The 277,134-nt window shown below is 45.9% G+C and overlaps 16 protein-coding genes and 1 non-coding gene across 46 annotated transcripts; 10 read left to right on the top strand and 7 right to left on the bottom strand.

Annotated features, from left to right (window-relative positions):
- Positions 1-58,386: 58,386 nt before the first annotated feature.
- DHX38 (DEAH-box helicase 38) lies at positions 58,387-76,919 on the bottom strand. Of its 3 annotated transcripts, none has more exons than XM_041483711.1 (26): positions 76,391-76,919; positions 76,012-76,199; positions 75,754-75,855; positions 75,177-75,342; positions 74,969-75,087; positions 74,782-74,858; positions 74,541-74,696; positions 73,763-73,924; positions 73,570-73,677; positions 72,594-72,706; positions 72,354-72,491; positions 71,949-72,135; positions 71,676-71,861; positions 71,369-71,509; positions 71,065-71,175; positions 70,876-70,992; positions 70,537-70,644; positions 70,320-70,432; positions 69,628-69,836; positions 69,388-69,542; positions 69,153-69,308; positions 68,943-69,077; positions 68,739-68,864; positions 68,268-68,363; positions 67,944-68,124; positions 58,387-58,409 (listed from the first exon to the last, which is right to left on the bottom strand). In XM_041483711.1, exons 1-26 carry the CDS (start codon positions 76,702-76,704, stop codon positions 58,402-58,404), a joined length of 3,672 nt encoding a protein of 1,223 aa, XP_041339645.1. In that variant the 5' UTR covers positions 76,705-76,919; the 3' UTR covers positions 58,387-58,401. The 3 variants fall into 3 exon arrangements, with proteins under 3 accessions (XP_041339645.1, XP_041339652.1, XP_041339637.1); XM_041483718.1 differs by lacking the exon at positions 58,387-58,409 and adding an exon at positions 63,133-63,152; XM_041483703.1 differs by lacking the exon at positions 58,387-58,409 and adding an exon at positions 67,649-67,882 and having other exon boundaries at positions 68,003-68,124.
- Positions 76,920-78,468: 1,549 nt separating this feature from the next.
- On the bottom strand, positions 78,469-82,311 carry DHODH (dihydroorotate dehydrogenase (quinone)). 7 transcript variants are annotated; one of them, XM_041483730.1, is made up of 9 exons: positions 82,011-82,311; positions 81,584-81,781; positions 81,088-81,295; positions 80,787-80,869; positions 80,076-80,263; positions 79,495-79,608; positions 79,053-79,206; positions 78,819-78,978; positions 78,469-78,710 (listed from the first exon to the last, which is right to left on the bottom strand). In XM_041483730.1, exons 1-9 carry the CDS (start codon positions 82,309-82,311, stop codon positions 78,656-78,658), a joined length of 1,461 nt encoding a protein of 486 aa, XP_041339664.1. In that variant the 3' UTR covers positions 78,469-78,655. The 7 variants fall into 7 exon arrangements, 5 of the variants coding, with proteins under 5 accessions (XP_041339664.1, XP_041339683.1, XP_041339675.1 ...); XM_041483749.1 differs by having other exon boundaries at positions 81,088-81,287; positions 82,011-82,090; XR_005956493.1 differs by lacking the exon at positions 79,053-79,206.
- IST1 (IST1 factor associated with ESCRT-III) lies at positions 82,133-89,225 on the bottom strand. 3 transcript variants are annotated; one of them, XM_041483816.1, is made up of 10 exons: positions 89,101-89,225; positions 88,009-88,108; positions 87,268-87,448; positions 86,954-87,041; positions 86,593-86,676; positions 86,111-86,221; positions 85,599-85,805; positions 84,425-84,517; positions 83,239-83,284; positions 82,133-83,076 (listed from the first exon to the last, which is right to left on the bottom strand). In XM_041483816.1, exons 2-10 carry the CDS (start codon positions 88,094-88,096, stop codon positions 82,877-82,879), a joined length of 1,098 nt encoding a protein of 365 aa, XP_041339750.1. In that variant the 5' UTR covers positions 88,097-88,108; positions 89,101-89,225; the 3' UTR covers positions 82,133-82,876. The 3 variants fall into 3 exon arrangements, with proteins under 3 accessions (XP_041339750.1, XP_041339757.1, XP_041339767.1); XM_041483823.1 differs by lacking the exon at positions 84,425-84,517; XM_041483833.1 differs by lacking the exons at positions 86,954-87,041; positions 88,009-88,108; positions 89,101-89,225 and having other exon boundaries at positions 87,268-87,403.
- Positions 89,226-89,436: 211 nt separating this feature from the next.
- ZNF821 (zinc finger protein 821) lies at positions 89,437-101,757 on the top strand. Of its 3 annotated transcripts, XM_041483788.1 has the most exons (9): positions 89,437-89,578; positions 89,760-89,909; positions 90,945-91,036; positions 97,591-97,701; positions 97,798-97,923; positions 98,356-98,498; positions 99,002-99,106; positions 99,972-100,138; positions 100,835-101,757. In XM_041483788.1, exons 3-9 carry the CDS (start codon positions 90,997-90,999, stop codon positions 101,487-101,489), a joined length of 1,347 nt encoding a protein of 448 aa, XP_041339722.1. In that variant the 5' UTR covers positions 89,437-89,578; positions 89,760-89,909; positions 90,945-90,996; the 3' UTR covers positions 101,490-101,757. The 3 variants fall into 3 exon arrangements, with proteins under 3 accessions (XP_041339722.1, XP_041339731.1, XP_041339739.1); XM_041483797.1 differs by lacking the exon at positions 97,591-97,701; XM_041483805.1 differs by lacking the exons at positions 89,437-89,578; positions 89,760-89,909; positions 90,945-91,036; positions 97,591-97,701 and having other exon boundaries at positions 97,819-97,953.
- Positions 101,758-103,749: 1,992 nt separating this feature from the next.
- ATXN1L (ataxin 1 like) lies at positions 103,750-110,549 on the bottom strand. The gene is made up of 2 exons (XM_041484811.1): positions 110,446-110,549; positions 103,750-110,202 (listed from the first exon to the last, which is right to left on the bottom strand). Exon 2 carries the CDS (start codon positions 110,090-110,092, stop codon positions 108,026-108,028), a length of 2,067 nt encoding a protein of 688 aa, XP_041340745.1. The 5' UTR covers positions 110,093-110,202; positions 110,446-110,549; the 3' UTR covers positions 103,750-108,025.
- A 133-nt stretch (positions 110,550-110,682) lies between these two features.
- On the top strand, positions 110,683-147,462 carry AP1G1 (adaptor related protein complex 1 subunit gamma 1). 3 transcript variants are annotated; one of them, XM_041484782.1, is made up of 24 exons: positions 110,683-111,512; positions 120,767-120,970; positions 125,287-125,411; positions 127,542-127,683; positions 128,884-128,980; positions 129,807-129,883; positions 130,991-130,999; positions 132,087-132,182; positions 132,636-132,716; positions 132,954-133,052; positions 133,465-133,520; positions 134,290-134,403; positions 137,435-137,575; positions 137,872-137,926; positions 139,008-139,130; positions 139,442-139,531; positions 140,020-140,147; positions 140,725-140,829; positions 141,320-141,461; positions 142,029-142,155; positions 142,588-142,683; positions 142,917-143,077; positions 144,066-144,164; positions 146,212-147,462. In XM_041484782.1, the coding sequence occupies exons 2-24, from the start codon at positions 120,770-120,772 to the stop codon at positions 146,311-146,313; spliced, it is 2,466 nt and encodes an 821-aa protein (XP_041340716.1). In that variant the 5' UTR covers positions 110,683-111,512; positions 120,767-120,769; the 3' UTR covers positions 146,314-147,462. The 3 variants fall into 3 exon arrangements, with proteins under 3 accessions (XP_041340716.1, XP_041340726.1, XP_041340733.1); XM_041484792.1 differs by lacking the exon at positions 130,991-130,999; XM_041484799.1 differs by lacking the exon at positions 142,588-142,683.
- LOC121362936 lies at positions 135,798-135,884 on the top strand. Its single transcript, XR_005956602.1, has one exon. It is a non-coding gene; the product is annotated as a small nucleolar RNA SNORD71 (small nucleolar RNA).
- Positions 147,463-147,605: 143 nt separating the features above from the next.
- Positions 147,606-184,178, top strand: PHLPP2 (PH domain and leucine rich repeat protein phosphatase 2). Of its 5 annotated transcripts, XM_041484735.1 has the most exons (19): positions 147,606-151,200; positions 151,412-151,656; positions 157,459-157,592; positions 161,697-161,887; positions 162,307-162,432; positions 163,528-163,682; positions 167,646-167,792; positions 169,268-169,498; positions 170,231-170,433; positions 170,937-170,997; positions 171,517-171,612; positions 172,902-173,057; positions 173,683-173,883; positions 174,373-174,535; positions 175,781-175,911; positions 176,296-176,406; positions 176,856-177,044; positions 177,175-177,406; positions 178,729-184,178. In XM_041484735.1, the coding sequence occupies exons 1-19, from the start codon at positions 151,057-151,059 to the stop codon at positions 179,866-179,868; spliced, it is 4,056 nt and encodes a 1,351-aa protein (XP_041340669.1). In that variant the 5' UTR covers positions 147,606-151,056; the 3' UTR covers positions 179,869-184,178. The 5 variants fall into 5 exon arrangements, with proteins under 5 accessions (XP_041340669.1, XP_041340678.1, XP_041340696.1 ...); XM_041484744.1 differs by lacking the exon at positions 167,646-167,792; XM_041484762.1 differs by lacking the exon at positions 178,729-184,178 and having other exon boundaries at positions 176,856-176,991; positions 177,175-177,377.
- Positions 184,179-184,286: 108 nt separating this feature from the next.
- MARVELD3 (MARVEL domain containing 3) lies at positions 184,287-187,001 on the bottom strand. 2 transcript variants are annotated; one of them, XM_041484870.1, is made up of 4 exons: positions 186,632-187,001; positions 186,365-186,462; positions 185,980-186,251; positions 184,287-184,448 (listed from the first exon to the last, which is right to left on the bottom strand). In XM_041484870.1, the coding sequence occupies exons 1-4, from the start codon at positions 186,688-186,690 to the stop codon at positions 184,329-184,331; spliced, it is 549 nt and encodes a 182-aa protein (XP_041340804.1). In that variant the 5' UTR covers positions 186,691-187,001; the 3' UTR covers positions 184,287-184,328. The 2 variants fall into 2 exon arrangements, with proteins under 2 accessions (XP_041340804.1, XP_041340797.1); XM_041484863.1 differs by lacking the exon at positions 184,287-184,448 and having other exon boundaries at positions 184,702-186,251.
- On the top strand, positions 186,144-204,106 carry TAT (tyrosine aminotransferase). Of its 2 annotated transcripts, none has more exons than XM_041484831.1 (12): positions 186,144-186,268; positions 194,837-195,079; positions 195,258-195,362; positions 196,184-196,251; positions 196,633-196,791; positions 196,971-197,109; positions 197,614-197,666; positions 198,037-198,189; positions 199,093-199,221; positions 199,655-199,738; positions 201,264-201,362; positions 202,088-204,106. In XM_041484831.1, exons 2-12 carry the CDS (start codon positions 194,845-194,847, stop codon positions 202,229-202,231), a joined length of 1,368 nt encoding a protein of 455 aa, XP_041340765.1. In that variant the 5' UTR covers positions 186,144-186,268; positions 194,837-194,844; the 3' UTR covers positions 202,232-204,106. The 2 variants fall into 2 exon arrangements, with proteins under 2 accessions (XP_041340765.1, XP_041340755.1); XM_041484821.1 differs by lacking the exon at positions 186,144-186,268 and adding an exon at positions 192,584-193,221.
- On the top strand, positions 199,682-216,371 carry LOC121362911 (carbohydrate sulfotransferase 4-like). Of its 2 annotated transcripts, none has more exons than XM_041484852.1 (2): positions 199,682-199,738; positions 214,418-216,371. In XM_041484852.1, exon 2 carries the CDS (start codon positions 214,431-214,433, stop codon positions 215,607-215,609), a length of 1,179 nt encoding a protein of 392 aa, XP_041340786.1. In that variant the 5' UTR covers positions 199,682-199,738; positions 214,418-214,430; the 3' UTR covers positions 215,610-216,371. The 2 variants fall into 2 exon arrangements, with proteins under 2 accessions (XP_041340786.1, XP_041340776.1); XM_041484842.1 differs by lacking the exon at positions 199,682-199,738 and adding an exon at positions 204,962-204,992.
- Positions 216,372-219,110: 2,739 nt separating this feature from the next.
- Positions 219,111-221,531, bottom strand: LOC121362632 (TERF2 interacting protein). Its single transcript, XM_041484286.1, has 3 exons — positions 221,039-221,531; positions 220,849-220,925; positions 219,111-220,262 (listed from the first exon to the last, which is right to left on the bottom strand). The coding sequence occupies exons 1-3, from the start codon at positions 221,529-221,531 to the stop codon at positions 219,825-219,827; spliced, it is 1,008 nt and encodes a 335-aa protein (XP_041340220.1). The 3' UTR covers positions 219,111-219,824.
- KARS1 (lysyl-tRNA synthetase 1) lies at positions 221,523-229,960 on the top strand. 2 transcript variants are annotated; one of them, XM_041484180.1, is made up of 14 exons: positions 221,523-221,651; positions 222,331-222,475; positions 222,682-222,847; positions 223,221-223,314; positions 223,590-223,776; positions 224,030-224,155; positions 224,893-225,012; positions 225,218-225,380; positions 225,477-225,650; positions 226,421-226,506; positions 227,168-227,253; positions 227,548-227,674; positions 229,337-229,480; positions 229,774-229,960. In XM_041484180.1, exons 1-14 carry the CDS (start codon positions 221,593-221,595, stop codon positions 229,849-229,851), a joined length of 1,755 nt encoding a protein of 584 aa, XP_041340114.1. In that variant the 5' UTR covers positions 221,523-221,592; the 3' UTR covers positions 229,852-229,960. The 2 variants fall into 2 exon arrangements, with proteins under 2 accessions (XP_041340114.1, XP_041340106.1); XM_041484172.1 differs by lacking the exon at positions 221,523-221,651 and adding an exon at positions 221,676-221,848.
- Positions 229,961-230,006: 46 nt separating this feature from the next.
- On the top strand, positions 230,007-254,445 carry ADAT1 (adenosine deaminase tRNA specific 1). 4 transcript variants are annotated; one of them, XM_041484195.1, is made up of 10 exons: positions 230,007-230,126; positions 230,533-230,724; positions 231,474-231,542; positions 233,219-233,273; positions 234,056-234,183; positions 235,730-236,348; positions 238,074-238,219; positions 240,444-240,543; positions 244,154-244,240; positions 249,485-254,445. In XM_041484195.1, the coding sequence occupies exons 1-10, from the start codon at positions 230,078-230,080 to the stop codon at positions 249,615-249,617; spliced, it is 1,578 nt and encodes a 525-aa protein (XP_041340129.1). In that variant the 5' UTR covers positions 230,007-230,077; the 3' UTR covers positions 249,618-254,445. The 4 variants fall into 4 exon arrangements, with proteins under 4 accessions (XP_041340129.1, XP_041340143.1, XP_041340148.1 ...); XM_041484214.1 differs by having other exon boundaries at positions 230,066-230,126; positions 230,603-230,724; XM_041484204.1 differs by lacking the exon at positions 230,007-230,126 and adding an exon at positions 230,155-230,396.
- Positions 254,446-254,575: 130 nt separating this feature from the next.
- On the bottom strand, positions 254,576-259,281 carry GABARAPL2 (GABA type A receptor associated protein like 2). Its single transcript, XM_041484300.1, has 4 exons — positions 259,140-259,281; positions 258,775-258,830; positions 256,712-256,884; positions 254,576-255,154 (listed from the first exon to the last, which is right to left on the bottom strand). Exons 1-4 carry the CDS (start codon positions 259,171-259,173, stop codon positions 255,064-255,066), a joined length of 354 nt encoding a protein of 117 aa, XP_041340234.1. The 5' UTR covers positions 259,174-259,281; the 3' UTR covers positions 254,576-255,063.
- TMEM231 (transmembrane protein 231) lies at positions 259,172-264,950 on the top strand. Of its 2 annotated transcripts, none has more exons than XM_041484263.1 (7): positions 259,172-259,466; positions 259,913-260,082; positions 261,127-261,255; positions 262,617-262,760; positions 263,054-263,135; positions 263,263-263,368; positions 264,249-264,950. In XM_041484263.1, the coding sequence occupies exons 1-7, from the start codon at positions 259,172-259,174 to the stop codon at positions 264,436-264,438; spliced, it is 1,116 nt and encodes a 371-aa protein (XP_041340197.1). In that variant the 3' UTR covers positions 264,439-264,950. The 2 variants fall into 2 exon arrangements, with proteins under 2 accessions (XP_041340197.1, XP_041340206.1); XM_041484272.1 differs by lacking the exon at positions 259,172-259,466 and adding an exon at positions 259,629-259,836.
- Positions 260,110-276,299, top strand: LOC121362596 (carbohydrate sulfotransferase 6-like). 4 transcript variants are annotated; one of them, XM_041484235.1, is made up of 4 exons: positions 267,570-267,777; positions 268,197-268,346; positions 269,387-269,461; positions 274,228-276,299. In XM_041484235.1, exon 4 carries the CDS (start codon positions 274,256-274,258, stop codon positions 275,435-275,437), a length of 1,182 nt encoding a protein of 393 aa, XP_041340169.1. In that variant the 5' UTR covers positions 267,570-267,777; positions 268,197-268,346; positions 269,387-269,461; positions 274,228-274,255; the 3' UTR covers positions 275,438-276,299. The 4 variants fall into 4 exon arrangements, with proteins under 4 accessions (XP_041340186.1, XP_041340169.1, XP_041340160.1 ...); XM_041484226.1 differs by lacking the exon at positions 269,387-269,461; XM_041484252.1 differs by lacking the exons at positions 267,570-267,777; positions 268,197-268,346; positions 269,387-269,461 and adding an exon at positions 260,110-260,222.
- The last annotated feature ends 835 nt before the right edge of the window (positions 276,300-277,134 follow it).

The raw sequence follows: 277,134 nt of genomic DNA, 5'->3' as shown, positions 1-277,134 counted from the left end.
AGGATCTTCCCCCACCTCCCCACCATTGCCTTTTCCTGACAGACAAGTGGAGACTTGCTCAGCCTGAGGAGTGTGCCCCATCCCACTGCCTGCACTGGACAAGGGAGAGGATGCTGAGTCTGAGATGTATATTCCTGTTCTGTTTCCTCTGTGAAAAGTCCATATTCTGCAAGACAACTATTAGAATTATCTTTAATAATTGATATTAGAATTCATCCATTGGTGACTGGTGTGTTTGCTTTTATTCTTTGCTGTCTTCTGCTTTCAAAGACTCCTTTTCCCAAACCAACAGTAAAAAACAAGGAAAAAAAAAAAAAAAGAAGTTTTCTCAGTGCTGCTGTCTATTGACATTCAACAGAATAACTACCCTGGAGTTAATTCTTCCTCCTAAGTAAACTACTTCAGTCAGGGCTGTTAGCATGGAGGATATTGGCATTCCTGTTTACTCAACAGGAGTCTTCCAGGATCCTTGCTTTTTTAGTGAATTTAGTGTATGTACATTTTCAATAAATGTAACAAATAATCCAGGCAAACCTGGGACCCTACTAGTGAGTCATATGCAAATTGAACCAAAAATATTTAATCCTGGAGTAAACATTTATGAAGTGTCTGTGCCACCCTTTGGAAAGGGATAAAGTGGTCAGTCAGTGTGCGACAATGTGCATCCAAGAAAGAGCTGAAATAATATTTTTTTGGTAATTTAAATGTAAAATAGTGTAAATAATAATGTAAATCACGTAATGGGTTAAAGCCGTGCAACCTCTTTCTTTCACTTGAATGCCAGTTGTGTCAGGTGCCCACCCTCCTCCTCCTCCAGAAAAGAAGTTTCTGTCCCTCAGAATCTGCTCCTGCTGCAGCCACTGCACTGACACAGGTGAGAGCTGGAGGACTCTGCTTTGCAGCTTGAGATGCAATTTTTTCAGCTGTAGGAACCCAACCACACAGTGTATCTCACACAAGTACTAGAGAAGGAGGACTTTACCTGAATTAGTTTTGCCTGCCCTCTATAAACAGAAAAATCAATGGTCTTTGTTCTTTTATTGAGGAGAAAAAAAGTACTTTTTTCCCACCTGGGAGGGCTAATGGGATACTCTGGTGTGCAGCACCGTTTCAGCAGTGAGGGAGGTGTCCCTGCTTGATCTCTGCTAATGAAAGTCTTCAACCAGCTGTTTCATCCTGCTTCTGGGACATAAAATTTCAGGTTCTGGCTCTCCTGATCCATCACTTTGCTGAGCCTCTGTGGGGTCCTGTGCAGCACTTTTTGAGTGTAGTCCCAAGGAGGGTGTGACTTGAAAGTCATGGCCTTTTCAGTGGCCAAAGGGTGAGAAGTGGTGCTGTGGAGCACCTCTATAAACCTGGCTGCAAAGGCTGAATGTTCTGATGGACACTGAGGCATCCGAGCCTCCCAGGCTGTGTCTGAGTCCCCGACAGAGTCAAACCAAACAACACCTGTGTGCAAAGCTAGGAGGGATCTTTTTTTCCCTAGATTTCAGACCAGCAAGATCTAATAACCTTTACTTTGGTCTCCTGCACATCTTTCTGAAAAACGAAGCATGTCAGATCCTCAGAAATGAAAGGACATGGGATAACCTTACACCTGAATTGACATGGGCATGTCTTCTGTCATTCCTCAGTATTTTGCTATCCCATGTTTTATGTGGCTCACCTTTCACATTGACAAAAGAGACAACAGATGTATCTTTTTTATTTCTAGAATACATGATTCCTTTAGAGCATCTCTGTCATTTATCTTGCCAAATATTTAGTGGTGCTTAGTATGTGAGATTCTTCAGGAAGATTACAAGATTTCTCATTTTTGCTGCCTAGAATTTAAACAAATACAAAAAAAAAAAGTGATATATTAAAGAGGAAGAGGAAATAATTGACAGACTATGGTGCTGGGGGCTAAATCACTGTTTCTGCAATTGAGGATTACTGGCCACCACTCTGGATTGGTGGAACTGCTCAGATGCCAAACATCAACATCAGTTTCCATGCTGGATGTCATGAGAGCCTGTTGTCACTTTCCAGAGGACAATAAACTAGGTTTGTCATAACAGCAGCCCTCAAAATCAAGATAGTTCAAAGCAGTAGCAGCCTTGCAAACAGTTACACCCGCTGTTTATTTTGTGTGTGCGTGTATTTATCTTCTCATCCTCAGAGTTCCACGTTTTTATCAGAGGTTTTTGCAGAGTGGAACTGGCAGTTGTTCACACACTCCACACAATAACACTGAGCGTGGGGAGAGGTGCCCATGCCCGTTTCAGTGCCACAGAGAGAGCAGGCTGTGGCACATGAGGAATGTGAAACTTGTTTATGCTTATTCTAATGAAAGAACCAATGAAGGACAGTTCCTTTACAAAAAGAAAAGGAAATACTTTTTAACAAGGTCTAGTAGAATTTACGAAGCTTGTTATAAAGGTAAGTATTGTAAATACATTTTTATGCCACACTTCCTGTGGCCCGAGAGTCAGATGGTGAGAAATAACCCTATGAAATGGTGTCCTCAAGAAACAGTGTGCACACGTACTGCTGCACTCGTATTTTGGTGTCATCCACTGCTGCTCTGCTAAATTTGATTCCAACTCAAATTATTCAGAAAGACACAATCCTGAGCTGGTTCCTTAGACCGGAGAGATGGAAGGTAGCTCTGGCCAGAACTTCAAGAGTGAGAAATGCGATTTGATAATCTGGGGACAACACAAAATTAAGAGACCAAGAGGTGGAGGGCATGTTAGTTGTTTCTTAGCACAGGTGGGTCTCTGACCAGGGATTGGCACCTGCCCTGTCTTTCCTGTGAAAGTGTAGATGTTTCCAAACTATGCCTAAAAAGCTGAGGGGAGGAGACAAGCTTTGAACTTTCCTTTTTTGGTAGTTCCTTGATAGCACATCAACCTTGTTTTTCCCATCATCTTTGTCTGCCCCTCACTCCAAGCAAAGATGCCTTGTTGTTAGCAGAGATTTTTTGATGCAGCCAGGATTAGAACTGACCATTTTGCAGCCCGTTCTTTATTCTCAATTCAGGACTTACAGTCTGCTCTCTGCAATGTTGTAATGAGATCTGGGATGATAATAATATCAAGCTGTATCTAAACAATTGGATTAAAGGAAGCTCTGGGAATAGGACAGAGGTTGGGGTAACTTGCTAGATCCCGTGTCCAATTGCTGGCTACTTCCCTAGGGACAAAGTGTTTCCTCCTGGCAGAACTCAGCAACTAGCTTTCAGTTTCTTTCATGATCAGCATTTTGTGCTGAATGTTTTAAAATGTTTGGAAAATGCAGCATAAGGGAGATTGAAGGTGTTATCTTTAATTGGACTAACTTAAAAAATTAATATTGAAGAGTTTTCTCCTTGTTGTGTTGCTATTGACCTGATGTTAAGAATAGCTTGTGCTGGTCTGCAAGAGAAGAGTAGAGGAATATATTTTGCTTTCGGGTTTTTTGTGCTTTGAATTTTGGTGGGACAGGAGAGGTTGCTGTTATGTTTAGAAAAAAAGAGGTCTGAGCATGAATAGGAAATATTTTCAAAAGTCTTTTTAGGTGTTGGGCTGCCTGTGATGATCTGTTCATGGATGAGCTGGGAAAGGCTCCAGCCAGTGTGAAGGTGTTGGTAATATCTGTTTGTTATTTTCAGAACCAGGAAGGTCTGAAAGGTAGATGGACTTTTTTTTTTTTTTTTTTTTAACCTGGTGAGGCTCCTTTAGTAATCACTGCTCAGAAAGTAATGGCATTATGGAATGGAATTGCAATTGCCTGCCTTGACCTCAAAATATTACTTTGTCATCCTTGCCTGTCTCTTTCCCTTTCTCCCTGGAAAATTAACATTAGATAAGAGTGAGGTAGATTCTTTTCTAGCTTATTCATTAGCAGCAGCAGCAGTGTTGTTAATTATGTTTAGATTGTAGAGGCTGTATTATGAGTGGCCAGAGAACACAGAATTAGTTTCAGATTTTTATAGCTAGAAGGTGGGAAAATCCTCCTCTGGGTTGCAGACTAAGCAGATTTCCTCTGGATATCACTGAAGCAATAAACAATAAGCTGCAACTTCTTTATCATAGCTTTGCTCTCCATGCACAGATTTTACTGTGAGAAATAACACAGCCCACTTCTTGGAGTGTCTTGTTCTCTTTATTTACATGTGTCATCTCAGCTTCAGCCAGTAGTTTTCTTGTTCTTTTTTTAAATTCTTACAAGAGCAGTCAGAATGTTCTTGAGGAGCCTGTAACTGTTTTTTGGGTCCTCCTATATGAGTTAGGAGCCTGCCAAAGCCTACATCCATCCTCCCTGAGCAACACTCAGCAGCAATCAGGATGGGAGCTGCTTACTTGACATAATGCTTTCTGTTTATTTTTAGTTTTGTAATTTATTTAAATTTTCAAAATGTTGTGGTTTTAATCAGTTTATAAACAATTTGTCTGTGACTCAAAATATCTGAATAATTTAATAGAAGCCCGCCCTGAGCACAAGTACAAGGGAGTGTGGCACTGCAAATTCATTTGCCTTACAGAACCGTGCTCTCGCCGCTCCTGCCATCCCCGCGTGCTGTGGCACTGTCCTTCTGACAAACTGAACTGAAACCCAAGGCACCTGACAGTGTTTTCTGACTTGCTCTGTCTTCTGGAAGAGACCTCTTCAGAACCTGAACTACATTGCCTTTATGCTCTTTTGTCCCTTTAAAAGTGCTTGGGGGATTTTGCTGGTCACTGGGATGTGTTCAGCATTACAAAAGTGTTTCTAATAACCAAATTTTACTCCTGGTGTCTTTATAAACTCCCTCAGGTCTTCCTCATGATTTCTTCTTCTGAAGTCGGTTTGCACATGTTCCTTTGGGCTTTTTGCATCAACACTTGATAAGTACTGTGTGTTGATAAGACATGATAGGACATTCCTCAGGACTGCCTGGAAGCACAGGGCACACATTTCCCTGCGTGGAGACAGACAAACCACGTTTAAGTTGATCCGAAGCAGGGCAGACCGTTCTCAGCCGAGTTCCTCAGAATTTAGGGGAAACTTCAATGCTGGATGAAGAATTTGGGTCCCTTTCATCCTCAGCTGAAGTGCTGGTACTCATTTTGTCCTTGGTAATTAAAGGGTATTTCTTGTTTTTCTCACTCTTTCAAGTCTGTATCAGTAAGATCTTTGGAGTAATTGCTCAGAACAATAACATGGAAGTAGAACATCACTGATCTCCTTGGCTGGGAAATTTGTGAAAGGGAATGAAAAAAGGGAGAATTTCCGTCAGAGCTGCAGTTTGGAGCTCAGTGGGGTCTGAGAACCAAAAGAGCAGCTCTGTGTCAGCTTTGAAGAGGTAAATCCTTGAATTCACGGTAAGTTGCACATAACAGGAAATATCAGACTGTTAAAAATTCTGATAAAATTCAAGGAACTAAGCAACTAGTGTCAGAGAAATGGGTGCAAGAAATATTTAAAAAGAAAACTAATGCAAGTGGAGAGAAAAACAGACAAGGATTTAAATATATCATAAGCACATCACAACTAATTCATCTGATAAAGGAAGATACAAGACAGAAGAGGTGATTGATGTAGCTCAAAGATTTGATGGTACAAAGCCACCTTTACTTGAAATGATGAAAGGAAATAGGGCAAAAATCAGAATATTGAGGATTATTTACGATGTAAAGAGAGGGAGAGTAATCAAAAAGGTTGAGTAAATTCTAAAATGAAATAAGAAATGGTTTATGGTGTATGTGGGGAGGGGAGAATAAAGAAATCATTACTAAACGGAGAGTCACTCAGGAATCTAAAATGGATGAGCCCTGAACTGATTTCATAAATGGGCCTTGACAAAGGGGAAAACACAGCAGCACAAGGCTATCTGTGAGTAATGGAAACATTTCACAGTGTGGGATGTTAACAGAACACTTGGAAAGGAGGACTATAAATAGAAGACCACTTCCCTGTATGTGTCTTTTATGTAAAAGAAATTCATTAGTATTTTTTTTGCAAAATATTGAGAATTAATTCAGAAGCTAATAAACTGCTGAGCGAGGGATTGCAGAATCCATGTGAGGAACACCCTTTCCTTTTTCTCCTTTCAAAAAAGGGATTCAAGTCAGTGTTGCTCAGTACATGGTAAAATATTGTCCGAATTTTTCTGGCTCATGATCTGTGAAGCATAATCACTAAAAAGCTCCTACGCTTGAAAGCAAGTCTGTCACGAGGCACCTCCTGCTCCAGGACAGCTGCCTGGATGGTTGATCTGGTCTTTTTAGTAAGCATGGGTGACTCTGGGTACCTAAAGAAGTAAGATAACTTTTTGTTTAAGGCGTGTTATTCCTGTAAATTTGAATCAACCAGACTGCATTTATTCTGCTGCTGAATTTTTGACAGAGCTAATGTCTACTTAGCCACAGGAATGTGAATGCCCTGGGAAACATCAGGGTAGCAGCACTGCATAGAGAATGCGAGGTTTGCACTTACAGGCAGAGGTATTTTTAAACATCTAATACATAGTAGGTGCCTAAAATAAATAGATGATTTCTATCAGTAACTTCTGATCAAGGACTATAGTGTATTTGAGAAGAGTGACAGTGACAGTGTTGCAGAATTCCATCAAATTGGATGTAAATCTCTCAATAATTTTTGTATTAATTTCTGCATGCAAGATGGCAAAAGTGAATTCAGAAGGAACTGACTGATGTAAGAATATGTAAGGCTGACACTACAAGCCTAAGATTTTCCCCATACTGCTCAGTAGAGGACCCAGACCAAAAAAAAAAAAAAAAAAAAAGGGGGAAAAGAAAAAAAAAAAAAAAAGGTTGAATTAGTGCCAAGCACAGGCAGTTAGAAAAATGATGGAACAGTTGCTGGGAGATTAGTAAATGTGGATCCCAGGCAGCACCATTTCTAAAATAACTTTTCTTTGTAAAACTGTGTTTAAGGGCTGGAAGTCATGATTTATGAAGAAATATGAAAAGAATTAGATGTGTTTAACTTGGCAAAATAAATGAAGAGTGTTGTACTTGTCCATAAGCATATGAAGAGCATAAACAGAAACCATGGAGAAGAATTGCCTTGGACAGGGCCTAAGGAATGCAAATTAAATGTATTGTGATCATAATGCAAGAAGGAAAATGTATCTCAGATATCAGGTAATATCCTCCATTAGCAAGATTTATGAGACCCATCATGATGGGAATATGAAGGAAATGATGAAAAGTCCATTGACTGAGTCAACTGAAATTGGATTAGAAGGTGTAGAACACTTCAGCTCTGAAACAGGAATTGTCACATGCCCAGCAAATATCGCAGACTTGTGAGACTGTGGCATAACACAGATGTATTTCAAAGTTCTCTTTCTGTGTCAGAGATGCAGGTTCTGTCCTTGTGTGTGAGTGCAGGTGGGCAATCACCGAGCAAGTGTGCCTTGGCTTCTCTCAGCTGAAGTTCCATATGAATCTTGTGGCAGTCTTCAGAAACGATAGCATAGTAACATGCTCCTTCACCCCAGGAGTGTCCCCAGAACCAGAGGGTTCCACAGACAGCTGGGGACAGAACATTTTGGTCTTACTCTACTGTCTGTCTCCCAGGTACCTGCCCAGAGGGCTCCCGGACTCCAGGGCTCACTTCAGAAGCTCAGGAGTGTTGATTCTGGTTGCCTGACACTGTGCCAGAGAACTCTGGCTCTTGTCTGGTGATAAGCCTAAGTGAGAGACTTGGAAGGGGTCCCACTTGTTTTCACCTTCAGCAGCTTGCTCTCAGGAGTCGGCCGCTGCCAGGGCTGAGGCAGACGGCTGGTTTGGCACCCAGCACCAAGTGCACCTCTGGCACTGCTCCATGCCTTATATCATGCTCGGCACTAAAGAACTTCAGAGTTTATTGAGCCCCTCTCCACAGCTGGCTTCGCCACAGGTTTTGGGGTCAGTGCTGTTGTTAGGACAGCAGGTTTTGTTTAGGTTCTTACCTGAGATCATGGCGGCAGCTCAGCTCCTGGAAACCTGCATGGTAATGGCTGCTCAGTTTTTGCCCAGTTTTAAATCCTTACGAATGCCAAGGTTGGCAGTTCCCTTGGGTTCATGTCACCAAGGCTCAGCGTTCAGTAATTTGCCACTTTCCCTTCAGAGAACCTGAGGCACCTGCACAGAATTGTTTAGAAGAATTTAGAAGGTTGGTCATCTTTGAAGGGTGCCTTGTGGATCTCGATCAGTGGCCTCCATAGTGGGATGTACAAGACTATCTATTAGGGAACATGAAGATTTTTTTTTTCAGTAATAAATTTTAAAAATTTAAAACAGTGTTTATTTTTTCCTTATCCTTTGTAAATGCCTAATTTTGTGTATGCTTTATAAAGTATATAATACAGTAGTATGTGGAGATAATTTATAGATAAATACATACATTGGTGTGCACACTCAAAATTTTTTTACTAATCAGGTGCACAATCAAAAGTTGGAGCCCGCTGATCTACATGTTTAGAGAAGGATGAGAATGATGGCTGTGGCACAAAGATCTTCCACAAGGAGAATCGTAAAGACTGATGATAACCTTTGAAGAGGGAGTATGACACAAAGTAATGAAAAGTAATGAAAAAACCCTGGGCAATGCTGCTGGGACAGTCTGTGCTTCCTTGTGTTGTCGAGTAGACGCTTGAACTCTTTCTCATGTACACTGGGGGATATTTTAGCCTTATGTAACTCCACAACTGCTGTGTAGTCAAATAACGTCATCTATCCTGCTTCTCTGCCGGGTTGCTGTGTCTCTTTGTTGGGTCCAGCCTGTTCTCTGTATCCATCTGCTCTCACGGAGCATCCAGGCCTAGTTTGGACAGTCAGGCAAGCACAAGTCCTGGAACGGCTGTCCCCAGAAAAGGGCATAAAAGCAGCTGGTCCACTCATGGGCTGGTGTCCCATTTTCAGCTGTAGCTGGTAGCTGCAGCCACAGTCTGATCATTCAGAACATTAATTTATAGTCTTTATTATGGCTTCATATACGTGGCCCAGGGCTTCAGCCGACCCATTCATAGTGCCAGAGCCATGGCTCTGCCCAGGGGAGGCCTTTGCAGGACGTGGAAGTGCTGGCTGTGGGAAAACGGTGTCAGTTTTTACACTACTAGATCTGTGACTGGCACCTGCCATCTGATCTTTCTCCGAGGCAGAAAACACAGTCAGGTCTCAGCAGTTTCCGTCACACAGTGCAGGCAGCATACCTGTTTGCCAAAGATACGTGCTGCCAAACTTTGAGCTGTCATTCCAAATTAAGATGTTAGAGCTTTCCTTGCCTATGATAAGTCATTAAATATTGCTCAATTACCCTTGCATTGAGCCTTTTTTTAAACTGAAGCTCACTTTACTGAAAGGCATCCTGTCTTGATTTGGAGATATTAAAAGATGAAAAATCCTCCTTCCTTTGATAGGGCAGGGTTTTTAATGTCTAATCATTCTCACTATAAAACTGTGCCTGATTTCCAATTTAAGCTGGTCTGGCTTCAGCTTCCAGCAATTGGTTCTTGTTATGCCTTTCTTGGCTGGATTAAAGAGCCCTCTAGGACCTGGTATTTTCTCCCTTTGAAGGTACTTATACATCGTAATCAAACCATCTCTTGATCTTTTTAATAAACTAAACAGATCGAGCTCCTTAAGTGTCTCATTCTCAGGCAGCCATTCCAGTTCTCAAATAATTTTTATGACTCCGCACTGTCTCCAATTTTCCTGTGTCCTTTAAAAAACACAGCCACCAGGAACAAAGGCACTCAGGGTATTTATAGTCAACTGCTTGCTCCTTTTCCCAAAATCTAGATTTTCTTATTTCCATGCTATGGGTTCCCCAGTCTGTTGAAGACTCTCTTGCTCCTAGAAACTATGAGTGCTGATGTCATTTGCTCCCAGTGCTCCCAGACATGGAATCTAGCACCAAAAAAATGTGTGGACCTTTGTTCTGATCGGTGTAACTGTTCTTGAGGTTTTTTTGCCCATTTGTGGGAGCTATTTTAAATCATTAATGCTCGGGAACTAGGACCTTTGTGTATTTTACATTCTGAAAGGACAAGAACTTGAATTGTTTGGGGCTGTCCAAAATCACCATTGATTGTAACTGAACCTGCTTTTCTTGTAGAGGAAACCGAGACTTCTACCACCCTCCAAAAGGGATCTCAGTAACCAAAATGATGTTTCAGTTCAGGCAATGGTCATAAGAGATAACACAGGGGGATTGGCCAGGGAGGACAGAGTTCAGGAACCACTTAGACTTCTCTAATGAGCCCAGGAAGCTGCCCTGGTTTGTACAGGGAATTATGCTGTCTGTGAGGAGTTTCTAAACCTGTCTAGTGCTGCTCCTCAGACTTGGCTGTTACTTTGTTGGTTTTGTTTTCTGCAATGCATCTGTGTTTATTAAGGGGATAGTGGATGATCACTCCCCACCCTAACAGAAGGGAAATTTTCTAGGTATTACCTTGGTGAACTTATTTCTGTTACAATCCCTTGCCCCCTTTTGGTGCCCTTTCCAATTCTGTTCCTGTTATTAGTCATAGTTATCTTCTGCTGACTATGAGCAAACTGGAGGCCAGATCTGGGGTACCTTGTGTTGCCAATATTAAGCATTTTTTCTGTTGCACCAACCAGCCTCCGAGATATTTATCCTTGCAATTATCCGCCAGGTAGGCAACAGCTATTACCTGGTTTTAAGATAGGGAGGAGAAGCCGAGGTATGGAAAGCTTCAGTAGGTCAGGGCTTGAACTAAGATCTTCTAAATCTGAGGTAATTGTGCCTCCTCTCTGTTCCATCTTTAAAAAATAAAGCACACATGTTAGTTCTGAGGCTCGCTTTCATCTTCACCATTCTGCCTCCAGAAATCTTCACTCCTCCTCGCCGCACTGCGGTCGCCCTCGAAGAGTTGCACAAAGGCTGTCAGTCGCTTTGGTTTGCTGGCATCAAATATTGAGGAAAAATAGGAACAATTACAAGTTTAATATTAAAAGAAGCAATTTCATTTCCTTTCTGGAGTCTATGTAGTTTTTTAACGCTACCTGAAGAAGCAGAATACCTTGTGCCTGGTGAACGGGGCTCATTTGGCATAACTCAGACCTCCGCCCCAGCATGCAGGAGACAGCAAGGGGACACCTGCGACTGGCCTGGGCTGCGGCTCCGTTATGCACTGCTGTATTTTTAATTCCCAGCTGCCAAAACTGGGCCGTTGTTTTGTGATTAGACTCTAGTGGGGCAAGAAGAGCCAGTAAAAGCCTCCGGACTGCGCCGGGGTTCCGCTGCTCGGGCTGGGCCGGGAGCGAAGCCAGCCCTGCCCTGGCTGCAGAGGTACCCCCGTGTGGGTACCACCGTGTGGGTACCACCGTGTGGGTATCCCTGTGTGGGTACCACAGTGTGGGTACCCCCGTGTGGGTACCACAGTGTGGGTATCCCTGTGTAGGTACCCCTGTGTGGGACCGCGTGTGTCCGAGCGCCGGCCGGTGTGTGACCGCGTGTGACCGCGTGTGTCCGAGCGCCGGCCGGTGTGTGACCGCGTGTGACCGCGTGTGTCGGAGCTCCGGGCCGGGTGTGACCGAGGGCACGGCCGCAGCGCTCGTGCGGTGGCGCCGGGGCAGGGACGGGTGCCCGTGCCCGGGCCCGCTGTGGCTGCGGCGGTGGCGGTGGCACCGGGCGCGGAGGTGGCAGCGCTGGCAGGGCTGTCTGTCGCCTCCGCGGGGCCGGGGCAGCCGTGACCCACAGAACGGGCCCCTCGAACGGGGTCGGGTGCCCGTGCGCTGGGCAGCAGCTCGGGGAGAGCCCTCGGCAGGGGCTCCGCAAGGTGGGAAGGGCAGTGCGCGTTTGCTCGTCCCTCACCTTGCGGGGCTCCCAGCTGTGGCCCCGGCCCCGGGCCGGGCTGGGGGGAAGGTCCCTTCCTGCAGGCGAGGAGCCTGCTGCTGCTGCAGGGGAGAAAAGGCTGAAGCTGCCAGAAAAAAACTGTCAGGTATAAAAGCTTACAAATTGGGGAGAGCATTCTCCTTTGACAGAGTAAAAATAAAACCCGGAATGGGAAAGGAAAGGCGTGAAAGAGTTAGTGACAAAATATCATGTACAGCTGGGGAGATGATGGTTTTATTGGTATTGCAGGGGGGGAGGGAGAAGCTGAGAGGCAGTGAAAACACAATTTGGCCTAAAATTGAATTTCTCTGATAAGGAATTTCAGAAGCGGCTGCCTCATTCACTGTGCGGCCAAATAATCATATGCGCTTTAATAATCTTTATTTTACAGGAGTATGTTGCCAGGGCAACAGAGTGTAAGCAGGAGCATAGCACCTTGCAGATCACAAAGGCAAAGCTGCAGAAAGACATTTCAGCGAGTTTCTCTCTCCCTTTTGCAATGTAATGACGACTTATTTTTCATGCACTGATTTAATAATCTTATTGAAAGATCCTTTCCTGGTTTCTCTTATTCTTGTCTGTCTGAGCACGGACAAAGGCAAAAATCTGGAATTGTCAAGCCCACTGGGCTCAGCAAACTAACAGATGTAATATGTTTAGCATTTTTATGTAATTACTTTTTATTGCTATTTTACCCTACTTCTATTCCTCCCCAGTTAGATGCTGCTTCCCTTCCATTCCAACCCAATCAGGGGATGGAGAGGGGCTGGGGGAGAGTTGGTAATTGACGGCATTAATCGGGAATTATTAGTGGGACGTGTTTTCAGAGGTGGGGGTTGGGTGCAGCAAGAGACCTTTTAGGAAGGGTGAATTGAATTATGGGCGATGCAATAATGAAGCCTGTGGGCTGTGAGCTGTAGAGGACACTCATCCTCGCAGAGCTCTGGGTGTTATTTATCACGGGCTCTGCTCTCTGGGTGAAAACCAGCACGTTGCCCTACTGACATCCTCTGGGTGATGGGGTCTCAACCAGCTGGGCTGAAAAACAAGCTGATTTGGGATGATTAAAAATGGAAATGTCTAGAGATCTTCGATGTTGGTTAGACTGGGAGCAGAAATGCTGCAACCAAACCCTCAGCAAGGCGCAGTGTGCCCAGGCTGTCTCTTGTAAACATTTTGCCTCTTTCCCAAGGGCCAGGCTGAGGAAGGAAGCGTGTGGAAAGCAATCGTTGCAGGCCTCAGAATGGGAGAAGGGAAGGCTCTGTGAAATGAAGTACAAAAGCCCTGGGTCATCTCGCTTGGGCTGAGGAATTCCGAGAATGGGGAACAAAGGCTGGCAGCGGAGCTCAGCTGTGCACCGGGAGCAGCAGCACCTCTGGGTTTGGTTCGTGGGCTGAGAGACTCAGGAGAAGGACACGGCCGTGGGGGTTTGCAGCCTCAGCTGAGTGTGGATACAGGCTCACAGATGTCACTGACACGGAACTTTGCTTTAGGAGGCCAGTTCTTTAAAGAGCAGCACACAGCTTATGTGTTCTGCATTTGGAGAATTACATGAAGGATATTTAACAATATATGTAAAATAATACATTTAATGTATATAAAAATAGCATTTAGGCCAAGCAGTATTCTCCACACAGGACTGCATTGTGGCAAACACTACTGGTTTTCTCTGAGTCAGCATCCCCCAGTCACTGTGAATGTGAGATGTTCCTTGAACCAGGGTTGGACAGAGCAGTAAGAACTGCCCTGAAGCACCTTGCAGAAATGTCTAGAAGCTAGATTCAGGAGTGGGAGGTGGTTCTGCAGAGAGCAGACGTGGGCACAGCTGCGTGCAAGAGAGGGGAAAGTGTTTGGAGGCTTGGGCAGGAGGCCCTTCACCCACCACGTCCCCAGGCCACCAGCTCAGAACGTTCCCAGTGCCACTGGAACTGTAATGGCAGCATTAACAGTCTCACTGCCTCTAATATCTAATCACAGTACAGACAAAAACTGGAGTTCTGAAGCCCAGTTAAAATTCTGCTGTTTTCTCAAAAAACAGATGAGCATTTGGACCTGAGCCATCCAAATTCAGGGAGGGAACTGTTCCTGACTGTTCCTGTATGATTCTGTGCACAGTGAGGTGAACAATTAATGCTGCATTGATGTGTTCAGCTTATTAACATCTGCTTATAAACCTAGTGTAAGGACACTGTACTCTCACTAACAACTTCAGCTTGGCTTTTAGAATATTTGCAGTGCTAATCCTAAACAGCAGAGGATCAGATAATGCTGTGGTATAAAAATTACTCAATATACAAGTTTCTGCAATAGAACATTAAATATATACAATATAGAAAGCAATAAGATGCCTTCTATATAATATTATTTATGCAAGTATATAGAATTACTCATTTGTAGTTTTGAATGTGTATGTAGATTGAGGAGTTTAGGAACAAAGATAATTCTTTAATGTTGTCATAAAAAGAAAAAATAAAACCTTTTTTTTCTGAGCAAACATATCCCAGGTTTCACCTTCCTGCTACTAAATGAATGAATTGCAATGATGTAACAACTGCATAAGGTTTTATCTGATTAGAAAATTCAGCAGTGCCTGACACTGAATTGTCCTATTGTTCCTAGTCTGGAGATAGGCAGGATTTTCTACAGCCATTGTAATACTTGTCCCCTTTTTTTTTTCATGGACAGGTCTGATTACTATTACCTAGGCTATATTTCCTTTATGAAAAAAAAGGCTTTTCATAAAGTAGAAAAGGTTTAATTATGTACAAAACTATTTTTACTGACTACAAAAGCACATGAGCATCCTTCAAGTTGTGCTCCTGAAGCTTTTCTGTGGCATGTGGGGTCAGGAGAGGGAATGAACAGAAAAGCTTGAATGCAAGATTCCAATGCAGTTTGTCTTTTTTTCCCCACAAACCTGTAATCTTAATCTTAGAATTTTAAATTGTTTTAAAATATAAAAATAGTATTTCTCTGGGTTCCCATAATACAACAAATATTTGGAAACTGATTTATTCAGAAAAGGGTTGTTTTATTTCTCTGGGTGTATCTAGAGAACCTATGGAGTAAATCAGTTCTCTGCTGCTACCTGTATGTTGGCAGAAAAGCCTGGAGTGAGTGAGCAGCCTCTTGCTTTGGCAGCATTTGAGGAAAGATCTCCCTTCCCCGTGTCCTCAGAGAGCTGGTCACAGGCTCACTCTGATCTGGGGAAAGCCAAGTAACTTCTGAAAATCCCAAATCAGGTCAACAGTGCAAGTTCTGTCCATCACTCAGATTTAAATGAAGTCACCTTCCACACCGCTTTCACTGATGTTTAAGATTTTTTTAAATTATTGTTATTTGGTATTGGCTGGTTTCTGTGAACTCCAACAGCTCTGCTCCTCTAGGCTCTAGCCAAGGAAATCTAGACAGTTTTTGTCATCTCTGCAGCATCCACTTCATAGAAATGCTGCACATTGATTCAGTTAAAATATGTAGGTAGAAGATCTCCTAAAAGCCATCTTCCATGGAGCCTGCAGGAAGGCAGCTGACTGCAACCAGACTGGGCCTCGGAAAGAACCATGGAACAAGGTGAACTGCAGACACTGGACAATATTTCTGTGTTTCTGGGAGACTGCATTTTTAGCTCCTTAAAGCCAGTGCTGGGTAAGAGACTGTTTGCTGGAGGCTCCTCTATAATTTTTAAATCTCCTTTTTTTCTGTTTTAATAATAATATACTTTAAAATGGAGAAAGTGAAAAGGATTTTTATTGGTTCTTTGTAAGACTCGATGAGGAAGCCCAAAGTTGAAGCGAGGTGAAAGGACCTGTACTTGCTGCAGGTGGAAGCAGGGTTATTGCCATCACAATATTGAAAAGGTTTGTCTTCGTACTGATTTTCCTATTTTCCTTAGGAAAGATGGGATAAAATTTTGGTGAGAAATTGAAGCCCAGCAGCTTAAATACCCACGTATTTCTAGCACAAAATCTGGGCAATTTGCTTTGCTCTTCCTGCTAGCTTGTATCCTGCTGCCTTTTGAAATGGAAACTCTTGTGACCCTCTAACCCTCTTGTTACTCAGAATAAAACTCTTTTAATTGTGTTTTGGAGGAGCATGCAAGGAGCTCCCACACTACTAATCAGCTTTGCTGGTTTGGGTCTGTATCTCCAGGACTCACGTTGGCAGAATAGCTTGGTATTATTGCTGCTCTGATGATTGCATCACTGATTTGATGCTGAAGAACTTCAAAGGTGCAGTCCCCATTTCTATCTGCGTGCTCCTACAGAGCAGAGCAGCTGCTGGGCACCCCTGGCAGGACCTTGCAGGAGACTGGGCAGGCCCTGCACCTCTGGGGTACCTGAAAGGCTTCCACAGTGACAGAGAGGGTGACTGCCTGCCGGGCAGGGCTGGCTCTGGGAGCAGCACGAACTCTGAGGCAGTTTGCAGTGTATCATGTGGAAATGCAGGTCAGCTTTACTGCCTGGCACCTCTTCACACAATTAAAAACAAAACACCCCAAAACTCTTCTAGCTAGAGTCTGTGTTTTGCACTGGCCAGAAGCAGATCTGAATGGATTTAAATCAGACCTGTCTTAAGCTGTTTGAGGTCTCTGCAGCTTTGGTTTGAAGGATGGAACTGATGCCTTCCCGTGCTAGAACTTCAGCACTGGATAGTACTGAAAAATTCCCCTTTATATTAGGAAGGTGGAAGTTTTTCAATATAAAATCCTGCCCAGCTGTAGCTCTCCCTTGGGCAGACCCTCACCCATTTTAGCACTGTTCCTTACACCATTTGCCTTCTCACCCTCCTCAGAAAACACAAACACTGCTTTAGCTTTTGGCATTTCAGTATAACTGTGTTTAGCACTGAGGCTTGCCCCAGCTGCAGCCCATGGTGCACAGAGCTGTGCTGCTGCTGCCCATTTGCTGACATTCGTTCACAGCCCTGCTAATGTGCCTCTCTTTGGCCTTCAGCATTCCAGGAGCAGGAAGGCCACTTAACCCGAGTCCTAGCTCTCTGATCCTGTTTGATCAGGAACAGTGATGCAGGAACTACCCCTGGACAAATGACTCTGCTGAGAACACTCCCAATTGCCCTGTAATAAACCCGCTGTCCTCCCTGAAAGCCATGATGAGGACAGAGAGGGTAACCGTGATTGAAAGGTCAACAAGTGTGAGCACTGACAGAATGAAAGAAACAAATTATAATGCTGAGGCCATGATGCTGAGAGCGCCCTGTGTCTAAATCCTGGCGTGGCTGGAGCCCGGGTGTGTCAGCACGAGTGCCACCCTGTCCTGGTCCCACAGGAGAGGATTCAGGATCTCAGCATCCCTTTGTCCTCTCTGTGGCCGAGTGCTCCCAGGCTTAACTTCGGTGCTGGAGATCACTGATGGGAAGAGACCAGAGCTCACCACAGCGCTGGGCTCCCTGTGTGAGAAGGAGCTCCGTGCTGATGAGTCTTGCAGCCTCCAGCCTCCCCGCCTGGCCAGACACACCTGGGGCAGATCCTGTCAGTACTGGTGGGATGGGAACACCTGGCTATGCTGGGCCTGAGTCACTATTTGTCTCTTAATAAGATGTAAGGAGAAACTTTTCAGTGTGTTCTCAATAAGGTAGGAAAATGGAAACATAAAACAACTGGTGTGTTCTGTCCTCTTGTCCATTTGTTCTGAAAGGGACACTTCCAGGGATGGGGCAGCCACAGCTGCCCTGGGCACCCTGTGCCAGGGCCTGCACATTCATCTCCACCACACTTGGTTTGCTCAAGAACTGCAGAATTACTCAGGTAACACTGGATATTTTTCTGTCAGATGCAACTGAAGGAGAGGGAGTGGCTGTCAGGGAATTGTGACTGCATGGTGAGAAAACCCTTCAGGTCAGTTGGAAAGTGATGTGTCACACACTTTCCACTCTGATGCATGAGTAAGGAAAATGCAAAGATTGGTGGCAAAGTGTGGTTAGGTGGATCAATAAACCACAGGATGTTTTGGATTTTGGAGCTGCAAGGAACAGTAGGAAGCATTGGAAATGTGTATTCACTAGCACCTAGGGACTGCTCCCATGCCTGAATGCAGGTATGAAACTAAGAAGTAGGAAATAGTAGCAGGAAGCCTCAAACTGAATTGGCAATGCCACAGAAAAAGTAGGGAAAAACAGGAAACTTAACCCCAGCACATCCTTAAACTTGCTGTGCTGCAAATGTTCGTCTGTGGAGTCTTTGTCCTTTGCTGTGTGGGATGCCCTAAAGTATGACATTCTTTCCCGCTGCTGTGTTCCTAGATTGTTGACATTCTAATTTTGAACAGATGTCTCTAGTGAGTAAATGGTGATTCAGTTGTGCATTGGCCAAGTTCAGTCCTGGCTGTAGGCAGGAGGACACACATTGCTTCCCGTGAAGGCACCAGAGCTCAGTCTGAGACTCATTACATTGACAGGGGCCAATGCTCAGGTTCAATAACTGTAGCAGCTGTATTCCCTGAAAGTTACCAGGCATTGCAAGGAAGGAAAAACCATGCTGGGATGGTCTTTGGCTCTGTGAGAGGTCACTGATTCCAAGGAGCAGCTACACCTGCCAGCCTTTGCTACGGCTGTCAGCGCTCAGGGGATCAGGTAACAGTTCAAAAGAGAGGATCTGGAATGTTGTGACTTTTGCTGCAAGTTTAAGAGAAGATAATTAGAGTTGCTGCTCCTGCATTCAGCTGGATTCAGAACAACGTTGATGCAGCTGCAGAAGGCCCAGAGCTGTTGGAGTGTGGCCTGTGATGTGGTTGACTCAGCGGCTGAACTGAGGAATTTTATCTCTAAGAGCTCTTTACTGAAACCAAAATACACCAGAACAAAAATCTCCCAGCACTTTTAAGCAGAGTCCTGGTTAAACTGCTCAGTAGTTTGTGGACTGGGGTGATTGTACTAATTGGGTGCCGGACAGAGGCTGATTGAGTTCATGTCTCATGGCTGGAAATCATGAACACTGAAAGCTGAATTCACCATGCCTTTATCACGTTGCCTCCTGTGTCAGGAATCATGGCCTTTGTTCATGCCAGAATCAAATTCAGGTCTGAATGGAGAGTGCTTCCAGTACCTGGGATTGGGATGCTTCTTTCCAGGCCAAGGTGGTGAAGGATCTGGGCCTTGATACTCATGAGCTAAGAGGCTCTGCTTGGTGCAAGAGCAGGGACAGCCACGTGTGCTCTCTGAACGAGTGTCTGACGCTCAGGTGGGCTGGGCAGAGTTCCCTGGTCACTTGTCCTCTGATGCAGTCCTCTGGTCACCCAGATTGCAGGACTCTGGTTCTCTGCCTCAGCAAAGCTCCTCTGGTGTTAAGTCTTCATTTGCTAAATTAATTTTCTATGAACTAAAAAGAGACAACAAGGTTTTATTTGTGTATGTTTTGTTGGGGTTTTAAAATTTTTTTTTGGTCCATCTTTCCTTGCTACTAGCTCTTTCAAATGAGGAAATTCACAGTCATTTTCCCTAGTGCTTTTCATACCCACTTACTTTGTTGACTATTTTGTTTATTGGATTTGTTATTTAAAATCTGTTTCCTTATGGCTCTCTCTTTAATTTTCTCTTCTTTATCAGGGCTGCATGAAGGTAAGCGGAGTCCCAAAGCTATTCTATCCTAAATTCTGGTACTTTATATATATAAAACTTCAGGGCTGATGGCACCTATACCTGGGATTATTTATGGGTTTTCATAAAAAAGAAAGAGGAAAATACAGAATTGCATGGCTCCTCTTTTCCTTCCCCACGTCCCAACCCCCTCCCCACAGAGGAGTTTAATGTTAAATGATAAATGTGGAAATTAGAGACCGTCGAGAAAATCCAATTTGGTGAGGAGTTTTAAAAATCCCATAATAAACGCGGAGTGAAATGTATGATTTAATGCGGGGCGCCAATGGCTGCTATTATGTGCTATTAGCAAATCGGGGTTGAGAGTGAATCTTTATCACGGCGCGCGGGCCGGGCTGCCTTCGCTGCCGCTATTGATTTGTAGCCGCTTGTCATAATGACACGGGGAAGCAATGAATGGAAGATGTGCTTTTGATAGGATTGGAGGGGTGCAAAGGGGGGAGAAAAAATTCTGCAAGTTTTCTATCTCTTCTGCCTGATTAGATTTTTTTCTTCTTTTAAGAGCTTTCACATTCCAATAAAAATGCTAAATCAGCTCTGAAGCAGAATTGTTAGGGAGTAAATAGCCAGTCACATTTAAAGGAGGAAAAGATCTGACTTTACAGCTCTGGCTTCACAGCAGCCGATGAGTCTAAAGGATGTTTCTGGCTCCACAGAAATTGCAGTAGTGGGCGGTGTGAGGGTGGCTGGCACCTGGTCAGAGGACCCAAACAGCATCCCACTGATGCTGATGCCTGCAGTAGGCATCAACATCTGTGGATGCAGTTTGTCAGGATGTACAGGAATTGAATCCCCAGTGCTGTGTGTTTAAGGAGAGGAGGGTGTGTTTTGTGACCTCTGAAACAAAAGTGACTGCAATGAAAAAAAATATAAGCCTTTGCCTTATAGTAACAAATAATAAAGGTCTCCTCTGCATCTGGAAAGAAGATTTTTGTCACTTTAATTACAGGTGTTCCTTGTCAGAAACCCGACCCAGGTTTAATGGGAAAGGAGTGCAATCCCCGTGCTGTTTGGGGAAAGAAGTGTGACTGCTGGGAGCTGTCCTGCCAGTCAGGCTCTTGGCAACCAAGAACAGGCTCCTGCCCAGCCACGGCTCGGGGGCATGCAGGGGTGAGACAAAAGCCAGCTGTGCTCAGGAGTGGATCTGAGGCTGGGTCAGTGTGTGCCTTTGCCTTTCTGATTAGTAGATTCACGTGCCTTTAACTTCCAAACATTTTGCCTGCCCTGGGAAGGTGGAACTTGCCTACACCCCAAGGAGCAGAGCTCCACTTTGAGCTCCTTTGCTTCAAAGCCTGCATGTCTTCTCTCATTGCTAATATGATTATTATTGTTCTTGTTATTATTATTACTCTGGTTGGCCAGGTTGAAGAGCTGTGGGCTGAGTAAAAAAAAACTCTGAAGGAAAAAGAAAAAACTCTGATGTTTGGGTCCTCCCTTTTGGCTTGACCAGCCTCAGCTGCTCTTACGTACAGAAACCCTCAAAGAGCAGCTGAGAGAATGTGGTTTCCAGGGCTCACTCTCAGAGTATGAAATAGCAGATTAGAAATCAATGCAAGGAGTCCAAGTGCTCACTTCATCACTCAGGAGAAAGAAATACAGTATTCCTGGTCTGAGCTGTGTGCTCATTAAAATCACATCCTTTCAAACACCCTTTGAATTAAACAGTGATCAGTGGAGATGGGTGGATTTCATGCCAGAGGCAGGCAGGCTGATGGCATGTCTGACGTGGTGCTCTCACTGGGCTCTCCAGGTTGCACAGCTCATGTCCTGCTGCAGGTGGCTGCACATCTGCTGCAGAAATTCAGTGCAAACCCTTGACGTGTCAAATGCTGCTTCTTGTGGCAGACAAAAGAGAGGATTAGCACCTGACCTGTTCTTCTCAAGAGCACTGATATGAGTCACACAGGACTGGGCACTTTAGGAATCCATCTCACCCCTCAAGCCATTCCTGCACACTCATACAAACAGAATGGATTATTCCTACAGGAATGAATGAACAATGAACCAGTGGGAACCCTTTGCTAGGGGAAAGTACTATTTTGGACCAGTCTTGCGTGGTGTTTGACAAGAAGATAACAACTTGATTCTCTACATTCATTTATGAAGTTAAATGTAGGCTGGGAATCAGCTTTGGGAAGCTTTTGGTGCTAATGTGACATTGCTTCTAGAAAGGTTGCTCAGACTCCTGAACAGATGAGTCAGCAAAAGTACAGAGCAGGGTTCCAGCTCTAGTCTGTCCTGTCTTCTGGGTCCTAGGTACAAATTTTGTGATAACAGCACAGGAGGCTGATATGACAACAGCTTTAAAATGTGGAGATGCTGCTGCCAAGGGAAAAGGAATAGTTTGTTTCCTGTGTTTAAAACTTAATGGCTTAAATAGCCACTAGGTTAGATCAGCAGCCTGGAACCTCAAGTCTGTGGACTGCCTGGGTTCCTTTGAAAGTGCTCTGGTCAATCTGTCTGTAAGTGTTCAGTGTAACTGTTCATGTTGTATCACCTGTTTTCTGGGAGCTCAGAAACACCTTTTTGCAAAATGACAGGAAAAGGCCAGCTTCAGTCCCTCCTTGCTCTGCTCACGTCAGAGTGGGACCTCTGAAGGTTCCTGCCAGCCCAAGCAGTGCTGAGAGTCTGTGATCTGTGTCTCACCCCAAGTGCAGGGGGGCTGTGTGGCCCGTGGCACTGGATGCAAATTCTGTCAATATCTGATCACTGCTTAGATCCCTGCGTGGTGAGACACAAACAATCATGTTCTTTTGCTAGTATTTAATGAATAAACCTGGACAGAAAAAACCCTAAACCCACAGTGACAAGGATAAACAATGGAATGGTGAACAGTAACATAATTTTGGTAAGATGCTGTCAGGACAGCAAAGCTGTGGAATTCCTGTGGAACTGTTTTCCTTCTGCCTCTCTTTCTTAGGATTTTCCTTGGCTGAAAAGGGAGGAGGAGAGAGCACATTCTAACAGTAGCTTCCAAAATCACCTCTCTTCCTTCTGTGAGTACAGGTGATCCGTCTCCACAGGCTCCTAAAAGCACATTGATCATTTTCAATTTGGAAGCTTTTCTGTAATAAAACTGTTTTGTTGTAGCAGACGAGTTTGGGGGTGTTTATTGTGTTATGTCTGTTGGAAGGCCTGCAAACCCCTTTTCTATCCTGCTGAGGGTCCAAGGCTCTGTCGTCCAAGGATCCCCTCGCATGTGCACCCTTCCCCTCCCCAGCTCTGGCTCCAGGCACAGCTGCCCAGAGTGCTCAGAGAGGTCAGCGGATTTGAGCACTCTGAGAGAACAGGAGTATAGGGGAAAAGAGATTGGGATAAATCAGGTGTTGACTTAATCATGGTCTTTTAAACAAGATGCAGAAATATTCCTCTGCAGGCAGTCATGAGGCAGTAGGTTCACTGCCAAATGTCCATTCCAATTCTCTCATTAAAGAAGTAAAGAGGACTATCTGACATCCTCCAGCACAAGTGCCTCCGCAGTGATGCCGACCAGGGACTGGCAGGGAAGTCGTTGTGGGTTTCTCAGGTTCTCTCATTTCTGTCCTCACAATGCAAATGTTTGAATATTGCTGGTCTTTGCTGCAGACCCCCTCCTTAGAAATCAGGGGTGGAGTTTCTGGAGCTGTTTAAACCTAAATAACTGACCATGCTAAAAGGGAGTGATCCAGTGTTCCTCCCTTCTCAGCTTTGAAATTTGTTCCTGCACCTCCCTGGTGCTGGCATCAGAGCCAAAGCAGAGGCAGGCTGGGTGCTGGTGTGGGGTAAGATCCCACGGGAGCTGAGAAGACATCCTCCTGGTGCTCCTCCCTGGAAGTTTTCCAGCACATTAGGTCAAACACGGTAAGCCACTGCATGGCAGTTTTGCAGGGTGCTCAGTTCCCACTGCTCCGGGGTGGGTTCCGAGCTCTCCGAGGTGCTGGAGGCTCGTGCTGTGACAGCCAACACAGCTCCCCCGTGCCCTGGGGGACACCTGCCAGGCTCTGAGCCAGCAGCCAGGGCTGGCTGGGTGGGTGGGAGGAGAGTGTTCAGCTGCAGCCTTGCTCACAGCCTGCCAAGATGACAAATATTCCTTAAAGGAGACCATTAAGTAAAATAAACCCATCTTAATACACATAGGGAGCATCTATAACAAAATATGATACACATGTGTATATTTAGTGTATTTAGAACCTGCATCTCTGGGATGGACACAGCATTGCCTTTGTCTGAGGCGTGCTCAGAACTGCTCAGTGGGGACAATGTGCTTGGGATAATCTGTTGCTTGCTGAAATATGTTCCTGTTCTGAGTTAGATGTGCAAGATACAGGACACAAAACACCAGTTCTCCTCAGAATGTGATCCAGCTGCTCTGTGTGGCTTTTGAAACGTGCACTTCGTGCTGCTGGAGAGGAGTGTGTCATGGCAGCATAAAGGAGAGTTTCAGCTTCCAGGGGCACACTGTCCCCCACAGCCCTGGGGCAGCTCCACCCTGCATCACTACCACCCTGGAGCAGCTGCTCTCTAAGCCTGAGCAGTTCATCCTCCATTCACAACGTTCTGGCTCCAGCCATGGACAACAAACAGGCTCTGCACACACGTGTGGCCAGGGAAGACGTGCTTGGGAAGTTTGCTATAGCTCAGAAGTGACCCCCTGAATGCCTGAGAGGCCAGTCAGATCCCTTGGTGCTGACTGAAATCACTGGGCTCACACAGAGCTCTGTGTCACCGTTTGTCATTACCTTTCTCCTGGGGTTTCCTGGCCTGAGTGATGCACTGACAAATGCTTGGCACCATACAGAGATCTGCAAAATGCTTACAGGGGAACAGCAAGCACACCTTTAAGTATCTCCTCTTTATGGTTTGGCCTGTGAGTCTGATGCTTGCTTGGGCACACAGGTATTTAATCCCTACTCATACTGGAACTCCTCGCCTCCATCCTGCAGGTCATAATGCTAGCTGCTGGGAATATGCCAATAAAATGTGCTGATAATTCTCATCCTTCAGCATTCTCTCTGAGCAGCCTGTCTCTTCCGTGTTCTCCATGTCCTCACAAAGAAGGGAAGGGGCTGGGAAGCTGCTGACTCTGCAGCAGTTCAAGCAGGTGCCAGCGAGGCCTCGGTGGGATGGGACTGGGAGGAGACACAAACGAGTGTTAGTAACATGTCCATCCTGGTCCAAAAGCAGCGTGGGGTCCTGCACCCACACCTGGGAGCAGGGAGAGCCACAGCTGCATCCAGAGTGCTCTAGGAATGAGGCTGGCTAAGGTGCCAACATTAGACACGGATGGCAGTGTTGAACTGGCCCTGTGACAGACAAGGGACAAGGAAGGTCAAGGTCTAGCAAACCCCACCAAAACAGCTAGGTGGGAGGGAGGGAGTCGGCCGTGAAGAGGGATGTCAGGAGGTGTGACTGCAGGAGGGTGCCTGGAGATGAGGGAAAACGCTGAAGGAGCAAAGGACCACAGGGTAAATAGTAACCTGAAATACGTGCCAAATGTGGGGTCAGTGAGCTGTGCCATGAACTGATGTGTCCTGGTGGCCCTGAGGGGCTGAGCTGAAAGGAGATGGGCACAGCAGCAGAATGTGCAAGAGCAGAGATGGGGGCAGGCCAAGAGCTGGGCTGCCTGTCCTGCAGAGAGCTGGTCAGGGCAGTGCAGGCACCACCTGGGAACCCCAGTACATGGCACTGTGCTCCATCGGTTTAGGATGGAGCAAAGGAGAGGATAGAATAATATTTGGCAAAATCACCGGGGTATAGAAACCGATTTGAGGGTGCAAAATGTGGTGGTGTGCTGGTATGGGGAGAGGTGAGAGCTGGGCTGGAGGAAGGCAGAATAGGGAGAAAGGAAGAGTGAAGCTCAGTGGATACTGTCCTGCTTTGGGATCGTGCTCAGGGATCCTTGCAGGGCTTGTGCTGACAGCAGCAGCTCCAGCAGTACAGAAACAGCAGAATTTGGTTATGATGCTCTCTGGGAGGTACCACACTTTCCTGCAGAAACCCCTGAAGCTAACAGGCTCTGGGCTCGAGAGAGAGAAACCACTCAAGCAATCCATCTGGAACTAATGGGGTTTATGCCTTTGATAGGGCTGGGTTTTTTCATACACCTTCTGTAGCCTTTGAGTCTGCTGAGACCTGAACCTTGCTATAATCATTTCCACACAGGACAACAAAGGTTGCTATTTAACCCAAAATTTAGTCTGATATACTCTCCCTGGCAAATAAGCTTGAATAATTACTGCAAATTATTAAAAAAAAAAAAATCTGTCTTAATTACATCTCAGAGGATGAAAATTTCCCACCTTGTCTGAGTGCAGAAAGAGCAGCTGGCAAATGGAGGTTTCTCTCTGTCTACTAAATGGAATCTGTTTTCACCCACCCCAGACAGTTCTTAGCCTGCTTATTCTTCTGTTAATTAACGCTGGCACCTCACAAGGACTTACCTGAGTCAGGAAGGAGGCACCAGCCGTGCTCCCTCCCCATCCCTGGGCAGACCCCAGCTCTGTGTGGCTGCTGCCTCGGGAGGGTGCTGGTCCCAGTGAGGAACGGGACCAGCGGGGACTGGAGCTCGCAAAGAGACTGAATTCCAAACAGCCATGAATGCCTGGACCCCTTGGGAGTTTCATCCACCTCACCAGGCTTGAAATTGTGGGGACAGCTACTAGGAATCTGCCTGGGTGCAATCAAAGGCATTAGTCCATCCTATATTAAAGATCACTTCTGGGGCTGGGCTTGACTGCACAAAAATATAAAGTAGTCTGGAGAGTCTTTCATCTCCACTCCTAACAGAACAGCAATCTCCTCACGACTGCTGTGACAGATGTCTGTTGGAAAATGAAACCTGTCTGTTTCATGCAGGAAAAAATTCCCATTATTACCATCAGCTGCCACTTCCCCCAGTGTTGCCAACAGAAAGGTATTCCTGTCCTTGGGGTCTGCCACCACCTATCTGTACCTCTTGAACAGTCTCTGAAAATCTTAGCTGTCTCTTGCAAATGTGCAGTGTCTGTGATGGAGAGAGCTGCTGCTCTCCCCACAGGAGTCTGGGTGCTCCAGGGGCTGCTGGGGACAGGGAAGTTGGTGCCTGGGGCTCTCTCTGTAGGGAAGGGGAGGGGGGTCCAGGGCTCTGCTGGGAGGGGACCTTAATCTGAATCACAAACTTTAATTTTGTTGTAAATGGAAGATTAGCTGCAATAAAAAGCTAAAGAGGGAAGTGCCTTGAACTCTCTGAAAATTCCTGAACTTCCTATTAATAGACCTGTGCTTAGAATAACATGAAAAATCTAATTTCTCCAAGCACTGAATCATGTGCATTGCCATTAGTGCTTGGCTGTCTGCAGTCACACAGCCCCATCTGACTCCATCCCTCCTGTGCTGGCTCTGGGGTCATGGTGCAGCACAGACCTTCCTGGGCTCTGTAGCACCTCAGCTGTGCAGATTCATCACTGGCCTGGTGATTTTATAAAACATTTGTGTTCTCCATACTTTATTAGTCCCTGACAGACTCAATGTTTATAACATACTTCTCAGCAAGCTGTTTGCAACTCATTGCCCTGCTTGCTTTATAGTCCATAAATATTTAATTCTTTAATAAACTGCTTATATGTAATATCAAATGACGGATGTACTTCTCTCCCCTCTTCAGCAGTGCTACTATTTGCAAAACAATTCTTTTGGTGTTTTGAATAGCAATATATTCTATACATGCTTGAATTTCCTTTTCCTAACTAGCAATTTCTTCAGGGTATTTGGTGAATTGACAAACAACACAATGGCTCCTGCAGTGCTCTGGGAGCTGCCCTTTCCTAAAGTCTCCATGGAGAGACTTCCAAATGGTCGACTGACCATTCCAAATGGCTGCAATCTGAGTGTCTCGGACCCTGGGGTGATATTTCTGGTAGTATTTCCCACCTGTGCATGCAGGAAGTGGCATGTTGAGCACGTTGGGCACTGTGCAGAGCGGGATGCTGGCTGCTCCATGGGGGGGTCATGGGTCAGCATCCCAGCTCTCACTGTGTGCTGCACCCCCACTTCTTCTGCCTCACCCACTATGCTCCATGCTCATTTTCCCAGCACAGGGCACAGCCTTCTTCCTGCTCCTCTTGGGTAGCACTTGTGGAAAGACCGACTGCAACTGGGTTTGGTCCCACGCTTTCTCCCATCTCCCCCGGGGGTTTCTCTACCTGAGGAGCAGGCAGCAGGCTGCTGGACCCCCCTGTCCAGTCCCCAGCCTTTGGGCTCCTCTTGGAGTGCCAGATCCTGTCCAACATGCAACGAGAGCAGGAACCTTGAGGACTGCAGGAGAAGTGTCACCAAGTGAGGCCATGGCCAGTGCTATCGATCTGCCCTGCAGCCTGCTCCTTGTCTGGGCCAAAAAGCCCTCTGAGGCTGTCAGCCAGCCATTGTTAGGGTGAGGGGCTGCACCTGGCAACACCAGGCTCCATGGACAGATGGACAGGCCTGTGGAGCTGGCAGGAAGGGCTGTCCATCAGCACGAACACGGGAAGGGATGGTGACATTGCACCACCGTTTGTGCCTCCCAGCCTGTCTGTGAGTCCTTGTCTTACCCTGCATTTTGGGGCAGGTTTCCGCTCAAGCTTTGCCCTTTAGTCTCTTCCCTAAGGCTTATGGCATGCCAAGGCATTAAGGATTGGGCACCCTGTCCTGCAGAAAGCAGGAGGGGAAGGGGTCAGCTCCTGGAATGATGGCAAGGGCGTGCTGGGGGCATAGCCCTTCTGTAGAGTTGCTTTCTGTTGGTTTCGGTTGTTCCATATTCCCAGGCTCTCTTTGGTCGGGACACCTTGGTACTGAGCTGCTTTGAGGCTGGAGACCAGAAGGATGAGGCAGAGCCAGGTGGCACCATTGGGGCTGGAGTTCTGCAGTGTCCAGACCAGCAGTGCCACAGTACTGGGGTCAGGAAGACGTTGGCTGGGTGGTTGATGGGGCGGAACTAGATTTTCATTAAGGACCCTTCCATTCTGTGACACGATTATATGATCTGCTCAGATCATTCTATCCATAATCATGGCTGCTCTGTTCCTCACAGACAGTTCTGGGCTGCTCACTTGGGTCTGGGCTGGTTTGACTGCAGATCCCTTCTCACCAGGGTGACAACAAGCATTAGCTGAGCCCCTGAGAGGCTGCGTGGGCACGGGCAGGGCATTCACACCCAGCTGCTGGGCCACGTTGCCATTGAGTTATCCTTGATGTCTGGAATTTTTGCAGGTAGTTTGTAGTGCCAAGCTGAGGTTTGGAATTGCTACCCAGAGGCCGTCCTGGTGTCCTGGTTTTGATCAACCTGGCAGCCTGTTGCCTGTTCTCAGTCTCCTGGGTGCCCTTGCAGAAGAGGGAGTGCAGAAGGGACACATCTGTTGAGATGTGGGAAGGGAATGGAATGGAGAGAGGTGACAGCTGGATGGGCCGTGGTCAGGAGCCTGAACAGCACGGGGCAGCAGCTGCTGTCTTGTCTGCAGCACCCTGTGCACACTGGTCCTCAGACACAGACCAGGTGTAACCTCCCGTCTGGGTCTCAGTGCTCCTTCGAGGCTGGCCTGCCTAGGGCCCCTGGCTGCTGTGTGCCTGGGGTCACAGCCTCCTTTGGGCAGGCCCTCACACACTGCTGTGCCTGTGACAAGAGGCACACTCGTAGGGACCGCGGGGCCACCCTGCTCCGGCCACCAAGGGACTGCTCAGAGCCTTTCTGGAGCCACGGGCACGGTCTGTGCGTGCCCAGAGCACGGGGCACAGGAGGATTCTCTCACAGTGGGTCCCATCTGCAGCTTTTGGAGAGCAGAGGAAAACACTACTCACTCCCTGGGACCACGTCTTTGTGCAGCCCAAGTCCTGCCCTCCACCAAGGGCGCGAGGAGGCTGCAGAGCTCCAGGATCAGCGCAGGGCAAACACAGGAGGCGCAGATCCCTGAGCTGATGTCACACAGTTGATGTCACAACAGCATTGCTGCTGACCGCTGGCTCGCTCTGCCTCTCTTTGTTCACTCCTTGCTGATGGATATGGGTGCAGGTCCCAGTCCAGAAATGCAGTTGAACAGAGCAACCAAGGGGTCCTGTTCCCCACACGTTTTTGTTCTCATTACATCCAGGTACCATTCACTGCTCTGAGGAGAAGGGGTGAGGGTGGCTCTGACCAGCTCTGCACTCCCTGTCCCCAGCAGGCTTCCCGGTGGCACAGTGGCCACAGCTGCTCTGCCCCAAGACCCCGTGTCCCACTGACCTGTGGAGGGGACCCAGCAGCCACCGTGTCAGCCCTCTGTCCCTTGGGAAACGTGCATGCCAGCCTGGCATCAGCCAGCACAGGGATGGCCTCTTCTCACTCCATCGCTGAGCTGTCATCAGGCCCCTCCTTTGTCACTGAGCTGCAGCACTTAAAGCTTCTCCCTCTGGTTCCTTTTCTCCTGTCCCCCTTCCACAGCACACTTCTTGGTGTTTCTGAATAACTAGGAATCATCCAGGCAGCTCCCAGCACTCCAGGTCTCCAGCAGCGAGCACGCCAGGTGCCCTGGCTGAGGGATGAGTGATGATAAATAAGCAAATCACATGGTGGGCTGAACGATTTCCCCAAATGAGCCTGTTTGTCCCAGGCACAGTGCAAAACCCTCTTCTCCTTGGCGATAACCTTTCTGTGTGCTCACATTATGCATGTATTCATGTGACTTCCTCTGCCTCACTGCCACCTCTTGATTTAAATAAAAATAATTTATGTGGACATTCCTTCAGTTAGGATTTCCCCCCCAATAATATTTCGTTGATGCTCTGAACCCAAATGGGGTCGTTATGCTTTTGCATATCATTAGGGCTTTATGAAGAACAACAGCGACATCTGCATGTGCCGCAGTGCCACGGAGATGGGGGAAAATACGGAAAACAAACCCCAAATGAGCTCCAAGCTCATCTGGCTCTGTCTTTCCTCAGTGCCTTTGCCTCTATCATGGACACAAGTAATTGTACAGTGTAATCACATCACAGCTCATCTGAATATTCATAACCGACACAAAGACTGGAGGAGAAGAGAAGTGGGGAGGAAAAAGGAAGGTAATTTAAATATAAAACAGCATTTCATTTGGAAGCAAAGTTCCCCGTCCAGCTGAAGAGATTGTCTTGGCAGTGATTCTGTCTGTCCATCTCCTGCACAGAAGCGGGCGGTGGGAGCAGCCGCAGCCCCCGCTGTGGAGAGAGAAAATAAAGCACAACAACAAACAGCGGCAGGACTGCCCCCAGCCAAAGGCATGTTTGAAGAGTCGCCAACGGTGGCTAACCAGCTGCTGGTCTCCAGGAAAGAAATAGTCTATTGAGGCAGCTTTATAAAGACCCCAATTAATATGTTGTGCATGTATAAGATCTACAAAGAGCCCACTGTATTCCTCCCCCCGCAGCCACCACCTTCTCTTCCTGATCAATGCCAGTGGAGAAGGATCTGTGCTACCAAATAATTGATTAATCACTTCAGTGGTGAAAACGCCCCTCTCCAAAACAGAGAAGAAAACAAACACAAAAAGAGGCAACAGTTCGCTAAATAGCGTGTAAATTACCGCTGGTTCCATCCTGCTTTGTGCCTTTAAAAACGAAAAGAAAAGGGAAAGAGTAAATATAATCCCCATCTTAATGTATATGCTGTCTTCATTTCTTTTGTATTACTTTGGTATCCTTCACCAGTATGAACACAGCAGTGTGATGTTGAAGCTGTGGCTGGCTCTGCTAGTTCGTTCCCCAAAGAGCTCCTATTTCCATTCCACTGGAGCTTATATTCCTTTAAATGTCTAGCGCAGCATCATTTCTCCCTTTCTAATACATCACTCTGCTGGAATTAGAAGAATCCAAGGTTATATCCAACTTCAAAGGTTTCCAAGTCATCATGATTTTAGTAAAAGTAGAAGACAGATCATGGAACAAGTCCCTGGCTTTTGAAGATAGGCATCACAGGAACCTTCCTCCCTCTGTCTCGTTCTCGCTCTCCCACTCTCTCCCCCCAACTTTGTACCTCTCCAGCTCTGAATGTCCCGCGCTAGCGTGGTTTAATGATATGCAAATGAAATATGCATAAAACCATTCTACTGTATGATGATTAAACACTGGAGACATTAGCCGCCGACGCTTCACTGTTTGACTATAATAATCTTCCCCGAGCATCCACTTTGATTGCGGAGTTATGGAAACCCATAGCAGTTGGCAGAGAGGGAGCAAGAGGGAGTGAAGGAAGGAGAGGTGCAGGGATGTATCACCCATCTCTGCATTTATCCCACTCCAGGAGACATTTCCCCTCTTTGTACTGCGTTCCTACTGCTGTCTTTTGTAATCCATCCATGCGGTCGCACCAGGGCAATTAACGGGAAAAAACCCTCTTTTCTCTTAATGTTTCAAAGCTCATTAGCCAAACGATTATTCCTCATTAACAGCGAAAGCTCATTCATTAAAAGAAAAAATATGCCCAAAAGATGCCAGCACTGTTAATCCTGAGCCCTGTAGCTGGGCTGTAGATCCCATGCTAGTATTCTCCATGCAGAAGGGAAGTGCACCAATCCACAAAAAAAAACCAAAACAAAAAAAAAACCAAAAAAACCCAAAAACCCAAAAAAAAAAAAAAAACCAAAAAAAAAACCCCAAAAAAACCACCAGGCAAAAAGAAAACATTTTGTGAGTTTTGTAAAATCCGCAAGAGAGGCAATTAATATTCCCATTGTATGACTTTATTTTTTGTCTCTCCCTTTTGTCTCCAGTGCCCTTCCCTGGCTCAGCGCCCAGTGCCAACAGAACACCTTGCAGGATCCTCAGCAGCGCAGACAACGTAAGTAGCCAGCTGTCCCTTGACGCCCTTGTCCAGAAGCCCCCGCGCCCTCCGGACCCCGCACGGCTCCTTCCCCTGCTCGCCCTCCGAGTGCCACCTGGGTTTCACAAGTAGCACCTTCCAAATCTCTCTGTCTTCAAGTTTGTGCATGTCTGTGTGGCATCCCTCCTCCTCCTTCACTCCCATAGTGGATCTCGTGAAGGGCTTCAGATCGGCCCCATTCATCTCCCTGGTGATAGCAGTGAATGTAGATAAATCTCTGCTGCCTGCTTGCTGCTCCAGTATGATTTTTATTTTGTGTTCCGTGTACACCTAGGTCAAAAAGTGGGATGTATACTGACGGTGGGTGAGTGTGTGTGTGTGTGTGTGTCTCTTCCTCACTCCGTGTCGTTCTCTCGCACTGAGGCACACAGACATACATCTCCCTGCGTGTGTTACACGCGTGCACACAAATAAATACCCCCACACGGCCGCGCGCGTGTGTACACCGAGGCACACACGCATCTCCTCACCCACGGACACAGCTCCTCTGCACCGACCCAGCGGTGTGTGCCTGTGTGTCTGCGTGTCTGTGCGCACTGTTCCGCGTGCGTGTGCATGCACAGGCATCTCGCTACACCGTCAAACATTCCCTCTCCTCCCAGCAGAGGCTGTGTGCAGGCTGATCCTGCCCTGTAAGAGCGGCATTCCTTCCTCCCTTCCTTCCCTCGGCTGCTCGGAGACCTTCGCGCTCCCTCCTCGGGTCCCTCCTGAGCTGCAATTTTGGCACCTTTCCCTGAGGTTGTCCAAATGGCAAACGGCATCGGCCGGAGTTCGCATTCTTGCAGCTTCTCTGGGCATTTCTCCCTCCATGTCGACTACTCCCTTTTGTTTGTTGTTGACTGGGCTGGGTGTGGTTGGGGTTTTTTTGGCATTAATTGTAAACGAACCTGAATGGCAAAACACGCCAACAGCTTGCGGGGAAAAAAAAGCCAAAAAAAAAAAAGCAAGCCCCACACAAACGCCTTCTGCTGCGACAGATGCCCATGTTGCCCCTGGCATGGAGAGCGGGCACAAGGGGTTTGTTGATGAGGTTTTTTCGATTGCTGTGTTTATTGTTCGCATTTCCCTTTTCCATTTATTTTTAAAGACTCCAAGATGCCGGCCTCAGCTTGGAACGGAGCGGTGTCATGGCGGAGACGACGGCCTTTGTCTCGCAGGGTGTGAAAGCATCCGTTGTGCTGGCTCCACTGCGGCAGAATGATGTCTAAAGGGGGGAAAAGTGCTGGAAGTCCGAGTTGTGCGGCGCTGGCGGGGGAGCCCCGTCCCCATGGCGTGCGTCCGAGGAAGGGCTCGCGGCGGAGGAGCCTGGTCTGTAATCCTGGCACTTGTGCCTCCGGTCGCTGCCTGCCGTTTGCTCCTGGGGGTCTGGATAATCTCCCTTGGCTCTACGGCACTGTCTGGCCCGCGCTCAGGGCCCCCGTAACATATACCCGCTGCCGCGATCGCAGGGAGCTGTGGCGTTGCCACTGAATGGATGGCACTGTGCCAACTCCGCTGCCATCCGCCCTTGCAGCTCTTTTCCTCCCTCCTCCCTCCCGCTCTCCCCTCCTCCTCCTCCTCCCGTCGACTTGATGTTAATTAACACACGGGTTAATTGATTTTAAAAGCTGAAGAATTACAGTTAAGTTTTCCCACAGGGCACGGCCGGCAGCCGGCTGGCACGGCCGAGCCTGGCGCGGAGCAGGGGCCGGCACCGGCCCTGCCAGGGCTGGGCGCACGGGCCGGGGCGGCTGGCACGGCCGCCTCGTCCTGCCGGCACAGCACCGCTGTGTTCCGCCGCAAACAGCCGGCACGGCCCCTCCCCTCGCTCTCCATGCACCTGTCTCTCCAAGGAGCGCTGCCCGCGTTCCGGCAGGGCGGCTGTGCCCGGGCCCGTGGCCGCCAGCCCCAGCACCCTGCCTGGCAGCCGCGGCACCGGCGGCCGCAGCCGTCACGGTCCCGTCCTGCCTGCCGGAGCGCAGCTCCTCTGCTCGCCTCCGATGTGCTGCTTGGGGTGCAGCGTCAAAACCGAGGGAAAGTTAGTTTGTTGTAATGACGAGAGAAATAACCCATCTGGCCTTTGGTTTTTCACTCTCCCTTGCCCCAGTGTGCCGCTGGTGAGGGTGACAGTGTGGCAGGAGGAGGCGCAGCAGCGCTGGGAACTTGCTGCTTTCACCTTCCTGTGCTTTCATTTTATTTCATTTTGTTTTTTAAAAGCATGAAGCAAGTGAAGCGACAAGAGGAATCCATTATGCAAATCAGGTCACATTTGCATAATGTCTCATGACTGGAATATGCAAATGAGTTGTATAATTTATGAGTGCCAGTGTCTGTCTAAAAGTGTTTCCCAGAATTTATAAAAACTGCAGCGTGGAGAGGCAGCTGCTGGCTGCCCTGCCAGGAGGGTCCGCACTCGCTTTGCGAAGTCCTCCTGAGTCTGGGAGTGCAAACGTCTGGGAGTGAGAAGGGAGCCCCCTTCCCAGCCTGTCCTCCTGCTTTATTTATTTCCCATTACTCCCTCCACCAAGCTCCCACCTGCTCCCCTCGAACTTCTCTGCGGATGCAGGGCGCCGGGCTGGATGGCCGGGCAGTCCCACAGGTGGCCGAGCCGGGGCTGGCTCGTGTCCCTGGGGCTGTCGCCAGCCGCAGAGCGCTGCTCTCGCCAGGTGAGTGAGCTCTCAGGCAGATGTGCGTGCGGGAGCCGCTGGAGCCCCCGCCACCCGCACAGTGGGATTCCTGCGGGTTTGCTCCGCGCCAGGTCCACTCCCTGCTCGGATTTGAGCCCCGCGACCTTGGGAGAGCTGCAGGCTCAGCAGGGCTGGCACTGCCACGGAGGGACCCTGGTGTCCTGTCCAACGCCACAGCGCTCGTGCCAGCACTGGAGAGGTCTCTGGGATAGCCGGACATTCAGGACAGGTATTATGACTTTCTTTTCTTTTCTTTTCTTTTCTTTTCTTTTCTTTTCTTTTCTTTTCTTTTCTTTTCTTTTCTTTTCTTTTCTTTTCTTTTCTTTTCTTTTCTTTTCTTTTCTTTTCTTTTCTTTTCTTTTCTTTTCTTTTCTTTTCTTTTCTTTTCTTTTCTTTTCTTTTCTTTTCTTTTCTTTTCTTTTCTTTTCTTTTCTTTTCTTTTCTTTTCTTTTCTTTTCTTTTCTTTTCTTTTCTTTTCTTTTCTTTTCTTTTCTTTTCTTTTCTTTTCTTTTCTTTTCTTTTCTTTTCTTTTCTTTTCTTTTCTTTTCTTTTCTTTTCTTTTCTTTTCTTTTCTTTTCTTTTCTTTTCTTTTCTTTTCTTTTCTTTTCTTTTCTTTTCTTTTTTTTCTCCCTCTTCTTTGCATGTCTGGTGATCTGGAGAGCACCAAGAGGGTTCATTTGGGATCTTGCACCTGGGCAAGGCACCGTTTTGAGCTGTCTGCACAGGGAGAGGATAGATAGTAATGTGCAGGCCAGTGGAAAGCTGTGTGGGTCACAGCCTGCCACTCTGGGCAGCATCTGACAAGAAGCAGCGGGATGGGAGAGCCTGGGGTCAGGACAGCTCAGCATCAGCCTTCCTCAGCTCTGTGAAGTCCCCGAAAGGGCTTTTGGGCAAGAAAGTGTGATTTGCTGTTCTCAAGAGTCTGCATTTCAATTGTAAAACCCAAATGCTTGTCTCCCTGGTTTCAAATAATTTTTGGTGTTAGATGCCTCAAAAGTGAAGAATCTCACACTTTCCATCAGTTTCAAAATACTGTGGCTGTGGGTGTGGTTTGTTTAGTGGGTGCAGGTACAAGCTGTGACAGTGAGAGTCATACTGAGCATCCCCAGGACAAAGCAATGGATTCATAGACTGTGCTTTTACCTGTGGCTGGAGATTTCTGGTGTGGGAATATAAAGAGACCCTCCACATCAGGTACCAGGCAAACAGGCATGCAGTCTGTGTGACTGTGTGCCAGTGAGAGGCAGCAGCACAGCCAGACTCTGAAGCATCTTATGCTTGTGGCTGCTCGGGGTCAGTGCCTGTCCCCACACCAAGGGGTGACTGTCCCCAAGCTGGTCCTTGCTGGCACAGAAAAGTAGCTGAGTCTGACCTGGAGAAGGTACAAGACCAGGGAACAACTGGTGTGTCCCCCTGGAGGCAGGGGGCTTTGTGGAGAGCAGGAAGGGCTGAGAGCAGCACAAGGAAGTGGGATGGTGGTCCTGGGGAATTTCCCACAGCTCCATGATCAGTGGCCCTGCAATGTCAGGAGTCAGAGATCTTTTTAACCGCAAGGCAAACCACCCTATTTCACTTGCCACAAAGGCTGGAAAGGAGAGAAGGATGCCTGCTTCCCTGTTGGGGTCTTCAGTGTGGCCCTGGACTGGTGTGGTTCTCCAGATGGGGACCAGGGATGGGCAGGCTGTCAGGGCTGCCCAGCACCACGGCTGGGCCATGGCTGGGAGGAAGAGCTTTTCCTGTGGGGCAGTTTGCAGGTGTCAGGGGTACTCGCTCTTTGTGAGAGCCCACTGCTGTGTCTGGAGCTGCCCCACCGTGTTCTGGGCTGCCAGGGACTGGTCCTGGTCCCACTCCTTGTGCCAAGGGCTTCACTGAGCTGCTCCCAGTCCCCATCCTGCGCTGGGCTGCTCAGCGTGCTGCTCCTGCTCCCCCAACTCACACTCTGTGCTGCTTTCTGATATTTTTATGAAACCACCAAAACACATGAATGTTCTGTTTTGGTTTTGATGCTGCACCGAGGGCTGGAGAATGCTTAGGGATGAAACAGCTTTTTTGGGATGGGAGAAGGAAAGGTCATCCAGAAGAGGCATCAAAACCTCTATCTGCCAGACGAGATTGTCTGGTCTCTGCAGGTCAGAAACAAGGGACAGCTCATGGGGAATCTCTCACACTGCTGCTCCTTCATGGTCTGGGTTTCTGCTGAGGGGGTGGCTTTTGCCAGCTGAACAGAGCACACCTGACAGATTCCTGTTGCTCTCTTCCAGTGTTCTCCTGTGGTTCCTCACCTGTGGCATTGGAAGAATTCCCTGCAGCTCCATCCTTGGGACTTCCTGGGGCCTTTGCCTGCAGGACTGGCTCTCTTGTCCCTCAATGAGATAAATTGTCCAAAACACAGATCCAGGGACTTGTGACCTGTTGCAGCTCTGTGCCTGGGGCTCCCCAGCAGAGCACACTTTAGCCATGTGCCCATGGCATTACCTGTTGTTATCATTTCCAGCAAGGGTTCCCACTCAACTGCTTCCCTTCTTGCAGTACCAAAGCTGTTTTGAGCAGTAGGACACAGTTACAGACAGCCCCCAGGAAACTGCAGTTTCCTTCCCACCTCTCCTGGGTAAGGCATGCACCATCAGGCAATGCCAGCCTCGGCTGGATGGATAATCCCAATTTTCCACTCTATCGATGCCAAACTCTGTGGCAGTGGCAGCTGCTGATGCCAGTGCAATGACCCACATTCTGAGCTGGCAGCTCTTTCCCTCCCTTACTCAGTCTTCCAGAAGAAGGGTGACGTACAGACAGACTGTAAGCACTGTCTGAGCAGGTCCATGAGGGCACCAGTGTGCCAGCAAAAAGCATCAGCCACTGGCATCACATCACCAGCCTTGGCACAGCTGACGGCTGTGCCCAGCATTAGGAACAGCTTGCCTGCATGGGGCTTTTTGCCTGATGGTTATAGTTAAAAACAGTTCTAAGCAAAGCATGTAAAATCTTTAAATGTTTAACAAATCTCTCATTAATCCCAGCTAAGTAGATTAAAGCTGACTGCAGGCTTTAAAAAGAAGCAAGCTGATCATTTTCAGGACAGAGAAAATAAATAAAATTAAAACAATGACAATGTAAATGTGCAGCTCCCATGTTCCTGGTGTAGAAAAAATTAGGATGTCAGGATGGCAGCCAGACCACTGGTCCTGGGTTCGATGGAGGCAAAGATTCAGGGAGATGAGGCAAAAAGGCACAATTCTGTATCAAAAGAATTACTCAAAAGCATCAGAGATGCTGGAGGCAGAATTTATCAGGGTGCTGCACACTTGGGGAACAAAACAGTGCTGTGCGGACTTCAGCAAAACAGGACAGGCTGCTGAATTCCCAGGCAGAAATCAGGATCCTTGTTAAGATTCATCCTGATGTTAAGGTCCTAAGCATCAGACCAGCCTGTTTGTGGCTCTGGTACTTTCTTCACAGTGGTCACTGCAGCTGATCTGTGTTTGCAAAGATAGTTCTGATTGGAAATTATATGGTTAAGTATCTTGGCTCAGTGGAATTCAGCCACTTAGACTTTTCCTCAGTAACTGAAGGAACAGATTTTGTAGGATTAGGCTCCTATCTGGAGAGATCTGGTGTTTCTCTTCCTTAGAACCGTGTGCTCCTTTCTTCAGTGTGTGTTCCAAGGTATAAGGCAGAGGAGTGCACTGGCTGTAGCTGTCACAGTACAGGTGAAAGCCCTCCAGGAAAGGCCAGCAGTACTGCTGCAGTCCATCACTGCAGTCACTGAGCACTGCCAGTCACTTCTCTGCCAGCTGCTGCCTGTGGCTCCTGCTCCCCCAGACACTGTCACCCTTCTCGTGTTCTGCCCAGCCTAGCGGTGCCCACTCACTTTGCCAGCTCAGTGATTCTGTTCACTTTGTTTTTGCCACTGTCGTGGTGCTGTCCCCAGAGCCAGGACTGGGACTCTGCTGCAGTACCTACAGATGTGTGTCTCAAAGGCAGCACAGGACGGCCCGTGCTAAAACCGCAGCAGCATCTCCTGTGATCGGAACTTGAAGGGAAGCTCTGCTGGGATCCTGGCCAGCAGCAGCTGCTCGGGGTGTGGTGGTGAGCAGAGAAACAGGTGATGCAGGACAAGTCTTCTGAAGGGACAAAGGCTGCTCAAACCTCATGAGCATATGCCCAGAGAAGGGAGCTTTTGGCACTCCCCCGCTTTGGCAGGTGGTGTTTGGCTCTTTGAGAGCAGCTGAGATTTGGGAGGGTTTTGCAAGCTGCATGGGTGGTCACATCCCTTGTCCCTCTCCCATCCTGTGAGTGAGATGAGCAGAACAGACCTGGCACAGGTGACTCAGCCTGGGCCCTCACTGCTCAGTCAGAGAGCTTTAATGACAGAAGGAAGAAGCTGAAGTTTCCAAAGCTGCCCCGGAAAAGGGCTCCTAAAATGGTGACACTTCTGTCATAATGAAGTTACACTTTGTCTATTCATGGAAGGAGATGGCTGAAAACAAGGACAGGAGGATGCCCTGCCTTAGCCCAACTCTGCCAAAATGTTGTTGCTCTCAGGTGACCACAGAATATTGTACGCAGATACTGTACTGAGGTGACATCTGCCCTTCCTCCCAAACAGGCAGCTTGCTCACCCTACAAACTGCCCCAGGGCACAATAAGTAGGTTAATGCTTGCTTTAGGGTTAGCCTGAGGGTGAGGGTTCCCTGCAGGAATAGCAGAGGGAGGTTTCCTCTGTGCCTCTGTGAGTTCATGTGTAGGGATGCCTCCAAGGCAAATGAATTCCTACTGCTCCCATTTCATTGCTTTGTGCCTTTTCCTCCTTCTTTGGGATGGTGATGTTCCTTGGGATGACAGAGCTTTGATTTTAGTTCTGCCAGGCTCGTATGCTTTTCTCTGCATGGTTTTTCCATTTGTCATTCGTTCTTCCATTTCCCTGCTTCCCAGTCCTTGTTCTGGCCAGGGCAGGGAGTGGGAGCTCCAATGGGTTGCATTGGCCATGCCTCATGCTTCTGGCTGCCTGTTTCTTCTATGGCCAGACTGGCTCCCAAAAAGGAAAACAAACCAAAACATGTCAGTGGTTTTGAATTACAAATCTGGGTGTTCAAAATGCATGAAATGAGAAATTTCGGGTGCTTACTGCAACATGAATCCACCTCTGTTGGACATGAGTGGCATTTCCTATTTATGCTCAGACTCCTGAATAGAAAGTTAAAACAGATGTCAAGGCAGCTGTGGACAGAGAAAACAGCATCAGGTTGGAGAAGAGGGAGGGTTTGCTGTGCTCATCATTACAGACTGTGGCTGTGGCAAGGGAGGGTTAAAACGGTGCCTACAACCAGGTATACAAAATCAACTTCCTATTTTATATAGTAATGTGTGAAGTTCCTGTGTTTAATTTACGTGTAAATATTGACTTATATTGTTACATAAAAGTAGTATTGACATTTTCTATGGAAAGATTCTCTTTTTGACTGCTTGCCTTTTCTTGACCTGCATTCCCAAACTGCAGAACCTGCCATGCAGGCGTGACTCAGCCCAGCTCAGGTGTGAGTGCCTGTTCTTTGGTGCCTGCTGTGTGCAAAGATCCTGCAGTGCAAATGGATCAGCATGTGGCAGACGTGGCTGGTGGTTGTCATGTAGGGATTCCTCACCCCTCTGCTGTGGAACCTCAGAGTGCTGGTGGATGGTAAGCAGTGCCTTCAGAGTGCCCTTAGTGACAGATACAGCTGTAGGGTTGTGGTGGTTCGTGTGGTACTGGAGGCAGCACACAAGCCAGATCCTTGCAGATAACTCCTTGTCTTCCACAGCTGGAGCAGGAATGTATTTCTTTGTGGAATTGCTGAGCACCCACAGTTTTGCTTGAAACATACGACGTGCTATAAAGCTGGTAAGTGCTTCACAAATTAGAACTAGACACCTTGAACCAAGTGTCTAAAATTAGAGGACAAGTCTTGCACTTGAGTCTCTCTCTGTCTCTACTTGGCACTTGGAAAGTGCAGATGATAAAACTTTTTTCTTGCAGGGGTGTTGAGATTAGGGACTGCCCTTGCAGAATGACAGTGATGAATGTCAGAAATTCCACAAGCAGATTAACAGCAAAGTTCTGTGAGGTTTGAAAAGTGGGCACTAAATGCAAGTTGGAGCTGGAGCCATACGCTGCGCTGTGGTAGGAAGCACTGACTGATGCCTTTTCTGTGCATGTATGAATTAATAAGTACAGGATAGTGTCAGATGTGCATCAGAGCCCATAGCAAATGCTTATGCAGAAGATCCCAGATTATGCTGGTAACCTTGATTCTGTCATATCTAATGTTACAATAATGTTTTGTAATTGTAGTATTTTTCTAAAATAGTGCTACTGTAAGCACTGTTCATAAATTAAGAAATTCCATCTACACATGTGCATGTTTCCATCCTTAGTCCACCTAATGAGAGCTGTGAGGTTCGTCGTCCTTTGAAAGCTTTCTCAGTAGTAAATGTGATCAGAGACACCAGAGCATTCTCTTGGCTATCAATCTGCAGATAATAGAAGGTCCATTTCTTAAGTACACACAGAAAAGGAGAAGAAGAAATACTGGCTATGACATAAAATGAATTGTCTTCCTCCATGCCCTTGTAACCTAGGGCATGTAGTGCAGGCTGCCAGCCATCGCTTTACAGATTTAGAAGTGCTGGAATCTCTCTGTCTGTAGCAGGCTGCCTGATGGATTGGTGAGTAATGGACTCAGGGAGTGCATTACCAGCGCCCAGACTAATGGCTAGCACTTGCCCATGGCTTTGGCTATAGATCATCCACTGTGCTATTCATAAGCTCTTGCCAGTCTGTCTCTGGCACTTGTGCTGCCGCTGTAACACCGTCTGCCTGACGAATCCTGCACCAGCTGCCACGTTTTCAGAAGGTGAAGAGGAGAAAAGAGTGAGTACAGTTCTCGCTCTTTGGAGGACAGGTTAAAGGATAAGGTAATGGACATGACACTCGCTCACCCAGTGTTACTAGCACAGTAGCCTGGAAAATACATTTGGGTTTGCTGTACACCATGGAGCACTGTCCTACCACTGCCTGAGGTACTGTGCCTGGGATCTTTTCTTTCCCAGGCAGACCAATGTTATGAGTCATGGCAAGATAGGAAGGGGAGGGAGAGGTGACTGGGGTGCTGGGTATGCCTCTGACATGGCCCCTGGAGTGTTGGAAGTGCCTGGATGGTGCTGTCAAGATTTGGCTGTTTGTGAGCTAAACGAGGCAAAACCAACCTTCAAAGGCAAAGACCATCTCCAGGGCTGACCTCTGGGCTGGCTCTGATGGACAGGGTAGGTGTGTGCAGAGAAGAATGAACTGCTTCCAGTCCTGCCTGGCTCAGGAGCTTTTACTCTTCCTTTAGACTCCATGACATGAGTGGGACTCCAGGGTTGTGGCTTCCTTTTGTGATTGGTATGAGCTGGATTCCTCTTTCCGCCTTTCACTTGGACCACTGCCCAGCCATAAGAAAGGAGCAATCCAGTCAGCTGTCAATTTAAACTGGTGACCCACCCCACGGCCAGTTGTGTGAACCATGCAAGACCTGTTCCAGTTCCTGAGTCCAGCCTGGTCCCATTACTGATAGTGAAGGTGTAAGACTTGCTCTCCTATTCTGGGCTCTCTGGCTTTGTATTTTTTGCAAGAAGTTACTTAAATAAACTTGTCAGTTTTTCTTAACATATTCCTGATGAGTTTTTGGAAAGGGATGAAATCTTCATCTAAGGAATTTCCTCTAGAGCAGTCATAGTAAATATTGCTGCTGAAACCAGACAGCAGAAGCAAAATTGTAAAAACACTGCAGATGAGGGAGGGACATTTTTCAGTCCCAGGAGTCCTGTGCAATAAGAAATAGCCCAGACTGAGCAACAAACACTTTACATTTTCTAGTACTACTTTACTTCAGATGCTAGGGACATTGTGCCTTTTAAGGGGATAGTAGCAATGACACGGATGTTCTTGGGGTGCTAGATATTACACTCTTTTAGAGAAAGACCTCTTTGTACCAGGGCTTTAATTTAGGCACTTCATAGGAAGTTGGGCACCTTTCCATTGCCAGGAGCAAGGAGCAAATTCTGGTTCTTTGCATTTTTCAGATTAATTCCACCAAAAGTCACCATTAATTCACCACAACTCTGGGGGTATTTTGGATACAGAAACAGGATATTGTATTTTGGATACAGGTTACAGATTCATATTGTTGCAAAGAAGGGTGATGCTACTGAACAGGAGAAGCTATAAACCCAGAAATTCCCAGTGAGCATTATCCATCTGTTTATTTGCCTGCTATTTTGGGAAGTGTTTCTGGTAATAAAGCGTCATCAATCTATTATTTCTTTTGGCCAATCTCTCTCAGCCCGCCTATATAAAACTCATTGTGGCCTATATTTAACTGAGAATAACCTCTGCTTATTTCCTCTCTTCCACCATGAGTTTTATTCCTTTAACAAGCACAACAGCATGCTGCTCCGGCTTCAAAGAGAAAATTAATTCTGTCCGCAAAAGGGTCAAGTGCTGGAAAGTGCATAGCAATGCAGTTTGCATGGCAGGATCCAGGAGATATGATGCTAATAAGATTCCAAGATGAGAACAGCAGACTGGCTCTGGGGATTCAGATGAAGGGTTCTGTAAATTTTAAAAGAAATGGTCTCCAAAAACTAATGATGTCTGCTTTCCAATTCATTAATAATGTGAAGCAGGGAGATGGGAGTGAGAACAGGCCATGCTTTGAAATATCAGAATGTAACGAGGAAAAAAACAGCGAGAGCTCATCTCACCGGGGTCATAAAGCTCGGAGGAGCAGGCGGGCTGCAGGGAACACAGTGTCGGTGCCTGGAGGGAAGGAAATTGCACTGTGTGTTCTGCGATGTGTAATTTATGCAGGGACTCTTAGCCAGCATTGATGTAAAATTTCTGTGCAGAAAAAGGTGCTGTTGTATTGACAGATCTTTTTCAACGTTCTTGTTTAAGGTGACTTAGTACGCAGGATATTTGATGAGTTTTAAAAACAGATATGAATTGCCTTAGCATATTTACAAATGGCTTTTGGTAAATCTTCCCCTTCACCTTTCTGCATTGCATGCACAAACCCTTAAGCTTGTTTGTAGTTAATATTGGAAGAAAACCCCTCAGGCAAAGCCTAATGAACTGAGAGCAATTCTGAGCTTCCCTCTGCAATATCTTGAGAGCCTTTTCCTTTCCAAGGGCTCTTGGACACATCGTGTGACCTTGTTGCTTTGCGTCCCCACAGCCTTGGGTTACTGCTGCAGCATTCGTTGGTGGTGCTGCTGTGCTGATGATGCTGGAGCCTCTCCCTCGTGCCTGCAAGGGGCAGCCAGTGGAAATTGTCTGTGCCTGAGCACTTTCCAGAGTGGGAAGTTGTGAGGCAGCAGGATTTGGCTCTGGCTTTTATTCTGACAAAGCTAGCATGATTGCAGTGTGAGGTTAAAGTCTTCCTCCTACCTTTTACTTTCAGCTACGCGACACTTTTCCATCTCACCTTGAAACCTGTCAGCAACGGCTGATGAGGTTCTGTGAGAACCTCACTGCCTTTGGGAGCTCTGCAGAGGGAGAGGGGCTCCACTGCCAGCCTCAATCTGCCCATGGGACTGCCACTCCCCTGGGACCTGTGCCAGGCTCCTGCAGCTGGACCTGCCTGTGCCAGGGCAGCGAGGGCACCGTGCTGGTGCTCCCAGAACTCAGCCCAGTCCCGCTGTTTGGCAGGGCAGCTGTTAGCCCAGGTAAGATCAGTGCCTGCTCCCTGCTGCACTGCACTGCCCTGGAGCCCTTGCTGTGTCTGCTCTTGCTGTCTACAGGGGCCATCTGCTTGCTTCAGCTCAAGCTGCATTCTCTCGTCGGCAGGCCTTGCTCCAGACAAGGGAGATCTCTTAAACGCAGGATTCAGAGCGGTGTTCAGTAAGTGACAGCCTGTGCTGGGAGTTCCTGTCCCCTCAGAAGAGCTGTTTTCATGAGGGCTGCTGCTGAGCTGCAGAATCAGGAGTGTCTGGGGTGTGGTGGGTAGCTGGGGCTGACAGCTCATACAGCCTGAAAAGGAGACTGGAGCTGAGGTTTGCTTCCTTGCTAAAGCCTCAGTCATGAAAATGGGTGAAGTGGGGCTCTGCATCATGGCTGCAACTTGTTCACAGAAAAGGTTTCCATTACAGTGTTTATAAGCACTGTGTATTTCTTTATCCAGATATGATAGGGCTCTCAGTATTGACAGATGTGCCTCAGCTGTCGCTAAAGCAACCTGGAGTCACTGGCAGCAGCTTCAAAAGCCACAGCCTTCACCTGTGGGGTTTTTTTTGCATGTCCTTGGTCTCCAGTGAGCACACATGGACTGACTTTAAAGCAAACAGCAGGGTGATACAGCCGTGTGTATCAAGTTCTCATATTTGCATCTCAGGTGTTTCCTTGGGGAAGTTGTGTCTTCAAGAAATCTCAAGAATTTCCTTGAGGGTTTTTCCAGTTGAAGTTCTTGGTTCTTGGTTGTTATTCAGTATTTCCACACGTGCCTGCAGCCATGGTCAGTCAGTGGAAGCAGGTAGGTGCCCAAAGCTGCTGCAGTGGAGGCACAGTTGTGAGCATCAGGACTGTCTCATGGCCGTGGTAAAGAAGTGGAAACCAGCTGGTTTGTAGAGGCCCTTTTTGGTGCTGTTCATCATCCAGACACTGAGCAACCAGGTTGATTTCTGTGTCAATGATCTTCCATCATAAACTGCTCTGGTTTGCACCCTGGCAGTAACATCACTGTAGCCACCAGGACCTCAGAATAAGCTGCTAAATTTTTAATTTTTGTTTACTCCTGTGTTTGTCTGTGATCCTCTGTCTATTCAGTCCAGCATTTGTCTTTTTTTTCTGAGCTTCCCCTCACTCTCGTGAGAGCATGTGCCTGTCAATGATGAGTGTAGTAATTTTACAGCTTCTGCTTCCCCTTCCTCAGCATCCAGCATCCATGTGATGCTCACAGAAGCTGCCCAGGTCCATTGCTCCTGAAAAGCAGCCCCTGTGCTTGTCACTTCGGTGTGTGCCCAGTGAGTTGTGTTTCGTGTGCCATCAGCTGATTCTCCAGGCAGGGATGAGGGATGCTGCAGCGAGGGGAAATGAGTGGTGGGAGGAACATGTCTGCACCCTTCGCCCAGCGCATCAGGCTGGGAAGATTTGTATTATCTGAGCTGCCTAGTAGCAGATTTCTTGTTTCATCAGAAAACCCCGACTTTTCCACTGGTGCAATCCAGAGCTCTGCCAGAGGGACTGTCTTGGTGGTGTTCAGACGTTGCCATATGATCCCTTTTCTGCTCCTTTTCACACACAGTGTGTGAAAACACACATTTTCCCAGCAGTGCCCTTTTCAGTGCTTCAAACCAAGCCAGGCTGTCTGATTATTCCTCATGACAGGTGTAAAAGTGCTGGATCCACAGCAGAAAACCTCTTGTGATGAGGAAGCTCTCACTGCAAATAATAAGCCATATTTCTGTGGAAACCTGCGCAGTTCCAGACCCTGCACAGGCCACAGATCCTACAGCAGGATTCTGTGATCCTAACAGACACCCAAAGGCAGATTTTCTTTTAATGTAGTATGAAAATCTATAATGCAGTCAGCTTGATGCTTCTTGGTTTATTTTTATACTCCATTTATTTGTTTTGTTCTCAACATCTCTTTCCATTGGGAGGGAATTTTCCATACCACCTGTGTATGAAGAGTGAATGGGACTTAAGGACTATGGGAGCAAGACAGAGGTCAGTTGTGGTTTTTATTATCTGAGTGGAAATGGGCACCATTTGCAGTTGTGGATTAACACACTAACTGGTCTTTTCCATAGAATAGTATTTACATTGCAAAGTGGATATTTTTAAGCTGTTGTCTTTAGGATTCAGTATTACCAGGCTTTAGAGTCCAGTGAAGTATTTAATTTCTCATTACACTTAAAGCTTCATGTTCTGTCTCCAAACTCAGAAAAAAAATATTTATTGTTCCAGTAATATTCTGACAATATTTTATTATTTTTCTCTGCAGCCAAAAATAATTTAATTTCCCCAGCATGAAGATAATGCCATGAATGCCAGCTCTGTGGAGGGAGCTGCTCCACAGGACTGCTCTAGAGCCTCTTCCCCATGCACAGACTCCTTCGAGCTCCTAATTCCTCTGTGTCTCCCAGCTTTGATTCCTCCTTTCTCTTTGTCTTATTTTTCCTTTTGACTATTTTTCTATGCTCTAAGGTCAAGGGTTTTCCCTGTGGAAAGAAAAAGTTTAGCCCTTCCTACAGCATTTGCCCAGGCAGCATGACAAGCCCCACGGCAGCCCAGGCGCGCCAGCGGCGAGGGGTGCCCAGCCCCTCCACCTGCTGCACTGGGGCTGGCACCCCCTGCCCTCCCTGCCGCGCCCCCACCCTGCTGCTGCCCCTCTGCAGCTGCAGACACTGTGCTGGAGCTTTCTGTCTGAGGGGAGCGCGGGGAGGGGAGAGGGAAAAAGGCTGTTAGATCTATCGCTGGCAATTTAGATTCAGAGACATTTCATCTGCAGTTCCCTCAAGTGTTGAATTGAATAAAACCAGAGCAGCAGTGGAAAAGGAGGTGGGGGAAGGGCTCCAAGCACTCTTAGCTAAACAAAAAGAGACAGGCAGCTCATAAAAAAGGAATTGCACCCTTGAGTTGAAAATCTGGATTCACAGGGCAGGGAGGAGGCTGCGTGGCAGAGCCCACCCATGTGCAGAGGCCAGGCAGCACTGCTGAGGGCTTCTGGCACTCCTGCAGCCAGCGCAGATCACAAGGCTCATTTCTGGGTTTCCTCATTTTCTGTTGGTTTTTTGAAGCTCCTGTTGTAAAATCAAGCAGGAAGAACAGAATCTCAGGCTTTGGTTGCAATTAAAAAAACCCAAAACCTATCCTTCACTTTCCAGTGCTTCAGGAGAAAAGCAAAAAAGCAAAACCCACAAGGGTCAAAAATTCAGAAGAAGTAACTTAGCACTTATAATTTGTAAACACTTTCTGTTGGGGCCAGACTCATCATTCCCAAATGCAGCTGTGGGATGGCAGAACTGTTCTCACCATTAGGCATTTTTGTTCCTCTGCCTTTGAGGGAATTGCTGCTGGTGGCTGCTCTGGCTATGCACTGCAGCACCTGGATTTCTCTGGATCTGTCCTATTCCCCAGGTGTCAGGTGAGGATGGTTTCACAGGAGTGCTCATCCTGGCCAAGGCTGGAAGGAGAGGTGCAGCCATCGGAGAGAACTGGGCTACAGCAGACAGTACATCCTTGGGGCCTCTCCTGCCTTGAGTGAGTGTGCTGCCAACACCCCTGCAGTGCCACAGGGGTGGCTGTGTCTTCCTTCAGGTGGGAAGGCAGGTCTTTTGTTTGCCCCCCTCCCCACCTTCTTGCTGCCCCTCTGCTCCCTTGTTACATGCTAGTGGCAGATCTGATGCCTTACCCTTTGCTCAGCCCTGCTTCAGGCCAGGTACAGGTGTGCATACAAAGAGCACATGCTGAGCTCTGCTTCAGAACAGATCAGGCTCCACAGCCAAAGCCTGACCAGCACAGAGGTGACCCCGTGGTACAGATGGGCAGCTTGGGCAGGTGTGTGGCACAGGGCTGATGGTAACTTAACCAAGTGTTGTGTTTGCATTACAGTATTCCCTGCCTAAAAAGTGTCCTCTGCCTTTGTGGTGCACCTGCAGAATCCCACGTGAAACACAAAGGTACGACCAGGGTGAGGAGCTGGGACTCCTCAGGACAGCACCGACACCTTCCCTTCAAGTGATTTCAGCTGTAAAACAGGGGTCATGATTCTTACTTGTGTCACCAGAATTTGGGAGTCTGATTAGCCACATCCTGTAAAAGACTGAAGCAGCCTTACTGTAAATCCTGGACCAGAGACCACAGAACAGGAGAGGCTGTCTCACAGGCATGTATTTATGCTGCCCTGTTTCCCTGTGCTATCGATCCAGTGGCTTGCTAAGATACAGCCCTGCCTGCTGTAGTGGTCTAATTCATTTTTAAGCATCATTATTTTTCATGTTGTGGTCTTCCCCTGCTTCGGGTGCTTCTCCCCACCCATCCCCAAAAATGCCCATTCCTGTCTGTCTCTAGGCGTGAGATGCTCCCCCATGTGTGTGCATACCAGGGAGATGGAGAGGCAGCTTCAGCTACACTAAGCAATTAAACTCCAGTAGCTCAGGGATGAGCAGGAGGCCGTGATTTTCTTTTCCTTCGCAGTAATTGCCTCTGCAATCAGCTTTGATCACCCGAGAGCAGAAGAGATGAGTGCTGCAAGTTGACATCAGTGGTTTTAATATATCCATTTACATATACAGGAGCAGTGCAGCATACAGCTTTCCATAGCGCCTCTGACCTGAAACCATCGCCGCTCCATAGATACCTCATTTAATTTAATACTTCACCACCACTGCGGAAGCCATACGATGGGGATGGGAGGGGGCATAATCAAGCCCTCACTCTCTCGCTCTCCGTGCATGTCTGTAAAAATGACATGAAAGTAATTGCTTTTGAAAAGCAAAGCAGAAATGGCACAATTGATTCCACTTAAATGAGAGGAGAAGGGGTGGGGGTGGGGGATGCTCACCCTAAACATGCCACCTTCTTTCCTGCTGCAAGCACATCGCTGCGTGGGGCTGCACTGGGACAGAAGAAAGGTGGGATTGTCTGAATGGCATGGGAAGGAGGGAGGCTAGGGCAGGCAGTGCAGCTTTGGGCAGGATGCGCCCCTTGGCCACCTCAGACCCACGGGGAGATGCTGCTCCATGGAGCCATGTGACGTGCCCTGTTGTCACAGGCACTCCTGGTGCCCGAGAGCTGGCAGGGAGCTTCATTGCACTGAAAATCCTAGAATCACCCTGCCTGCCAAAAGCACTCACCTGCCTGGCAGCTGGGGGAGGGGGACGATGAGGGGGAGACATCAGCTCCCCTCCATCTCTAAGGTATCTCTCATTATCCCTGTTGACAAAGCTTTGTGAGCCTATGGTTTTGGAATCTATCCAGTCTGCTGCTGCTGGTGGACGCTCACCCTTCTGCCAAGGACCTCCCAGTGCCCCTCTGTGACCTGGCACACCACTCAGCCCCCCAGTCAGTGGCAGCCAGGACCTGGCACTATGGGCTGCACTCTGCCTGTGTGTGCTGAAATACATCTTTAATGTAGACATTAACATGATTTCGTGTTAATTACATGCAAATTGATTATTAGTATATTTATTGAATGTTGACATCAGGGTGACAGTCTTCAATAAATATGTTTTACTAATCAGTTAGCATTAATTAATATCGAAATCCTCTGTAGGTTTAGCAAGTCAGTGAACATTGATGAGGCCCCTCTGTTGCTGCCAGTGTTGTTAGATGTTGGTGGTGTTGCTGGCAGCTGTTCCTGGCAGCAGTGTGGAGCACAAGTGGCTCAGGGGGTCCAAGGGCAGTGGCAGCGCTGGAAGGACAGATGGACACACGCCCAGAGGGCGAAGCCTCTGGGAAACATTGGGAGGACCCCCCATGCAGCAGGGCCTGCCTGAGGGCTGGAGGGCTGCCAGCTTGAGCACAGGGCTGCTTCTGGGTATATCTGAGTAGCTGTTCTACAGAAGGATGCTGTTCTCACCTGCAAGCAGGACCCTTGGTTATGGCAGGGCAATCCCCAGCCAGCAATGCAGAGGAGTTCTTATGCTGAATTTAAACCACCAAGCAGACCAACTCCTAAGCTGCATGGGCAGCATTTTCTCTTGCCTCCCCATCCTTAGCAGGGCAGGAGCCATACAGTGCCTGCTGCCTGTGGCTTCTCTTGCCCATCACAAGAAGATGAGCAGCATCCATGAGGAGTAAATGGCCAAGGTAGCGAGGAGAGTGGCTCTGCGCTGGGGTCAGTACTTGAGTCTTGTCATGCCAATGCTCCTTGGTTGACAATTATGATTCTTCCCTGCTTCTGCCTTGTGCAAACAGCTTAGACTGGGACACCAAGAAGTGAATATGCTGAATCCACAGAGCTGCTTCTGTTCAGGCAGACGGACAGGCTGTGGGGTGCCTGAGCCCCTTCTGCTCTGCTCTGAGGCAGCAGACACAGGGAAAATGCCTGAAGAGCTCAACACACAGCTGCAACAGGAGCTGGGTGTTTGGTTACTGGTTAGAATAATTTTGGCCTTGCTCAGCTGCTCTTTGCTTCCCTCACTGCGGGAGTCTGACACCCTTCTGTGAGCAGAGGCAGGTGCCCCAGTCAGCAGGGTTTCTGCCTTCCCGAGCTGGACATGTCTGCCTGCTGCGGGCAAGCATGTCAAATCACACCTACCATATTGGCTTCCTGTCCCCAGAACATCAGGTTTTTGCAGCTAATGTGTGGGGGGTGTCTCCTCCTGCCAATCCCCACCCCCAGCAGCATCAGGTCTGTGCTGTTCGGGGTTTTGTTAAGCCGTTTAGTATTAATTGATTTTTTTTTCCATTTTTTCTTTCTTTCCCTGGGCGGGTCAATAGCTGGATGCTCAAGAGCAGAGGATCTATCAACTGCAGACCAAGCAGAGGGAGAGGCAGGCAGACCTGGAGCAGAAATGCAGCCAGAGCAGCAGCTCAGCCAGGACCTGGGGGCCAGCCACCAGCTACGGAAGGCAGCTTGGAGCAGGTAGGAGAAGATACCAGTCCACTCTAGCTCAGCAGCCCAGGATGAGAAGGGAACTCTCTATTTGATGCATTCACATCAATAATAATAATAATAATCTGCTGCTCTTGTTTACATGGCAGTGTAAGGAAGGGCTGAAGATGTGAGAGTAGAGTCTGTCACCTCCCAGTGAGGAGGGGAAGATGGGAGGCAGCAGGGAGATGGCTGCAGCTCTGCTGGCTGTGAATGGGTGGTGGGATTGCAGTTGCTGTGGGGGTGTGATGGCTGTCATGCACAGATGTTGTGGGTGTTGCTCTGCTGCTGACCTTGGTGAAACAAGAAGAGGATGGCCACAAAAACACTGCCCCAGGGCAGTGCTGTCCTGGCTAGTAGTGACATTTACATACTGTGAGCCAGGAGATTAGGATTGCTCAGAGCTGTTCAGCCATGCTGCTGTGGACAAAACCCTCAGCTTGCTCCTGGACATCAGGGTGGGAGCACCCTTGTTCCTGCTGCAGGCCTGCTGGGTAGCCTATGCTGGTCTACCCCATGCTGGGTCTGCTGGCCCCTGCCCCACCACCAACCCCCGAATTTCAGAAGCTGTAGAAGTCAGACCCTTTGCTCAGTGTGCTCCCCTGTGTGTGAGCCTGGCTTGGGAAAGCACATTGCTCCCACCTCTGAGCTGTCTGCCTGATGTCTGCTCAGGCACCAGCATTCCTCAGTGGACTCCAGCCACAAGGTCTCCTTCAGATCCACGTGGCAAACAGGGGTGAGGAGAGCTGATCCTGGAAACCCAGGGAACTCCTGCTGCTGCACACTGCAGCATTACTTGCTGAACCTGGTATCTACTTGTCATCCCCTTCAGCACCACACAAAAGCCATTAAAAAAAATGTGTCTTTTTTAACAACTTGCTAGTGAAATATGCTTGGGGTTCTGGTAGAATATATCAGGTACTTTTGACATTGGAGCACCAGGTACCAGCATATTGGATGCTCAGCACTGCTGGTTTATCTAAGCAGTAGCTCAGAGGACAGTATTTAAAATAGAGTTGGGGGGTGTCCCCCTTATTAGTCAAAGTGGAGACATTTTGTTTCATTTGATGTAGTGATGATAAATATATTCCCATGAATATGTTCAGACATCTAGTGATACATACATTGCAATATATGTGAGCACAATGCACTGATTACATTTATTGCATTTGAAGGAAAGTTACAAGATGTTGTTCTATTTACTCCCACATCATCCATTGTTCTGTGTGTGAGGAGTCAGCCCAGCATGTGAGCTGAGCTGTGCATGGCAATCCCGCATTCCAACTGCCCACAGTGAAGGTGGGAGCAGGATGTGTGTGCCTTTGTCCGTGTTTGTGGATGGTGGCAGATGGATGAATGCGGGAGAGGGTCGGCATGTGCCTTTGTTTTGTTCTGCATATGCATATGGATGATTGTGTGTTGATTTGTGCAAGGACAGCATGGCAGAGTGGGAATGGCACTGCTTCTTCCAACTCCCCTTCCCTTCCCTTCCCTTCCCTTCCCTTCCCTATCTCTCTACCCACTGATACCAAATTCACCTGAGCCTTGCTGTTGGTTTCAGTGTGAAAGTGGCAGATAAAACAGCCAAGCTCTCAACTTCCTCTTACAAACCTCCCAATTAAGCATCAAGCCTGGTTATATAAAAATATAATACTATTCTGTGACAGAACAGTGTTCCACCTGGCTCTGTGTCTGGCAGCAGCTTATGGCCTCGACTAGGAAAGAGCTCTTTTCCCCTGGGAAGAACAGGGGAAGCTTGTGAAATTTACCGAAATGCTCACGCACCTTCTGTGGTAAAGGGGTTTCCTGAGCCCAAGGGGGAGCCTTTGTGTTTAACAGCCCTTGAGGAATTTTCATCCACGACTTGTCAAACTAATTCTGTAACTCAGATCTTATCCAGCTTCTGCAAAGTCCTGTAGCAGTGAGTTCCCCTGTTTGACCATGCTTGGATAAGAAGCCACCTCCTTTGGCTTGTTTTGAGCCTGTCCTCTGACAAATTCCACTGTTTTCTTGGAAAAGGCCACAACAGTCACTCCTTAATCACCTTCCTATGACACTTCTGATTTTATAGATCTTTGTCCTATTTTCTTCCCAACATCCTTCTTCTAGATAGCAGGACTCCAATCTGTTTTTCTGAGCCAGTCCCAGCTGCTGATACATTTCCTGTTGTGGGGCCCTGGACCTCCCAAGGCTGGTGGTCCTGGGTCCCTGCAGCAGGCAACAGGATTTCTGTGCAAGGAGTGCCACGTGTAATTTAGCACTGGGAGCTTGAGTTATGGTCCTACCCTTTATAGAAAGACTGGCAGCACAGCCCTGCTTGTCAGCTTAGTCCTCCACCTGATCATGAGCTCTCCTAGTGAGTGAATTAAGATTCGGCAAATCATCGTTTAATACAGCCCCCATGCTAATGTCTTTTTGAAATGAAACTGAGAAAGCTGTTAACCTCAGTTAGCCAGTTGTCCTCACCGTGACCTGGATAAATCATCCAAGCAGGAGCACTGAAGAACAGTGCTCTGGCTGTTTTGCAAAATGGAGTTGGAAGGGAAGGACTGTGCTTCCAGCTCATGCCGTGAAGACTCCTCTGCACCAGGGCTATGCAGCAAAAGGACCAGTGTGTTCTTACACCAGAGACCCTGATGGGGCTCCAGGCTGTGTGTTCACTGGTACACCCCCTCCCCTGGCAGCTGCTGAGGGGTCACAGCGTCACACCACAGGTGACAAAAGGTGACGTGTTGTATCTGGAGAAGAGAGGATGAATTCCCAGAGGGACCCCAGGGACAGGTGCCCACTGCTCCTGCCATCAGGCACGTTTCAATGTCCAGCCCTTCTTCATGACCATGTGGTTTCCCACATTCCTTCCCTTCAGCTGGGGGCTGGATTTTTCCCAGGGATGTCTCCTTCACCACATTCTGAAGGCAGCTGGCCTTGAGCTGGGAAAAGAGATGAAGAGAACACTTTGGTGGATGCCACCAGGAGATATGGATCTACAGGAGCAGGGAATTTCTCTCCATGAGCTGTTTTAACATTGGAACCTGTTATCTTTATAAAGGCCTCATTGCTTCATCTGCTTTCACAGGGCATCTGCTCTCATAGCTACTGCTCTGTGTGGCAGGGACTTCTACTAGACAGGGTGATTTCTTTTGTGATTTCTCATCTGACTACTTTGTTGAGGTTTGGGTTTTTGGTTTTTACTTCTGTATGACTGAGGGAGATCCCAACTGTATGTAAGAAACTCCTGGAAAATGGAAAAAAAAGCCATCTGCTCGCCATGTCCATGAAGAAACAGTCAAGAATTACTGGTCAGAGCCTCCATCAGGAAACATTTGGGTTAGGAACAGTTTTCTAAAGGGAAGGAGAACAGAGCAAGTGAGCAGAATGCCAGGGCCCAAGGATCCTGCATCACAGGAGAACTCCAAGGACAGATACACAATACACAGGGTACTTCTAGGTTCCCCTGTCTCAGAACTGGAAGACAAACTATCAGCTTCTTGATGTTCACATCAACATTGCTCATTTCCTAAATCTATCCCTGCTCCTACCTTGTAATGCAACTCTGCCTTTCCCAGAGCCCCACTGCAGTCTGCTTCAGTGTTCCCCCTTTTACTGCCAACCTGTCTGGTCCCAGGTTCCCCAGGAGGCTGTAACACATGCTGAAAGGAGCAAACAGAGCCTGGGGAGGTCATTGGGTGATGAAGGCTCCAATACCACCATCTGCATTGCATGTGCTGCTGTGCCACAGGCTTTGGCCAGAGTCCCGCCCATGGTGGGGAACACATGAGTGGATGAGGCAGAGATAGGAGTGTAGATATGCTATCAGCACTTTTGGATTCAATTTCCCTTCTCAGCAGAATAGCTGTGTGCAGTTTCTTACATGTGCTGCTCTGCAAATGAGTTGTACAGAACATGGCTGCAGTCAGACCACCTGGAGAGCATGATCTGCTTGGAGCATGCAGTTTGGCTGTGCAGGGCTGGCACAGGCAAGGGCAGGGTCTGGCTGATGGACAGAGTTTGCCTCAGCTCCTCAGGGGCTGTAGGAGCCTGCTGCCCTTTGCCTTGCCCCATTGTACGAGAGCAGCCACAGAGCGTTCACAGAGGAGGGAGGAATGGTCACAGGCATAAAAATACCCTGTTCCATGCACCATGTACTGTACACCATATACCAGGACTCAGAGCCCTTCACAGACACCCTGACAACTTCAGCAGGGAGACAGGGACTGAAATATGTGGCCAGGACAGTCAGGGCAACTGTGAGCCAAGGTGAGCCATGTTATTTGTGTAGACATCAGTGAGAAGCCCCACTGAATACCTGTATCTGAGAGCCAGCTCTACAGCACAGTCATTAAAGAGGGAATAAAAAAATAATAGAGCATTGATTAAAATGGTTGACAAGGCTGATTTCTCTCCATGCAGCCTCTGATGGAGCAGACTTTGGGGCTGAGGAGGAGTAGGCAGCCTCCAGGCTGTGAGGCTAATGCAGAGCCATGGCTGTTTGTATAACTGCAAAGCTTTTAAGAGAGACTTGGGAAAACTAGCTTGGATTCCAATGAATATTTACAATTACACTGCTCCAAAGCTGAATCCAATCACAGCACTGCAATGTGCAGGCTTCGTGCATCAAAAGAAAATGAGACGAAAACAGGAAAGATGGAGTTGCCTTTGGAGGGACTTACAAACACAGATCTCTCTGCTTCTGGCAGAACTAAAATGCTTTATTTCTGATAGAAGCAATTTATTCTTCAGGCATTTTGCTTGATATTAGAAAGAGCCTGGCTGATTTTTGAAGTGAGTGTCTTCAATAGAAGGTCTTTAATTCAAAATGATAGCAAGAAATGGAAAGTGTTGTGCTTTGTAATTTTGATATTGTGCTTACAAACTCCAGAAACTGGGGAGCATTACCCAGCTGGAGCAAGGGCCCCTTTCACTCCCTTCCCCTGTGTTCTTGATCACCATGTAATAGCAGGCTGGGTATTTAAACCATGCTGCTAATATGAAATTTGGCTGGTTACTATGCTGGCTGAGCATTCACTGCAGCTCAGTATTGGCCTCTTCTTTCTTGCAGTAGAAGGTATGCAAAAATAACAGTGATGGGGAATTACCTTGATAAAAGATGGAGAATCTGTGACTGCTGAATCACTGCTGAGAGCAGCGTGTCTCAGAATAGGAAGTGTGTGACAAAGCAGAGACGCTGCCTGAAGTAATAACAGAACAGCACCACACAGCTGACCTTTGTCAGCTGCTGCTCTGGTGTCCTGTCTGCATGGCCTGTACTGGCCAACCTGCCCATCCTGCCCACACAATCCATGCTGCCTGCAGCTCTTACCTACAGGACTGTAAATAGTCAGTGGCCTCAATGTGGTCCCACAGCACAAAACACTACTGCTCTCAATTAAATTGAAGTACTTAAGGTATAGCCTTGCATTCCATCATGCAGACATTCCTTAGACCACAGCAGCATAACAGCAGGTGCTTCAAAAGAAACAGATTAGGAATTACACTACAAGAACATGCAATTTGCTTGCCACGGTGTCTGCTTACAAGCACACAAGCTGGGAAAGGCATCTCTGCAGTGCAAGCCCCCTCCTTCCCCACAGCCCACCAGGCAGTGTGTCCCACCCTGGGCAGAGGGCAGTGAGGGGCTGCTTCCAGCCTGCACTAATCTCTCCACGTGGTTTGAAGATGATGCTGTCTTCTGGTGCCTGTCACCTCGTGGAAGCAGAGATCTCTGCTGCTGGATGGCAGTCTGAAAGGATGCTGGTGGGAAATCCCAGGAAGCTGGTTTCTGATCCGAGTCAGTCACGCTGTTGGTGCAGAGACACGCTCCATCACACGCAGGCATGGCACAGGGTGTTCCCTGCAGCTTGGCACAGGCTGGAGTCGATAGCCCTCAGCAGGAACTTGCAGTCAGTATTATACTGTCTAAGAGGCTTAAAATCAACTGTGAAGTTTCAGTATAGCTACAAAAAACCTGTTTTCTATTTCTCCACTGGTAGCTTGTTCCAGGAGAAGACAGTGCAATTTGGTGATTGATTCCTGGAGTCTGGTTGGTGCATCCATGCTGGGGTATAGAGGCCACATATCCCACGGTGCTTCCGGGAACACTCCAGCCTCAGCCACCCACAGCTCATGGGCTCCGGAAGCAGAAATGGGATCTTGCATTCCATCAATGTGAGTGGATATTTTTCTCCCATTAAAATGTTTCATTTATTTTTGAATGCATATGAGCTTTGGGGGTGCACGATACCCTGTGTGAAGCAGTCTGACACAGCACAACATTCAAAAAAAGATCTGATTTTTGCTTTTTTTGTTATTACCTGCTAATTTATGGGGTGCTGCCGGTTCTTACATTGAAGGCATGATGAGAAATCATACTGCAGGCAACCTGTATTTGCTAAACTTGGTACTATAATCTCCTTCAGTCTATTTTTTTCCAGCTTAAAAAGACTATCCACTTTTAACTCACATGGAAAATACTCTTTGTATTTTATCATCCTTGTTGGTCGTCTCTGAAACACTTCCAAATCTTTTCCTTGAGAGAGGCAGACAGAGCTGCATATAGAAATCACAGTGCAGCTTTCACTATGAATCTGTTCATTGGCAGAACTGTGATCTGCTCTCCATTATTTTCCTGATAATTGTTAACAGTCAAGTTTCCCTTTTGGGCTGTTCCTGGGCACCAAACAAACATTTCCACAGATCCATCGCTCCATCTTCATCTGATTTTATTCTAGCACAGCCCCAAGCCTAATTCCTGAGGAGGAACAGAGCTACAGCAGCTGAGACTGCAGTGAGATCTTGTGAGAAAGATGGTGCAAATGCTCCAGATCTTCAGCAAGGTTAGGACCACCTGGCTGTGTCATACCTTGGAGAATGGGGACAGCTGCTAAACATCTGAAAAAAATAAGAAATTATATAAGGTCAGCAGACTGGGCCTCCTCCAGACAGATCTGTCCTTGAGTGTTTGCCCACCTGAGGGGCTGAGTAATGCTGTGGAATGCTGATGTAGCCAGATGAATCAGTGCTGGCATGAACTCCTATGCAAGAGCACAAATAGCATCATGTTCTTGTGATCCTTTGCATTTCCTTCCTGAAGATTCCGGGGTGAGCAGGAAGGGATTGGTCTGCCTGACCTCTGGTACCTACAGTCATGAAAATTTCCCCGTTACTCTGAAATCAGTAACTTGTCTGACTAAGATAGCTTCAGACAGGCATTTGGCTGGGCTTGAAGACATCAAAAGATGGCAAATGCACAACATCCTCCCCTGGCAGTCAGTCCTTTCACATCACTCCTACTGTTTTGGGTGTTTTGTTTTTTTTTTCTCTCATGACTGCTATGCCAACAGGGCTAATGAAGTTAATGAAGCTTTCTATGCAGCAGCAATATGGTCTCAACTCTGTTTCCCTTGGGTTTTATCCTTTGTCTTAGAATACTCCTTTCTTTTTGGCTAGACACTTAAGGTTAACCATAGAGGGGGGGGGGAGGGGGGAAGGGAAGGGAAGGGAAGGGAAGGGAAGGGAATGGAAGGGAAGGGAAGGGAAGGGAAGGGAAGGGAAGGGAAGGGAAGGGAAGACCCTCTCTCTCTGCTTCATATCTGTACCCCATTACCTCCTGCCCTTTGGAGGTTCTCCCGTGCTCCCCACCACCAGTGTCTCTTTCCATTTACCCAGCTCCCTCTGTTTTTTGTCTCCTCTCAGCCCCCTTGCTTTTTCTTGACCTCCCACACAGTGCTGCCATCACTGCTGGCTCGGAAGGAGGCCCCAGCACTGCTGATGTGGCTGTCCAGGGGTGCTATCCCTCTTCGATCAACTTAGTGATTGTAATTGTGAGAACCATCAATGCCTCATGTCCTGTGACCAGACCCAAGCAGCACAGCTTTCCTTTCATTTGTTCCTTCAATTTTCCAGCAGAATTTCTACTTCCTGCTGATTTCCATTTCTTGGCTCCTTAGAGGAACACATGGCAGCTCCTACAGAGTTTGTGTATGCCCTTAACCCACAGAGTCATAAAACGGAGATGCAGTTGGCAGAAGCAGCAGTGGAAATGGTGCCGTGATGGTGTGAGCACGCAGCAGCACCAGTGGCGGGCAGGAGGCAGCCCCAGGGACCGCTGCACACCTGCGGGGTCGCTCCAGTGCCCATCTGCGCCTTCCTTCTGACCCTGGGGGAAGTGTTTAAACACAACCAGGCTAGCCCTGGGTGGCCTGTTCTGGCTGAGTTCTGGCTGAGCCAGGGCAGGACAAGGGGATGAGCCAGGTGACCCGGTGTTTGGCCAGTGGGAATGTCAGAGGTTGGCTCCTGGGTGACTGGGCTGGGTGGGCCTCCTCCTGCACCAACACTCCCCACTACGAGGTTTCATGGGAACATGTGGTAGCTAGAGGAATAGAGCAGAGGCAAAACTCTGATGTGCGCTCTGGGATGTGTCATGGCCTTTCAGCTTCCACTAGAAAGACAGCAGGGCAGAGCAGGTCCTGACCCATTATTGCTACTGTGGCTGTTTCCCCCTTCTGTTTTTACACATCCAGTTTGTTCTCTCTCCCTTCCTTCTCCCTAGAGCTGCTGTGGGTTTTAATAAGTATTTTTCAAGTAGCTGGCTGAGACCCTCGCGAGGATAATGAGATCATTCGCACCGCAGAATGCAAAGCCCTGCAGGTCCCTATTGCTGTCGCTCCCGGTGGACTATGCCCACACTGCCTGTATTTGTGTCGCTGTTCATCGTCCCAAACACAGCAGCACGCCCTGGCAGTACCGGATGGGATCGAGCCGGGGTACGGCTCCCTGCCAACACGAAGGGCCAAGAATTGTCACTGGAACCGCTCAGAAATAACCTTTAAGGCTTATTAAGATTCTATCGATGGAGACGTTGATCCCGCTTTCCTGTTCATGAATCCCATTCCCAGTTCAAGACCTGCCAGCCCTCTGCCTGCCCGGGGTTGAGGCTGAGCTGCGGCGGGAGCACCGGGCAGACCCGGCACGGGCACTCCCATCACCGGGCACCCTGCTCCGGGCAGCCCCCGGCCCGGCACTCCCTGCACCTGCTCCCCCGGCACGGGCACCCCCATCCCTGGGACAACCCCGCTCCGGGAACCTCGGCTCGGCAACGCCGGCCTGGGCACCCCGGCCCAGGCAGCGGTCCTCGCCCCCCGCCCAGCCCCGACCGGGACGGCGGAGAACAAAGGTGCTGGGGGGCGCTTGGGGCGTGCCCGGGGGGTGCTTGGTGGTGCTCGGCAGGTGCCCAGGCGGTGCTCGGGGATGCTCGAGGGGCGCCCGGGAGAGGTTGCTCGGGGGATGGCCGGGGGGAGTGCCGGGGGATGCTCGAGGGGTGTCCTGGGGGTGCCCGGGAGCGCTCGAGGGTGCTCGGGGCGGAGCCGCCCTCACGGGCAGCGCCGCGCGGGCCGAGAGCGACCCCTGCCGGGTGGGAACGGGACGGAGCGGAGCTTGTCAGCGCGCATGCGCAAGGCTTCCGCCGCAGCCCCCCGGCACCGCGGGCCCCCGCGGCACCCCCAGCTCCGCTCCGGTCACCTCAGCTCCCCCTCAGCCCCGCTCCGCTCACCTCAGCCCCCTCTCAACCCCCGCCCATCACTGCTCCGAGGTGCCCAGAGCAGCCGCGGCTGCCGCATCCCTGGAAGTGACCAAGGCCAGGCTGGACGGGGCTTGGAGCACCCTGGAAGGTGGAACGTGTGCCTGCCCATGGCAGGGGGTGGAACATGAGCAGATGGGGAATCCTGGTTCAGGGCACCAGCAGGGCAGTGAAGACCTCATCAAAGGACCGGCATAGTGTCTGCTTTGGGATCAAGGACTGATGGGCAGAGCTGGAAATGAGCCATCCAGACTTGGTTCCAAGTGGCCATGGATGACATCCACAGTGTCCAACTTGCTCTGCCAAGGGGTAACCATTTCTCTGTGTGCTGAACTCCAGTTTCAGTTTGGTTTGTGTCATCTCACAGACATCAGACCGGGGTGCACTTCTGCCTGCTGATACAAGAGCCTCCTCCTGCTCTGTTCCCACTTTCCTCTTGCATTCTGATGTGTGACCAAACTACGCCTTGCTCTGCACTAAATCCCTCACAGACCACCACCTGGGTTGTGCAGTGCCCATGGCTCCTTCTGGAGCCTTTCCTAGAGCTCGATGGCCCCTCTGCACCATCAGCACTGGTAGCACACAGGTTCCCACTCCACGAAGGGCCATGCCACCACCGCAGCTGGACATTTGGCTGCATGAGCAGCCACCAGTGTGTCCCACACACTGCTGGGATGTGCCAGTGCAGCAGCTGCTGCATGAGCTGCTTGTGCATTCATGTAAGTACAAACAAGACCTTAAGTCATCTCTTCTTTGGCTCATCTGTGTGAAACAGGGATCACGGCACTTGTTTTGCAGAGGGGCCCTGCAGTTTGTTTCATGAATATCAAGTGGTTTGAGCTCCTGTGATGGAAGATACTGGAGATGGACAAAGGAGCACTAACAACCTAAAGCTGATGGAGGCCCAAGCAGTGGTCTCACCCAGTTGCACTGTGTTTGCTAATTCAAGTGTGTAATCAGCACATACGGGCAACGTGTTGGCTTGGGCTGTGTCACACACAGCAGCTCAGAACACTCACTGTGCGCTCATGCTCCCCAGGAGGGGTGATGGGTGTCTGCGCAGCCACCAAGGATGGGCGATGTGCAAGGGAGGACAGAGCTGCTGGTGGCGTGACCATGAGATGGGTGTCATTGACACACAGCCCTGGCACAGAGGACATGCAAACCTCCTTCCACCCCAGCCACTCTGCCCACCAGCTCTCCTGAATGAAGTCTCAGCTTTGTTTTTCTGATTTCCATTTTGTATCCTAAAATATTCACTCCAAGTTCCGCTTGACAGACATGCCTAATCTAATCTCCATGTCTGCTTTCTAATTTTCGCAGCCAGGATAAAACAAATTGGCTGGCGTTAATTGCCTGTGCAGCGGCCTGGAGCTCTGAGCCGTGATTTACGAGCTCGGAGCAGGCGCTCTGCAACACATTTTTCTTAATTTATTTTTAATGAGTCTCTCAATTAATTTTCTTGGAAACATCTTAATGATGTTGGAGGCGGATGTTAATGAGGTTTGTAGCAGCACCTCATTTTGCATATTTTAACGTACTGAATGGCATGAAGCAAACTCCTGGTCCTAAAACAGAAAAAACCTTAAGACTGGAGAGGACTTCTGGGCTGACATTGCTGCCCTGGCTTGAGGCTGAGGCACTGCATGGGCTAGCTGGTGACTTTAAACATCGTGAGACTAAAGCTGGTTGAGCCCACAGGGATGGCAGGACCCTGGCAGCATGGCGGGGTCAGGGGCCAGGCTGGGTCATGGTTGGTGGCCAGACACTTCTTAACAGATGGAGTGAAAGCCTGGATACAGAACCTGTACACTGAGACCCCTGTGCTGGCATGCCCCATGTTGTAGGCACCCCATTCCCTGCACACCCCCAGCCAGACCTTTTGGGCAGGAGCTCTCCAAGACTCAGGACTGGGCTGCCTGGGGCTGACGACTGCGGGATGCTCTGGGGTGTCTCTGCCAGCCCGCAGGGTCACCGGTAATTGCTGATGCATGTGCCAGCAAGAGGCAGCAGCTGGATTGCCTTTGTTTTCTCCCAGCATGTCAGTCTTCATTAAACTGGAGGGGAATGAAAAAGGATTCACTTTTGTCCCAGCCTGAACATGGCAGCTGTTTAATTTCAATTAAGGTGGCACTGAAAAGAGTAGCATTACGGCAGTAATTAAAGTGAGACAACTCCCACCCCCAGGACTGTGCTCACCCAGCAGAGGGGCCAATTTCTACCCCCCATCCTCCCAGCACCAGCTGAGTATGGGCAGGCAGCTGTGGGTCAGGGCTGTGGGGCTGCCCCACACACTGACAAGGAGATGGAGCAGTGTTGAACCCTTCAAGGCAAGCGCTGCCTGCAGCTCAGCACGCTGTGGCTCACCTGTGGTACAGAGCAGCACTGCCTGTGGCACCATGTAACATGGCACAGCACAGCATACATGCTTTGTCCCATAAAGGCTCTGTGTGCTGTGGATGCTTTGTGCCCTGGCTGTCGCTGCCTGAACAAGATTGAAGTCTGCAGGGAAATTTTATTTCCTCACAGTGGCAGAAACTGTGGCCAAATTCAGTTGTGTTCTGGAAGCCGGAGGTTCAGCAGCCCTGCTCACAGGACTGTTGGTCTGTGCCTGCTCCCATCACCCGTGACTGTGACCTGCTGGTGGTGCAGGTTGTCATGGCAACTGATGATTTCTGCTATGATACATCTGCGTTCACCTTCTGGGCCCAGTTCAGCCTTGGAAATTTCCAGTTAAAGCACTTACCTGTGAAAGTGCACTGAGCGTTGGCAAGGGAGCACACACAGCCCAGGGAGTCCCATGTCACCAGCACAGGCCAGCAGCAGGTCTGTGCTCACACCATCACTGGCACCCAGAGACCTGTGTCACTGATCCGACTATCTGGGCACTGTGGGGTGGCCCCAGGCAGGCGGGACAACCAGACATGCACCCTCAGCCTTTCCTGTCCACACTCAGCCTCCCCAGGGGCCTGTGGCCCATGGCCCTGCCAGGATGTGCCCCTGCAGCAGTTCCCTCAGCCCTGTCCCTTGTGTGGGTGGCTGTTCACAGGGCACAGCCCTGAGCACTGCCATCCCTACTGTCACCTGGCCCTGGCCACAGACTGAGTATGGCCTGAGGACAGTGCATGAGGGTGGCAAGGCCCTGCCCCGACACAGGGGCACTGCCATGTCCTGGAGCAGTTCTGAGGATGATTCTCAGGACCTGGTGACCTCACAGTGGCATATGGACTAGTGTCACACAGCATGCCAGGGACACAAGATGGTGAGGAGTATGGCACAGGAAGGCTGTGGTGAGGACTGTGGGCATCAGTAGGACCAGGTGCTGCTGAGAGCCACAGCCCCACACAGCTCTGCCCTGCTTTTCCAGGAGCCCCAGGCTAGGCTTCTCCTGCTGGCAGCAGGTGCTCCTCAGACAGGGAGTGGCAGTGCCAATACCATGGGAGGGTGGAGCTGCCCCAGGCAGGGCTGAGTGACATCCGTGGGACTAAGGGTTGTCTGGGTCTGCAGGAAAGGTTATGGTCCTTCCAACAGTGAGAGAGTGGCCAAAATTTGGCACATCCAGGGAGGTTCCTGCATCTCAGGATCAGCCTGAAGGCTCCTGTAGAGATCTGCCAGGGGCAAAGGAAACAACACCAGAGCTGACCAGCTCCATCCAGCAGCTTCAGCAGGAGACAGAGGCCTGGCAGCCCAAGGTGAGCAGTGCCAACCATATGTTCCACCCAGGCACTGGTTGCATAGCCACAGACTGGTGGCCAGGTGGTACAGGAAGCCCTGACCAGCCCTTGCCTGCAGCACCAGACACCTCTTCCCCAGGGCTGGGGAGAGCACAAGGGCTCAGGGGAATCCAGTCCTGCTGTGGCTGCACTAATCCCACTGCCACCATTTCCCACAGTGGCCACAGTTCATGGCAGTGTGGAGGGCCAGTGGTGTCGGGGGCTTGGTTATTTGTGAGCCCAAAGGAACTGTCAGAATATGCACACACATGGGGCAGTGCTACCTGGTGGGGAAGGGCTGCACCCACCCATTGGCAACATGGCCATTGCTGCAGTGCACAATACCAGGACTGCCAGCATTCTCCAGCCCCAGTGCCTGCCCAGACAGCAGCTACAAGATGGGCTGGCTACAGTGGTGAGCTGGACAGATGCTGCTCATGCCATGTCCTAGGTCCAAAGGCAAGCACTGGCACTGGAGCCACAGCACGGGGAGGCCAGAGCATGCCAGGACACACAGCAAGAAGATCTGGACCCAGCTGAGGTGCTAGCCACAATACAGGCATTGCAGCTGGACCTGGACTTCTGCAGAGGCACAAACCACAAACAACTGGTCCAGCTGCAGGAGCAGGAGTGTGCGGTGGAGCAGGAGCACCAGGACTTGGTCATTCTGATGCAGGAGTTCCAGGCACTGATGGGCAAGGTACCAGTGCTGGCCACAGACCAAGCTGCATGTGTCCCCCGCTGCCACTCCACCACAGGCTAGGCACCGTGCCTGCCCCACAGCCTGTGCCAACACCTGGTGACCGCCCAGGGGAGGGTAGAGAACATCCTACCAACCACACGTGGCTCTAGCACCACCTGTACAGAGCAGCCTAGCCACAAGGCAAGCCTGGCTGGCACAGCCCAGTCCACCCAGCTGAGCAGAGCTGGAAGAATGCAGACCCTAACAGCCGCACTGACACCCTGGGCACTGTCCCAGGGCTGGTGGCACTGCTGCAGCCCACAACCTTGTCAGTGAGCTGGGATCACCATGCTCCCTGTGCCCGTGCTCTGCCACTGGTCAGGGACCAGAGATGGCTTTCCAGGGCTGCTGGGTGTCCAACAGGTACTGCCACAACAAGGAGGGCACTGTGGGGACTGCACAGAGATCAGAGGGCCAGAAGTCAGCAGCCTTCCTGCCTCCCACCTGGTGCAGGCCACATTCCTCTGTCACAGGCCCTGCCCAACAGGGCATTGCCCATGGGTTGTCCCAAAAAGGCTCCTTCTGCAGCCTCAGCTCTACACAACATGGGCACAGGGTGATCCCACACCCGGCTGGGTACTCACAGGTCAGTGATGCACCCCTCCACCTGAAGGACCAGGCAGTGCAGACAGAGGTCACCTCCTACTTGGCGGGCCACAGTTATTTTGACACCAGCCATGATATCCCACAGGAGAGCAGAGAGCTGCTCAAGCAGGTCAGTGTCAGCAGCCCCCCCAGCCACTACACCAAGCCTAGGGGCAAGGGAGGCACAGCCAGGGGGGCACAGGAGCCATGACAACCACACTGACCCTTGCTCCCCTTCCCCCAGAAACCCTGGGACAGGGTGGGAGGCAACAATGCCAGCCTGTCCCCACCACCTCACACAGCTGGGCACCAGCCAGCTCTGAGCATCCTGCAGCTCACAGAAGGCAGCTGTGCTTGTGCTCAGGGCAGGGCACACAGCACAAGGCCAGCAGAGGCACTGCCTTCTCAGCAGCTGGGGGCACAGGAGCAGAGTCAAGGCCTACAGTACAGCCCAGCCCGGCTGCAGGAGCAGCTGGCAGCCACCCAGGCCCAGCAGCAGCTCAGCAGAACCAACGAGGCCATCCAAGGCCTACAAAGAAAAGTGGCAGAGTTGCAGCAACAGGTGAGGGCAAGGTAGGGCAGGACAGGGATGCAGCCTCTCCTCCAGGAGAGGCTCAGCCACGGCCAACCACCCTACCTGCCCCACAGCTTTGCTGGCAGGTGCAGGACATGGAGAACCTCCAGGCAGAGCTGGCCCAAGCTCGGCAAGAGAGCACCAAGCAGGCAGAAAAGATTGCAGCCTACAAGACACACAGGCAGCAGCTTCAACGGGAGCTGAGGAGGATGCAGACCTTCAAGGAGCAGAGCAAACAGGAGGTAAGGATGTCTCAAGTCTTCCTGTGAAAGACCAGGAGTCTGTGTCTCTCACTGTGTCTCTCACTGTGCCATGGGCAGACCTACTCCCTCCAGGAGAGGCTGCAGGAGCTGAGCAGCCTAGTCCAACACTGGCGGCAGCTACACCTGGACAGTGAGCAAACTCTGGCTCTGAGAGAAGAGGAGCTGGTTGTCTGCAAGGTGGAGCTGGCTTTCCTTAAGGAAGAGCTCAGCAAGGTGACAGAGCAGGTGCAGGATACAAAGAGGCATTCAAGACACACTAGGTAGGATGCAGGAGGAGAACCCACCCATACCTAATGTTCAGAACACCTGAGCAGCCCAAGTGTGAGCAGCTCAAAAAGTGAGCAGAATTCTGGCACAGCCTGGCCTGAAACAGGGCTGGGCCAATGGTCCCAGCTGTGCAGGGACAGCTGGGCACCAGCTGCCTGTCCAGGGCATGAGCTGTGAGAGAACTGCCTTTGCAGGGGTATGGGCCAGGCTCGAAACAGGGACAGCCTGTATTTGTCCTCCAGGTCACTTGAATTTTGTGCCCTGTTCCAGGTTGTACAGGGCAACAACCTGACAGCACCGGCCCTGCATGATTCTGCAGAGCTACCTCCACCAGGAGGTAGAGCTACCAGAGCTACCTTTTCCGGGACAAGAAGAAGTGCAAAACAAAGCAAGGACCAGACTGACAACCTTTAAACAAATAAAATTCTTTCTGTTCTGTAATAAAATTAGAGCCAAGCACCAAAGCCTTCCAGGGCCACAAGCTGTAGAGACCTCAGAATACACTGATTAGAATAGGTGGGCACCACCTTAAACCTCAAAGCAACAGGCTGTGCCTTCTTAGAGACCAAAGCGGGCTGGGGTGCGTCGTGGCGTCAGGGCCTCCCCCTGCTCCTTTCGCCCAGGGGTATAGATTTTAGTAGATCTGTCAAAGAGGACAAGGGCAATTAATGGAAAATGCAACCTTTTCCTGCACCAGAACTCACACAGGGAAGCTGGGATCCTCCACACAGGCAAGCCATGGGCAGGCAGGGCTATCACACACCTTGCACTGCCCAGTGGGTTACGGCGCTCCTGCTCCTCCCGGCGGGCACGCAGCTGCTCCTCTGCCAAAGCCATTTCCTCCTCCATGGCAGACACCTCCTCCTTGGCACGGCGCCGGTTCTCCTGGAGCAAGAAGCAGAAGGTCAGGGAGAGCAGACTCCCTGGAGGCCCACAAGCTTGCTCCCTTCATGTCAAAACACACACATACAGCAGCAGAATGCAGGAGGGCCTGCAGTTTGCCAGCTCATCCAGGATAGAATACTTACCTGGCGTGACTTGCCAGCATGTTTGATACTGTAGAACATAGGGCCCAGCTCTGCCAGCCACTCACCATCCACAGCAGTGACACACTGCATGTACTCCTACAGGGACAAAAAGACCAGAATAGCAGGATGGCATCCTTGGGGCCTGGGCACTATTCCCAGAGCCATAGCCGTTCCCTTCCTCCCTCAATTGCTGATGGCACTTCTCAGACCATTCCCCTTCCAGACAATTCCTCCTGGCCTCAGAAGCTGCTACAGGCTGGATTTGACCACAAGGAGGATCAAACATATCCCACAGAAGCCAGAGAAAAATAATGGGGGAAGGGACAAACAGGTGACACAAACATGTCTAATTGGTATAGATGGAAAAGGCTGATATCTGCCACTCAGACAGATCTCAGTCTCACAGCAAAGCCCTCCCATCTCCCCTGGAGCACTCATCACCCTTCCTGCTAGCCCTCAGCTCAAGCTCACCTTGGTAGTCATAACCAATTCATGGTACACAATGTAGTCTGGTGTGTAGCCCATGCCAAACAGAGAGCTCGTGGGGTGCAGGTGGCAGGGCATGCCTGTGCGGATGTTCACATACTCCCCAATGCCCTGCAAAGACAAGTGTGCTTAGTCCACCTGTTCCCAGGCAGGGCCTTGCAGCTCCCAGGCAGCTAAGACATCTCTCACCTTCAGCTTTGCAGCCTGATGGAAATATGCAGCACAGATGCACTTCCTGACAACATCCCAGTCTGTACCACAGGATGCCAGGCTCATTCGCTGCTGCACCATAATGTCCTTGAGCTGGGCACGCACCTCCCGCACCTGCAAAGGTGTGTGCTGGTCAGATCCCTCTTCTGCATAGGGCTGTCTCCCCCAGCCTTACAGCCACAGCCTCACCTTCCGCATGGCCTTGGCATGGATGAAGTGCTGATTGCACCACAGGGTAGAATAGCTGTTGTTTTTCCACTGAAGGTAAACATTCAGGTAAGTCAAGTGATCGCTCTCTGGAACAGCAAATTTCTCTCGCACTTGGTCACTCTCCTCCTCTCGGCCCTGAAGGGTAAGCAAAGAAAATGGGTTAGTCAAAGGGCAGGGAAGAGGCCTGAGCTGCTGGAACAGCAGCATCTCATACCTTAGGCCGGTAAAAGATGGCAGGCACAGACAACATGGAGACTACAAGCAAGATCTCAGAGCTGCAACCCATGTCACAGGAGACAATAAGCATTTTGGAGAGTGCAGGGTCCAGTGGAAACTCCACCATGAGGCGTCCTGTAGAGGTCAGACCACCTGTAGGAACAGAACAGGGATAATTGATCAGCAGCTGGGCAGACCCCAGTTCCATGGGCTGGCCTCCTACCCCAGCTGCCAATACCTGTGTTATCCAGGGCCCCCAGGATCCACAGCTGGTACATGGAGTTCAGCATATTGTCTTCAGGGGGTGGATCCATGAAATGGAACTGCAGCAGGTCTTGCACACCCAGGGACTTGAGCAAGAGCACTACATTGGCGAGGTTGGTGCGCTGGATCTCAGGCACCGTGGTCGTCAGCAGCTCATTCTTGTAGGCACTCTGGGTGTAGAGCCTGGGAAAAGATGCCAAGAGCACACTCCTTACAGACTTGCCAGCCTCTGCCCAGCCCGGCCCAGTGTGGCACAGGGCAGCAACCCTGCACCCAACAGCAGGACCCTGGGAGGCACTAGTAGTCCAGCCAAAGTGGGGTCTCCCCAGCACATTGGGGTGTTTGGGCTGCAGCACAGCACATGACCAAGCACAGCCCTTCCCTGGTCCCACAGCACAGCCTGAGAAAGGCCTTTGGCTTGGTTCTTATCCCAGTGGCATCCAGGGCAGACCAGCTACAAGTGAAGATGGGCACAGGAAGAAAGTGGAGCACATTCTTTTCTCTTCTTTGGACTGGGTCCAAAGAAGGCCTTCACGCCTGCCTATAGCCCACACCCGCCCCCCCGCAAAGTTCAAGATAATGAACAGCTCCAGTGAGAAAAAGATACACATAACCTGATGCCAAGCTGAGGATACAACAGGGCAGAAACAACAGTGACATGCCTACCTGAAACAGTGGCCTGGGCCTGTCCGGCCAGCTCGGCCGGCCCTCTGATTGGCATTAGCCTGACTGATGGGGTAGATCTGCAGAGCATCCATGCCTATTCGGGGGTTGAAAACCTTCAGGGCACAAGAAAGTCAGACAGAAGTAAGAGGAAGGCTGGATTGTGACCTTAGAACTCCCTCAACCTATGCCAGAAACCAAAGAGAAAACCCTGGCTCACCTTCAATTTGCAGTAGCCAGAGTCAATCACAAACATGATACCATCTACTGTCAGTGAGGTCTCTGCAATGTTAGTGGCAACGATGCACTTCCTGACCCCATCAGGAGCCTGCAAGCACACTGCACATCAGTCACACCCCTGGGCATGGCTCTGCTCCACTGAGGAGGAGTGCAGAGTGGCAGATGGACAGGGGTGACTCTTGGGAAGTGAGGTGGGGTACATGCTTTCACCCTCCACATGCAATACCAAGGTATATCTACAGCTCTCGCTCCTGCTCTGTACTGTCTCCTGCTCCAGTTTTCCCTGTCCCCACCCTAATCACAAAGCACACGTCAGCACCTTCTGGAAGATCTTAGCCTGCAAGTCCGAGGGCAGCTGAGAGTAGATTGGCAGTACAGCAAGAGCGGGTGCCTTCTCCAGCTCCTCAAGGTGCTCCACAATCTGCTCTGAGGTCACCTAGACACAAAGAGGGCTGAAAACAACAGGCTGAAACAAGAGGGTAGGACAGTGCCTGTCCTTCCAACTCACCTCGATATCCTCCTGGCCAGGCATGAAGACGAGGATGTCTCCAGGAGCACCAGACAAGTGGACCTGCAAGGCTTGTTTCACTGCAGCCTCCACATAATCCTCCTGTGGGGTCTGAACAGCACAGCCCAGGTTAATCTGGAACAATATCCTTACCTGCCCTGTCCTACGTGCAAGACTGTAGCACACCACAGCCACTCCTACCCTGTCCTGGGTGGCATCTGTACTCTGTCCCCCTCAGAGTACAGCACAGCTAGGTCACAACCCCCTCCTGCCAACAGCATTTCCACCACAGAAGTAACTATACCTTGCTGAAAAGAATATCCACAGGAAAAGTGCGCCCAGGAATGTGGAAAATGGGAACGTTCCCAAAGAAGGAGGCAAACTTATCTGCATCCATGGTGGCTGAAGTAACAACAAGCTTCAGATCCGAGCGTCGGGCAACCACCTAGGAAGCAGATGAAAGGAACAACATGGAAGGCACATTTATGCATGGCTGTGGGCTGTTTCCATTCTTATTGAGACAATGGCACAGGACAGAGCTTCTGTGGTACACCAGAGAAGCTGCCAGGGAACACTGATGCTGCTGTCCTCTAGCCCAGGCTCACACACACCTCCCGAAGCAGCCCGAACAGCACATCAGTGTTGAGCGAGCGCTCATGTGCCTCGTCCATGATGATAGCACTGTAGTTGTCCAGGTCAGCCTCCCGCAGCGACTCACGGAGCAGGATCCCATCTGTCATGTACTTGATCACTGTGCTCTCAGATGTGCAGTCCTCAAAGCGGATGGCATAGCCTACCTGGCAGGGTGGAGATACCAGAAGTCTTCCAACGGTCCCACGCACTCTCTCACTGGGTGGCACCCCTGCACCCCCTACCAGACTCACCTCCTCCCCCAGACGCACCCCCATCTCCTCACTGACCCGCTTGGCCACCGACATGGCAGCCACTCTGCGGGGCTGTGTGCAGCCGATCATGCCATAATCAGTGTAGCCATCCTCATGGAGATACTGTGTCAGCTGAGTTGTCTTCCCACTCCCTGTCTCCCCTACCACGATCACAATGCTGTTGTCTCTGAGGAAAAGGAAAAGGTATTTCTTCATACACCTTCAAAAAAGGGCTTTTGTGTTCTCTATCTAAGCATCATCCTACTCAGGTGGGAGAGCTGAGCAAACACAAAGCAATGTGTTTTGTTTCCTGAGAGTACAGCTTCCCAGTGGTCATGATTCTACAATTCCTCAACTGAGCTCCCTAACGTAGGCCAATGCCCCAGGGATACCCTGGAGCCATACCTGAGGATAGAGAGCAGTTCCTGCTGTACAGCAAAGATGGGTAGGTATTGTCTCTGCTCCAGGATCGATTTCTTCTTGGCAAACTCACTGCTGGCTTCACTTTTTTCTTTCATGTGTTCAGCAAACTTCTGCTCTGTTCTAAAGAAAAACCACAAGTCCTGAAACTGCCTCTCCACACACTTTGCTATGCCCATAGCTGCTATTACCAGCTGAGCAGGGTAATTCAGAGCAAGCCCCTACTTGTAATCCACTTTGCCATCTTCTGTGACCATCTCATCCTTCTCTTCCTCTTTCTTGATCCCCATAATGTCTCCCAGTTTGGTGCCTGCCAGCTCCCAGTGCTTGTGCTGAGCCTGGAAGGAGAGAGAACAGCATACCTTTGCCACAGCAAGCACAGACAAAATTCTTCCCCAGTTCTACTCCTAAGACTAAGAATTGGATATTAGTACCCCAGTTCGTCAATGCAGAATGCATACTCCACTCCTACATCAGGTTCCCCTCATGAACTGAAGTAGAATTTTAAGGCACTGAGACGGATACAGAGACTTCAGGCAAAGGATTACCAACTGCCTCCTAAGAAAATAGCTCCAGCTGCTGACCCTTCCACTAAATTTGAATTTAAACCTATACAGATGTGAACCAGAGATAACTTTCCTGCCCTTGCCAAGCGTTCACAGGCTTTTCTCCCACCTCTGCTATCAGTTTTGCTACCACCACCATTCCACTCATAGTATAAGTAGGTCAAACCCAGCCCAGTTTCAATGTACAAGGAACACACCTGTACTTTCCCCATAACTATTATGTGAGCTTTAGAGAAAGTCCCTTGAAAACACCCCCAAAAACTAATCTGCTACCTTACCCCACACTTCTCCTTGCAACTCTTCTGAGACCTGACAAGGTAAATCCTGCTGCCATACTGCCTGCTGACAGTCCCTAAGCTACCGGGCATTCTTCCAAATGCTTCCTTCTCCCATAATCCAAATGTTCAAATGCATGGTGATTCATGTCCCAAGGCAGCGCACAAGAAAATCACACCACAGCAGTGTGGTATGAGGCAATGCAGTAAGCTGGGTTGCCAGGATGTCCCAGGTCACAAAAATATGAACCCCTTACTATCACTGCTGCCAAAGCCTGAATGCTGCAGAGTCCAAACAAGGCTCTGGGGAACTACATAACATGTACAGTAGGCAGTAAGCCCACAAGGGCCACAGCATACCCTCTTACGCTCCTTTTGCTCCCTGTGCTTGCGCACCAGCTGGCTGCCTTTCCGAGCTATGATGGCCAAATCCGAGGTGGCATCCTTCACAGGGATGACTGGCTCTGGCTGCAGGGAAAAGGCACTGCTTTACTAAAAATGCCTCACATGTATGGAGCTCCCTGCTATCAGTGCCTTCAGCCACAGTCTCTACCTGCTTAGTGAAGACAATCCTTCCATCTAAGAAAGGAGGCACTAGATTGTGCACCAACAGATGCACTTTAGCAGAGTTATCCTCCTCAAAATCTTCGTCCACCTCAATCCGATGGACCACACCACTGGTCAGCATGCGATTTGTCTCCCAGCGCTCATTATCCTGCAGGAAACAACGTATCAGAAACACAATGAAGCCTCACAGAAAGTCACAGAGATCACACTAGGACACCAAGCCTGGGCCTGGGCTCTGCACTGGCAACAGGATGGTTCAAACCTAGTGAGCCTGAAAGAAAGCACAAGGGAAGGAACAGTAATTGGAAGCAGTAGAGTACAGGAAACTGCCCACATGAAGCGCATGTTCAACAGGACTATTTCCAAGGAAATGCAGGGTAGACATTGCCTGCAAGGCAGCCAGAATACATCAGGAAGCCTGGACACAATCCTGCTCATGTAAAGAGAGCAGCTGTCCCAGCATCCACTGGGCCAACAGCAGACAGCCCCAGTAATGTACCTCGCACTTAGAACAGCAGGAGCATGGGTCCTCTGCTGCCCTGGACACTGCAATCCACCAGCCATTCCAACTGGAAATTCTGCCCATGCAGGAGTTGCAGTGCTGGGTTTTCCAGGGGAACTCAACCAGTTTCCCTGTGAGCACTCCTTCAGCCTGGCCCAAGAGCGTCCTGCTCCACCTGAGAGCAAGGGCTCAACAAGTGGATCTCTTAAGAGGCAGCAAATCCCATGTGTTCAGAGCAGCCACCCCTGCGTCTTGGCCTTACCTCATTGATCTGCCGCCGCTGTGCCGAGATCCGTTTCTGCCTCTGCTTGTGCAAGTGCTGCTCACGCTTCTTCACATATTCCTCAGAGGAGTAAGCCAAAGGGTTGTGAAACTCATCATAGCCCTCATCCATCATGTACCAGTCCCGGTCAGCTTGCTGGGAAGGGAGAGGCGCAGCACTGAGTTCTGCCCATCCCCACCCACAGGCTGGTGGCCCCGAGCCCTGGCCGTCCCAGACTCACCCGCTGGTCATCCTCCCACTGCTGCCGCTCCTCTTCCGTCTCAAAGGCGATGCCCTCCTCCCCTTCCGTGCGCCGCCCTGGGGTGAGCCAGAGAGTCCAGAACGTTCCCAAGGAAACCCCAACTCTGTGCCACAGGAAAGGGTATTCCACACTGCCCACCCCGGGCAGCTCAGCCCAGATTCCTCACCTCTCCCTCGGGACAGGCGTGGCGTGGCTCCCAGGTGCCTCCGGTCATCGGCCCATTCATTGTACTTGTACGATGGGGTCGGCAACGGCGTCTTATCAGAGTACCGGCTCCTGACAGACCTGGAAACGCAGCAGATGGGAGGAACTGGCACCCACAGCCAGACCCTTCGCAGCTCCACAGCTCACAGCACAGCCTCGGGCGCTGGTACCTGTCCCGCTCGCGCCGGTCCGTGTCCCGCAGCGATGACAGCCGGTGGCTGCGCTCCGAGTCTCTGTAGGAAGGTGTGGGAGATGGAGACTCCCACTGTGAGCGATGGGCACTGCTGTAGCCACCATCATCTTCCTCCCAGCTGGAGCGAGATGGTGTGGCTGCATCTGGTAGAAGAGATGGGGTTTGACAGCTGTTGTTCAAGCAGCAGCCCTGGGCACCTGGACCTAACATCTTTTAAGAAAGGAGCATGGAGAGAGAGTACCCACTGGCCTTCCCTCTAGGAGAAGGGGCTGACCTACTGATTCCAAGGAATTTCAAAAGATCATATTTCTATCACACAGGCCCAGAACAGACCCCCACCGTGCCGAAATCTGCCAGTTTCAAACACGCACAGCTGGCACGTTCCTCCCAGATGCAAGTTGAGCTGGGAGTTTTATGCTTGCCTTAACCACAAACATCACAAGGTACGAGCTTTTGTACCACCCCTGTCCTGCAAGAACAGCAGGAAGCATAAAAAAATCCAAGCCTCTCCCTGTTAGGTCTCACACAAGAGCTTTACCAGGTCCCACTCCCACCTTTGGGCCGATGTCGAGGGCTCTCAGGTTCACCCCTCCTGCCACTCCGCTCTGATGAGCCATCCCTCTCTGATCTGCTGTGATGACTCCTGTCCCGCTCCTCTGCAAAAACAAAATAGCATCAGGTGCCTATTGCACAAACAGGCTTCCCAAGTCTGCTATAAAAATCACCACAAACATTAGTAAAGACTACAAACAGGGCAAAGGACAAGCCCAGACCCAAACCAAGAAGCACCACAAAGATGTCTGAGCAATTACCACGGTCTCGTTTTCGATCGTGGTCCCGATCCCTATTGCGTTCCTTCTTCCGGTCCTTCTCCTCCTTGGAGGAGGCAAAGACTCCGTGTTCCCGACGCTCCCTCTCCCGCTGCCGGCTGCGTTCCAAAAACTCCTCGCTTACACCCCCTGTGTAGGAAGGCGTCTCCACGTGCACAGAGCGGTAATGTCTGGACAGGCAGAGCAGAGAGAAGGAACGCTCAGAAGTGCTGAGCAACAGCTGCCCTGCGCTGGTCCCGTACAGCCGCGGTGGCAGCCCGTGCCACAAGGCCCCGCAGTCCCCCGCGGCCCGCCTGTCACCGACTGCGCCCGCCCTGCGCTCCCTCCGCGGCCGGCACCGGGAACGCCCCGCAAACGCCACCTGTTCCTGCGAGCTCTGCGGCTGCTCCGGTTGGCCTCGTCCTCTTCCTCTTCCTCGGCGCTGCCCGCCTCGTCATGACCCTCTTCCCAGTCCTTATAGGATGCGACACGGGATCGCTTCCCCCCGGCCGCCTCCTCCTGGCGCTCCCGCCGCTTCTGCGCCGCCAGCACGTCCAGTCCCAGCAGGGAGACGCGCGGGGCCGGTGCCTTAAAGACGTGCTGCTCGGCGCCCCGCGTCCGCAGTAGCAGCCCGCCCGCCTCGCCGCTCGCGGCTGTCCCCGACAGCCGGTGCAGGGACTCCTCGCTCGCCTCCATCGCGGCCGCGGCGCTGCGCGAGCCCCGCCGTTCCCTCAACGAGCGTAACCCGGCTCCCGGAGCGCCGCCATAGCCGCCCCACAGTGCTCGGCGGGAGGAGCCCCTCTAGCCAAGCGCACCATAGAGACGGTGGCCAGAGCCTATGGGAGAGCCGCCACCATAGAGTCCCAACGTCGCCAGACAAGCCACGCTCCCTGCCGGGGCGGACTTCCGGCGGACGCAGCCTCCCCATGGTCACGTGGGCGTGGGGCGGAGTCGCGGGCGGATGGGACCCGCGGGGACAGCGGGGCGGACAGACAGCGGGACAGAGGGACGGACAGCGGGACAGGGACAGCGGGACAGAGGGACGGACAGCGGGACAGAGGGACGGACAGCGGGGCGGACAGACAGCGGGACAGAGGGACGGACAGCGGGGCGGACAGACAGCGGGACAGAGGGACGGACAGCGGGACAGGGACAGCGGGACGGCGCCGGGCGCAGAGAGCCTGCACGGACGGGGAAACGTGCACAGAGCTTGCATCCTGGTGCCCAACAGTTTTATTCCCTCGCGGCCTTGCCTCAGTCAGCTGCCGCCATCTCCTTCACCCAGCCAGGACACGCTCCGCGTGCATGCCGTTCTTTGCAGGTGCTGTCGTAGCTGACGATGCCAGCTGGTAGCAGATGTCCTCACTGGGATGCTGCCCGGCAAAGGCTCCGCCTGCACCCCACAGCAGGCGTCCTCCTGCAGCCCGCTCGTGCCCACGCAGAAGGTGCCATTGCCAGGGAGGGGCAGGCCCTGTGGGACACGCTCCGTGCGCTGGTGTTCCTGGCACTGCTCACTCTCAGCCACTGGCAGTATCACGTACTTCAGCATGGCACGGAAGCCAAAGGTGGCACTGCAGCCCCAGACTGAGATGTAGCCCACCTGGCCCAGGTGTACATAGTCCTTCTGGGCCAGTCCTTCTGCCCTCCTCTCCAAGAAGCACCTTCTGCTTCAGCAAGGCCAGGTCCACAGGGGCAACTCCATGCCCCGGGGCTGCCCACCTGACAGCTGTGAGTCAGACCTGGACCCTGCTGCTCCAGATCTCCTGATCCTGGTGCCTGCAGCCAGCACAATTCCCAGCAGGAAGAGCACAAAAAGCCCCACCTTGCTTAGCACCAGCCTGGCAGAAGCTCCCAGGAAGCTGCCAAGCCCTGACAGGAAGTCAGCGTGCCAAGAGTTTCCCAGCAGTTGTAAACAATTTTGGTGAAGCGGTATTGTGCAATCTTGCTCTGCAGGGTGGATTGCGAGAGGCTGCTGAGGGAATGCTTTGTGCAGGGTGAGCTGTTGCTCAGGAAAAGCCCGAGATGACTGCAGTGAGTTTGGGGTGAAGGAAAAGTCAGCACCAGAGACAAAACCAACAGACAGAAGCACCTTTGATCAGGCCCTTTCCACAAGTGACAAGGCATGACTGCAGCCATCTCCAAAACAGCTGTGTATTGGCACCCAGCACCATCACTGCCTTCCCTCCCGTCCAAGAGTCTGGCCTCAGGCAGAAGTCTCTGCCAGGGGAGGACTGATGCACTTGTCAGTCCATTCCAGAGCTCAGCAGCCCTGGGGGCTTCTCCCACCAGGAAGAGTGAGAGCAACATGGAGAGCTGATTCTGCTCAGCTGAGGAGAGCTAAGCTGCATCCCTCCAGCCCACGGGGTGTCCCCAGAGCAGTACACAGGACCAGGTGAGCCAAATGTTTATTGACACTCAGTTCTGCTGTCCACAGGGAAGCCAAAACACAGCCCTGAAAAAGCAGCACTGTCATAAAGGCCCTGTCCCCTGCTCCCCACCACTGCAGCCCCTGCTTCACCCATCAGACTCTTCCCAGGGGCTGGAACCAGGACCTCATCTCAGTCCCAGTCTGCCCAGCACTGGAATTGTCCCACCCATCCCTGCTCTGCCATGGCTCCTCCCAGCTAGACCTTCATTCTGCAGTATGTCAGCAGCGGTGATCTGCTCCAACTGCCTCCATGACGTTCTTGAAGCCCTGCTCCCTAACCAGGGACAGTGTGTGCTAGGACTGGGCTGGCACTGCTTGGGCACCAGCACACAGCTGTCCTAGGACCAGGGGCTCTCTGGGGACGTGCCTGGCCTCCACTTACCTCAGCAGCTCCTCCAGTTCCCGCTTCACTGCCCCCACCACTGGTGGCCCGTGGTACACAAGTGCTGTGTACAGCTGCACAAGTGAGGCTCCGGCACGGATCTTCTCCAGGGCATCCTGCCCACTGCTCACTCCACCCACGCCGATAATGGGCACCCGGCCTGTGGGCAGGGCGCAGGGTCAGGATGGCACAGGCAATGCTGGCATGCGCCCCCAAGCCCTGTTCTGCCATCACCTTGAGTGAGAGCGTACATCTCCCTGATGGTCTGTGTGGAGAGCTCCCGCAGGGGCTTCCCACTGAGGCCCCCAGGCTCCGTGCGCTGCCTGCTCCGGAGGCTGCTGGGCCGGCTCACGGTGGTGTTGCTCACTATCAGCCCATCCACACCTAGCTGCAGGGGCAGTAGTGTGAGGACAGCTTCCACAAGCAGCCCAACCTTCCCTTCCCCTCCTGCCAGTCCAGGACCACCCAGCACATAACACAAAGCGTGCCGGGGGACAAAGCTGGCCCTCACTGCCTGCGTGAGCCAAATCCTGGGTGACACACGTGGGCCCTCACAGACTGACCAACCCAGGACACCATCCCTACAGCAGCCAGAGAGCTGCAGGCATATGTGTCCTTCCGAGAGGTGACTTGCCAGGACCACCATGCCTCCTGCCTCCCCTTCCTACTTCCTCACCTCACAGACAACGCTGGCAATGTCCTGCTTGTCCTGTGCAGTGAGGTCAGGGGCAATCTTCACCAGCACGGCTGGTTTACGCTTGCAGGGCAGCAGGTCCCTCTCCACCAGCACCTGTTGGTGCACATGGCAGTGCAAGGCAGGGAGAGGCCTCCTGCCCCAACTAGGAGCTGCGGACACCCACTACCACAGGCAGTACAGGGACAGACCCTGCTCCTCCACATGGCACCAAAAACAGGAAAGGCACCCTTGGCACAGGGCCTGGAGCACACAGCAGGCACAGGACCCCAAGTGCTGCCTGAAGTTGTTGGGTGGATGGCTTGCTGCCTCTTGCAGGAGCAAGTAGAGGGCAATGCCTCACTGCTCCTGAGCCCTTTGCTGGGATACAGTGCCCTAGTACACCCCACGGCAGCAGCTAACAGGCACATCTCAGTGTTCCTGCCCACCATGCTGGAAAGCCACCCCCATTCCTCCCTGTGCTTGGGCAAATGCACTGGCTGCAGCAGTGGAGATAGTGCCAGGAGATGGGCTGCATCCAGTGCTCTAGCTGTGCTTTGGGCTGGCTGGGGGGAGGCACCTACCTTGCTTAGCAGGTCCCGCAGCTCAGCCTTGCCCTGCAGGTCCCGCAGCCCTGGGGTGTTTGGACTGGACACGTTCACAACAAGGTAGTCAGCCAAAGGGCCCAGTGTCCGGACCCCAGCCACATAGTCAGCTGCAGCATCAGTAGAGCTCTTGTTCTTGCCCAGGTTGACTCCAAGAGGCATCCCAGCTGGAACCCAGACACAGTTGAACCAGGGCAGCAGGACCAACCACCACCCAATGGCCAGAGCACCCAAAAAATTAGGTCCCAGGACCAGCTGAAGTTGAGGATATATAGCCCATGTATTTCATGAGGATGGGCCTGGGACTGTCCTGCAAGCACAGGAGCATGGCCACAGCCACCCCAGGCAGCACCTCCCAGCACCACAGCCTTCAGTCTGGCAGAGGTTGCCCTCAGGATCTGCTCAGCTGGGGTTCTCTTGGCTTTGGCTATGTTAGCAGACACATCCTGCCCAAAGCAACAAGTGGAGCTTGACTGCAGAGAAAACAACAGGAGAAATGTGCCTAGTCACAATGCCAGGGGTGAAACTACAGCCCCAAGAGTCTTGCTGTCCAAGTGTTCCTTGCTCCAGCCAAGGTGCTCCTGTGCCTGGATACTGGCATTACACACCAATCCTGGCCTACGGGCACCTGGGAGATGCCCAAACCTACCCTGCAGACCCCAAGAGCAAAGGCTTACAAGCGTGTCTCACCACCAGTGAGCCTGATCTGTTTCTCCTGGCGGGCTCGCAGCCTGCGCTCCACCGCAACATGGCCGTGGCTGTTGAATCCATACCTGCACCAGGACAGAGGGGGTTCGAGGCTGGGTTATGTCTGCAAGCTCTGAACAGGACGTGAGAAATAGAAAGCAGATGTGTGGTCTCTGCAGCTTTGCTCAGAACATCCAACCAAAAGCCACCACAGCTCCAAAGACGTGGGGCCACCCAAATATTCACCCTCCCTCACAGTGGGCAGACTGTAGGACATTGCAGAGCAGCTGCTCTCAGATCCCACCTGTTGATGACCGCCTCGTCCTCTGCCAGCCGGAAGACCCTGGGCTTGGGGTTCCCTTCCTGGGGCTTGGGTGTGACAGTCCCCACTTCCACAAAGCCAAAGCCCATCTTGTACAGCCCGTCCACAGCCTCACACTGCTTGTCGAAGCCAGCAGCCAGGCCCAATGGGTTGCGGAATCGCTGCCCGAGGACTCGCACTTCCTGCGGGGCTGGGGCTGGGTCAGAGCCAGCAGACTCCAGGAACATTGCTAAGGCCTCACTCCAGCCCCCTTCCCGACCCCCCCTCTCTGCCTCCCCTGCCCTTTGGGGTGTCTTTATGGGGTGGCTGCCCGAGGGTCCCTCGTCGCCCGCCACGGGCAGCGACGGGACCCAAGCCGCCTGCGCACCACGCGGGGCTCTGCTCACCCACCCCCTACCCCTGTTCTGACCGCCCTTCCCACCTCCCCGCCCCGCTCCCCGCCGCGGTTCACCCCTCCGCCCCCGCCCTCGAGACGCACCAGCGCGGGGCCGTCGGGACGGGCGGAGGGCAGCAGCCCGAGGGCGGCGGCGCGTAAAGCCAGGCCGTGGGCGGCCTCGGGAGGCAGCGCCCGCAGCGCGGGCATCACCGCCGCCGCGTAGAGCCGCTCGTCGCCTGCCGCCAGCGCCGATCCCAGGGCCAGCCCGCAGCCTCCCAGCGCCAGCGCCAGCAGCCGTCCCTGTGCCAGGTCGTCAGCAGCGCACCAGCAACGATTCCCCACCGGCAACCACACTCATCCCGTCCCGTCCTCACACAGCACGCCGGCCCCGATGCCACACCACCCGTCCCGCCCGGCCCTGCCCGCTCCAGCCGCAAGGCGAGGCCCAGCTGTCCCCAGGGTCCCATCAGCGGCCCCCCCAGGGCGGCTCCGGCCACCCACGATGTCCCCAGGGCCCCCGGCCGCTCACGCGCAGCGGCGCCGCCATCACGCTCAGCCCAACAGCGAGGACACTTCCGGGGACCGCCCCTCCCCCGTGATTGGCGGAGAGCGTACCCTTGCAGCCAATAGCGGCGCAGCAGAGGCGGCGGCGAGAGGCGCGGCCCGCGCTTTATTGAAGGAGCGCAGCGGCGGACGGGACGGGACCGGGGCACGGCCGCGGGCAGCGGCACGGACAGCCACGGCAGAGCTGCAGTGTCACCAACACGTACGCTACACTCCCGGGATGCCTCGCCCGCGACTCGGGTAGGGTAAAGAAGGTGCTGCGGCATACCCCATCAGAGCACCCGGCAAGCCTCACCCCCAGACCTTGATGGGCCATAGGCGCTCAGCACCCGGGAGGAAAGCTGCCGCATCAAAACCCCGAGGCAGCAGCAGAGCCTGTCTAGCTCTGCCCTCTGCGGGGCTAGTCGCATACCCAGAGGGCCCAGGCAGACATTGTTACCCTTCTGCAAACTGCCAACAGACTCCACTGAGAACACCATGAAGGCCAGTGAAGGCTCCCCAAGAGAAAGCCTCTGCTGGCAGGCATGGAGCCATCATGGAGGCAGCCAGGAACATCATGCATGTCTTCCCCATCATGCGCAGCTTCCCCGTACAGCTACCCACACTGACAGGGGTTCTTTCTTGCCTCGCTCTCACAACATTCCCCACAGTTCATCTCTTGGAGCAGCAAAGATCAGGAAAGTGGTAGCACTTGATGTAAGTACAGCAGGAAGAGAGCTCAAAAAGAAGAGCATGTTCATTGGAGGTTAATACAGGAAACCAATTTCAAAGGGAGTCTGTTTCAGAGAGGTGTCACAGCTCCTTCCCCTCCTTCCTGCAGCCCAGGAAGTTTTAAGTTTTCTTCTTCAGCTCCTCAAATCTCCGTGAAAGATCATCGAAGTCAATGTCTTCTGAGGCAGAAGAGTTGGCGCCAGCAGATGCTGTTGGCAGTGTGTCTGGCACAGATGGCAACTCAGGCAGTACAAAGTTATCAAAGGTATTAGGAGCTCCAGCTCTTGGTTTAGGAGAAGCTTCTGGCTTGGGCTCAGGCCCTGTTTACAAGAGAAGTATCACTGCACCTCACCATCAGCACATGCTTGCCGGGCCAAACAGAGCCCCAAAAAGGAACAGTCATTCCAGGAAGAGGCAGTACCAGGGGCTTTTTCTCAACAGCCCCTAATACCCAAGGGTTTTCCAAACCTCAACATACTCACCAGGCACTAGTGCAGCAGCATCCTTGTCAGTGTTAGGCTCATCAATCTGAAAAAGACTCTCAGTTACTACAGCTCCGTCCCTCCAGGCACAGTCACACCAGCACACAGGCAGAGCTCAGAGGCACAGCTCTGGCAGATCAGTGCACACTCCTCCCCACCCCTAGCAGGCAGCCATGGCTTTGCAACAACTTGCCTCTCTTCCCAAGAAACAGAGGCAGCTCTTCAGCTTTTCTCTCCCTCCTTGTCAACTAAAGTAGCTTCATGGACCATATTCTGGAACTGGATCAATCAAGCACATCCACTATCAGATCAGAAAGATTTATCAAGGTAACCAGTGGGAAAACACCGGCCCCTTCATCTGTGTCATCATAGCTCCTTGCTGCCTTTCTTCATAAACCACTGACAGGCCCTTGTGACTAGCAGCAGGGTATGAAATGACCCATCTCAGGTCTTGGTATGTCTGGGAAAAAGGCTCATAGCACACTCAGCTCTGCTAGTAAAACTTATTCCCTGCATGCTGCAGCCCTCAACACCCATTGCTACCCAGTTCACCTGCACTGCTGCACCTGTGAGAACACAAAAGCGTCAGCACCCACAATGCTCAACTGTGCTCCTCCCTACTCAGGATGCAAAAACAAACAGCATGTCACCACAAGCAGAGTGGCAGGCACGATGACAAACTGCAGCAACAAAACCAGAGACAAGCATAGAAAGGGAAGTCTCCAGCCTCTGCTTTGTTGTCCCTAAAGACTGAGGAAAGTCTGTGAAAGGAAGAGTCTTTAAACATACAGCATCTGGGTCAGCCAAAATTGTCATCCAGGCTGTTAATTAGTTCAAAAACCATAATTAAACAGACTCAGGGTGATAAACCCTTCACACTGCAAAAACCAGAACTTGTGGATTCTGCTCATTAACTGTTTAACACCACTTTAACAATGCAGTAAGAGAAATCTTGGCTTTCCTTTGCAGCCAAAGCACTGAGTTGAATGACGAACTTCACTCCACAAGTCATCCTTCAGTCATGTGCACTGTGATTCACTATAGTAGCAAGCAATGCCAGCACCACCCCAAAAGCTCAAGAAGTTAGCAGCAGTATCCTTTACAAACATTTCCCTTCTCTGTGGCTACCACTGCACTCTGAGGATCCTTCTGCTGACTGCAATGGCCATGCATCTCAGGCACTTACGGACTCGTATGTGGGTGGGTTTGCCGGAATTGGTGGTGGGTGGATATTAGTGAAAGGCTGGTAGGTCCCCACTGGCAGGCCACTGAAGTTCTCCTGTACAGAGAGATCAGTCATGCAGCAGACTACTCATCTCAGACACCACACGTCTACAGCTGCCATGGGAGTCACAGGAAGTAGAGTCTTAGATAAATGCAGGCAAATATTCAAGTGGGTAAGAGTTTATGCTTACAAGGAAGAGATTCTCAAGTATTAAGACAGACGTAGTCACCTGGAGCAGGCAGACTAACTAGCAGTCAGCTAACTGGACTGTGGGTTATTCTAAAGAACCAGCACAGGTAAACATTTCATCTTTCAAGGCACAAGAAGTACCAAGCCAATAAAGGAAATACTCTGCCATTTCTGGTCCTGTGTGCAGAACTGCAGAATAGGAAAGAGGTTTCTGGCTCACACAAGGCTTTGAGTTGTCCTCATTTGTCACACAACGGCGCCTCAAAGACCCAGACCTGGCACAAGCCCTCAGCATGTTTAGGCCTGGGCCAACTGCCAGCTGATGATACTTGGCCCAGATTTTCCACAAAAAGTACTTCACCACTACTGGCACCATATTAAGACTCAAAGCCTTCCCACTATTCTGCTCTCCAGTCTACACAGATATCCTGTAAATTACTTAACTCAGAGATCGGAGGAGTTCTTTTCAGCTCCCACCTTCCACCCTTACAACAAATCATCTGCAAGAGCCATTGGCTCAGTCTTCTCCCCTTGCAGGTCTGAAGGCAGGGCTCTTCCACATTTTTCTGTGCTATTCCCACCCCACAACACTCACCTGATTTCCTTGACTGAATCCTGGCACACTACCAGCCTACCAACTTCAAAGTGCAGCTCCAACTCCTGGACAAAAGCCTGGCAGTCAGAAGACTGCCTCAGGAGTTAAGTCTGGACTCCTCTGTTCCCTGAAGGCAAAGAGGGCTGGCTGGAGAACAGGCACCTCCACAGTCGAGATGCAACATTAAGCTTCAGCTGCACTGCCAACAGCCTCCATCCCATGCATTCTCACACTGAGAAGATGGCCTTCTGACACACTGAGCTACCAGGTACAGTCAGCAGGCATAGAGCTAAGCACCACAACAGGAGTCTTTCACAGAAAAAGGAAAACACACACAGCCCAGGAACTTACCGGTCCCTTAGGAGGTGGATAGGAGAAGGGTGGATTTGTTGTTGGCATGGGCATAGGCATCATCACAGGCATGGGTACCAACCCGTCATGACCTATCATTGGGGCTGTAAATCCACCACCTCCGCCCGCTCCATGGCCACCCTTCTTCACATCATCCGTGAAGCCCACATCAATGAGATCTGCCTCTCCACCCGCTGGGGCTTCAGCCTGGAAAGGGTGGAAGAATTCTGCTCACCAACACATCTCTTATGATCACTACCCTCTGTACACATTAGATGCAGCATTTGTCAACGGAGAAGACGGGAATACACAACAGCAGAACAGAGAGCAGCTATACAGTGGTATTAACATGAAACAGAACGGGAACCAGGCTGTAGCATATGTAACTACTGCCACGTGCCATAGGAGTGCATAAAGGAAGAAGGATCATGCTATGCTAGGGCTGTCTAGAAGACACCAAAGCACAAGGACTACCCAGTTCACTGCAGTGCCACATCCTGGGGCTCACTCACCATCACCACTGAGTCAGGCTCATAGGGCACATTGTAGTTTTTTGCAATCTCAATGAGGTATCTCTCCACCAGGATCTTGGGTGGTGCTTCCACGCTCAGTTTGTGCATCAGCTGGAACACAAGCGTGGAGATTTAGTAGGGCCAGGGCAATGCAGCACCCAACAGCTCTGTACCAGTGCCATCCCAGCCAGGGAGCAGCAGGCAGCCCTGGGGAGGCCCCTCCACCCAGTACAACATGCTGCAGGCAACCATAGGCCAGGACTCTATTTTCTCTACCCTTCCCCATCCACAACCAGCAGAGCAGAGCCTCCCTGCCTGGGGCCTCAGCACCATGCTCCAGCACAGGCAGGCCCTGGCTGCACAGCACCTACTGTGCTCCAGAGTGACTGCAAGCATCAGCCACTAGCCAGGGGCCCAAGGGGCAGCAAGCCTCGGCAGGTGTGGCTGCTCTGCCAGCTCTGCCTGTTCTACCAGTTCCTTACCCTGTCATTGACTGTCCCAATCTGGTTTGTCCGGCACAGCTTCCCATACTCCTTGCTGTACTTAGCACACAATTGATCAGCAACCTGCAGCAGGAGATAGCAGGAATGTGCATGTTCTAGAGGTTTTCTCCCACCTCAAACCACATATCCATTCAGCTCCCTCCCTCATTTTTCCCACTGAGCACCCCCGTTCGGCAGCTGCAGCCACGCCAGATGCTCCAAGGACATCTGGTTTCCATCTGCAGAGCCCATAAAATCCTCTGTTTTAATGATAAAAAGTCCCAAACAAGGGCTTCCATCAGCATCTGGCAGCATCACCCCCACCCTGCATGTGCAGCATCCCTCAAGCAACCCTACTCACAATCTTCAACTCTGCCACTTCTGACTGGAGGCGTGGTGCAGCCCAAATCAGTGTCGATACTGCCTCTGCCAGGCCAGAATCCAGCTCCCTACGACCAAAGAAAACAATTCTCTCTCCACCCCACGCACCCAGCCTTTGCTGCCATCAATCTGCTTAGCCTTTAAGTTCCCATCCTATGCACTGGGCTCCACAGTCCCCCATACATGGGGAAGAAAAGGTCTCTGGAGAGACAAACATGGGTGCCCTTCTGTACCCCAGACCTGTCCCCAGCAGTGCCCCTTCCTGAGTCCAGAACCCTCTCAGCCAGAGCTTACTTCATGGACTGGATCAGGCCAAAGCGGGCGAGCAGCAGATCACAGTACAGCTCCAGGATCTCCATGGCCTCCACAAGGTAATCTTCACGGATGATGTGCTCCACACGAATCCTGGCACGCTCATCTTTTCCAGCTGCCAGGTAATCTGCAATCTCCTTCCTTGCCTTCTGGGCCAGCTCAGCTGCAGCACACATCCCAAGCCTGGTCACTGTGCTGGCCTGGGCTGCTGCCTCCAGACCGCCCACAAGTCCCCATCACACATAAAGCCATCAGCAGCTTCTCTCCCCTAACCTCTGCAGCATGAGACACTCGGGCATGGCTTGGCAGAGCCCTCATGTCCAGGTCCATAACTTATGGGAGAAAGGAAGTGCACTTTAGGCTGCTGGAAACACTCCTGCGCCTACAACCTCCCTGTGTCAGGGCAGGGCAGGTGGGGAGGATCTCCCACAGCACCCAGGGAGTTCTCCACTGTGCTGTTAGCACACATAGCCCACAAATGTTAGCTGTTAGTTACCACCCCACAAAATGCACTGCAACAGCTGCCAGGAAGGTGGACAGAGGCCACACTGTGGCCAGCCTGCTCTTCCAGCTCCTTGTGCACCAGGGCAGGTTGCAAGGCCTGGGTCCAGCAAGGAAGAGCAAAAAGCTACTCAATACTTGGCCCATGAAAGTACCCCGACTTTCTCAAGTCTCCTGAGCTCCAAAAGCATCCTGGGTCCCCCCTGCCCCCTTAATACTCACTCTTTTTTTTCTCCAGTAGCTTGAGGCGATTGATGACGAGGCGCAGGTTGACTCGCAAGCGCTCCGCCTTGAACCCAGAGCCCAACATGATAAACCCTTTCTGTGGAGAAGGGGGATGGTCACTGGAACCAACAACTGCCAGTCAGCACACCCGACACTGTTTTACTGGGCGGGGAGGGAGGCCAAGAAATTCCTCATACAAACAAGCCCTGGTCTGCCAATCCCGAATCTAATTATTTATAAGTGACTGAACCTCGAGCACTTAATATTACCTTTCCCACTTCATAACCCTGCACCTCACCAAGACCAATAGGACTGGCCTTAGAACTTCAAGAAAACTTATTGGACATTTTTTTAAAAATGGAAAAGTCAACTGAAGAGCCCAGCCCATCTCTGTCCTATCGAAATACACGTCATAAACCAGCTATATAATTAACTAGAGGACTTAGTTAGAAACTAAGGTTGTAAGGATCTCGTCATCAGAAGGAAAAAGTTGCCTTTTCACATTCCCCACACTATCCCTGCCTACTGAAGACATGCTTAGTCTCCCAGGAACCAGTTCAACTTATTAACCCTACAGAAAGCAAATTCTAACAGTATTTTAATTATCGCATTCTGTTTGCCAAAAACTATTCATCAAGGAAAACCGTTCATCAAGGAAAAGCTTCCTTAAAAGACAGCACATAGAAAGACCTCGGTTTGGATCTCACCTCCCCATCCCTCTCTGCCGGCGGCTCCACCGCCCAGAGCGGAGCGAGCCATGACCTGATCCGGCTGCCGGGACGGCCGCCAGCTACAGCAGCCGCTCGGCGAGACTCGCCGCTTCTGGCCTAATGCCCAGGGACAGTTCGGACAGCGGGCAGGAGGCCCTGCATGAGCTCCACCGGCGCAGCTGCACCTGAGGGCTGAGAGGAGAAATCCCTCTCCCTCCCCAGGTAGGTGGTACCGAGAGAACATCCCACAGCACGAGCGGAGCAGGTCCCAGGGGCGAGTCCCAGGGCTGCGGGAGACCCTGAGGCAAGGCTCCCCGTCACCTTCTCGGACGCCGAGCGCTCCCCACGGCCCTGCTCACCCTCCTACGGCCCAACTCACCACCCGCCGCTCCGCAGGTCCGTCACCCAAAATGGCGCGCGGCGGCCGCAAGACTTCATGGCTTGCGGAGTGATCCTCACAGCCGGCACTCTCCCTACACAGTCTCCGGCACTGCCCGCATCCAGTCCGGGGCTCAGTCGAGCTGGCGCGGCGGACGCTGTCCCGGCCCGCTTCCGCAAATGCCGTCCTGGAGCAACGGCGGCCGTGGAGAGAGCGGCACGGTCTGGGAGAGCGGCGCAGAGGGACTACATGGCCCGGCGGAGGGACCCTGCGCGCGTCCACCTGGTGCCACGCCTGATAGGCGCCCGCCGGTGCCCGCCCCCGGCGCGGCGGTTCCGTCAACGCGGCGTTCCGCCGGGTGCTGTGCCCTGGCCGCGGGGTCCTCGGCTCTCTGAGGGCCGCACGGCGCTGGCGCCGCTGCGAAGGAGAGTCGGACTGAAGTCCAGCAAGGGCCTGGGCCCGGTGCCGCAGCCCCCGGGTAAGGGGGCCTAGAGCGCGTTCCGAGCGGGCCCGCTGATCCCGCGCGGCGCTCGGTGGCCCGCGAGGGGAGGCGGCCCCGAGCCCCCAGGGCGGGGCGGTTCTCCTCAGCAGGTGCGCGAGCTCATAACGCGCGCGGTGGGTCTGAGTTAACACTAAACCCGTGCATTTTGGCCTTGCAGGGTACGCGAGCTTCTGGTGAGCCGGGGTGGTACGAGAGCTCGGTGAGCTGCCGGCGGGGGCGGCCGGGGCAAGCGAGCCCCGTCGCAGGCACGGATGAGCTCCCTCGGGCGGTCGGGAGTCGCGCGCTGGGCTGGATCCATGGCAGACAGGTGAGGCGCTTCAGGTAACGAAAAGCCGGCAGCTGAGGTCTGCGGACGGGCCGTGCCCTCCGGTGCCCGCGCTCGCGTCGCGCAGCCCGGCGTTGCCCTCCGCCATCTTGCCCGTCCGTCTGTCCGCTGCCCTTTGTCTGTCTGCGGCTCCCGGCGCCTGCGGCGGCACCGGGGGAGCCGGGCCGGGCTGGGGGTGCCGCCCGTGAGGGGTGGAACGGGCCCCGCGGCGCGGCCTCCGCTGCCAGAGCCGGCCTGTCTGTCAGGGCTGCCGGTCGGACGTGGGGGCCTGGGCAGGGTTCCCGCGTCCGTCCTGATGCCAGAGGAGCCGCATCCTTTGTCTGTATGTCCGGCCGCTTGCGGGCCAGGTCCTTCCTGCCGTCTCCCGTGTGCTGGGACTGCCGGCTGGATTCCGCTGTCTGGGGAGGTTGCCGTGATCTTCGTGTCCATCTATCTGAGAAGGCTGATGGTATCCCTGCGTCTGTCTGGCAGTGCGAGGCTGGCAGGATCCTTTTGTCTGTCTGTCTGAGAAAGCTGATGGGATGTCCATGTCTCTCTGTCAGCGAGAAGCTGATGAAATCCGTGTGTTTGTCCCTCTAAGGAGGCTGACAGGATCTCTGTGTCCATGTGTCTTGTGGGAAGTGGGTTCAGCTCCTCCTTTTGTCTGTCTCTCTGAGAGGACTGTTGGAAATGCCACCTTCCTCTGTCAGTTCAACGACAAGGATGATTATTAGGTTGCAGGAATAGGCAGGAGAGAAAAGGGTGTTTGGACTGAGGTTGCAGTAATTTTTGAAGAGGACACTCATTTTTTGAGGGGATCAGGATCTTTACCTGAGAACTGGGTAGGACTGCCTATGCACAATGCTTTGTGACATGCTTGTGGATTGTGTTGGATGCTGGCCTGGAATCCGGCTGTGGTGATTACAGAATGAGCCCCATAGGCAGAAGGGTGGGGAATGACCCTGGGACAGCCAGCAGAGCTTGTCCAGGGACTTGGAGGGTTTCAGTGAAGTGTGTGACAGACTCTTCTCTTCTCAGATGAGCCCTCTGCAGAGGGGAGGAACACTCTGTGCTCCCAGGTCAGGGAAACATGTCCCGTCGGAAACAGACCACTCCTAACAAAGTTCACTGTGAGTATGAGGTTATGCAGCATTGTGGGACCCTTGCTCTGGCTGGGTTGTGGAGAGAGGTGGGGAGGAGTGGAATGATGGGAGTGATGGAAAGGGACAGCTTGTGGGGAATGGTGGTTACTCATCTTTTGTCTTAGGGTGTAAAAGAAGAGAAACTGAGCTCTGTGTATGAGGGAAGCTGGCTATGTCCTGGCATAGCAGGACAGGGATAGGCTTGAACAAACAGCTAATGCTGTGAACACAGGTGTGTATATGCAGGGCCTGTAGCTGGGTTTTGCATTCACACTGCCAAAAGTACAAGTTAGAACACTATAAAATGTGGCTTGGGGCTCTGGCCTCTCTTGCATAGCAAAGGAAGTTCTAGGCAAGGTGGTTGGAGCATGCTGGCTAAAAGCCAGCAAGTCCTGGGTTTTGATCTTCATCCTACCACAGACTCAGCTGACTGGCCTTGGGCATGTTACTTAAGCTCACTGTACCTCTACAGTTTCTACCAGATGATGAAATAAGGCCATTTGCTCTTTCCTGTCAAGGAATGGGTGGTGGCCAAGTAATTTACAGGACAAATAACTGCTGTCTGCCCGATCATTCTTGAGCTGAGGTGGTAAGATGGATCTGTGTTTCTCCATCATTGCCAAGGCCTTAGCATTTGTTTGACAGTGAAAGGGTTGAAGATGTTGTGCATCAGCACTTCTTGTGGGCAGGCTACAGCCAGGCACCAGTGGAGCTGGGAGACACAGATGGAGGCTTGGCTGCAGAGGGGAAACCGCACATATATAGCTTTTGTTTGGCAGCAGAGGGAATTTGAGGGGCCTGAAATTATGCCCTTGTTCATACTCGGGTTTGTGGCTGGAAACATGCTTGGAATTTGGGCTGGAATTAGGAAAACAAGTTTCCATTTCTGTAGCTCTGTGACAGCAAGGCTGCTGAGAGGGTCCTGTGTTTTTGTGGCTGCAGTAGCTGTCAGGAGTGCAAGACAGAGCTGAGTGCTGCAGCCCTAACACTGCCTCATTGCTGGTGCTGCTGGCTTGCATGTCTGTGTGTATGTGTGCTGCCTCTGTGCACAGGTATGCAACAGGCATCTGTGCATGCTGCTCTCTGTGCAAGGGGAAACACTGGGCTGGAGCTGACACCTTGCACACTCGGTGAGTGCGCTGGGAGGAGCTGTCTCTATCTGGGACTCGCAGCCCCACTGGCTGGGCAGCTTGGCAGAGCCAACTGAGCTGTCCTTGTTGGCCAGAGCGGGGTTCCCAGGGAGTGTGGCTTGTGGCACTGCATTGCCTTGTGCTCTCTGATTCCTGCTTCTGGTTGCTGGCTTCCAATGTGGGCAGAGTGTAGGTGTAATTTGTCTGATAGTACATGAATGACTTTGGAGTTGTTGTTAGAGAAATTTGATATGTCCAGTATTTTGTCCTGTGATGGCAGTAACATGCCTTGTGTCCACACACTTCTGCTTCTTAGAGTGCCCAGGTATTACTGCTGTTATTGAGCTCAGTTTATGTCATGTATGCACTTGAGCTGTCTTCCCTGGGCCGGAGTCGAGATCTCTTGAGTATGGAAAGCAAGCACTACAGCAGCTCTAATGGTGCAGATAGAGTTTCCGTGGTATTTAGCTGAGTACTTTTCTGCCCTTCACTGCATAAGGGCTGTGTTCTTCAGAAGCTTGTACTATCATATACAAAACTCTACATATCACAAAATTCAGTGGTGCACTGTTTTCACAGTGAACATTGTTTTTTTATCTGCAATACAAATGATTGTATCTCCAGTCCTGGTTTTGGAGGAAGCTGTCTGACAAACATGCTACCAGAGGACAGGAGGTTATAGCATCAGGTATGCCACGGAGTGGAGTTCTGGGACCTGTTCATCTCCTTTACATGCAGTATGTTGCTACAGAGCAACTATTCAGCAGGAGCCATCAAGAGCAGCAAGTAGGACCACAAGAAAATAAGGGGACCGAGAGATACCAGAAACTTGTCAATGGTGATGTCTTCACCTTGGGATGGAAAATCTTGTCTGTCTTATGATGAACACCACGAAATCGTTGGGACTTCTCTGTCTACCTAGCCTGCTGTGTGTCTGGAGGGCCCAGAAATGCCGTGCAGTGCCCTGACGAGGATAATCGGAGAAAACACCGGCTCCAAGAACGGGGTGAGCCAGCAGAATGAGGAGTCAGGCTGAGACATAGCAGACACGTTACTGGGACTTCTTCACAGGGTCTGCAGTGGTTGGGAGGAGAGGAATGAAAGGGACAGCAGGTATGCAGCTTTTTACGCAGTTGCCTGCAGCTGGGGTCTGATTTGGCAGGCTACGGGGCTGGGGGACTGCCTTTTGGATTTGCATAAATACGACTGTGCATATATGACTGGACAGATTTGATGGGAGGATGGTGCCTACTTCTTCCTTGCATGGCCACTCCATCTTCTCTTCCTTCTTGGACTCACTAGGGCGAGTGACAGCTGCCGATTTCCTCTCCTTGGCTTGCTTGGTGTCTCCTCTTTCCAGGATTACTTTCCAGGCTTGGCATGGCCTTCATTTCACCTTGCTCTCACAACAACATGGTTTTCTGTCCTCACTTAGGACAGAATCACTTTGCTTGGCAAGCAGAGCAAACCAGCTAGGAGATTGTATGGTTACAAATCAAAACAGTTTTAAATAGAAGTTGATATGTAAGGAAATTCAAAATAATACTGAAGCAATGATAAAAATTGTGGTAAAATTTATCACAAAAGTCTTTCTGTGCATGATGGCCAGTCCCACAATTTTAATTGTAGTCATTCCCCCTGCAGCACATAAATGGCTCTTAAGAATATAATTTTATTTTGACATGTGGTGCATGAAAAACATACCTGACAAAGTGCTAACAAACAGAGCAGTAATAGTGGAATATGCTTGTTGAAAAATAAAATGCAGTTAAATTGTTTGTGGGGAGATACCTTAATTGAATCAATTTGGTCTTTAATTTCTCCCAGAGTATGCAATATAAAAGTATAAAAACTCTATGCAGTTCATCTGTTCTTGCATTCATCTGTTACTGCACTGTCACCCCACCAGTCACGGACCACTTGCTGCCTTCGCGCTTGCCAAAATTTATTCCAGGTATTAGCATGCACTTCTCTCTCCCTGCTGTCCACAAGCTGCTTTGCTTTCTATTGCTTGTGTCCTCTGCAGCTGATGCTTATTTTAGAACTCTGGATAAGAGCTTTTGTTAGTCAGATTAATTCCTGCTTCCGAGCTCTATTTATAATGGCTCCAATATCCCATTAATCCTCTATTTCCTTCCCTCTCTCTCTAACACACACATGTTCTGTGCTCTTTGGTGTTCCTTGGATTCTCTTGTCTATAATAGTCTCATTTTGAAGGGAAAGTATCTTGCAAGAAATAGCACCCAGCATTCACAACCGAGCAGAAATGTTCCTTGCATCAAATCCCTTGGTTCTGAAGGGCTCCGTGGACTGCCATTGTTAACCGTTTCAATTGTGTTGTTTTTCATTTCAGTAACCACTACAGCAGTGTGGACAACCCAGAATAGCCATGGGGCAGGTGGAATAGATCCACAGTGGTGGAAAGACTTGCAAATTTCAGGTCCAGGAACACAGAGAAGACCTACATGAACAGGGACTTTTAACTTATGTACAAGGAGGGAATAAACTGACTCATCTCTGAGAGACCATTCTGTTTAGGAAGGAAGGCAGGAGAATGATGTAGTCCCTTTGGATTTTGTTTTGTGGATTTTGGGGTGGGAGTTATTTGTTTCTGTGTTTATTTTCCAGAACACCTGAGAGTTATCCTGCATTCATACAGTTCAAGAAGGGAAGGGCTCAGGGCTGATACCCTAGCAGTCATGCCTGCCCATGTTACACAGTACCACAGGGCTGTCCCCTACCTCCACTGCTGACTTGGCATCCCTCTCATACCCAGCAGTATGGAGAGGAGAATGGAATACAAAGCAGAGGCATTTATGTCATCTCTCTTGTCCTACATCTCTAGCTGTTTGTAAACAACTACAGTGACTTGTTTTGGTGTTGTGGTCAGCCTGCAGCCCTGTTTGTATTTAATAAAGAAACTTCTGGAGAAGAGTCTGTGAATTCACTGTTGAGCATAACATCCTTTGCTTACGGCAGTGAGCCTAAAGCGGTTGCCTGTCCAACTCCTCTTCCAAATGAATGGAAGCGTACCCAAAGTGGGGTGGAGGTGGGGGTGTGTCTGTTTATGAGCATGTGTGTGCAGAAACATCAAAAGTATAACCCTGGACCTATCCAACATTAAAGCTGTAAAGCTTCATCAAAGGAGGATGAAGTCTCCTTACTCTCTTAGTCTGTCAGTAGATGAACAGGACATTTTTTCCTAAATTCTTTTGTACACTATTACTATAATACATTAAAAATTTTGTACAAGTGGAAGACAGTATTTTTCCGTGTTTGCCTTTCCCAGTCCCGTGATGTTTTTAGATAGAGGCTGGGGAGGATGCACAGAACATGGCCTGCTAACAGCACGGGTTTGGTTAACAGCTTGCATTGCTGGCTATAAGCGAGTTGTTCTCTGCACTGTGCTGAGTCAATGCTCACTGGGTACTGGAGGTGTTGCACGGAGGCTGGAGGCACACACAATTGCTCAGTTACTGTGACTGATGACAGTGTTCCTTACGTGAGGAGTTCCTTCTGTCACCTCAGATAAAGATCCCAGCTCTTAAATCCTGCATGGTTTGCATAACTGAGCAGGAACCTGCCCTGCCTTTGGACTCCAGGCTGCTGCTCAGTGGGAGTGTAATCTGTCTGAAAGGAATAGGGGGAAGAAAACAAATGAGCAGCCTCAGGCATTTGGGAATTCTGTTTTGGAACTCTGTCAAAGGTAGCAGCACATCTCCCATCATAGTTTTACATCTGTCCTGTGTTCTGCAGATTTCCTCAGTTCACTATGCTTTCTCTTTCTCTTGCAATGCTTTTTTGATCTATGGACTTTTATCCTGGTGGTTTGTGGGTTTCTGCTTCTTGGAGAGGCACTGGAATTCTGTGGTGTCTGCTGCTTGTACAGTCTGTATCTCAGTCCCACCAATGTGAGGCTGTGGTCCCAATACAAAAACAGCACTCCAGGTCATGAAAACCATTCAGTGCTGGAATGGCTTCTGAAAGGGTGTCACAGCAGTCATGACTGTCCCTGGTGCTTTCAATGACAAATAGATTTGGTGCTCCTCAGCACCTCTCCTCAGGCACATGGATTGTGCTCTCAAATCTTCTCTACAGCACTCTTTCTCACATTTCTGAAAGAAAATGGTAAAAGCCTTCAAATGCTTTTGGAAACCTACATGGGGACATTGGGAACAAGAACTCTTCTCCCACAGTCTCAGTGAAACTTCTGAAGGTCTTTGAAATCTTCCATAAATCACAGCTTTTTAAAGCCCTGCCAAAATTGCAAGTTGAGCTCCAAGGAAGGCAGTGTGAGTGGGAACATGGAGCAGCACTGGTTGGAACAGTTCAGCACGTGGGAATGTACCTGTCCTTGTAACAGGACTGGTGCTTTCTCTCAGGAGTTCAGTTTCCTGGTTATACTGGTGCCCGCTGTGGCCCTGTACTAAAAGGTAACTTGGTCTTTTGAAAGCTATGTTGTGATTTTATGTGAAAAATGCACTGCGTTTTCCTTGGCATTTTCACATTTGTGCTTTGAATGGTTCTTGAGCACTTACAAATCAGTTGATAAATCAACTCAAAAGCCAGCCTGCTGGGAACTTCAGCACCTTTCCCAAGCGTCCCAGCTCATCCACTGGAAAAGGTAAATCATGACTACATGTGGAACAGTGTAATTTGTTTGTTTTAATATGAAAATTAATGGTTGCCTTTTATTGTTATTCTCTGGAACCAAAACTTCTTTGAGCAGGGATTGCTGTAAAAAGTTTTCATTCAGAGCACAAATAAATACTTTCTTTCAAGGTGTTTGCCATGTCCTATTGAGCTGGGGTACTTGTGATCACTGTTTTCAACTAAACAAATAGGTTTGTCCTAAGCATGCATCTCAGCTCTCTGGGGTCATTCCCTTAGGTTTCTGTTTTGAGCATATGAAGTGCCAATGAGATTTATTTTAGCAAGAGCCATTCCTGGGCAAGGCAGGGTAGTTTTCTACTCATCATATACACAGGAGAACACCAGCTCCAAGCATAGACACCTTCTGTAAAGGCAGCTTGTCCTTATCCCTCCTGGGACAGAAGAAAGTGACAGAGCATGCCAAGGACAACCCCTAATTTGCATATCACTGGTGGGCAGGTGAGGTACTGGGCACTTAGGCAGGTGCTATTTTTGTGCAAAATGCCTGCTATAGCTAGGAATAAGAGTTAATAATTTAGAAGAGCTATACAGTACTATCCCTGATCTGGGATACTGTCACAGTCCCCAGGGGCTTCCCTGAGCTGTGCTGTAGGATATTGGTGGATAGCTTGGCAGCAGCAAGAGTCACCTGGCTATTTATGGCAGATATATGGGGTCACAGGTATTTTGTGGCTGGAGTGTATGCGGAGGGCAGCCCAGTGCTGCACATTGCCACTAGTGAGACTCTTCTACATCCAGGCACTGGACTCACATCAGCAGGTGCCAGAGGCTGGTGTGGCAGGGTAGGCAAGCAGAGAAGTGAACTAAGTGCTTTCCAAGAGGTGACTCCAGAGGTTCTGCACAGTGCAGGTGAGCAGCCCCACGCCTGTTGTATTTTTGGTAAGCCTTGATGGTGGGAAGCAGTGGAACAGCACCAGTCTGACTCTTTGTCTTTGTGGCTGCTAGGGGAGCAAGTCTTTGCAGGGCTGGAGGAGCAAGCCCGCCAAGCCATGATGAAAAATAAATTTCCTGGACCTCTTGGGGACCAAAGGCCAACAATTCGTCCGCTGCAAGACCCTGACTCCAGCAGCAGTGAGTTCTGCCCCTTCCAGTAACACCAAGGTAGTAGACCGGGGAGACTGGAAAGGGGTGAGGCTGAGGGCTGCGCAGTGTGTGCGAGTCCTCTGAGGACTGTCTTACCCAGCTCCTCCTCTGGGTTACCCCTTGGCTGCAGTGCAGGACTTTGTCCTAAGGACCAGACTAGCACAGCACAGACTGGGCAATGCCATGGGACCCAGTGCCATTTCACCAGAGCAGGGTGGGAACAGCAGCAGCTCTGGCTGAAGGTCTGGCTGAAGAGCAAGGCAGCGTAAGACGCCAGGGACTCAAGTGCCCTAGACTGAGTTTAGATGCAACCCGTAGTTGGAGTGGGTGGGCAGAGGCTGTAATGCTGCTCAGGACAGTGAAGGCCTGTGAGTGCCATCAGTGTCCTGACACTTGGTAAAACTGTTCTGCTTATTTCAGGTGGCAGCGAAGATGAGGAAACCACTCAGGATGAAGTTTCTTCCCATACATCTGAGGAAGATGGCTCAATGGTGAAAGTGAAGAAGGAATTAGAAAACACAGAACGTCCTGTGGCTGGAACCCCATTGATAAGAGAAAATGAGGCAAGTGTGTACTGGTTCTGCACTCACCATAGCCTCCAGGGAGAGAAAGGGTACTGGGAACTGTCCAAACACTTTCTCTCCCCATCATGTTTCTTTATCTTTCTCTCCCTCCCACCTCCTCCAAACAATGTCTCCTGGCAGGAGGAAAGGGTATGAAGAGCTTTTTGGCTGCCTGGAACAGGAGATAGCAGGCACAAACTGGCCAAGATGCTTGCAGAGTGCATCCCCTTCCCTTGGTTCTGGTGCATTCTCCAATTGGCTTCCCCTTGCCACAGAAAAGGCCCTGCCTTCTAGAGTCACTGTGCTGGCAAGAACCTGGGTGCAAGTGAGGCTTCTGCCCCCTCTCCGTGAGATGCAGGGGTTTTGCTCAGAGGCTACATGAAGGTTTCTTTCAGATGTCAAGCACCCAAGCCAGCCCTGGCAGGACTGGGAGGAGCCAAGGAAGGTCAGTGTGCCTGGGGGGGTCTGTGTGCCTTACACGGAGTGGCTGTTCCTGCCCCTAGGTGCCTGAGAATGTGAATGCTGAGCCCATACTGGGACTGTCACAATGCCCCCTCTGCCAGCTCGAGTGTGGAAGCAGAGATCAACTCATCGCACATGTCTACCAGGTAGGGATAGTTCCAACTGTGGGGTGTCTCTGGCCTGAAGCCTCAAATCCAGAAACAACTCAAAGCACGGGGTAACTTTGTTCTGGTCTTTGCAACCACAGAACTGAGTTTCTGCCTAGGATGTGACTGAAGTTTACAGCTGTAAACTGTGTCCAGAGGGTGTCTGGGGGAAAAAAATTAGCAAGGCCCTGGTCTACAGATCTGGAAAACATAATGCCAAGGCAGTCTCTGCAAGTATTTCAGGCTAAAACCAGGCAGTTCCTTCAAACTAAACATGGAAGCAATTTTGTATCATTCAGTGAGATAAGAAACCTTCCTCCTGGTCACTTATGTTATACTTCATTACAGTTTCTGTAATTATCCTTGAGAATAGCTGTTCTTCCTCAAAATGATTCCAGTTTTGCAAGAAATCTGTGATGAAATCTTAGGTTTTGTTGTCAGTGCTTTCTTCATAGCACATCAAAGTCTGTAGCAGAAGGAATGAAATAGAACTTACCGTACCAGTTGTCTCCATGTAAGTGCTTCTTTATCAGCATCCAGCCTTGCTTTAATTGAGTCATGCTTTGTCCTGCACCAGCAATTCCTCAAATGTGTTCCTGAAAACAAGGGTCAGGTCTTACAGTCCAAGTGTTTTGGCCTTAAGTTTTTCTCCTGCACTGGAGTTGAGCTATAAAGGTGTTTTCTCCTTGTTTTACCTGTGACACAATGAATTACTTGTCTTGAGCTTGGTCTAGAAGCTGGCAGACAGAGGTTTAGCGGTAAAGGGTTCCCATTCCAAGAGACTGAACAGAATGGTTTGAGCATGCCTTGGACTGGGCAGGGAGCTGAGCAATATGTAACTACCACCTGAGTGGTTGTTTTGCAGCACACTGGAGCAGTGGTGAGTGCCAAGAGCTACCTGTGTCCTGTGTGTGGCAGAGCCCTCAGCTCCCCAGGATCCCTTGGGAGACATCTCCTGATCCACTCAGAGGACCAGCTGTCCAACTGTGCAGTTTGTGGAGCACGCTTCACCAGCCACGCCACCTTCAACAGGTCAGGGTCACCCTGGCCAATGAGTGGGCTAGGGCAGCACATTAAAGATTAGGTGGGTTGCCTTGAATGACTTAGAAGTTGTGGCTCTGGACCCACTGAGGCCTGCAGGACAGTGCTAAACACCCCCCGTGAGTGAGATTCTCTTGATCCCTTCCTGTGTGCAGGTCTGCATCCCCTGCCTAGACATCTGCAGGCTGTGCTGGTAAAAGGGTCTTTCTTAGCACTGTGCAGAGCTAGAGAAAGCGCTGTGGGCTCCAGTCACTGGAGAACAATCCACCCCTCCCTTGTCCAGCAATCCATTGGAGTAAGGCTGCACTATCCAGATGTGTTCATCATGTCCAGAGCAGGACTACAGGCAGAGACCGGAATGTTCTTCCTTTGTGTCCTGCCTAGTGGGAGATTATGCACTGACCAGTGGTATGGGGCTAAAAAGAGAAATTCAGAGATGATGGGGAGGAGCAGCTTGCTGGTTTATTCCCACTCTTGCACTCTTCCAACCCAGATACTGCTCTGGGCTAATCCACTTCCTTGCCCTGGATAGGAGTGTGCTTTATTTTAGATACTCAGACATATCTGTGGGCAAATGATTTAGCAGAGGGCTCTGCCATGGGCTGTAGTGGGAGCATTGTTCATGGCAGCCCATGGGGACTGTGCCCACAGCACCAAGCCTCTGACTCCGTTCCTCCTGCTTTGCAGTGAGAAGCTGCCAGAGGTGCTCAGTGCGGATCGGCTGCCGGCACCACAGGGCCAGGGCCCCTCCAGCGCCGAGGGTAAGGATGTTGCCTTCTGCACCCCTGTGTATCCTGCGGGCATCCTCCTGGTGTGCAACAACTGCGCTGCGTACCGCAAGCTGCTTGAGGCACAGACCCCCGGCATGCGCAAGTGGGCCCTGCGGCGCCAGAACGAGCCCCTGGAAGTGCGGTTGCAGCGCCTGGAGCGGGAGCGCACAGCCAAGAAGAGCCGGCGGGACAATGAGACACCTGAGGAGCGCGAAGTGAGGCGCATGCGGGATCGGGAAGCCAAGCGGCTGCAGCGCATGCAGGAGACAGATGAGCAGCGGGCACGGCGGCTGCAGAGGGACCGGGAAGCCATGCGCCTGAAACGCGCCAACGAGACCCCCGAGAAGCGACAAGCCCGGCTCATCCGCGAGCGTGAAGCCAAGAGGCTCAAGCGGCGCCTGGAGAAAATGGATATGATGCTCCGGGCACAGTTTGGCCAGGACCCCTCTGCCATGGCTGCTTTGGCAGCTGAGATGAACTTCTTTCAGCTGCCAGTGAGCAATGTGGAGCTGGAGAGCCAGCTGCTGGGCAAGATGACCTTTGAGGAGCAGAGCAACAGCTCGTTGCACTAAACCACAGCCAAGAACTGTGCTGCCTTTGCTGCACCTGCCACGTGTGCTCTAGCAGGCTTTGGCACTCAGGAGGCTGCTGTGGGTCCCTGCTTGACCCTCCCTGACAGGTGGTTCTGGTTTTCCTCTGAACCCAAGAGGAGAACTGGGCTGAGAGATGCCTGCCAAAGCAGCTCTGGTGGGAGCAGATTCTGAGGATACAGTCTGCTCTAGGGGCCAAGTCACAGCCTGTGACAGAATGAAAATAAATTAATGTATTAATTAACATTAATTAATGTTCACATGTATTTGTCCCCTTCTTTACCTTTTGTGCTTTGTCCTGGTTTTGGACCCTTGCCCCATAAATGGGTCTAGGCAACTGCAGTTCTGCTGTAGGTGAAATCCACCTCAATAAAAAAGGATCTTGTTTACTGCAGCATGAATTACAGAGCTGAAGACAGATAGTCCACAAAGTCTGCCAGGAGTAAATCCTTTGCAGTTTGTGCCCGTAAAAAGGAAACAAAGGAGGATGTCCTTCTGGAAAATGCCTGTGCACACCCTTTTTTTAAACATCGTTATTACCTATTTAGTTGCAGTGGCATCCATGGAAAAACTAAGGAACCTGAGGTCCTGTTTTAAGATACTCCATAAAAACAGTGAAAGAAATGCTGGCCAAGGTAAACAAATAGCAAACAAGTTTGCTGCTTTACTCACAAGTTATTTTCACTTAAACAGCATTTCAGGTTTGCAAGTGAAAGAGTTGATTGAATGGTAAATAATAGAGTAGGTCAGTTTCTAGGACTTTATGGGTTTGCTTTTCCCTTTATTCAGCACTGGTGCGGCCACATCTGGAGACTTGTGTCCAGTGCTGGAGTCCCCAGTGCAAGAGCAACACAGACGTACTGGAGACAAAATGTCATCGTAGCCTGTGCCTACAGGAAAAGGTTCCCGTTCTAATAGAAATCACTATGAAAACTATACAACTATGGAAATGGTATCTAGGCATCTTTAAACTGCAAAAGGCAAAGCAGTGGAACAGAAGGATTCATGGCAGAGCAAAGAACTGGTACATTCTCTGTTATTTGGCTTCTTTAAGAATGAGCACCTGAAAATGCAAGGTGTTAGCGCCGTGGTTTTGAGACATCAGCCCACCAAAAGCCAGTGTGCTACCCTTCTGTGTTTTGTAGCCTGAAAACCCCTATTGCCTCCATAGCATTTCCAGTTAAGGTCTAGAGTCATACAGTGGATCAAACACCTTGGGAAGTACTGTCTTCTCTCTGATGGCTGTTTCTCTCTAAGTCAGAAATGGTGACCACATGACCACTTGAGATCAGAAGAGTAAAGTTAAAACAAGAAGCAAAACCTTTTGATCAGACTACTTAAAACCCTAATTTCCTCCTCATTTTTCAGTTTGAAAAACATTTGATTGCAGTCCCTTAAAGCCATAGTTAAAACAGTTACCTTCAAAATGCATAATGTTGCATTTTTCTGGCAATAATGAGCTACTCTCACAGTCAGCCCTGGGGATGCTGCTAGGAAACAGCATTGAACCTCTTCGGTGCAAGTTTTCTCCTCTGCCACTGCAACATCTAGTTTCCTCCCTGTAAGCTGTTTTAACATGATGTTCATTCGTCATGTAGAACTGACACCCAGGAGCCATCCCTGCTTCTCTCTCTTAAGGCGCTGTAAAGGAGCTGTTCAGTTCCATGTTCCTTTGTTCATATCCTCCTTTGTTCTCTGATCTCTCACTTTTATCCTTACTTGTGTTCGTTTTCATACTCAAACCCACAGTTTGCTTCTGGCAGTATCTGCTTTTGCTCTGCCTCATGTTTTGCTTGCCCAGCAGAGATGTACCTTTACTCTGCAACCTGCAGCTGGAACTTTCCCTGTAGCGTCACTGACACCTTATCTTTATTCCAAGGGGTTCAGGAGAGACCACATAACACAAAAGTATCTGAAAACACAGAGTTATGACTTATAATCCATCTGTCACCCTGTATCTTGCCCTTTACATGAGTCTCCAGAGCACTGTAAATCCAGAGAAGCCACATGCTGATGACCACTGACACTGTAGACAAGCAAAAAGTCTCAAACACCAAAGGAAAAGCTATTGGTTTATATATAGATATAGATATATGTATATAGATATATACTGTGTTTACAGAGTCAACAAGTTAAATGCAATATTCATAAAAGCATTAACAATAAAAATACAATCTGTTTGTAGGCAAGTACAGACTTAAAATGGTAAAACAGGAAAAAGGATCTCACCAAAGTACAAATATACAGTACAAATTGATTTATTTAAAACAGTTACAAAAAAAGCACAACAAAATAGAGATTATCCTTAGAATTATTAATGCTTTGTTAAAGATCAGGTAGGAGGAAAGGGGCAGGGACAAAGTTGGAGGGGAGCACCTGACTAGTTCTAAGGCTTTAGATACACTGCATCGGTTACATGTTAATACAGCCATATACTGGGGGTTATAGTGAGGGGTCAGCACTTATCTACAAACATCTCTCTGCCTCAGGGCAGCCCAGCCAGCTCCCCCATGTCTCTCTCTCTCTGAGCACACCCTCCCCGGCGCTAAGGTGCCATGAAAGCCGAAAACAACTCGAGTGTGCCAGGGGCGTGTTGGCAGGGTGGGCGGCAGCAGCCCAGGACCCATGGGGCAATTCTGTCCTTGACAGACAGTGAAGGGCCTGGACCATCAGCATTTTCAACTATATGTGGAACACCCTGGGCCAAACTGTACAGGATGTGTATTTGTAGCTGTCTTAGCAGCTTCTGACAAGTGTCAGGCTCTAGCACAGCTTGAAAGACAGGGAGCAGTTGTGAGTGACGCTGGGGAAGGCACGTGTGCTGCTGCGGGCAGGAACTAGCATTTGGGCTACTCCAGCTGCTGTAGATTCTTTTACAATATTTTCTGAGTAACAAGGATTGTTAGTTCTCTATGGGACAAAGTGACTTGAAGTGTGGGGTGGGGACAGGGACACAATGTGAAAAGTGCAATATAAAAAGCTGCTCAGCAGCTGGAAGGGGAAGGCAGAGGGGCCTCTGCAGCTTCCTTCCCTTCCAGACAGAGCTTCCTCTGCATAGTCTGGTAGTGATGAGCGCTCATTGCTGTGAATGCACAGCCCAGAGACAGGCTTGGCTCTGCTGTGCAGCTAACCCAAGGCATGTTCCATGGGATGGGACAGATGGCTACAGACACCCATTATTGCATCCCACGGACTCCTGCTACAGAGTGTGAGCTGGATTAGATGAGGGCCTCCTCCAGGCAGGACAGACCACAGCTCTCCTACCCTAGACAACAGCAGCAGGAACATGGCGTATTTCTCTGAGAAGTCTGTCACATCTCTGCCAGCAGAAAAGCCCAGGTAACCATCCCACTCTGCAATGTCTTCCTGGCTTTATCTCCTCCTTTCCCTGTAAACCCGAGAAATAAAAGCCTCCTCCACAGGCTCATTCACTCTGCCTTTCTCACTGCAGCAGAGCCTGTCTCACACTCCCTGTCCCACACACTCCCTTGTCCCAGGAGAGCCTCAGTGCTCAGCACAACCACCACTGTGGTGCTAAGCCATACAGCCCTGTGCAGTAAGGACAGGTTCCTGTGATACCAGTACTGCTGAGCTAGGCTGGAGAGTTGCCAGTGGCCCCCTCCTGCCCACCCTTTGGGGCAAACAGCCAGACGCACAGATTCTTCATCTCAGTCCCCCATCATGAGCTGTGCTTCAAACCACTGCTTCCAGGGAAAAGCTGGCAGCTGAAACATACACAACAGCAGGACTGACAGGAGTCTGGATAAAAGCACCAAGGTCCAGTTCAGCATGGCCCGTTCCACAGAGCTCAGGACCGCACCCAACAGAGGTGCAGCAAGCCAAAGTCCAGGTCAGCAGCCAGGTAAACAACAGGGCAAGCACCTTCACAGCCCTTCACCTGCCTACAATACAAAGCTATTTAAATCACGCAGCATCTTGCCTCATTTGTCAGTACTGCCCATTCAGACCACAGTGTGGCTGAGATCGAGGAGTTACAGTAACACACATGGTGTTAAGGCAAGCTCTCCAAACCCTCACTCCAATTCAGACTTCAGGGTTCAGAGACACTCCAGGGGCTCTGCACCATCAGTTGCTCAGACATTGCCTCTATGGTGTAACCAGCCCTCCTACATTCACATGCCATCTGCATGCGAGATCCCTTTCTCAAGTGCCTGTTGCAGCCCTGAATCCCTCTGCATGCACCGTGCATAGAACAGGCACGAGAACCCGGGCTCCTCTGCCTCCTGCCTTTGGTGACAGACACCTCAGATATCCTGAGCATTAAGTACTAATTACCAGCATTAATGGAGAGTTTTATGTAGGAGAGTCCAGTCAGCAGGAGCTGTGACACCCCCAGGTGACAAAGGGGCCCAGGTGGACACTTCACTGACAAATGGGCTTGTGAAAACAGCATCTGTTCCCACAGCTGCTGCACCTGAGGAGGCAGAATCTTCACACAACAGTGTCACTGTGACTTCACACATCCCAAATGCAGCTGATGAAACCAAAGTAGTGTGTCATTTGGGAGCAGCTACATGTGATACAGGCAGCATCCTCATTCTGGAGAACCCTGTGAGGCACAAACACTGAGGGCATGTTTAGCACATATCTCACCTAAGCCCTGTCCTGGTGCAGGCATTTTAAAGGCAACAGAAATGGCTAGCAATGTGCTAGGAAAACAGGACTGAGGCTGGGATGGAAGGGACATTCTGGAGACTAACTTGCCTAATGCACAGGCAGAGCATGCATCCATTTCACAGTCAGCAGAAGCCAACCAGTTACAGGACACACTCCTGGGGAGTGCAGAACAGCCCTGAGACAGCACCACTGCAAGGAGAGGTGCTGACACACACCATTCTGTGACAGAGAGGAGTGGCACCCCAAGAGTCAGGCACACTTGACAAATTTCAGGCAGATGAGAGCAGGGTGACAGAAACAGCATGCTGAACATCAGGACTCTGCACACTAAGAAAGGCCCCCTCCAGAGCCTGGTCCTAGCACAGAGATGGGCACCTGAACACAAGGAATACCCTATCTAGGTTAAGCCAGTGAAGACTCTTTTGTCACCAGAACAGTGACTATTCTTTATCCTAGCTGAGCAATGGTGTCATAACACACCATCAGAGAGGGCAGATTAGTGTAACTACAGGAGACTTCACTCAATAGTGTTACCACCACAATCAGCTGTTCATACACAATTGTATTAAATCTCACCATGAAAAAGAATACTCTTGATTTGACCATATTGTTCTACAGAGGAACTCTGAATTGAAGCATCAGAAAAACTAACACAAAACTACTCCAAAATGCCCTGTAACACTATGATATTTTTAAGGTCCGTACATTAATAATAGAATTGTACTTAGCACAAACTTTGTACCTAGCCTGCACGTGCACAAACACTTGTCTCTTGTCTAGAGCTTATTCAGGAAACTGCCTTCAGGGAAGAACTAGCCATCTGGAACATTTTTCTGACTTAATTACAAAATAGCATTGGTGTTCTCACAGAAGAAGAAGGTTTTCAACCTTCCCTAGAGAACGCTGAATGTATTTTGCTCCAGATTAAAAAAACAATAAACCAATAAAATATTTTTGCTCCAGATTATAAAAACACCAAACCAATAAAATAACCAAAACCAAAATTCAACCAAACAAAAAAATCTAACCCCACTCATCCCTAGGCTAAGCCTCTGCAAAAGCTGTAAGCCCAGGAGGGTTTTGTTTTTTTTTTGAAAGTTATTAACATGGGAAGAAAGGTTTGATTTGGTGGCAAAACAACTAAGTAGACTTTATAGCAGGAAACGTCTCCCATCCCAAATTGTGTCCCATCTCAAGTGCTCAAGCTCCCTATTCACCTGCACCCAAGCCCATCCTTTTGGTCCTTCCTCTTGAATTTCTGTGATTCATTCAAATCTGTACATTCTTTGCAAGAAGAAAGAGCAGTTGGATTCAGTGGAAGAGACATTAATCAGAACCACCAGAGAAGCACCTCCATCCTGCCCATGAGAGCTCCATCGGTGAACGGTCCTTTTAAAGTGCATGTGTGAAGAAAGGGGATACTGGGAGCAGAGCCCCCAAACTCCAGTGGGGACCCATCTCTCCCCATCATGAGAAAGGAGAAATAAAATCTTCAGCAATTTTATCTGCTACCTTAAGCCAAGTCTGTCCTCCTCATCTCCCTATCTGCCCCGAATGCTCGGCCCCTGCCCCGCAGGGAGTCAGTTATCCCAGGAGGTGGGAGAAAGCCCCAGCCTCCAGCAGCCTCTGGAATGCTCTCATCACACACTCATGACCACATCCCTGCTCCCCACCCCAGCTAGCCCATCGCTGCTCCCTGAGGCACTGGAGGCCTCCTGACTCCCCAAGAGGAACTGGTCAGCCGTGGAACTGGAACGGAGCCATTCCTGCAAGGCAGAGAGCAGCCTTTGTTGGTGAGCCTATGACAGAGTCTGTGCAATTCCTCCACCTGATGGTGAGGCTCACCTGCTGCGGCTGCCCTAGCTCACACCTCTAAAGGATCATTTCCCTGCATTTGAACGCCCTTCAATAGACAGCTTGACCTCCTGGGGAATGAAAGAGGGACGGAGCAGAGAGGGCCGAGGCTCCTCTGCCTGCATGCTGTATCTTTGGAAGCCTGGGGCCAAACTGTACAGACTGCCAGCCTCAGTCTGAGAGGATTCTGCACGGGAGCTCTGGGCCGTGCTGGTTCTATCTGTGTGGCTCTTCCTTTCAGCAGCTCTGTCAGATGGCTCTCTGGGCCCCTGAGCTGTTCGTTCCAATCTCTCCCTAGCAGATACCAGCTGATCCGTGAGAGGGGAGTTGGCCTGAGAAGCAGAGTTGCCATTCATGCTCTGTAAACTGATTGATATGCAGACATCCCCCACTTGCAGCCTGTGACAGGGCAAAGCAAAGAGCTGAGCAGTCCTCCCGGGGCTACAGGAGGACCAGCCCTGGCCATACACAAAGAAGGGATGCTCCGGGGGCACATCAATGCTCACTTTACTTTGTTGCTCCCCAACCACAAAATGCAGTGTGACAAGCCCAGGCCACTGGCTTTCCTGAATATCCACCACAGTGCTGGAGTCGATCTTCAGGCCTCCACTCACCTCTGCACTGCGAACAAAGTCTTGAGTCTGCAGGTCCTCCACCCGCTTCAGCTCTCCCGTCGCCAGCTGGATGATGGCTCCTTTCATGAAGTGAGAGGGCAGTTGTGAGGAGCTGGGTGGCTGCAACTGGGCCAGCTCCTTTTCATGCACGTTTCCTTGAGCCTGGGCATCTGGGCTCTCCCTCAGCAGGGCTTCTGAAGTGGAAGACCTGACAGGCTCAGATCCAACGGGAACAAGCACTGGCTTGCCATTGGCTATCACCATTCCTTTGGCTAACTGTCTCTGTCTAACAGTCTCTTCAGGGGACATTCCACATGGGCTCCGGGACTGGCTGTTCCCAGCTGCAGCCCTGTCTGTGGTGTTCCTCAGCATGTCTCCCTGCCCATCAGGGGTATTATGGCAAAGGTTCAAAGGGCTTGGGTCATCTTTCCTCTGGGCAGCCAGAACATGATAATCCTGAGATGCCAACATCCCCACCACTCTCTGAACCTCCAGATCAGCATCTGGGGTGCTCCTGTGAGTAGGCACAGAGATCTCTCTTCCCAGCATCTGGTAACCTGGAAGGAACTGTCCATCAGCCACACATCCTGCTGCAGCCCCTGGGGGCAGACAGTCCTCAGCTGCACTGCTGGCAGAGTCCACAGCCTCGCTGGGCCTCCTGGCCACACTCTGCTCCAGGGGCCTCTGCCCACCATTGGCCGCAGCCACCTCTGAGCTCAGCTGACTGTCTTGCTGAGGAGACTCTGGGCTCCCACCTGCTACAGGTGCCTCATAGGCTGAATAGCCTGGTGGGAAGCGGGACATCTGATAATAAACAGGAATTCTCCCTGGTGCCATGTCCACTGGTTGGGGCACAGTGTGGTGCTGAATCTGCCCAGGAGAGGCTGCAGAGGTGGATTTGTTGAAGCTGTGGGTGGGAGAGGTAGTCTGGGGGGAAGGAGCAGCTTCTTCCGTGAAGAGGGAGGCATATGGCACGAAGTGGGGGACGTGGGGGGTAGTGAGGTTGGTGGAAGGAGACAGCAGAGGACTAGGCATGAAGGCAGGAGGGACGGCATAGGGCACTGTGTAGTGGGAACCGATGAGCTGCAGGGAAGCCGAAGGGATCTGTGCATAGTGGATGGAGGGGAAGGGCACGGCCGGGTGCTGGATGATGGGCGAGGTCACGTTGAAGGCGGGGGGCAGGGGGCTCACGTTCACCACGGGGTGCAGGCCCGTGGGGGAGAAGGTGGCAGGCGGTGCTTGCACTTTGTAGAGCATCCCGTACTGGTCCACCGTCAGCCCCGCCGCCGCCTCGGGGGCCTCGCCAGGACTGTAGCGCGGTGTGGCGGGAGCCGGCCGAGCCGTGCGGGCCCACTCGGGGCCCTCGCCCGAGCCCTGGGCTCCCCCCGCCCGTCCCGCCTCGGTGCCAGTGTTGGCGGCGGCAAGTTCCCGCTTCTTGGGCGGGAGACACTCCTGGCTGCGCTCGTGGCCCGCTCTCATGGCGCCCCGCGGTGTCCCGGCAGCCCCGGCCGCGACGCTCGTTCATGGGGGCACCCACTGGGGCTGCCACGCGCGGGCTCCGGGATCCGCGCCGCCGGCCGCCGCCTCACCTGCGCCAGGAACAGAGGGAGCCGTGAGTCCTAGCCTCGGGAACGGGGGTCGGCCCAAGCCCCGGCTCCGGTAACGGGCACGGCGACGGCCCCTGGCCCGGGGTCGGAACGCGGGGACGGAAGACGCCCGAGCCCGGTCGCCGCCCCCAACCCCGGCCCCAAAACCCCGGCCGCGCTGCCGCGCCCCCCGCCCCGCCGTGTCCCGCGGGCCCGCCCGGTGCTCGCCCGGTGCCCGCGGCTCACCCGCCATGGCCCGGACCGGCCCCGCGGGCCCGCCCGGCGCCCGGACCGGCTCCTCCCCACCCGTGGCGCACGGCGATGACGCGCGCATGTCAATGACGCGCACACCGGCCGCCGGAACTGCTCCGGGGTCGTGACTCCGCCGCACCCGGATGGCGTCACGGGGCACCCACGGCGCCGTTGCCGTGGCAACCAGCTGCGTCCGCTCGGGGCTCAGAGCGGCCCGGCCTGCGGGACGTGCCCGGGGCCCGGCCGCCCAGCGCGAGTCACCTGGCGGCGGCACCGCGCGGCTTTTGTTGGCCCCGCGCCCCAGACGGACTCTCTCAGAGGTTGGCCGGCAGCGCGGGCCTAGCGGCAGCGTGGACCGGCTCCCCTGCGGGAACCTTCGGTCTGAACGTGTCCGTGCCTTGTCTCGCACTCCCGCAGTGTCCTGCCGGCTCCGTGCTGCTGACCGGGCTCCTCGTCATTCTGTGATCGTTAATGTGACATAAGGTCCTGGAAGCGGGAACAGAATAGCTGCCTGGGGCGGGGGTGGCTCTGTACCCTCTTCCAGAGACGCCTCGTTTACTGCGGCACACTGCGTTCCCCCCGTCGCCAGTGGACGTTTAAACAGTGCGAGATTCGGCGGGCTCGGAGCGGCTGCGCCCCTCCGGCCTCGGAACGCCTCGATCGCGGAACCGCGGACACGGGCTACGGGTCCCGCCCGGCCCCGCCGTGGGGAGCGCGCTGCCGGGACCGGCCCGCGCGTGACGTCATCAGGGGCTGCCACGGTGCAGACGCACCTTGCCGTGTAAGACCAACCTCACGGGCGCTTCCGCCAAGAAAAGTAGTGCAAGCGGCATTTTCCGTTCCGCCGTCGGTGGTGCTGCGCCGCGCTCTCGCCATCCCCGCCCCGTTCCCGCCGAATCCGGCGCTGCCGCGCTCCCACCCGCGGTCGGGAGAGCCTGCGGGGTCGCCGGGGCCGAGCCGGCGCGCGGATCCCTCCGCCTGCGGTATCGGTGCTGCGGCCGCGCCGCCGCCATTTTGAATGCCCGGCTCCGTCCGCCGCTGCTGCTGCAGGGACCGGCCTGGTGAGTGGGACCGACTCGGGCCTCCGCTGCCCAGGCCGGGCATCCCCTGACCTCCCGGTCCCGCCGCCTGGGGCCCCGCGAGTCTTGGGGCCCCTGTCCGCCCCGAACTCCGCGGCTGGGCCTCGGCCGCCCTGTCCGCGAGGCCGCCCCTTGCCCTCTCGCCGCCTCTGTCGGCGCCGCTGCCTCTGCGCGGCTGTCCGGCCCGCTTCGAACTCTGCCCTGCGCCCCGGGGCGTCCTGCTCGGGCGCCGGGAGCGGTCCGTGCCTGCCCTGGCCGTTCTTTGCCGGGAAGACGGCGGTGCGGGTTCTGCCTCGGCCCCCGTTCCCGGAGCTCGGGGGCAGCGGGAGCGGGAGCGCGTACCTGAGGAGCTGCTTCATGCTGTGGCCGGTGCTGTCTTGGGAGAAGTCGGGACTTGTGCCCGTCCTTCTCTCGGTATCTTATTGCCTAGGCTGTACAAGCGGTCCGAGTATTACAGCGTCTGCATTACTTACCGTCCATGGGTTTTAATGGAAGCAGGAGATGTTCGGTCTGGCTAAATGTATTTGCAGTGAGCTGCTGTCTGTAAGGGCACCTTCAAGTCCCTTCTTCAAGGGTGGTTGAGTTCTCGCACCAGCTATAGGATAAATTGTAATTTATTTTATAGCAGACATTGTTTTTAAAGTTAACAGGTGGAACAGGTGTGTGTTTTATTGTGTTGAAAGTGATGTGTAAAAATGTTGTGCGAAAAATTTAAGTTTCTGATGCTTGAAATATTAACGGGACAGCATAGAATCCCAGTGGAACATCTTTGAAAGGATAAAAGTGTCACATGTGTGGCCAAAAAGTGTCTACTCCATAGTGGCTTAAACAGTAAAATGTATGTGTGTTTTCCTCTATAAATGCAGGGGAATCCTTTAGGGATTCTCCTAGCACCCTACATTTAAAATGGCAGAGGAATTTGGGCTGTTTTGTTTCCCCATTTTTTTTTTTATTGGGATTCACTTCTGTGTGGTAGAGCACAACAGCTTTTTGTACCCGTTTCCCTGCTACCACTCCTCTAAACTACACTTGGTATTTTTTTCCTTTGTTTGTGTTTGCATGTCATATTCTGTTGCCAAATTCTTTCTTCTGTTTACTCGTGTGCTTTCTGGTGTTTGGCACAGGATTTGAAAACTTGTTGGGTACTTGAGAGCTGAATGAAGGCTGGAGATTTTGTGGTTTTTTTCTGAGAAGGTTGTTGTGAGCCCTTTCAGTCTTCTGTGCTAGGAGAAGGAGAGGAAAGGTATTTAAATTCCTGTTTCTTGAGAAGGGGAAAGTAAGTCTTGGTTAATTGTTTTGTGAAGGGATCCAGCTTTTGTGTTTCCAGTGTGTAAGACAACTTTCTGATTTCCTCCTTTTATGATTAAAAAAAGCTTTTATTTTCTTCCTTTTTTGTTGTGTTTTTTTTTCTGTTCCTGTAACTGCTGATCTGTTTTCCTGAAGGTGGCATGGTAGAGATGGAAAGATCCTGTAGTACCTTTGTGGTGTCCTGCGAGAGATTAAGGGATGACAGAAATGTTCTGATTCTTGGTGAACACGTTTCGCAGTGGCTGTGCAGTGAGATTGGTGAGTGTGTCAGGCCATGGTGTGAGAAGGTCGTGGGCAGTGGCACAGGAGTGCAGGCTGGCTGTTCTCAGGCACCCAGAGCCCCCCTGGTTAGCGCAGTTCAGGGTTGGAACGTCGGCTTCCCAAGTGTGCGGGCTCACGCGAACCTTTACTGCTGCTGAAATGATGGCACGCAGTAAAGCTGCTTACGCCTCTCCAGGGTGAATGTTTGTGTTTGTGAGCTGGCCCTGTATAACTGCAGCTGATGGGTTGTTTGATCTCATTGCATTTTTTAATGATAGAGCAATTTCTTCTGAATGCAGGTGACGCTCATGTGTTCTAGATGATACTCAGCTGTTCTTTGGGGAAAGGGTCTGTTCTGCCATGGTAGGAGCATTACTTCACTGGAGGAGTTTTGGAGTTAATTAAACATATGATGAGGCTGTAGCTCAAAAACCAGAGCTATAGTAATGTGAGTACAAGTGAATCTGCTGATATCAGAGCTATTACTGCAGCCTATATCTGCTATTTGGCAGAAATGCTACAAATGAAATAAAAGATTATAACTTCCTAGGGCATTGCTGAAGTTATGTGGCCTGTTGTAAAGTTCATATTGATGAATGTAAAAATGTGGCATCTTGTCTTTCCTCTGGCATTAGCTAGGACATAGAAGGGTGTAGGGTTTTTTGGAGGTTTTTTTGTGACAATCTAGTGTCTCTTTTGTTGTTATTTCAAGTTTAACTCTGCAGGAAAGTGAACAGGAAGTAAAATAGCCAGAGTACCTCATAGATTGAAATAGTGAGGAAATTAGAAGCAGGTGATAAGATAGTGTAGGTCAGTGGTGATTGAAGTATTGAAACAGAAGCCAGAAAATCTGGAATTCTGCTTGTATCTGTCATGGTGGTCAGCTATATAGCTGTGCTAATTCTTCTTCCTACATTTTTTAGCCTCTAAAAAATAGGGAGATATTTATTTTCTTTTTTGACAGTTGTTGAGGTTAATGTTTGTACTGACTGGGAGCTCAGTGTGTCTTTTGAAGGCAGTTCAGGAGTTGCTGCATTTGATGTATGTGTGCAGTTGTGCAGGAACGGGACACCTCATCCAAAGTGCTGATTTGTGCTCCTCAGTCAGCAGGGAGTGGGAAGGGGTCTGCAGTTTTTGGCAGTGGGATTGGGTGGGATCTGTGCAATGTCCTCAGTTTCTGTCCTGCTGTCCTGCCTCTCCTCTTCCTCTCAGCTCTTGAGCAGCACTGAGCCTTGCTTCTTGAATACTGTTGTGCTGCATTTCTTGTTGCTGTGTTTTGGTTTTTTTTCAATATAACTAGAAGTGGGACCATCTCTTCTTCCAAGACTATTTTTAAACTCTTTGTTTTGGGATACTTTTTTTCTTATTTGACCTCCCCTTCTCTCCTCCAGCTGTCTCCACGTAAAGCTACGTGTAACTGTGATGCCTTTTCTTATGAGAATGCATTTTGAAGCTTCCTGCTGACTTAATTGTTTTCTGATGTTGCTTTCTGGTTCTCTGTTGCATTCAATAGCTTTTTCCTCATGAGAGATTGTCCCACTTAGCATGTTACATGGTTAGTTGCTCTTACTCTCAACTTGTTTGTGTTGCCTTTGCCCTTCTTGATGATGATGGTGCTCCTTGCTTTGGTGTTTATTGTATAAATAGTCATAATAATTTAATATTTACTGTTATCTGTATAAATATTGATAATACGAGATCATATACTAATATCTCTGCATTTGTTGACACCCTCATTTCTAATTGGAGAGTATGTTTTTAGTTTTACTGCTAATATCTTTTTCTTTTTAAGTGTCTGATAGAAGTGGGAAGCCTACTGATAGCAAGGAGGAGTTGCAGCCATCAGTGTTGGGTGTCAGCACTGCAATTACTCCTTTCATGGAGTCTGGACAGATCCTCTGCTCTTGTGTGTACTAGGCTGGATTCAGTTGCACCTAAGCAAGTAGTGGAGTTCTGCTATTGATTTCATTTGGGAGTTTGGTCTGGCTTTAGTTGTGTAACTTCCCAAAAGCTGGGGTTCCTTGAGGAGTGTGATTGCTTATGCATGTGTTGGGGTGGAGCAGCTGGAGTTGTGTGTTTTAGATGTGTTTGAAACCTATGCTGCTTCAGGCTTGGGGTGTTTACTAGACAGAACCAAGTTCTGAAATGCTACTTACATGAAAAGCTGTAACTTGGTGTGTATATCACCACAACTGAAAATACAGACCATTTCCCAAACAGTAGATCTCTTCTGTGAAGAATTTCATTAATTTTGATGGCCTTTATGTCTTAATGTTTCCAGAATGCAAGGCTAAATAATAATGGAATGTTAAAATGTTAAATGTCTGATAATTTGTCCTAAAGAAGTTTTAAAACAACCGTTAATTTTTAAAATTTTATTGTCTTAGAAACACATAGGATATTTTAGACGTAAGCTAACATTTCTGAATAGTTTCCAGAGGACATGTTCTCAACTCAGTGTTTAAGGACTATCCTTTGTCTTTACTCTGCAATTCCTGATAGAGGAATAAGGCTTAACTATAGCACTTGAGCATTTTCAAGGTGGGTTTTGGTAATATTAGGTGTGTGTTGTAAATATAAAAGGTGACCCATCATATTTGAATGTGACTGTATTCTAAGAGAGACTTCTGGTAAAGGTCTATATTCAAATGTTTTTGGTACAATGGCCTGTTGAATAAAATCTTTAACTTTCAAACTTGACAAGCTTCACTAGTAACAGATCATAAAGAGGAGAAAACAGAGATTTATCAGTACAATTTAAATGAAAACTAAATGGTGTAATACATGAAGATTTTTGGTTTTTTTGGTTTTTTTTTTTCACTTCTGTACAGTAGGAATGAGTTACACAAAGAGAGAGAATGCCTTTTTATTAGTTCATGGGAACGATTCCTGAATAGCAGAGGGAGCAGGATTACTGGGGCAACACCTTTCCTAGTCGCTGGATTTCAGGAAAGAAGCTGGAATTCTGTTTTCTAAGGAACTTAAACACCAGCCACCTATACAACTTGAACTAATCTGAATTAGGTATCTGACTCTCTCAGAAGTTTGGATCTTGATAGTATGTTCTTCTAAGGAGCAAGGCTTTTGAAATTAGAAGAGGGAAAGCGATCTGATAAGGCTGAAGAATTCTGTGTGCAACACTACCACATATTGTAAATGTTAACTAGTAGGCTCTTTTCAAGTATTCAGAAATCATCCCTCATTTTTGGAGCGTGTAGTTAGCAAAGAAATGTGAAGGAAACTCCTGTTTTCAGCCCAAGGAGGAAAGAGGCAACAACTTCTCCAAACTGCCTTGTCGTTTATGTTGATGTGCAGAGAATAAAAGGATGTGTTTGTACTGGTGAAAAATGTTAACTAATCCTGAAGAACAAGATTTGCTACTTTGGAGGAAGTTCTGAGGAGCGCTTAGGCACCAGCTAAAGTGAAGCTCCACTGTCTGCTGTTGCTAGATGATACAGTTATCCTCCCATTGTTGCAGTAAAGGTCTGTTGGCATTATAATAGGCTTAGGAATTGCTGAGACTAGGTAAATGTTAATCTTTTCTGTAATGTTTCTCAATTTAAGTGTTCTCATGTCCAAAGTTTCTTCTCATCTGCAGTAACTACTGCTTATGCTTACTTGAAATGTCTGAAACTCAAAAATGTGATGAGGTTTCCAATGTATTAGCATGCTGAAGAATCTTAAAGTCACTGAAGGCAAAGAACAGGTACCTGATGCAAGAATTTTTGATATTAAGAGAACATTTTATTGTGGAGGGGAAGAAAACACAATATGCTACATTGCATGGGAATTACACTGTCTTGAAATACTGGAAGAGTGTACACAAGAAGAACTCGAGTTTCAAGGATAACATGTATAGTGATTTGTGAGGGGCAGATGCTATTTTACATAGATGGATGCAAAACCTTTTATATGGGACGGATTCAAAGGTATATTAAAAGCTGAATGATTTGATATTGACTAAAAAAGAAGTATGTAGTTGCAGCACAAGGCTAGAAGTGCCTTTTCTGAATATTGGAAAATAAATCACAGCTCTGTCTTTTGTCCTTTTGTAATCCTCCATCAGAGCAGTTCTGAATTTTTCTGTTCTCACCAGGCAGGAAGTGGGTGTGTGAGATACAGTTGCTCTTAGTCCTTCAGGTTAGACTGTGTAACTGTGTTACTTGTTACACAAGTGAGAATAGCAGGAAGCCTCAGAAATTGGTTTTTGGGTCTTACTCCTCAGTCCTTGCTTTCTGAAGTGCTGGTTCTCCTTGCTTTCCTGTGATTGTGAAGTGAGGAGAAAAAAAATCTTTACAGTGTGCCTTGCTAATTCTTTATTTATGCAAGGGCATTTGTAAATACTGACTATTCACTTTTTTCAGTATCTGAATGATGTTAGATCTTCAGTTTGTTGTCATTTTACCTGCCTTCTTGGTGAGACAGGAAGTCCTGCCTAAACACTGGAGAGGGGTGAAAAAAAAGTATTCATAAAAAGTTGTATTTCACATCTATAGTAACCTTGTTGAATTCTGTTTTTCCATTGACCAAAACTATTTAGGCAGTATTTGCTTTTATTTTCTGTTGTCCGGGGCCAGGCTTAAGATGCTGAAGCCTTCCATTGGCATACCTACCGAAAGTTTTTGCTCCACTGGCAAGGGAAGGAGTGGGCTTGTACAAGTCACAGGCTGCAGATATCAGTGTTTAGCAATTTATAAACCTTCAGATACAGAGGGAGAACAAAACAGCTTGTGGTATCAAAACAATTTGTTGGCAAAACTCAGTTTGTTTGCAGGTTATGTATTAGTGTTTCAAAAATTTTGTAAAGAACGCTTCCTTTAAAATAAAGGAGTCAGTCATGGTTGTAATAGCTAGACTAGTAGTAGCCACTGCTTATCTTCTCAGGAGCAGCAGTGTTGTAGATAAGCTTAATTAGGATGCAGAGCCATAGCATAAGTGTGGATTCATGCTGGAGTGAACCTTTCACCTCCTTTGCAGTCCAACTGAGGTCTCCCAAAGCCGCATGTTCTCAGTGCTGTCTGTCTATGCACAAGCCAGACTGATGTGTCTGGGGACTGATTTTGGGAGGAAGGGAGCAAGCTGTTTTTTGCATGCGCAAGTTGGTGCACTGTGCCTGGAATGCTGGTGTGAACACTGTGGAAGGACTGGACTCGCCTTTTTCAGCATGAGCCTGCACATGAGGGATCTTAGTGATTATGAAATTATTGCTTATGGGCTGCAGAGGAATATTTCTGCAGTAGCACTTTTATCTTTGTAACTTCTGCCCAATTTTCCAACAAGAATGTGGCTTATCGAGATCAATTTAGAATTATGTGGTATGTGTGTATAGTAGATGAGTTTAGGCTTAAAAATTCAGCACTTAACATGGACAGTTGCCACCTAGGAAAGAGATTTTTTGCGTTTACAATACTGTTGTGAAAAACACAAGCTGAGCACTTTACTGCAATCAAAACTCCACAGAGTGTTACTAATTTTCAGGAAAATAATAGTGAGGCAAAAAAATAGAAGGCATTTTCTATAAATACATCAATATTGCATCTACCCCTTAAGTGCTACGTGTAGCATATTGCTTTTCTTCCCCTATTGTATTTGCAGGCGACTCCCGTGGCAGGGAGGAATGATGCATCTGACTCCATGTTCTCAGAAGGCTAATTTATTACTTTATAATACTATAGTATATTAGAGAATACTATACTATACTAAAGAATACAGAAAAGATACTTACTCTGTGCTAAAAAGATAATAATGAAAACTCGTGACTCTTTCGAGAGTCTCGACACAGCTTGGCCCCAATTGGCCAGTGAGTGAAAACAACTCGCACTGGAGACCAATGAGGCAATCACCTTTGGGTAAACAATCTCCAAACACATTCCACGCAGGAGAAGCAAATGAGATAAGAATTGTTTTCCTTTTTCTCTGAGGCCTCTCAGCTTCCCCGGAGAAAAATCCTGAGCGAAGGAATTTTTTCAGAGAATGTGAGTGCCACATTCCCCTTGAGAAAGGATGCAGAACTGTATTACATGCAGGCATGGCAGCAAAGGTAGTGGTCTTGGAAGGGCTTGTTCTGGAGATGGATTTCTTACTTCTCCGTGACTATTTCTGTTATGCTTGTTAGTGCAGCATGAGTGCATAGCAACCATTAATTTATTCATATCACAGTAATGTGAGGAAATGTTGTGAATTCTCATGGAGAGACAAGACAAGAGTAAGGATTAATGTGTCCAATAGTCTTGATCCTACACATGTCAGCATTTTGGGACAAAGTTTCCTTATGCAGGAAGAATATCTCTTCCACTTTCAAAACTGAATGCTTTGTGTCTCTGTAAATCCAAGTTTTTTAAAGTGTGAAGATGGGGAACTTAAATATGAAGAGTCTACATGGTTTGGCTGAAGAGGCCTAGTATATGTATGAGTTTGTAATCGGGACTTGGAGCTGCCTTTGTCTGGCTTACTGTAAGGCCACCTTTACTTGTACATGCATCTCTCTCTGCTTTTCTGCAAGCAGAGAAGTCCCCTGTTAGCTCTGTGTCCCAGACCTCTGTTCAGTGGTATCATGTAAGCCAGTTAAGTGCAGCACCTGAATGCACATCTTTTTCTTATATGGCAGTGCTTAAACTGTATGACACAGTGTTCAGGGGGAATGGTGACCCAGACAAAATCTGTGGCAGATTGGCATGACAACTTCTTACAAGTTGGTCTGATACCTTAACAGAAGGGCTCAGTTCTGTTCCCAAGCTGGCATGGATGAAAGAAGGTTGTAAAGATGTTTAGATAGTCTGAGCTCCCTGAAAGTTGTAAGTCAGCTTTGGTGAGCATGAACTAAAAAGTTCAACTGTTGAACATAAATCCTAAAGTTTGGATTCTGTTTGACAGCCACTTTCCTCTTAACAGGAACTTGGCAGACTGAATTGCTCTGTGGGTCAGATGGCTCCATCAGTATTCCATCTGATGAGGTGAAACAACTCTGTGTTCTTGTATATACCTTTCATACCCGTACTGCCAGACAGTAATGTCACAGGCTTGTTTGTTTCAGAAAGGGTTGTTCTAATTGGGGTGTAATAAAAGGGTGATGTAAACCTGATTATTTTTATTTGAAGCAGGATTCTCTGAAATATCCACACACCTAAGACTGCTCTTCCATTTGCTTTTCTGCTGATTTCCACACTTCTAAGAAGTGTGTATGGCACAAGTTAGTGGGATTTTTGGAAGCGTGGCCATCTGAAGCACTTAGATGAAATCTTGTGCAAGTTGTTAAATAGAGTTGTGTTTTGTAGAGGATTTCTGTCCCAAGCTGTCACGATTCTGGATCAGTTCTCTTTGGAGCCTGGCTTTTCTGGAGAGAGGCAGGTGATGTGAATATGAGAGTACCTTGCAGAGTGCTGTTTCTACCTGTTTCAGGCAGGGAGCCACGTTATGTTCATTTGACAGCTGGCTCAAATTGGAGTTATTCTCATTTCTAATATTCTGGAAGAGCAGATGTGAGGTACAGTGAAGTCCTCAGGTTCTCAAGTTTACTCTTAGCCGTGCTACTCAGGTAGCCTACATTTCTTCATTCTTTTACTTTCATAATTGTGGAATAAGAAAGAAAAAAGAATACACGAAAGTGTGAGATCATTATGAAGCCTTTAGAGACAGTAAAAGTTTTACAGACCTCTTTCTTCTCTCAGAGGATGCCAGCCCCCATCAGACTGCGGGAGTTGATCCGGACCATCCGGACAGCAAGAACCCAGGCAGAAGAGCGTGAGATGATCCAAAAGGAATGTGCTGCTATCCGGTCATCCTTCCGAGAGGAAGATAACACATACCGATGCAGAAATGTGGCAAAGCTGCTGTATATGCACATGCTGGGATATCCTGCACATTTTGGACAGGTAGGTTAAAATTTAGTGCCTTCTGTGCATAAGCCATTCTGTCTTCTGTGTTTTGGGCAAATTAACTTGTTCAGAGCATTCCTAGGTGCAGTTCTACTGCCCTTTGGGATGTTTTGAGGTCTGTTTTCACATATGTTCTGAACCTATGTTAGTTTAGATTTCATTAGTGAGATTTGCTGTTTGGGGCTTACATATTTTGTTTTGAAACTTGAGGTTAGTCTGCTTTTGCCATACTGTCTCCTCCTCACCATCCATGTTTCTGCTGGGCAGTAGTGCTTAAACCACAGTCCAAGACATAGGGATGTTTTTAGATTGGATCAAAATAGCACCTTGGAGTTCTGTCTCTGAAAAATACCACATACTTCAAAGGAGTCTCTATACCCATTTCTGTATGAAGTAATGTATTTGAGACAGAAAAGAGCTGGTCTGTTCCTGGCAATCAGAAGTTGGTGTTCTTTATCCCCATCTTAGTGAGATGATGTGGAGAATGCAGGTGTGAGTTTTCCATCTCTTGGCTTATCTTTGAAGTGCTATTTTTGACAGAAATTTTAGGAAAGGGAGAAGGAAGTTGGAAGCTCTTGATCTACAAGGTGTCCCTCAGGTTAGCTTTGCTTAGTCTTTGGGGCATAGTCAGTTTTGCTCAGAAATCAGTAAGTGTCCTGTTAGTAGTAATCTAACCTAGGTCTTCAATAAAGCTTAAATCAGTCAAATCAGTCAAATTGTTGTATCCCTTCAAGTAGCTTCATGTCTTGTGTGTCTGTCCATTTGTGGTTGAATTTACCAGTCCTAATATGTCTCAGTGAAACAGTAAGCTCAAACCAGTGAAATCAAATTGCATATAGTTAGGATTAGTGAGTTTGGGCTCTGCTATAGCATATGAAGTGCCTCATCTTACTTCTGTATTACTGGATTCTTCTCTCAGGGTAAAGAGTTTTGAAAAAGAGCAAGTGAAGTTGTGTATTGTTCTGTTCTTAATGCTTTTCATAGCTGGGCTCTCTGGTCCAAGGGAGAAACTTCCTGTCACAAAAATTAATTGTCTTGGAGCCTTAAGAATAATGAAAAGTGTTATAAAAGTGTCATCTAGAATTTCAGCATTTGGCCTATGTTAAGGACATGATTTAAATTTCATTCTTCTATCTTGTTGCTCAAGTACTTAATCCCATCCAAGGAAGATTATAATTTGCCATTTAGTTTAATGATTTAATTTACCATTACTAAGTAAATTTGCTAATTTACCATTACTAACTAAAGCAGAAATTTTCATTTTCTGCTTTGGTTAGTAATGGTAAATTCACTAGTAATGGTAAATTTCACTAACTTCACATTAGTGAAAGAGAGCTAAAGCAGATTGTTCAGTATCTGTTATTGCCAGGCTTGCTACATCTTAGAGGACACAGTCTCAAGCTATGTCAGGGAAGGTATAGGTTGGATATTAGGAAAAAAATTTTCACTGAAAGAATAATAAAGTACTGGAACGCTCTTCCCAGGCAGGTGGTAGAATCACCATCTCTGGATGTGTTGAAAACAAGACTGGACATGGCACTTGGTGCTATAGTGTAGTTGAGGTGTTAGGGTATAGGTTGGACTTGATAATCTTAGAGGTCTCTTCCAACCTCACTATTCTGTGATCCTGAAAAGAAGAGTCTGTTCTGACTATTTGGAGAGCAGAGTACTTCATTCAGTGCCCTTGGTTCTCTTGTAATTTATCAGTTGCATTTTCAGGAGGGCATAGGGCCCAGTGCTGAAAAGGGTTTTGACAAATATTCTGCAAGAGAGTGAGTTAGAGACCTTTGCATGTCCTTAACACTTACTACTGGAAGGAATCTTTCAAAGTGCTACTGTTGTATAGGAGTGTAGTTTGTGTGAGCTGGGGACCTGTTGAGGACGCAGGCTCTTCCAACAGTGGAGTCTTGCAGATAGATAGTCCTGTAATGTAGACAGTAAGCTTCTGAGGATGGTAGGTGTATATGCAGGAAAGACGTTTTGCTGAAAAACAGGAGAGCCACAAGTGGTGTTACAGTCTCTCTTAAAGCTGTAAGCAGACAGAATCTAACAGTGTGGGTAACCAGGAGTGAGTGGTTGATCTACTTCTGTCCAACCCAGGGCTCCTCAGCTTTGACCTGGGATATCTTGTACACAAGTATGAGAACGAGCCTGTGTTTAGCCAGTGCATGCTGATATGCACTGGATGGCATGCTGTCTCCTGAGCATGTGCAAAGGCCATTTGTGCAAGTATAGAAGTCGTCAGACAGCCTGAACAAATGGTCAGATAACTTTATTATTGTCATTGTTTCTATTTGAAAAAAATTCCAGTTGGAAGAGTGGCTATGTCTGTAAAAGTTGGGTCAGTTGTAGTCTGGTTACATGCCAGTAGTATCTGTTACTAGTAGTGATGTAGCAGATTTTAATTGTTCCTTTGAATGAAATGGATTTAACAGTATCAAGATTTTTTCCACTAATTACACCTAGTAAGAGCTTCAGCTGATCATTTTTCTTAGCATTGCTGTGAATTAATCCAGTTTGCATGTACTTCTATACAAATGAAGCAAGAACTCATCAGCCTTTCATGGGGTAAATTTCACTAATATATTTTAAATTCAAAAGTACTAGAAATGTACCTTAGAGTGTCTGTTGCAGTCATCAGTTTTCTTATGCTCTTCCTCAGTCATTCATCTTTTGCCTTCATTGGCTCTTACTCTGTAGCTTAGGTGTCACCAATTTTATGTTGTGCTTTTGCTGAGGATTGTATAAGTATCTCATAAACCCAGGAAAGAAGTTTGTTTCAGAGGTGCATTGTTCTTTTACAGAAAGCGCTGGAAACGTGAGAGCTTGATATCTAGTGGTCTGTACGTTATCTGTGGCTGATCTTGGGCATTTGGGTGAATTCAGTTATCTCTGCAGAGGACTGGTCTTATTTTTCAGAGGTGTTTATTCAAGGTTTTCATCCCATTTAACCTTGCAGACTGAACTCAATTTCTTTCAAGCCTTTTCTTACCAATTTGTCATCCTTGCACTAGCTGGGCTTTCACATGTGAAAACAACGTCAACAGTTGAGTGTGTGTTCTAATGCCATGTGGTCATGAGAACTTGCAGGACTGTGACTAGGCCATAGCACTTTCTTTCTCTGGCAGTTCAACTTAAATTTTCTTACCAATATACTGTGCAACTTCACTCTTGTTGATGTGTGTGTTTCTTGCATCTCACCTGTTCAAGCTTCTGTCTAGCTGGAGCCATGAATCCCTTTTCCTGACACCTCGTAACTTTGCCTGTGCATGCCCCCTTTGCTATGGATCTGTTGCCAGTTCTGTCTGACCCCTCCTCAGACCTAGTGTGTATGCTTATTTGCTGCCCCAGCTGGTAAAGCAGACTTACAGAAATTGTTTGTGAGGGATAGATCTCTACTTCCCTGTCAGGAAAGTAGACATAGATTATGGTTGATTAGTTATCTGTTACAGAAAACTATTTTAGTGGATTGTAATATCAGAATACCTCTGTGGTGGATGGTATTTGTTTTTCAAAGTGTCAGATGTAAAAATGAGCTGGCAATTAAATTTCAGATTAGCAGAGTGCAGTTGGAAACTATGTGTGTTGTCTGTGCTATTGATCACAGTTGCTATTTTTACAGGGGGAAAGGGAAACTTGTAGTGGCTAGAATGCACATGGTTTTAGTAAACTTCTGGTGTTCCAGGGATTACAGAGAAGTGTAAAAATGTAACTATCTCTGACAATCTACTTTTTACCTAGCTAGCAAGTTAGTTACAGATCGTAATAAACACCCCTTTTTCCATTTGAAGTCATGACTCCTTGTCCTATCACTACATGTCCTTGTTTTGGCAGCTTACAGAGCATTGATCCTCTTCCTAGTAGATAAATGGAACCTTTTAAGTTTAGTTAAAAAGTTTCATGTGCATATCAAACATGACTCATGATCTAGATTTCCAGATCTTTACTGTTTTGTGTTTCCTGATGTATCTTTCCTCTCTGTCAATGTGCTATCATTTACTTTTGTGATCTGACATTAACCAACATATCTGGTATATCTGAGGTCATGGAAGACCATCAGTGTCTGGCCACTTCAAGGCACCGGAGTTGCTAACGACCTTCCCCCTGGCTTTGTTGGAACTTTGGGCAGGTCATTTAATCTTTCTTGGTTTTCCATGTCACCAAAATGGAAACTGAATACACCTTTAAAAGTGCACTCTGAGATACATACGTTACTACACATCAAAATTCAAACTGTTTCTTCTCTAGCTAAGAAGTAGTTTTTAAGCTAATTATGTCTTTTTTTCTTCTTTTTTTCCTTTTTTTTTTTCCAGTTGGAGTGCCTCAAGCTTATTGCGTCTCAGAAATTCACAGACAAGCGCATTGGGTATTTAGGTGCCATGTTGCTGCTGGATGAGAGACAGGATGTTCATCTTCTTATGACCAATTGCATCAAGAAGTAAGGGTACCACCTCTCCATCAAACCATGATTTGAGGTTTCAGTATCAGAAAGTATCCTTCTGACAGTGATACTTAGAGTATTTTAGGGTTTTTCCCTTGTGTTAGAAAACTGGTGCCTTGAAATTATTGTATGCTGTTGACCATAATAAGACTGTTGTAGTAGTGCTCTGTATTGGGCCATCCTGTCTAGCTTCTTTAGTGGGAACAGAATAAAATTGCATTGGTTTTGAAGAGGCATATGTAGCAAGCAACACACATCCTATGTGTGTTTGCTTCTGCTGACAAGCTCTGAAGAGTTGTCAAGGAACAAGGCTATGTATCTTGCTTTCTTTTTAAGATCTAATGGTCATGATGAATAGTTTTCATTGGAAGCAAGGCAGCAGCTTGGGATGTGCTGTCATTTTGCTGAAATCAGACAAGAGGGGACGGGAATGACTATTTTTTTAATACTTCTCTCAGCAAAGCAATGTTAAAGTGGGACTTTCTTACATCATAGTTTAGTGGGTGACGATGAGTGTGTTTTCTTTTCAAGACGGATTGGAGCAGGTATGGAACAGCTGGGTTCTGGTTGACCTACCCAAAGGTTGTGTGTGGTGTACCTGTTTTTATTATTATATACTATTAGCACATAAGTCTCTCAGATATTAGCAAGTAAAGTATTGATCTTCAATTAGACTGTGGCCTCAGAGTGCTTTAAAAGAAACTTGACAAAGCTGTGGGCCTGAAGATCTGCTAGCTTTGAACGTAGCATCCAGAAGACAAGATTTTTGTCTAAAGATCTTTCATTGAAATGCTATACCTGTGAGGTGCTTCCATTAGAACCAGGCTGCAGGTTAACAGCTCTTTTCATTGTTTATGCTACAGTGAATTTGGTAAGGGTGTAATGAGTTTGAACTGGCAATGGGTCAGATGGAAGCTGAGCAAAAATGGTGGACAGCTTCCTACCATCTCCTGGGTTGTATATTGCTTTCTCCTTCAGCTTCTATGTCTGCCATTGTGTCTTGCTTTTATCTAGATGTTAAGGGATTTATTTATGGCACTGTTTTTCACTGTTTCGTAGCAAGACCCAGATTTTTGAGATGAGAAGAAAAGCAACCTCTTGAAGCATGTACTTGTGATACAGCTTTATATAGCTGCCAAAAAATTGTTAAAGGAAGGAAACAAAAAAACAACCTATTTAGTAGCATGTGCTACCTGTTCCTTCATCTGCATGATGCCATAACTGCTTCATGTGACAACCAGGATACTGTCTTTGCATTCCACACCTCTTGTGTGTTTGGTTCAGAACCACTTCTTTCCCCAGCTCTTCCATCTTGCAGTCCCCAGCTCCCCTTGCCTCCCAAACCAGGAACTGTATTTTTTATTTTCTTCAGCATTGAATCCTGGGTGCTGTGGCAACCTTAGTACCAAACACAGAGGAATAGTGGTGTAGAATTTGAATTTCAAGGCTGTTGGGATTGCCATGTAGAAGCTATGTCGTCTTGTGCTTAGTGTGACATTGTAGCTAGCCTCATGAATAGCATCTCCTGTTAGGTAGTTTAGCTTTTTAGTGACCACTTTTCACAACTTCCTTAGGTATATGAATAGGAAAAATTGCTAAACAGAATTCTTGTATGAATTATTTTCAAGGTGTGTGAGTGGTGGGGTTTGTGGTTTTTAGTCAGGATAGAGAATACTTTTACACAGATTTTTCTATACTGTTTGGTTTTTAAATGCAGAAGCTAAAGCCTGTTGTAGAACATCTTTAAACTGGGACAGCCCACCGTGTCACTGCTGGTCTGTACGTTGCATGCAAGTTCCAAAGCTGAAATCATTTGAAATGGAATTCTGTATAGTCTTCCCTCTTCTCAGCTCAATCCCTGGATACCCTGACAAGTCAACCTGATAGTTATACCAAGTATTTTATCTTTTTAATTGAGGATTCTAAATAAAATTAGATGCAAACCCTGTGGTACATGTACTCAAAGCTTCCATTGCTCCCAAGTTGTGCTTCAACAGAGCTGTGAATCCAGAAAATTCTTTTGGGCCGTGTGTTGCTGGATAGATGACTCTAGCTGTAGATGCCCTTTTCTTGTGTATTCAATTTCTGTGTGTGCATGCTGATTGACTTTTTTGTTCTCCTTTACAGTGACCTTAATCACAGCACGCAGTATGTGCAGGGGCTGGCACTTTGTACTCTTGGCTGCATGGGTTCCTCAGAAATGTGCAGAGACCTTGCAGGAGAGGTGGAAAAGCTCCTCAAAACTTCCAATTCCTATCTTAGGAAGAAGGTACTTCAGGAAACTTTTGAATACTTTGTTATGGATTAAAAGGCAAGATTGATTGAACGCCTTGCTAATATCTGGAATATTAGATGACTGAGATCACACTGAGTGAATATTTTCCCAGTGTGCAAGACGGAGCTCAAAACTCCCTGAATGTTAATAGCAGGAATGTATGTAAGCCTCTAGAAGATAAGCCTCCAATTGGCAAGGCAGTTGCTTCTATTTTTCTACTCTTTCCCATAATGTTATTAGTAGTAATGTGAACATTTGCCCCCTCATGGACTCAGCCTCAAAATTCACCAGTTTGATTTATCTTCTCAGATAAGAGAAGACTCTGGTTATTAACAGTGCAGGCTGGTATCAGAAGATTTGAACCTATTTGATGTCTTCTGTTGATGATGGTAACAGTAATATGAGAACTAGAAGGGTTAAGGTTTTGAAATGGACAAACACTTATAAATTGTCTCATTTCTGCAGCAAATGTGCCATAGCATCAGCAAAGTGTGATTACCCCTATTCTTTTAGGTTTATTTATTGATAAGTCTTGGCGAGAGTGTGAAGCAGTAAGATTTTAGGAAGAGATGCATTGTTACTTCTTTGTCTAGTGCTGGATCTAGAGAGAGTTTGGAGAGAAAGCAATGCTAAGAGGTCTTGCTGTGTTCTGGAAAGAGGGACTTGATAGTCAAGCAATTGCAAGGAGTAGTGTCTCCTGTTGCTTCTCCATCCTGGAAGAAATAGGCACGTGTTTTGTCAAAAAACCCTGGAAATGTAGTTTTATTTCTCATAGCACCCATCACCTGCAGGAGGAAGTTGTTTTTCGGGGAAGGAGAGAAAGTAAATAAGCCATAATTTTACAGTAAGTTTAATTATTTGTTTCCAATGCATTATCTCCTTCCCAGAAAGGGGAAGGCAGGCTGAAGTAGCCCTATTAAAGGCAGAGCTGCTTTGCAGATAACAGCACTTCTTATGTGAATAATGTAAAAATGAACCATTGCTAGGGGGAGTATTAGTTTGTAGTTCAGTGCTCTCCCTTTATTGAACTCTCTTTTGGAATGCTGTTGAGTGACACTTGTAATAGAGAGATTGAAAAATGTGCCAGGCCTTTGTTTATCATACAGATTGTTATAGTTCCCACTGTGCTAGGTATTCCCAAAATAGGTATTGTTGTCATTGCAGTGTGTACTAACAAGTGTTTTTCCTATCCAGGCAGCATTGTGCGCTGTTCATGTCATCAGAAAGGTGCCTGAACTTATGGAAATGTTCCTGCCAGCCACCAAAAACTTGCTGAACGAGAAGAACCATGGTAATAGCTGGGACTGTACTTAGCAAGGCTAGGCCATTCTCTAGAGGATAGTGCATTTACAACCTAAGCCTCTTGTTTGGAGGGAACTTTAGAGGTGTATTTGTATGATTTTTTTTCTTTCCATTTCTACACAGTGAATGCAAATGTCATTTAGAAGGAAGAGATGTGTATGACTCTGCTAGTCAACAGGACTTTAACATGGCATAGGTGACAAAAGGAACTCTTTCATTGTGTTTTGATACACTTCAGAGTGGGTGACATAGGAAAGTTTGATTTTTATCCTGTACACTGCCTAAAGTGACTCTTAGGTTTGGTGGTATTATTTTTGTGTAGTGTTTCTTTAAATGGAGTTCTGAGGCCTCCTGAGGAAGGTGACAGAAGGTCAGCTAGGCAACCCAAATCAGAAGAGAAAATCTGGAAGTGTGAGGAACTTGACACCCAGAATGCAATTAACACATGTCCTTCTGGAGTCTTACGTTTGTGTAGAATCATAGAATGGTTGGACTTAGAAGAGACCTTAGAGGTCAGTAACCCAACTATGACCATTACTGTATGTTTAGTATGTGAGTTTCTGCAGACCAAATCAAATTTATCTCCTGCCTTGGCCTTTAAATGCAGCTTTAAGGCAGGAGCACATTGCTATCTGCTTTCCCTTGGACACAGCTGCAAGCACAAGTATCTGTAGTGCTAGATACAATAACTTGAATTCAAAAATGTTTTTAAATTATTTCCTGTTGTTTTCTTATGATGTTCATCAAATGTCTGGAGCCAGTGGAATGATGTCAAATGGAGATACATTATTCTTTTCCCCCTCCCTCACCTTTAGGTGTTCTTCACACATCAGTTGTCCTCCTCACAGAGATGTGTGAGAGAAGCCCAGACATGCTTGCACACTTTAGAAAGGTAAGTGTGAATTGGTAATATTGCAAAGTTAATAATAATGGCCTTCTAGTAAAATCCTTACAATTGTTTGGTTGAATAATTTAATGATACTGTCTGTTTGATCATTTATTTATTTTTTAATCATTAAGTGTGGGAATTTCATGTGTATCTAGGCCTAATCCCCTTCAGTAAGTGGTTAAGTTACAAACAGTCAGTCTTAAGATTGTGCAGTATAAAACTCATCCTAGAGTTAGATTTAAAGTTGTCTTTGATGGTCCCTTAGGTTTTTCCTCACTCCTTCTATCTAATTGCATGGTGACACTGGAATCACAAATGAAGTAAACATAGAGAGTAAGATGAAAAACTGAAGCTTATACCAACACCTGAATGCCTTAACCACAGCCACACAGTTATATGCACTCAGTTCAAAAACACCAGTCTAAATTCTAGTTGTATAGATACCTCATGACTGATGTATACTACACTACACAATTTTCCATTTTAATTTAAGGGTTTGAGAATCAATGTCATTCTTCTTCCTCTAGTTAGGAATGTTTGCTTCCCATCACCCTCCTGACTTCCTTATGTTGTTTGCTATAGTTTGCTGTATTATTGCCATGTGAAAGACTACCGATAGAAGGGCATTTGAAAATTGCCTTGATTGTCGTTTTAAATTCTTGATCAAAGAAGGAGAAATTGAACAAAGTTGGTAGAACAGAGCAAGCCATTTGCTCCTCTGAAAAGTCTTAAAGGCGTTGTTTATTTGCATGCCCATTTACTTTCTTCCTTGACTCATCTGTATCATTAGAGATTTAAAACTGTACATTCTTTAGTGTATCTTAGCATTTTGGCATGTATTTTCCCTTGCCTTGATTGTAAATTTCAAAGCGGGAAAAGAAGTTAGATGAGGTTCATTTTGCAGGTACCATCCCTGCTACTAATTGCTTGGTTAATGTGATAGTTGTGAAAAGAGAGAAGAGCTGAGTGCACAAAATTTTGTTACTAGGGGCACTCTTTCTAGCTATTTCTTGTAGTTGTTATGCTGTGAATGGTACAACATTGACCTATCCCTAATGCTTGCTTTGTCTGTTTTGTCCCTTTTGTCTGTTTGGAATCCTGCTGAGTTAGAATGAAAAGGTAAGAGTTAATTTTTCTAGATGATGCATGTTTGCCTTGAATCTGTAGACGTTTGTCCCTTGTGAGGCAGTACCTCTGAATGACACAGCTGTGATTGATGCCACATGCTTAGATAATCTGTACTTGTCTAATGCTCTTTGTGTGCTGGTCTTGTCACTAAACCTCCACATCCATGGCAGCCCTGAATCTCAGTTGTGGCCTTCTGCAGACATCGGCCTGCTTTCCTCAAGCCTTCCCTCATTTGAGGAATGCTTTATAGATTTTTTTTTTTTTTTTTTTGGTGCCTTGCAAGTTGTAGCCCTGGGCTTTCTTCTTACCACAAACTGGGCTCTGTGTTTTGTCTGAATCATAGGGCAACTTTGAGTGATTCCCAGAAAGGAGCAGGACAGACAGTTAACTGCCTTTAAGAGGCTGTAAAGGCTTTCTGTGCTGCAAAGAGCTACCCAGTCCAACTGCAGTGCTGATAATCTTCATGGGTGTAATTTGTATTCCAGAAGATGCGGGGAGGGGTGGGGGGGGTTGGCCCTCAACCAGTCTCCATGGCTGTAGTGTTTCCCTTTGTTCTGTCCTCAGTCCTGATAATTCACACATGTTGGAAGGCAAAGCAAACATGAATAAGGATTCCAGCAATGCTCCACTTGTCTGCTACTATGTCTGGAGGGAAGATGTTGCAGCACCCTTCCGTTCCCTCTTTAAGGGAGATACAGGAAGTTCAGGGTTCATTTTGTGTGTTTTATGAAATGCATGTTTTCAGAGGAGTTTGTAGTTCCTGAAAAGCAAAGGTAGGAGCAAAAGGAGATGACAGGGAAACTAGGCTGTTTTTCTTCTTACACTATACCACAAATGTAGATTTACTACTTTGAAGACACAATATGGTGCTCTGGTCCCAGCTTAACTGTTTCTAGTTGTGTCTTAGCCAAGCTGTAGGTATTCATACAGCATCAGCTCTAGGTGTGCAGGTTGAATTTTGCAGAAGAATCCAGAGACTGACTTGCTTTCAAATACAAGATTTGTTCTTGGACCTGTGCTTCAAAGCTGGGATCAGGGAAACAGCAGTACCCTAATAGGACAACTCTCTTCTTCACAGCTTGTTCCCCAATTAGTTCGTATTCTGAAGAACCTTATCATGTCTGGATATTCACCAGAGCATGATGTGTCTGGGATCAGTGACCCCTTTTTGCAGGTAAGAACTGATGCAAACAGTGACTGATAGCTTTAATTCTAGGACTGTGTTTTGAGCCTTAGGTGTGACAAGGTGGTTACCTGTGTTGATTTTAAGGCTTTTTTGGTCTTCCTTTGAGCTGGTTGTGCAAATGCTGTTCATCTGCCCTAGTGAATGACACCTGCCTTAGTTTAACCAGCAGTTGTAGTGTTGTCATGTTATGTGACAAAAGAGAGAAGCAGCATTTAATGATTTTTGGAAGGCTGTGCCTGGTGGAGAGGGGATGCTGAACGGTTCTGGCTAGTGGGAAGAAAATAAGCACAGCAGAAGCCTGTTTTTGTTGATAAAGTTCTTACCTGGCATAAGCATTTTGCTTAAGAGTGGAAATCAGCAGCTTCTTTTGCTTTTTTGCCACTATGATGCCAAATCAAGCACTGCCATCCAAGCTTTTCTTTGCTTTGTTTTATAAAATAGGTACGAATCCTGCGGTTACTAAGAATTTTAGGGAGAAATGATGATGATTCTAGTGAAGCAATGAATGATATACTTGCACAGGTAAGCTCTGCAAGGTTGAAGATTGGTTTAAACTTTCTCTTAGTTTCTTAATAATTTAGGTTCTGCAGCACTGAGGTTACAGCTGCTTGCCATGCTAAGTGAAATTTTGTTGAAAGAGATGCATGTTCACAAGTGCGATGCTGTTTTGTAGGGGTTATTTTTGCTGCCTGTTCTGCAGAAGAGCACAAAGGGGATCTGCTTTGAATGCATTGAAGTTATTTTTTTTTCCTTCTCCAGGTTGCCACTAATACAGAAACAAGTAAAAATGTGGGAAATGCCATTCTGTATGAAACTGTGCTGACTATTATGGATATAAAATCTGAGAGTGGCCTGAGAGTAAGTTGCCTTTGCTATGGCCTTTGTTTTTTTCCTAGGATTGTATTAGAGTAATTTGTGTGGAGGACATGAAGCAAGATTGTTTCACCATAACACAGCTCTGCATCTGTCTCTAGATAACTTTGTAACCTTTGCAGAAAGGGTGCTTGTTTTGGGGGAGAGAAGGTGTTTGGGATTTTTTAAAATAACAAAAATTAAAAGGCAAAATTTCCTGCAGAGTGCATGTCCTGAGTGCAAGTGAGAGCCTGCGATGCATCCCTTAGCATTTCCTCTGCTTAGGCAGCTTCTAGAGCTCTTTTTGGCTAAGAACCGCAATGCTACTTTTGACGTGTTGCCTTTGAAGTCACCATGAAATGATGAAGATAACCAGCAGCCCTTTTAGATCATTGACCTTCCCTAACTCTTTCTGCAGGTCTTAGCCATTAACATCCTAGGCCGTTTCTTATTAAACAACGACAAAAATATTAGGTAAGTTGTACAAAGTGTGTTTTGACAACACCCAATTTAAAATGTATGAGAAACAATTACACAAAGATGACGCTGAAGTAAAGCTTTCCAGGAGACCATGTTGGGATCACTGCTCTTGGGGTTAGTGTGGCTGTTGAGCTTGCTTCTTTCTTGGTGCGTTCTTTTCTCTATGCAGATCTCATCTGTGGTCTTGCCCTTCTTAGTTGATAAGTTGTTGTGTACGATCTGTTTCTCAACATGTGATTTCTTAATCAGGTCCACATTTTTTCCTGTCTTGTCCCAAGTGGTCTGTGGTGCTATTCATATCAGAGTTGGCATTGGAGATCTGATAAATTAGGCAAAGACTGATTTTTCTGGTTGTGTGCTGGTGGCAACAAAGGAGTTTAGTTCTGCTCTGGTCACTATTAATCAGATGTGGAATTGCTGAAACTGTTAGGATTGAATACTATCTCCAAGCAGTTGGATAGCAAATCATGATACGGGTTCCAGACTCTAGCCGTGGAATTTTTACTGATGCTGGTTTGAATGTAAGATCTGCAGAGGTGCTTGCTTGTCTAGACAGCAGTGTTGTTAGGCATGTTACAATTTAGTGTAGTAGGTCACCTGTGAAGGTAGGTCAGGAAGTCCCCTACAGGACATTCATTACCGAGTGCAAGAGAATCCTATTCTGTTGCAAGATAAGACTAGGTTTGGGGCAAGGGGACAATGTCTGTCTGTAGAAATTAAATGGCTACTGTCAGCAACTGATGACCTTATGTCCTGTTTGCAGATATGTAGCTTTGACGTCATTGTTGAAAACTGTGCAGACAGACCATAATGCAGTACAGCGGCACCGAAGCACCATTGTGGACTGCCTGAAGGATCTCGATGTCTCCATTAAAAGGTAATCAATCAGATTATCAGTGAAACAGACTCTTGAGGTTGACAGTCTGTGGAAAATGAGCAGAGCTTAGGGGAAAATGACAATAATCCTGGGGAACTGTAAGTGAGACTACTGTGAAGGTATAATACGGTTCCATAATTCAAACAAGATAATGAAGATGTACTTCCATCTTCTTTGGAAAGCTGCTGTTAAATTTCATGGGGAAAAAAGAAATTCTGTTTGCCTGAATTTTTCCAGAATACAGTATCAGTTGGAGATTAGATTTGTGTGCTCTCAGCAAGATGGAATGCCTCTGTGCACTATGATTATGATCAAAGCTACTCTGATGTGCTCCACGTTGCTTTTCTTTCCCAGATGAATGGGCAGTGCCATGTTGTCTTGAAGCAGTGTTAAGCCATGCAAATAATGTATTCTTAGATGTATTATGGAGTAGTAGAATTCAGACTTCACAAATTGTTTAATCAATCAGTTAACAAATCAAATCCTTTTATCATTCTTGATGTTCATTTGTCATTCAAATAGTGGTGTGTTGCTGCTTCTCTAGGCATTGGGAAAGTTTGCAACCTTACTTCTCACCAGAGAAATACTTTTTGTCTTGTACTTTGTCTTAATTTTTTCCAGTTTTCATTACTTTAGTTATGTTCCTTTTACGATAGTGACTCCCTCCTGTTTCTGTCACTCATGGAAATTCTTGAACTGTATGGTCTCGCTTTGCACAGTGTATGTGTAAGGCTGCTCTTCTAAACTGAGTCTTTCAGCCTCTTGATTCCTTGTTCTTTATTTCAGAACTCTCCTCCTCTTCATTATTCTTTCTGTAACTGGGTTGCAAAGAAAGGTCTGGGCTCAGTGCAGTATACAGCATGCAGTGTTGGGGACAGCAGCATTTTTCCTGTTGTATTTCATAGAATCTCTCTGCTACAGGCCGGAATTCCACAGAGCACTCATCATGTGAATATACCTTCAGAATTGTTCAACCTCTTCCATCTGCTCAAACTGATTAGATACACCACAGATCCTCGTTCTGATAGTCATTCTTCAAACTTATGCCCATCTTTGAATCAGCTGTAGATTTTTTTAACAGCTCTTCTCAGACTATGTGTAAAACAGGAAAGAAATTGGATTTGTCTTGCTTCTGAAACTTACTTTGAACTGCTGTGTACTGGGTATCATGTAATCTCTTTTTACAGTTGCAATCTATCCCAAACCACAAATTTGTATCTTAAATGCTCAGCAAGTCAGGCTGCCATTGCTGTGTGGTGTCAGAGCCAGCAATGGGGCTCGACTGTGGAACAGCAGAGCCTTATCTAGATTATGGGTAGAAGGCAACAAAAACATTTTATTGGCACCTGCTAGGGAAACACAGGTATGCTACAAACAACTGAGCTTCATGTCTGAGTGCTGTTGGAGGATGAAGCCTTTGAGTGATCCATCAGCAGAGCACGATGTTGCCATGCTGACACTCGTGCTGCTGACAATGCACTGTCTTCATTGAAGCATTATATTGAATGAATATATGTCAGAGTCCCCAGGCAGCAGGCTTCAAGGACTTGAGGGACTTGGTCTTGGTTATCTGAAGCATGGCCTCTGCTCATCATCTTGTAACTAATGCAGTTCATATTTGGCCCATGTAGTGTAATTCAGAATGGCTTTGCCATTTAATTAAAGTATTTTTTTCTGCTTGATTTGATTAAACTGCATGCTTAAGAGTTTGTGACAGAAATGAAACATGTAATATGACTGAAGGTAAGCAATTATGTGCTGCGATAAATGCCTGGCATGAAGACAACATTGTATTCCTGCACAGCTGTAGTATTGATATATCTGCTATAAAGTGACTGAAATTTTAAACATAAACATGGAAAACTTGTAACCCAGTAGGGACAGGTGTAAGGGAGTTGGGAATTAGTTGGAAGGATGGAAACAGTTCTGGTATAGGTCATCAGCTAAACACAGATTTAAATGTTAAAAGGTAGCAATTTAGTTCGGTATTTCCAGCCTAATTCTGAATATCTCTATATTTTTTCAGTCCTTGGGTACTAGCTGGGTAAAAAGCAAAGTAACACATTTACAATTCACCATTCTGTAAAAATCCTTATTATTATAATAACTAGGAAAATGTAGAGAAGTAGTGTTGTCTAGATGTTCTCAGATTCTTGAGAACAAATTGTGTGTGCCCAATACCACATTAAAATTCACTCAGGGTTATTTAGCGAGCCTGTTTTAATGCATTTGAATACAGCTGTTGCAAAGTTGTGCAGAAATCAATCACATCTGAAGTTAGTAGTCTTCATTCAAAAAAAAGGCAGAAGAATGAGAGACCTGTGCTAAAGTCAACTACAGAAGCTTCAAATAGAAGGGCCTGGGAGTAGCTTCTGAGCTCTCAATGAGCACAAAAAGGAATAGCAAGGAGCTAGTACTCTGAGTAGTTGTGGTGTCAGCACATCTGTGGTGAGGAGGAATGAAAAATATCAGGGTAGATTTGGGTTCTAGAAATCTTGTACTACAGTATAAGAAGCTTTACTGTATCCAGTTTATTCAACTGGATACAGTAAAGCTTCTCAGTTAATATTTTAAATCTCAACTACATTTGAATCTCTAATATATGGAATTGGAAATAGGTCTGTTCTGGATCCCTGAAGGTGGAGAAAATATGCTGTGGCATGCTTTAATTGTTAACAGTTGTGTGTCAGAAATGACCACTATTCAATTACACTTGGACAGTCAGATTTTAATGTTGGACTCTGGCTGCTGAAAGATATTGCTAGCCTTAAGCTATCTTTAACATATGGATAGGTGTTTCTAGAGCATCCCGTAGCCCCACTCCCCCTTAATGTTTTGGAGAGTGGATGTTTGTCTGCCTATAAACAAAAAAATACTGCACATTAAATGTGGAGGGCTGTTCTCACAGGATTAGTAAGTATTGATCTCTACTTAATTAAAAGTTAAATGCATTTTTGTAGCTAGATTTCAGGTTTTTTTACATCCTTCACTAGGTAAAGTTACTTGATTGGTTTTCTGTCTCTTGCCCTAGGCGTGCGATGGAACTGAGTTTTGCTCTTGTTAATGGGAACAATGTTCGTGGAATGATGAAGGAGTTACTGTATTTCCTAGATTCTTGTGAACCAGAGTTCAAGGCAGACTGTGCATCTGGAATATTTCTTGCAGCTGAAAAGTATGGCATTGTTTTACCTGCTCATAATTTTTGGTACATCCTTGGGGTTGTGAACACCTTGTGTGTTGTTTCTCTCTCTGCTTGGTCCCAAGAGAGAATGTGTTGATTCATTTCTTCTCTGTTCACTAATTTATGTGTGGTTTGTCAGTTGTAGCCCTCCCTCAGTATTGGTGTTCTTCCTCATGAAGCAATGGGCCAGGAAGTAACTGTAAGGGGGGGTTCTGATGATGCTGGGTTTTTTGCTGGTGTTGAAGACTGGCACTTACTGCTCTAACTTGTTTTCTTAATTTTGTCAGATATGCTCCTTCCAAGCGCTGGCACATAGACACAATTATGAGAGTCTTAACAACGGTAAGTGAAATTGCCTCTCTTGTGTGCGACTACATAAAATGTTTTTAATTCTGGAGGAAGTTACCATCAAGTTGGAGATGGTTCTAAAGGCTGGCAGATAAATGCTAAAATACATAGAGGAAGTGTACTTATGATAGTCGCATTTACTGAGTTTACATATTTCTGACTGGCTGCCTTGGGTCACTGAGTGATTTTTTAGAAGAACTGTACTATTTCAGAAACACACGGGAGTAACTGTGTAGCAGTGTTTCTACTGAAGTAATCACACTAGCATCTAAGGACATCTCTTGTACTGTCTGATTCCAATATACAGTCCTTTCAGAAGAGAGTGAATGTAGCCTGGAGTGACTTGCAAAGAGAAAGGGGGTGAAGGAGTTTCTTGGAATTACTCCAAGTTGAGTTTATCAAAACTTGTTAATGAAACTGTGTTAACAGCCTTCTAGTTCACCTTCTTTGGGTTTAATTATTACACTTTATCTACTTGAATTTTTGTATAAACATCACAGCTGAGGTGGAACTGGAGCAATGCTTTGGCAACCAAGGGAAGAGATCTTGGTAAGTTGGGTAGGCAGTGTGTTCTGTCAGGCAAAGGAGTAGGAAGAGATTTAGCAGTATGAGTGTTCAAATTTGAGAAGTTCAGCAAAAAGTAAGTCTGGCTGGGATGCTCTTTTGTCACCTTGAAACAGAGAGAAGTAGATTCGTCTTCTGAAGTGAGAATTAGTTTCTGTTAGAAGGTTGGCTGTGAGAATTGCTCTCAGATTTTACTTTCTCCAGTAAAATAATTGCCTTTTCTTGTCTGCGAGATAAACTCATAAGGTTGTATTCATGTCTGCACTCTGTCCTCTTGCAGTTTCAGGGTATCTGTAGTGTGGATTTCTCTGAGTATAGTTTTATTTGTTGGTAAATGTGCTGTCCTGTACTTCTGCCACCCTGAGGTTGCTCAAAGTCAGCCGTAAAGTGCTCATGGATGAAAGGGTTGGTTTTTATTTCCAGATGCATCAGGTGGTTTTGTGAAGGGTATCACAGCTGCTGAGTGTTACTTAAGAAGGTCCATAGTAAAACCTAACAATTGTTCTTGCAGGCAGGAAGTTATGTTCGTGATGATGCTGTTCCTAATCTGATCCAGTTAATAACTAATAGTGTGGAGATGCATGCCTACACTGTGCAGAGACTCTACAAAGCCATCCTTGGAGATTACTCCCAGGTAAAACCAAATGTGGTTGGCTTCAGTTCTGTTGTTGTACTGCAATAATTATGCATGTTTACTAAGCATCTCAGGGAAAGCCAACATCACATTTTCTGGCTCCAAGGGAGAGACTGCTGAGCAGGTATGTCTTCTATAAGTTCATGTTCTTTTTAGTTTCTCCAATTCTCTTGTGGAATTCTTGATCGAATCAAATATTCCTCTTTCTTCTGCTGTGGAAGGCTAAGCTTGCTCCTGGAAATGTGGATAGTTTAATTTATTGTGCAGGCAGCCATTTATCTGTTAGCCTTCTCTGGTTTTTCTTCCAACAGCAACCCCTGGTACAAGTTGCCTCCTGGTGCATAGGAGAGTATGGAGATCTTCTGGTGTCCGGTCAGTGTGAAGAGGAGGAACCAATACAGGTATACTTCAGGAAAGAACTGCAACTGGACACCTGGCTGGGGCTGGACCAAATTGATGCTGGCTAGGTGAAGGGAGTGCTTTCAGCAGTTCCCTAGCACTGGTGTCCATGATGGCAATGGACCGTGGACAGGAATCTCCTTCACCTGCTGCTGGCGTGGACTGTGTAAATACTGGATGTGTGGAGTGTTGCTACAACTGGCAGAATGGTGGGGTTTCAGTGCCAGCTGATTCAGAAGAAGTCTGCTAGGGTCTTAGTGTATTTCAGTGATAAACCCGCTCTTCAATGTGTGAAACGGGAACTGTGTTTTAAAACTCATACCATAAGATCTCCACCTGGATGCATGTCTCTCACACTCTGAACATAATGTTACAGGCTCAGAGTTGCAGAGGAGTGTGACATGGCCGTTAGGCAAGAGACACATTGTGGTCTGGAAGGCTTGCTGCAAGCTCCTCTCTGTCTTAGCCTAACCTCACTGTACCTTTTCAGGTAACAGAGGATGAAGTTCTTGATATTTTAGAAAGCGTCCTGATATCTAATATGTCTGCATCTGTGACACGAGGCTATGCTCTCACTGCCATCATGAAGCTTTCCACAAGGTTCACCTGCACTGTCAAGTGAGTTCCCATTGGTGGTATACTGCACAGGGCTTTGTTGCAAATATACTGACGTCAGTTGTCTTCAGTAGGAGTATTCCTTGAACATGTTCTGCTTCTGTGATTTACAAGAGTCATCATGTTAGTTGTTGGCTTTTACAGTCCTCCTTTGGTCACAGGGTGGAAGATATCTGCTGTGGGTACTGTTTTCTCTAGGGATGCCCTCTGCTGGGTGGGGACTTAATCGACATTGCTGTTTCTTGAAAACTCCTTAGTTTCAGTGGACTGTTCTTTCTGGGTTTTTTTTTTTTTTTTGGAAGATGGAGAGAAAAATAGCCTTGTTTCCTGTTGGACACTTCTCAGTGTGGGTAGTTGAGCTTTTTTATGCTATACCCTAAAGTAGTGTATTAATCACCTGCTGATGTTTTTGTGAAGGGACAGTTCATATATGGATGTTACATGGATACTGCTGTTTTGCATGAGTTATGTGGACTCCTGTTGAAAAGACACTCAGTAGCATCTTCAGGATGACACATGCTAATCCCTTGCTTATTGTTGCTAATTCCATGGTGTGTTTGTTTTCCCTTGCCCCCAACAGTCGCATTAAGAAGGTGGTTTCCATCTATGGCAGCAGCATTGATGTGGAGCTACAGCAGAGAGCTGTGGAATATAATGCACTTTTCAAGAAATATGATCACATGAGGTAAGTGCTGATAGAGATTTGGTGTTTGAAAAGGATCATTATCTGCTCTGATCTCCTGTGGATGACAGTGTGCTGTGAGAACTTTGCTGATTTTTCTTAAGGTTACAGAGGAGCTAGAATCCCTCCCCTTCTACAGGGTTAGCGAGTGTTTTAAGGACTTACTGTATCCTGTGTTATTGTTCTATGGTCAGAGATTGTCTCTGCCAAAGCATTTGTCCTGCTTTGAACCTGAGTTTGTCAGGTGCTGGGGGGAAGCAGGAGACAGGAGGACTTGTTTGTCTTCTAGCTATCAACTAGTGTATTTGCACTGGCACAGAATGCCAGGGATTGCTTCTGACCACCTCAAACTGTCATGCAGTCTTGCAGTTCCCCTGTGTTGGAGCTCAAGGGAAAAGGCAGGTTCTCCCGTATATATCGGCTCTTGAATGTCTAAATATTTGGATTGGGATCCAGGAAGATGGCACAGTGTAACTATGTCAGCTTCTTTCAGGCCAGCACTTCTTGAGAGAATGCCAGTAATGGAGAAAGTCACCACAAATGGCCCTGCTGAGATTGTACAGACCAATGGAGAGACAGAGACAGCAGTACTGGAAACCAAACCTCCACCTTCTGGATTGCAGCCTGCTAACCAGGTAACAGGAACTGACCCAGGATAAATTTCCCCTGCCTGTCAGACCACGTTCCAGCCTGTGCCAACAGCAAGCTGAGACCATCTCCCTCGCCCTCTCTGCTTCTTTGCTGTTTCTGACTGGTGATGATTGTATCATTGCTCTGCTCTGATGGCTCTAATGTCCAGAACAGGTGTGTGGGACGGGTCATTGTAGGCCCAGGAGCAGGGTGGGATTGTATGAGTTGGTTATGGTGCTAATAATGCCAGGGTTGTGTGTTTGATCCCCTTATGGGCCATTCACTTTAGAGTTGGACTCAACGATTCTTGTGGGTCGCTTCTGACTGAGAATATTTTGTGATTCCCCAAACTTAATGTGCATGAACCCAGTCCTTCCCTATCTCTTCAGTCCCTCAAGCATGGAAACTAGATTTCTTGTGGGGCATGGGATCACAGTGAAACTAAGAACCCCTCTAACTGGCCATCAGCTCTGGTGGTCTTCAGTTTGAGAACAAATAGAACACACTGCACTTGCAAGGAAAAGTCGCAGAATGTTGAATATATGTAAGTATTACATCCACTCTCTCATTAGGCAAATGATTTATTGGACTTGTTGGGGGGAAGTGATATAACACCTGTAATTCCCACTGCACCTACAAGCAAGCCAGCCACTGCTGGTGGGGAGCTGCTTGACCTCCTGGGAGACCTCAACCTAACAGGTGAGCAGGCTGCATTTCTTAGAAGTCTACATTCTCATCCCTGGGATGGGATGAGGGTGGGCTACTTCTTAATTGTCTTTTAAGTCCTAGTTTTTACACTTGCTGTTACCAAGATCCATACTAGCATACAGGTGGGAGTCAGGGAATGAAGTTGCAGGTTGATTCTGCATGATTAGCTGGTGAGACTTGAGCATTTTCACACCTGAGTCTGGGAATGCTGTGAGCCTTTCCAGAGAGGACTGTGGGATGTGAGGAGTTAATTCCATTTGAATACTTGCTAGTTCTTGAAAGCAAAGAAGGGGAGGATGACAACACAGGTAATTTATAGAGTTTCATAAAGAAATACAAAATGCAGCAGTCAGTCTTTGGCAAAGGAGTAATTACTCTTCATTTCCTGACAGCAAAGTATTAATCCTTCAACATTTCTTGTAGGTTCTCCAGTATCTGCCCCTGCACCCCAGATAGCACAGCCTCCGTTCCTGCTCGATGGACTTACATGTCAGCCTCTCTTCAATGATATTGCTGCAGGTTAGGGACGTTGTAAATCCTTTGCCTGAAGTGCCCCAACACCTAACTAGAAGAGGAAACAAGGAATAATAAAAAAAAATAAAAGGGAGGCAATTTGAAAATGTGCCTTAGATACTGGAGCACAAGGGGGTGTGTTTAATTTTCAGAAGAGTCTGGGATAAAGTAAGTGCATACTATGATGTTGAGAATGATCTCCAGATTCTGTAGGTCTGCTGCTTTTTTGTTTCCTACAGGAATCCCCTCCATTACTGCATACAACAAGAATGGGCTGAAGATTGACTTCACCTTTGAGAGGTCGAACACCAACCCTAGTGTCACTGTAATCACGATACAGGCCTCCAACAGCACAGAGCTGGATATGACAGATTTTGTTTTCCAAGCTGCAGTTCCAAAGGTAGAGCCACTTAGGGCAACTACAGTGAGAAGCTGAAGGGCCAGTTGCAAACATTTCTTAATTGCCGCTTTCACATAGATAGAAACTTGTAAGGTAAACAAGGCTGAGAACTATTCCAAGTTTCTCTTAGTGAACATCTCTTTCCAGTCTGAAACTACATGTTGTAAATGCAATAAAACACAGATTCCAGTCAAATTAGACCACTTCTGCTTAGACAAAATTGTGTTTTGAAATCACCACTTTCTAGAAAAATGGCTAAACCTCAGTCAAAAAAAAAAACATATAGGTGAAAATCAGTATTTTGGAGACAATAACCATACCCTTTATTATTAATTTCTAAGAAATATACTTTGTTTTGTGGAGCTATGAATGCATGAAAGAAAAAATCTTTTGAAGCTATTAGTTGCTTATAAAAATATAAATGAGTCACAATATGGTGATTAATGGCATTCCTCATTTAAGAAAGTGAATTGTTTCCCCTTGCACTCAGCTGCAGCACAAAATGCAAGTGACAGATATTGCCTAGTTTATGGCAGAGCAAACTATTGAAGCAGCATGTTACTGGAATGCTCTCCAAATTTGGGAAAATACATTCACTTCTAGGAACCAGTATTCCTCTAACTTGGATTCAGGTAGGTTTTACACCTACTATAGGAAGGAATCAGAGAAAGGACAGTCCTCCTGAGGTTAGAGGTGTGCTGACTGTTTCTCTGAGTGCAACACATGGAAGCAAGCATTGCTGCTGATCTTGGTACACTGCAGTAAGCACTCATCTTCTATTATTTGTGTTACCTGGATCCTACTTGCTTAGAAAGCAGGTGGGCCAGTGAATGTGTTGTTCCTACAAAACAACAAGATAGGGAATTCAGGAACTGATTATTCAGAGCCAGAAACTGAACTTCTAATTTTCCTTGCTTTCTTTCAGTGCAAACAAGTCACTTCTTACTTGATTGCACATCCGATTTTTTTCTTTTTGCCCTGTTTTCAGACATTCCAGCTGCAGCTTCTGTCTCCCAGCAGCAGTGTCATCCCTGCATTTAATTCTGGGACCATCACACAGGTCATTAAAGTCCTGAATCCACAGAAGGTGAGTGATTTCAAGAAAAATTGTTGAAGGTACTGTCTTGTAATCATTAATTTAATGCAAGTCAGGGATGCATCTCTGATGAGAGGTAGGGAGTGATGGTAGTGAATGATATGTTTTTCATGGCAGTCACTTTGGTTAGAGTTAGGAAAAAGTAATGAAAAACACAGGAGGTTCTGGACACAGGTTTGGACTTCTATTTGGTTATACTGCTGAAACAGTTTAATAGCTTTGCTACCTTGAAGTCATTCACACCTTGCATTGCAGTGGTTGTTAAGTTTTCAAATGGCCAGAGGAGCTTAACCTAGTGTTTCTATGGGTTGTAAAAGTGATGTTTGGAAGGCAAGCATCTTGACACGTAAAGATATTCAGCATTTGTTCACAAAAAAGCAACTTGATCCATATTCTTAAAATTGTCTGTTAAGTGGTCTCATTTGTTTTTAATGTGATGAGTGTAGTTTTAAATAGTTGATGGAAAGAATCTTTAGGTGTGATGTAATTGTAATTCCATTTGTTTTACAGCCTTCAGAGACAGGCTTCAAGACTGGGACACAACAGACTTGAGGAGGAGGGAGGGATGTGGCCCACAACTCCTCCTTAAGAGGGTTTGCAAGTGCTCAGATGGCATCAGAAAGAAAAAAAAATTGAGATCATACTTCTTCCTTTGAAACAGCCTTATGATCCTAAATGACTCTAGGAACTTAAAACATCGGGAGCTTTTCATAGGTTAAAACTGATGTACGGCTCTAGATGTAAAGTATTTTTGCTAGATTAATGTGCAAGTGAGAAAAAAAATCACAAATTTCAGCCCAAGTTTTACTGAATGTCAGTCTTCTAGTGCATAGTTTTTGTGGTTTCCATGCATCTCCCGTTATTTCCATGTAGTCTGCTCACCTCTGCCTATATTAAGCCACAAGACTAATTATACATCTGATACCAGTTTCTCTGTGATGCTGTAGAGCACCTTTCAAAGATCACCTTGAAAGTTATTTTCTGAACTTCGGAGGATTTAGGTGTTTTACTGTAATGTGCCAGGATGGGACCTGCAAGGTGAAACACACCTAGGGTAGTGGCTTGCTTTCTTGTAGGAATGCCACAAATCCTAGGAACACTTCAGAGTACAGGGGTGCAAAATAAAGCCATCATGCTGGGTTGAAACTAATGGCTAGTTTTCCAAAATGACAAATAAACCAAGAAGTGACAGTGATGATGTTGATCTATTCGTCATACAGCATAACTTCTTTATCCTAAGCCTCGTTGAAGCAGTCATTGTCTTTCTTTTTTCCCCTCTGCTATCCCTTTTGTGTATTTGTCTGTAGGTGTGGAGAAAAGAGACAGAAATGGTCAACTTCTGGCTTTTTATTTTTGGATTTTTTGAGAGAGAGAAAATAGGGAACCTGACTGGAGCATGCTGTACTCTAGCAGTTTTTAAGGGCCACCTAGTATCTAGGTGACAGCCAAATGACAGTGTAAAGCGATCTCTGAGCTATTACATCGTTTAGTTCCAGCAGAAGGGAATGTTCTTGGAGAATTTGTTTCCAGTCTTTCATAGGCTATTTCCTTCACAGTGCTGCTGAGCTGTGCAGTACTTGAAGTTGCCAGACTGCTGCATTGAATGGATTGATGGATGGCCCATCTCTCCCTGCAGGCCCAAGTGCAGTGCAGCAGAGTACAGATCTGCCACCTGCTTTCTTCTGTTGTTAACTGGAATTTGAAGGGGGTTAATTTTGTATTTAAGGACTTCAGTGCTTGGAAGAGCAGGGCCAGTGCAGACGCAAACATGGGTAGAAGCTGTGCTGTATCTTTTCTAAGAGCTTGTACCTGATCTGAGAACTACAGTGACCAATGAATGTCCCAGCAGATGGAGCGTTTATCTGTAGTGTCATAGCTCACCCCGCACACACTCCCAACAAGCTCTTGCGGTCAGGAAAAATCTGTGTTGAGTATTCGTGGGGTAGGGGAGGGGAACTGGATGAAGTAGGAGTCTCTGACCTTTAATGAAGACCTGAATTTGTTTTGTGTTTATTTGTTTCCCCCTTTTCTCTTGCAGCAACAACTACGTATGCGGATCAAGTTGACATATAATCACAAGGGCTCAGCAATGCAGGATCTAGCAGAAGTGAACAACTTCCCCCCTCAGTCTTGGCAATGAGGCTCTGGCACCATTCTTATTCTCATCCCACCCAATCAAAAGAACTCTGGGAAGAAGGTTGTGATCCTTGGCAATCCCCCAAACTGCACCATGGGCATGGGGAACGAAAGAGACCTGCTGATGAGGAGGAATTTTCCTGAAGTGATTGCTGACTCTGAAGCATATCTGTTAAGATTAATCTCCTCTCCTCTGCTGATGAGGCTGGTGGCTTGTGGAGGCTACTGTGCACTCCCTCACACATGCATTCACAGCCAGAAGCAACATTCCCTTCTCCCCTTCCCCACCCTCCTTCCCCCTCAAAAAGGAACATAGCCTGGTTGGAAGAGAAGTCTGGAATTTCTAGCAGGGAAACTTTCTTCTCTCTGCAGCAAGTGAGCAGTTGCTCCTTCTTTCTGCTGTCTTTTTTTTCCCGGGGGTGGGTAAGGTGTGTTGTCATTCATTTCTAGCTGGATTCCTTCAGGCATTTTCATCTGGGACTCAGATGGGGTCTTGAGGAATGCCAGGCTGCCCTTCGTCTTTCTTCTTGTATCCTCTAGGTCTTAAGGGGCTGGAGGCTTCTTATGACCTACTCAGTGCATTATTGTATACACGCACTTCTTAGTTATGTGCTGCATACCAAGAGCAAGTGAGGCCTTTGGAGTTCATCTGCAAACCTGGAACACAGTGCAGGAGAAGAGGTGCTGGTAAGAGTTGGTAAAATTGCTTCGGTGCTGTACTTGGAAATGAAGCCCTTACACCTGAATTTTCTTTCCTTCCATCAGTAGGCACAGCCATGCAGATTCAGAGTCTTCTGTAGCTTCCCCAGACAGTGAAGTGAGTTATGAGAGATGTAGAGATAAAAGGAGCAGCTGGTTTTCTACCACATACGGTTTCAAAGTCTTTCAACCTGTTAATTGTGGTTTATGGGTAGAAAAGACACATTCAATTTTGTAGATCAGTTTTTGGGCAAGGGCTTTGCTCCTGCTGGGAGACTCATCTGAGACTATGCTGCAAAGTTGCTCTTCCTGGTTATTCCAGAACTTCTCCCCAATTTTATTTCCAGAGCCTGTTGTAGACCCCCTGGGTTCCATTTGAGTTACTTCTGACTGAGATATTTGTGTTGTATCTGTAATATTGGCACTGAAATAAAGACCATGCAGTTTAAAGAGATCTTTTCCCATTTTTTTACTCAGTTGATCCTTGTTCCCCTTTCAGAATTAATGTGCCAGTTCACATTCAGACTGAAAGTAACTAAACTGTGTTTTGAACACAAGCCAGTTGTTTGAGTATTTGGATCCAAAGATGCAAGGTCTGGTTGGTACCCCTCTGAGCTCACAGAAAGCTGTGTTCAGGGATGTCCCTGCAAGAACTCCTGGGAGGTGGTGCAGTTCTGGGCAGTCTCTAGGAGGTGATGTGTAAGACAGACAAAAGCACAGTGTGACAAACTCCAGATGTTCAGTGCTCTTTAGGATGTATCTTACGATATCTCTTCGGTCTTCATTTTTGAGTGTGCTGGTAAGCTGAAGGTTGGGCACTTCTGCTTCAGTTCTGTTCTAGGGCTTTGCAAATCCTTGAGTGCTCTGAGTGCAAGCTTAGACATAGCTTCTTGTGTCCACAGAAGGGCTAATACTGGCCTCCAGTACTTGCCAAAAATACTGCAAGAGTGATCCACAGTGTACTTAGGGAAAACTGAATACTTGTTCTGCCCTTGAATTAGGAGCAGGAGGGCACTGAGGGTTGTTCAGCCTGGTCTGGTCCTGGCTTCATTAAGCAATATAATGTAGGACTGACACTAATTTAAGTGGTGGTCCATGGTAGTGGAGTAAATTTATCTTCTCTTGAAGGGTATTTTTGCTACCTTACTGATTGAACTGGTTTGGGCCTTCGGATTAGCAAAGAGCTTTTTTTTTTTTTTTTGGTACTGGCATCAGTGTAGGGTTATAAAATCTAGAAGAACAATGTATGATTTCCTTAAAATTAATTTTGGGTTGTGGTAGGGTCATGCCTTGGCTATCAGTGGAGAGATATATCCTATGCTTAGCTGAAAGCATCAGGAAACAGGCAGTTTTGCAGGAAATGGCTGAATCAGGGTCCATTTCTGGTGCTGAGCATTTAGCTTAATCGTTTTCAGTGCAGTTGTGGTTATTCATTGCCCCGCTATCTCAAACTCAATGTTGAAAACTGAGCATGTTAAATCCATACCCCAGTGAGCTCTGAGAGCATCCCAGATAAAAAGCTAATGGGAAGTCTTTGTCCTGGTTCTTGAACTCCTCATAAGCTCTACCATTCTCTTCACAGAGTTGTACATGATCACTCGTACTGAAAGCCAGCATGCCTCGCTCTCCCTTTGGTTTTGCTGGGAAAGAGCACTGGTACAGGAAATTAGATGGGAAGGAAGAAGAAAATGGTCTCTCGCCTGGCCAGTTTGTTGCAGCAGAGTTGGGAACAGTGTATGTTGTCCCTGTTTTCATGCTTGTTTTCTGTCCCCTAGAGCAGCTGTCCGTCTCTGGTAAGCTTGCGGGGTGAATTCTTTCTGTGTTCTTGGCTCCTTCAGCCACCCTTGCACTGTGTCTGTGGGGAAATGGGCATTTCGTCCTGTATTTGAGTTGAGCTGGAGGAGGCAATGCGTGTACCCAAAATACATTTTGCAGGAAGCCATCCCTTGGCTGTGAAGTACTCCTTTGTAGCAGCCAAACATTCCAGTTGTCCTTGGAGCTCTCCCCTCCTCACTAAGGGATGGATGCTGACATTATACAAGAAGGAAGGCCAGGCTTCACATCTTCCCCTATCTGCAACACCAGATAATGCTGCTTGCTCCTTGACCCCCCTGTGCGTCTCGAGCTCTGTGCTGCTGCTGTGGTTTTCCTCTGGAGAGCACTCGCACGTCTGAGGCACTCCAAGCATACGCTGAGTCCTCTTCCCGCCGGTTGAAATGCAACAATTCTTACAGGTCTGGTCAACGTTTTCTTGCTTCAGTGTAAGGGGGATATAAAGGCAGCAAGTTACGGACTTCATGGCTAATATTACTAGTATCTGCATGGGAGGCTTTGGAACTGGGAGACACTGGATGTCTGTTTTTTCAAGTGAATGTATTTTGAGTCAAAAAATGACAGAAACAATAGTGGCCATAATGGGCCTGAAGGGAGAGGAGACATGGAAAGGTCCTAAAAGTCGACTTTGTCCAGGTCTTGATGGCACAAAATATGGCCTTGAACAACTTACTGAAGCAATAGCAGTGAGGGGACTGTCTTTACAGTACCTTGGATCTACAATTCAGAAGATACTGAAGCAGCTGGGAAAGGTACCAGTGCCTTGCCTAAGGCTGGTACTAGCTGTGAGCCGCAGCAGCACTGACGCTGGTGCACTTTTATGTGTTCATTTTCTACTTGGAGGCCGTGAGGGAAGGAGCTGCTGGACTGCTTCCCTTTTAACTGTCACTCTACTCCTGTATATTCCTTTTTCTTTCGTGATGTTGTAGTTTAAATTTTACAGAGAGCCCCATCCCACCTCTTAGTACAGAGAAAAAAAAAGGCAAACAAAAAGCAATCCCCAAAAAACCCACCAAATTTAAAGTGAAAAACATGCCATTTGAGGCAGGGCACCTGTTGGCACTCAAAATTCTGGAGACCTATTTTTGAGATGTGAAAAATTTAGGTAAATGCTGAGTAATAGGTGAGTGAGGAGCTTAACAGATGTAAACATTTACATGGGATGCATTAGACTTCTGCTGTGTGTATTGTCTTTTGGTTGAAACAAATTATGAAGTGACTAATAAAATGAGTCAATATTCAATGATTTAAAATTGCCTTGTTGCTTTCTACCAATACAGTGGGATAGAATGTTTTGATTCTTAATGTTTGGCCATTGCAATGTCAGATGATGCGAAACAATAAGGCCATGTTTTGAAAAAACTTTACAGGAAATTTTGGAGACCAAGATGAGTGGACAGTTGCAAAACGCTTGAGCACTTCCTATGGAATACCATGCTGAGCAGGGAGCATGTTAGTTACAAGCAGCAGTGCTTGTTAGATGCTAGAAAGGTGTGGTGGGATCTGAACACAAGCAATGTGTTTGGAGCCTGCTCTGGGAGCTCGGTAAAAGACCCCTTTCATACTCCATGTGACACTTGGACAAGGATTGTCACCATATCTCTGTCCCCACGTGTGCCTGCTTTGTGTTTTCTAGTCACAGTCACATTTCCCTAGATGATCTTTCATGTCTTTTCAGACGCGTAATTTCACTGTGGGGAAGGTAGCTTTTTTTAAATGTTCTTGTTCCTGTTCAGGCAGAAGCAGTGGCTGCCCTAAAACATACTCAAATTCTTGCAAACTGTGTCATGATGATGTCATTGGTAGATGATGACGTCACTAGTAGTTATTGACGTTATTAGCAGCAGCCACTAGTTAAGACTGGCAGAGCTTAGGTGCTGTACCTGCAGGGCAGCAGGAGCACGGGGATGTTCGGCTGTTGCGCAGCGTGCCTCCGGCTGCGGGCCGCTGATGTGACAGACGCTGGAGCTGTGTGAAGGGCGAGCGGTGACAGGTGCGTTTGCAGCGTTCACGTCAGGTTTGCGGCTCGCACTCGGCACCTCTCGCTGGTGCAAGACACGGACGCAGGCAGGCACGGAGCTCGCGGGGCCCGGCCTGGGGCGGCTCCGGGGGCCGCGCCGCTGCCGCTCCCGCCGCCGGGGCGGGGCCTGGGCCGGACGGCCCGTGCGCTTCCGGGGCGGGGCCGCGGAGGCCCGGGGTGTCGGTGTGGCCGGCGATGGGGGAGGCCGGGCCGGGTGCGGGGCCGGGTGCTGCGCTGGGGCCCAGGGAGGCGCAGGAGCCCGAGGAGGACGAGGCGGCGGCGCCGGGCGGCACACGAGGGTGCCGGGCCGGATCCCGCGGCGGCATCCGGGTGCTGAAGGTGAGGAGGGGACCGAGGCCTCCGCCGCTCCGGGAGACTCGGTGGGGTCGGGAGGAGTCGGCTGCGGAACGCCGGGGACTTGCCCGCTGCGACCTTGGTCTTTCCCATGCCAGTGGCTGCTGCCTGTGCGGAGCGGGCCGGTGCGGGGCCGGGTCGGAGCGCGGGCGCGGCCTCGGGCGCTGCTGACGCTGGGGTCTGGGCTGCCTTGCAGAGGAACGCCAAGCGCACCGGGAGCAGGAGCTGCCAGAGCAGGAGTCGAGTTGGCTCCCGTGAGAGGACCTGGCTGAAAGGGGACGTCGGACGAGGCTGCGTGTATGTTTATGGAAGAGACTCAGCAGCTGCGGCTCCTTCAGACTTGCGCCTAGTCCTCTGCACAGTGGACACCCAAGCCTCGGAGATCTGTGACGGAGAAGGGAGGAAAACCCTCTTTTTGCAGCTTCATGGAGACCTGGTCAGGTGAGGGCCGAAAAAGGATAAACCTGACTGAGAAATGTTTTGTATAGGTTTGCGATGCTCTTGTTCACCGTGTCCCTGTGCCTGTTGGCAGGGCAGGTAGGGAACAGGCAGAGGTAGTACCTGGCAGTCAGGTATGGCCTTGAGTCATGCACTTCATAAAAATTAGATAGTGGTGAAATAGAGGTTACACACCTCGTAGTTATGTGTTTTAACAGGGAGGGTTTGACTGTTGCTCCAGCCAGAAATATGTCCTCATTTTCTGAGTAGAGACACCTGTTCATATATTTCTTTGTTATGTTCTGTGTTATGAGGATTTTAGCATCCGGACAACCTATTTAAGAGGCTATAAACAGTTACTTTGAGTAGCAAAAGAAGGTGCTTTCACAATTATGTCATTTAATATTTACGTGTGAGTAAATTTTTTTGCTGAGAATAGTTGTCAGCTAAATAATTAAAGGCAGACAGAAATTGTAGCAAGGGTTATATAAAGAAGCATCAGATGCTATGTTTTATGTCAAAAGTCAATTTGGGCTGAAAATAGATGGTTCAGGGTTTAATGTGCGTGAACTTTGTGCTGTGAGTGTGTTATGGACTCCTCTAGGTTTAGAAGCTCCCATTCAGTTTGTTAGTATTTAAACTTTGCACTGATTGTTCCAGACTTAAGATTCAGTTATAAAATTGCCACTCCTGTTCTCAGGGGCATATAATTGCTGTGGTCTCCTTGCTTAAAGGCTAAGCAGTGGATACAGTGCATTTTGAACAGAGCTAGTAGCTGGATTTTTGATGTGAAATGAAGGTTACAGGTCGCATGTGTCCAAATCTTAAAACTCTGATGTATGTTTGCTCTGTAATGGGGTGGGAACGCCAGTGGTGGGAGATGCAGAGAAAACAGGACGTGTTTAAAACTGGCTGTTGGAAAAGGTTATTTAGAAACATTTGCCTTACCCTGGTCAGGGTTACAGGAATTAGGGATGGATTAGTTAGAAACATTGTATGAGAACAGGTGGACACTTGAAGACTGCCACTGAGGCAGCTGAAAACCTCTATTTCTTGCTTGAAAATTTTGTAAGGAAGTTGGCATGTTTTGGACCCTAATAGTGAGCAGATTTTCCAGCATTTTTAAGGAAGAGCAGAGCCATTCGTGCAAATAATGAAAAAGCTTAGGTAAAGCTTGTAGATGTGTTCAGAGAGATACATTTTGACTTTATTTTGCTTTTGAAGTGGCTTTGCATTTGAATTCTTTTCAACCTCTCTTTTCTCATGTGAGCTAGCTGTGCCTGCCTTTGATTTGTAGCAGATTTTGCACTGGATTAGCAAATTGGCAGCAAATTGCTGCCAGCCTTTTGGAAGCAAGTACTAAGCTGTAAATTATTACTTCACACTCCTTTTGCCTCTTGTTATGTCTAGGTCTTGGCCAAGATTTGTCAAAAATTTTGTAAAGAGTTCTTGGTTATGATGTGTCTATTCCTTGTAATTCTCAGAGGGTGTTTGTCACAGAAGAGATCCTTGAAATACTTCCCGCTGGACTTGTTCTTGGTAGGGAAGTGGGAGTTACCAGTATTGCTTCAGTAACACCTGTGTTAGTAGCAGGAAGCAGGCCTGAGTGGTATCTACTTGCATGTCCACAGGAAGATGACAGAGTGCTCAAGATTATCTTCATGACCTGTTGATATAATTCCTTCCTCGAACAAACTTTATTAGCATGTTCACTATACAAATTACTTCGTTAAATATCTGATCACATCTTACCATAACTACGTGCGTCTCCCACACAGCTTCTGAATTCTTTGCCCTTTTAATATCAGCAGGCGGCTTTCTTTCCAGAATATGGCAGATGTTGGTTTGGCAACTGACTTGGAAGACTGAAAGATGTATGGAAGAATAGCAGAAGCTCTTTTATGTATTCATTCTAAATATTCACCAATGTCCTTGTGATTATTCTGTTTCCTTTTCAATTCTGTGAATTCAAGTCAGTTTCTGTAAGAACTTTTTCTTCTCCACAATGCACCTCAAGGATCTTTAGCTTTCTCCTAGCCAGAATCTTTCTTGATACTTGTATCCCTTCATATCCAGAAATTATATCTTCCTGCAGAGGGAAGGGTTAAACAAGAATTGCATGGATACCTTCTTTGCTCTGGATACCGCTCACAACAAAAATTTAAACTTCCAATGTTTGAAAACTTGACCCTTACTTATGGAGAGCTACAGTTGCAACAGGAATGAAATGAAACTGTTGCTCCTTCCTTTTGGCTTTTCTGTCTCCTTAAGCTTGAATAGATATTGCCACCAATGTTCCTTTTGTACATGGCTTTCATAGAAAAGAAACAAAACCAAAGGTGTTGTATCTGATGACTTCAAAGAGCAAATCAGTTTGATTTATGTGGACAAGAAAGAAGATTAAGGGTTTTTCAAATGAACATTTTGAAACCCTGCAGTATTAATTCTTGTTGAAGTATAAGATGTGAAGAAAAAAAGCAGATCTCATCTCCAGAAGGGTAAGTATGGTACAATAGAGTATCCAGCTTTTTTTGGGAGGGTAAGGTACAGCACTGTACCCCAGAGAGCATTGAGCAGCCTGTACAACTGTGGCTTATGTGCTTTTCATACAACACAAATTGTCCCTCTACTTCATTACTGTTCTTCCTGAATTCTGATGTACAGGTAGGTGGTTCAGTGTGTGCACAAAAAAGCCTCAATCCATTCAGCAACCAAATAGTAAAGTTTGAGTGTTTGTTTGTTATTTTCCTTGGGAAGTCTAGGTGCAGACTACTTGATACGTTCTTTTTGTGAGTGACTCTCAAGCATTTAACATTCCTGAGCCATGCATCACATGCTGGAAAGGCTGTTTCCTGGCAAGCATAAGGCTTTAACAGCAGAAGAATAGGAGTCTAGGGGTAGTCAAGGGAAACCTGGGCAACGTAGTTGGAGAGCCAGTCAAATCTCTCATATTCGTGGATTCTGTGCTGAAGGGTATACAGTATGTCAGGTGCACAGCATTGCACAGTAAGTCAGCATTGTTCAGTGCAATCTATTATTTATTCATTCCAGTTTCTAATAGCTTGCCTGTTACAAGAGACAGATACGCAGGTTTGTAACTTTGAAGATTTCCTCCTAAAGCTCTTTTGAAAGTGTGATGTTGTGTTCACTATAGGAAAAAATATTAAGTGATAAGATAAACATTAGCTACATATTTGTAGATGTGCTTGGCTCTGAGCTGTAAATCTTGACAGAAAGTCCTAAAAAGGGCTGAGATCCTTAATTTGAACTCTCTTAATTTGAAATCTCTGCAAAGAAAGAAGAGTTGATGGCATTTCACTCTTTTGAACCAATCTTGTCCCGTGTCCATCTCACAAAACAGACAAAGAAACAGCATTTAATAAGTCAGCTTTTCATGCTTCTTGTGCAGGAATTCCATCTTAGCTGACATCAACTTATTTGTGAATAGGTGCTCCAACAGACAAGTTCTGAAGAGAGAGGAAAGGGGTTATACAGCCTTCTGGTTAGTAAGTAGATGCATTTCTGTGTAAAACAAAACCGTGGAACAGACTTGCCCTAAACAGGCTTGGTGAGCATTGAGCAGTAAGAACTAGTTTCCTGGGTCAGCTGCATATCAACTACATTGCCTTTTCAGGCAATAAACTTTGTTTGAGAGTAATCCTTCTTCTGATCCAGAGGTCCTGTATGTGAAGTGAGAGTTGCAATGTATCTGCTTGAAATACCTGAGTCATTTTACTTCTTGAGATGTGTCTTGGTGACTCCAAAGGAAGCCTGGATGACTAGGTACTTGTAAATGGTGCATGTTTTATGAAATCAGTCCTGCCTTAATTATTTGATGACTTTTGTAAAGCTGTCAGTCATAGTGGAAATAATTAAAATAATAATTTAAAACAATCAGAAATCTTCTTAAGAAGAGATGAGAAGAAGTGGAAAGGTTTGGTGCATACAGCAATGAAATGTTTCCATTAAGACACACAGTATAAATATTGTATGCGAGTCAACAAAGTTTAGTGGAAAACAGGTCCTACCTGGCAAATTCAGTCTTGATGCTTCGAAATTTCGAGCTTGGTTGCCAAAGGTATTAGTCATTCATTGCAGTGAAATGTTGGACTGGACTCTGAGCAGCCTGTTCAAGTCGAAGATGTCCCTGTCCATGGTGGGATGGTTGGAGTAGGTGACCTTTAAAGGCCCTTCCTACCCCAAATGCCTGAGGTTCTGTGTTCTGATGTCATGGGGAGAAAAGCAATGCACAAACCAGTAAAACTCATTGGCTAATATCTTACAGACTGGAAATTGTTATTCAATGTAAGCATCTTGTTTTGGGTGAGGAGCTGTTTGAAGGAAGAAATGTAAACTTGCATTGTTCAGTTTGCTCTGTTAATAACCTGTGGCGAAAAGGTAAGAGCTCAGGTGGGCGTGAATGGAGAGAGTGATGGGTACTGAGAAGTCGGTGCAGCTGATGCCTCTAGATGGTTTAGCACGCAGTATTCCCTGGAAAACACTGCTTTTCAGTATTGCTAGGTAGATTTATGTAAAAGACAAGTGTACTAAATACTGCAAAGGAGAGGAAGAAGGTTATAAGTTGCCAAAACTTGTGCATTGGAGGGATATGAGTCTAGAGCAGGCTTGATCCAAGAACAGAAAAGTGTTTGAGTTAAACCAATGTGTATGTGCGGTTTTGTGAAGTCAGTGCATGGATACAGGGAACAATCATGTTAGTGCTTACAGAGTAGGGATAAACTAAAAAAAAAAATTGATGGTAAAAATCCTTCTGAATAAAAGTAGACCCACTCTACTACAAGAATAGTTTTATAAGTACCTTGTATCTTATATTGAAGAGAGAGTTTGAAATGTTTAGTGACATGGTTTATAAACTCCTTTTTAAAGAAGAGACCATTGAGATCCAGTGACTGTAATCTGAAGCTAGGCGCTTTTAGATTAAAAATGGAGATTTTTAATGTTGGATAATGAGTAGACCATTGGAACAATATATTTTAACTCCTACCCAACATTTTCAGAGCTTAATCTTTTACACTAATTTTTTTTTTCCTAAAATAAAACTTGTAATTTGGCAAGAAACTGTTGTTTTTATTGAAGAAAGTCACAATACAGGGTCTCTGGAAAAAGTGATAAGAGAGGATCAGAAAACATGTTTTCCATTCTGAATATACTAAATCAGATGTTTCACAAGAACTTTCCCTTATTGCTGTTAATTCAGGCTAGCCACTGAGTCCTTCCTGTGTTCTTCCATAGTTCTAAAACATCCTTTTAAATATACTGGTTGAGTTGCCAAACCTTAAGAATCTAGCCACTGATGTGAGCTGAAGAGAGCAGGAAATTTGTCTTATATTTGTGTTGGGTTTTTTTAGTGATTCTTCATGAGGATTCTTCAAGTGCTTTGCTCTAAACTGCATTTGGAATAAAAATGTAAGAGTTCTTTTCTATTTTTGAGGCATTATACATAGGGTTTTTTAATTACTTGACATCTGCTTTTTTGGTACTTCTGGTTTTGTGTCTTGTCATGGATTCCTCCTGGTGCTCCTTAAATCATGAAATAGAAATACTCACCATGAATTGTGTGGCTTATGCCAATTGCTCTTTCTCTTATGCAATGTAATTCGCAAGTGCTGCAGTTCTTAAGTGCTGCTTGTCAAGCAGGGAGCAGAGACCCAAGAATCTGTGCTTGCCAGACCTTTTCAGAGGAGCAGAACAGACAGTGTGTCAGTATTCCTCATGCTTTAGCTGTACTGAGTCTTGTTTAATCTGTTTTGCATTCTCAAACTTCTGTCTTGTATGTTTTGACAGGAGGCTGGAGCCCACAGAAAAACCCCTTCAGATTGTGTATGACTACTTGGCTGGGTTGGGTTTTGATGATCCTCTCAGAATGCAGGAAGAGGCAGCAAACTCTGATCTCAGCTGTATGATTCGCTTCTACAGTGGTAAGAAATTATGTGTGCACACTGTCACTGTTCCTGCAGATGTAACTATGAGTTGGAACTCGGCTAAAGCCTGAGTCGTCAGCCTGTTGGGTTTATAGAGGGCTACATCAAGCACCTGCAGTACCAGTAAGCATTTCTTAAAATAAAACATTTTCAAGATTGATAGAAAAAAATCACACTTCTGTAGTTTTCTTGATCCTGTCCATGACTTGAGAAAAGACAGGTCCACAGGAGGGCACAGGATTGCTCTGTTTTCTTTAGATTCAAATATTGCAACTGATGACTTAGAGCTACCACTGGGAGTTCTGTTTAGTTGTGCACGAAGATTGTATTTACAAAAAGTTTGTGGATATGGGCAAGGAAGCTCCTGGTCAAATACCTCCACAACCTTTTAATAGTGAAGAGTGAAGGTGCCAGCTGGTTAGTTATAACACAGGCTGCCATCGGAACCCTAGGGCACTGGATTGCAGACGCAAGACTTTGGAGTGTGGCCTGTTGAATTGGTTTGGGCAGGAGACAGTATACACAAGGAGCCACGGATAACAGGCATAGGCCTGTGGGCATGTGGTACTAGCAGTCAGAAGGAGAATTCACTGAAGTTAACAGGAAATATAAAAGAAATGAGGGTGAGGAAAGATAATAAGGAAATTATTTCCTTACTTGCAAGTACTTAAAAAAATACTGTGTATTTTTTTGCATTTCAGAAAAAAAAAAAATCAAGATTTTTTAATGGAAAATTGTTCTTGCATTGTGGATCTGGGAAGCCAGACTAAGCTGCTAGCCATCTTTTGGTTACTCAGTGTCAAAAAAATGCATTTATAAGAAATCAGCTTCTTCACCCTGCTATCTGAGACAAACCCCTTCTGTCTGGGAGCTGTGTGTAAGAACAGGCAGAACAGTGTAGATACTGTATGCACCATATATATACAAACATATATATGCAAAACACTGAGTGTAACAGATGGAAAGAAGCCTGACATACGTAGTCTGAATTTATGGAGCAAGGAAGGGGGAGTCAGAAGTTACTTCAGCTGGAAGGAGTAGAGGCATCAAGGATAGGGCTATGGAGAACTTCTGAGGAAAAAATGAAAGCTTGGGTATGTCGAGCAGGAACTGCCAAGGATTCACGAACAGCGACTCAACTTCATGGAACCAAGTAGATAGAAAATGTAATTGAGTAGTTTCAGTCAGCATTAGTGGCTGGTCTGCTTAGAAGAAAACTATGAAGGAAGAAGTATGAGGGTTGAAGGGTGTTCAGGAGACCTGTTTTAAGGAAATACAAGCAAATGCCGACAAAGGGATTCTCAAAGGTAGGGGAGGAATTAGAGGGAATGCTATGGAGGATGATACAATAATTTTGCAGTGTCTGCAGCTGAGAACATAAGAGAGGAAGTAATAGATTTTACACAGAAAAACTTTACTTAGAATCGTGGCATCACAGACTGGTTTGAGTTGGAAGGAACCTTAAAGATCGTCCAGTTCCACCCTCCTGTCATGGGCAGGGGCACTTTCCATGAGACCAAGTTTCTCCAAGCCCCACCCAGACTGGCCTTGGACAGTTCCAGAGATGGAGCAGCCACAGCTTCTGTGGTCAACCTGTGCTAGGGCTCCCCATCCTCCCCATCAAACATTTCTTCCTTATGTCCAGTGTAAATTTGCCCTCTTTCAGTTTAGAAACATGGCCCACTGTTCTGCCCCTATAGGCCTTCATAAAATGTCTGTCTATGCCTTTCTTATAAGCTGCCTTTATATACAGAAAAGCTGCAAGAAGGCCTTCCCGGAGCCTTCTCTTCTCCGGGCTGCACAGCCCCGCTCTCTCAGCCTGTCTCCATAGGAGAGGTGTTCCAGCCGCCTGGCTGTGTCCGCGGCTGCCCCGTGACCCACTCTAGGATAGGTGTCATGGTTTTGGAGCAGAGGGGGAAACTGGAGGATTGGTGCAGCTGTGTAGGAATGCTTGGAACAGTGCCACTGTGGCAGTTAGTAGTAGGATACCATTTCTAGTCCCATAATAATGTTTTCTTAAAAGTCTGGAGCTTTGATTTCAGCTTGGTGAAATCAAAGCAATTTTTTCTGTGGATTCTTACAGTTTCTCACCAGTAAAGGACATCTTATGTCAAACTTCATGTGTGTGAAACAAAACTGTTGTTGTAAATAAACAACTACATGTTTCAGCTAAATTCAGCCAGATATGGACATCACGACAGCACTTTAGATTTGGCAAGCTGAAGATTCTACTAACTGAGAAACAATGTTACAGCTTGAGTTAGCAGTTAACTGTTGGCTCCTGATAAATGTTTGGAGTATGGTTTTCTTATTCAAGCGTGCTGTGTGGTCAGTGTGACCCGCTTACTCCACATAGCATCAGTTTGAACATCCAGCCCAGCACCCCAGTAGGGTGTCAGGAGCAGCTGGACCTTAGTGCCAATCAGCTCTGAAGCAGTTCAAACCCCTTCATATGCTACCAGTATCTCTTTCAGTTAGAGTATTGTGGGCTCCAAATCCTCTGTAACCCCAACTCCAGAAGCTGAATGGTTTGACCTTGAGTGTGTCCAGTACAGCAGCAATTGGCAGCGGTCTGACTCCAGTCCGGTCTGAGTAGTTGCAGTGGCTTGTCACAGGGTTGGAGTAGCCGCAAACAGTTGTTTCTCCCTAAACAGGACCTGAGCCACAATCATGGTGCCTAGCAATAGGGAACCACACTGGTTTCAACATCCCAAGGATATTAAAAATTCCCAAATGCTGTTGTAATTAACCTGGAGGAGAAAAGGAAGATGTGGGAAGTGTCCACTCTCTAGGTGGGCTGTCTGAGGAGAAAAGGCAAATAGTGTTGTTATTGATATTTTCCACTAAATGGCACCAGAGCACAAAGGTAGGGGCCATGCTGAGCACACAGATCAGATTAGAAAATGCAACACCATAACCTTAACCCAGCCTTTACAGCAGATAAGGTTTTTCATTTTGTTGCACTTGAGAACAGGTGCAACAAAATCGAGCAAAACAATCAATATTGTAACCAGCCACTGTTAAACCAATACAGCAAATGCTTATAGCAAATCTGTTTTTACACACTCTGGTCAGATCTGTCTCTGCCCTTGGTGCACCAGGTCTGGCACCTAAAAGGACTGTTGTGGTTTAACCTCAGCCACCCAATTAGCACCTGCTCACTCACACCCTGCTTCCCCCATCAGATGGGAAGGAGAATGGGAAAAAGGTGATACCTGTGGACCGAAAACAGTTTGATAATTGAAATAAAGTAAAATAATAATAATAATTGTAATGAAAAGGGAAATAACAAAGAGAGAGGAATAAAACACAAGTGAGGCACAATATGGTGCTCATCACACTGGTGCACAGCCCTCCTGTCCCAGTTCCTTAAGTTTGTATACTGCATGATGTTCTGTGGTGTGAAATATCCCCTTTGCTAGTTTGGATCACCTGGTTCAACCATGCACCCTTGCAGTTTCTTGTGCACCTGCTTGCTGCAGAGAATCAGACACTGTAAAGTCCTTACTTGGGTGAGCGCTGCTGAACCAGCCAAAACAGCAGTTTTTTTAGTGGGTTTTTTTTTTTGTTATCAACATTATTCTCGCACTGAAGCCAAAACACAGCCTTGTACCATCTGTCAGGAAGAAAATGAATTCTATCTCAGGCAAAACCAGGACAGTCATCTTCAGGGAAAGAACTTCCTTTGTAGTTGATTTTCCAGGCCTTCCTTTAAAGTCCAGTAGAAGCCACTTATTTAATGATTTCAATGACTTTAGCTGACTCAACGAGAGTTTAAAATTGCTTTTCTGTTGCATTTGAATGAAGGATATTTGGCAAGCATGTGGATTTGCTGAGGTCTGTGACTACCTGTGGATTAAAAACACGCTGCATGGCAACCATTCTAACATTGTTCTGAGAGGCACAAATGGTGCTGCTCAGCTGCTGTTCCTGCGCTGAGGATGTTGCTTGTCCTCTGCAGAGGCTTTTTTTTTAAAGTGCAGTTTGTCTGCTTGTTCTTTACAACAACTGGTTTTGCATGTTAGAGCTGTGTTATTTGTACTCACAGATGAGAATGAAGAGCATATGGACAGCAAGTGCTAATGTCCCCTTTTTCTTTAGAAAAGCCATGTCAGGTGGAACAGCTGGATCGCATCCTGCTCTCTGGAGTCTATAACGTACGCAAAGGAAAGACCCAGCTGCACAAGTGGGCAGAGCGCTCAGTCACTCTGTGTGGTACGTGCCTCATTGTGTCCTCAGTGAAGGACAGCCATGCAGGGAAGATGCACATCTTGCCTCTCATTGGAGGGAAGGTAAGGCGCTTTTTTTTGGTTAGTTCCCTGTAACCTGAGAGGGGAGAAGAAATGTAGTAGTGGTGGAAATTGCACACAAGAGATTAATGGAGGCTTTTTTAACATTAATGTGCCAAACATCTTTCTACTTGCTTTGCTTAGGTGGTAGTCTGAAGGCTGATAAAATGAAGAAACACTAGTTCAGCTTTCACAGCAGTAGCCAATGTGCATGGGCACTCTGGAAATTCTGGCTACTTCTTGTATCCATTTCAGCAGAAAGATGTTAAGCAGGATTTACTTCTGTGTTTTTCTCCAGTGACTGCAACTATATTTTCGGCAAAATGCAATGTTACTGGTGGTCAGTAATACTTCACCCTAGGCTTCAGGTCAGTTGCAGTTGCTGGTGCTTAGGCAGACTGCTGTCAATTCTCCCTCTGCAGGTGGAAGAGATGAAACGTCGGCAGTACACCCTTGCTTTCACATCTGCTGGAGCACAAGCTCAGACATACCATGTTTCCTTTGAAACGCTGGCAGAGTGCCAGCGGTGGCACCGGCAGGCATCCACGGTGAGCCCATGGGGACAGTGTGGTTTGGATGGTGTGTGCAGGGTATGCCACAGGAAGGCTATCATGATGCAAGCTTGATCTGCAGTCAGAGACAAAGCTAGGATGCTGGAGACAGCACCCAGGTCATTTTCCAGCTTTATTTCCTTCATGCTCTGGCCTACAGAGATTTTTCTCTTAGCCTTCTCTTTTTCTCTACCTGTGCAACATTGTCGAGCAATAGTTCTGTTCTGTTTTAACCCCTGCTGCACGTACAAGACTAGCTGAATCACAGGTCCCTAGAGCAAACCACAGGGACTGGCTGACTTTACAGCCATAGAAACCTACAGACTGCATTTGTTGCCATACTTGAATGTATCTGAAGTATGACCTGGACATACACAGGGCTGCCCTGAAGTTTGACATACAGAGACATTGTAGGTCAGCAAGGATATTATGAAATACAAAATGAGTTCGGGATAAAGCAGGTCATAAAATGGCAAATTAAGCACCAAAGACTTCAAAACAAAACATACTTTATGAAAGGACATGAGATTTGCAAAAACTTCATGAAACGCTGCAAAACCATAATTTATGAAGCCTTCTTATAACAAGTTGTGTTTCAAATTTTATACTCTCAACAAGCTAATAAAAAAAAAGAAGTAGCTAAAAGTACAGAAGAAGCAGCAGTGCTAGTTAGAGGTTCTGTAAACCTTAAAGAACTGAACTGAAAAATCAACTGCTTCCAGTTGCTTCTTGCACCTTTGGAAGGCACTTGAGATTATGCTTTCTCAATACAGTTTTCTGAGAGATCTGTTTTCCTCTACTACACTGGCTCTCTTACAGCCTAGCCTTCAGGCAGTGTGCCCAGTCCACATACAGAGCAGGGCTTTGTATGAATCCTGGCTGGTGTCCAGCTGTGCATCCTTGTCAGGGATGTAGCAAAGGGCACAGGCTTGTACTTCATGGACTCCCATTTCCTGTATGGACTCTACCCGGTAGGTACAAGGAGTTCTTTCATGTTCTTGCAAATTGTTTATTACCTGTATTCTTTGGCCTTCCATTAGACTTCCAGAGCAAGTTTGTTGCACAGCTGCAGCTTTTTCTCTTTCTTTTCAGATTGTGTCTATGCGATTTAGCATGGTTGATCTTTCATGCTACAGCCTTGAGGAAGTACCAGAGCACCTCTTCTACAGTCAAGATATCACCTACCTCAACTTACGCCACAATTTTATGAGAACAAGTGGAGCAGGGAGTCTTGACTCTCTTTGCAGGTCTGCAAAGAATCATTTTTCTCCAACATTTGGAGTCCTTGACATGTGGATACAGGAATGAAGTATTGCCTGTTCTCTTGGGGATGATAAAAAAATTGATCTTTAGGAAGCTCTAACAAGTGAGGGGGTTGGAAGCAGAACTGGGCAGCACAAACAGGAATAAACTTCCAACAATTTATAGTATTCATGAGCTCCCTTCCACAGATTCTGTGCTAACTCTGATTTGAGATAAGCCTTGTGGGGTGACATGCCGTTTGTATCGACAAGATGCAGTAGTAATATTAGGCTGCTTGCTAAGCAGAGAACATCTTGGGGTATAAAATAAAAGGCAAGGAAAAGCATAATGCTGCTGTTGTGAATAAGTGTTTGTAGGAAGAAGTTTAGGTCTGAAAAACCCTGTTTCGGCGAGTTCTTAATGTGTATTTGGAATTGGCAGAGGGCCTGTGAGACTCCAGCTTTGCTTTGGAAACTTGTGATGATCTGCTTTTAAGAGAGTAGCAGTTGTGTGATGGTATGGAAGCATGATGTAGTCATCTTAGGTAAGTGAAGGAGTCTTACAAAAATATTTTTAAATTAATTTCCCAAAATCATAAAAATCTAGAGGGAGATTCGTCTGTTGATATGTATACCAACCATGCTAAATAGAATTCAAGGAGTTGCTCTATGAATTTTGGAAACTGTTAGGAAGCTTATAGTATTATTGTCCAATGGCTCTGTTTGGAACACATTTCCCTAAGGAAAATGTATTTGGAGAAACTTTGCAAAACTGCTTTTTGGTTTTTTGTTTGTTTTGGTTTGTTGTTGTTGTGGTTTTGAGGTTTGGTTGTTTTTGTCATTTTGGTTTGTTGGAGGGTTTTTTTGCAAGGTGGGGTGGGGAAGGCTGTATTTTTGTTTTCTTTGTCTCTAGGGGCCTACTACTGTGCTATTTCATTTTTCTTCCTCTAGGGTAATGAGATGCCCAGGTATCTGAGAATATACAATGAAAAAAAATGCTCACTTTTTGGAATTCTTTGCAGTTTCCTTGTGAGCCAGAGTCTAGTTCTGGTTTTCAAAACTTCTTTAAAAGTTTTCTAATGCTGAATTGTAATAGATTCTGTTACTGGAGAAGCTGCTTAAAATAATTTAAGATTTTGCTTTCTACTTGTCTCTTCAAATACATTGTATGATTTCTGAGCACATCAGAACTTTATTTGCTAAAATGGAGTATCCTTGGTTCACAGGATCAGCAAAGGGGCTTGAAATTTCTTTTGACCTTGCATGTAGTCAACAAGAAATCTGACATGTCAGAAACTCAACTCTTTTCCTGGCAGTGACTATGCCTGATGAAGCTGAAATCTGCAAACAAACAAAAGCCATAAAAGAAGCTCTCACTTCACACAATCTTGAATAAACAGATAGCATTAGGTTGCCCACATAAGGCTGCTCATTGACTTTTGAAAAGATTTTCTGTCTGGGGTATTTAGCATGCTTCTAAGATTACAGCACCACAAGAAGACCCTTGCTCACTTGCAGTAGGTGCTCTCAGTGCATTGAGACTGTCAATTCCCCACAGCAGAATTTTTCACAATGATCAGATCTCTTCCTCTGAGCAACTTTCAAGCTCTAGGAGTCTAACTACCTATAACTATAATAATGGAGCAAAAATAATTGGCTAGAGGGAAAATGTTAAGCAAAGGGTATTAAATAGGCCTACCTGCTTTGTTACATCTCCTAGCTTATTTTTTATGTATTGTAGTGCCTTTCAAGTATCTCACTTACCTGAAAAACACTGAGATCTTGTCTTCATTGGTATGTGTGTGTGCACATGCATGTATACATCTGCATGTCTCTTGTCAGCATTCTAGCTAGTTGATACAGATTTGTGCTGGTGTGCTTTGGTGGCAGAACAAGATGTGTTAAACTTGGAATATTTCAGGGCAGCACCAGTTTGGGCTGCTAAACAGAGGATGATCATCCCATGGAAGATTCACTGCTGTGTTTCCATACTTCTTTGTTGTCTCAGTATGCCCTGTGAGAGCACAAACCATAACCTGAGGAGCCACAACGATTTTGGAATCTTTATCCCCTATAATACCTGGTTCATATACACAGCTTGAATGAGAGTTGCATTTCCATTCCACTCCACTCCTACATCACTACTTGAGCTCACTGAGGCAAAGAAGGAGGAACAGAAGGAGAACTCAAAAGGCTTTTGAGTATTGTCCTCCCCACTGAGTATGGAAGTCTGCTTGAGGAATCTCAGACCAAGCTGTGTCATATTCCAGTTTCCCTTCAGCTTTTGGAAACTGTAATGCCCCTCTTGTGCTTGCTTTCATATTTTTGCAGAGGGATGAATTCTAAACATTAGTTGTGCTGTTGTGTTTGATGCTGTGTCTCTCAGAGCAGCTTCTCACCATGCTGTTAGAGAGAGAGAAACACTGCTTGGCACTAAGAACAGGTGTAGCAAAAGCTGTTTCAGAACTCCTGAGAAAGCAGTTTTATTAAAGCATTTGCTGATTTCAAAGCCTGAGAACTGCAACCTGTCCTAAATCTCTTAAAGTTGAACCAGCTAATGAGATTGTTCAAATCTTTAGGTTCATCCTCATTGTTTCCTTCTTTTCCAATACTGTGGTGGAGTTCTGTGTGCAAGTTTCTAGTTTTTGTATCATTGTTAGGTCCTTGCATTATCCTTCCTTTGAGGAAGGCTTTTACCAACATAGCATCTTTTTCTCTTTGGCTTTCAGTTGCAGTAAAAGGGAGTGTGTGGCTGCAGCAAACAAAAATCTCTGTGCCCTTATTCATATGATGAGGTGCTCAAAGCAAACAACTCATGTCCAAGTTTCAGCTATGCTCCCTCTTTCAAAAGAACAACACCCCCCAAGGTTATAAAGCAAAATGGAGAAATATGCACAGTTCCTACACAGATCGTTACAAGTATTTTGAATCCAAAAAAAGGTCACTATAAAGAAGAAAACAACTCCAAAACCTTTCAGTCTTATATTTCAAGACATCTTAAGCTAGAAGTAATAGTCTCCCTCAAGCTAATTAACCTTGTTTTGTTACTGATACTAAAACGTTTGCTTCAAAATAAGAGCTACTTGCCAAGAGCTACATGCCCAGGAAAAGTCAGGTAGGGGAGGCAGATTAATAACTGCATGTTTCCAAGAAGTAGGTCTCGGGTACGTGAAATTTGCAGTTATCTTATTGAAGTGAGATATTAATTTCCCCACTGAATTAATTTTTGGTGGTTCCAGTTCGGGATGAAGATGATTTACATGGGGAACAATACTTTTGCCTCCTTTAGAAAGAGGCAGGAAGTCTTGGAGGAGAACCCTGCTGTATGTTACCCCAGCCACACACTAAGTTCCTTCTCTGTCTTTGGACCTAGCATAGTGATTGAAGGAGCTAGAAACAGGTAACCATTTCCCAAGCACCGGTGGGACTGTAGTGGCTGTGGGGCTGTCTGCGCTCGGGGCAGTGCGTGCCATGCAGTCTGCTGAGCACTGTAGTTGTGCCATCTTGTTCAAGGACTTCTGGGTGCAGGTCTTGGGTTTTCCCAGCATGAAGTAAGTGCTTTCCTAGTTTTCCCTTTTACAGCTTGGCTTGGCTTTCTGTTTTATTCTCAGAATAGTCCTAGTGAATGTTTTCAGCTCCTCTTTTCCCTAGCTACGTAATTGTAGACTCTTACTGTAGTTAATTCTTTAGTCACCTTAATCTTGGTAGCAGTCACTACGACAAAGCGTGTCAAGTTAGTTTAGAAAGCTGTTATCAGTTCCTGCAGTAAACCTATGGTGTTTGATCATTTTCAGCATGACAGTTGAGAAGAATATCAATGACTTAAACCAAATTCATGCAAAAACTCCTGTAATGAGTTAGCTGACTGTATCACCAGTGTACAAAGACTTAAGAATTCTTTATGACTGGTTTGTGTACTTTTGCTTTAAACCTGTAGGTTTGTGAATTAACTAGTGTTCTTGCTAATAGGTTTTCTCAGTTGAAGAGTCTGAACTTGTCTCATAATAGACTGGGAGAGTTTCCTGTATCACTGTGTGAGATCTCTACTCTGACAGAGCTTAATATTTCCTGTAATGGACTTCATTACTTGCCAAGTCAGATTGGCAAACTGTTGAAGTGAGTATGTTCTTTAAATCTGTGATCATAAATACCCTTGGTGCCTCAGCTGAGCACTACTGATGTGCAGGTACTGTTTCTGAAAGTGTGTTAAAAAAAACAAAACAGGGCAGCCTGTTTTGCCCATGAAGGCTGAATATTTAATTTGACTTCAGCAGAAGGTCAAGAGCTAAGATGTGCAATCCCTTAATCACTACTAGGAAAACATCACAACTGCTAGTGCAGAAAAGATGTGGAAACTTGATGCAGGTAAAGCACTGAAGACAATTGCATTGTTTCTCAAATAAGTCTATGTGCATTCTTCTGCAGCTTCAGAGTTGTCTGACTTTCTGCATTTATTATTTGAATTTAATATTTTCAGTATCGATGCAATTTCTATTGAAGTTTTAATTTATTGTAAAAAGCTTTTCTGTGGTAACTTCTCACAGGGGTCTAGTGATTTTTGTCAGCACTGGTATGTTTGATTGTGTTCTACAGAATTGGCTGCTTTTGTGTTAGGGGATTTTAACATGAAACTACTTGAGCAATCTCCTCTGAAAATTTTGTCTTGAAGTGTTTGCTGGAGCCTTGTCCATTTTCCCCAGCAGCTGCCCCAAATGCATAAGAGCTTAAGCTTAGGTAAATTTAATTGCAAGACTGTTAGTACACTTAGATAAATATCAATAGGTGTTTATCTAAATGTTCATATAGATAAACATCAATATTGAACTGTTTATTTATTGTGGCCTGCTTTTCTTCCAACTTGTATCTTTAAAAAAGGAGTGTCTGCAGCCACACTGGATGTGAGCAAGTAATTTCCAGAATGATCTTTTAGCCATATGCAAACTGTGAGGAAAAAGTTACATATTGGCTTCCACTTCCCGGAGGTTTACAGTTTAGTTATGGGTCCAGTTATCTTGATGACTCCTTGAGCCCTTATTCATAAGAACTTTTTATGGCCTCAGATTTAATTTCTGCCACCACTAAACACAGAAAGGTCTCTGTTGGAACATAATCATAATAAGGGAATTGTATATTTGGTATCTGGGTCTCAAAAGCCATACAGCCTTTGAAACAATTCATCATACAACAGAAAGCTACCTTATTCTTTTCCGAGTGTGTTTTGGAATGGACAACTAGAGTGTAAAATCTTCTGCTAGTGCATTAGTGTGGTAGGAAGTATGATTAAACTGTGCCATTTGTAGAAAATCAAGTAATTAAGTAAATACCTGTCATTTACAATGTATGTTACAACTGGTTTCTATTTTGCTTGTGTTAACAATCTTTGGCACAACTGGAAGTTCCAAGTCTATTACGCGTGTGATAAAAGTACTTCAGTAACTTTATGTGTGTAAGAATAAAATTAGCTGTTAGGTACCTTTAAAAATAACCACATTGAGACCAGCTAACTATATGAGAAAATTCACTGAAAATATGAAATATGATGTTCACTACTCTTTGCAGAATTATTTTCTTTCTCTTTTTCACTTTTGCAGTCTCCAGACCTTCTGGCTTGATGGCAATTTCCTCACATCCTTACCAGAAGAGATGGGAAACCTGCAGCAGCTCAGCTGTCTTGGGCTTTCCTTCAATAACTTCTGTGAACTGCCAGCAATTTGTGAGAAACTTGTCACCTTAGACAAACTAGCCCTGGCAGGGAACTTGTTGGAGACCCTGGACCTGACAGTGCTGAACCGTATGGGTCACATCAAAAGTGTGGACCTGAGGTAAGGGGTGAAACTGGCAGGTGTCTATAAAACAGATTGGTACTTTCCATTTACAGCAGAGGATCTGTGCAACTTCTGGTATGTTTTGCAATAAACTAGGTTCAGTTTTTTCTCTTACTGATTCTTTAGCTTTTATGGAGTTCTGTTTCTGAGGGTGTGCAGAATCCACTTGGAAGAGCAAGCTTAATTGAGCAGTGCCAGATGCTGAATGTGACCCAGCCCTCTAGTTTCCTCCTGTGATTTGCTGTTATCTTAAGCTTTGGTAGCTCAAGGTACCAAAACCTTGATCTCTTCTTCCTTTCTTTGCCTCACTGCCCTAGAGTTGTGATCCTGATTCTCCAGGCTGCCAACTGCACATCTCTCAGAAAGGGACAAAGATCTTTTTGTGTGTGGCAAGGCAGTCTAGTATCTGTTCTCTGCATTAGCTTCCTGTGTCCATGCAGAGTAGCTGCCCCTTGACCAAGTTTCTGTTTTCTAGACTGGATCTTTTTTCAGAATCTCTTAAGAATATGGGAATCATTAAAATGATTACGTGTAGCAGTGTAGACAAAGGAAATGTTTTTGTTTGTATTTACTGCCTGAAATTCACCATTGCTTGTCACACATTTCATTCACTGTGCTCACCTTTGGTGTTAGCCTTCACCAGAATTCTTCCTTTCCTCTTCTTTCTTCTCTCCTACCGATGTCCAGTGTCCTATTTTCTGACTTTTTAACTCATCTCTGAATGTTTAGGCTGAACAACCTGAAGAGAGCAGCAGCTGACACTCTGGAGGGGAACAAATCTGTGGCTTACATGGATTTACGAGACAATCAGATGACAGATCTGGATCTGAGCTCCTTGGTCAGCCTGGAGCAGCTGCACTGCGAGCGAAATAAGCTGAGAGAGCTGACACTGAGCGGCTTCTCCCTTCGGGCCCTGTATGCCAACAGCAACTGTATGTCTCTTTGTCTTCTTCACCTGCCTTTTCCCTTTAAGCCCTGGGAGCAAAGGAAAACAGCCGTTTGCCCTCTCTCATGCATTAAAAAAATACCTATGTTGATGTTATTGTGGTGAAACCGTATGCGATGGGTCCTCTGAGGTTAGCTCCTACGGATCGCATATGCATGGGTGTACACAGGCTGTGTAACAGTGTGGAGGTTGTGGTCTTATGTCCCAGGAATTCATGTCCCATTGAGATCTGTTTGGCAGCTCACAAAGTAAAGTACCGTTCTCTCTTGTTCTGGTGCTCCACATGACAGATGGAAAAATGGATAGTGAGACACTGTAGTGTGCATATAGCAGATGTATGAAGTCTGAACTCTGTGGTGGGAAGTATCAATGGGGACCTTGAGTCTCTATAGAGAAAGTTTGTGAGTCTCATTTGATAACTAAGTTGCAGCTCTGTGCTGTTTTCTCTCTGAAGCTCTGCAATCATACTTACTTGCTTTACTTCATCAGGTCTGACAGCTGTCAATATTTATCCGGTTCCTGGTCTACTGACATGTCTAGAACTCTCTCAGTAAGTGATAATACACAACAGAATTTAAAGCAAGTATCTGGACATCTTGAGAGCAATTAAACACAATAGAACTTCAAAGCCCAGCACTAAACAATGATGAAAGTGTCCCAGACCAGAAGCCCTTCTGAACCAGTGTGACCTTTTCAGGTGACTTTGCTGTCCTTCAGCTGTAGGCTGTGATCAGGGAAAAAAAAAAGCCAAGCAGGGACCACTGAACTTGTGGCAGCTTACTGAACTGAATGGGGGGGATCCGTGGATCAAATATTTAGAGTAGCTCCCAGTGATCTCTGCTGTTGATTTCATTGCCTACATCTGCCCTTGGAGCAGCATTGTGAGACTTGTAAGATAGGATGCCCTGCCAAGTCACGAACCAGTTCAGTTTGCATTATCCATGACTAACTCAGATACTGTTCATTTTTTGCCTGTTGCTTTTGGTTTGGCTGTCACTAAAATCATGCAGCATTCAGTCTTTTCCATATGGAGTGCTGGTTTCTAGCTTTTCCCACTTGCTTTTCTCAGCAATCAACTACAGTGTGTCCCAGACTGGGCCTGTGAAGCAAAGAAACTGGAAGTTTTGGATGTGAGCTACAACCTACTCTTGGAGCTTCCATCGAGGTCAGATAAACCTTTGTAAACAGAGCTGAGCTTTCTTCTACAATGGGCTGTCTGGGAAGAGAACAGCAGTGCTATTCCTGTTGCTTAATTCCTTGTTACGTTGAGATATTTACTCTCACTTACTTTGTCTATGTAGCATCAAAAATGGTCTGTATTCAAATGTCAGAAAGAACCAGTTTCTAGGTCAGCCTTTTGAACAGTAGGGGCTAGGTAATTCTGTCCTGTGCTTTCGGCTGCTACTGCAGCTATTTGCACCTGACATAGAACATGCTGCTGTGACTTATATGTGTTATCATACTGTCTGTGAACATAGGTCATAGGTGAGACCCTAATACATTTTGCATCATGCCACAGAAATTTCATCTGTTACCTCTGACAGGGAGTTATCACAAAGGGACAATTCAGCTGATCTGAAATGCAGCTTTCACAGTGCACCATCAGCCAGCTCCTTTCTCCCTACTTCCCTTTCAGTTTCTGGAGAAATGCAGTGAATGAGAGCCAAGAACTAATACTATTTTGCAGTTATTTATCCTAGGAAGAAGCAAAGCATAAACATTCTCAGCCTAATAAGGGTGTTTGGTGGGGGTGTGATTTGATGAATGACACAGTGCCTGGGGTAATTTGTACTAAAATTGAATGGAGAAGTAGTTAACAGAGAAGAAATGTGGAACATGGTTGGAGAAGTTGAAGCAAGAGACATAGGAGGTGATCAGCAGTGACATTCCAGTGATTGTCCCAGAAAAACTATATACATCAAAAGCAAGAAAAGGACATACGAAGGATGTGATAATGAGAACTTAGAAGATAACTTTAGCCAATCCAGTGGATTAAAGTGACCAAATTTTAAGTATATTATGCAAAGAATAATTTGCTGCCTCAGAAATAACACAGGAGTGCTAAGCTACTAGTTAGAACTCTGAATTTATGTCTGCGCTGTGGAAGCACTTCTTTCTACCTACAAGTGACAACAGGCATTTAAAGCCTTCCTTTGTGACTTCTTTCTTTGTCTGCCTGAGAGAATGCTGGGCACATGCACACCAACTTGAATCACAAGATACCAAACATTAGTAGTGTAGAGGGAAATGTAGATGTGCATTCAAGCAGAGAGACTTGAATCATCTTACCCTGTGTGTTGTTCTGCTTTGTAATTGTTTACATTTTATGGATCGGTGTATTTTAATTTTTCCCTGCTGTACAAGCAAATTAAGTGGATTAAATACTACCTTTCCCACTCTGTGAATGTCAAGAGGAATGAACCAAGTTAAATAGAAAACCCTGTGTCTTTCTAGGATCCTCAGAAGCTTGAGTCTTCGGAAGTTGATGGTGGGGCACAATCGTCTGCAAAGCCTTCCACCTCTTCTAGAACACATTCCACTGGAGGTGCTGGACCTTCAGCACAATCTGTTGGCTAAACTCCCAGAGACACTCTTTGTCAAAGCTCTGAAGTGAGTGTCAGTATCAAACATCTTTTGAAAGTAGCACCTGTGTGACTGTCCTTCAAGGTGCCATTTGCGTAAGAGATAACAAGGTGTGCCCTTTATGAGGAGGTTATTCAGGTGCCAAAAGGGAAGCCATCAAGCTGATTTGAAGGAATCAGTCCATGTTACTGTATAATTACAGGAAAACAGAAGCTGCCTGAAGAACTTTGTCTTTAAAAGTAGTCATAAGTTTAAGTGCAAAGAAAAGAAGCCAGTCAGATTCAGGTCATTTGAGAACAATAAGAGAGACCCTTTACAAATGACCAGTCTCTCCTAACTGTATCAACAGGAGTTAGCCCTTCTTTAAAGAAGCCCTTCTTTAAGTAAAGTTTTATGTTGTCTGCTTCCAGTATTACCCATGGGCTTTTCAGTACTCACTGTTTACTGTAAAAATGCTGTGTGCATCCACAGTGCATATAGCTAGTTAGACATTAGTAGATTCACAAATCTTAATGTGGGTAGGGATGTTACAGTATTGTCTGGCCTCCTGTCTGATATTGCTGTCTACACTGGCATTTGTACAGCTCCTTTTCCTTGTTAATGGAGTGGTTTGAATGATGTGAAGTCTGATTCTTGCACTTGCTGTGATTAGCCTCAGGTACCTGAATGCTTCTGCAAACAGCCTGGAGTCCTTGCCCACCACATGTCCGGGGGAGGAGAGTTTGAGCATGCTGCAGCTGCTATACTTGACTAATAACAACCTCACAGATCAGTGCATCCCTGTCTTGGTGGGACACCCAAACCTACGGATCCTGCATCTGGCAAACAACAACCTGCAGACTTTCCCTGCAAGGTAAGTCAGTAAGGCTGTTGGGCAAGGCAGTGCTTCCTGGGAGGAAGCTGCCACCTCCCCATGATTGTACATGAGTCAAAGTAGAGTGAAATGCTCTCCCTGTGGCTTGAAGACAAAAACCTGACATTTCTAAACACTGAGGGAGGAGAAGTGTGTTAAGGGAAATTGGCACAGGGTAGTGTTGGTTGTAGGTTTTCCTGTCCTAGTTGAAGTGGCATCCAGGGGGACCAAGGGATTAACTTGTGTTGCATGTGTGTGGGGACGGGATGATATTTCTCTGCAACTTCAGCACTGATGGTGAAGGGTCTGTCTGTTGTACAAATCCAAGCCAGGCATCTTACTAAAGCATCTCTTAGGACTTTGGGTCTCCTATCAGTAAATCAGAAAAGTAGCTCATAAAGGGCAGTGTCTATGGATACCTCATCTGCAACTTCAGAAAGTGACAAGTTCATGTCTGTAAGATACGGTATCTTTTTGTTTCCCTTTCAGCAAACTTAGTAAGCTGGAGCACTTGGAAGAACTGAATCTGAGTGGAAACAAACTGAAAACAATTCCTACAACGGTTGCAAACTGCAAGCTACTTCATACACTTATTGCACACTCTAATGAAATCAGCATTTTTCCAGAAGTCCTGCATTTGCCCCGTATTCAGGTATTTGTATGGAGAAGATAAAGAGATATCTGAGTAAAGTTTGGGCTATAGAATGAGTAACTGCTAGGAGAGAGCAGGAGGTCCCAGCAAGACCAAGTGCAGGGTGCTGTACCTGGGTCAGGGCTGCCCCTGGTATCAATCCAGACTGAGGGATGAATGGTTGAGGGCAGCCCTGCTGAGAAGGGCTTGGGGATGCTGCTGGATGAGAGGCTGGACATGCCCCAGCCATATGCGCTGGCACCCAGAAACCACCCCCACTCATCCTGGGCTCATCCCCAGTGCCATGGACAGCAGGTAAGGAGGGGATTCTGCCCCCCTGTCCCACTCAGATGAGATCCCAACTGGAGGGCTGCACCCAGCTCTTGAGTCCTCAGCACAAGAAGGACTTTAGACCTGTTGGAGTGCGCCCAGAGGAGTCCATGAAGATGATCAGAAGGCTGGAGCACCTCTGCTGTGGCAATGGGCTGAGTGGTTTGGGGTTGTTCTGCTTGGAGAAGAAAAGGGTCTGGAGTGACCTTATTGCAACCTTGCATTACCTAAAGTGACTAAAATAGAGCTTGAGAGGGACTTTGGACAAAGGCACAGAGTGACAGCAGAAGGGTGAATGGCTTTAAAGTGAACAAGAGTTGGTGTAGATTGGATATTAGGAAGAAACTCTTCCCTGTGAGGGTGGGGAGGCCCTGGCACAGGTTGTCCAGAGAAGCTATGGCTGCTCCATCCCTGGAAGTTCCAAGGCCAGGTTGGACAGGTCTTGGAGCAACCTCTTGTAGTGGAAGGTGTCCCTGCCCATGGCAGATGTGTTGAAAAAAATGAGCTCTAAGGTCTCTTTGAGCACAGACCATTCTGTGGTTCTATGACTTTGCTTGATCAACCCAAGAAGAGGCCACAGAATATGCATTCTCAATCTCTCACCTTCTGAGTTGATAAAAGATCATCTCATTCACCTTTACCCCCTGTCTCTGACATTTCTGGTTTCTTGCATTTGAGACAGTGGGCAGCAGGTTTGCATATAGAGGCTTTCCTTTATCTTTGGTGTGACCTAGTCTTTCAGTATTGGAGTCATGGCTATTGCAGGTTGCTTATAAATCATTCTTCTTCTGCCAAGTCAGATCCATTTCCATAACCTGTGTGTGAGATACAATAAGTAGCAGGGTTGTATGACGTTTATAAGGAGCACTGGAGTAACTGATGACACGACACAACAAAAGAGTATTTTCTTTGTCATGCTGTTTGTTGCTACTGCAGTTTGTGGATTTGAGCTGCAATGAGTTAACTGAAATCCTAATCCCTGAGGCACTGCCAGGTGCCTTGCAAGAGCTGGATCTGAGTGGAAACACAAACCTGGTGCTAGAACACAAGACACTGGATATCTTCAGGTGAGCCATTGACATGTCAACCCAGTAGTGACCTGCACAGGGAAGGGTAACCCTTGCCAGGAGAAGAAATGGGATAGTAAAGTAAAAGCACTTTATCACTGCATGATAGTATAACATTCCCTGCCTGAGGCAGCTGAGACTTGCTGTCTTTGGGAAGGGAAAAGTCTGGGTCTGAAACATCAGAGCAAGGAATTTTTCAGTTGGTGTGAGGTTTTCCCAGGTGTCTCTGGCATAAGCAGCCAGACATCTCCAGAACACTTAGACCTTAAACTCCTTTCCTTGATGCAGTTCTTTCCACAGACTGCTGTCTAAAACTAGACTGGACAAGGTCCTAAGGCCTATTCAGCAGGTTCTAGAAAAGCATAACTTCTGTTCTCTCTGTAGTCACATTACCACACTGAAGATTGATGCTAAGCCCTCCCTCACGGCAGACTCGGCACTCACTTCTGTCTTCTGGAGTCACGGAGTAGCTGAGATGGCAGGCCAAAGAAATAAGTGAGTATTATGGTCTGCTGAACACTGACGCTGTCTTCTCAGGATGCTGGGCAGAGTGCACTGCTGAGCACCCAAGCAGACCTGTTTTGCCCAAGAGCTCATCCATCCCTTTTTCTCTCTGGATCTCTTACTAAGTCTTGGTAACTCATGTCTCCACATTTGCCTCAATTTTCACACTTTTCCCGGTACACTTGGACTCCCCTTTCCAGCAAAGATGCTTTTTCTCTTGCCAGCTGTGCCTGTTGCCCTCTCCTGCATGTGGTCAAGTAGGGTTTGGGAGTTCCAATAATAAAATGCAGCTGCACATCTCCCAGGCTAGTGAATGTAGGGCTGGTGACTTTGCTGCCCTATGAGAATGGCACTCACAGCAAAGTGCCTGATGGCTGTAGTTTTGAGAACAAGTTAATTTTTTGAGACATATTAACTTAGCTTGTATGCTTTTCTGACAGGTTGTGTGTGTCGTCCCTGACACTGGGGAGCTTTGCAGAGGGGGTGGAGGCTGTGTATGGCATGTTTGATGGTGACAAGAATGAAGAACTGCCACGTTTGCTGCAGTGCACCATGGCCGATGTGCTCCTGGAGGAGGTACAGCAGTCTGACACCATGTTCATGTCCAACACCTTCTTGGTCTCCCACAGGTAGGACAGTGAGCAGGCTGGTCCTAGTGGGACTTGCATAAGGTATATCAATATGTTAGGTGGGGTGAGGCAGCCCTCCAGAATGCCTGTCAGTAGAGTCTGGAGCCTCCTACACTTTCTCCTCCAACAGAAAGCTGGGCATGGCTGGGCAGAAGCTGGGTTCCTCTGCTGTCCTTTGCTACATTCGTAATGAGGTGGCTGATCCAGCCAGCAACTTTTCTCTGACGGTGGCCAATGTGGGGACGTGCCAAGCTGTTCTGTGCCGAAGTGGAAAAGCACTGCCTCTCTCCAAAGTCTTCAGTCTTGAACAATGTTCAGAAGAAGCCAGGAGAGTCAAGGAACAAAAAGCCATTATAACAGAGGTTGGTTTGGACCCTTTCCACTTCAGCTTCCACACTCACATAAAAGCTCGGTACAAATACATGAGCTTGGCTGTCTGCATAACATTACAGGGGAGAGGGTGGCATGAAGGTTCTGATCTAGTGCTTCCTGCTCTGCTTCATTTGTTGATTCGCTGTCCAAAATTGCAGAAGTGTTCCTAAAACACTTTGGCCTAAGACCTATGGGTACAGGATGACTTGTAATATGCAAAAGTATTAAAATGATTTCTAGAGAACTCAGTAAAGGTTAACTTTCGAAACACTTGGAAATAACAGGGAAGTTACAAAGAGTGGGAAAAATACATCTGTAAAGATCTTGAGAAATGAGTTCCAGTCACTGTAGTTGTATGCTCACCAGTGGATCTTATAAAAAGTATTAAGTTGCTAGATAGAAGTATTTTTCATAAGCGTAATGTGTCACTGTGTTACAGCTCTTCAAGGCATAGCACTGCAGCTACTGACTGAAAATAACTATGGGACTAATGTAGGACGTTAAATAGTTTAAAAACTGGCTCATTAATGGATTATGAAAAAGAAAAGTGAAATTACTGTATAAGAGACTTCCCTGTGCATCTCATGTGCTGGGTTTTAATACTTGGCGGCGGCAGCAGTGCTGACACCCAGAGGATACAGAAATTAAGAACACTGAAATTAAACTCAAAACACTGACTTGGAAAAGGTGCTGAGGGTTGTGGACACTTCTCTTTATGGGAGACCACTGCCGGGCTGGCCAGGGGACCATCTAGCAGAAAGGGGTAATACATCCTGGTTACAGAAACAGTTTGAGATACCTACCTGTTTGTTTTGTCCTCGGGTTGTAGTGTCCACACTTCAGAATGCAGTTATGTATTAATAAAGAGGGAAATAGTTCAGATAATACACAGAAATAGTTTAATGTCTGGGTAACCTGTCTTGCACTGAGAAAGTCAAAAGTCACTGTCTCACTTGTGCTAAAAAAATAAGTTTCACATAAGACTAATCAGTGAGATTCTCTGATCAGTGTACTGCAGGGAGTCTAGCTGCACATTTCAGAATTGTCTGCTACAATTCTTCAGAGTGCAACAAAAAGTCTTGTGGGATAAAAGTGTGTTATTGCCAGCATGGGTGATGGCATTTATTGTACCTTGTCATCGAGTATAGTGAATGCGCTGTAGTACCTGCACCTAGATCCCTTTCTCCAATGCTGCAGCTGTGTAACTGACATTTCTCGAGGCTCCAAACCAGCATATGAGCAGGGAAAAGTTTGCTTTCTAAATTATGTAATAGCACATCCCATGCTACTGCCTTATTTCTCTTGTCTGCAGGACAATAAAGTCAATGGTGTGACTTGCTGTACTCGGATGCTGGGCTGCACGTACCTGCATCCTTGGATCTTGCCCAAACCACATGTCAGTTCCATTCCACTGACTGTACAAGATGAATTGCTACTTCTAGGGAACAAAGCTCTCTGGGAACATCTTTCTTATGCAGAGGCTGTCTCAGCTGTGCGGCACCTACACGACCCACTAGCTGCCGCAAAGAAACTCTGCACTTTAGCCCAAAGCTATGGTTGCCAAGACAATGTTGGTGCAATGGTGGTATGTCTGAACATCAGTGAGGACAACTGCACATGTGAGATGCACGGCCTCACTCTGACAGGCCCTGGGGGATTTAGTTCTACCACCACCAAACCAGCAACACCTTCATGTAGCAGTGGAATTGCTTCAGAGTTCAGCAGTGAACTGTCTGCTTCTGAGGTTAGCAGTGAGGTGGGCTCTACTGCATCAGATGAACACAGTGCTGTTGGTCTCGATGGCAGCTTGCTACCACGACAAGAACGACGTTGCAGCCTACATCCTGTGCCCCCCTCAAGCATCTTTCAGCGCCAACATTCCAGTGCCACCTTCTCTAGCAACCAGTCTGACAATGGTCTAGATAGTGATGATGAGCAACCTGTGGAAGGTGTGATGACAAATGGCAGTAAAGTGGAGGTAGAGGTGGACATCCATTGCTGTAAAGGAAAGGGTCTGGAATTACAACATCCTGCTGCAGAGTACAGCTCTTCTACTCCAGGGCCAGAGGATGACTCTGGGCTTGTACTCATCATTCGGAGGCAGAACAGTGTAAACAGCAACACTGTGCAGAGAGGGGTTAAGGAGAAGTGTGAACTCCAAAAATCTCTTTCCACATGTTGTCTTTATGGAAAGAAGCTTTCCAATGGCTCCATAGTGCCCTTGGAGGAGAGCCTCAACCTCATTGAAGTAGCGACAGAGGCACCCAAGAAGAAGACAGGCTATTTTGCTGCTCCATCCCAGATGGAGCCAGAAGATCAATTTGTGGTGCCACCTGATCTGGAAGAGGAAGTGAAGGAACAAATGAAGCAGCACCAGGAGGACAGAGCAGATCAGGAGCTGAAAGAAGAACATGCAGCATCCCTGCCAGAGGAGTTTGACACAGCTCTGTAACCCTACGAGTACCATTCCCACATTATCTGTCCCAGGAAGCTCTGTTTAATAAGGGCTGTCATGCCCTCTGAGGGAGCTGGGATCTGCAAGGAGTACAGACACCTGCTGCTTCCTTAATGGAGTTGAGGAAGAATCAGGAAGGCCAACGTCTAGGCTGTCCACTTAACCACTGTAGCATCTCAGTTGTTCTATGAGCAGACAGATCAGCAGCTGAGCTCTGTGTTAGGGACTGTCTGGTAAGTCTTTGAACCCTGAGATTCTGCCAGCTGTGCTGGAAAGGGGCTGGAGTATGTGTGTGTGGGGTGAGGAGGCTGCTGAGAGAGAAATGCTCAGTGTTTAGAGTCCTGTGAACATTTCTGATGCAGTGTCCCACCCTCCCCCCCCCAGCACCTGACTTTGTTATTCCTTGAAAGAATACAGACAGTTGCAATGAAGCTGACCTGAGAATGGTTTCCTATATTAATTGCAAGCACTTTTATTTATTGCACTTAAGCTGTTCTTTTCCCTTTCAGCCCAGCACTTTATTATTTAGGTTTAGGGGAGAAAGCACTCCACAGCAGATATGCTGTGGACTTTTCCCAATTAATGTTCTTAGGATAGTGGAGGACTCAGGGTACCAGTGTTCTGATGAGCACTGGTGTAGGGGAGAGTGAAGGTTATGGTGGGATCATTCTGTGCAGGATGAGAAAACACATAGCTGAGTGATAAGCAGGTGCCAACCGATGCATTTTATATGGAGCATAGGAAAGATGAGGACTGGTTGAATAAGGCAATGTGTAGATCTAGTGGCTCTAGCTGCAGAGCACAGACCCACCTCAGCAGCAGCTTGGCCACCTTCATCATGGATGCTTCACAGTAGAGGCTTCCTCTACAGAAGACATGGGATAAAGCCAGGAGCTTGTGCTTGTCTCGGTGGTCAGTCAGAAGAGCCAAGCTGTAAACAATGGTGTGCTGCTCTAAGACTGGCAGAAGCATGCAGTGCTCTTTTCCATCAACATAAACCTCTGCATTGTCAGCTACAGCATCTTTGCTTGCCTCTAGAAGCAGGAGTCATATTCCAAATACACAGCAACCAGCATTTCATGGTATGTGCCCAATTTCGCCACAAACAAGGTGAAAGTGTACTTGTTCCTAAGCCTTCAGCACAAAAGCAAAAATTAAACTTTTCATCTTATTCACATTTTTATCAGCACTGAAAAAGATGTTTAAAACAGTCCCACTAATGATGAACTGGCTAGTCTGCACTCAGATGCCTTGTATTTCTATTAGGATTTTTGGTGCAGGGTGTAAGTTGGCTGCCCATGTTGTCATCTTGTATAAGGGTTGTGGAGGTCACTGCCTCTGTAGCATGCAGATCTGCCTTCCTTCCTGACAGAGCTGGATAGCAGCTGTCCTTGTCATGTCAGTGGTGCAATAATCCTGACTGTGATGTGGGCTAGTGCCTTTTTCTTCATTAATTATATATTTATGAAGAAAACATAAATGTTTCTTCTGAAGAGATCTGAGGGGCTTGAGTTGTCTGTTTTTGGATCAAATTTGGGCCTTGCTCAGAAGGAAATACTGTGCAGACTATTTGTGGAATTCTGTCAATATAGATCTTTTGACAAAATCTAATGGAGTTTTACTGAGATTTCAGAGCACCTTGAATTTCTTCTCACTAGGAAAAAAAGGTATTTCTATCATGCACAAAGAGCAACATTTTAGGATATACTTTGTGCTAATTGCAGTGTAATCATGAAACAACCCAACTTTTTGCAAAGTTTAAACTCTCACAATTTTTGGTTGTTTAAATGCTTATTTCATTTGGAACTGGAGGTTGAAGCTAGTTCTTAAAGTCACAGAAACAACAGCACTTGAATCCTTTAGGCAGAGGAAAAAGCAGAAAAGATTCAAATGCTAAACCCCAAAACTCTTTCATGTTATCATCATATAAGTATGCAGGAGAGGTTCGTCTGCAATGTATTCAACTGCAACTTTTGATTCTGTTACTGGTGATAATTTTACCAAGTATCTGTGCCTAGCCTCACAGTTTCTGATATCTGAAAGGGCTGTGGAACAGCCTCCATTCAGTATGGGACTGATGCAGAAACCCTTATTTCTGAGTAAGACTCTGACAAGCCCTGCACTCTGAGTGGCACGTATGAATGCAAATCAGGTCTCTATTTCTTGCACTGATATGGAAAGTCCAGTGTATCCTTGCCAGTCTGAATCAGTAGTATTGCATGCAGAATTGCCACAAGGAGTTAGTAATGAACAGCTCTACCTAGCTCAGTGTTAAAGGAATAAGGAAAACACAGCTCTGCAATAGAGCATGCAGATTTCTGAACTGTACCTCTTAGAGGTAGTGGCAGAATGGAACAGAAAGAATTCCTACTTGGACTTTTTCTCCAGTGCTGTTTCTGGTTTTGAAGCAAAAAGGGAGTTTAAATACAGCCAGCTCCTATTTTCTATGGGTGTGAACTGTCATGGAAGACATGGATTGTTATCTTTCTTACATTCCAGGCAGAATCCACAGATTTCTGTGAAGCTGGTATTGTGGACTCTGGGAAGCACAGGCTGAGTTGACTTTAGGTGTTCCAAATAGTGTTTCTCTGTTTGACTAAGACAAGCGCTGGTGTCCTCAAGCAGCTTTTGGGTATTTTCCATGTGCTTCTTCCAAGGATTAAGCTTTTCCTTTTCCATTTCAGCCACAGCATTGTGATGCTTTTTCTCCAGTCATCCAAAATCTTTTTCATGCATTAAAAATAGTGCCTGTTCATCACAAAAAGCGCTGCTTTTTCCTAGGCCAGTTTTGGGTGTCAGCAAAGACACTGGCATAATTTTTTCATGCAAATGTCTTGGATTTTCTAACACAAGATTCCAACTGCTGAGACACACTTCAAGGTCACTGTCATCCAAAGAAATGGGGTTTTTTCTGACATTGGTCAGTCAGTGGTGTGGCTGGGTTATCTTCATCTGTCTGGTGAGGACAACGCACAGAACAGAGTGCTTCCCTCCACTACCTTTTGTTTTCCTTCCTCCCTGTGTGTCTCCCCTACTTTATTTATTAACAGTACCTTAGATTTCAAGCTCCCAAGGAGCACTGCTGTAGGTAGAACAGGTATGAATGGGCAGTCTACTGAAGGACTCAGAGCAGGGTATAGAAAGTGTCTTCCCAGTTACCTTCCTGTTCTCCAGTCCCTTCCCTGATTTTTGTTTTTGGAGTTTGCAGAGATACTATGTGATCATCAAATAACCACATCACTGAGAATGTCCCACTCATTTGCAGACTTGCTGTTAGAGAGGGGTTCTCACCTTGAGGTCCACTGGCTATTTTGTCCCTGCTGAGCAATGCAAGCCCTCCCACACTGCACGCAGCCACAGCCAAGTGATGCTGAGGAGGTTGCTGGTCCATCTCTTCAGTAATTTTGGCTCTGCTGATAAGCATGCTTGCTGAGACAGGTACTGTGAAGGCACTGCTCTGTCTTGTCCTGTCCTGTCCTGTCCAGAAAGGCTTCTGTAAAAGGAACCCATAAAGGTTATACTGAGTGGTGGGTAGTGGGGGCCTAGGTGTTAAAGGTAAGAGCCTCCAAGTTGCCCCCAGAACAAGGAACAGGCCCAGTGGAGGCAGCATCACAGACTGTTCATACCAGACTGCAATCTTCAGTTAGATGGGAGGGTAACATCCTGTTAGAAGAAGGAGGAAGTATTTTCCTCTTTCAGGGACAAGCTGCTGTGAAGTCTGAAATCTTTCCTGTAGTACACAGGACCTTCAGCCACACCTAAGGCTTTGGACCTGTGGGGTTTCTGCACTCCTTCCAGATAGATGCTGGTGGCTTTTGTGTCACTTGCCAAAGGCCTTTCTTCAGGCAGATCACCTCTTTGGTCTTGTGCAATCATTGTCTGCTGTACTATTGCTCTCTAAAGACTCAACTGTATTTTTCCTCTTTTTTCACATTTTAAAATGTTACCTTTTTAAAATTATTAATATGATCTGGCGCATGTTAAATATTGCAGTGTACCAACTGTTTACTAAATAATCCTTTTTCATGCTTTTTTTGTTTTTAAAAAGGAGAGTATTTTCTGTATCCCACTCTAGCATGCACCTATAACGATCCCTGTTTTTACTGTGTATGGGAGTAGGTTGTCCAATGAATGTGCCCTCAGCACTGTGGCCTATGTACTGCTTTGGAAAGGCAAATAACGTGATTGTTGGAAAACACTAGTCCACTGATTCTTTATTCAGATGTATAGAGAGGTTCATGAAGGAAGAGTATTTTTGCATTGAATTTTCAGCTGACTTAGCAATAAAGATTTTTACTTTCATCTAACAGCTTATTCTGATTCTGTTACTGTGCTGGAAAAAAATCTCTGCAATATCCCATTCAAAGGTAGCTGTGTCTAGCAGCAGCTGTGCTGCAGGTTATTCACTGAGCTCTATGTGCTACTTCACTCATCAGCCTTCCACACAAAAACTTCTTTCAGAACACTGTGAGGGTAGAATTAGGCTTACCAGTTATTAAGGCAGCTTTCTGTTTCCTGCTAGAGGAATGCTGCCCTGTGAACTTGCTCTCAATAGCACTGTACAGCTCTAGAAGTAGCTGCAACAAGAGGAAATACAGAAATGTTAATAGAAACGGGACAACAATGAACTGTCCACGTAAATCCCTGTGCTGAGACACTTGATGTTAAAAGGCAAAAAAAAAAAGCGAACCCCAGAGCACGTAGTGTGTTCCTACTTGGCATCTGTTTTACTTTAGTGTCTCTAGTTCTAATAGTGTTCCATGGTTTTGGTAATTGTGAGGATTTAGTCACTGGTGCCAGTGAAAGAAGAGCTATGTCCAAGGCAAAGCATGTTTCTGGTATGTTTAGTTTTTTAATATGGACAGAACTTATCTGTGAGACTGTGGTGGTTCCATCCTCATGTGAACAATGCATACAATGGACACTGCTCTGAAGTGGCATTTCATTTTGAGACATGAGTTGGTGATTCTAGTGCTACTTTTCCCAGTAAAATTTCCTATAAAAGTTTTTCTAAAAAAAAAAAAAAAAAAAATTAAGAGCAGCATCTCATTTCTCCAACTTGTACATTGCAAATGTATTTTGAAAACAATATACTTTATATTCAATCACCCATTTGACCTCATAAAGCTTTTGTCTGATTATCCCAATCTAGGGCATTTTTTTAAGCAAAACTCTTATATACAAGTTATATAAAAAGACCATTTTATACATAAATGCACCCTCTCCAGGAATTTGAAAAGGCACTGTATCACAAGTTAGACTGAGTTTGAGAGGTTTTTTCAGGATTTTTTCATGACCTTATAAATGTCATGTTCACACTGGTCTGTTAATTCCAAGAGACCTAGAAGGAAGCAATATTTGTCACAATCATGGGCCTCAGTCACTTGTTTTTAAGAGCTCTTCTCTTAGCAAAGTCACATGCCTTTTGTAAAGACAGTTTCAGCTACAAAAAGCTGTTAATTGACAGAAGCATTTAGCGGCAGTACTTGTAGCAAGGCCTCACTATTGAAGGGGCCACCTGAGAGTGGGATGGAAGGGCTGCCTGTGAAGCAGAGACAGTCCACTGCATCAGCTTTGAGCCACTAATAACTCAATAGTGCAAATTCAAGTTAGGAATAACCTGACTCTACCATATTTAGAACTATGCCAGCTTGGTGGATGTTCTGTAGCATTAAGGCTGTACTGTCCAGAAGAAAGGAAAGCATACTGCTTCATCTCAGAAAGGAGACTGGCAAAAATCAAGACCATTACTGGAGTGGAGGAATCATTTGAAAGTTTTTATAATTGCAGTGGCTTCTGTTTCTGTTCATGAACTGTCCTATAATCTCTGACAGCTAGGCCTGCACTGAGCAGGTATGCCATGGCAGCCATGCAGCCCAATAGACCAGCAGCAATCTCTGCCCCATGCAAGCTGCACCAGAAGCCCTGATAGCCTTTGCTTTGATAAAGCTTCTCTCTCTCTTTGCACACTGATGAATTATAAACGCTCAGCAGAGAATGGAGGAAATAGTACAGAGCAGGCACTGTGCCAACTGCAATCACTATGTACAAGATGCATTCAATTAGCAGCCATGCTGGGAAGTGCCACGGGACCTGCAGAACACCAACCAAAATTAGAACACAAGGGAAGACCAGGAGACATCCTGCCACGACCATCGCTGCCCTCGCAATGGGTAGCTTCAGTAGGTAGAAACGCTGGTCAAGCTGCTGGGCTCGCTCCCCATCCGCTCCGCTGAAGCCGCTGTAGGCCCCGCCGTACTGGTAGTAGTAGATGCCCCCCAGGGCGGGGAGGCCGGTGTATCCTCCCGCCGAGCCACAGGACACGGAGCTGCAGACCAGGATCAGGGCGGCGAGCAGGACCTCCACCATCTGGCAGCAGGCTGGAGGGGAGCCCGAGGTGAGTCTGCGGCCACAGAGGAGCGCCCGGGGGGGAGCCGGGCCAGACGCTGCGCTCCGCAGGACGGAGGGAGCGGCTCCCGCGGGCCGCGCTCACCCCGGCCCGTGCGCAGGTACAGGCAGCGGCGGCGCTCCAGCGACCCCGGCACGGTGCGGCTTCCCCGCGGCCCCTCTGCCTCTGGTGCGGGTACGGTGCTAAGGAGAGATGATGGCAGGGATGGCAGTGACCCGTCCAGGCCCCTCGCCGCCGCCAGTCCGGTCCGCTCAGCCCCGGCACCGACCCGGACCCTCGCGGCTGCCCGCCCGCTGCCCTCACCGCCCGCTGCCCTCACCGCCCGCTGCCCTCACCGCCCGCTGCCCTCACCGCCTGCCCGCCCCGGCGCGTCCCCCCTGCGCGGCACGGGGGCAGCCCCGCTCCGCCATGGCCCGGCGCGGCCCCGCTCCGCGGGCGCTGGGGACGGGGGGCCGGGCCGGGCCGCCCCGGGGTACCGCCGGCGCGGTGAGCTCCGTCTCGTCCGCTCGCCTCCGCCCCGCCGGCGCTGCTCTGAGGTGGTGGAAGCTCCGACCGGGCTAGGCCTTGCCCCGTCTGAAGGTGCTCAGCTCCCCGGCGCAGGTGCGCGGTCTTCCGGCACCTGCGCACGGTTCAGCAGCTGTTGGCGTGTGAGCCGCTCCCCTTCGGCCCACGGACACACTCCCCGCAGCCCCTTGTGGCCATAACGTCTCGAGGTTTCTCACCTGCCACAGAACATGCTTGTTAGAACCCATTGGAAATTGACTAAATTTAACTAACTAAATTTTCACAGTTGTACAAGTTCTACCTTTTCCTGTGCTGTGAGTTTTGGTGTGTGTTCTTAATTCAGCTTTTCTGCCACCTCGTGCCTCTGTAAACTTCATCGGTGCCTCTCTGTTCCCTTATGCAACCCACTCCCAGCCTCTCTGGGCCTGCCCTAACTCCCCTAAACCCATCCTGTGATGCAGTGACTGCACCTCTATGCAGCACTCAAGACACAAGTGCACTGGCAGTTAACATCAGCAGAACAACTGTTTGTCTTGTCCTGGCAATGCACAGCATTTTGTGGCTTCTCCAGCTGCCCCAGCACAGAGCCTGTGTCTCCCGATACAGCCACTAACACCATGGGATCTGCCCTGCAATGCAGCTGTGAGGTTCCAGTTCAGCCCTTGGCAGACCATGTTCAGGTAATTTTCTTTAAATACATTACCTTATATTTAGCCATACAGAACCAAATAGACCCCTTTGGTGTCTTTTTGCCAGAGGCCACTTCAGACTATATGATGGGACCTTTTTACTGACAATAATGTCCTGCTGCCAATCTGTCCTCCCATCCTGGTAGACCCCTTAGCACAGCAGCCATCACCTGCCAGCAGAGGAGGTGATGAATTACTCCTGGTGGTAGCCAGAGTGAAGGCAAAGATCTCACCCATGTACAAGTGCCAGCATTTCTCAGGGTTGGTAAGGGCAGAGCTGATTCAGGAAAGGGAGAAAAGTAAACAGCAGGACAATCTGGAAATACAGAAAACTCCACATTCAGAGCAAATGCTTTTATTCAGGAGTTTAACCAAACACTGCCTGTAAAAGCTCTTTGCTTTTACAGAAAAAAAAGGCAGCAAAGAAATGTTTAAATGTTTTCATTACATTTAGGAAAACACATTTTTGGGAAAACAGTTATAGTGTAAGGTCTCAGACACAGTACCTGAATACGTGCCCTGAGAGGCACACATTCCAAATTTGTCTCTAAGATGCAGAAATACATTTCCTCCATCTGCAAGACTGATGGCAACAGTAAGACTGTTTCACCCTTCTGTCTCTACAGCAGCAACAGCAATAACCCTATAGACTTATGTGGTGAAAAGCCTAAAAACTGCACCTCAGCACTGTAGCAAAACATTCTCCTCAACACTTCACCTGATTCCACAGAGGACTGGTGATCTGAAAATGCATCTTAGAATTTACTTAGAATGAGATAAGAGAGAAAGAAAACAAAAGAACCATTGTTTCAATGCTCAGTTCAGATAGAGGAGAGAGAAATTGTGTGTGATGTTAAAAAATGGAGAATCCATAGGAAGCTTATGATGAGAAGTCTGGAGATAGTGCCGGTGCTCAGCAGTGAGGCTGTTGCACACACCTTTTCACCAGCATATGTTGCATCACTTATGTTGACGTGCCAGAAAGCAGGCCTCCTTGCTGGGTGGGTTTAAAAGTTTTAGCAACCATTTGTGAACTTTTAGGGTCATGCACAGTGCAATTTTTCTTAGTAGACCTTTTAACTGAAAGGGACATGAAGAACTAAGTTGAATAATCATGAGTCACAAGAAGGGATGAATTAAGTGTTTCTTATGCAGAGTGTTGCTGCTGGTCATCCAACAAACTGAGATAAAGCTTTCTTTGGATTTGTGTGTGATTTTCTTGTTCAAAGACAGGAAGTCTTGCTCTGTTGGAGATGTGTTCAGTGTTTTACTAGAGTGTTTGCTGCTAAAAAGTAAGGTACAAGCTTCAAGATACTGTAGAAGTGAGTCAATCTTATTTCATTTCTGTTGCTATAATGAGAAATCTTAAAAACATGCTTTGTGTCACTTCACTCCTGCTCAAAGTACTGTAGCTGAACTTGGTCAGCATCATCTTCTGGGTTCCTGTTCTTACTGCAGCAAATACCAGTCAGCAGAACAGAGCAACAGGAAATTGAGGATACCAGTATTAATCTTCACCACTGTTTTGGGTTATCTTTGTAATTATTTATTAGTATTATTTTTGGCTTATTTGGTTCTGGCTACTTCTGATATCATTGCTGTGCTAAGGGAGGGAAGGATCTGGTTTGGCTTGCCATGGATCAAGAACTCTGACCTGGTTCAGTGCCCTCCCTGGGAACTTGGAGGGTAAAGTGGTAGGAGCAAGTCATGATCTGCCTCATATGTCTCCAGTTTGAGGCAGCTGGAAGCTGCAGCACAATCACTGCTGAACACCACAACCAGATTTATTGACTGTCCCACATAAATAAATAATCACAGGGACAATGAGTGCAGCATGATGACGATAGAGCAGTACTGTAGAAAAGAACTGGAGGTTACTGTGAATGACAAACTGAACTCAAGTCCACAATGTCACCCTGTTGCGTAAAAACTAACATTTCTAGGGTGTATGAACAGGAATGTCACATGTAGGACGTGTGAAGAAATTCTTCTGCCCCCACTTCAGCACTGGCTTGGCCTCAGTCTTGCACACTGTGTTTCCAGAGGTGAGTGAATCAGCTGGAGGGGATTCAGAAGAAAGCAAAAGAAATATCTAGAAATACAATCTGTGAGAAAAAGATTGATCACAGACATCTCATTTGAAATAACTAGCATCTGTTAACAGCTTGCAAGCTTGTAAATAGAGAGATGTCTAGACAACTTACAAACTTGTAAAAAACTCTTGTCAAGAGCAGGGAAATATTTTGTTCACTCTGTTTGCTGTTGGCATGGTCAGAAAACAGAGAGCTTAGCTTGAAGCAAAAGGGATTTATTTTAGGCACCCTCAATGTTTCTCACACACACTCCAACTCCACCATTTTATAAGGAGATGAACAGTTATTGCAGGAGTGGATTAGTAAGCAGATGGTAGGTTTCCGTCACTGGGGCTGTAATTCAGTCATGATAAGTCTGGCCCATCTGTGTGAAAAGGAAGTGCTGGTGCTGCCCACACCACCCACTATAAGCTCACAGTGTCATCTCACGCCACAAAGCCGCTGTACCCCTTTCCACACCACCCCCATTAGCTGGTTACTGTCCCAGTGGCTCCAAGGCCTTTGCAGGATAGCTGCTATGACATATCATGCAACAGCTCAAGTCTCTGAAGCTGTAAGTCAAACACAGGATATGCACTTACCTGGGTAATATTTACCTGGATGTAAACAGACACAAGTCTGGACAAGATGTTTTCTTTCACTGTGCCTGTACTCAGGAGCCAGTAACATTCACACTTTGTGGAACATTCCTCTCAGCATCTGTAACAGGAATTGCAAGTCTTTCATCCTGGCTGTTGGGCCTGTAGCTCACTGGTGCTTTCAACTCCCCACAAACCTGGAGTACACTCTGTGTCTCTCAATGTGCTGGCTATGGACACAGTGCCCAGGCTGAGCAAGCAAAGACTCCTGTACCTGCTGGACTCTGTCCCCACCCAGCACCACAGTGGTCAGTGGCTGGGGAGTGCAGTCTGCTGGAAGGAGTAGACATAAATTGCTGGAAATAAAAGCAAAATATAAGGAGGTAACAAGTGAAGTAATTTGTTACTAACCCTGGTGGATTTTTATGCAGAGTACTAGTTGGGTGTCTGTCCCTGCACCTCCCAGTGCACCTTGAATTGGCAAAACTATCCTTTTGTACCTGCAGGCTGACAGAGACAGGTTTGTCAGTGCAACAGTGCTTGAGCCTGTGCTCTCCTTAAGCAGCTGTTTGCCAGTCCCGCTTTGTGTCTGCAGCTCAGTCTGGAAGCCAAATTGCTTGGTCTTACTGGCTTCACCTCTGCACACAGAAATGGGACTCTGGGAGCCCTGTTACCAGAGAAAGGCAATACCATAAAAAATGCTGAAGTTATCACTAGTTTCTCCTTCCAATGGGAAGAGATAAAAATCAATTGCTCAAGCTACACAAGGAAGAGGGTGCTGAAGGGCTATGCACAAGATACATGTGGGCTTGACCTGCTGGGGCAGAGGAGCAAACTACAGAGGGTGGAGGCAAGTCAGTGGGGTGGGATGTTAGTGGGAAGCATAGGACCTGACAGTCCAGAGAGATGGCAGCCTTGCTAGCAGAAACGCATCCTGCAGGGTATGGCTGCCTCTTTCACTGCACCATGGAAGGATGGCTTGGCCATATTTCTAGAATACTAACTAGAATTGTGTGTTCATGCTTTTGTCCTGTGAAACATTGCACAACAAGGGGTGGGAGGATAGGGGCTGCATACCCCATGTGAAAACGTCTGGAGGAGGACTGGAGTCATGCAGTGAGAGAAGGGCATTGTAATAGCCGGAGAAACCCACTGGTGCCATTGTACACTTCTGTCCTCACCCTGCTTCTCACCAGGTTCTCAGCCTTATGTAACTGAGCCTCCTGTGTCTCCAGAGCCACATTTTTCCCCACCTTGGCAACAGACTTCCACTGCGCTCTCCCCTGAACCCCACTGCTGCGTGCAGTATGACTGGTAGGGCTCCAGTTGCGTCAGTTTGGGGATTGTTGCTAGGCAGAATATACAGCATCGTCCTTGAAGCCTCCCAGTGCTGTGTTTAACCCTGCCAGGGCTGCAGCATGGCAAGAGATGGGGCCAGCTGAGGGAAGTGAGAAAATAACCCATAGGTGCTTGGGTTGCATAAACTTCCAAAGGTTACTCATGTCAGGTTTCAGTCAAAAGAAGAGAGAAATTGTGTAGCCCTCAGCGGAAGACAGTCCAAACAGCTTCAATACAAGATGTTGCTCTGTGAAAGGGTTTCGAAAGGTGCTATTCCTTGTCCAAAGGCCTTGGGGCTAGTTGCAATGAGAAGTCTGCCCTCCAGTCTGGGGCTAAGGATCCTGGCTAGACCTGCTGTCTGCATTCCACCGCCTTCCAACCTGCCTCCAACCCTGAATCCTTGGCCCCCATTGTGGCCTCAGAAGTGCCCAATGCAATACTGGGGTCAACAGCAGGTCATGGCTCCCCAGCAGTATCAGTCCAGCCACAGCACTGAGGGATGGGGCCACTCATATCACCTGGGGAGGTGCAGCCTTACTGATGGTTGTGTAGTGAGCATGGGTTGAATGCAAGGTCCTTTGTCCTCCAACTCAGGTGCAGGTATAAACAGGTAAAATTCACAGTGACCACTGGCCTCTGCAGTGAAGGCATCAGCAGACTGTTTGCTCGAAGGTTGGCAAGTCCCTCTTGTCCCTGAGCAACTCTTCAGTCTCTGGCCATCTGCTGCCATGGCAATAAGGGAAGACTTGGAGGAACCCTTGGAAGGCAGAAAGAGTGCAGATATCTCTCATTTATCCTAACCATGCAGGAATTAAGAGGCAGGAAGCCATAGGTTCACATCACTTAGCAAAAAAGGGCCTTCTGGGAATGGTATAATCTGTGGTTTGCAATACCATCAGAGGGAAGAATTGCATAATTTCTGCTGGCTGCCAGAATTATGAGTTTACTTGGGTCTTGCAGCAACAAAAAAAAAGACAAAACAACCCCACACCAAACCAAACCAAACAAAAAAAAAAAAAAAAAAAAACAAAAAAACCAAAAAAAAAAAAAAAACCCCAAAAAAAAAACCAAAAAAACAAAAACCAAAAGAAAAAAACCCAAAAAACCCCTCCAAACCAATGACAACTTGAGCTTACTTTAATCCTTCAGGTCCTGGTGCCTCCAAAGCACTGGCTAGGGAAGTGCTTTCCTCCCTTTAGTTTATTGAGGAAGATGCCTCCCAATTGTAATGAAGCCACAAACTGGTGTTTGTCAGCTGGTGCATTGGGATCCCAGAAGCTCTCAGGTCAGGACAGACTGATGGCTTCCTCAAGCTTTATGATCCATCAGTGCACTCTCATTGAATTACAAGGTACTAGTGCTGGAATACCTGGACTCTGCAGATTTGCCCCCAGCAGTGTTTGCAGACTGAGGAAAGTGGTGGCAAAGGGTGGCAGCCCAGGCACGTCAGGAAGGCAAGCTGTGTCCTTAGGCTGCCCCCAGAAAGAGTTAATGCAGAGCCATGTTCCAGGTGTTTGAAGTGACTACAGTTGCAAAGGGGAGGAGAGGTCATTTTTGGGTGGGGAGAGCAGCCCTCTCTGTGGACCAATGGCTAAATGATTCAGTCTCAACGCCCAGTTTTGGGGATTATTTCATGGCAAAAATTCACAGGACTTTCCTCTCAAGGGGATTTGTCCTGGATGAAAACTAGGGTCTGGACCCCCAGGCTTGTTGGTGTCTCCGTGTCTGTGCTGTAGAAGGTAAGGTGCTGTGTTCTGGTGCCTTGCTTCTTTCAGGTGGGTAGTGGGGAGTTCTTCCCTGGCCACCTACACTGAAGGTATCTATTGTGCCTGTGTCTACAGCTCCCCTTTTCAGAAGGACCATGTTGCAGGGTGGTGTAAGGGCTCTGCTAGGATAGACTGTGTATTTGGGGCACAGCCCAGCTGTTGAATTGAGATACATGGCTCATTTCTAGGCTGAGCTTTTTGTGCAGCCCTGCTGTATATTTCTTCAGCTGACTTTCTTCTGGTGGGAAGGAAACACAGAAGGCTTCAGCAGAAAAGCTGAAATCTTGCTTTGTGACCCTGTTAGATCAGCCTGGGCTGCTATAAATGGCCTAATAATGCACTGCTGGTAGAGTAACTGCAGCAGTATGGGCATCTCTAGGTGCAAACTTCACTGAAACAGTGAGAAATTTGTTCAGATAGCAAATCCTGTCTGAACCAGGTAACCCTATAGCCCTTCTGGCTCACTCTCTGCCAAGGAAGGGGAAGCTGTGCTGTATCTGCCAGTGTGGCGCTATGCAACTACCATCAGGAAAGGGCCACTGTTTATTGAATTGCTTTTCAGTGGAGCAGAGAAATAAGACAGAATAGAAAGCATAAGCAGTTTGTGGCAGGATTACAAGGTAGTGTGCCAGTATTAGCAAGAACAGACTTTGTGGCTCAGGAGGGCTGCCTCTTCTGTGCCCTATCCCTAAGCTGCAGGTGGAAATCCCTGGGTCATCATCAGTTTGTAAGTTAGGCTTTTCCTGCCTGGTCTAGCTTGTGTTCTGGGTATAACATGCTGGGATGTGTAAGTCACTTTTGTGTCCATTTTTGGGTCTTGGAGGCAGCTGTTTCTCTGCTGTGCCTTGTTTGTTACTCAGTTTCAGGTTGAACTACAGGTCCTTTGTTTGGCACAGTGCTGCCTCCTGGATCTCCTAAAATGGCCGAGTCTTGCTCCATTCCCTAAGCATTGCCTTTTGCTCTAGGCTCTCTGGGCTGGGCTGTTCTCTGCTGACAGAAGTGTCTAACCTCTATCCTGCCACTGCCCAGTGCATCCTGATAACATTGAAGAATAACTACCTTTTTGGCATCTGATATTTGATTTATAGTGCTGCATTTCTGTCTGTCTGTCTGAGGAACATACTGCATATGAACACACATAGTGGGCCAGCCCTTGTGTATGCAGGTTGAGTCGTACAAGTTGATAGCTGGGGGGAGAAAGTGGGTGACCTGGTCCTTCTGTCAGTGGAATATTGAATCTGCAGTCAAGCAGTGACTACAACATGCTGCTAATTCTTGGCTTCTGGCTTTAGCGGGGCTTTTTCCTCCTCAATGCAGGAGGTCCATACTAGGCAGGGGTGCAGCTAACACATGGAAGTGCTTTAATCTTTCCCACTGTATTTCTCTCTCACTTATGCATGGGGTTTCACTACATCCTGGCACCAAATACGGCCCTACTTGCTGCTGCTGCTTTGTCCATAGGCAATAGGTAGTGTCTACAGCTTTTGGAAGTTTTACTTATGGGCTGCATCCCCAAGTGCATCCCCAAACAAGATTCCTTGTCTGACATGTGTTAACTAAGCCCAGGAAATTCACTTTGCACTGACAGCTCTCAGGATGGACTCGTACCTGATCCAAGTGAATGGCCATGGAGATCATGCCCCTCTGCTAGATGTTCACCTCAAGAACACTGGGAACACCATATCACCAGGGAAGGTGAAGGGTCGGAAGCCAAGATGGGCTGTAAGGGCTTCTGAAATGTCAAAGAAGACTTTCAATCCCATCCGAGCCATTGTAGACAGCATGAAGGTGGAACCCAACCCAAAGAAAGCCATGATCTCCTTGTCCTTAGGTGAGCATAGTCCTGTGGCTGAAGCCTCCAGGTATTTGGATTAACGGTGTGGCTGACAGATTGCAGGGCTCTGAAGCACAAAGTTTGTTCAAACAGCAAGGGATAGGTCAGACAACCACACAGCTCTGTGCCTGTCACAGATCAGCGAGAACTTTACTGTTTTTTCGATCTTTAAAAGGAGACCCGACTGTCTTTGGAAACCTTCCCACAAATGATGAGGTCACACGGGCTGTGAAGGAGGTTTTGGACTCAGGACAGTACAATGGTTATGCTCCGTCTGTTGGTAAGTTGACAAAGCTCATCCTGTGAGAGTTGGATGATGTCATATGCCAGGTGCTACCCCACAGCAGGTATATGGAGCCCCCAGACATCTTTCCATTAGCACCCTACAGCTGCCCTCACCAACAGTCACAGGAACACACAAGTATGTGTCCCCCAGATACACCTGTGTGCTCTTTCCTGTGTGGGCTGTTTGAGGCCCGGAGATCCTGCCGAAGCTGTTAGCTGCCGCAGCCATTGGGGCAGACAGGATATCAAGAACCTATAAGGGCTTGGGGACTGTGTGTCCCTGCTGTGGGTTATAGCCAAGTTCCTTTCTGATCTGCCTTAACGAGGAGTTCCCTTGGGCTCCCTGACTTCACTGACACCATGAGCCTTGTTTGCAGTTAGTGTCAAAAGCATGCACAGAGCATAGATCATGCCTGTATCATGGGGCCCTCCATCTGGTGACAGGGAGGGCTGCCCCGGTGGCATTGCTAAACAATGAAAGCCATGTCTTTGCTTCCTTCTGGCTCAGAAAACTCCCTGGCTACCTTCCACTCTGCTCCTGTCAATTCCGTACCTGGGACATGCTGGGGCCAGAGTTTGCCTCCCTGCCCAAGATTTGTCCCTGCTCTTGGCCATTCTGGCCCAGCCTTGGGGCTGCATGATGCTTGACCTAAGGCAGGACAGTTTCTGCCACCCTGGGACGCCACCAAATGGGCTTTCCCCAGATGGGCAGCAGCTGTGAGCCTTGTACTGGTAAGAAGAAAGAAACAGTACTGGTAATAAGAAGGAAAGAATCTGTAAAAACCTCCTTTCCATGTCTGACTTGTCTTTCCTCAGGCTACCAGTCCTGCCGGGAAGCTGTTGCTGCATACTACAACTGCCCGGAGGCACCACTGAAGGCCCAGGTACTGGTGCCCAGCCAAGGCACTCCCACTGCAGTGCAGACAGGGTGCTGCTGCCTGCAGACCATGGGGCATGGGAGCCCTACCCCCGCTCTCCCTCCCTACCCAGTTAGAGGACTAAAGGCTAGTCAAATCATCTTGCCCCAAGGTGGCCTCCTGCTGCTCTCATCCCTTCCCTGAGCCCTTCACCTCCACCCTCCCCAGGAAGAGGTTTTGCTTTCCACCAGCTGAAGTTTCCCTGCTTTCAGTCAGGCCCTGGCACTGTCTTTTTTGGCTGAGAATCTCTCCCTGGCAGAGCTGAGCCTGGATGTTATGTCACTCCTGTGTGTTCGGAGTACTTCAGAGTAGTTGTGCTTCCCACTGACATCTCTGTGCTCTTTGCAGGATGTCATCTTAACGAGTGGCTGCAGCCAGGCCATAGAGCTTGCCTTGGCAGTGCTGGCCAACCCAGGCCAGAACATCCTGGTGCCACGGCCTGGCTTCTCCCTGTACAAGACTCTGGCATTGTCTATGGGGATAGAGGTCAAACTCTATAACCTCTTGGTAAGTAGTGGCAGGCCTGGAAGGGGCAGCCCTGATATTTCTCCTCTCAGAAATACCCTGGCCCTGCCTGGAAAGTGGGTGAAGGCGACATGAGTAACCCTGGGTGCCCTGGCACACCTGACCTTGTGTGCTAAGTCCAGTTCCTCAGCTTTTACTTCCCTTTCTCTTCACTTCACTAGCCAGAGAAGGCCTGGGAAATTGATTTGGAGCACTTGGAGTCTTTGGTGGATGAGAAAACAGCTTGCCTCATTGTGAACAACCCATCGAACCCCTGTGGCTCTGTGTTCCGCAAGAGCCACCTCCAGGAGATCCTGGCAGGTGAGCCTGCCTGTGTGTTTCTGGGGCCTGGGGCATGGTTGCAGTCTGCTGTCTGCCCCCATTGCTCATGTCTCAATCACCGCAGCACCGTTACCAAAGGCTTTGCTTCTGACTGACTCTACCTCAGGAATGAGGGCTTGCTCAGTGTGGAGGTGCTGTCTTATCTAGGCAAGAACATGCAAATCATGTATCTTCCTCAAGAGCTCTGTGTGACTTGGCCTGCTCATTTCTCCCCTCTGGCTTTGCACTGGAGCCCTGTGCTTCCTTGTCCTGACAGAGAGGGCTGTGCTGCCGGTCCCCACCAACTGGAGCAGAACTAAGCCCAGTCAGGGCAGGAATCCCCAGTGGTCAGGCTCTCCAAATGAATAGTCTGTAGGAGGAAGATAGGGACCTTGTGCCCTGAGACAGAGCTTCCCTCAGAGCTCTGCCAGGCCCTGCAGCAAAGGGCAAGTTTGTTCCCATGGAGAATGCAGGTGGCCAGGCTGAATGCCCTCTCTTCCACAGTGGCATCAAGACAGTGTGTGCCCATCCTGGCTGATGAGATCTACGGAGACATGGTGAGTGTCTGTTGCAGTCCTTTGCACTCGCAATGCTGCCTCTCCTTTTTGATGTACCTAATCCTTGGCCATGGCAGCCAGGTCTCTAGAGGTGAGGGACAGCTCTACTTCCCAGGGCCTGGGTCCATGCCTGGAGCTCCCAATCCTTTGGGGCACAGTCCTAGGGGAACCTCTTATGTCCAGCTCCCTTCCTCTTCCTGAACAGCTTGCTTTTATGTCTGTGCACTTACCATGTTCATACTTTGAAGCTGTGAGTTTTCACCATCGGTTTCCCACTGCTTCCCTGCATCCCTTCTTGTTAAGCCTCATGCTCACACCCAGTTGTCACAGTAAGAGGCAGGGACAGCCCTAACACAGTCTCTGATCATAGGTATTCGCTGACTACAAGTATGAACCCATTGCAACTCTCAGCACCAATGTGCCAATCTTGTCCTGTGGTGGCTTGGCAAAGCGATGGCTGGTCCCTGGCTGGCGGATGGGCTGGATCCTAATTCATGACAGAAGAGACATCTTTGGTAATGAGGTGAGAACCGCTGTGTTGCTGTCATGGCAACAAACTTGCAGAGTCTTCAGTATGTGGATCACCAGGTCTCTAACTGATACAAGCAGGTACTGCTCTTTTGCTCTCACGTAGGTGTCACCCAATTGTGCTTACCTGCTTTTCTGCCCCTATTTCATGTCCCTTCCTTACTCCATTTGCTCCCAGACATGGTCTTCTACCCACAGCTACACTGTAACTCACTCTGTATCTCTGCTGGTCATTAATACACGCCTTGTCCTTTTTCTGTGCTTCTAACTTCTCAGAGAGCTCCAGTGTGCACTGAAAGTATTGCATGGCTTATCGGGCATGTGGAGTCCGTGTGTGGTGTCTATGTGCTCTTACATGGTTTCTCTTAAAAGTAAGAACAAAGCACCTTGCAGTGCTGCCAGTACTTTATCTGGCTATTTTTCAGCTGTGTTACAAGGACAACCATCTACTGCAGTGACCTTTCCACCTAGAAGGCTCTCTGCAGAGGAAGAGGGAGAAGAGAGAACCAAATGAGTGAGCAGAAAAGCTAATATTGATTGTCCTTACCTGGCTTTGAAAGTGTGGACTGTGGGCACAAACCAAAGGGAAATGCAAAGTTGTATTTGGAACAGCTCTGGCTTTATTTGTATTATCTATATTCTGGCCTGGTTTGAGTCAGATCGGGAAGCTCCAAAGGTTTTCTCTGTTGGTATTTCAATCTGCAATGGAGGAACAGAGAATGACATTGTAAATAGTCTGCTAAACCTGGCATATGGTCAAACAAATGTTCTTTAGTACTTTGTATGCTCACTGAAGAGAAGGGTGTGAACAGCTGTAGAAATACAGGAAGTGAGCCTCGGAGCTGTTCCTTTCCTTTAGGGAAGCATCATCTAAGCTGCAAGTATTATGTTTTCTCAGATCAGGGACGGCCTTCTAAGACTGAGTCAAAGGATCCTAGGACCCTGTACAATTGTCCAAGGAGCACTGGAGCGTATCTTGCACCGAACACCACCTGAGTTCTACCACAACACCCTAAGCATCCTCAAGGTAAACAGGCTGTTATAGATCAAGAAGGGCTGTTCAAAAATTGTTTGGAGGGAGTCCTTCCTCTCTAGTTCATCATTCTTCCTCTCCTCCTCCCCACTTGGAGCTGCAGTTTGTCTGTGATTAGGATGACCCAACAGATCAAATTCCAGCAGAATTTGTTGTGGGCAGAAATACTGTGATAACGTTCAGGCAGCCTAGCTCTGCAGCTGGAGCTGCTGACCCAGGGGATGAAGTTTGGCACTGACTTTCTGGGCTCAGCTCAGTAACACCTGCTGTACTCAAGGCCATGATCTCCCATGCTGTTTGCATTTGTTGTCCCTTTATTTGCAGTAGGCAAATCTGTTCATAGTCCTAGTCCAGAGTTTGGCTTCCAATCACTAAACTGTTTTCTGGAATTTCTCCTGTTTTGAAATTTCTCCTTTTTTCTTTTCAGTCTAATGCTGACCTTTGTTATGCTGCCTTATCAGCTATCCCTGGCCTTCAGCCTGTCAGGCCTGCTGGAGCCATGTACCTGATGGTAAGTGAGGATCACCAGCACTCACACTAGGTCTGGTTGCCAGGGCTAGTCAATGTTTCAGATTGGTACTTGCCACCAGGTCTCCATTACTGTGCACTTTCAAATTGCCCTGTGCGGTAAATGCATCCCTTGATCACCTTAGAAGGCCAGGCAGGAACTGCTCACAGAGCAGAGGCCAGTAGACTTAACCCACTTGCTTCTGCACAGAACTCCATGACTTTTACTTTTCAAGACAAGGCTGTTTCACCTGGATATAAATCCCGCTGGCAACTGGAAGCCCCTATAAAACAAGGCAAAATATCATACCTTCTGTAGAAGATGAAGCCTTCTTCAGAGTAGCATGCCTGTCCTCTGCCTGTGGTGTTGCCTTTTCTTCTGCCTTTTCCCATGCCTGTTTGCTTGAAGGTTTATAATATGCTGAAATTTCCTTTTTCATCTCATCAAGCTCAACTGAGAAATTTATGACACTTCGACACATTTGAAATTTTTTTCCTTTTATTTTGTTCCATCTCATAATGTCTCCAGTTTTTCATTCACTCTTAAAATGTGGACTCAGAACTGGACAATACTGCAGTATCTGTCTCACTCATTTCTATAGAAAAATCCTTATCACTTTACCCTGTTTCAAATTTTACTCAGAACTACACAGATCATTTTGCTTATGCTTTTTATGTAGAGGCACAGCTCTAAGATTCTTTCACTCTTATTGTATTTCTGCAGTAGCTGGCCATCTATTTCAAATTAAATCATGTGTTTATTTTTGTTTTCTACTAGCTCTTTCAGAACTTATGTATGCAAATTATCTATCAAATTACCTGTTTAAGAATATTTACATGAGATGTTTAAAATCTTTGGTTATAAAGGTCAGTCTGGATGAGGCCCTGAACAAGCTGATCTAGTGAGTGGCAGCCGTGCCCATAGTGGAAGCATTGGAACTAAATGAGCTTTAAGGTCCCTTCCAATCCAATCCATTCTGGGATTCTATAAACAAACGGCCAGAATAGCACTGTCTTTATGTGAGAGATGGACAGCTGCCTTCTTTCCAAATACAAAAAAGAAATATTTATTGGAGATTTTACCATTTTCATGTCATTTTACAAGGATTTATTTTGTTCATAATATTCTAGACCTTGCTATATTTCTTTTTATTTTAAACCAAAGCATTAGTTTTTTCTTGCGTGACAGGATTATTAATGCATACTGAGTTCTCCACCAAGCTCTGTCTCAATGTCTTATCTATTCCTTTTCACTTCTAATTGGTTCCATGTCTTTTCTATCAAGTGTTTTTTTATTGAAGCAGCATTTAACTGAAATTCCATCTTTAGGTAGTTAATGAAGGCTTTTTCAGAAGCCCAGTTTTCATTTATATGTTTCTGTCTTGCATCCCAGGCAGCCCAAAACATAAGCAAAAATTGAAGGCAGACAATTGCTCTTCACTGGGAAGTCATTGGGCCATGTGTGTAAACAAGGACCCTGTAGATAGTTTTGGTGCGCTTGATTGCCATGTTACATCCCTCTGCTGCAGGTTGAGATAGAGATGGAGCATTTTCCGGAGTTTGAAAATGACGTGGAGTTCACTGAGCGACTCATCTCGGAGCAGTCTGTGTTCTGCTTGCCAGCCACGGTGAGCCTAACACTGAGAGCCCCAAGGAACTGCAAGGCCAGAGCGGGGTGGGAGAAACTGTAGGGGTTTGCATCCCTGAGCTCTCAGGACTGGGAGCTGTGTATGCAAGTGTCCACAGTAATGTAGTAATGTGTAGGAGCTGGCTGTCAGCTGCCCATGCTGTGTGTGGCAGTCTGTGGCACACTAACAGCCCTTAGTCAGGCTGCCAGGATCTTCCCAACTCCAGGCTTGCCCAGTATTTCTCAACCTGTGAGAGATGTAGCCCTGAAATCCACATACCCGCACACTTCCTTGCTGAAGGTACTCCCTCAGAGGAGTGCTGTGTTCCTTTCCTCAGTCTGTTTCCAGTCCCCCACCCCTCCAGACACAGGGAAGGCTGAGAACATCTGTGCCTTGCATTCACTTCCAACACTGAATATGGACAGAGCCTTAAATATTTTCCAGCCCTCTCCTTTGCTAACTCCTTTCAGCCCATTCCCTGCACAGTCTGGTCTTCACAGTTCACACAAAGTCCTCTGGCCTGTCCCCCTTACAGCATCATGTCTACACGATAGAGATGGGAGATTTGCTTGGAACAGGAAAAATGGTCTAAGGGAGCAAGAACAAAGCCCTCCTGTTCTACATTGACTGTATTCATGTGTTGATGCAGCTCATGGTGCCAAGGCAGGGCTCTAAAACTGGCACTATCCCAGGTAATCTGCCAGCTTCGTCTTTTCTCATTTCAGTGCTTTGAGTACCCAAACTTCTTCCGCGTAGTGATCACCGTGCCCGAGGAGATGATCTTGGAGGCCTGCAGTCGCATTCAGGAGTTCTGTGAGATGCACTACCAGGGTGCTGAAGGGGCCCAGGATCTGGAGTGTGACAAGTAGCTACAGGTGGCCCCCTGCCTCTGTCAGGCTAGACCTTGTATGAGGCAGCAGCTGGGCAGGCAAGGCTGCTTCCAGCCAGCCCCACCTCTCTCTGCCTTAAGCAGCCACTGTCCTGCTGCTTCACTTTTTGTGGTCCACAGACTCCTCAGCATTATGGAAAGAAGACACTTCTCTCTCCTCCTCCACTAGAGCTAGCACATTCTCTTGCTTCCAGTCCCCCATGTCTCTGTAGACTCAGCATCTGTACCCTGTGTTGGTCTGTGCTACCTGTGAACCAGCTGCAGGCAGGGGCAGAAGGTTATTCCTGGGTTGGGCCCTGTGTCAAAGGCCTGTTGGCCTGTGGCTCCTGTGCTGGCCACACTTCCCCTTGGGGACAGGACAAGGCTGCTGTCTTGGAGGATAAGAGAAAAGTACCCACCTCTCACTTCCCTGCGTTACTTTAGGAGGCCAGAGCTCTTTATACCAAGCCCTTTGCGTGATAAAGGGAGTAAGTTATTGTAACTTTTTTATTAATAAAAATTCTGACATGGCAGTCCTGCACTGTCCTACTATTGCGTCAGGTTAGGCTTGGTCACTGTGTGGGTCACCTTTGCTCACCTGATGGTATTTCAGTGCACCAGTCATGTCCCTGCCTGCCCAGGGCCATCCTGTGTGCCAGGAGGGATATGGTGAGAGTGGTCAGATCCCCAGAGAAACCCACCAACCCTGAGAGCAGGATGGGCCCTGAAAGCTTGACACAGACTGGAGCCAGTCCCTCCTGCTCTGATGATGTTGGCAGCTTGCTGTGGCAGCCTGTCCACTTCCCACAGAACAGTCCTGTCTGCACCTTCTCCTTGGCCCTCACAGCCTCCCACACTGTGGACCCCAGCAGAGCAGTGGGTGCTGTGCTTGCTGCTGCAGGGAGGCAACTGTCCCCAGGACTGGAGCCAGCCATGCCTAAATACTCAAGGCTTGGCTTGCCTTTCTTGCTGTAGTGGTGAATCATGGGGTGGCACCCCATGGCTCATACTATATGTGGTGTTTGTGACATGCCAGCGGTACCAGGGTTACTGATTGCTGAATACGTCAGCTCCATAAAGTAATAAGGAACTGGTGGCCTGTTGTCTGTTTATTCAGTGGAAATGGGAGGAGATGATAATGCCCATTGCAACACGTGTTCTGGTGAGATGCTCAGGACCCATTTCTGGAATTCTCAGAGGGGCAACTTGTGGAGTGCCTTACCTTGCCACCTTCAGCTCTGTTCACATGTCCTCCCACAGAGTTGGGATCTACAGGTCAACCCTGCCTCCCCAATGGCAGGAAAAGTGAGCTAGCTCTGGATTACACCAGGCCAGTCCTGCCAGGTTCTATAACAGTCTAATTGTCTCCCCTTACCTTGCCCAGTACAAAATCTGGGTACCAGTACTCCATTGGAAGGGAGGGCTAAATGAGGAAGCAGTATATGAAAAGGTCTTTGACATGTCAGCTGAGTGTCCATGCTACATCTTTTCCTTTCACAGAAAGCAATCCCAGAGCAAAAAGAGAGAGAAGCTGGGGCTATGGTGAATGGGTGAATGGTACACAGCTTCAGAGATTTCATGCCATTAGACCTTCAAATAGAGCTGAATAACCAGAACTGCTTAAGACATTGATAAGTAACAAGCAGAGTGGTGTATGAAGGATCTGTTGGACCAGGAGACCTTTACAGCATGATGTTGCTGCACAGTTATGCTGCACAGTTATGAACCTACTGCAGTTTTCATGTTCCATCTACTTCCTTCAGCTCTTCTCCATGTACCTTAGGTTCTGTGGCTTTAGTCCCCATTACTAATAAACAGATTCTGATTTTAGAGAAAGCTGATCCTTTGAGATCACTCTTCCTTCAGGAACCCCTTTTCTTTCTGAGTCCTCTCAAGATGTCTGCTAACATGCAAATATTCCACAATAATTAACACAATGCTGTTTCTTTTTGACCCAGCCACATTTGACTGAGAAGGCTGACAGAGCCAGAGACATAGGCATATATATACCTCATAAATCTCAGGATATTTTGATTTCTCAAGGCCACATCCTCCATTGTCATCTTTTGTAAACATATCCTTTTGACCACACCTAGGTTTTCCCTGATGCAATAGCAAACTAGCATTAAACCACAAATGTGCTGGTATCATTTTTCAGGTATTATACTCACAGATGCTTTGCGTCATAGTGTGGGCGTAGGTTAGAGCACCCTGCCAGCCATACAAACTAGCCTAAGTTGGGGTTTGGAGGTACTCTGTGCCAAAGGAAACCCCTGCAGCATTGAGACCAAGGAAGAAGTCAAGACACAGATCTGAAGCTGCTCTTTGGAGATGCTCAGACAAGATCTGCAGAGCTTTAGCAGAGCTGCCCCAATGCCCTTTTAACTCATTGTGGGAAAATAAGGGAAGATTGGCAAGGAGGATTGTAAATACACTCAAGTGTCTTGCAGGTGAAGTGTAGAAAAACACATATATTATACTAATAGTTTAGTCTTGTGTGTTTGGTAAGTGGAGCATCTCTTTTTATATAACATAGGCCTGTGCTAGACTTAGAACCACCCTATTGAATATGCTTGGCATTCCTGCTTTACTGTGGTAAAGATCAAATCTCAATGGTAAACTGTGCCTGCAATAATCCCTGATATACATGTGAAAACAGCAGGTTTGGTGATCCTTGAGCATGGACTGGACTCCACAGTGCTGGCATCTCTGTTTGTGTGCCTCTGCCTGGGTCCTGCTTGGAAGATTCCCTGGTTGGTGAGGTAACAGAAGTAAATTTACTCTGCATGTCATATGTGTTTTGGCGGTTGTTACTGCATCCTGCCTGTGCCGCTCACACACCGATCCACAGCCATCCTCCCTGGCTTAGCTGGGGAGCAGCAGTGGTACACCCTGGCACAGGCTTGCATTCTGTGTCTGCCCTTTGCTGTGCTGTCTGGGCTGGCCGTGTTTAGGATTAGGGTGATTTACCTCAGATATGGGGACCTAGGCAAGGAGGTAACCTCGTGCCTAGGGCTCTGTTTGGGAAATGAAGGAACTTCTCAGCTTGAAGTGTACTAGTCCTCAGCTTCCAAAGGGACTGGCAGTAGGTTCAACCCCGACAGGGAAACTGGCACTGCAGGCAAGCTGGGACAAATTGCACCTGCCAGCAGTGAGATCATTAGTTCCCCCAGGTGTTTTAGGAACCTCAATGTAGCCTGGCTCCTGGCACTGGCCTCACCCACCCAGTAGCCCTGACTGCCTTCAGCTGGTCTATAGACCAAAGGAGAGGTCCCTGAGGGTCTTCCTGCCTTGGGGCCACGGCCTTTGGCTGCAAGAGCCTGTCTACACTAGCCTGCTCTCTACCATCATGCAACCATGCTGTACACCTGCAGTGGAAGATGTGGTTTTCACTGATTTGGACCCAGGATAGTTGCAAGGAGCAGTCTGGGGGATGATTGTGGAGGTCCTGGTGAGCCAGAGCTCAGCCTTTCCGGGGGCTCAGGTAAGACCTGAGCAGTGTGTGGCAGTGGAACCCCAAGAGGAGGTGTCTGTGAAAAACTTTGTATGTGAGGCCTAGCATATAACCTTGTTCTCCCAGGGCATGCTGCTTTGTCAAGGGCCAAAGGAGCTGACCTGCTCTGTGGCATTACCCACCAGAGGCACATACAGTTTTCCACAAGCATGAAAAGTGGTCAGGAAGAGACTGTGGATGTAAGAGGAGGTGGCAGCAGTGGGCTGGGAGACACTACTTACTCGAGTTGAATGGGAGGGATTTTGTAAACCAGAGTGTGAGAGTGTTGAGGAGCTCTGTAAGATGAGGAAGGCTTAGCATGGTCAAAGTCATGCCATTGACAGGACAGCCACACAAGACACATCCTCAGCAGGGTTCCAATAGCTAGGAGGCACCTACCAAGCTAGCTAAGCTTAACAACCGGTCAGAACAAGGTTGAAGTTGTGTGTTCTACACTAGCCTTCAGCCTCGGTTCCCAGCACTGGGGAGAGCCTCCTGAAGGGCAGAAGCACTGGAATCTTCCTCATGCTTTGACTGTCTGGCATGGGCTCTTGCAGTGCTGGGAGCCGAGATCAATACCAGCCCTTTACTTTGTCATATATTGTCTTTGTTTTCCTTATTTGTCTTGGGTCAGTGCTCCCTGGAGCTTTGCCAAAGCAAAGAGGTGTTGTCAATAAGTCCGAATGACTTATTTCCTGGATACCTGACAGAAATAGTTGGTGCTAGCACAGGGTCTTCTGCATTCCAGTGCGTTGCATGGGCATACATGCTTCAGGTCTGCTTGTTGCTGTTGTTTCTCTCAACTCTAAACTAACTGTTCTGCTCCCACTTCTGTTCCTGTGCTGATTTCCGGTTTTAGACTGCCTATGTACAGTCAGAAGAAGGCAGAAACTGACCAGTCAAATTAATTCAAAAGTTGAATATATATATTTTTTCTTACTATTTTTCCCATTTCTGTAATGTGTTGGTAAAGTATTATGTGACCTCCTTCTTTCTCTTGTGTTTTCTCATTTTCCTGTTCCCTCACCACTTGATATTAGAGTGCTGTATTACAATGAAGGCAAGAAATGATACTGCAACTGTGCAAGGGTGAGAGAGGGAGACAGCCACTATCCTTGCTCTTGCCTGACACAACTTTGGGTTATGTGCCAATTCAGACAAGTCTATTTATCTCAAACTGCCTCTAAATAAAAATATAACTTTAAAACTTACTTCAAACACAAGAAAAAAGCCACAGGTGCATCAGCCTGTCCTTGGAGAGATGCTGCCATGTAGGACACCATATCAGTCATTTGTCTCATTTTTCCTCGTTCTGGAAGGCATATGGGGCAACATCTGCTCTAGCTCAGAAAGAGCTTGCTCTGACTGGAATTTAACATAGGCATTGCACCTCTGCTCCTATGCATTCTGGAGCTTCCCTCACTGCTGCATTCTTTCCATCTTCTATGAATGATGACTTCTAAAGAAATCTAAAGAAACCAGGGTGACTGTATACAGCATCCCTACCAAAAAAAGGCTTTTCTGAAAGCAGAATTCCCTTCTGTTGCCTTCATCCCATTGAATGTAATGAGCAATTGACACAGAGATTTTCTTTTTTTTTTTTTTTTTTTGTAGATTACTGTCAAGTTTGTTTACTGCAAGGAGCAGGGTTTTTCTTGTGCATTTCAAAATACAATATAGCAGTACTCAAATCCACTGATCATCACAGGAGACCATGCATGGCCCTTGTGTGAACAGCAACATTGCAGAGCCATAAATTTTAATTTTCCTCTACAGCTTCAGAAGTGTAAGCTAGAAAACAACTGAAATCTCTCTGCTTTGAAAGGGAAACATTCACCAATGCATAATCACAGCATTGACTCTTACAGCAGCTCCCCAGCATCATACCTTTGAGATGCAGAAAATGTGACCTATCCCATCACACACCTGAAAGTGATAGAGATTTTGGCAGCATGATTACCATCAGCTGCTTTAGATATCAGCCTGGTATGAGTTGTGTTCTTCAGGGCATAAAAGAGCAGATATAAAAAACTTCTATAGGTTGAAGACTGCAAATAGGGAGAAATTACTCCTGTGTCTAGATTTTAAAAATTGTGATTATACCAAATACAGTTTTTATGGTAAGTTTATGGCAGAGGAAAGTAGTTCCCACAATATGCAGCTAAATGTACCCATATTTCCAGCAAATCCTGTTGCTGGCAAAAGTATCTTAAGTTCAAAACAAGACAGGAAAAGTGAGATACTTTTTTTATATCTAGGTGATATAAAATACAAAGACAAGCTTGATCTGAACTGATTTTAGACAGCTTCTGTGTCTACTCACAGACATCACTCTCCACTCTTGTCACAGCCAACAGAAAGAAACAGGATCTTCCAGGGCATCACTCACTAGCTTATTTTTAACATCTGCATTCAGAAAGGTGAATCATGTACTCCAGATCCCTGGCTTCAGGGAGGAAGTGTTTTTCTTGCTCTCTTCCCTAGGCATCTCCTCTAGATGATAGCAGAAGACAGGGCATGGGGTTAGTCAAACCTTACAGCTGATCAGGTTTCACTGCCATAGGTATGCCTGGTTCTCTTATCAGCTGTCAAAAACTTGCTCTCAGGTAGGGAGGCATCTCCAGTGTAAGCACTGTGGAGTTAAACTCTAGTCTACACCATTTGCATTACTCCTCAGCCTACTTCTGTTGCTTCTGCACTGAGTCAGGTGTGATCTGTTTATGCATGCTTGGGAGCACAGTACATATTGCTTACTTCTTCAGGGTGTAAGAAATACAAAGTGTGATTGCATGGGCAGTTCACAGAGATCACTAGTCTCTGAGTCCCCAGAGCGGGGGTAGAAAATAGAAATGTGTCATTCCCTGGACATACTGCAACAGACCTTTGTCTTTCCTTTGCTGAGGACCCCAGAGCTGGATGCAGTACTCCAGGTGGGGTCTTGCCAGAACAGAGCAGAGGGCAAGAATCTCCTCCTTCATCCTGCAGCCCATGCTGTTGGTGACACACAGCCCAGAACATGACTGGTTTCTGGGCTGTTAGCACACATGGCTGGCTCATGTGAAGCTTCTTGTCCACCAGCATCCCAAGTCCTTCTTAGAGCTGATGTCAGTCCATTTTCCACATGGCCTATGTTTGTGCTTGGGATTACTCTGACCCCAGACGCTTCTGCTTTGCATCATAAAGCTTTTGAGTCAAGCATATGTGGAGCACGCTGTTTATTTTCAGGAGCCAGAGGTTTCCTCCTTCAAGTGTCTCAATGTGCAGTTCTCAGGAAATACAGTGTGCCAGACCAGTCTGTCCTCCCAAATCTCAAATCCAAGGAAGAGCATATTCTCCTCCTCTGTGCAACTGCTCATACTACAGAGGATGACTTGTGGAAAGTTCAGATAAATAACTGGGACATGGCATATATACAAGTAAAAAAATCTGCTTAACCCTTTAACAAGATGACTGCACAGTAGTATTCAGTGCTGTCATAAAGCCTACATATTGATGCCAAGGGATCAGCATATCTTGGGCAAACTACATACAGCTGGAAGAGAAGTTTTGATCCATCTCTGTTCATGCAACTGTTAGCCAGGGAGAAATAATCCTTCAGGAAGCGTCACTCAAGTTGTGTGGCCTTCACAAAGGTTTTCTAACACCCGATGATGTACAGGTGAATCCTGTGTGTCAGTGCAGGGCATGGGAACACATAGCAGAAGTCCAGATTGCACCAAACATTGTGTGGTCCTCCACAGGGCCCTACCTGGACCACTGCCAACTTCTCACCTTGTTTCCCAGCCTAGGTTTACCAGGGCTTGACCATTTGTGTTTGCAATGCAACAAGTGAAAGGGAACGTGACCTGCCCCATTCAGATTGTCCCTCCTGCTGGAAGCACCAGCCTTGTCCAGATTTTTTCTTTTGCTGTCTCCTGTACTCCACTTGCCCTGACCGCAGCAGTGAGGTCCTTGAGAACACAAAGAAGACAGCATTAATAGGTCTATATCTCTCCAGACTGTGTGACAGAATCTATGAGATCTGGAATAGGAATGACCCAAAGCAACTGTCTCTATGTGTATTTCTCTTGAGCCCAGCGCTGCCCTGTTTCACTACCTTACCTGGCACAGTCCCACTGCAGCTCCAGCACCCTTGTGAATCATTAACAGTCCAAGCCCAGCTGCTCCTTTCACAGCTTGTCCTTTCGCACAGTTTTCCTTCCCAGCCCCCAAATATTTAATTCAAGCAAGGTACAGACAGAGAAGAGTAAAAAAGATTTTATGTGAATCTGCATCTGCTGACAACATGACAACCAGCCAGAGCAATAGCAGGAAAATGTGCCCTATCTCTGCACCCGTGGTGGGCAAGCTGGTCCTCTTTGCAACTTGTTTGTCCTTTGCTCTGACATTCTACAGACATCCCTGTTCCTGCTCTTACAGGCAGCAGTCTTTTTTGGGGCTTGTAATAGGAGTTAAAAGTATCTCTCAGTCTCCTTCATGAACTTTCTGGCCCTGTTCCTTTACTAGCGGCACCTGGTCATTCACACCCCTGCAAGAAACTGCCATTTCCGTACCTTTTGCTTAGTGCAGGGTGGAGTTTTCTAGTTTAAGGCTGGTCAAAGTAGGCGGGCAGTGTAAAGCAGTCAGTCTTGGAGCTGGGATGTACACGAAGAGGACAGGAAGGGGCAGGCACAGGTGTAGGTAGGAGCTAAGTACACGTGTATATGAGACCCCAGCATGAAGACAGAGTGCCTGTACGTGAATGCACAGTTGTTCATGTGACTGCCTGGAGGCGTGTGTACCACAGCAGTGAACGTGTGTGAAGGCAACTTTGCTTGAATCAGGTCTGGTGGTGCTTCACAAGGACTTGTTAAGGTGAGATTTTTAACCATTTCTTGGTATCTAGCGTAGATGCTCTTGATGCTAGCAAATTGTGACAATTTTCTGCAGACAGAAGCTGTGGGTCTGGCTTAGAGGGCAGTTCCTGCTTCTCCAGACAGTCTTCTCAGTGCCCTTGCTCAGCTTCTCCCACTAGTGACAGTCATGCCAGCTGCTCATCCCTGAATGGGCAGATGGCTTCTAATTCTGCAGGAATGGACCAGGCCAAATTGAAGCAGTATTTGAAAAAACTGTGAGCAACCATCAGCGCCCTCAAAGACCAGTGACATGACAGGAGCTTCTCTGGTGCCAGATCCTCTTTGCTACACTGCTGCTGTTACAGCAGTGGGGAACCTGTACATGTCTGGAGAACTCCCTCAGACTGGCAGAGCACTCAACATTACTATGCACAGCATAAGGTGTTTTTGGGCTGTAACTGTCTCACACCTGCCAGAGACATGCACATGTTCAATAATCCTGTAATTTGGGGATATGGCATCCAATGCTGAGTGCTTTTCATGGGTACATTTCCTTGGGCTGCTTGCTGCTTTCTGTAACACTTGCTCTTTGCCAGGGTCAAGCTTTTCAAAGGTCTCTGTGTGTTTCTAGAAAAGCCTAAGACTCTGCTTTTTTTTTTTTTTTTTTTTATAAGCTGCTCAGGTAGTATTTTCATACCTTTGCTGTGGGAGACATTAACATGTTGACGCTGGATTGTTGTATTTTTGGTAGTTTCTATATTGCATCCTTTGTGCCCTGAGATTCTTCCAGTTCTTTCTGCTCTCAACGAAATCTTGGCTCTTCTCTGTTAGCACACACACTGCTAACAGTGTGCTTTTCTTGTTGTGCAGCAGAGATTGTCTCAATTATTCTGGGCTGTTCTTTACTTGTCAGCTCTGTGAGTGCTTCATATTTTCACTTTTGCAATATGAAATTAATTCCATCACTGGTGACTGTGTATGTTTGCTGTAGAGAAAATGTGGTTAAGCTTAAAATTTTAGTTTAGAAACATCCCAGCTCCCATGACTGAGAAATACAGTGGTGAAAAATAAGGTTATATAATTAGTATTTCTGTCATATTAGAGAATGTATGATAAGATAGTATAGTATGATGCTGCTCTTTCATTCCTCTTCATCAGGCACACAATTCATTTCAGTCCTTCTACTCTCTCTGGAACAGACTTGTGACTGCAACAATTATCACTACTTATATGAGTGAAGAAGCTGTTGAAACTGTGGTCTCACATGAGGTCATTTCTATCAAAAGCAGTCACTCTGTAAGATATCTAAAACATCCAGCTATCCCACGCTGGGACAAAAGTATACTCTTGTTTCCTGAGAAAAACCTGATTTCATTCTCATACTCAGGCAATTTACATGTAGGTTTCCAAAGAAACAACTATTTTCTGTGGTTTTAAATCTGCCTGGGTATCTACCTTCATGCCATTGTTCATGTCTGCTCAACAGAATTTTTCTCAATTAATAGCTTCTGGCTATATTCCAGGACCTCTGTCAGGAGTTAGAATAACAATATTAATGGTGCCAGATGGAAGTGATATCATCAAAGTTCATTTGGAAGCCAGGAGTTTGGTAAACACTGCTTGTATTCATTTGGAAGGAAGAAGCTGATATATCACTTATTTTTACAATAGTCTTTGTTTGCAGCTCTTCCTAGGGCTGGTCCAAATAGCAACCTGATTCAGTTCCTTTTCAGACCTGAACACTACAGGCCATTTGTGTAACCAAAAAAACATCAGCGGGCTTCTTTTCCAGGAGACAGGAATGATGTGGTCCCTCTCTAATTGCACAGCCCCATCCTTGCCAGACATTACTAAAGCAAAATTCATATTGTGGTAGCACCTGTTTGCATCAACCAGACTTACCCATCAGGCTGGGTATTTTTCTTACTCACAGAAATTATAACTGCTGCCTTATAAGCCCTAAGCTCAACACAAATGCACAGCAAGTTACTAAGAAAAGAAAAGCCAATTTATGCATGTATATTGGAGGCACAGATTAGGTACTGTTCTTCGCTGGTTAGCAGCAGTGACTGTATGTGAAAATCTAAAACATGAGTGCTAGAGGAACTGAAATCATGGGAAGAGGCACCCCCATGCAAATTAGTCTGAAAACTTTTCTGCAGAGGAAAATTGAGGCAGGGCATAAGGAGGAGGTTAGAGAAACTTTGGGAACATTCAAAATTACTGTGGATCCAGATGGCATGGCAAGCATGTAGTAGGGAGGCAATGTCTGCATTGCATCTGTGTTGAGTCATCTTATACCTCTGCTGCTTGAGTAGGGAGGCTACTGCTCGGTGTGGGAATAGCTGCTAGAGTCTCATGCAATTATGGCCTGCACAAAAGCAGTGTACAAAGCTGTAAGGGCCTGGGCTCGGATGCTGCTCTGTCGGGGATTAACATCTTGCCCTAAAAGCCCTGCTCTCTCTGTCCTGTCTTGCTGTGCATCCCCCTGAAAGGACTGACCATGACTAGGAACCAGAAAAGTTTTTTCAGTTTTAATTCACCTTGGAAAAACAAGGCACCTGCACTAGCAAGAGAGGTCTGTCTCCACTGTGGCACAGCTAAAGTGACAACCTGGCAGACGGCGATGGGGAGCACTCCATGCTGCCTGGGCTTCAGTGCTGCACGAGGAGCCTGTCCCCAGGGTGGCCCATGCTGCAGGTACCCAGCCTGTATTTGAAGCACAGTCAGGCACTGCTGGGGGACAGAACGAGAGCGCGCAAGACAGGAGTAATTGGCAAAGTGTCCTTTAATGTATTAAAAAAAAAAAAAAAAAAAAAGAATTCTTTCTGCCTCAGATCCCATCTTCAGTAGTGTATTTCCTGGAGATTACTCTGCCAGCTAGTATTCAGGCTATGAATTCTTTCTGTGGTATTTTCATGCCATGTCCCCAATGGCATGAAAATTTTTAGACATTTTCCAATAATTCAGTCATCCTCTACAGGCGGAAGAGAGGTTTAGTGTATGAAACAAGGACCCAGCTTTGGGCAGACCTTTGAGTTCAACTAGCACATTCTATTGTACATCTTCTCATAAACGACTAATAGGATGAGTGGGCTTGGAGGGAGGGATAGCAAATGACAGTCTTTTTAAAGGAGTTAGGCTAAGAAGGGGGTTAGTAGGGCAGGTAAGCAGTTAAGCCTGCCTACACAAAGATGGGTCTTTCTAGCAAAATTGCCTACAAAGCTCTGTCTGGATGAGATACTGTTCTTGGATTTATTACAGTGCCAAGCTTCTTCCTTTGCTATGTGAAGTTTTCCCTGTGGTGACAATAAATGTTTCCTGAAATTTCAAAAGGAGTATAATCGAAACAAAAGGGAACCTACACTGTATGTTTACAGCATTTTGGCATAAAAATAATTGTAAATATTCACCAGAGTAAGGTGTTTAAAAGTAAAATGTATAACTGTTGTATTCTGAACATCTCAGCAAAAAGGAAGGGTTTGCATTTTTCCTTCATAAAAATTGCCAGGATCATTTGCAGGGATTATGCACATGAAGTACACACTTGTCGGTACTGACTTCAGTGCACTCAACTAGTTCTTAAACTTTGATAAAAGTGCAGACAAGTTTTTCAGTATCTTCCAAGACTATATTAGAATGGCTTACTGACACATAGTGGTTTTGCTGCAGAAAACCTTCAGCCCTACAGTACTTATGTCCTTTGCAAAGACACCTTGTGCGGTGGTTGTCACAGTGTCACTAGTAGTGTGGCAGCTTTCCAAAATCCTGTGCCTGCAGAGGGAGGCACAGGAGCCTGATGCACCACATCTTGCCTTTTTCATCACCTTGTGATGCTGAACTTCCTCTGTTTCTGCAGGTCCCTTGCAATCATGGTGAAGTCTAGAAGAGTGCAGGTGCTCCTGATTCTGGTAGTTCTGTCCTTCCTTCTTATCCACTTCCTACCCTGCAGCAACAATGCCCATATGGAAGAAAAACCTTCTCCTGTCCACATCCTCATTCTCTCCTCCTGGCGGTCAGGATCCTCCTTCACTGGACAAATCTTCAGCCAGCACCCCAGCGTCTTCTACCTGATGGAGCCTGCATGGCATGTTTGGGTTAAGATGTACCAGAACAGTGCCAAAGTCTTACACATGGCAGTGCGGGACTTAGTCAGGTCGGTCTTTCTGTGTGACATGTCTGTGTTTGATGCTTACATGTCTAGCCAGAAGAAAAAGTCTGATTTATTTCAGTGGGAGACAAGCCGAGCCTTGTGCTCCCCACCTGCCTGTGACTCATTCAGTCGCAGTGACATAATCACTGCAGGCAACTGCAAAACGATCTGTGGCAAGTACCCATTCAGCAAGGTGGAGGAAGCTTGTAAAACCTATAGCCATGTTGCCATCAAGGAAGTTAGGTTCTTTGACCTGAAAGTTCTCTATCCCCTTCTCACTGATCCATCCCTGAACCTCAAAATCATTCACTTGGTACGTGATCCTCGGGCTGTGTTCAGGTCCCGAGAGAATACAATGGCAGACCTGAAACGAGACAGTAACATTGTTGTGGGGTCTCAGAAGACAAAGGGAGAAATGGGGCCCTACAACACAATGCAGGTAATCTGCAAAAGCCATGTTGAGATATACAAGGCAGGAAGTCAGGCTGCTCCAAGCTTCCTGAAAGACCGGTATCTGCTGGTTCGCTATGAAGACATTGTCAGAGACCCACTAGCAAGGGCTGCTCAGATGTACAGGTTTGCAGAACTCCATTTCACACCAGAGCTTCAGAAATGGGTCCACAACATCACCCATGGAAAGGGTCATGGAGCACAGGCCTTTGATATTGGGTCGAGAGATGCACTGAGAGTATCCCAGGCCTGGAGAAAGACACTTCCCTTCCAGAAAATAGAAAAAGTGCAAAATGTGTGCAAAGATGCAATGGATTTGCTGGGCTACCGGCTTGTTCGGTCTGAAGAAGAGCAGAAAAATATGTCTCTGGATCTTTTGTTTACCCAGAACTCCTCTGATTATCAAATTTTGAAGGCAGAAAAGCTGGTCTCTGCATCTACTCTCTGAAGGTTGCAGTGCTGAACTGTTCACTAGAGCCAAAGAGGACAGAGGAGCAGGCATAGAAGTGTAAGAGCATGCATGGATGCAAGAACAAGTGGTACAAGAATCCTGACTACATTCAGGAGAGCTCTCAGCAGCACAGGGTCACTCTCCATGAACACTGGAGATACAGCCACAATAGAAGCTAAAGTAACACAAGTTTGTTTTCCAAATTAATTATGTTTAGGTTGGAGCATACAGAATTCCAGAGGAGTAGGACCAGATGGCAGAAGCTCAAACCCCTCACAGACCACAGCTGAAGACTAGGGAAACCACATGGAGCAATTGCACTGCCAAGGAAGTGGAAATACAAAAGGAAGATGAATAAAGAAAACATTGCTTGACATGCTGCCATGTAGGATATGTAGTGCCAGAAAAGACGCAAGGATGACCGGACATTTGGTTTCTGGAAAGATGTTGGACTTTGGTTTGATTTTGTGTTGGGTTTTTTTGTTTTGTGAGTGTTAGTTTTTTGTTTTGTTTTGGAGTTTTGGGTTTGTTTGTTTGTTTGTTTTTTAATGGTTGCATTTTCAAGTCCAGTTTTCCTTTTGCTCCATTCATGTGTCTGAGTATCCAGCCTTGATGGCAAAGGTGGGGAAATGTTTGTGTTCACTTACTGTATAATGGGAAAATGGAATAAACCAGCTATTGCTGAAAATAAAACTCCTGGGTTTTCATGTGGGAAACCATTTCTGTGATTATGTGAATCCACTTATTTTTTTGCTGAAATAATTCTGTTTTCTAGCTTTCAAACCCAAGAACAGTTGTTTTCCTGGGAATTCCCACAGTCCACATGGGTGGCAGAAGAATTCATGCTAAGGTTGACATCCTAAAGACAAGGTAAAGACATAGATTTCATTGGCATAAATACCAAAACTGAGAAGACAGGTTAATGGGAGAGGATTGAAGAAACCAAGAGAAGATCAGGAAGTTCTCCTATTGAAATATTTGGTGAGAGTATTTCTTGTCTTGGAGCACAAAACGATAAATTTAATGGACTATGCCATTCTCCAGTGTCTCCACTGGAGATGCCATTCTCCCACCTCCAATGGGAATATATAGCTCAAACCTGAACAACAGAATTGTTTTCACCTGGTTTTAAGTCTTCCAGAAGACAAGGAGAAAAACTTGCTACCAGATTTGGGGATGAGTGAAATGCCTACAGATACCTATTTCTGAATATCCTTTTTCATGTGTAAACTGCAGAGTCCCTTTAACACAGAACACTCACTGCCTTAGGAATATGGGTGTCTGTATTCCTAGAGCTAAACCCCTAATCCCTGCAAAGGGGATATTGTATTATGGAAATAGTCTTATTACTAGGGATTGTGTTGAAGGACAAAATCCATGCTGAGCAGGCAGCACTGGCTTCATAGTAGTAAGTTCTCTGAAAGCAAGGTATCCTCCTTTACACTGTGTTTATGCAAATTTAGGGTAGGCAAGCTGACATAGAGAAGTGGGAGTTGCACTGTGCCACAGGAGCACAGAGACACTGTTTTTCCTTATAGTCCCTTTAAAATACACCTTAACATATTCAGTTAAAAGCCCATTGTTACTGAAGTAAGTTATAGTAAAGAGCTTCCTCCTGTAAGTGCCAAGAAGCTGGATTCTGAGCAAAGATAGATTCGTTTCGGTACATTGCTACTTATCTCTACATTAGCCAATGTCAGCTTCAGTGACTTAAGTTTTATTATGAATAGTAATTGTTTTCAGTGGATGCAATCAATTCTGTGTATCATGTGTTTACCTGAATAAAAACCTCCACAGTGTTTCCAGTCAGTAAAAAAATGACATAAAAGTAATATATGATGCATTTCCCTAATGTACTGTTTTGAAAATTACTTACACTTCTGCTTCCTTGGCTTAATCAGAGAAAATGCAGAATTGTTGATTTCAGTATGTCTTTATTATAGTCCTTTAGGTATGTTTCCTCAATACAACAGTTTGTAAGATTTTTTTTTTTCTGGAAACAGCAAAGTCTGCTGCCCGTCTGGTTACGTGAAAATGTAAAGTTGTCTTGATTCAAGTAAAGATAACTTAAAATACTTTTTGGAGGAGGAAAAAGAAAATTCAACAAAAATCCCCCAAAATCTCAAGATGCTGATGATGATGATGTGTAAAACTATGACTACATCCTTTGGCATATGCAATAAAGATCACAGAAGTCTGTTTAGAAACAAACATTGAGTTTACATTGTACAAGTTTAAAAGAGTAACCTCTGTTTTTATACCAATGAAATGTAAGATGGAGAAGTCTCCAGTCAAAAGTGGTATTCCTGTCTGTTGCTCTTCAAACTGGTGCATACAATCAGTTTTCCATTGGTAACTCTAGTTATGAAAGCATAGAAATTAATTTGTTTTGATGAATGCTGGCTAACTCTAAGAGGAAGCAAATCGGAAATACCAAAATTCCAGATAATAGTTTGCAGACCCAGAATTTCTGGCTGTAGAATTCTCTTAAACTCTAAGTTCTTGTATGTGCATTGCCACTTTGCTCACTTTTCCAGGTACACAAATATTGCTGCTGCAGGCAATAATAGGAAGAAACTTCTTTGAGCCACAAAAAGAACCTTCCTGACCTTTTGTGGTAGTAGAGGAACCTGATAGGAATATGGAAAACCAAACTGTCTCCAGCATGTTGAAAGGAGCATAACTGTGTTGTAGGTAAGACAAAGCACAGAAAACAAAGATTTTTATCATGGGAAAAGACAGAACCAGAAGTAGAACCATACAATATGGTGTCATCTCTGGGTTCTCCAGGTTTTAACCTGGTAAAAGAGACCTAGATCTACGTGCATGCACAATCAAGTGCATCTGTGGACAAGCAGTGCCTTTCAGGAGTTTGTAACAGAAGAAAGAGGGCAACCTTGAGTAAACTGTGGTCTTTGTGTCTTAGTTCCTACACCTACTGAGTGCACAAGCACACACGGAAAGATTCTCAGCATTAGACAATGTGTCCATAAGGCTCTGCAAAGGCAAAACCACTGTATGTGACCTCAGAAGTTTGCACTGCACCTTACACTAATTGCTCCAATAAGACAAACTCACTCTTAAAATAAGTGCCACTTAGAGGAAATCTGACCATTTTATATTGCCGCTATTTAATGCATTCTATCTCTCACTTTGAATTCCAGAGCAGTTTTGTTAAATGATACCACTGCAACACTATGGTGCTGCTGGCATGTGTACACAGCCCCAGCTAGAATGGGAGCTTTCAGCTGCAGGAGGTGACAAGTCTCCTGTTCATGAACCTGGTCATCAGCAAAACTTGGAATTCAAACCAAGCTGGTAACATTCGTAATGTAAAAAAAAAAAAAAAAAAATTACTGTATTAGCTATGTTGTCTTGCACTCCCTCGTTAAGTGCTTGTCTGGCTTCCACACGAATCTCAAATAACTGTCCAAAGTCTGAATAGCACGACTATGCCAAATAATTCTCACTTTTTCAGTCCAGTGAAACACTGTGTAGTGCTGTTTTAGCATTTATTTGGTTACATTGGTTAACTCCTTGAATAATCAGTAGGTGTTGCAGTGGTTTCCCAAAACAGCAGTCTCGTTATACCATTTTTTATTTTCAGTATAATTTTAATTTGGCTTAACATCAGCCATTTCACAATTCACCTTAATTTTCTGAGTGCCACAGCGCAATATGCTAAAAACCCAAAATATTAACTCATTAGAGAGGTTAAAAAAAAAAAACCCAACCAAACTTCGCCTTTGCCAGCCCATTTTATTTCACCAAAAGAATGCAGATTTTTAGGACTCCCTTCAAACAGTATTAAAATAAGTAACCAGAGCACAATTTCAGGCTAAAAGTACTGAATTTTTCAGATTATGACTTTATCCTAGCAATAGTGTTCTCTCTCAAACACAATTTAGGTGATAGATACATAACCTCTGATCATTCCTTCTTAACTTTCATTTCCTACTTCAACTATTACTCATAGCCCTGAAAGCTGGTGTACTTTTCCCAAGTAGAACATACAGCCTGGTACAAGCATTCCTTTGATTAAAGCAGCTGCATCTCTTAGATCTGCAGAGATGCAAAAGAGGCCTTTTAATACAAAAAAAGAAAAAAAAAAAAAAAGCATTTCTGAAACTTCAGAACTTTGATCAAATTTTCCACTGTGTTTCTGAAATCACTATTACATTTATGCAACTGTACTAGATCAGTAATGTCCTCTTAACTCTCTCTAAACACGATCCGCTTTGCTACATTTTCAGCTCCAAATTTGGCTATCAGTTGATTTCTGACATGTTCATCATCCTTTTGCAATTCTAAATCATCCTCTCTGCTCCATACAGGGTACCCATCCAAGCGCTGCCCTGTCTGCAGAAAGTATGAAGTAGCTTCCACGTCACCGCTGTTTTTCAAAAAGGCCTGTGTAACAGTGAGCAGGTCCACAGCAAACTTCTCCATGAAGTGCTCCATAGTTTTTACCACCTGTCCCACCACATTGGAAGAACAAGTGCTTTTTGGTCTTTCTTGCCTTTGTAACTGAATGTCAGGGAAAGCAGAGTCCTCTGGCCCAGTTTTCAGCTCAGATGCTGTTTCTCCTGGGGACCTTCTCAATCCATCTTGTGTAGGAAGTTCTGCAACATCTGAAGAGTCACTTTCTGACTAACAGGAGAGAAGTGGAATCACCAATTAGAGATGGTATTTTCTGGTAAATCTTTTACCACTGCAACCACCTTTTACTCTGACTCTATAGTGCATTAAAACCTCAGAAATTACTACACATAGTAAAAGTTAGTGACTGAAGCAAAGCTCTATGTGTTAATGAGGCTGCACATGATCACAGAAATCCATAAACTATAAGGAAGAATTTGAACAAACTAAGCATAAAAGGCAAAAGTTCTTAAAAGGTAAAAATGTTGATGCAACGCCAGGAACGTTTTTTGCCTGAGGTGAAAGGATGACTTCCATTTGCCAATACAGCTTTTAATGTGACAACCCCCAGCACATAAACCTCCTCATGGTAACTTGCACAGGGAAGAAAAAATGCACCAGCCAGGCACCATTTATCGCAAACCACATAGAGGACAGATGACAGTTTAGCCACAGCAGAAGGGATATCGCGGTGCAACCTCATTTCATGTGTTAATCGTGAGTTTCTATGGTGCCATCTGTGACACCGGGGAAGGCTTGCCGCGAGCACTGCGCGCAGTGGAGGCTGCTGCTCCCCAGGCTGGCCCCGGTCGCTCACCTCCGTGCTTTCGAACTCCCGGTTAGCTGCCGCGAACAGACCCCTGATTTGCGTGGGATCCTCCGTCTGCGGGGGCTCTGCGGAAACACGCGGGGATCGTCTGCCAGGCCTCAGCGGGGCCCGGACCCACGCCGGTCGCCGCCACCACGCCCCCTCGCAACCCTGCCCCGCCGCTGTGGCCCCCGCTCACCCCAGAGCCGCGGCAGCAGGTGCCGCAGGTAGCGGTCACGCATGGCCTGCCAGCTGTGCCGCGTCAGGCCGCTCCGCTCCAGCTCTATCCACAGCGCGCGGCCGCTCACCCGCACCGTGCCCTGGCCGCGCACCGCCTGGAGCAGCGCCGCATCCTCCGCCTCCGTGAAGGCCAAGCGGCCGCGGGCTGTCAGCAGGAAGGGCTCCAGCGGTAGCCGCTGGTTGCGCTTCACGCACTCCGCCACGTACTCGGTTGAGACGGCCCCGTCGGGAGCCACCTCGCCGGGCTGCGCCAGGAGCACAGCCCCTGGCTCCTGCACCCGACACAGCCGCCCGCCGCCCGCCAGCACCAGGGGCGCCAGGCGCAGCTTGGCCAGGCCGGGCCGCAAGTAGAACCGCATAGGACGTCCGTCATCCCACAGGAACAGCGATCGGGATCGCGCTGCTCCGGCCTGGCCGCCGGCCATCGCCGCGCCAGCTCCGCCCAGCGCCATCACCGCCTGCGCAGGCGTGCAAGGGCGGAAGGACACGGGCGGTGGCAGCTGCGGGGAGACGATGGCGGCGGCGGCGCGCGAGTGCAACGCGGCGGAGATTGAGTCGCACCTCAGCAAAAAGTGAGGGTGGGCGGGTGATCAGGTGGGGCCGGGCCGGGAGGTGAAAGTGAAGTGTGTCCAGCCGACCCGGTGCGTTGTCTCCGTCAAGGCGCCCGTCGGAGCGCTATGCTGAGCTCCGGCGCTGCGCGGCTCCGCAGCTGGGTCTGGAGGGCCGCGCCCGCGCTCCGACGGCAGCAGGCGCTTCATGACCAAAGCAGGTCGGTGCTTTGCGTCTGGCTTGGCCCGCTTCTTTCCTTATGGAGTCGTGGAAGGTGGGGTCAGGAGCTCGACGGGAGCCTGAGGGCCGTGGGGGAATAGGCTGGACCGTGAAGGTGGCTTCGGGAACCCTACGTTACTTAGGGGGGAGTTTGCCTTCTTTCACTTACACGCTGCTTAGGGCTGATAGGCTCTTATGGATAAAATGGAGTCCGTCAATTCCTTAGGCACGCGTCGTCAAGGTCAGTCTAAACTATGTTTAATTTCGCTTTCCGTTTCTGAGTGTTTGTGTCGTAGGGGATGAACTGAAGGAGTTCAAAGTAGAAAATATTTTAGCGTGTTTAAGAATTATATTGACTATTGGAAAAAGTAAGAGAAGTGGCAGGGTTATTTGTACAATTAGGTTTTGGCAGAATCCTGCCAGTCGTTTCCCTGTAGAAGTATTAAGAGTATTTGCTGCATCCGGTTTCTTTTTCTTTTGTAGTGAGCTGAAGAGACGTTTAAAGGCTGAGCGAAAAACAGCTGAAAAAGAAGCAAAGCAGAAAGAGCAAAGTGAAAAGCATTCAAATAAGCCTTCCTTGACTTCTGAGGATAATGTTGCTACTGATGAGGAGAGCTTGGATCCAAATGTGAGCATCTGGTCCCATGCTTATTAGATGTTCTGTGAATCAGTCTTACTGACTTGCAATTGACTTTTTTATTCATGGGTAATTAAAAGGTTAAAAGGAGAGAGATGTGTATTCCTGCATTAGGGCAGCTACTTTTAAATTCACAGCCTGTAACATATTTTCAGGTTCTAGTAAAATAATTTGATTTTGTTTGTTTCTGGTGACAGCAATACTACAAGATCCGTAGTCATGCAGTCCAACAGCTTAAGGGCTCCAGTGAAGATCCCTATCCCCACAAGTTCCACGTTGACTTATCTCTCTCAGATTTTATAGAGAAGTACAATCATCTGCAGCCAGGGGATCACCTGACAAATATTACCTTGAGAGTGGCAGGTAAAAGTTTACCTGGGATACAGAAAAATGTAAAGTCTTACCTGCTTTTATTGATGGGTTGGTCTTTTTTGAATTTTGCTGATCTCTTAGTCATGAAGCCTTGAAGCAGTGTTAAACTATTCAGGACATACCCTTCAGACTGAGTGGACCTATGCAACATCCCTTGTAACTATAAGATCTGATTGTATGTAACATGGGTTCTGGGACCCAAAGTTTTTACAGTCTTATTTGCATTAGATTTCATTTTGAGACTTAACTCTTTCACAGTTAAATAGTTCAGCTGATGATTCTGAGTGATAGTACTGTGGCTTTTGCCACTATATCCTTTCTGGTAGGGACTCTTCCTGATGTCTAGCATACTTTTAATATTTAGGTCGAATCCATGCAAAGCGTGCTGCTGGAGGGAAACTGATTTTCTATGATCTTCGTGGTGAAGGAGTCAAGCTGCAGGTCATGGCAAATTCCAGGTAAGTAGAGGTATTTCGAGCATTCAGTTTAGCATTCTAAACTGCACTGCATTCTGGGGTCTAGATATCTGTATTTGAGTATTCTATTTAATCTGTGGTTTAGCTTAGGCAACCAAGTAGTGTTTTGCTTCAATGTTGTGGTTGACTTCCTATTAAAAAAACTTATATATATATATTTATTTTTTTTTTAATGGATTTTGTCTGTGAGACACTTGGGGACAGTTTGGAGTATTGAATTTTAAACAAACGTGCTTAAATTTGTTTTGCAATTACAGCCTCTACAAATCCGAGGAAGAATATTTCCGTGTTAACAGCAAGCTGCGTCGTGGAGACATTATTGGTGTAGAGGGGAATCCTGGGAAAACAAGGAAAGGGGAACTGAGTATTATTCCTTATGAAATCACTCTCTTGTCTCCATGCCTGCACATGTTGCCTCATCTTCATTTTGGCCTCAAAGATAAGGTATTTATCATACCTGTCAGTCTTGGAAGCAATTTGACAGATCATAGAATGGTTTGGGTTGTAAGGGACCTTTGGGATCATTTAGTTCAACATCCCTGCCATGGGCAAGAATGACACAGAAAGGTCTGAATGGATGATGTTTGTTACCTGCTGATACTATCAGTCAACAAAGGAATATTAGGTTTTTTTTGTTATTTTTTCCTTTGGTATGACATTTTATCTAGCTTGTTCTAAAGATACATGTTCTTTTCAGGAAACCAGATATCGTCAGAGATACTTGGATTTAATTCTTAATGATTATGTGAGGCAGAAATTTATAACCCGTGCAAAGATCATCACTTATCTTCGTAGCTTTCTGGATGAATTGGGCTTTCTTGAGGTAAGGCATCAGTGTTTGCTTCTCTCTGCATACTGAATGTGTTTACAGTTTTTTTAGCTTTAAGGATGTTCTATATTCTCATGTACAAAGTGCTTACAGAACTGACAATAATTGCCTCAGCGTAGTGTATTTTATCAGCTTAATGGAATGGGAGAAATTCCTTTCCTCTCTTTGTAAAGTTAAGATTATTCATCACTTGGTGAGGTTGGGAACCTTTTATGAAGGTAATACTCTAAACTACTACTGTCCTTTCGTAGTTTCAGTAAATTAGGGTGAAAACAACATCTTTGAAATGTTGTTTTGCCTCTGAATATAAAAGCCAGTTCTACATCCTGTAGGCAGAATTGGATTGTATTGACCCAGCTGCAGGAAACTACACTTGGCCTTGTTGAGTTCAATTTTCTGTACTGTAGAGAGAGGATTTTGTGGTAATGCCACAGCACTGTTCCTGGCTTTGATAACATGAAGCCAGCAGGTTCACATTTGTAGTAAATATGAGTGACTCTTCAGAGCAGCAGATGAATTTGTTATTATTGACTATATGAAAAAAGTGCAGTTTTGTTCAGTGCACTTTAGTTCAGAATTGTTTTCATACACTGAAATGCTGAACTGTAAGTGAAATACAGATTTTTAATCAAAACTAGCTGGCTAGGCGTTTTTTTTTGTTTGTTTGATCTATGCATTTCTGGTTTGGAAACAGATTTCATGAAAACCGGAAATTTTTTTTGTTGTTACAGGTTGAAACTCCTATGATGAATGTAATTCCAGGCGGAGCTGTGGCAAAGCCATTTATCACATACCACAATGAACTGGATATGAATTTGTATATGAGAATTGCTCCAGAACTTTACCATAAGGTAAAATGCAAGCCTCTCATGGCTAAGCCTGTGTTTTTCAAACTGTATTTAAAAAAGCAAACGTAGCTAAAATGAAGATTATTTTTGAAGAAAGGTGGACTTGTCTCATGAATGAGTTTTGTAACGTTGTGTTGCAGTTGTGTGTGTTTGGGCTCTCTTAGGTTCTTTTGAGAAAGTGTATTTATTGGAATTTCATTTTGTTTAGATGTTGGTGGTTGGTGGTCTGGACAGAGTATATGAAATTGGGCGTCAGTTCCGGAATGAAGGAATTGATTTGACTCACAACCCTGAGTTCACAACTTGTGAATTTTATATGGCTTACGCAGACTACCATGACTTAATGGAAATTACAGAGAAGTTGCTTTCAGGTGAAGTATGCAATATGATTTTAAAAAGAGTAAGACTCTCTGGAAGAATAAATTATGTAGCATACTCTTTTTCTAAACCTTACACTCCTTTTGTAGGGATGGTGAAACATATTACTGGGGGTTACAAGATCACTTACCATCCAGATGGTCAAGATGGACAGGCTTACGAGATAGATTTTACTCCTCCCTTCCGGCGAATTAGCATGGTGTATGATCTGGAAAAGGTCCTGGGAGTGAAGTTTCCATCAACTGAATGTTTTGAAACTGAAGGTTAGATGCTGAGTATGAATGTCCTGTAATTCTTCGTTAACAGAAAGTGGCCAAGTGGTTGAAAGTTTTCAGGCTGCAGTCTGTCAGCTGCTTTTCTTGAAGTAGTACTAATACATGGGATTCCTTTCCTTTGGTTTTGTTGGTTTATGTGAGTCCAGAAAGAAGCCCTCATTCCTTGCCATCCTTGGCAGGATCTGACACTTTGGCTCTTTCTTTGTTGAGTATATGTGAAAGGATATACTCAAGAGGCTTGATGTACAAATTTCTTGATTTGTTGAAGAGATCCAGCTTTTTGTTTCTTATTTCTTAACTCATGTGCAGTTGAGTTTCCATGCCTGTAATTGTAGCTTAGGTGTATGATTATTTGGGGCTTTCTTAAAAATTTAATTACGTGCTGTTTTTTTCCTGGAATTGAGAGACATAAGGAAACAAGTTCATATAATTTATAGTGATTGTTTTTCCCCCCTGGTTCACTCCTCTCTCTCCCCCCAGCCCCCAAATAATAATGTCCAGCAGTTATGTAGTGTGTGCTTAACTGTTGTCAAGTTTCTGAAGTATAAAATAACTACTATTTTACTGTAAACAATTAAAACCAAACACCATTTATTTAGATTGACATTTAAGCTCATGTTTTCCATTATGTCTACCATTGAGATCTTACAAGTCACTCTAAGAAACTCTTGAAGTCACTTAAGTCACTCTTGAAAGGCCTAGTAAGAGCAAAAAATGTTTGTTGAGATGGCTGTTCTAATTTTCGTCTGCAAATTCAGAAACTCGCAGGTTCTTTGATAACCTTTGTGTGGAGAGAAATGTTGAATGTCCACCTCCCAGGACAACAGCCAGGCTTCTTGACAAAGTAAGTAAAGGTGCTATTTTTACAATCCTGATGTCTTTGAGGATTGCTCTGTGTCAGCAGAAGTCTCTTAGAAGAAAAGGTTTAGCTGCACCAGGAAAAGCATGCTGCAATGCACTTCAGCTGTTGTTACATTACAGTGAGAAAACTTGCAGTGTCAAAATCTTCTTTTGTGTTGTCTACACCAAAATGTAGTTTACTTATGTCTGCTTAATTTGAGCACTAGGAGATTTTAGTTGGATAATTGGTCGCTTGTGGTTAAAACAGATTTGCTTTATTGTAGGTCAGTTCTGTCTGTGAGATGTGTGCATTTGTATGTAGCTTACCAAAAGGGTAGGAGTACAATATCATTCTATCAACTGTATTTGTTTGTACCCATATATTGTCTGATGGCTGTTCTCTTGATGATTTTCCTATTGGCCCTTACTGTAATGTGCAAATTGAATTATTACACAGTTTTTGCTGTGTCATTTTTCCTTATTTGACTAGGACACACTCTCTGTTGATGAAGACATTATCATAACCAGAAATATTTTGGAAACTCTTCAGATTTTTGGTATCTTCTTCAGTTGCAGAAGAGAGGAAATTAGGGTGCTTGGTGAAGGCAGTGCTAGGAATGTGCATAATTGTGCACTGCATAATTGTTTCACTTTTGTTTTCCCAGTTAGTTGGAGAATTCCTGGAAGTTACCTGTATCAACCCTACATTCATCTGTGATCACCCACAGGTCATGAGTCCACTTGCCAAATGGTAAGAGTATGACAGATGATCACTGTGTAACTCAAATCTTCTACTTAATTAAAAAAAAAAAAATTGCATTCGTCAAAACAGATTTTGATGTTGTGTACTAGTTTGGGAATTCTAACACAAACCAAGATAGACATTGGTTCCTGACCTGTGAAGAGGTGTGTCAATGCTTAGTACTTTGAAATTTTGACAGCTGTTAGTGCTAAGTGTGAGCAATGCCCCTAAGTAATGTATGTGCTGTTTGCTTCTATAAGTATGATTATTTTAAGGTATGTCTGTTTTCTCTACTTCACATAGGCATCGCTCTCTTCCAGGACTAACAGAACGCTTTGAACTCTTCGTAATGAAGAAGGAAGTGTGCAATGCCTACACAGAACTCAATGATCCGTTCCGACAGCGTCAGCTTTTTGAAGATCAGGCCAAGGTAAGGTGTCTTGCTGATAGTGAATGTAATACAGGTGTGTAAGCAAAGAGTATTTCCTATGTCTGTCCCAAATCTGTCATTAGTACCTACTCCTGAAAAGAGTTGTTACTACTTTGAGTGAGTGTTTGTCACTCAACTAAAAGCCTGTCATTAAAATGCAATTCCTTTTATAGTAACCTTGCTCTTTAAGGTAAACAAAGTGAAATACTGCTGTTGATTAGGGTTTTTTAGTGCAACTTTGTTTTGGAATATCTTCCTTTTTTTTCCACCCAAAGTTCTAATCTGGAAAAACCACAAATTTGCAAAAAGTTCTCTTTCCCAGGTTGAAAGGTAGATTTTTTTTTTCCCCCCTAGTTAAGTATTTATGTAGTTCTACAACATCATACTTCTAGGTCCTTAAATAAATTTTCATGTACAGTAAGATTTTGAATGCTGTCTAAGAAATATCTTAATTTCCTGAGAAGAGTATTAATATATTAGGTTGACTCACAGGCACATTGAGAGATACACATTGGGAACTATTAGGCTTGCAGATTTATAATAGTAGATTTCTCTATGTAAGCCTCCAAAAGGAGTGACTGAAACTCATTTTGTTATTAATTTGGTATACACATCCATGAATGCATGCTTGGCCACACATGACTGAGGTCAAATGATGTGGTCTGCAGAAACAAGAGTTCCTGATCTTCATATTCTTTCTAATGGCTTCACAGTGTCTGAGAGGTTTAAAAAATTGTCAAAGCCAGGAAAATAGATTTATGTTAATTAACGAACTTGATAGTAAATTTCAAAATGTTCAGTCAGAATGAATAATATTATAGATGCCTTTAATTTTTGGTCAGTTGTATTTATGCTTGTTGCAGTTCCCTCATGATTATAGCCAGACTTTTCAGACATACGATTATATGTATTGAATGAAAATTAGCCTCAAAATTTAATGTTAAGGTGGAGACTAAGATGAAGGATGACAGTTTGCATTTCAGGATTTCAAGGAGAAAAATTTGCTGTAACAGTCTTTGCAAAGTCTTGCTTGAACCTGTGAGCAAAAATGTTTGCTGTTGTTTTGACATTTATTTTTGGCTTTTTTCTAAATTTGAAATGGTTGGCTAATCTGTGTTTTTATTATGAGTTTGTCACTTGGAGGCTGTCATGGTCACGTATATTAGTTAACATCTCGGTGTAGGGTTTTTTAGTTTTTATACTTGAGAGGAAAAATACAGGCCCTATTTGTGGAGCAGCTACTGATGGTTCCACCAGTTAGGGTGCTTTGTTATTTCTGCAAACATTGAAAGGAGAGTTGCTACCAATAAAGAACCTCATAAGCCTTTGAGAGCAATTCATTCTGCTGTCATCTGCTGCCGTATGGCTCTGAAAGATGGTTTTTACTGAAGTAAAGAGCCTGGGCCTTTGCCAAAATAGTAAACTTACATGTCAGAAAGGCGTTGAGTCTAGAGCTATTTTGGGAGTGCCTGTACAAAGGACCTCCAGAGTTCTCTGTGCTGAGATTTCTTCCTCTGTTACTCATTTGCACAGCTCTTTTGGGCTTTGGTTTCATCAGTGACATGGCTGCTACGAATAGCAGTACTCCTCCTCCTTAGTAGGGTTTAGCAGGAGCTTCTAGCTCTGTACAACTCAGGTTTTACTATTAATTTCCTCATTTAGGCAAAAGCTGCAGGTGATGATGAAGCCATGTTTATTGATGAAAACTTCTGCACCGCACTGGAGTATGGTCTTCCTCCTACAGCTGGCTGGGGCATGGGAATTGATCGCTTGACCATGTTCCTTACAGATTCCAATAACATCAAGGTAAGCATAAGCAGTGGTAGTGCCTTCCTACTGCTGGCTTTGTCAGAGAACAGAGAATGGGATTTGGCAAAGCTGGCCATCTCTTTGACGGAACCAGTGCCCGACAGTGGAGCTGTGGGAGATGTTTTAAGCCGTGGACTCCCACCTGGGAAACGCCCCTGGGTGCACTTGCTCAGCACTCTGAGGCCCGCGGTTGAGCAGCGGAGCCCGCGCTAGGGCAGCTCTCGCGAGACCTGAGCGCGGGATGTGGTGTTGTCGGTCGGCGCGGCCGCTGACTCTATCGGTGTTCGTAGGAGGTGCTGCTCTTCCCCGCCATGAAACCGGAGGACAGCAAGAAAGAGGCGCAGCCCGTCGAGGGCACCTCTGTGTGAGCCTCCAGACCGCCGCGGGCACCTCCGCGTGAAGCCTGAGGACGGCGAGGGCACCTCCGCTTGAGCTTCGGAGTGGCGCATACATTCAATAAAGGCAGCTTTCTTTGCACCCGTCTCTGAGTCTTTGTGCGCTTGCGCAAGAGCCGCCCGGAACGGCGGCTGCTGCGCGCGAGAAGCGGCTGCGCGTGCGCAGGCCGTGGGGCGCGGTGGGGGCCCGGGGGTTCGGATGTCGCCGGCCGTCCTGGCGAGGAGCAGCGGCGCCGGTGTCCCGCAGGGTAGGGAGGGGCCTGCAGGGCTTGCAGCCGGAGTGGCGGGAGGTGCGCCCTCGGAGCGTGGGCTGCCTCGGGTCTGTCGGCAAGGGGGACGCCTCGAAAGGAGGCTGGTGGTGCCGGGCGCCTCAGGTGTGCTGCAGAGACCTCACCGGAGTGGCGGCGTGATGCATGCGCCTGATTGCTGCATAGTGGGAGCTTTGGGAACCCAGCAAACCCACCTGCTGCTGCTAGCGTTGCTTTTTATTTCTTGCCATTTGGAATAATTTACTTCCTGTAAGTAGTCCTGAAAGGGATGATGTCTTTGTTGGTGAAATGTGGTGCAGGAAATTGTCGTGCAGAACAAGATGGTAGCATTTAAAGAGATGGGGGTTGTTATTCAAGTGTTGTGATGGAATCCAATTCTATGTAGAACCTGCACTCGAATCAAGAGCCATGTGGTCAGCTGATGAAATCGCTGGATTATGTTACCTGCATTACAGGACCAGACTTCCTAAGCAGGGGAAACCAGATCCAAACAGGGAATGGACTTCAGTGGCAGCTGTTGTCAAAGTGGAATCTGCAGCCCAAAGAGGGGCTCTTGATAGTCCAGAAAACTTGCAGGGTAAGAATGAGTTTTGGGGATAGGGGTGGGAGAGAAGGGAAGGGGAGAGAAGGTTCTTGATGCCTTATATTTCCTTTTTTAAGATGCCTTTAAAAAAACATACATCCTTTCCTTCATCGGTCTCTACCCAAATTCTTTATTCTTTGCGATTGTTGTGATTCACAACTTCTGTCTGAAAAGAGGATGTTTTAGTGAAATGCTGCTCTTCCCAGACTGTAAATAAGACAATGAAAGACTTCATTTGGCTGTTCAGTATGTGGTGAAAGTCTAGGCAGGACCAGAATTCCTAATACAAACTCTTGGAAAAACATGCTCAATTTGATAGAATCTGAGAAAGGTTTGCTCTCCTATAACAGGTTACTACATCCTGTGTTTGTGTTAGTTTGTCATCATCTTCTTTTCCCTTAGTGGCACTTCAGTGTTGTTAGGCAGATTGTATTCCATATTTATTATTTTTTATGTGCCTGAGGAATGCTACAGCAGTGTCTGCTGTGTGCTGTCGAGCATATCAAGCTTGTATTAGCATTCCTCCTATGTGGTCATAGACTTTTTCTAGCATTAGTGCTTCTGCCTGCTGTATTCAGTTCTCGATCTGTTTCCTTTCTGTAAGGTTGCATGATCTGCCTCTCTGTACATTCCCTTCTACTCAGTGTTCTGTGTGTTGTCTTACCAGTATGACTGTATGAGAGCAATGCTTCTGCCAATAGTTGAGGCGATAGTTTTTTCACTTAATGTTGTTTCTTTTTCAGTAACTAAGGAAGTTGTTGCTATGGGAACTGGAACAAAATGTATTGGTCAAAACAAAATGCGAAAAACTGGTAAGTATGGTATAAAATTTAAGAATAGACTACCTATGCTACCTTCTTTCTTGCTGGTGTCATAGAATTAATGAAAATGTCCAAGGCATGCTGCTCAGACTTGTTCTGGATTGAAGCCAGAAGCGTGGGGCAGACCTTCCTTCATCAATGAGAGAGGAGCTTAGGCAGCCACAATGGCTGCCATGAAGGTTTGCTGCACTTGCTGCCTCAAAGCTAAATGTACTTCTTATATTTGGAAATGTGTAGTTTAGGCCCTGAGTCTGCATACTCAAAGACTTCATAACGAAAAGCAAAACAAAACATAAGCAAATTGTGCTTTGGTTATCTGTTGCAGTCTAGTTTTGTTGAGGTCTGATGCAAGAGGTTACCACTGCTGGTACTAACCAGCAGAAAGGTACTAATAGGGTTTTTCTTTCTTACTGCATATTACTGCTCGATAGTTTTAAGTGTTGTACAGTAAATGTAAGGGATAGATGCATGATTTCTTGCAACTATCTTTTCTTACTATGTATTGTAGGAGACTTTCCATGCTCTCTGTGTCAATTTTTTTAACTTATGATGTATCTGTCTGCTAGGACAGGGAAGAAGCTGTAGTAATGATGAATGCTGAAAAGTGGCTAAGTGGGCAGAGTGTTTGTGCATGTGTAGGTACAGGGCTTTCTACCCTCTTTAGACTTCAGAGGAGGACTAGACTGACATATGAGAAATGGTTTTGCCTGTATCTGGTTTAGGCTACTTCATGTTCTCTCTGTTATCCTTCATTTTGAAATTAATTAGTGGACCAAAAGAGAAGAAACTACATTTTGTATCTTAGCTTTTTTTGGATGTTTCTTATGATTTGGCTATCTCAGAAAAGTTTTGACATAGGCATTTTTCTGACTGATTTAGGAAAATTATGATCAAACTGTTGTATCATTTACAATCTAGATATTAATGGTCTAAGTAGAAAACTGTCTAGGAAAAACTAACACTAGTTTGTTTTGCCATTGTTTGTCTTCAGTAATCTCAAATTTAGAAAATATTCTCCTTTTATGATAACATTTTTAACTTGGTGGTAGGTCATGTTAATGGTTATCTGTTATATCACTTCTAAATTTTTAAAACTGTTAAGGAGGATTTCTGTCACTTGGCCTTTTACCTCTGAAATAAAAGATGACCTACAGCTCCTGTTCCTTTACATAACATAACAGGCAGATACTGTTCAGGAAAGCTGAAGATGAGATGTGCATACTTAGTGAGTGTCAGAATTATTTGCAGGAAAAATAGTTTAAATTGGAGGACATAGTTCAAAAAGAATCTTGAACCAAAAGATGAACAAACACTTGAAATTTTCTGGTGGAATGTGTTTTGAGAATATCAGGATTTACCCTTGAAAACAAAAGTCATGAAGATTTTGAAGGATGGTAGTGTTTATTCAACTCAAAGGGTTTCCAGTACCAGAAGAGTTAAAATTTGGTATTCAGAGAAGTCTCTGACATGCTGCAGACTGAGTACTTTTATCCTTCATGTGTGTACCTCCTTTTGTTGTGATTGGAAGTTTAAATATCTTGCAATACTCTAAAACCAGTGGGAAACCTTCAGATAGTAATAAATATGGAGAACTGTCCTATGTTGAATTCCATTTGTTTTGTCTTTTTTAGTAATGACTTAGTATTTGCATTTGGGTTTTGGTTTAGGAGACATTCTGAATGACAGCCATGCTGAAATTGTGGCCAAGAGGAGCTTCCAGAGGTGAGGTGTGAATGAAGTTTTACTCAATACTGTAACAGTGCTGTTACTCAGTGCCACCTGAGGTTGTTGTGATACAAATCGTGTTGACCTATTGCTGAAGTAGCCAAATTTTGTAGCTTCACATATGAGAATGTAGTGAAAGATTGCATTACTTCTGTGTGGGCAACACTCTTTTTCCTGTTGTCAGCAGGATTTTAGACTAATTTTTATACTTCTAGGTAGTGTTAAGGTCTTTTCACAAAAGCTTGCTTCTTGTTCTTCTGGAGCCTCTGTATAAAGAATTAGGATCTGATTTCATGTGACATAAATGCAGATCTGATGACTATTAGTCAAGGATAGAATTTTTGCTCTTTTCCACATGCTAGTCGTCTGATTTACATGAGATAAACTGGTTCAGGGAACTGAGCCAGGGGAACAGTAATTCTGCAGAAATGAGTACGTTTCTTGCAATTTGATGTCACTAAACTGAGTCTCATAGAATAAGATGAATTGCAGAGTTGATAAGAACACACACAGTGGGAGGAAATGACCTTATCTATACAGTTCAAAATGGTTAATGTTAACTGCACTGAACCCAAATCTTTGAGGTCTATTATTAAAGTTCCAATGATGTGATTACATTTATTATGTTGGATGCCATCTCTCTGTAGAAGCATAACTGATTGGCTCCTGATAGACTCCCATCAGGAAAGAACAGACACTAGAGGGCATTTAAGTTTTGGGTTTTTTTCTCATGCATCAAAAAGGAAGTCAATGTTTCATGAAAACTTTCTGCCTAACAGGTATCTTCTCCATCAGTTATGGCTTGCAGCTTCCGATCAGCAATGTATCTTTAGTCCAGGAACTGAAAATGGGAAATGGAAACTCAAACCAAATATCATATTTATTTTCTTCTCCAGTCATACCCCATGTGAGTATGCTGTAGTGAACTAAGTACATTGCTCCCACTTGTAGAATCTTTTCTGCCCCATGTCTTTCTTTTGTCTCTCTTTGGTCTGGATTGAGAGTGAGGCAGTAATTCATGTTTACCGATACGCACCCAAAGATGTATTTTACTCCACAGATAGATTTGGCATTTTATCTCACTGGATGTGATTCAGGAGAACTCAGTAAGTCTGATGTACTGTTCGTTATATAGTGGAATGTTTAACTTCAAACAGTAGCTATTTTTCTTTCCAGAAAATAACATACTTGTCAGAGGTCCTGCCATATTGCCTAGTTGCTTTGCTTCAAACATTATCTTCTTGGATTAAAATTTTAATAAAAAATACTGACATTTACCACCATCCCTAAAAACAACCAAATGGAAGATACTTCACACCTAGCCAACAACCACCCCCAACCCCATGAAGCAAACAAAGAAAAAGAAACCCCAACGAACACCAAAAAACCCCCAAACCAACAAGCAAACAAAGAACCCAAAAGTAAGCAAAAAGAAAAATGAGGGAGAAGAGCCAACACTGACTCATACAAAACCCCCCCAACAAACCAAAACCATGCTCCTGAAAAACGGGAAAAAAAGCCCCATTGATGAAACATCACTAGGTCCCCAACACAAAACTTTGGGAATGTAATGAAACTTCTGTCATGGAAAACATTCTTTGTGTGTTTAAAAAAAAACAGCACCACAAAGATGAAGGTGTACTGACAGAATGAAGGAATGTGGACTCATGGTCTACCAACATATCAGGCATCTTGATGTTACCATGCTCTCTCATTGGTGTGTTCTTTAACTGCTAGTCTGTGTCTGTTACAGAGCAAAGAAGTTTTAAGAGCTCTCAAAATATGCCTCATCAGTATTTCAGAGTGAGTTAGTTGCTCATACATTTTCATGATTTTGAGTGCATTGCTGGAATATGCAATATTGTTTTTCTTCATTAGTGCATTTGAGAATAGAAATTACGTCTCCAAATTTATTAGTGAGAATAATTTCATTGCCTTCTTTTTCTCACATTGTGAGAAATTTCTCACATAAATCAACAGGCCTGTCAGGTTTGTTTTGCTTTGAACTGGGTTTCAGAATTTTGGTTCTGAGCATGTTTCAGTGATAGAGATTAAAGCTTTCACCCTAACTGGACAGATTATTCTTTCATTAATCTTTTGAGGTTCATATTGTTTGGTTAGATCAGTCTGGTTTTCCTGTGAGTCTTCAGCACTTCTTGTAGTCTGTCAAATGCCTTTGTTACCTTTTACTTTTTGGGTTGTAAATTTTCCTTTGCTGATTATCTCTTACATAGAATGCAGAACTTTAAATTAAGCATATATTGGCTCAAATTTCAGTGAGATTTGATTCAGTGTGGCACAGGACAACGTTGTTTCAAAAATGTGTTCTCATAGTTAAGTTTTCCTGAGTACAGATCTGTGAAAGCTACTAGTAGTTGTAATATTACTGGTATGATGTGTTCCAGGCACAAGATGGGTTTTTGGCCAATTTTATGTTATTTCTTTTGTTCCAGGTGGAGATGCTTCTATTTTTCCAATCAGTGAACCAGAGAACCAGTTTTCTAAGCCAGTGACTGAAGGTCATGAAGCTGGACAGTCGGCAGAATGTAGAAGTAACCATAATCACTTATGTCCAGAAGATAAAAGAAAAACAGAGGAGATGGCAAGGAATTATATAATGAAGAGAATGAAAACTGATGATGGTGGTTGTTTTTCTGTAATCACTGAAGACCTGGCTATTCAGCATGAATCTGTGAAACGAGAAGACAACGGAAACCAGAAGAGCTGTGAATGTTCTGCAGAGGTGCAAACAGCTAATAAGGAGACTGGCTTAGTGAGATCAAAGGTAGTAGATGTTCACAGAACTGGAGCAAAATGTGTACCTGGAGAGCTGGATGATGCCCGAATACCTGGGCTGGGGTACCACTGTGTGGGATTATTACGAGTGAAGCCAGGTCGAGGAGACAGAACATGCTCTATGTCCTGCAGTGATAAACTGGCTCGCTGGAATGTGTTAGGGTGTCAAGGAGCTCTTCTGATGCATTTTCTGCAGTATCCAGTGTATCTGTCAGCAATTGTAGTGGGCAAGTGTCCATATAGCCAAGAAGCTATGCGGAGAGCAGTTATTGAAAGGTAAGCGCTCTCCTCAGGTGGTGTGTATGGAGTCAGGGAGCTTTGGAAGACAATGTGTGTCATACAAATATTAGAACTTTAGTAAGCTTTCGATAATGTGTCTTGGAAAATGGAGCCAGGCTGTTTGCAGTGGTGTTGGTGATAGGACAAGAGGCAATGGGTGCAAACTGAAGCATGGGAGGTTCCCATGGAACATCAGGAAGCACTTGTTTACTGTGGTGATGATGGAGCACTGGCAGAGGTTGCCCTGAGAGGTTGTAGAGTCTCCCATCTTTGAGTTACTCAGAAGTGATTTGGACACTGTCCTGAGCAGGTGGCTGTAGGTTGCCCGTCTGGAGGAGGGGTGGTTAGACTAGATAACCTACAAGAAGTTCCCCTCCCACCTCAGCTGTTCTCTGATTTACTACAGTGGTTCAGGACACATAGTATGTGACAGATTGTACTGGTCAGCTGGAAGAAGACAGTTGTGTTACACTGGAGAGGCAAAGCTTATATGCATTTTCATGGTGGTAAAAATTTGTCTGCTTCTTTAATCTCAGTTACATCCAAGAGCTGATTTTTTTCCTTGCTGTGAGTAGTGGAGCTCTCATAACATAACCTGTCACCTCAGGGAGATCTGTGTGAGAGATGAACTGCACTGCCGCAAAATGAGAAAGGTTATCTGTTGTGCACTGGCCTTCTTTCTATTCAGATTCTTCAGGTGATGAAAACTATCCCAGCAACAAGGATAGGAAGTGAATATTTTTCTTACTTGGGAGGCTAAATCAGTAGAGTAGAGCAGTAGAGAATGGTAAGTGGATTTGGGCAGAGTGAAGGGAAAGGAGAGCAAGAGAAAAACAGGGAGCTGAACCATTCTTTTTAAGTGGTAGTGACTAGACCAGTTCCTATGAAAGGTTTGTCTTTGTTTAGTAATTCCTTTTCACTGTCTCTTTATCTGTCCTTCCAGGATGATTATAAAAGTGGTCCTAAGTCTGTTAATGGAGAAACTCTAGTGACATACCCGGTGGAGCTTTCTGAATAGTCCTTTCCTCATTCTGTGACACATAACAAGAATTTGCCTGGCCTTGTTAGTCCTAGTGCAGTCAGGCACTTTTTCAGACTATTGAATTTGACAGTATGAATCTCAGTCTTAATTCCTGCTCTGTGTAAATATTGTAATGATTAAACACATGCTGTTTTTTCCTTATATGATCCTAATGTTGTTCAGTATGTAACCGTAATTTAAGGTAACAAAGATAAGATTATACATGGGACTGTAGGTATACTTTGTGTGTTTTTAGGCTTTGATTATAAACCTTTAACCTCATAAAACAATTCCCGATGTAATGCAGTTGACTATGTAAATACCTTGTGATTTTTATTTTTCTTTGTGATTGCAGAAGTATATTGCAGTTTTTGTCCTGCATACTTAATTGATTATAATAGCTTTTAACTCGACCTTTTTAAAAGCAAATTTGTATATTTTTTTAAGATGGACAAGGTCCTAATAAACTAATGTGGCTTTTGGGGTTTTATTTAATAAATATTTTTCTGAAGGGAAAAATGCCTCCAGACCTCCTTGTCTCACCTATAATAACTCATGTTCAATTCAGTTTTAATTTAGATAATGAAGGGAAATGGTGCAAAATGGTCTTGTTTGGGAAGATCATACTGAAAATCACTTGCATTTTTCTGTTTGGGAAGAGCATACTGAAAATCACTTGCATTTTTCTGTGTTTACTGTAGATGTCAGCGCATCTCATCTTTACCAGATGGTTTTGTTACTCAAGAGGTTGAGCTGCTGCAATCAGATCTTCAATTTGAACATAGCCGACAAGCAATTCAGGAACTTCAAAGTAACAGCAAAACAAAACTTGTTCCTTGTAGTGCAGGTGAGTTAATTTGGGCTAGTTGCGTAACTGTGTGCAAAAGTCCAAATAGAAATGAGGTGGGTTTGGTTGTTTGGAATGGAACATCATTCCTTGCCAGTATGCTAGTGGCAAAGTACAAAAAGCAAGAAATTATTTTTAGGTCATGACTTAATTGTTCATAATATTTGTCTCAGCCTCTAGTTTCCAGTAGGGAGTTTTCAGGCTGAATAAACTTGGTTGATGTGATTAAGAGTTTATAATTAAACACAGACAGAAAATAACGAGGGGGAAACAAAAGTTGAGTACAAGAAGAAAACAAAAGACTTCTTGTTTCAGTTAGTTTAGCATTCTCTGTGGTAATGAACAAAAGACTTGCCATGCTGAGTTATGTTTGTAGTTGCTCCAAAAATCTGTGAATGAAGAAAGAATACAGAGTAGTGTAGTGTAAAAGTTGTATTGATAGATATTTTAGGCATGGCATTTTTTGCCGTGGTGATGAATGAATGCATAAGTCTCAATGTGATTTTGCAATGTGGTCTCATTTGGGGAAAAAAAATAGGAGCTGCTACTCTATGTGCATGGCTAAGCAGTTTCTTTAACTTGGACATGCCTGCCTTCTGCTTCTGCTCAGACTTTTCTGTCTGAATCGGAACTGGAAGTTTTCTATTACTATAGAGCTAACGATAAAATAGAATGGAGACAAAGGGTTCCTTAATGGACTTCACATTCATTAAATTGGAGTTATTTACAAGTGCCTGGAAGGAGACTACTTCAATTTTGTGAGATAGGAAACAAATTTCATCATTGAAGAATAGTGCCAGTTGAATTACCAAAAAAGGCCTGAAAGCAGCTGTGACTAAATTCAGTGTATGTCTTTCTTGCTGTACACTTCTCAGGTCATTCTGTTAAATAAAGATGAATGATGCCTTAGCACACTTTTTTTTATGACAGGTGGTTTCTTTTCTTGAAGGAGTAAAAATCAGTATAAACTCTAAATTTAGGGCTGTTACACAGAGTATTGAAAGATGCTTGATAGGAACATTTCAGCTGTTATTTTAAGAAAGTATCTTTTTTGTTCAGTACTTTGAAGTTTGAGATAATGATGAAAAAGTGAAAGAATGGAAAATGTTTTAATTTTTAAATAACTTTGTATCTGCTTGTCAGAAACTGACATCCTCTAACCAGGTGATTTTTAGATATTTCACATGTGGAGGATTTAATACCAGTCCTATGTATCTAATGTTATTTCATGTTACACAGGACTGTAATTTAGTAGAGTGATACAGCATTGTACTTGATTCACTGTGTAAGTACAATTGGCATACTACAGCTGAATTGTAATACAAAGGTGAGTGAGTAACATTAGCAGTCTTTAAGCATCTTGAGTGACAAGATGGTCTTAGGAGTGAATGTGTGTGCAACTATTTTGCCTTTTAGGAACACAGAGAAGAGGGAGAATTTAGGAAATGGAATCTGTCTCATGGTGGTAGAAGTTGAAGAATCTGCTGTTATGCTGTAGAGAGACATATTGGACATGTCAGTTTCTGTTGACATGCTGCTGATGCTTTGCTCATTACTTAGAAATTGTAAGGTATTGTGTGCAGAGTTTCAGCATTAAGAAGTTTACAATCTGAGAAGATTACAATGTTCTCACTCTTGGGGTAGAGTTTAAGGCTGTTGGCACTTGTTATCTCTTTCAACAAATTATTTTTATTTGACTACTACCTAATAATGTTTTTCAAGTAAAGTCTACAAATATTTGGTGTATTTCAGTTATCAAACATGAAACTACTTAGAGTACACAATAAAATAATAGCAGACCATAAATTAAGAAGGAAAACATAGAGTGACTGGTGCAAGTAGTTAAGGGCAGTATTTCACAGCCTGATGTGAAAATAAGCCATCTAACTTGGAAATTTCTTCATGCGTTGTCTGGACAGGATACACAAAGGAAAGTAGAATCCCCCTAAGAAATGGAGAATTACAAAGCTGAAGGCCGGATATTTAGAGGCATGGATTGTTAAATGATCTAACTAAGATGAAAGCTCTGTGTGTGTGTGTGTGTTTTCATTTTTTTAAAGTAAACATTCTTTTACATACTGGAATTCTGGCCTTGGAAAACCATGGTCCTCTTTCTAGTTTGAATTATTTTGGGAACCAACATGTGAACAAATAGAATGAAAGGAACTGTTAGGTTCTGCTTCTGTGACAAGAGCATCTCCCTTGTTCGTAATGTCTTCTACAGCTATCAGTTGGAGTGCAGTCCCTGAACAACCTCTGGATGTCACCTCAGATGGCTTCCGACAGGGAACAACAAAGAAGGCGATTGGGAGCCATCAGAGCAGGTGTGAGAGTGTTGTAATATCTAGACATGTTTTATTTGTTAGCTTACATGCTGTTGTGAGTTCATGTGATGTTGTCAGAACAGGAGGAACTCTAGAGAGTGGTGAAGAAGGGGGAAGGTAGAGAGCTGGGGAGAAGGAAGAGTCGCTGTGCAAGGGAGAAAGGGCAGTTGGAATAATGGAAGTTACATGAGAATTAACAAGTTTATCCTATTTCTTTATACCTTTTGAGAACGTTGTAGGTAATGGTGGTGAAGAACTGCAATCAGTTTTTATCAAAAGGGTGTTTACTTGTAGAAGGATGTTGAAGTAAACAGAATTTTCGTTTCTGGTTTTGACTGTGCTGGAAATGTGTGCATTGCATGTTCTCTTTCTAGAGATTTCTTTTACTTGAATAGTCAAGCCAGCTGTCCTCCATTTAAAGTCCATCCTTTTAAAGATGTATGATCATTAAAACTGTAGCTTTGAACCATGACCTTCTGCCTTAAAGTTTGAAAATGTGTTGAAATGATGGCAGCACACTCCTAACATGAACATGTCACCTTTCCATCTTGGCACTTGGTTCAGCCAACTTGTCGCTCAACTCTTTAAGAAATCCTCTATCAACAATCATAGTTTAAAGAAATAGTTACTTATTTTTCTTGAGGTTGAGAGGAATTACTTATAAGCAATTGCAGACAAATTTCTCCATCTTTATGTTATCTTCATTTTAGGTGAAGTGGCCAAAATTGTCATTGTTCTGTGGAAATTCAACTTAAGGATTGGTGTTCGTGTTTTAGCTGTTGGTTGATTATACTACCAGATTATCAATGGTCATATTGTTCATGTTTCCCAGACTTTTTGGAAGGATGATGACAATCCTGACAAGGGGTGAATAGCATAGTAAATACAGGTTAGACAATTCTTGTGGAGAATTTATTCATTTGCCTGCACATTCTGAGCTGCTTGAAGTTAGGCCTGATTTGACTGAAGTTTATCCTGGTATATCCTAGTATTTCCAAATTTTCAGTGGAAAGAAGAAGACCAGGGACTTTGTGGTTTGTGACCAGTATTGGTGTCTGGGGTATTGCTAACATAGGTGACCTAGGTGACTTAGTGCATCTTTTAAGACAGGCTCTCTGTGCACTGTAGAATATTTATTTTCAATATGCGATATGTAAGTATTCCAGAAGACATGTGAAAGATCAAACAAACCAGTTAACCCCTTTTTCTCAGTAGGATTAAATTTGTAACATAGCATTTGTGCATCAGCTCTAAAACTTGAGAGCCATCTCCTGGCTGGCAATTAGCACAGGAGTGTAAGAACTCAATTATTGTTGAAAGAACCTCTTCTCAATATGTGCTTGAAGTTCACTAAAACTTTCAAAAGTTATTAGAGCCTATGAGACTGTGTGATTACGAACATCTTGTTTCCTTAGGAAATCAGAATTAAAAACAATGTCAATGAACAGGTAAACTATTTACACTTTGGAGGTAAACAGTCACAAAAGGAACTTCTATAATGAAAATAAGGAATTTACAGCCTTATTGGGACTGATGGTGCTTAATAATAAACAAGACTTGTATTTCAGCATTCTTTTTCCTCTCAAGGAATCTCAGGGTGATTGCTGGGAAGTGTTGTTTGAGGTTTTCCCCCCCTCTTCCGTATGCTACATAACATTAAATACCAAGGACGGTAAGGCTGACTGAGTAAAAGGAATTTGCAGGTAAATGCCTGGTATGTGCTTTTGTTAATGCTTAATTAACTAAAGCACCAAAAACTACAAGATGAAACTTTGACAGATTCAATTGAATCTTAAATTTTAGAGCATTTTTGCATGCCATCATCACCAGTAGGGTTCAGCAGGGCTCTGTTTTAGGGCCAGTGCTTTTCAGCATCCTAATAAATTACTTGAATGCAGACCTCAAAGGTACACTAAGTTTGCCAGTGACCCTAAATTGGGAGAAGCTGTTGACTCCCTTGAAAGAAGACAGACCCAGCAGAAAAACCTTGACAAATAACAGGGTTATTTGTCACCAACCATATGAAGTTTAACAAAGACAAATGCCAGTTTCTGCACGTGGCACAGGGTGACATGCATTTATGGACAGACTGGGGAATCAGAGGCTGGAATGCAGGGCCATGGAAAAGGACCTAGGGGTCCTGGTTAATGGCAAGTTGGATATGAGTCAGCAGTGCCCTGGCAACCAGGAGAGTCACTCTCATCCTGGGGGGCATCAGGCCCAGCACTGGTGGCCAGGTGAAGGAGGGAACTGTCCCACTCTGCGCTGCTCTGGTGCGGCCTCACCTCCTGGGGGCAGCTTTGGGCACAGGAATATAAGAAGATAAAGCTCTAAGCGTCCAAAGGGAGTCCATCAGGATGATGAAGGGTCTGGAGGGGAAGCCATACAAGGAGCAGCTGAGGTCACTTGGTTTGTTCAGCGTGGAGAAGGGCGAACTGAGGGGAGGCCTCACAGCAGGCTACAACTTCCTTGTGGGGTGACGCAGAGGTGCAGGCCTGTTCTCTGCTCTCTCATGGCCAGTGACAGGGCCCGAGGAATGGCTGGAGCTTTGTCAGGGGAGGTTTAGGCTGAATATTAGGAAAAGGTTCTTCACCCAGAGGGTGGTCAGGTGCTGGAACAGGCTTCCCAGGGCAGTGGTCACAGTGGTCCAAGTCCAAGGAGCATTTGGACAATGCTCTCAGGTATATGCTGGGATTATTGGGGTTTTCCTGAGCCAGGAGTTGGACTTGATGATCCTTGTGGAGATTCATTGAATCTATGCCATTTTGGATGTTCTTAAAATACATGCTAGCAACATAGGAAGATTTTTTTTTAAATTGATTTTGTTTTCAGTGCTTCTGGAGAATCAGCTTGCATTTCTCCAGCATCAGCTGGAGAACTGAATCTGTCATTGTTAAGATAAGTATGCAAAGATAATTAAATAGAGGAAACAGCTGGGCCATTCAAAACAAAACTACACTTTATAAACAGTGATTCTGGTTGCCCTCTCTTTGGGGAAGTAGAAGGGCTCAAAGCTGATGGATGTATATAGTATCTTCTAAAGATCTTTAAAACTTTGTCTCACTTTATTTTTTGGTGAGCCTCTTTGTATTTAACTGCCCTGCAGCTGTTGCTGAATGTGTCCTTGTCACCACTGTGAAAACATCAGCATTTTTCCAGATATTTCTGCTCCTTCTTTTATTTGTTTTGGATAATACAAAATTTAACAGTTTGAAAAAGCTTTTGGAGTGGTGTGCTTGTTTGATCTGTTCTGGGACTAGTCCTTCTGGCTAAACCTTACTGCAGCTGTGAACTGATGACAGTGCAGCTTCATGCAGATAACAGTGTGATATTAAAATGTTCATTCTGCAGACTGGTGAGTGCTGGCTGGGAGAACAGGGCAATGCAGCTTTTTGTCAATATAGCATTTAAAACTTAAGGGAAAAGGTATGCAGGCAGCTTGGATGGTGTAGGAAAAGATAAATGATAGAGAAGTTATTACATTCTTTGAGAAGTGAACATAATGCTTTCTATCATAAATGTTTAGCTGGGATGTGCTGCTGTAAGGTGGAGTGAATTTATGATTTTTTTTCCATCAGAATTCCTAATTTTTAATTTTTTTTTATATCAGATCCAAAATCTGTAAAGTGGAACTCTTCCATAAATTCCAAAAGCTGGTGACAAGTATTTCACAAGAGGATCTACCAGACACTCTACGGTAAAGACATTATAATTGCCTTTAGAAGAATGAATTTTATGAGTGGCCAGCAGGAGCAGGGAGGTCATTCTTCCCCTGTACTCGGCACTGGTGAGGCCACACCTTGAGTGCTGTGTCCAGTTCTGGCCCCTCAGTTCAGGAGGGACGTTGAGACACTTGAGTGTGTCCAGAGGAGAGCAACGAGGCTGGTGAGGGACTGGGAACACAAGCTGTATGAAGAACGACTGAGGGAGCTGGGGTTGTTTAGCCTGGAGAAAAGGAGACTCAGGGTGACCTTATCACTCTCTTCAGCTTCCTGAAGGGTGGCTGTGCTGAGCTGGGGGTCAGTCTCTTTCTCCAGGCAACAACAGACAGAACAAGAGGACACAGTCTCAAGCTGCGCCAAGGGAGATACAGCTAGAATTAAGGAGGAAGTTTTTCACAGAAAGAGTGGCCAAATACTGGAGTCATCTGCCCAGGGAGGTGGTGGAGTCACCATCCCTGGATGTGTTCAAAAAAAGACTGGATGTGGCACTTGGTGCCATGATGTAGTTGAGGTGTTAGAACATGGGTTGGACTCTGTGATCTTAAAGGCCTCTTCCAACCTAGAAATTCTGTGATTCTGTGATTATCTTAATCAAACTGAAGAATACTGTAATGATACAGTATCTGCTCATGAATCTCATTTTAGGTAAGTCCATTGTTAAAGTTTGATACTTGAAAAACGTGAAAAGAGACACAAGATGAGGAAGTGGGATCTTTTTTGAAAACATGAGCTATTAGATCAGCTGCCTGCAGCTCTTTACCCTTGGTGGTATTCAAATCCTGCGTCCCAAAATTGCCATGGAGATATTGATATCTAGTTGGTGTTGGAATTCTGTCAAATTCCACTTTGTTTCACAAGAAGGAAGAGTTTAAGTAAAAAAAACCTTTTTTTTTTTAAGTTTAGGTTAAAATCAGTTTTCATCTTAGCATATGGTGGAGTAAGAGCTAGTAAAGTGAGATAGTGCTCTTTCTGCATTTTTCTCTCATATGGTTGATAAGGATAGATAGGGCTCTTTCTATGCAATGCATGTGTTGCACAGAGACCTTCTGGTTAGAAAATAAAGCAGATTTTGTCTGAAGGAAGCCATAATTGGAATTTTCCTTTATATTATTAAAAACAAATTTCGTTTATCAGACTGGAGTTAATTACTTCCAGTAATCATTCAGTATGGCATAGCATTAGTTGCATTATGTATTTGGTGGTCTACTATAAAGTAAAGCATAGTGTCACACGTACAGAAACTTAGACTCTGGGAGATGTAGAGGGTTCCAAATCCATTGCCATGCAAAGTTTATTTTATTTTAGACTTACTTCCAGATACAATTTCACCAGCTTTAGTATGCAGGTATTCCAAATCTTGAGCCAGTTTAACTGCTTGTAGCTGCTCCTGATGTGGTTCACTGCTGCTACTGGCTGTTGATTCCTGTTTTCTCCCTTGTGTCAGTAGCACTTCTCCAATCTCATGATGAGCCAGTTCAGCTAGGTAATGTGGCTGAAAACAATTTCCTTGTCTTCTATGTTTTCTCTTGGACTAACAAACTTAATGGAAATCTGAAGCAGATAAAGCCCATGCTAAGGAAGCAGGAGGCATATGTGACTGAAAGTAGGGGAGATAGGCCATTTCAGCCCTTCATGGTACTAAGACAGTAGATGCAACAAACTTAGCCAAAGTGCACCCTGGATCTTTAATTAATGGGTCTTGCTTGCTTTTGAGTTTTGTTGAATTAAAGATTGCATTTTACCTTCTGTGTCTATGGAATTGTCTCGGAACTCTTTCAAAGTTTCAATGTCCATATGGACCGTGCTATTGCTGAGGTGCTTTCAACTGATTCTATGGGTAGAGATTCTTTGTCCTTAAATCAGTTTGAAATACAAAATTTTTAGCCTCTTTTGGGTGGGAGTTTGTCCTCTCTTGTTTAGCCGTCATAATTTCCTCAAAATGGACTTGGACCTTGTGCATTGTTGGGTAGGTGACTCATTATGCTGTTCACATGCTGCTTACATAAAGTCACTTCACCTCAGGGCTTTTCTAGACCACTGGCCATGTTGTTTCCTTTGACTTTTTTGTCCTCTACTGTTTGTTTGTCTGGGCTTCTCCTGACAAAGTCCAGCTGATTCACAGATGTGACATCGTTTTTTCACTGCACAAACTCTGTTTATACAGAGGAGGTGCTAGCTCACCAGTCAGCTGGTGCAGCTGATTGCCTTTGAGGTCTTTTGCCTTTCCTCCTCTTCACTTAAAAAGCACAATTAAAAAGTGTCTTCGTGTTGCTGTTTCCTTCATCTTCCCTTTTTTTCCTACATGGTATTCTGATGTTTTGATTTTTCTTTCCCCCTTGGAGTCTGAGTTTGAGTGAACTTAAGATAAGAAATCCTACACTCTCTTGTTTCTTTAAACTTCTGTGTATTTAACTGTTACCACTTTTGTATTTTCTTCACATTCAAATGTATCTTGTTATCTCTTCCCACAAATGGGTGGCTCTGAAGCTGTGCTATCATGCAGTTTCTTTTTTCCACTTTGACTCTTAAGTTCCTTCCCTGACTCTTCTAGTCCACTTCTCTTGCTTCCCATCTTTTCCATCCATCAAAGAATGCTCATTCTGTAATACTTTCAAATCTGTTGAACAGCTTGTTTTGTAGTTGTAGGGTATATTAGGACAAGGGTTATTCTTCATGTAACACTGCCTTCATTTACTGCATTTACTGTTGTCCACTGTCAGACTTGGGAACCAGGAATTTAAAGCTTTACATGGAACTGATTCTATTCTGATGTTATTTTGTTTTTGGTTTGGGGTGGTTTTTTTGTGGTTTTCTTTGCTTGTTTGTTTGGGTTTTTTTAGTGTTGGGTTTTTTTTTTTTTTTTTTTTTTTGGTTGGTTGTGTTGGGGTTTTTTTGGTTTTTTGTTTTTGTTTGTTTGTTTGTTTGGGGTTTTTTTGGGGTGTGTTTCTAAATCTGTTACTCCTGCTTTTTGTGACTTTCTAATTCATTCTTCACACAGAGGATCTGTGTGGGTGCTGTTAAATTGGAACAGGTAGGCAGCCTACTGGGGCCAGACCTTTGCTGACTCTTCTAAAAGTCAAATTTATGTATTTATAGTAATATAGCTTATCTAAGATGTTAAGCATGACATTCATCAATTTGGTTTTTTTCAGGATTTAGTTTATTTGCTTTCAGATGAGACTGAGAAGGAGGTGGTGTTTGGTTGGTATGAGCTGCTTCACTAAGAACCAGATAGTACTGTATAATGCTGTCCCACCTTCTTTCTTCCTTTGCAGTAATTCTTATGATCTGTCTCCTGTGCCTTACTTAAATTCTGTCCTCTCTCTGGGTAGACTAATGTTTATTTATTACCTGTTACTGTCACCTATCATACCTAATTTTCTTCTGTTGATTCCCTCTCACATGTTATCATTTTGAAACTACTGGTGCATAAATCCATCTTTTTTTTCTTTCTTTTCATGTTTTCCATGCTCACTGCTAAGGGAATGGTGAGGCACCATTGGACAGTGTTGTGCTATTGCTAATCTGAATTGTTACATACAATCCTCTGTGGTATTGTTTGCAGATCACTTGATGGTAATGTGGCAAAGGAGATTTTTTGCATTACTGGGTTTTTTTTTTCCCTGCTGTTAGGAAAAAACATGCCTTAGTCACCACCTGGGGAAGTGAAAACCTTCTCTTGTCATACAGTGGCATCCACCGTAGAGAGTCTCCAGGCACTGCTGTTTGTATAAGGTGTGGCTGGCTGTATTGCCCTTTGTTTGAATCTAAGGGAGACTTTGTAAAATAAACCTGCCCTGACTTTCTTGCTGGGCTTATTAAATGAATAACTAATCCTTTTTTCTCTTAAATTGTGTTCAGAAGCCATCACAATTAAGATCGTACTATTATTCTTCCTTCCTGCTCAGTTCACAGTATGGAGGATTCCCGTTCCAGATCCAGTACAGATAATGGGGTTCCGTGACCATTCCACTGGCCAGGTGGGGGAGAGTTCTAGTGGGGCCCTTACGTGGGACTTTTGAGAACAGCTCCCAGGTTAGTTTCACAGGGTATGAATAATGTGAAAGAGGTGGAGAAAGGAAAATGAATTGGCTGTGATAAGAGCGCAGGGCAGGTTTTTTAAGAGAGACTATATCTCCTGTGTTCAGCAACGGCATAGACAGGTTCTCCACTCTTGCACCTTTTTGAACACAAGGTTTGAAGGATAGATAATATGGCTTGCTTTGCATGTCATGGTGTTTTAGAAATAAATTCATGGCAGAATGCTGAGTGCCTCAAACAGAGCTTCTTATGGTCTGCTGTTATGGGAGAGCTGTGGGGTTTTTTTGGAGGTGATCATAATTGCCTTTGAGCTTGAAAGCCTGTTTTAGAAGTTAGTGCAGTAGTTCCCAGACCTCACAGATTAGGCTTCCTGTAGTAGTTTGGCTCTTTCTCTTTCTTGGTGAAGGTAATGTTGCCTATGATCTTCCCTTCATATTGGGTTTAAGGTATAAACATTACCTATCACATGTGGCTGACAGATGTTTTGGCAAAGGAAAATGAAAGAGGTCGGGAACGGAATGCAAGGAAAGGAAAAAAATCTTGATGAAATTGTCTTACAGGCACTGGTGTTCAGATACTCTAGACCTGAATTTCCCTGTTTTGAAAATCATTGGTGTAATGTACTCAGTAGAGTGACCAATTGTTCTGCTGAGATTGTGGGGCATAGTTGGTACTTGAGGAAGAGGAATAACACCAAAACTGACGTGTCTCTTTTGCTTGAGGGAAAGAAAAGACAGTATTTTCTATCTCATTCTTCCCTGTTAGTTTTTTGTTGGAAAAGAAAATATGTCCAGTTCATTCTGTCCTTCTCCCTTCAGCCAGTTTTCTAGCACACTATGACTAATTCAAATCCAATTCAAAGCACCCTAGCTGCATTTTCAGCTTTGCTTCAGTGGTTTTTGCTGTCATGGAAGTTTTCTGTAGCCTATGGTCACACAAACACAGACATTTGTAGTGCTAGAAGAGTTGTTTTGCTTCCTTTTGTAAGATTGATGATGATGTCTAGCTTTAAAGCGTGGGTGTCTCCAAGTCTCCCTAGAAGAGAATTTCACTAAGTAGCATGGAAGAGTTCATAGGAGATTGTCATGTCCTTAGATGTTTGATTTCTTTTTTCATTTTGTGACCTCATATTCAATAGGATCATAGAATTGTTTTAATTTTTGTGCATTTTCCGTCAGGATGAAGACGCTAAAAACCTACTGGGACTACAAGGAAGCTGCATTAAATTATCAAGAAGCCTGGAGAGTGCTGCGTAGCCAAGCTCTGCTGGGTTGGGTCAAGAATGCCAAGGAATACCTGCACTTCACATGAGAATCCATGTTACTGTGTGAATCCAGGAATAAGCTCTGGTCCACAGCAGATAGCTCTGCAGTTCAAGAGCCAGAAAAAGACGCCCTCTAGTTTGTGCTATAAAGAGACAAGAGTGAAAAGGAAAGCAATTTAGAGAATACTTTTATTTTTACTGAGTTGAAGCCCCCTTTTTATTGAAATATAGAAAACGATCACTGCTGACTTAAAATTCTGAACTGCTTGAAACAATATGCCGCCTCCAAAATAAAGGAAGCAGTGATGTGCTATCCTAGTATCTGATGGTATGATCTACCAGCCATAGTCTTTGCAGTGAAAGTAATGTCAACTGAAACTCAAGCATTAGTATGGAAAATTTTAGTGCTACTTTTTTCTTCCACTTCTCATAATGTTGTGGTTGTTTTTCTGTTGCTGGGACAACCCTCATGTATAATAAGTAATACTTTCATAATTCTGAGCTCTTCTTGTCTGGTGCCTGGGAGAATTTTCTATGTCCCTCAACCCCATTGCTTCTAACTGGAAAAACTAGTTCTGTTAAAGTGTCTCTTTTTTTCATATATGAATCCTTCATATATGCTGCTATTTACTAAACATGGCCACCGATATTGCCATAGCAGAAGCAAAAGCACTGGGGAGGAGTCTGTGTCAAATAATACTACTTATGATACTCTGTGCATCTCAATTTCAGGACTTTGCCAGATAACGTTTCAACTACTTTGCTTCTGTAGGCAGGAAAGAAAACTCCTGAATGACTTAGTTCAAATTGGCCAATCCTGTGTATTACAGGCAAACATTTACCTACTTTTCAGTGTTTCAAGCACTGTCCATCTCTGTGCCCCCTTCTGGGAAATGGTCAATTAAAAGCAGAAATGCCTCAGCCATTTATGTCACTGTTCCTTGTGTTCATTAATAGCCTGGCAGAAGTGGAGATGCTTTGGGGAGTATTGCAAGTAGTCTCTGGCATGTCCCTTCTATTCTCTATATTACCAACTAACATCTGCATGACAAGACTGTCAACACTGTGAGCAGTTGTGGGGGAAGCAGTCTGTAATCCTCCTTAAACCTTCTGTCCCAATTATTGCCTTTTGTGAGCAATTTCAGGACTGTGTAACTGCTACTGAGCATGTCCCCCTTTTGTATTTTTCTCATGTAAACCACAATTCATAAAATATTTGGACAAGGCAATGTCAGGGTGAAAGAAGAGGATAATTTGGAACTTAAAAATTCCTTAGTGATTTGAAGTTGTTTTTTTTTGTTTTTTTTTTTTTTGGTTCTTTGGTGTCCTTAGTTTTGGATTTGAAAAATGGGCACAGCAGTTCTCCAAACAGCCTTTGTTGTCAACCTACTGAGCGACATATGGGACCAAACAGTACACATAACATTACAGTATGAGAAGTGATAGCAGCAAATCCTTTTTACTTCACACTTAGGTTGACTTGTCAAGTAAGAATAGTTCTCTTGTTGAAGAAGTAACAACTTGAATTCTGTGAGCATGTGCCCGTTCTCTCAAATCCAGCACTAACATGCAGAAATACCAGTTGTACTGGTGAGGAGGAAGTAATTTTATGTGTTTGTAGAGGGCAAGGGATTATGGAGATTAGGGACTTGCAATAGTCATCAGAGGATAAAAAATGGCCAGATGCCATTGCACATGGGTTACAGGGTGAACTGCTGAAGACAGACGGTAGCTGCTCCTGTAATCAAGCAAGTAGCATTCCAAGGGCAGAGTTCTATAGTATACCTAAAGAGCTATCAGTAGATTACCAGTTTCCTGAAATTCACCCTTGTTCTTAGCTGAAATCTTGCAGAAACTATTAACATACCTAGTTTCCCATAGTTAATCAACAATGTCTGCAGTGAACCTGCTGACCAGACTGGAATGTTCCCATTTCCTATCCAGCTGCAATATTAAAATGGGTTATGTAAGACTAGTTCTGTAGTCATGCATCAGTTTTCAGATAAGCAGTTATATGGTTTAAAGTCTTTTAACTCTTTTCTAAAATTTGAGCCTGGTTGTTAGGATTGTTCCTGGTAAGATTTTTTTTGTGGCTTTCTAAAATGCTTGTGAACTGTAGACTGTTGCTGTTCTGTTACCTGTCAGGTTTAAAAGTAGTTTTTGAGGTGCTGAACACTGATGCTAACCTCACTTCTTGGATGGAGTTGAGGACATACTGAAGCCTAGAGCAAGTCAGTGAATATGTGAAGAGAAGGAAGGAGCTGAAACAGAACCGCATTTAAAAGGCTGACGGGCTAAGCCTGTGGGATCTCATCCTCAACTGGATGGCCTTTCTGTGATAGAAAATCAGTATTTAAATGCTGCACTTGTTTCATTCAAAAATGTTAGGAAATGCTGTTGGCAGTACCATGAAACTGCTCTAAAAATCAGAAGGGAAAAATGCAGAGATAGAAAAGAACAGTCTCTGCTTTTGTAATTGGTAACAAACTAAACTTGGATCATTGTCAGCAGGTCTTCAGAAGAATTGCTCCTGGAAAGGAACAGGTAACATGTTCCAAGCCTGTATCACTCCTTTGCACTGGGATAGCTGACACCCTGAAAAACAAAGATAGGCAAGGCACAGAGAGGACAGCAGAATGCAGAGACTCTGCCACAGGACAACAGAGTTGGCAGGGAGAGAAGCAGCAGGAATGAAGTGCCCACAGTGCATGGTTAATGAGGATAAGCAAACAATTGGCAATGGGAGCGGCAAAGCACAGGAGGGCACCAAGATTCCCACCATATATGTAAAATGAGCACATCTGTATTACCCAGATAGGTCCTTGCCAGTCCCAAACTTGTTTGGGGACTAATGGCTCCTGATTGCCAGGACAAAGAAAGTAATCATTGAGTGGGATGTCTTTAACAGCATCACTATAAGAGGTGTCATTCTGTTTTCAACCTAGTAAGAAGGCAGGACAAGACTGCCTGCTTATCTTCAAGGAAATCAAATCAGAGCATAGAAACAAGTGGTTTTGTGCAAGGGTAGCAGTAATCATGTTTGACCTTGAGGCTGCAGTTCCACAAGACCAGATGCTAGCATCCCACTGCCTTTGGAAAAGCAAGGTTTTGATCTTCACAGTGTGCCTCCATTGCTCACCTTAACACAGGCCGGAAGGCTTTCCTGATCTCAGTACATTGCGAGTAAACTGAAGAGTATTTCAATTGCCGTATTTGTAGAAAAACAAACCATGAGCCCAAAACAAAATGCAGCCTTTCACTAGGCTGTGCAATAAATCCATTAAGCACTAGAGGAAAGGAAGAGCTAGAGTTGTGCTGCTGAGGGCAGAATGTTGGAGTTTTCTCTCAGACTATCTGATAATGTCATAAGAGGGCTGCAGCAACAATAGGTACATAATATATACAACTAACGTATATACACGTAGAAGCAAGATTTTTTTGAGGAAAGACCATCTAAATTGTCTAAATTTGGTCTATAATAATGTCTATAATGTAATAATGGTCTGTAATAATATATTAAATATTGACTGAATACTAAATTCATCCAGTACTGGTTTAGTTATATTGGAGATGACATTTCAATTTAGCTTAAAGATAAGTGACACAGAGGTGTTGCTGTCTTTGTTTTTTGTTCAGTGCATCAATTGAAGGGTTAACAGAAAGTGAAGATCATCCGGGGACAAATACTTTATATAATTTTACAGGAGTGTTCTATCTAAAGGGATGCATTTCACCCCTGCATTTCAAAAGGAAACCTCTTGATGTTTTATTGCCATGTAACGTGTCCCTGCAGATGACAAGTGAAGTTACTGCTGTAGAATATTTATCTTTACATTCTCTGGAACTGCTTATGTGTCTGGGCTCCTAAATCTAAAGTAACAAATACAGAGATGTTAAAGAGAGCAGTTATTGGGGGTTTTAGGGGCTTATGAAGGGTAATCCAAAAGTTACTTCAATCATAACATCTCTTGGTTTTAGATACATCTGTTTGCTGGCATGTAACTAACTAGCATTTTTAAGTGTTTCTTACTCTTCTGGTAACAGGTAAGAAAAAATATTACTTGGTAACTGCAGAAAAATGGTAAGGTTTCAGAATAAAAGAAACAGAACATTTTCCAGTAATAAAACGTAATTTAAAAAATGACAGGTGAAACCACTTTTCTTCACTCTGAGTCAAAAATGTTGTTAAGAGTAAACATTAATGTGTGAAAAGGGAGTTAGAAGTAATTCAGGATGGAAGCGCTGACAGAATGTTTCCTAAAGCAGTGGTTTACAATGTAGTGCTGTTCTGACTAATGAGAGGCTTACTGAGATCAACAGCACATTCTCAAATGCAGTAAGCACATGCATCACAATTACTGTGTCAAGCCACAGTCATAGGGTAGTGTCAACCTTTCACAGGCTCCTACGTTCACATTTTTGAGTCCTTCTGCCAATACTTGTGAATGACTGCAGAGCTAAATAATTCTAGGCATGTATCTTCATGGGGATTTGGGTTAGTGTGAATTTGATTTAAGTTTGTTAAGTGGTAAATTTTCACTGTAACTGGAAGCATTTTAAAAACTAGATTTTATGCACCACATAGTGTGAAAGTGAATTAAAACTTCTAATAGGAATCTAAACTGTATTTAGGATTTCCTTGCTGGCTTAGAAAGGTCAAAGTGATGCTACTTCTTCAATGCAGTGTTATCCTTTAATATCAGAATGCAAACTCCAGCACTGTGCAATTAGGTCAATTAACTGGTTTTTCCACCCTCTCCCACACAATCCAAGGGTTTGTCTCTGCCTGTAAGTAGCTGTGAGATATAGTAGCTCTGAAGCTATTGGTTTTGAAACCTACAAAGAGATCCTTGTTTCTTCCTGGTATCAGCAGCCACACACTAAAGTTTGAGAAGCTGTACAATGTCTAGTAAGTAACATAAGCAGCTGTGTAGCATCTAGTAAATGTGATGAATAACTTTCTGGCCAAAATGAAGGTAAAGAAATTACAGCACTGCCTGTTTGTGACAGGAATTTTTATTGTACTTGTTTGTTAATTGAGAAAGGAACATACCAGCTCAATTCAACACGATCAGCATCTTGCTCCTGGCTTTGGATAAGCTAGCAAATCCAGTGTTTCCTAAACTAATTTATCATTTTTATTTTTCTTAAACTGACATCTCAAAACAGAATAAATGTGTGTTCTTCTCTTCATGTTTTAGTAGCCCAACTACTTTGCTTTATTATTTAATCCATGTCATCAAATGTATCCCCCCCCAAAGAACTGAGGCTCTGGGAATTCATAGCCGTGAGAAAAAAAAAATGCACAAAACTAACAAAACTTTCTTTTTATAATTTAACAGTCTAATAAAACAAGACCTAGCAATATATTAAGAAATAAATCCAGTTACAAATGCATGTATATAGAAGGAACTTCTGAGGATGTCAGAACAGAAAATGATCAGCTATTTACAAGATACACAGCAGGATGGTACAGTAGCCAAGACCCACCATTCAGAAACCGAATGTGTTCTCTCCACTGTAGGCAACATACAAGAATCCATCCTCATCCTTTTCCTTCTCATAAAGTTGTCCCATAGTTAAGCTTGAAAGGGAAAAAAAGATAAATGGTTTACTTGGCTCATGCAAGTTGTCAGTGTTAACAGTTAGAACCCCATATAAACAAGGATTAATAAAAGCCAAAACTTCTAAGTCTGTGTATAGGTTAGAATACAAAAAATGAGAGTAAATGAAAAGCAGTTGACTCCTAAGTTAGAGAAATTATCCTGGACTCTGCAGAGTAAATTTTTTATATTTCTTCACCAATGCCTTTGTCAGAATGCTTCCTTATTCTGTTGGAAATCGGTCTCTATTTTGAAAACAAAAAGAAACCCTAGCAATTACTTGGCTGATCAACTGCTCCAACCATCTATCTACAGATGGTTGGAGTAGTAGACATCAGTTGGGTGCACAAATGAAGCCTCCTCAGCTCACCTTTCTGACTTCCCAAAACTGAGAAAAGGCTAATGAACTGAAAGATGGAGATGGATGTGACATGGAAAACAACAACATCATTCTGCCCAAGAGAGGAGCTGGGAAGATTTGTAAGCAGTACTTGAAATGGAAGAGAATTGGTGAGTAGTAGATCGATCACCAATCCTTGACATCCTTCTCTCTTCATACAGAAGTTTATTACATAAACTGAAGCTTGTGAGATGAGCAGAGGCATGAGCAGATTGTGGTTTTGTTTATCGGTTAAGAAGTTACCATTTTTACATTCATATTGAATGATCAAAGCCTCTTTTTTCTAGCTGAGATGTGACATCTCCTTATGAACATGTGAGAATAGACAATGTATCTCTCTTTCATGCTCCTAGCAATTCTACAATACTGTTACAAAGATGACATACAGGCATTCTCAGTACTGTTAGGAGAAAACAAGCAGAAAAGGATGGCTCTCACGGGTCCCTATTGTGTATCGGGTTACCTGGAGGGACTCTTTCTTTTACAATTAAGTATTAAGAACAATATCACATCTAAGGCATGTAATGACATACTGTTTCCTTAAATGCTACTAAAGTATCTGGTGTAGAAAGTTGTAGTTGGTGCTTCTGCTATATTCTGTATGTAGTAGAAATCAATGAAACTTATTCCTATATAAAAGCAATGCAAAAAACCTTTCTATTGCAATTATTCTTTTTTTCATAGAAGAAAATAATAAAAAAAAGAACCAGCAACTAGTTTGTAATGTTATAATTTCTTTGTAAACTGACAGGTTATTGTTTTTTTTCAGAATAATTTATGGCATTTGCTATTGAGTATTTAATGTGCAGCCTTTTTGTTATTCTGAGAATCATTGTTTTCTTGATATTGATGACGTACGTGTTTTTGCACTCGATCAAATGCAACAACATCACAACTGCAAAGCTCACCCTTTTGCCATGGAAGTAAAGTATAGTATACTTTTCATCACCTTTCCTTTCAGCCTAGCTCAAGAAATAAGATGTTTATCAAATTCATGAGAAAAAAATTTGAATGAGATTAAGATATGACAGACATCTCTTAAAATCACCAAATGAGCCTTGAAGAGTGGTGTTACTGACCCTCTAATATGCACAGGCTTGCTGTAATGACTCTGAATACCAAGTGAATAGCCTCTCACCTGGATTGTGGGACAGTCTTGTCTACAAAGAGGAATATTGCCTTCTCAGATGGCAGTTGAATCCTCTTCCTGATGATCCACATGAACTGGGCCACGGTGATGTCAGACGGAACTAAGTACTTCCTCTTGTCAATATCAACAATCTGAGATCCTGAGACCTTCTCCACTATGACCTGTAAAGTGCAGGTGTGAAGGTCAGGCTGTTCAGGATTGGTATGAACAGACAGCTTTGGTAGATCACTTGCTCATACAGGCTTACAATAGTGAGTAGAGGGGATGAACAAAAAGGTTTCCTGACCACAACCAAATCAGAGGTATGGAACTGGCTCAGCACTGTAAAACCTGATTTTACAGCTGCACTGAAACCTACATTTATATACACAATGGCTTGAAACTTCCTGTGCCTGTGTTTGGCAGTTATGGAGTAAAAAGGTGCATTATGCCTTAAAGACACCTGTGACAGGAAAGTACGCACATCACTTAACCTTTTGTACGCTGATGATATGAAATTACTGCAATGTGGACCCAAAGCTGAAAATGAACCAGCAGTGTACCCTGGACACAAGTAAGGCTAATAGTGTCCTGGACTGCAGAGGATTGGGAGGTGATCCTGCCCCTGCACTGGTACTGGTGAGGCTACCTTTGTATTCTGCTGAGCTGACATTTAGTGTATTCCGTCATTGCTTCAGAAATCAGAAATTGACTACAGAAAGGAAAGATAGCAAGATGGCCACAAACAAAACCAAACAGAAAGCAACAGGTACAGGAGGAAGGATAATTAAGTATTGCTTGTGAAAAAGACCCGATGCTCATTGTACTACACAGACTGATTCTTGAAGGAAAAATACAGCAGGTCAGGAAATGGGGTTTACAAGAGGTTCCAGGGTCTCCATTCCTTAGCTCTGCATTCCACTTGAAACATTAAGCTTGAAAAACACTTCTGATTGTTAAATTGATACCAACTATTTGGTGTCAATGGTATGCAGCTTAATTTGAATCATCAAGCAGAAAACACATACTGATCCAGACAAAGGATTGCTGCAATTTGAGATTCAATTCCTGTATCTGTCTACACCTTGCTGTCCATTCCTGATGCAGTAGCATGTCATTCTCACTCACACTATGAGTTTCATTTGTTTCTTTTTCCCCTAAGGTTATCAAGGATATTTTTGAAATGGATAAATGGATACTGTGGAGATGTATGGTCATTAAGGATGCTGCAGTCTATGTGTGAGGGAATAGTTAGTCAAGAGAGAACAGCAAGGATCATACCAGCTCGCCAGATTGCAACTGGAGAAAATCTTGTGACTAGGTGCAACTGAGCAGCAGAGAAAGTCAGTGGGAATGAAAATTCTTTTCTGGGCTGTGCTAATAGAAAAGTTACTTACTAAAAGGAGAGAGGCAGGAGTGGCATTAACTGGCACGTGGTCAAATGGGATGTGGGGAATTTTACACTCAAGTAAGTTGAGAATGTGGACATGTTGCTAGCTGTTACCTAAGAATGTGAACTGTGGTCTTTTTAGAGACTGAAACATGGTAAAAGGGATTGTGGAGAGAAGAGAGCTCATTCACTATTTAGCAGATTGGTAGGTATTAATGCAGAAGTCACCACTTGCATTGGCTCTTCAAACAGGGTTTGCATGGGGAAATTCAACATGATGACTGGTTATAGGTGTGAAATACATGAGGGATCTCATCTAACTGATTTAGCCAGGATGGAAGATAGTCAAGGTTTCAATAGTCTTCATAATCTTTCTAAAGATCAGGTACAATCTTCAAGACAATGAAGGTATTTGCTGGGATATAAGTGCCATTAGAAGAAAGCAAGACCACGACATATAAAAATCCCTGCAAAGTTTGTAGAAAGCTTATTTGTCAATATGCACTGGGGCAGAGGAGGAAATGTTGGAGTAGTTAGATGTGTTTGGGGCTTCTTTAAACATATAAGGACACAAAAAAGAAAATTAATTCACTCAGTAGGGACTCATCAGAGTGGGCAGGATGGAAACAGTGTATCCACCTTTGCCTGTAAGTACTCAGTTGAAGACGGCTTGGCTACTCACCGGGACACGGTCGGGGTATTTGGCTCGGATTTTTGCGGACTCGACACATCTGTGCTCTGTGAACAAAACTCGTAATTAGTCATTGCATAGTAATTACATTGCTGGTGTCCTAGGCCGAGAGGGCAGCGCCGGCAGGGCCGTGAGCCTCCAGGGATCGCGATCGTATTCCCGCCTCCGAGCGGGTCTCTAGTTTTTCGGGGAGACCGTCCCCGGGCATCGCACTACCCTTCGGCGAGGGCCGCCAGCGGCGGTCCGCCCACTGACAAGACGACCCCCTGGGGAAGCCGAACGCGACAGATGGCGACACGGGAGACGGAGGGCAGCGGGCCGCTGCCAGGCAGCGCCTGGCCCAGACCCACCCTTACCCAGCGCGTGGTCCTCCTTGAACATCCACTTCATGGTGCAGGCGGGCGGGGAGCGGAGCCAGAGGCGGCGAGGCCCGTGTGCGGGGGGCGGGGGCTCGTGCCGGGCCTGTCGCTGTCACGGTCCCTGTCACAACAACAGCCGCGGCTCGGCAGGCGGGACTTCCGGCTCGCCTGTTCCCCGGCAACCGCTTGAGCACCCGCGCTTCCGGCCGGGAATCGCGGGGCGGGGCTGTAGCATCTGGGCACGACATCACCTGCCGGGTGCGAAGCCGCCCGCAGTCTCCTGGAGCACTCGAAGCCGCTCCACAGACTTCATCGCCCCTGCAGGTGTCCCCATCCGTGTGTCCCCATCCCGCTGCCGGGCGCTGTCTCCCCGACAGCCCCGGGAAGCAGCGGGGCGCGTTCATTGGCTGATGCGCCCGCCCCCTCAGCGCTGATTGGCGCGGCGTCTCGTCAGTCCGGCGCTCCGCCTAGTGCAGCGCTGAAGGCGCGGGCGGTCGGTGCGAGTGTGGGCTTGTTGCGGGTGGTGCTTGCGGGCACTGAGGGCTGCTCGCCATGGCTGGCGTGGAGCTGTTCTCGCATCCCGCGCTGTACACGCGCTACCGGGCTGGGTTTTGCTCCGCCGCTGCACTGGCGCTGTTGCTCATCACGGCGCTCACCTATGTGCCGCCGCTGCTGGTGGCCTATCGGAGCCACGGTGAGCGCCACTGGACTTCACGCGGCCTCGCCGGGCCTGGCGCAGTCCTGAAACCTCGTGCTGTTTCTGCCCTCAGGTTTCTGGCTGAAGCAGAGCGCGTACCTGGAGCAGCCCACTGTTCGTTTCCGATACGAGGCTCTCTTCGTCGCCACTATCGGTTCCGGACCGGGCAGCTTCTTGGCGTGGAGCACGTTCCCAGCGTTCAACAGGCTCCAGGAGGACCGGCTCCGAGTCCCGCTTCTGTCGGTAGGCCTGCCCGGGGCGGCCCGGCAACAGTGGCGAGAAGTGAGGCTGCAGAGTGGGGCCAGTGGACCGGCAGCCGGCTCAGGGCACGAATGCTGATGGCGCATTTGAGCGGGTGGCTCTTCAGGCACTGCTGCCTACAGGTAGCAGCAGCTTTATGTATAACCTTGTGCCTCACATCGGGATTTGCTGGATTTTTAATGAGTCCCGTTTCACTCCCTCTCAGTGTCACTGAACATAGCATTACTTAGATTGGAAAAAGCCTATAACACCAAGTCCAGTCATTAATCAAACCCTACCAGTTTTTCCACTAAACCATGTCCGTAAGCACTGCTGGTGGTTTGTGTGAACACCGTCGGTTTACTTTCATCAAATTAGGTGTGCCCCTCTCCCCTGGCCACATGGCTTCTCATGATGTGAGGTTTGCAGGGTACTCCTAGATTTGGAAGTAGATATGTGCCTTCACAACCATATAGTCTCTGCCTTGCAGTCACTTTTCTTTCTGGGATTTCACAGTGGCAGTTATTTTTCTGTCTGCCTCTGTTAGGAGCCCTGCTATATTTTGCAAGTAGCTGAAGTACTGGACACTGGCACACATGCATAGCAAGCCTTGGCTTACAGCCAGGAATCAGCATACAGAGGCCATTTAAGAGGCATGCTACAACGTCAAGAGGCACAAGCCTGACGATCAGTCATATATTTGCACTGTCTTTTTTTTGTCTTACAGAAGATCCAGCACTAAGGCATGCTTTGTGGCATGCAAGGGAGATGGTTGGAATGGTGTAAGGCAGAAAAGACCTTGAAGTAAACTTTCCCTCCCTGGAAGGGTGCATGAGACCTTGCATAACAGATGACAGTGTTGGCTTTTTGTTTGTCTCTAGTCTTCTGTCTGTAAATAGTCAAGTAGCTTTTTATTGCATTCCTAACTATGCAGTTTATTTGCTTCCTTGGTATGTGCATGCTGCAGTTGTAGGGTCCCCTGGGGTTTTACTTTTTTTTGTTTTTCTTTCTAACAGAAATTCCTGTCTTTAAAAAAAATTTGTTTAGACTAGAGAAGAAGACAAAAACCAAGACGGCAAAATGGATCAGCTGCATTTTAAACTGGAACTTCCATTACAACCAACAGAGCATGTAGTTGGTGTTCAGCTGATTCTACTCTTTTCCTACCAGCTTTATGTGAGCATTTTTAGTTTTGTTTGTTGTGATGTATAGACCCATTGTAAAATTCCAGTAGTGGTTATACAAAACATGAAAAGAAACCTTCCGCATTTGAAATTCCTATCTAAAATACGTATTTTACTGAAAAATATTTAATTTTCTCCTCCTCTGCTGTGTCGTTCCTAGTCTAGCTGTCTTGCGTATTTTGATACACTTTGTTAGGGTCTTGTTTTGTGTTTTTAATATTGATAAGCTCTGTATTCTGTTGGGCTGTAGTATGGCTGCAACATACAGCCCAACAGTGAGTATCAGTGTGGGTGGCACCTGAAAATAACTGAAATCCTTGCAATAGGAAGAAGGATGTGCATTCCTACACACTGCTGTGTCTTGACATAACCAGTTCATTTTCTGAGTTGGAGAGTCAGGCTGTTGCAACAGCCTAAAACTCCTTAGATTTTGCTTAACAGCTCTTGAAGCATCGATAATCATCTGCCAGGATCCTCTGTATCTTGTAACTGGGACAAGAAAGCATTATAGGAAGACAAGACAATGCAATTCTACTGCCATTGTACCTCAAATGGGAGTGCAATGAATACCTAAAGCAAAGAGTAAACCACCAGCACACAGAGAACCCAGGGATACATCTAATAGGAGCAATAATACAGAGCTGTGTTGGGTGCAGTCACACATACAAAAAGTTGCTTTCCTAGGGAGATTAGGCTGTTTCTTTAGAGAGTCTTGCTGATTGCAGATGGACAAGCTTAGCAAGTATAGCTATGTGGTGTAGAAAACATTCTTAAGCCTGAGGCGCAGAATAAAGGCCCAACAGTCTTAAATTTGGGCTGAAGTATTTGGTCAGGTATTAGTATGACAGAGAGTTAGGATATTCACAACACTTTTTTTTATCCCACTGTAAATGTGGAAATTTTCCTTCAGACTGAGTGGCTGATAAGAGCTAAGGACCTACCTTCTTTATTTGGTTCTTGTTGCAGAGTACAAGTCCTTGATTTTGACTGCTGAGTTCTTTTAAAGTGTCTCCAATTAATGTGTTTAGATACCTTGCTGCTTTTTACATGTTATGGCTAGTCAAAACTTTCTGTTACTGGCCAAAGACATTGGACTTCACTGAATTTCCTGTGGAATTTTGGTGAGATAATAAAGTTAGTTAACTATTAACTAAGGTAGTTCACTTAAAAAAAAAAAAAAAGGTATTTTTTATTTGGTGGTCTCTTGTTTAGACTAAGGTGATGTTCTGAGACTTGGGAGTCCTATAAAAATCAAATCCATGTAGAAAAATGTGTAGATACCAAGAGATAGAAAAGTGTGTTGTGTCCCTCCTCCCCCTGCTAAATTTTCCTTTTTTGTGTTCACTATTTCAGAGAATGTCAACATTTGTGATGCAGAGCATGGCTTTTCTTCAGTTTTTTTCTCCTGTGCCAGGGTCTCAGCTCTATGTGAATGGAGACTTGAAATTAAACCAGAGGCAATTACTTAACCACTGTGGACTGGATACCAGATACAATGTGAGGAAATGTTTTTCACTTCCCCATCAATTCACCCCCCCAGCCTATTAATCCGCCTAGTATCCTAGGTGACACCCTAATTATTTGTACTTCTGCACAGAGTGAACTGTAAGACTTTGGAACTGGTGTTCTCTTGTTAAGACTACAAGAGGGAAGAGGTTATTCTGCTGAAATGTTCAGTCTGATGTTTATGTTCATTACTTGAAGGGCATGGTTACTTTGTGTAAGAAACTCGGTAAAATTACTGTCTTGAAGACTGGACAAATACTTAAAGTGTCTCCTTGTTGTAACAGGTGTCTGTGGTCAATGGCACAAGTCCTTTTGCAAGTGACTATGATCTAGCAAACATCATTGCAGCATATTGGGATAGAAATGGTAAGCCTGAATGTGTAGCTACAGGACAGTAGGAGTTAGCATATTGGCAGCTGTTTTGTGAAGTATATGACTTCTGTATTAATACCTAAGAGCTCCTTAACCTGGACTTTTCCTTTCTCCGTTATAGTGACAACAGTCTTTTCAGATCCCAGCCCTGTTTGGATGACTGGAAGAGCAACAGATACACCATTTATCATTAATGCCACCATTCATTATCCAGTGGAAGTTATCTTATATCCTTCAAAAACTGCACAAACTGTGACGTAACAGGGTTATGATATTTGAGCCTCAACCACAATGTTGCTAAACTTTTTTTTTTTTCCTTTTTTTTTTTTTTTTTTTTGGTTAGCTAAGCAAGTGCTACAGTTCTGGAGTTGATGAAATACCTATTTGTCCATTCCTTCAGATGGTTGTGCCTTTATAACCACTTTTTGCCTTTCTTACCCATTGGTAACCTGTGTTGCTTTTCAGCTTTGCTAAAAAGGCCTTTACAGCAGTTTGTTAGCTATTGTCAGGGAATATTTGTAGTACATCTTGCTTTGGGTTCTGCAGTACCTGCTGTCCTGATCTGTCACAGATGCCACTCACAAAGCATGACACTGTAGTCTGTGACCTAAAGCAAATGATTAGAAATCTGTATGCAACATCATCCCACCAAATAATAACTCCCGCAGTGGAAGGTTGTTACATCTGTTCATGTGCAGACAGACCAGAATTTTTTTCTTTTGAAAAAGTAATTCTTCATTCATTATATTCTTCGTTCTTTTTTGTAGACAAGAACAAGTCTGTATTTAGAAGAATCTGTATGGAGCACACTTCTTACAAGATTTGTTTACCTGCCTGAATATTAACAATAAGTACTTCCTGATGACTCAGGCACAAAGTAGGTACTTTACCCAGAATTGGTTTAAATGTCTTCTAGGACAGACGTTCTCTCCAGCTTTTGTTACCTACCGTGGTAGAAGGCTTTTAGGTGTTTCTATGGTTCAGAGGCTTAGCATTTGTGACACAAACCAATGCCTTAACAAGGTTTGTGCCTAGGAGTTTCCTTGTTTAGATATTGCAATGGCAGCATTAGAAGGTTCTCTATTAACGCTCCTTGACTTTCTTTACATATCAGCCAGGATTCTGGGAAATTATTAAATTTGCCTGGATCCAGTATGTCAGCATCCTCCTTATCTTTCTTTGGGTGTTCGGGAGGATTAAGACATTTTTGTTCCAGAATCAGGTGTTGACTACAATTCCAGTATCACCAGTTCTGCCTGTATCTCCAGTACTGTCCTACAAACAGCACCAGTCCTGAAGAGATGCCTGAGAAGAATTTATAGAAATGCCATTCAAAAATAGTTACCTGATTTTCTTCTCTATACACTTCTTACTTCAGAAGATCAAAATTTTGTAGGTATGTTCCAAGTATGTATGTTCCAAGTATGCTCTGTTTGTGCATCCTTTTTAAAATACATGTTCATTCATCTAATTTCTTTAGGAACACTGCCTTGGAGCTGGAAAAGTTTATATTTTTGACAGTAAAAAAGAGCCTAGTTATTTTTTTGTAACTGGAACATTCATCAAAAACCACCTTGAAAACTGAAAATAATATGCTAAAAGTAACAACATTAACTGTTTTTACTTCTTGTAAATCAATGCACTGCAGTCTTAGAGTTGTCGAGAGTTATGTATACATGCATGTATCTGCACCATGAGGTGAAAAACTGCATGGATGAGTTAAGGTCAGAGATGCACTTCTGTAACTGTGGCTATACATACCAATTTAATTATTAAATTGGATGATGAATAAATTCAAGGTTGATGTGAGAAATCAGGTTTTGGGTGATAGTGTGTGCAAAATTTGCACAACCATTTACTACTGGTATTATTACTGTAGCACCCAACCATTAATTGTGAATTGTGAATAGTAAAACAGAGAATCCTTGTATCTATTGAAAGAAAACTAGCAAAAAATTCTACCAGGGAAGCCTCAGAGTTTCAAAGCAAGTGAATAATTACCTTCAGAGCTTAAATAGTTTAGAACAGATAAAAATTATAATCACCTGGTAGACATTGAAAGACTGTCCCTCATTCTTGATGGTGGTGGTCATAGGGAAGATTATTTTATCTTCTTTTTCTGGGCTTACTTTTTATGCTAGACAAGCCTACAAGAGAAGACAACAAAATTTCCATCATGTTTTCAGTTTTGTGTTAAAGAATGAATTCTAGCAAAGCAGTGTTATGGCAGGACAGAATTTAAAACAATTCTAGATGCTAGAATTCTGCAAAAAATCCCAAGTGCCTTTGGTTCTCTTGAACTATTAAGACACGGTGCACCTAAGAAATATGAAAGAGCAGCTGAGCATATGCCACCTTTTGGCCATCATCCTCTAGAATTCAACATCTTGGCAGTTGGGAGAGCTACCTTTTTCAGAAATCTCCAGTTTGCTCTTGGATCTTTGAAGTCTCTATGTAGGCTACTGATAACTGGCTTTGCATCAACATCTCCAGAGTCAAAGCAACTGTCTACTGCTTTTTTGTGCTTCTAGCCACTGCACAGCATGAAAGAAGGGGACTGTGAGCTTGTTTCCTCCATGTCTCAAGCTGGTGTACGTTTGGTATGCTCTCCCTTGCAGCAGTAATGGTGCTTGTGTGACTGCATGAGTTAATTCAGGGAGTTAATTGTGGTGAAGATGATCTTTACCAAATATATAATCACTTTTCCAGACAAGTGAGTTCCCTGACTGAACTTGGTATGTATCTGCACAAGCATCAAAGTGGACATGAGCAAGGGGTAGAAATCGCTGGAGAGACTACAGGACTGCAATTTAAGGGTTTGAATGTTCTACTCCCACAAAAATGGAATGCATAAGAATCTTCCTCCAAGCTGAACAGAAGTCTGTTTAGCGACAGAAATGTGGAAGAGACTAATGCTCGAAAGCCACAGTACTGGGAGACTCCATTAATCCCTCTCTCACTTTTCTCTCCTGTTGTAGCCTTTCACATTAAGTTAGAACAAGTGATGCTGCTGAGAGCAACAGTTCAGTGAATGCATGGGAAATAAGAAACGGAGATCGGGTCTAGTTCCAGAAATAGAGACAAAAATAACCTTAATGTTCTCTTTTCCTTTAGATGGAGAAAACTGGAAAAAATCCTCTACAGTAATGTAAGCAAATAACTAAATTTTATATAAATTAATATACATTAAAAGGAGGCAATCAAAAGAGTTATTTACTTGCAGGTGGCATGTAATTGTTTAATATGACCTGAAGCCATCCCTCCATTTCTTGTCAAAGAGGTGTTTCATGACTGGGACTAATAACTGAATGCAGGGTAAAAGGAGCTGTAAAGGCAGATGTTACCACAGCAGGGAAAAAAACTCTGTGATACCTCTGCTATGGTCACTTCCTGGATGACTTTTTATACTGACTGTAGTTCTTGGTTCATAGTTCTGACTCCTTTCTCGAGCTTGAAGAGACATTCTACTTTTCTAAGTAACCAAGCAATAGAAAAAAAAGCAAGATTTTATAGCTTAAGCAACAAACTGAACTACATGGGAAAAATATATACCTGAGGATCCACTGCAACCAGCATTAGAAGAGGTTTAGGAAGGAAGAGCCTTTCTCAGAAAGCTATCTGCAAGGACTCTTCCTTCAGCTTACTAAGCAACACAAAGTCAAAACCACTACCATGCACCACAGTGCTACTACACAGATCTCTGTATACATATGACAGAACAATCTAAATGCTCTGCATTGAGAAAGAACATGGTGGCTCGCTAGGATTAATCAAGGTTTAAGTTGAAAGTCCTATGCATAAACTGATGTGGGAACATGGCCGTGTAAGAGCCATGCTTCGGGAGTGTTTTAAGACGTGAAACTAGGGAAAAAGAAACCACCTCGCTGCTTTCTAACTCACCAAGCAGCCCGTTTTGCAGGGGGCATTATCCTCTCGTTCTACTCGCACGAGGCGAGCGGGACGCGGCCGCGCCGAGCTCTGTTCGCCTGGGGGTGCTGGGCCGGGATGGAGGGAGGCGGGGGCCGGAAAGAGGGGGCTGCTGCGACAGGAAAGCGCGAGGCACGCGGCAGCCCGCGGAGGAGAGGTGGCGGGGCGCTGGCTGCTGCGCCGGCCAGGCGGTGTTGCCACGAGCCGGTTTCGGCGAGCCAGCCGGGACCCTGCGGGGTTGGCGCTTGCGGGACCCCCGTGCCTGGCTGCGAGGAGGCGCCACTGCCCGGCCGGCCCCACTCGTGCTGCGCGGGGCAGGCCGGCGCTCCGCCTCTGCCGGGCTGTGCCTTTGCCCGGGGATGCTCCGGGGGCGGGGCCGATCGGCTCCTCGGGCTCCTCCTGCTGCTCCGCCGCCTCGGCCACGTCTGAAAGCGGTTCATTGTCGGCACTTCGGGGCCGCGGCGGTGGCGGGAGGCGGCGACAAGGTACGGGCGGGCTGATGCGGTTGGGGATGTGGTTATTCCACAGGATTGGAAGTCCCGGTCAGACCTTTTTTTTTTTTTTGAGAACCGTCTCAAACAAGGGTTCTTTAAAGGAGATGTTTTTGAGCGGGTTATACACGCCCTGCTTGTGGCGGCGGACTAGCGGTAATACCTGTTGCGGCGGAGCCGATGTCGCACCGACAGAGGAATCAGCCTGGTTGTTTTAGGTGGGGTTTTTTTTGTTTGTTTGGGGTTTTTTTCCCTCTCTCTCTGCTTTCCTCTGCCCCCCCCCTCCCCGCCCCCCCCTTTTTAAAAATTTTTTCTCTCCTTTTTTTTTTTTTTTTCTGGGGGTTTGTGTTGTTTGGTTTTTGTGTGGGTTTTTTTTGTTTTTTTTTTTTTTTTTGTTTTTTTTTTTGTTTTTTTTTTTTTTTTTTTTTTTTTTTTTTTTTTTTTTTTTTTTTTTTTTTTGTTTTGTTTTTTTTTTTTTGTTTTTTTTCCCCTTCTTTCTTCCTTTTTCCGAGGGAACTGGCTGATTCAAGTTAAGGTGGTTTCGTTTCTTGGAGTTAGATGAGAGAGTTTAGAGAACCCTTCCCATCATTTCAGGAAATGCCTTCCCATTTTTCTGTTGTGTCCTGCCTCTTTCTAGGTGAAGGTGACATGCTGATCGGAAGAATTTGTCAGTATTTCTTAGCTGCAACAGTTACTTCAAGTGAGGCACACAGGGCACACCTCAGCTCAGTCGTCGTCGGACTGTTTGAATTTGAGGACGCTATTGTACCAGTGCAGACAGTCTCAAGTAAGTGAATAGCATTCAGTCACTGCGGGTATCTCTTTGTCACGCCGGTTTTGCCATCGTAAAAATTCTTAACAAAAGCTGCATCTAAGCAGACCTCATTTCTTGAACACCAGTAATTCTAGTAGCTGAAAACACTTTTGTGATCTTCGGCTGCAGTGCATAGAGAAATAGGCATTATAGGGCTATGCTTTGACACTGCCATTTGCTTAGGCTGGGCAACTTTATCTAAAAAATATTTTAAAATCTCCCAAAGGAAACAGTACCTTTTAGAAAAAGAACTTTAATGATCATATAGTTAAATAGATGGTATGTTTCACTGTATTATGAAGCCTTTAAGTGCGATGATTTCCTGGAAACAATTCTTCAAATCTCATTTACCACTAGATTCTCAAAAGAAGTATATTTCCAAAAGCTGAATTAGTAGTATCACCTGAAACGCTAAGATAATGTTATAATTCAGAATTACAGTACATTTGCTGTATTTTATTATTTTAGTTGCAGTTTTACTAATCTATTAAAAAAATAGGCAGGTTTATGAGTTTCACCTATTTAGTATTGGAAAATCTTTTAACTTTTAGGACTACCAGTGATCCTAGAACACACCCTCCAAATGAACTTTTTCTTTACCCATTCAAATACCAATCTGCATATTGTTGGTACAGTAAGCTTTTGCCTTATGAAGATGTGTGATTTCTGGCTACAGAAGAACACTGGAAAGTGATGTTTTGTCAGTGTGGTGATTTACTGCAAGAATTACTAGTAATATTGTTGTGTGTTATTCTTTGACCAGCTTTGTCATGTTCCAGCATTTTACTTTTTTGAGTAGCAAACTGTGTTTCTAACGTTAGCTCACAGAAGCCATTTTGGTGGTGATTACATTGGTGCAATGTTTTATAGGTGAAGAATGTAGTGAGTAAATTTGATGAGGAAAAGTAGACCTTCAGGTGATCTTTGCTCTATTTATCATGCCGTGAACAAATGTTTTTCTATTAATTCTATAAAGTGCATGATGACATTTACTATTATCATTCTTTTTACAGTCAGCACTGCTGCATTTGGTGAATTTTAAGTACATAAGAGGTAATTACATTCATCTCGTATGATCGCTCTGAAAGGTCAGTGTACAGGACAATCATTTTTGGGTAACAAAAAGTTGTGCACATAATCCAGCATTAGGTATTCATTTTTCAGTGGAAGAAATCAATCTGGGAAATCAACAGAATCACGGAATATTCTGAGCTGGAACGGACTCACAACTGAGTATGTTATTTGAAATAATTTGTGTTTAATCTGTAAGTTCTTTGACTTTAAAAATGCTGCACAGACTGTTTAAAATGAAAGTATGCTGGAAATTTTCTCAGACAGAAAATGGTTAGGGAATACTTTGACAAAGACAGCTAAGATTCAGTTGCTCAGAAGTCATTGTAGGGGAGCAGGTATTTGTAATTCTTCACTCAAATGTCTTTGCTTTAATCCAGCCTGGTTTTTCAGTCTTCCCACAATAGACCCACACTTGTTTGTTCTAAGGGAGTGTTTCATCCCAGCCTTTTGTCCAAAGCTCAGACAGAGCATGTTTCTTCACAGCTCTAATATGAGGCATTCTTTCTGTCTTTTTAGTATCCCAGAAAAAAAAAAAATAGCAGTTTAATAGGAGGGTCTTTTTTAGCTGTAAAGTTAGTTTTTGCTACTTGATTAAGTCTCTTCAGGTTGAATTCTGTGCTAAAAGGAAGTTACTAAGAAACTATACTCCTTTCAGAGCTGATCTGAAAAGATCTGATTACTCGATTCCAACATTATATGTCTTATATGACAAATAAGTAAAAGTCCCTGGAAGCAAGAGCTAAATGATCATCCAGTGGGCAATTTCTTTCTTTCTTTTCTGCCTTTCTGGGTCAGAAAAGTGCTCATCTTAGAAATGAGATCTTTTTGGGATCAATACTACCACTGACTATATTTTTACCCTTCTTGCTAAAACTGGATAGCTTTCTGTAATGTATCTAATTTCTTGGCAAGCAGATACTAATGGCCCTGCAGCTCAGCAGTCTATCAGAGACAGTTTAAGTCATGAAGAAAATGATTGCTCTGTTGGCCAGATTCTATAATTAATTTCCTTTGGACAATATGTAAGAATAGTTATTGTGGAACTGTCCCAGGGTTCATCTAGTCTAGGATCTTGTTTCCATCAGTAGCTGTTAGCAGGGAAGCCCAGGAACAGAGCTTGATTCAGGACTGGCAACTAAACCATATAAACTAATGCTTTTCAGATCACATTTTGAAAATTTGCATTGCCCTGTAAAGACATGATTGTGCCTCAAGAATTTGAGACTTCTGATTATTCTCTTTACCAGAGCTCTCTTTGAAGAAATGGTATCACCAAAGAAGTACTACTTCACAGAAAAGGAATAACAGTGTAACTGTTAGTAAAATAACTTATATTAAGGAGTATTCATTATTTGCAGAAACACGTATTGTGATGCCACTGAGTGTTGCCATACTTCATGAGTCTCAGCTGAGAGATATGAGAGGTGTGGGAGTGCTGTCTGCTGGAATTTGAGGCTCGTTGCAGCCTGTTTTTCTGCTTGTTTGTTGTAGCTCTCTTGCCACTTGGGGTCAGTCTGATTTTGTCACTCAGATGGCAGCTGAAGTGGCAGTAATGCTAGAACATCTGGCTCCTCTGCTGGTTCTCCTTTCCCCCCGCCGTGTTTGCAGTTGGTAGGCATGGTATAGTCAGGCAGGTGCACTACGAGGAAGCACTTATGTGGAACAAAGCAGGATAAAAGGAGGTGTAACAAACCCCAGCTTTGCTTTCCGGAGAGGACCTTGGGGTGAGCAGGTGGTGCCACTGAGCTGTTGGTGGAGGAGGAGGGCACTAGAAGAAAGAGGCAATGCAAAGCAAGTCACAGACTAGAGTTTCAGCGTGAAGCTTCAGTGTGCAGTTTCGGCATATTGCCTTTCTGTGCTGAAAGAGCAAGCTTGCTTAACAGCACCACCTGGTGAGTCCTGCAGTGGAATAGCTAGAGGATCAGAAGTAGCCTGTATTGCAAGGTCCTGTTCCCCACATTTAGCATTGTAGAAACATTTAGGGTGGAAAAGGCCTTTAAGATCATGAAGTCCAGCTGTTAATCCAACAATGCCAAGTCCGCAACTAAGGCAATGATATAATGTAATCTATTCAGTAGATTTATAAATATGTGTATACATATATAGATCTTCAGCAACTCTATGAGAATGTTATTCTATGGGCTTGTCAACAGCTGCTTTCTGCCTCAGCTAAAGTTCATCAAAAATCACAGAAGAGCTTGTTGGGTTAAAAAAATAGTATTTTAAAGGAATTTTAAAGGAAAATCACCTTAACTTCAGAATGCAATTGCAAATGGTAAATGGTTGTTTACATGAAAATAGAATTACACATGGCCAGCAAAAGATGTGCAGAAATAAAGGGCACTGTTTATAGAGAAAGTGGTGTATTTGGCCTTATGCACTGGAAGCCACACAAGAGAATACTTTTAGAGATGCTGTATTTTGCTGTGTAATTATGCTTTTTCTTTGATGGTGTCTACATGTGTGTATATTCCTTAGAAACACTCCAACTTTTCCAAAAGGGTAGAAAATTAATCTTAAATGTAGAAAACTGGTATCCACTTATTGTTTTACTTTGGTATCACACTTTTTTTTTTTTGCAGTTTCTATCATATTGAAGTGTAGGGAAATACTTCAGCTATATAGTCATTTGATGTTATTTGTAGCGCTTGAGTCTGATTAGTTCAGACACATATTGTGGACTAATACTCACGTTATCTGTTTTTTCATTGGCACAGTGTTGTCTGCAACACTACTTGCGTGGGAACTGGAGCAAGGAGAGGTCTGAGAGAGTCAAGGGAAAAGTGAATGTAAAAAACTGCTTTTGGCTTTTATTCCTCAGTCTCCCACACTCTGCTAATAACATGTAAAGAGCAGTTAGTGTTGCAGCTCTGCAGCAGGATTAGAGTGGAGCAACAGTTGTGTAGCTAGAGTAGAAACACATTAATTCTTCAAAAAGCGTAACTGAGTCTCTGGAAGCTACATAATAAGAAGCTGCAGAATGCAATCCTAGTGTAGATAATGATTCATGTTTCGCACTCAAGAAAAAGATCCGAGATAGCTGTGTCTGGCTGACTTTCAGGCGAAGAGCCTGTTGCAAGAAAAATCTTTTAATTAGCAAATGCAACTGTACTTTGACTTCAGCTTAGGTTCTTTCATCCCCTTTGTTTGGTGAAGTGTCAATGCAGGCTGCTGGATTGCTGGTGATCCTCACAGCACAGAGAAACTTATAGATGCTTCTGGAGATGTAATATACAAAAATTCAGTATTTGAACAGGGCAGATTTTATCTATGAAGAGTGGCCAAGCTGAATTAAACTAAGGATTTATCTATCTGCTCTTGTGCCTGAGAGTAGCAGGTAGTGGACTGCTAAGGAAGAATTAATACATTAAGCCTTGTTTCTCGTAGTGTGTCATCGCAATACAGGCGTATACCATGGGCTATCCATGGTTTAGGGAATTGCCAAGCCATGGGCTGTAGCCTCATTTTTGCATTTAACAGTTCTTGGAAGGCTTTTCTTCCATTACTTACTTTAAATCAATGTAATTATTTGTTGAACTCCTGTATACTTTTGCTGCTACAGAATTTTGAAGCAGAGTTGCACATTTTTAATATGCAATGTACATAAAGGTTTTGAAATGGGTGATCATTTAATTCAATTCAATTTATTATGTCAAATGAATATGTATCTATGTTTACTAGTCTGCATGATTTTCTTTCAAGAGTTCAGAGTGTGTTGAAAAGTGTATCTTTCACTGTACCAAGAAAAAAATCGTTATTGCAAATTGTAAAGGCAGCTAGATAACAAATACGTCTATGTAGAACTTCTGAGGTGATCTGCATACATGAGGAGCCTTACTTTCCTAAAACCTTGCCTGCTAACATTTACTGCCTGCTTGCAAGTGGAATCTGCATGAGTGAGAGCACAAAAGGGTAGGTGCCAAAACCTCTAGTGAAAAAGCTGTGGTGGGGAGTGCATGTGTCTTGAACTTCAACTGCAAAGTAAAGCAGAAATCCACTTGGGGTTGACATGCCTAAGATTTTCTAGGAGTTATACACAGACAAGTCTAACTCCCAAACTGGTAATTCTTGACTGCAAACTCAGGGTATTCAGTCTTGGGGTGTATGCACTCCAGACCAAAGATACGTCAGCAGCATTTTCATTTTATCGTCTGTGGCCAGGTGTGGCTTCAGGATTTGAGTTTTCATCCATCTTCTGCGGTTTTGAAAATAGAGGGTTGTGGACAAGCACCAATTGGTACAGCACCTTATGGCCACTGTAGGGTACAGCACTCACATTAGATAAGATGATTTTTATTTCAGCACCCACAGCTACCAATGTTCCACTCCTTTTAGGGGACAGAAATCCTTGTAATGTTAAATTAAAACAGAAATACAGTTGAGCGAGTCAGAAATTTTTTTTTTCCTTCTTTTTTTTAGGGCAATGTTTACCAGTGTTCAAGTTGAGGGCCTTGTGTATTTTGTAGTTTTGTTTTGGCTTTTTTTAATCCAAGGGTTGAGCTGCATCAACCCAAGGTTTTCTTCAACATTGAACATTTACTTATTTGCTTATTTCTGCAGTGATCTTACTGTCACACGTTACTTCCTTTTTTTTTCCCAACAGCTGTCACCTGCAGTGATCATCCCCAAGTGCAACTGATTAAGGAAGCAGTTAATGCCACATACGTACATGCGCATTTGAAGAAAGGTTTTACTAATGCAAGAGCTTGTATTGTCTAAGTTGTATTGTTATTGTGCCACAGGAACAATGGTTCACCAGTATTTCCCTTCTCTTTTTCAGCTTTTTTCATTGCTCTTCCTCGGTAAGAATGGCAAGGATTCGGATTCCTAGCACAGCTGTTATAATTTTTGTTACAGTACAGACTGGATTCTTACTCTTCATGTATGCCCGGTACAGTAGCTTCATGCCTCAGTCTGAGGAGAAACCATCCCAAGTCCACATACTTATTCTCTCGTCTTGGCGGTCAGGATCTTCTTTTGTCGGTCAGCTTTTCAGCCAGCACCCCAGTGTCTTCTACCTGATGGAACCTGCGTGGCACGTGTGGGTTACAATGTACCAGAACAGTGCCAAAGTCTTACACATGGCAGTGCGGGACTTAGTCAGGTCGGTCTTTCTGTGTGACATGTCTGTGTTTGATGCTTACATGCCTTGGAAAAGAAACTTATCTGATCTTTTTCAGTGGGCAGCAAGTCGGGCTCTGTGTTCAGCTCCTGCTTGTGACTCTTTTCAACGTACTGACATAACCAGTGAATTGGCATGCAAGACTCTTTGTGGACGGTATCCATTCAGCAAGGTGGAGGAAGCCTGTAAAACTTACAGCCATGTTGTCATCAAGGAAGTTCGATTCTTTGACTTGAAGGTCCTATATCCCCTCCTCACTGATCCATCCCTGAATCTCAAAATTATTCACCTGGTCCGTGACCCCAGGGCAGTTGTTAAGTCACGGGAACAATCAGTGAAAGCATTAGCCCGTGACAATGGAATTGTCTTGAGTACCAATGGCACTAAAGTGGAAGATAGCAAATACAAAGTAATGCAAGAGGTTTGTAGAAGTCATGTTCAGATTTATGAAACAGCTACTCTAAAACCACCTAATTTCCTGAAAGATCGCTATTTAATGGTCCGTTTTGAAGATCTGGTAAGAGATCCATTATCAGAAATCTCAGAAATGTATAAATTTGCGGATCTTAGTTTAACTCCCAGGCTCAAAAGCTGGATCTATAATATCACACATGGACAGGGACCAGGGAAAAAAAAAGAAGCCTTCAAAATAACATCCCGAGATGCAGTTAGTGTTTCACAGGCCTGGCGAAACGTTCTTTCCTTTCAGAAAGTTAAGAAAATACAGGAAGTCTGCAAAGGTGCTATAAATATTCTTGGTTATCAGCTAGTGGATTCAGAAAAAGAGCAAAGAGATCTGACACTGGATTTGGTGTTGCCAAGACGACAAAATCAATTCAGTTGGTCATCATTTAATCCAAAGCACTGAGACATTTTTGAGAGATCTGGGGAGGTGGGGCAGGGTAGTTGTTTGAATATTTCTATACTGTGCAGCATATAGTAATGGGAAAATCCTTGTGATGTCTTTGTCTTTTCGTCTACTCCTTCTCTGTTCATGTAAAAAGGTTTTTTTTTTTCCTGAGTTTTTTACATATTAAAGAAAAAAAAAAAAAGCCAGGAAGATACTTGGTCATACTTGATACTGTTACTGTGCTGCACACAGCATTGTTTTAAGAATATAATTTAAGCACTTTCTATTAAAAGATGGATTCTCAAAGATGTCTTTGTTTGATAACAGTTCACTTCTTTTTTTTCGTGCTTTAAGTATTTAAGAATCACAGTTCTTTATTTGTATATATGGAACAAAGTATATACTAAATTCCTTCACTTGACTTTCTTCTTTAAAGTTGTTTTGCAGTTCTATTTTTTTCTGACTTCTTTTGATGTTTTAACATACAAGTTTTTCAAAAGGTGGGGCAACTGCAGCAGCTGTGTTGTAAAAGCCTTAAATGGGAACTTCACTTATTGACAGGTTTCATAGTGGTTTTCTTGAAATGGCAATGTTGACAGCCAGATACTTGAATGTGATGTTTGCTTGAATTTCAAAGAAGATATGAAGAAACTTTCAGTGGAATCACAGTGGAAACGGCGTTTTAATGCTATCCCTGTTGTGTTCTAATACTGTGACACAGAATAAGTGCATGTTTGCTTCTGCCATGCAATCCATACCATTATCCTCTCTCTGTAGAACTACAAGTAATTGATGAAGATCACTGAGAAATTTAGTAAGCCTTGAAAATTTGCGTATCGATTATATTGCTGCATGGAAGTGATCTGTTCAACCAACTTTGTTAGCAGAGACATGCTCATGTACGGTTAATATTCGGTGCCGCGCCTGAGAAACCCACCGGCGATGCTCAAACACCTCGTGGGCGCAGGGCTTGACTTGAGTGGAAAAATCTCCCTTTTTCCATCATATGAGAAATTTAAAGTGGGGAAAACACTTCTTTTCCCAATATTTTGAGGGACTAAATTAAAGGTCAGAAGCCATTTATTTGTCATTGTATCAGTTTAAGTGAAGGTAACTGCCTCATTTCCTCATTTTAAGGGGTTCACTTGAAGGAAGAGCTCCCTTTTTCAGATTTTAAGGGTTTAAATGCACATTTCAGGGTGCTTCTGCCTGTGCCCTGGTACCGAATAGCTTGTATAGGAGCACGTCTGGCACGTACATAATCCTACCACCACCCAAGAGTCTATTATTGCTTCACAGTAAACACCAGCTAACATACTACCAATTCTTACCTAAATAATAATACTAATTCTTACAATTCTTACCTAAATAATAATACTAATAACACTATGCATATTATTAATACTAGTAGAGGCCGGTGGTGTTCTTAACACTGAGGCTTGCATAAAGAACACAAAATTAATTAATGTTGCTGATTATGCTATTGCAGTGTTGAAATACATGGTCTCCACTGCCGTAGCCCCACACCTACCTTGATGGCCTCCTCCAGCAGGTCCTCCAGCACCTGGATGCAGATCAGCTTAAGCTTCATCGATGTGATAAACAGAGTTCACTCTTTAAATTTTTTTAAAGTTTAATAAAGGATAAAAGGACAAAATAATCCAGCACTGGGGTGCTTTTGGCACAGGGCTTAAAATGATGTCCACTATATATGG

This window comes from Pyrgilauda ruficollis, unplaced genomic scaffold, assembly GCF_017590135.1.
Source record: "Pyrgilauda ruficollis isolate IOZ18807 unplaced genomic scaffold, ASM1759013v1 scaffold117, whole genome shotgun sequence".
Taxonomy (NCBI): domain Eukaryota; kingdom Metazoa; phylum Chordata; class Aves; order Passeriformes; family Passeridae; genus Pyrgilauda; species Pyrgilauda ruficollis.
This window is presented reverse-complemented; position numbering and strand designations above follow the sequence as displayed.

Coding starts and splice junctions, on each gene's coding strand:
- DHX38 (XM_041483703.1), bottom strand. CDS start 76,704: ATGGAGGCGAGCGAGGAGTCCCTGCACCGGCTGTCGGGGACAGCCGCG. Junction 75,856..76,011: donor CGATCGAAAACGAGACCGTG/GTAATTGCTCAG, acceptor TTGTTTTTGCAG/AGGAGCGGGACAGGAGTCAT. Junction 75,343..75,753: donor CCCTCGACATCGGCCCAAAG/GTGGGAGTGGGA, acceptor CTCTTCTACCAG/ATGCAGCCACACCATCTCGC.
- DHODH (XM_041483730.1), bottom strand. CDS start 82,311: ATGCCGCAGCACCTTCTTTACCCTACCCGAGTCGCGGGCGAGGCATCC. Junction 81,296..81,583: donor GTCCCGACGGCCCCGCGCTG/GTGCGTCTCGAG, acceptor ACCCAGCCCCAG/CCCCGCAGGAAGTGCGAGTC. Junction 78,979..79,052: donor GATGTACGCTCTCACTCAAG/GTGATGGCAGAA, acceptor CCCTGCCCACAG/GCCGGGTGCCCATTATCGGC.
- IST1 (XM_041483816.1), bottom strand. CDS start 88,096: ATGTTGGGCTCTGGGTTCAAGGCGGAGCGCTTGCGAGTCAACCTGCGC. Junction 86,677..86,953: donor AAGTGGCAGAGTTGAAGATT/GTGAGTAGGGTT, acceptor CTCCTGCTGCAG/GTTGCTGATCAATTGTGTGC. Junction 86,222..86,592: donor TTGGGACAGTCAATGACAGG/GTAAGGAACTGG, acceptor CTTGTGTTCCAG/CTGATGCACAAACTGAGCGT.
- ZNF821 (XM_041483788.1), top strand. CDS start 90,997: ATGTCCCGTCGGAAACAGACCACTCCTAACAAAGTTCACT. Junction 97,702..97,797: donor AGAGGTTCTGCACAGTGCAG/GTGAGCAGCCCC, acceptor TGTGGCTGCTAG/GGGAGCAAGTCTTTGCAGGG. Junction 99,107..99,971: donor TCATCGCACATGTCTACCAG/GTAGGGATAGTT, acceptor GTTGTTTTGCAG/CACACTGGAGCAGTGGTGAG.
- ATXN1L (XM_041484811.1), bottom strand. CDS start 110,092: ATGAGAGCGGGCCACGAGCGCAGCCAGGAGTGTCTCCCGCCCAAGAAG.
- AP1G1 (XM_041484782.1), top strand. CDS start 120,770: ATGCCAGCCCCCATCAGACTGCGGGAGTTGATCCGGACCATCCGGACA. Junction 137,927..139,007: donor TTATGAGAGTCTTAACAACG/GTAAGTGAAATT, acceptor TTGTTCTTGCAG/GCAGGAAGTTATGTTCGTGA. Junction 142,156..142,587: donor GGGAGACCTCAACCTAACAG/GTGAGCAGGCTG, acceptor CATTTCTTGTAG/GTTCTCCAGTATCTGCCCCT.
- PHLPP2 (XM_041484735.1), top strand. CDS start 151,057: ATGGGGGAGGCCGGGCCGGGTGCGGGGCCGGGTGCTGCGCTGGGGCCC. Junction 163,683..167,645: donor AGTCTTGACTCTCTTTGCAG/GTCTGCAAAGAA, acceptor TCTTGCTAATAG/GTTTTCTCAGTTGAAGAGTC. Junction 173,884..174,372: donor CTGCAGACTTTCCCTGCAAG/GTAAGTCAGTAA, acceptor TTTCCCTTTCAG/CAAACTTAGTAAGCTGGAGC.
- MARVELD3 (XM_041484863.1), bottom strand. CDS start 186,690: ATGGCGGAGCGGGGCTGCCCCCGTGCCGCGCAGGGGGGACGCGCCGGG. Junction 186,463..186,631: donor CGCGCCGGGGCGGGCAGGCG/GTGAGGGCAGCG, acceptor ATCTCTCCTTAG/CACCGTACCCGCACCAGAGG. Junction 186,252..186,364: donor GTACCTGCGCACGGGCCGGG/GTGAGCGCGGCC, acceptor GCTCCCCTCCAG/CCTGCTGCCAGATGGTGGAG.
- TAT (XM_041484831.1), top strand. CDS start 194,845: ATGGACTCGTACCTGATCCAAGTGAATGGCCATGGAGATCATGCCCCT. Junction 196,252..196,632: donor AGGCACCACTGAAGGCCCAG/GTACTGGTGCCC, acceptor TGCTCTTTGCAG/GATGTCATCTTAACGAGTGG. Junction 201,363..202,087: donor TGTTCTGCTTGCCAGCCACG/GTGAGCCTAACA, acceptor TTCTCATTTCAG/TGCTTTGAGTACCCAAACTT.
- LOC121362911 (XM_041484852.1), top strand. CDS start 214,431: ATGGTGAAGTCTAGAAGAGTGCAGGTGCTCCTGATTCTGGTAGTTCTG.
- LOC121362632 (XM_041484286.1), bottom strand. CDS start 221,531: ATGGCGCTGGGCGGAGCTGGCGCGGCGATGGCCGGCGGCCAGGCCGGA. Junction 220,926..221,038: donor CCTGCTGCCGCGGCTCTGGG/GTGAGCGGGGGC, acceptor GTGTTTCCGCAG/AGCCCCCGCAGACGGAGGAT. Junction 220,263..220,848: donor GGGAGTTCGAAAGCACGGAG/GTGAGCGACCGG, acceptor CTCTCCTGTTAG/TCAGAAAGTGACTCTTCAGA.
- KARS1 (XM_041484172.1), top strand. CDS start 221,757: ATGCTGAGCTCCGGCGCTGCGCGGCTCCGCAGCTGGGTCTGGAGGGCC. Junction 222,848..223,220: donor TATTACCTTGAGAGTGGCAG/GTAAAAGTTTAC, acceptor TTTAATATTTAG/GTCGAATCCATGCAAAGCGT. Junction 229,481..229,773: donor CAGATTCCAATAACATCAAG/GTAAGCATAAGC, acceptor CGGTGTTCGTAG/GAGGTGCTGCTCTTCCCCGC.
- ADAT1 (XM_041484195.1), top strand. CDS start 230,078: ATGTCGCCGGCCGTCCTGGCGAGGAGCAGCGGCGCCGGTGTCCCGCAG. Junction 230,127..230,532: donor CGGCGCCGGTGTCCCGCAGG/GTAGGGAGGGGC, acceptor AATTCTATGTAG/AACCTGCACTCGAATCAAGA. Junction 244,241..249,484: donor GATCTACCAGACACTCTACG/GTAAAGACATTA, acceptor ATTTTCCGTCAG/GATGAAGACGCTAAAAACCT.
- TMEM231 (XM_041484263.1), top strand. CDS start 259,172: ATGGTGCAGGCGGGCGGGGAGCGGAGCCAGAGGCGGCGAGGCCCGTGT. Junction 260,083..261,126: donor TCCGAGTCCCGCTTCTGTCG/GTAGGCCTGCCC, acceptor AAATTTGTTTAG/ACTAGAGAAGAAGACAAAAA. Junction 261,256..262,616: donor TCTTTTCCTACCAGCTTTAT/GTGAGCATTTTT, acceptor TCACTATTTCAG/AGAATGTCAACATTTGTGAT.
- GABARAPL2 (XM_041484300.1), bottom strand. CDS start 259,173: ATGAAGTGGATGTTCAAGGAGGACCACGCGCTGG. Junction 258,831..259,139: donor CAAGGAGGACCACGCGCTGG/GTAAGGGTGGGT, acceptor TTTTGTTCACAG/AGCACAGATGTGTCGAGTCC. Junction 256,885..258,774: donor AATACCCCGACCGTGTCCCG/GTGAGTAGCCAA, acceptor TGCACTTTACAG/GTCATAGTGGAGAAGGTCTC.
- LOC121362596 (XM_041484252.1), top strand. CDS start 274,256: ATGGCAAGGATTCGGATTCCTAGCACAGCTGTTATAATTTTTGTTACA.